General features: G+C 36.1%; 1 protein-coding gene and 2 long non-coding RNA genes across 5 annotated transcripts; 1 reads left to right on the forward strand and 2 right to left on the reverse strand.

The window, feature by feature from the left end:
- Positions 1-3,053: 3,053 nt before the first annotated feature.
- On the forward strand, positions 3,054-76,687 carry LOC140512812 (uncharacterized). 2 transcript variants are annotated; one of them, XR_011969929.1, is made up of 4 exons: positions 3,054-3,251; positions 9,516-9,815; positions 57,456-57,558; positions 76,485-76,687. It is a non-coding gene; the product is annotated as an uncharacterized lncRNA (long non-coding RNA). The 2 variants fall into 2 exon arrangements; XR_011969928.1 differs by lacking the exon at positions 3,054-3,251 and adding an exon at positions 3,474-6,456.
- NDFIP2 (Nedd4 family interacting protein 2) lies at positions 66,230-176,142 on the reverse strand. Of its 2 annotated transcripts, XM_072622145.1 has the most exons (9): positions 175,869-176,107; positions 126,922-127,078; positions 118,444-118,577; positions 112,323-112,382; positions 97,717-97,804; positions 74,952-75,076; positions 72,026-72,092; positions 69,142-69,247; positions 66,230-67,785 (listed from the first exon to the last, which is right to left on the reverse strand). In XM_072622145.1, exons 1-8 carry the CDS (start codon positions 175,908-175,910, stop codon positions 69,144-69,146), a joined length of 777 nt encoding a protein of 258 aa, XP_072478246.1. In that variant the 5' UTR covers positions 175,911-176,107; the 3' UTR covers positions 66,230-67,785; positions 69,142-69,143. The 2 variants fall into 2 exon arrangements, with proteins under 2 accessions (XP_072478246.1, XP_072478247.1); XM_072622146.1 differs by lacking the exon at positions 112,323-112,382 and having other exon boundaries at positions 175,869-176,142.
- Positions 176,143-188,105: 11,963 nt separating this feature from the next.
- On the reverse strand, positions 188,106-198,959 carry LOC140511360 (uncharacterized). Its single transcript, XR_011969515.1, has 3 exons — positions 198,699-198,959; positions 196,399-196,457; positions 188,106-193,107 (listed from the first exon to the last, which is right to left on the reverse strand). It is a non-coding gene; the product is annotated as an uncharacterized lncRNA (long non-coding RNA).
- Positions 198,960-250,648: the final 51,689 nt, after the last annotated feature.

Below are 250,648 nucleotides of genomic sequence, written 5' to 3' on the forward strand. Positions count from 1 at the left end.
CAGCTATAGCTACCAAAGACCCAGAAAAGAAAGATCTTCATCTAAAATCCTTGGCATACTCAAATGTTTCAGATTCAGAAAATGACATGCTGTTCTCAGGGTAAATATCATAAAAGAAGAGGCAATACCATCTACTTTGCCACTATACACTAGGGAACATGAGACCTTTCCACCTAACTCATAACAGAAACTTTCCATTTGTATTTTCTCCCTCTTTTCCATAATTCCAAGTTGCTTGAGAGTAGAAAATGTTTTATTTTTCAATTTGAATAACCAGCACTTAGCAGAACTCTTTACTTCTATTAAGCACTTAATAAATGTTTCCTTTATAAAGGATGAATTAGAGATAATCAATAAAGGGAAGGCATTAGCATTAAACTGGATGGGGAAAGGTTAAAAATGGAATTGCAATTAGGACTTAAAAGAATGCCAAGAAAGTCAGGAAATGGAGATAAGGAGAAAGATAATTCCAGGCATTGAGGATATCCAGTGAAAATGGAATCAGGAAAAAGAGTGTCTTTCACAATAACATTTATAGTTCAAACTCAATTCATAAGAAAAATAAAATTGTCTCATAACTTTGTTCCTTTTTATTACAAATACAATAGAAAACTAGCATTCATTTCACAAAAAAATCCCAATCATTGAAGTTCTATATGAATAACATTTCTAATTAAGGAAAAACAGCCCTAGCTTACATAGTCAATGAAAATTTATAATCTTAGCTATGGGAATAATTTCTATTTATTTATTGATCTTGAAAATAAATGAAACAAAGACCATCTTGATCAAGGAACAAGTAGGACAGCACCGTAAAAACTAGTCAATCAAATTAAAGACAAAATAAATGAGATTCAGAATAGCAATCCGGATAGCAATGTATTCATTCACTCATTTAAAATATAATTAATTTGATGAATATAAAGACATAATATTAGCTTTACTTGTTAAGTAAAATAATGACTTATCCCTGACACCTTGAATAACTGACTAGGTTTATTTCCTCCCCAAAAAAGTATTTGCCCAACCTGAATACTTGAGTTCATAAATTTACATTTTGTTCTTCATAAATATACCATCATAAAACATTAGAACTGGAAGTAACTTTTGAGATTATTTAGTTCAAAAGTCTCATTTTACAGATAAGGATACTGAGGTCCTTAGAGATCACATGATTTGCCCAAGTTCACATAGCTAGTTGGTGAGAGAGTCATGACTAGAAGCTTGGTCTTCTAATGACCAGTATTATGCTCCTTCTTCTACATTTGTGTTTCTTTTGTGACAATAGCTTTCAGGTCTCCCTGCCCACTGAACACCAATGTACAATCAGTTCTCCCCACCCAATGAACACTAGCTCTCAATTATCTGTACCACTGGAGGGAACCATTAGTGAAGATAATACAACAATTAATCAACCTGCTGTCTTCTTCTCCACCATTGTCACTCTGCTGGGTTGCAATTTCTAGTCCTAACTTTTCCAGTAATGTTTAGTCAATAATATATTGGTTCAGTAATGTCAAGTCAATAACTCTTTGGTCTTTGTCTTTTTTTCCTTCTGTAAAAGTGACTTTCCCAATTAATACATCACATGGAGATTTAAGGATTAATTTTCAAAGTGTTGATAAAATATTTTTATATCTCAGGTAAAAATAAATCTAAAATAAAATAAGGCTACAAGATACCCTAAAGACCTAGTCTAATCCTTCCTATTTATAAATAAGGAACTAAGGCCCAGGGAAATAAAATTACCTTTCCCAGGTCACACAGTGCTATTTAAGGTTAGAACTGAAGCTTGAGCCTTCAAAAAGAACCAACCTTCTTTTCAATGTGTCTTTGTATCCACAGTACCTAAGTAGAATGTTTCCATCTAGGAAACAGTTCCTAACTGCAAGGAGTTTGCTTTAGGGAGGGTGAATAGGACCCATTTGAAAAAGAAATACAAAATTTAGACATAAGAATTTGAGGAGATAGAGAGAATTAACAAGTGACCAATAAGGAAAGGTCTCTTCATGTGGGTTGAACTGAATTGTTCAATTGAATTGAACCACAAAACAATGTTATTTATAGATTACAGGATATTTTCATAAATGCATTGCATCCAGATGACAATGGACTTTCAAGTTCGTACTTTATTGAGCTGTTTCAGCTTTTGACTCAGGGTGTGTCCCAAAATCTCTGAGATTACACAAAACCCTTTTGAAAAACTGAAGTTGATCACTATAGCTCAGTGGGGGTTTTTTAAGTGTCTAATTCCAGTGGCACAAACTTTTCTATCTAGTAAGTTTGAGGGTGATGACACTTTGTTGTTGTTTGGTCGTGTCCAACTCTTCATGAGCCAATTTGGGGCTCTTTTGGCAGAGATACTGGAATGGTTTGCCATTTCCTTCTCCAGCTCATTTTACATATAAGGAGACTGAGGCAAACAGAGTTCAGTGACTTGATCCACAGCACATAGCTAGTTAAGTGTCAGAGGCTAGATCTCAACTCAGGAAGAGAAGTCTTCCTGACTCCAGGCCTGGCACTCTATCCATTGTGCCACCTAGCTGCCTCTGGCATCCATCATTTTCAAGACTGATTTCCATTTGTTTCAGGGGCCAGCACTCCAGAACAGTTTATAATGTCCATAATCTATAAAACAGGGAAGAATTAAAGAAACAAACCTGACAGCTCCATGATGGTAAAATGTTTACTGTCATGGCCTAAGGGAGGGAATAAAATTCAAATGATGTGGCTGGTAACGTAAGCCTGATGCTCAGGATCCCTTCAAGGAAACATGCTAGATTAGTTTGAGTTTTTTCCCGTAAATAGGACCTGGACATATGACTTTCAAGATATTACTTACATAAAGCTTGAAAGGAAAGCTCATTACTGACTCTCCATAGGATTCAACTGCAGGTGAAGATAATATAGAATACTCTTTGTAGACAAATACATTTCACTTCATTTTGTATAGCCCTGCTTTGCATGACAGTAAGAATAAATACACTGTAAAATGATACCAGTTTTAAAATGTTATCTTTAAGCTGTTTAGAGCCTGTCTAAATGAGGACACTCATGGCCTTAAATGTCTCACAATACTTCACTGTGTTAATCTGTTGCCTAGCAACCTCTAAAGAAACCTGGCAAGCGCAGACTCAATCCGGACAGGGCAAGCTCAAGTATGAAACATATCCCAGATCACTTCAGACATTTTTAGCATACAAATGTAGTCGAGTTCAAAACAAAACACCCACACCCTCCTCTCGTCTAATGTGAGTCTGGGGAATTGTGGTTTGGTTACGAAGGCTGCAAGTCTCATTTAGTCAGTATCTGCAGCATTGGCCAATGTACGCCCTTGGTTAAGAATTAAAAAATATATACATATATATCCTATAAGTTCTAAGGTTTTTATTTTGGGTTTGGGAAAGAGGTAGGACTAAGCCTGATAAAAGTTTTGGTTGGAGGAAAGGTCTTAGGGGATTTGGGATCTGGAATTTTAACTGGATTTGGCTTCTGGTTAATAGGCTGGGTACTTCATTATTAACTACTTTGGGATTCCGTACTTTTAGGTGGAAAAGATACTCTCAGTTGGTTTCATGCACTGGAAAAGCAAGGGTTTCCATTTCTGCAAGGCAATTTGCATCACAGCAGGCCTCACCCACTCAAAGCAACAAATGTCAGTCAGTATCAGTAGAAACACATAGGAGATATTTGGAGCTCAGCGAGCTCCTTTCTTGGTCCAAGACAGAGGTAGAGAACATCAACCAGGCAACAGAAGGAAAGATATGAAACTTCTAATCATGGGATTAATTTTTCATGTTTTTTTTTTAAGTTGATTAATGCACATCTACTTTTAAAATGCTATATTTTACTTTTTAAAGTTAAATCTGTGATTTCATTGGTGTAGGAAGTTCCTGATAAGAAACTGCTTCCACCAATACCATCTGGGACCACCTCTGCAGTTTATGGTCTTAAAGCATTACCTGGGGCAATGAGTGCCTAAGTGAATTGCCCAGAGTCACATAGCAGTATCTAGGCTGAACATGAATCCAAGTCTTCCCAATTTCCAAGCCAGTTTTCTATCCTCTATACATTACCTCTTTTAATTTCACATACAAGAATGGATTCCTTGAAGTTATACATAATCTAGGGGCAGCTGAGTGGAGCAGTAGATAGAGCACAGGCCCTGGAGTCAGGAGGATCTGAGTTCAAACCAGCCTCAGGCACTTACTAGCAGTGTGATCCTGGGCAAGTCATTTAACTCCTATTGCCTCAAAAAGAAAAAAAGTAATCTGGAAAGTGTTTGAAGAGTTAAAAATGGAGCCATCCCTGTCTAATAATTTGTACCTCTAAGGTTACTTACTTAGCAAGTTCATCTTTAGCTCAAATGAAATGTCAAGAAAGATAGGTCTATGATTATATGATAACATACCATATAGTCCCTGGCTATTAATCCATGAATCATATCAGAAGTGATATGTTCAGTGTTTCAGGGAAAACAACGGCACGTGGTGTACCATGAACCTTTTGAAACAAAAGAATGGTTTGGTAAACAGAGATCTTAACATCACCTGGAAAAACATTCATTCTAAGTACATTAGAGCAAATGTTTGGAGACACTTGTGCTAATATATCTAGAACAGAATTCTCTTTCAAGTCTTTATACTCAGTCAACAACTTACACATTCTGCTAATCTCTGAACTCTCCTTGACAGTATCATTTTTCTGCAAGGGTTAGAAAGGAATAGAAGGTCCGGCGAGCTCCTCAAAAGTGCCAGTATTCCAACCTTCTATATTTTGGGGGAAAAGCTTTGTTGCATACAGCAGATGGGTCTAACAGTTTTGAGCTCTACTCTTGCTCAGAAATGAAATGTGGAAAGGAATAAAAGTCTTTAATTTTTTTAAAATAATTCAATGGCTATTTATTAAAGTTCCTACAAGGTATGAGACCCTATACTTCAGGCTGCATATGTTCTCTTCAAAGGATTTATATGAACACTTGAGAAGTGAGAAAGTATTTTCAGTGGGGTAAGGTCAAAGAAGGTTCCATGGGGAAGGTAGCACTTAAGCTGAACCCTGCAGGAATCTAAGGAGGGGTTCTAAAAAAAGATCAGGAGGGAACCCAGTCCTGACATGGGGACAGCCTACACAAATACTTGGAAGTAGGTGAAGGAATGTCAGGTTTAGAAGAGAGCTAGTAGTTAGTTTGGCTAAATGTAGTGAACACAATGGAGAGTCATATGAAATAAAGCTGCAAGGAAATATTGGAACCAGATGATGGAAGGCCTTAAATATTAGGTTAAGGAAATTGTGTTCTCTCCCAGAGGCAATGGGGAGCCACTCAAGGCTTGTATACATTGAAATGTTGTGGTCAGCCTTGTTCTTTTAAGATTATTCTGGTAGCTGTGCAAAGAACAGAGCAGAGGTAGGAGAGGCTAGAGGCAAAGAGATCATTTCAGAGGCTATTTCAAAAGTCCAGGAAAGATAATGAAGCCTTGAAGTAGGGCTGTGGCAATTAGTGTAGAGGAAAAGAACCAGTTAGGTGTAAGAGATATTATGACAAAAGGAAGGGAAAGAGGGAAGGAAGGAAGGAAGGAAGCAAGGCAGGAAGTTCAAAGAAAGGAGAGGGAGAAAGGGAGGGAGGGAAGACAGGAAGGAGGAAGGAGGGAACTATTTATGAAGCACCTACTATGTACCCAAACACTGTGCGAAGCACTTTATAAAGATTATCTCATTTTATCATGAGAACAATCCTAAGATAGGTTCTATTATTATCCCCACTTTTTTACAGTTGAGGAAACTGAAGCAGGCAGAGGTTAAGTGACTGACCCAGGCTCACACAGCTACTAAGTGTCAGAGGTCACATTTGAACTCGTTTTAGCTCCAGGCCCAGTGTTTTATCTTGCTTTAGCTATGTAAAGTGAAGAAGAGGTTAAGGGAAGAAATAAGGAGGACTCAGGTTAAATTTCTCACTAAGATCATGTTACTATTAACATAAATAGGAAAATTTGCAGGAAGAGTATGTTCCAGGGAAAGATTCTGAGAGCAGTTTTGAATATATTGGACAGCCGGGTAGAGATGGGTGGGGGAATAAGAGTAAATTAGATTATGTGGGGTAACCTGATGAAAGGCCTTTGTCCTGATAAGAGAGTTCAGAGCTGCCTTAGGTTTTTGAAGACGGGACTAATGTGATCAAAGTCATTTGAAGAAATGATGAAATTGACCATAGTATTCAATGAGGCCTCCATTCGCTTTGTTTCAGTGTTGAAAACAAGACAACAAAGGAGAAATTTTCAGTTTACTTTTCACCTAGGATCTGTTAAAAAAAAAAAAAAAGCTTACAGCAAGAGGCTAATGACAGCATGCAGCAACTAATGATTCATTTCTGTTTCTTCCTTGATTGAGACAAAAGTAACTGGCCAATGAAGCAACTGTCTGCTTGCCAGGACATGGGAGTTTGGTCCAGGGTAGGAGAAGGTGAGAGGTTTGCTTATCAAGTCCATTTGCTCATTTCTGTATTGCTACATTCTAATTCCTTTTCTCTTCCAGGTATGCTGAGCCTCAGGGCTGTAGTTTGGGTTGGGGAAAAGAAAAAGAGGGGCTAGATTATTGGGCCAAAATGCTAATATGCATACTATTTTGCATAAACTTACATGTAGAGTTCACAGTATTTCTACTCTAAATCAGTTTCCCAAAGTGTTAACCCTCTCATTACACAGAGGAATTCTATAAGAAATTTTCAAATGATATTTTCCCACTAAAACATTAAATAAAACTACATATGTATACAAGTGTAGTTTTATGCCATACCCACGTATAAAAATACTGAATACATGTAACAATTTGCACAGGGGAGGGGAGATGTGCTTATTTTCTCTGATTTGGTCTAAAACATCCAGTATAGTACTTTATTCCTGGAACACTTCATATGCTCAGATGTATCTGGAACAACATTTACAATTCCATCAATATATCTCAAGCATAAAGTGTTTGGCCTAATTAGTTTAGGAAAAGCTGCTTTAAATGTATGTGCAGGAAGACAGATAGATAGATAGACAGATAATTTGAACTGAATCTGTGATTTCATTTAAATATGGAATTCATAGTGAGTAAATATTTTCCTTTGATGTAGACAAGCAATTGCTTTGCATCCTACAGTATAAGGGAATTGCTTGGGCAATGAGATGTTAATGACTTGATCAGAATCCCATATCCAGTATGTGTCAAAAGGCCAGACTTTAACCCATATCTTTATGGTTCAGGTGCTAACTCTAGTTCTACCACTCCATAGCTGCATTTCTTGCTTCAAATACAGGAAATGAAAATAGCTCAAACCAATGTATCTTGGTTCCACTATCAACGTCCTCCAGATTTCATCCTTCAGAAAAGAGTTCCAGTTCCAAATACCTCTACCTATTCTCTACTCATGTCAATCCAATTCTTTACTTTTAATGAATAATTTTTGAAGTGTGCTAGTGTCCTAAAGGCAAAGTCTTTGTCTACAAGACACCCATCCAAAATAGCCAAAGGAAGGACTAAGGCAGCAAGAGAAATCTAAGATGGTGGCTTAGGGGTAAATAGGGAGCCAAAGACCTAGATGATACAGATAGGGGAATAAATACTAAATATGAAAGAAGAGCCTAAATGACAAATAAGACACAGGTAGAAGTCACAGAAAAGGAAAGACAGTTCAGGGAAAGGAATTGAGCACTGCTTTGCATTCAGGAAACCTCTTGGTTCTCACTCTGCCACTAACTAGAGGACCTTGAGAAAGCCCCTTCATCTCTCTGGGCCTGACTTTCCCATCTTTAAAATGCACCCATTGATCCTTAAAGTCTCTTCTAGAGCTAATATTTTCAGATCAACATTTATTAAGCAAGTGCAAGGCACTGTGTTTGCAAGAACAAAACATAAATAGTTCTTGCCCTTTGGGAGCTAACATTCTGCTTAGAAGAAATGGATGATTCTGTAGGAGGCAAAAAGAATACTTCAGAAGTTGATCCTATGAGCTTGAGGTTTCCTGTGGAGTGAAGATCATGACAAACCACGGATGTGGACAACATTCTTTATTGGAGTGTTCATTGAGTCTCACAACAAAAGGCAGGATGAAGCATCCTGGTCTCTCTGATCCTCCACTGGGGATAAAATAAAACAAGAAAGGGAAAACGAGCAGAGCCAAAACTCACAGGAGTAGGGTAGAGCTCATAGAGTTTGGAAGCACAAAAAAAAAAAAATGATCCAATGTCCAATGTTGTTACTTTGGCTTTGGTACTCAAGAGCCATGAGATCTTTGGCAAGCTGTGGCACAGTGGAAAGGGTGATGAATGAGAGTCAGAGTCCTGAAGTTCAAATCCTAGCTTTGCCACTAACATACGTGGGTGATCTTAGGGAATCCATTTAACCTCACGAGGCTTGGGTTTCTTCATCTTCAAAAGGAAAGGACTGGACTAGATGACTCTAAATGTTTCTTCCAGCTCTAAATCTATGATATGATAAGTCATTTTAATGTTTCTAAGCCTGTTTCCTCATCCACAAAATAAGATAACACTTGGCCAAAGTAATCACATGAACATGGACCTGCATAATAATAGCAAAATGCTATTACTGTATGTTATATGCCATTATTATCATATAATAATTATATGATTTTAAGCTATAAATCTCACCCATAAATATTCAAATGGATCTTTAATTTTTCTAGTAATGTAGATCCCAGTCCATCATCCTTCGATCTCACCACATGACCAGTCTTTTTCTTCTGCCATATAATTCTTTAATGATATGTTTTATTCCTTTTCTTCTTCAGAGGTCCTCATTGATTACATATTGGAGCCTGATCACACCCACCATGTGCTTTTCCACCACTCTCTGTGTGATATATTTATCTTCAGTTGTTCAAAGACAGTGGTATTCCAGCTATAGGTGTCAGTTTCAAAACTATAAAATGCTCCATAAATATCATGATATACATATACATACATATACACATACATATATCTATACATATCCTACCCTTGGTCCAGGGTAGGAGAAGGTGAGAGGTTTGCTTATCAAGTCCAATTGCTCATTTCTGTATTGCTACATTCTAATTCCTTTTCTCTTCCAGGTATGCTGAGCCTCAGGGCTGTAGTTTGGGTTGGGGAAAAAAAAAAGAGGGGCTAGATTATTGGGCCAAAATGCTGATATGCATACTATTTTGCATAAACTTACATGTAGAGTTCACAGTATTTCTACTCTAAATCTATAAATATATATATAGCCAGGCTGCCTTCTGGGGACAACCTGATGTCCTACATAAACAGAGGGGAATCAGAATCTTAAGCACTGCATTTTGGAGGTTTTTCTAAGCCAAATTTATAAAAAATCTTTTGAGGTTCACATATCCCTAGTGTTTTAGGGGCCCTCAGCCGTTAAATGGCATCCAATAGTTCCACATAAAAAGTGAAAACAATACCAAACCCTAAGACAGTGTGAATATTAACAGTGTTAAAGCATTAAGGAGGGATCTAAATTAAATTTAAGTCCTTCTCTCCTAGGAAACTTGCCCTGTTAAATCTAAGAGCAGCAAGGGATGAAGCAAACAGGAGGAATTAGTCGTCATTAGAGGAAGTTCTTGACTTCTCCCAACAAGTTGAAGCCTGCAGGGAACAGAACAGATTCACAGATGAGCACACTAGCTCCAAATGCCATGCACAACATACCAGCCGTAGACTGTGCATTTCCCCAGAGACAGGAAGATTGCACCACAATGCCCCACGTTGATCAAGGCTGTTGTTATCACTTGGGATTCTCTTTCAAAAAGGTTCAGGTTTTATTTGCTGACAGACTCAAACAAGGTAAGAAAGCATTTGTTTAGGTTGTCCTTTTTGACAGTTGGCACAAAAGTGCACATGGTTATGAAATGCTAATGTGCCACCCGCCCTGAGTGGTAACTAAGCTGGATGACCCCAGGGTACACCTCAAACCCTACTTTGCTGTTGAAGTCCTCAGACCATAATAAGGTGTACAAATCCTTGGAAGACATACAGCAACAGGATATACAAGAACGGCTTGCAAAACCCTGCCGGGAAGAACTAAAAACTGTCTTAATGACTATTCACAGATTGTGTGTGTGTGTGTGTGTGTATGTATGTATGTATGTTTGCTTCCTAGCCAATGTTTTACAAAAGCATATCAGACCTGTCAGTATTACTTGTTGTATTTTTCTAACCTACCTGAACTGTCTCAGAAAAAAAATGCACAAAAGAAGTTGCAAATGAAAACCAATCTCTTCCCTACCATAAATCATAACTCCCGAGTTCTTGTGAGCTCAGATCAATATTCTGACAGCAATAAACCCAAATATGCAGTGCCTGACACATAGTAGGTGTTTGATTAATGTTAACTGACTGATTGGTGGAAGAGAAAATATTTCATTATACTTCTCTCAATTTACCTGCACTGACTAAAGGATCAACTCCCAACTTCAAAAAGCAAAACTGCTATAAAAGTATCTTTTGCTAAGCACAGAGATATCTAGATAGCTGAACAACTATACTCCATTGTAAAAACTGAGGAACAACCCATTTAACTTTTCCTAGGTCACACAGGCAATAACCAACAAAGCTATAAATAGACTAGGCATGGTTGAACACACCTGTAATCCCTGCTTCTGAGCTAATGCAGGTTATTAGATCCCTTGAGCTCAGGATTTCAGATCTGAGGAAGGGCTAAAGCTGATCAGGTCATCCACACTAAGTGTGACACCAATATGATGAATCCCCTGAAAGCAAAGGGCCACTAATCTGCCTAAATTAGGGAAGACTAGCCAAGGTAGGAAAAATGGTGTAGGTCAGCTCTAGCAAGGAGTGATTGGGACACTTCCAGTCTACACAAAATAGGCAGACCTCATCTCAAAAAGAGGGGTAGGAAGAGAATAGTACCCCAACAAGAGAATGATCACTCCGGTCTTTGTAGACTCATAAGTATTGTTTCTTTAATTTTTTAGTATTACCACTCCCATCCTCAAAAATGCTCAATCTACTAAATTATAGTAAATTGAAATTAATTGTGTTTTGACAATTGCCAGTGGATTTTGTGATACTTCTTGAGATAGCTGGAAACATCCCAAGGGAGGCACTAAACAAGGGCTGAGAATACCAGGACAGCTAGAACGTTAGACACTTAGATGAATCATCTGCTACTCATTAAGCATTTATTTATTTGACATCTGCTGTTTTTGCTTTTCTCCTATGTTTGTCCTGTCTCCCTGACAGAAAGTAAGCTCCTTCAGGGCAGGGACAGTGTTTATTTTTCCCTTTATCCCCTCTCTCCCTGAAAGCTTGGCACAGTAGCCTCTCAGTAAATATTGTTGACTGACTGATTTATCTAAATTGAAGACTCATAAACTAGCTTAAAACTTCCCATAACATCAGCCTTGCTTTGGAGTTTACAAATCTCCTGGATAGTGATTGTGACTAACTCCAGGTGTGGTACAAGTGTTAGTCCCATAGGCTTCAATATACATGAAAATATAGCGTTAGTTGCTCTTGTCAGTTTACCCAAAAGTAAACAGTCTCATTTCCCACTCTGTTTCCTCCTGTCTGCTTTCAATTATTAATGGGTCATGAAATGATGCAAAAACAAATATGCACAAAAGTAATCAACATTTTTTTTTGTCTCAGAAATCTAGAAATAGATGGGAAATCATTTCAGTATATCAAACTAAAGGATCTACTTAGCACAAAGATAGGTTTCAGTACATTGCTGGTTTAGAAAAAAAATGCTTTCCCTCAGTTCTCTCATTTCCTCTTTCCTTGCTAAGATCTCTCATCATTATCCAAAGCAGAACTAGAATGTTTCATCCACTTCCATCACTCAGAGAACTACTTTTCTGCTCATCACATGAATTTCATCTAGGTTATCACTAAACAAATCTTTCTTTCTGACATTAAACTCTCCAAAGGAAAAGCTCCACATAAAACCAGCACAGATATTAATGCTAATAACAATAGCTAGCATTTCTCTTGCACTTTAAGACTTGAACAACACTGCACCTATGTTATCTCATTGGATCCAAGACACAGAATCTGAAAGTCAGAATGCTGTCCAAATCCAGTTAATCCAAACAGGAATCCATGCTTACACTGTCCTTGAAAAATGGTCCTCCAGTTTATATATAACTCACTATCTTTCAAGATAACTCATTCCACTCAGGGACAGCTCAAATTATTAGTGAATTTTAATAAACCAATATCTGCCTATCTGCAACTTCCACGCACTGGTCTCCTGGGTCCCATACAAAAAGACAAATATCTCTTGTATATGTCAGCTTTTCAAATGCTTGAAGAAAATTATCCTGTCTTAAATTGAAATGAATAAATAACCATTTTTAAAGTATGGTAATTCATTAGCTCGTCTAAACTATGTTTACTATTGAGGAGATTTCAATTTTAAAAAACAACCAGTTTCATTTCTGTGGAGGAAAAGATGGAGGAAAAATGTGGAGGAAAGACAAAATGAGTGTTTATATGTATGATTTAATGAATGACTGGTAAGTAACTTGTTTGCAAGACTACACTAGTGCACATAACACACAAGAACTTTATTCTGGATGAGCAAATAAATTTTTGTAAACATGTATCCTCCTTCTTCTAAAGAGCAAAATATGAGCCTGAAATAAACAATTTTCCCACTAGCAATTTCACATTACCTTGTAAATGAACTAATGTAAGAATTTCATCTTCTAAGTACAAAACAGCCGGATCTTTCTAGAAAGATTTTAATCCATTGTATATTTTTCCTACATTTTATATTGCCTATATTTTTATGGCTCACTTCAGAGCAACAATATGCTGATTTGATTCCAAAAATACATATATTTTCATTTGCATCATTCATACCTTCAGATTATAAGAACCTCAACTCACTTTAGATTCTCAGCTTTGAAACATTTTTTACTTGCTACAACATCATTTCTAGTACTCTAGAATCAATAAAAATCATAAAATGTACAGTTTCTATTAAATGTTATCTCCTAGAGCTATAGATAGTATAAATATACTTGTTTCAGACAAAAATGATGTAACAAAAATTAGAGTGTAGTCTTCAATGCAAAAGAAGGACCTGAGCATTGTAAAAATCATACTGCAATGAGAAAAACATGGAAGGCTTTCAGTGGAAGTAGTTGGTAGTAGCGTGGGTAGGATGCTAGGACAGTAGTCAGGAAAACTTGACTTCAAATCCAGCTTAGACACTAACTTACTCATATTGTAAAAAATCACTTCCACAAGTCACTTAACCTCAGTGTTCCCAACTGCTACATGGGGTTAATAATAGCACCTACCTTGAAGAGTTGTTGTAAGGATCAAATGATAATCCCTGGCACATAGTAGGTGCTATATAAATGCTTATTTCTTTCCTGTCAGCCTCCCTCCCAATTCACTGTTACCAGTAGTACAGATTGTTGAAGCTTTCATTAATTATAAATCCAATGAAAATCTTAACATTGTTATTTTTCACTGACCCAAAAGGAAGAGGCAACGTGGAAGTTATAAAACTGAGGTTCTGAGGAGCTTTACAATTTGAATGAAATGTTTTGTTTTGTTTTTTCTTGGAACTGCAAAGTAATTCCTTGGTCATTGGTCTTTCCTTTTCATCCCATTTTTAGCTTTCAATCAAAACACTTATGAATAGGAGAAAGATTTAGTGTATTTAAAGGTCACACCAAATATTCAATATTCCTCTGATTTTTCACTCTATTTACAGGAACACATCCTCTTTTGGAAAGATGTTAGACTCCTATAGGTATGGCCTACAGAGTCATCCCTGCCTATTATAATCTCATAGTCTTCAGTTTTTAAGTGGAGGCAAAAAAAAAAAAAAAAGGTTGTATAACTTCTTTAGACGTGTTGTTCATTCCCAAAAAGTGTTGCATTTCACATTAGCAAGCTCTAGAGATACCGACTTTCATGTGCTCAGATACTTAAGTGTTCATTTTAAAATAAGTTTGGTTTTGTTTGAGCTTTTTAACCACAAAATAAAAAGAAAATACAAACTATTATCCATCAACTACTCATTGGTAAGAAGAAACAGACAATGCAAAGAAGATAGATATTATATATGCAAGGAAGAATGAAACTTGGGATACTAGGTCGGGGTGAGGATGGGGGGTGGGTTTGCTTTGATGTACAAAAGAACCATTGTTAATGTGGGACAAAACCTCCCCAGTATGGAACAGAGATAAAAAGGAGGGAGTTTCTAGCAGATCAAGGTCAGCCGAGATATATGAATAACATAAATGCTATTAATCGAGTACAGCATGAATCACAGAAGTTCAGCAGGGTAGAGCTGTATGGCAGAGTTCATGGCATGAGCATTTTATGCCACTTTGTATTAGATAATGAGCATATTCATTGGAGATTCCTAAATACCATCCAAACTGGCACAGAAGTAGCCTTAAGGAGCTCGAGAGAACGAATCAAAGAACTAGAGCTGAGGATCACAAAGGTAACAGGGATGTTCAAACAGTGAACCAAGTTGAGATATTTGCAGGCGTCCATACAATCTCACTCTGCAGGAAATAGCGTGAGAAAGGATTTCTTAGTTGGATGGGCTTGCAGCTTATGGCTGATGTTGCCTCATTCATTATGTCCTAGTTTAGGGGTTAGAAAAGATGCAGACAGTAACACATGAAAAGGCTGGAAGCTGGAAAACATGGAATTCTTTTCTTCCTATGACTAATTCAAAAGTATAAAATGGGCTGTTTTTCATTTTCCAAAGCAGACTAAGGCTAAACACCATTGAGTAAGAACTGCTAATTATTTTCAGATCCAAATATGTGTTCTTGACCCAGAGATGCAAACCTTACTGCTTTGTTTCTGCTTTCAACAATATACACCATTTGGCTCCAGATTCATATCTTCCAAAAGCAAGATTTGGGGGAAATGGGAAGAGGAAAAGAGGCAGAGAAAGAGAAGCTGAAGAATGGAAGGGTAATGGGGGGAAAGATGAAAGAGAAGAGGGAGAAAAGGAAAGAGGATGGAAGAGGAGTAGATAAAAAATAGAAAGAAATTATGAGGGGGGTTTTGAAAACTGGTTGTCTTAGAATATCACTTTTCTAGGATTTGTTATTTTCACATATTGCTATAAGCTACAACTTATATATGACACTGAAAACCAATAGTTTTGGCTCATAATTTGATGTTTCCAATTTATTTAACTTTTTATTAGAAATCTATTTATGATAACCAATGACATTTGTAAAGGACCCATCTTACTAGTTTCGGTTTGGATTTCCAAAGTGCTAGAAAAGATCATTTTGGGTTTTGTTGCTAGCGTGGTGTTTTTTGGTGACACAGAGTAAACACAAAAATCAGCACTGAACTGATCACCCTTTGTTCCTTCCAAGACCCCACTACATGTGGATGAGATTTTAAAAAAAAAAATAGTGCTGAAGCTGATTAATGTAAATTTCCTATCACAATTCTTATTGAAAGACTCAAAGATCAGTATACTATCATTCCTATCCTTCTAGACCATCCAAAAAGGAAAATTATCACCAGTGACAGCAATATAACTAGAATTCATCCTAGAAGTATTTATTGAGAAATTACTATGTTCAAGGCCCTGTTTTAGGCTGTAATAACTTTAAATGTATATTTACATTTATGTATATATGCATGTATATATACACATATATACATGCACAATGTATATGTATTCCTGCCCTTGGAATTTGCATTGTAGATTACTCCTTTCTTGGTCTCTTCGGTCTTGGCTTCCATGACACTGTACTATCTGGATTCCCCTCTTACCTCTGCTTTTCTACAGGTATTGACAGCTCACATGACTGATGAGTGCAGTACTAAACTCCAAAGGAATTTTAAACACCCCTGTATTCAGTCTAATGTCACCTACTTCAAAATGGAGCTTTTGTAAGAGGTTCCAGCTCTCTTTGTATACATCACGATAAAATTATTTTCCTCTTTTTTGCCCCTATGTATGGACACAATCCTCTGTTCTCAATTCACTTCCCTTGTTATAGTCTCTCTTGACAATTTCAGTCATTCCTGGGACCTTGGTTAGGATGCTCATACTTATGACTGAAATCTTTTTCTCCATTCAGAACTTTCTCATGAGTTCCAGTCCCCAATTTCCAATTGACTGCTGGACATCTCCAGCAGGATGACCTGTTGATAACTCAGACTCAGCCTTCCTTTCCTAATCTGTCCTTCCTCCTTACTATCCCGTTATTAGAAATACCATGGTCCCTGTAACTCACGCTTCACAACTCAATGTCATCCTTGGCTCTACCCTTTGTCTCATCCGCCAAAGGTAATTAGGTGCCAAGTCTTATGCTTAACTTTGCCATGTCTCTGGTATATTATCCCTCATTTCTATTCACAGCACCAACCTAACTCAGGCCTTCATTCCCATTGCCCAGATTACTGTTACAGCTTCCTACCTGGTATCTCCTGGCTCTGATCCATCCTTCACACACTCAGCAGAGTAATCTTTCTAATTTTTGGTCACATCATTCCCTTACTCAAAATCCTGCAGTGGTACACTGTGGCCCATCAGGTAAAGTATAAACAAAATTATAATTAACTTGACCTTCAAGACTGACCACAATCAGGCTCCAACTCCACCTTCCCAGTCTTACCTCATGCTCTTCCCTGTCATGGACTCTATGTTACATCCCAACTGGATGATTCATCATTTATCCACCTGCTTTCACATTTCTCACTTCTGTCATTTTGCTCATCCTGTTCCTTTTCCTGGCATGGATTCCCTATGTCAGACATTTGATATTTCTCCCTGGCCCCTTTTTTCAAGTTCCAGTTTAAGGGCTGTTACCTGCTCCATGAATCTAATCTTAATTAATTCCTTCTCTCCTGTAGAAGTGACCTCTTTGAAATCTCACATAGCATTTAACATTTAAAGTCTTTTAAAACCTGATCTAAACCTACTATTCCAGTCTTATTACATGATTCCTCTTCATCTACTTGGCATGGCCAAACTGGTTTTCTCATTGTCCTTGTTGCTAATACAAAATATTCTCATCTTCTGCCTTCATGCCTTTGTATTAGCAGTTCCTCCTGCCTGGTATGCAAGTCTCTTCACCTTTGCCTTTTAGAATCCTTGTTTTCTTTCAAGACTCACATCAAGTGACACCCACTATATAAGGTAGTACGTTTTCATGATTTCATGGCTCTAGTGGCATTATTCCCCAAATTATCTTGGATTTTTATATCTATATTATATATTCCTAAATATATATTTGCCTTTACTGATAGAATGTAAATTCCTTGAGAGCAAGTATTCTATTTTGCCTTTGTACTTCCATGTCACAGTACTTACCATACAGTAGGTGATTAATAAATGCTTGATTGATTATGGATATCTTATCTGAATGTCTCCTAATAGATTGATCATATTTTCATTTTCTTTTAGTGACTTAAATATGTATCTCCTTAACACTGATAAACTAGTTCTTTAACATTACACATATGACCTTGATGTTTTTTTAATGAGTAATGAAGATAGAACACATGTCACAAATAATTATAATATAGAGCAGCCTATAAAGTATCAAAGGAATATTAGAGACAATGTGTCATAAAAGACTTTATGGAGAAGGTGGGATTTTAGTTTGACCTTGAAAGCTGCTTAGGATTTCAATAGGGAAAAAGATGGTTCAGGTTTTTTGAAAGAGATAAAGAATAAACCCAGTGGACTGTCATAGAGGGTTCATTTGGGGAAAATAGTAGGAGATAAATTTGGGAATTGTAAGTGGTTTTGAAAGTTATGATTTTTGCCTCACCTTCTTGCAAAAAAAAGATGTGAGGCGGCAAGCTAAAGAGTTTAGATTTTCTTTTTCAGGCAGTGGGGAGCCATTGAAGGTTTTTGAGCACTATTTATTCTGGTAAAGTTCCACCTATCTAGCAAGCTAAATGCAGGCCTCCAGAGCATGTATGTTATAAATGCTGCTTCATTCACAACTGCAGCTATTATAGAGGATAAGGGGTGGGAAGGAGAGAAAGGACAATGAGAAGTTGTCACTAAATGGTTTGGATAACTTGATTAATCAATCAAGTAAATAGGAAATTGAGGGAGACAGAGAGAATGAACGGGGTGACCTGCCAAACTCATAGCTACCACTGCTGTGAGGAAATAGGAAATTCACCTGAACTGGCATGAGGTTTCAGTCAGCTTACTTGCAGTGTTTGGCACATAGCTGATTGATTGATTGATTGATTGGAGTTAGTGCCAGTTTACTAGGGATAAATGACAATCTCAGGACTGAAAACTTCCACAGAGGCCCCTTAGGTAACTTGGCTAACATACTCAACAAGCAGTCATTCACCCACTATATACTTAGAAATCCTCCAATGAGGCAGAACCCATTGGCGGCTCTTTGCTATCACAAAAAGTGCTGCCATGAGTATCTCAGACCTTCTTACCAATGACTTCCTTGATATGCAAGCCCTGTAATGGAATCTGTGGATCAAAGGTATGGATATATGTGGATAGGTTCAGAAAGCTCTAATTGCTGGGAGGGCAGCTAGATGGTGCAGTGGATAGAGTTCCAGACACAGAGTCAGAAAGACTCATCTTCCAAAGTATAAATGCGGACTCAGACACTTACTAGTTGTATGACCCTGGGAAAGTCATTTAACCCTGTGTGTCTCAGTTCTTCATATGTAAAATGAACTAGAAAAGGAAATGACAAACCACTACACTATCTTTGCCAAGAAAACCCCAAACGGGGTCACAAAGAGTCAAACACAACTGCAAATGACTGACAACTGTTGGGAAGCTCTTACTTACATTATCCTTTAATGCGTCTATAATTTCCACCCATTCTTCCTACTAATGTCTTCTGGGACTGAACAAAGCAAGTCTAATTCCCCTTCTTCCAAATATTAGCAAGATATTTTGGGGTTTGTGGGCTAGATTTCTTTTTTATGGACCATGCCTTAAACCCAAATCACTCAGACTGTCATAGATTGGCCAACAATGGCCCAAGCCTCACTGGGTCAACGTTTGGATTCTGATGGTTCAGAGTGAGTGCAAATACAAAGTGTTTCTGTTTTGGTTCATCTCAGGTTGATTTTATTTTTTGACTAAGTAAAAGAGGCCATTATTTGCCTCATTTTTACTTAGCCTTAATCACTGAATAGGCATTGCCTCAGACAAACTGAAACCTGGGAAAGAGCTTAAAAAGGCCAAGGCCTCCCACTGTATCAGGGACATCTCAGTCATCCTGATCTATATCTTGCCACTGGACCCAAATGGATCTGGAGAAAAGAGTGAGGGTGGTGACTTTGCATAGCCCCCTTCATTTTAATCCAATTCACTTACCAGTTATGACATCTCCTTCCTTATGTCACGGTCTTCTTCCAGGATGAAGGACAACCAACAGCTTCCATATACTTGACTATAACTATCAAATCTACTCTAAGTCTTTTTTTTAGGCTAAAACATATACAGTTCCTTCAACGAATAACAAAATGATAGTTCAAATTTTCATAGAGCTTTATGTTTCCTACGTTGCTTTATGAATAACTTATTTGATATCCACAACCTTATGGGATAGGTGCTATTATTGTTACCATTTTACAGATGTGAAAACTGAGGCTGAGAGGGTTTAAGTGACTTGCCCAGGGTCACATGGCTAGTAAGCATCCAAGGCAATATTTAAATCCATCAAAGAATTTTAACAAACATATATTTACATATGTCCTTGTACCCTCCAACTTTGGACTGTAAACTTGCCAAAAGGAATTGTCTTATTATTTGTACCTCTATGCCCTTTGCCTAGTACAAAATAGGCTCTTGATAAACACTTATTTATTGATTGGTCAGACAGGCACAGACTAGGAAGAAGAAATCAACTTCATGAAGCGATTTGGTAGCCTTCTGCAAAGAAAGCACAAGGAGGGCAGACTTGGAAGAAGGACGGACCACTGATTCAGAGCAAGAAGCTAGATCAGATGGTGGATAGAATGCTGGCCTTAGGGTCAAGAAGTTGTTGTACAGTCATTCAGTCACATTCAATCTTTTGTGAGCCCATTTGGGGTTTTCTTGGCAAAGATACAGAATGGTCTGCCATTTCCTTTTCCAGTGAATTGAGCAAATAAAGGCTGAATGACTTGCTCAAGGACACATAACAAGTAAGTATCTGAGGCCTAATGATCTATCCACTGAACCACCTGATTGCCTCCCAAGACAGGAAGATCTGATTTTAGTTCTCTCACCTGCCCATTATTAGCTGTGTGACCCTGAACAAGTCACTTACCAACTCAGCCTCAGCGTCTATCCTCATCTGTAAAATGAGGATAATCACAGCGCCTATTTCACAGAGTCTTTGTGAGATAATGCATTTAAAGGGCTTCGCAAACTTTAAAGCACTATAAAAATGCCAGCTATTAGTCAGTGAAATGTGGGAGCAACCACATGGGACAATAGAGAAAATTGGCCATTTGAATTTGGAAGAAGATAACAGCTGTGTGGAGAAGAGAAGAGAAAGAACTGGGAGGAGCAATAGGAAAGCCCTGGATATGGACAACTTGGAGAAGTCAATGTCAGAGCTACAGGAGAAGGAAAATGGATTTTAAGATCCTAAGGAGGATGTAAGATGGTGCAGTGGATAGAGCATTGAACTTAAAGTCAGGAAGACTCATTTTCCTGAGTTCAAATGACTACATGACAGTGTATCACTGTGTGACAGTGTGTATCACATAGCTATGTGACCCTGGGAAAGTTACAACCCTATTTATCTCAGTTTTCTCATCTATAAAATGAGTTAGAGAAGGAAATGGCAAACCACTCCAGAATCTTTGCTAAGAAAACCCCAAATAGGGTCATAAAGTGTTGGACGCAACTAAAAATAAAACTTAATAAGAACAAAAATTAGGTAATATTATAAAGTAGCCACAAAGAAAGAAAAAAAAAGAATAGCAGCTCAGATATTCATAAATCCATAGGAAATAATATCCAAGAAATGGGCCAGCAGTAAGGCCCATAGTCTCAAGCGTCTATACATAAATGCCTCATATTTAGGCAACAAATGAGGAACGAGAAGTCCTAACACAGACAGCAAATTGGACAACATAAATCACTGAGAATGGATGAGATAAAATTCCTTTCTTGAGCATGGCTCTGGATAGGTATGTTTTACTGAAAAGAAACTGAATAGATAAAAGAATATGAGGAAATCTAAGAACAAGAGAGAGGAAGCATGACAGAGAGTATTTGGGTAACAGTCAAAGGAGTGAGAGAAGTGATTTTTCTCATAAAACCCACTGATGATCACTTGGACAGAAAAAAAAGGACATAGATAAGAAGTTTGGGAAATAGATCATAAGTCTAATCCAGACGCATGACAAAAAGTCATGGAGGACTCCAATCATCCAGACATCTGCTGGTGCTTTCTTTCTGCCAAAGACAGAGCAGTTAATAATTTCTTAACTTGCCTTAGTGATAATTTCATTCTTCAAAAGGCAGAGGAACCAAGAAGAGGACATTTTATTCTGGATGTAATTCTTACTAACAAGGAAGAGCTAGTTGCTGGATGGAAATGATAGGAACCTTACGTGACGAGGGAAAGAAGGGACCAACTCCATTCTAGAGTTTGTGATAGAGAAGGAAAAGAAACCTGAGCATCATTTAACAGGGTTTCCTAAAACCCTAGTCTTAGGAAAGCAGAATTCAAATAGTTCGAAGCAAAGATAAGATCCCAAGAAATACAATACCTCCAGCAAAGTCATTCCAGGAAAGATAGGAGACTCATAAAAAGTAAAGTCTGAAGGCACAAAGGAAACAACACAATGGAGAATGGAAAAAAATGGAATTGCACTAAAGAGAACAATGTGAACAGAGAAAACTCCTCATCCAACTTACATTTTAAAAAGAAATGTATAGAAATTGGAAGCCAGGTAACAAAAAATGAATATAAGCTGGAAGAAATACCTAATACAGGATATAAAAGGATCTAATAAGATAAAATTCAACCAGGTTAAATGTAAAGTCTTATACTTTGGTACAAAAAATCAACTTCACCAGTGTAAGATAGGGGAGAAATAGATAGCAGCAATTCTGAAAAAGATTCAGGGGTCTCCGTAGACTACACACTCAATATAAGTGAGTGTTATATTTCAGCCAAAAAAGAAGTTAATGGGATTTGGGGCTGCATTTGCAACCCATAGCTTTCAGGAACAGGCAAGTGATACTCTCACTATATTCTACCCTTGTCATACCTCACAGTAGTCTTGCATTCTGTTCTGGGCAGCAGGGCTGAAGAAAGACCCTGATAAGCTGGACAGTTCTCAGGGGAAAGGAATCAGGATGATGAAAAACCTTGAGTCAATGGTATATGAGAAACAGTTGTAAAAAGTGGTCATATTTAGGTCAGAGAAGAAAATATCTAGGGTACATGATAGTTGTGTTCAAGTATTTGAAGGTCTGTCATATGGAGAAAGGGCTAAATCAGTTCCATTTGGACTCACAGCGCAGACCTAAGAACTCTGTGATTTTTCCTACAGAAAGAAGTTGGGTAGGAGTTCAAGCCAACCAACCAAAGTGAGATACCCCTTCAGGCTCTGGTTCTCTCTAATGGAATATCAATAGCCTTCAAGAGAAATCACTATATTTACCTCATACATATTTTTATATCACATTCAGGGACTTTTTTTTAAGCTTACCCGAAGCCTGATACTCTTTGATGCCTTCTAAGCTCCACAGAAAGAGGGAAAAGACAAGTGAAAGGGAATTCTGCAGATTCAAGGTTCTTTTTCATTAAAATCCTAAACAAAACAAACCATCTCTGATTCCTCATATAATACACAGCAAAAGAAAGGAAAAAGGTAAAATTTTTTTGTCTGTAGATGAAGTTTTCCTTTTTTAAAAACTAAATCTTAGAATATGGTAGTTAGAAGGGGTCTTACATGCCATTCAATTCAACTCTCTAATTTTACCAAGACATAGTGAATTGCCCTTGACAAAGGAAGTAACAATTTAAACTAAAATTTATAGCATTGCAAAGCTGGAAGAGACTTCTTAGATCATCTACCTATTCGAACTCACACCTGAACAAGGATCTCTACAAGGTACCCAACCAGTGTTCATTGAGCCTTGGACCCACTTGTGTTTGTAAAGTAGAACATTCCACTTTGGGATAGCTCTCATTGTCAGTAAATGTTCCCTTTCATCAAACTGAAATCTGCCCCTGGGCAACTTCCATCCATTCATTCTAATTAAACAAACATGTATTAAGTAGCTGCTGTTCACCAGGCCTGGTGCTCCCATTGATCCTGGTTCTGCCTTCTGGGGCCAAGCAGGACAAGTCTATTCTCTTTACCCAAATCTCAGGGTACACAGACCAGTGCTCTTGCCAGGTACCCCCAAGGTCATCGGGGAAAGCAATGGGCAGAAGAACACAATATGATTCCCCTAGTTTGTAAACCAGAAAAAGAAATTACTGGAGAACCTTCTGTAAATATGAAAAAGGAAGAGATTGAGAAAGATGTAGAGCTTTAGTGAAACTCTGGGAATTTCAACTCAAATATTTCTATTACAAATGAGTCTTGTTTTTAAGGGTATGGTATTATTTCTCAGAGTAAGCCTTTAAAAGAAAAGAAATAGCTCAAGGCTATTCCAAAGCAGGTGGCAATAAATCTCTGTATCAACTCCTCCTTTCCCAAACTCAGAATTCTAGTTTTACAGCTAATTTAGCCATGCATTCGTGTCACTAAAATGTAGGCAAATGTTAAGTGCTCAGAAAGCCAGGACCTCAAACACTCCTAGATGGATAATCATATGCTCAACATAAGAAAACAAGTTTCTGTTCTGATTGCCTAACAGTTTTGGGGGGGTTTGTTTGCTTGTTTTTAGGGAAGGAAGAAGACTTCATTATAGCAACCACAGATGCAGCTACACTATAAAGGGTCATAGAAGGTAGAGGGCTACCCTCTGCTGGAGATCTATTTGTTCTGTACTTAAGCAGAAAGTCCAGTCAAAAAAAATTTTTTTTTCTTCCTCCCCATTAATTAAAGCAATGGAAAGAAATTTGGAAAATTTTGATCAAGTTAACTCTTTGGCCCTCAATTGACCTTCCCTCCCCCCTTTAATATGAGGAAAATATGACTTGTTGCCTGGAGAGAAGAGAGCCTGAAGAATTAGTTATCTCTTAGGCTTCCCTTCTAGCTCTAAATTCTATTCCATACATGTTGAAAATAGGAGGAGAAGAATGTGTGTATGTATTGAGGGAAAAGAAGATGGAAATGTGCAGAAATTAGCAGGAATTGTGCTATTTTTTGATGAACTGTCATTCTGAGCTTTTAATGCTTTGACATTTTAATACCAAGGCAATAACTGAGCTATTTCTCTTAAGTTCTAATAATTCATTCACAATGAGTATTGAAGTTGAGGAGGCATCATGGTACAATGGGAAAAGCACTGGTTCTGTCTTCAGGTGGCCTATATTCAAATCCTACCTCTGATACTTAGCACTTCAATCTAAGAACAAGTCACTTTTTTCCCTCCTTGGACCTCAGTTTCCCTACCTGAAAATTAGGAGATTCAACTACATAAGCCTCTAAGATTCCCTCCAGATCTAGATGTATGACCCTGAGAATGACAGTCAGAGATCTAAGGGGTAGGTAAGCAAGCATGAGTCTCTCTGATTGAGAGGTTCTTTCAATTAAATTTTTCGAACAGTTACTATGCACCTACTATGTTCAAAGGAAGAAGTCAGAAGGCAGGCATAGACAACAGAACCAGATCAGAAAGACCTGGGTTGTCACGTTCTGGCTATGTGGCCCTAAACAAGTTACTGAACTCTGTGAACCCAGACAGCTCTCCAAAACTAAACTTGCAGAACAGGTGCTAATCTGCAAGATATTCCTACACTAATCAAGTCATAGGTCCAGTTTAAGTAAATAAATAAAAGCATAAATGAATTAATAAATGTGCAAGGGAACTGCATTAATTAAGAGCCTATTATGGATACGGCACTATGCTAAGTGTTTTAAAAATATTATCTTGTTTGATCCTCACAACAATCCTGGGAGGTCATGCTATTATTATCATCCTTATTTTGCAGTTGAGGAAACTGAGGCAGAAGCTGGCTTACCCAATGTCACACAGCTAATAAATGCCTGAGGCCAGATTCAAACTCTGGTGCTCTTGACTTGAGGGCCAGCACTCTGTCTACTTCACAGCCCAACATACTGTAGTTGGCCTGAAGGAACCATACATAAAAATATAATAGCCCTTGACCTCAAGGTTATGTTCTAGAAAACAGATAAAACATACACATTTAAATAAATTAGCAGGAAAATTAAGGAGAGAAATAGCACTGTGGATAAACAACATGAAGGAGTCAGGGAAAAGCTCACGGAAGATGATTCTGACCACAATACTACAACGTCTCGTTTCTTTCCTTGATTAGCTACTCCCATTGTTATACCCCTAGTGGGATGGGGTGAAGAGTAGGAGGTGACTCAGTGTCTGTGAACCAGTATTTGCATACAGTGACTTCTGTCTTTGCATAGAGTATGTATAGGTGTACACGTGAAAACTTAAGTATGACAATGATCCAAGACAATTCCAAAAGACTCATGATGGAAAATGCCATCCACATCCACAGAAAGATCTATGGAGTCTGGATTCAGATTGAAGCATACTGGTTTCACATTTTTGTTGTTTTTTTCTGTCTCTTGGTTTTTCCCTTTTGTTCTGAATCTTCTTTCACAACATGACTAATGTGGAAATATGATTAATATGATTGTACATGTATAACCTATATCAGATTGCATGATGTCTTGGGGAACGGGGGAAGGAGAGGAAAGGAGAAAAAACTGGAACTCAAAATCTTATAAAAGTGAATGTTGAAATCTGTCTTTACATGTAATTGGAAAAAAATAAAATATTAAGTGGAAAATTGGAACAACAACAAAAAAGAAAGAAAACAAGTAGGAGAAGAGAATTAGAAGCAATCATCAAGCAGAGTCTCAGAGTCTCAAAATTTTGCAAGTGAACAAAGTCTCTTAATCTCATTGGGTGGCTGGATCCTGGGCGCGAGTCATGTGAAGTGAGGACCCACAAAAAAAAACTAACCTTCATTTGGTTCCTATGAAAAAGAGCTTAGGAGTTTGCAGCTGTTTTCCTACTATCCCTTCTTTTCACCTTTCACTGTCTCCAGATCAAGGAATCTATGAAATTATTAAGAGCTATCTCCTTTGTTCCCACCCAAAGTCCATTTAATAACTGAGTTATTTCATCTTCATTTTATCACTAGGCTCTTTTTGCACAGCAGAGCAATAACCAAATCCTGCACATGGCTTGAGGGTGATAAGACCAACTTCTCTTGTGGCAAACATATGTTCTAAAAGCCAGGGCCTCTTCTCCTCATCTTCTCTGGAAATCCCTGGCCCAGAAATTATCACCAGAGTGACACCCTCTGGGCCAAGACAATTTTAAAAAGAACCTAAGAAAGTTCCAAGTTCTCTCCTCTTCCCTTGTCTCCTGCTCCTTATCTCGCTCCCCCTCCCCCATCTTTCTATTGGTAGCATTTTGCATTTCATGGACAAAACAGCAATTCCTGAAAGTGAACATGTGTTTATTGTAACAGGACTGAATCAAGATTTTTGTTTCTAGTCAGAACATTTTGCTTTGTGTACATTTTTCAACTGAAAACACGTGACATTGTGTGTGTGTGTGTGTGTGTGTGTGTGTTTACCCTCTCTCTTCTTCCCCATAATTACATTTAGTGGTGAAGCAGTTAATATAGTATCACTATTCTTGGCTTGAAGTTTTCATCTTTTATTGGCACCATTTTATCCCTGGAGACAATAGGAGATTGTTTTTGGAGTACTCAGAAGGATCAGGTTCTAGCAGGCAGGGCTCTTCTAGTCAATGAGCTTAACATCCTCAGTGAAGAAAGTGTGTGTGCCTTGTTTGAACCTGACTTTCAAGTGTCTTTTAATAAAGACAATCATCTTAACCACAACCAGCAACTGCTTTGAGAACTTTCACAAAACCGAAACCAAAAATATTCGTAAATGGGTCTGAGGTAGGAACAAGGGCAGACAGGGGAGGGAGAGGCAGAGAGGGATAAAACAGAGACAGGGAGAGCTCCTGAAGAACTTGATCAAAGCCAACATACTCCAGTCACCCTCCATGTTATCTGATTAGAAAAAGCCCTTCTTTCTCCTGCTACCTCTGCCCTAGTTAGCAGATTTAAAGCAGCTATTTAGGATTGGGTAATATTAACCACCCCCAAGATTATGAACTTTGCCTAGCAGGAAGCAGAGAGATTTGAAGCAAAGGCAAGGTCCCACTGGGGCCTGAGGCAGTGACCTCAGACTGACTGTTCAGGCCTCCAAGGACTCCACGGAGAGTTCAGGCAGGGCTTCATTAATAGGGAAGTCCAAGCTGTAAGGAAAAGAGAACAAACAAATCATCCCTGAGACACACAGTGATAGCTGGCTGGCTCCATGAGAGGGCTCCATCAGATGACAAGAAATTTAAACAGAAAAGAGCCAGGAAAACTGCTGTAGTGGAAAGGCTGTAGATTATGAAGGAGGCACTGAGGAAAGCAACGTGTTTAGTACCAGTCTGTCAAAATAAAACTTTAGGTATTGAAATTTCCTAAGAGGACAGCGGATTTTAAGAATGAATTGAAAAACAAAGAATCCAAATACATTCTGTTTCCACAACTTAATTCAGTGTCTTTGCAAAAAAAACTTTTTTCTTCTACTTGGTTTAAGAAAGTCAATAGAAAAAAAAATGAAAATAACACTGTACTGTAAGAAGATATAAGTTCTATCCTGGGATTTACCACTTTAAGTTTTCCTCTTCTGTAAGCACCATTTTATCACTGGAGACAATAAGAGCTTGACCTCAGGCAAACTCACTTAACTTCTCCCTTCCTTCAGTTTGCTCATCTGTAAAATGGCGATGATATCTGTCCTGTCTATTCACAGCCTTGTGAAGTTCACACGAGATCATGTATGTGTAAGAACCTTTTTGAGAACCATAAGGTATTCTCATTGCTTCTGAGATAGGTCCAATAGTGACACAAAGACAAAATACAAAATGAGGCAGAATGAAAGAAGTTTAGCTAACAATTAACTAGCACAACAGAAAAAGAACATAGAAGTTCTAATGAATCACAAGTTAAACAGAAAAAATTTAGTGTCATCTTAAAAATAAACATGATATTACTATGCATTTTTTAAAAGTATGAAATAGAAAAGTCGGGAAGTAATCTTTCTACTATTCTTGTCACTGACACTGATATGGATATAGTGTGCAGTTTAAATTTCCATATTTTAAAAAAGAATATGGAGAAACCGGAAAGAATCCAAAATAAAAAGAACAATAAAGATGATTAAAGGGATAGAAAATTGGCCCTCTGTGCCAAAATTAAAAGAGTTGGAACTGGTTAGCCTGGAGGAGAGAAGGCTAATATGTAACTTAATAATGATCACTGAGTATGTAACAGGTTATTATGAGGAAAATACTGAACAATTCTCCATATTCACAGAGGACTGAACAAAAGAAAATGAGCTCAAACTGCAATAAATGCTTTCAGTTATACACAAGGGAAGAGATTTTTGAAAATAAAGATGATTCAACACCGGAACAGGTTACCAAGGGAAATTGTGAAATCTGTCCCTAGCGATCTTTAAAAATAGGATAGACAACCAGCTGACTCACATAGTTTAAAATTTCACCTGCTAGAGGCAGGAGGCTGGCACAGACGTCTCAAGGTCTTTTGCACATCTATGAACATATGATTCTAATTTGACTCCATCAAGGCCATCTATATAAGCAGGATGGAAGGTCAGCATAATTTGTTCACCAATCTTTGCTTCTTTCAATATTGTTAAGATGGTGGTGTCTAAGAATGCGATTTGAATTTCTTAAAAATTTAGAAGCAAAAGGCTATAGTCATGAATGGAGTGTACTTAATTAAGGATGCCAAGAATGTATTTGGAATCTTCTTAATATAAGCAAAAGGGTTTTAAACTGAAAAACAAGTAAGATGGGGAAAACAATGCCTATCCAACAAGTTAGATACTATAGAGTAGTGCTCAACAAAATGGAAGCCCAGGCAACCTGAGGTGCTGGGCCTTATCCAAAGAGAGATGTGATCAACCAATCAGAGGATAGGAAGAGAGAGTCCACTACAGGATCAACCACAGACCCATCTGCTTGATGTTTAAAACCCCTCACAACTCACCTTTCTCACCTATCCCTTAGGTAGCCCATTGTGAGATTTGTCTCCAGCACATCCATACATATCCTTATCCTCCAAAGGTCCCATATTACTATGTTTACTTTCCTTGTGCAGGTTTACAACCTCCTCCCTTCTAAATTCATTCATTACTGTACAAGCTCAAGTCCTCCCCCTTTCAGAGCAGGAACAGCCCCACTCAGAGAAATTTTAACTAAGTTTTAACTAAAGAAACTGCCAAACACAATTGCTATCTAAGTGATAGGATCATAGCTCAAGAGCTTACCCAGGATCACACATCCACTACATATAGATAGATAGGTAGATAGGTAGATAGATAGGTAGACAGACAGACAGACAGACAGATAGATAGACAGACAGACAGACAGACAGACAGAGAGACAGAGAGGTGTGTGTGTGTGAGAGAGAGAGAGAGGGAGGGAGGCAGGACTCTAACTTAGGTCTTCTTGGCTCAAAGGCCATGGGGCATAATATATATAATATATAAATGAGTAAATTTATACATAGTGGAGGTGTAGGCTCAAACATTTTTACTGACAGTTATCTGTAATCAAAAAAGTTTGGAGTCCACTTCTGTAGAAAGTAGCTATAATGTACGAGGAAGAATACTAAGAAAGACACAAAAATTCACAAGAGGCAAAAATCTATGGAAGGAGTCAGCAATAAATCCCATGGCTTCACAGATCTATACATGAATCCATTAAATATGGGTAACAAGTAGTCAGTCAGTCAATCAACATGAATTCATAAAGCTCCCACTATGTACCAGGCACTCTGCTAAGTGCTCGAAATACAAAGAAAGACAAAAACATAGTTCCTTGGAACTAATATTCTATTGACAGAGAAGACATAGAAATAACTATAAATCAATGAGATGTATACAAAATAAATAAAAGTAATCTCAGAGAGAAAGCACTAGCAGTGGGGGTGGGGAGGGAAGCCTTTTGCAGAAGGTGGGATTTGAGCTGAATCTTAAAGGAAATCAAGAAAGCCAGAAGGTGGACATGAGGAGGAAAATATTCCAAGCAGGAAGGAGAGCTAGTGAACAGAAACAGAATTGGGAGATAAAATACTATGTGTGAAGAAGGCAAGTATTACTGGATCAAAGAGAGGATGAAGAGGAGTAAAGGGTAAGAAAACTGGAGAGGTGAGGAAGGTGAACTGTGAAGGGTTTTAGACACCAAGCACATGGTTTTATAGTTGATCCTAGAAGTAATAGGGAGCCCCTAGATTTTACTGAGTAAGTGGTGACACAGTCACACCTGCATTAGGTAAATCACTGGCAGCTTGAGTGAAGGATGGAGTAAAGTGAGAAGACTTAAGGCAAGGAGACTAAGCAGAAGGCTATGGCAATTGCTTAGCACCAGGTGATGAGATCCTGCATCAGTATGGTAGCTATGTGAGCTAGAAAGAAGGGGATATATATATAAAAGATGTTGTAAAGGTAGAAATGACAAGACTTAGCAACAGACTGGGGATATGGATTGAGCGTGAGAGGAGAGTCAAAGATTGCACCAATGTTGTGAGCCTGCATCACTGGGAAGATAGTAATGCCCTCAACAGTAAAAGGAATTAGGGGGAAAATTATGAGTTCAGTGTTAGATCTATTGATTTTGAGATGTCTAGTTGGCATTGTCCAATAAGCAGTTGGTGATATAGGATGGGAGGTCCAGACAGAAGTTAGGGATGAATGCATAGATATGACAATCATTTGCATAGAGATAATAATTGAACCCATAGGAGTTGGTGAAATCATTAAGTAAGATAATATAGACAGAGAAGAGAAGAAAGCTCAAGTTCCTAGTTCCCTCCTCTCTCACCCCCAGCTGTTAGTATCTTATCCTCTGGGATAATCTTCCACTTACTCTTTATATATCTATAGATATGTCAAAATTCATGGCATTTAGCTAAAGCTGTTCTTAGGAAAATTTTTATATTTCTAAACAAGTTCATAAACAAAACAGAGAAAGAACAAATCAATGAATTTGGCATGTAATTTTAAAAACCTAGAAAAATGACAAGTCAAAAAATATCAACAAAACACCAAAGTAAAATTCTAAAAAGAAAAGAAACAAAATTGAAAGCAAAAAGACTCAGATCAATCATTAAAACAAGGAGCTTAATTTTCTAAAAAGCTAATTAAACAGATAAATGGGCTCATGTTTATAAAAATGAGAGAAAAACCAAACTGTATTCAAAAAAAAAAAAAAAGGAAAGCACAAAAATTGAAGATGAAATAATGGAAACTATCATAAGCCATTTTTCCTAATGATATAACTACAAAATTGTTACCTTGGAGTGGATGAATATTTCCAAAATATAAAATATACAGATCAACATAAGAAGAAATAATTTAAGTAACCAAATATCAGAAATAAATTGAATAGTTCATAAATGAACATTCAAAGATAAAATCCCCAGCACAAGATGGATTTACAAATGAATACTATCAATCATTCAAAGAACAATTAATTTCAATGTTACATAGTTTGCAAAAATAGGGGAAAAAAAGGGGTACTTCCAAAGTCTATGATATACATATGGTCTTAAAGCCCAACCCAGGTAGAAACAAAGCAGAGAAAGAAAAATATAAACCAATATCCCTAACAAATATTTAAAGATTGTATACTATGACCAAGTTGAAATTATGCCAGGAATGCATGGTTGGTTCAAAATAAAAATAACTATAATCATAAGAGAATATATTAATAGCAAAAATAATAGGGTAGGCTGAGCCAAGGTGACAGAGACAGCAATAGAATCTTGGCATACACTGGGGAGGTGGGGTCTGACCAGCATCACAGAGTAGTGGCATTGGTGGGGAGAACTATAGTGCCCAGGCACTGAAAGAGGACTGAGACAGGGCATTAGAAAGAGACTCTAGGGAATGCTTGAGCAAATCCTAGATATAGAAACTGAGACCATCTGTAAACTCTGTCACTCACTACCCAGTGCTGGGTCACAGATCCAACGTGGTATGGAACAGTCATAAGCATCCACCCTAGGAACAACTTCCAGTAAGCAAACAGTAGTTTTGTGACTCTGATCCCTGGAACAGTACACCACATCCTAGACCAAAGAGCAGACAGAAGTTCAGACACTGAATCTGCAGAGCCTTCCAGCTGATGAAGAGTAGCTGAGTCAAGCAGCAGTATGCTGAAACTCCCAACCAGAAACATGCTGATAGACCAAACATGGGCCAAGAATTTGTAGGCCAAGAAGGCAGTGTAGAGCTCTCTCCCTGAATCACACCCCTTTGAAAGTCCTGAAAACTTGCAGGGCCCCATCCAGAACTGTGAAACAAGTAAAAGGATCTAAGAGGACAGAAACTCAAACCAGACATCCCTTCCAGAAGTATGGAGAACTCAGCATTAACATAAAGTCCAAAGTCAAAAAATAAACTGGAAAAAATGAATAAACAAAAAAAGAATCTGACAATAAAGAACTGTTATTGTGACAGGGAAGCTCAAAACAAAAACACAGCAGAAGAGAATGACTCAAAAAGATCTACAAGCAAAGTCTCAAATAAGAAAATTTATAACTAAGACAAAAATACAACAAGAATTCCTCAAAGAGTTAAAGAAGATTTTAAAAAATTATTTTAAAAACCAATCAAAAGCAGTAAAGAATGAAAAAAGAGCTAGGGAAGAAAAATATGAAAAGAGAATTAACAGATTGGGAAAAGAGGTACAAAATCTTATTGAAGAAAATAACTCCTTAAAAATTAGAATTGACCATATGGGAGCCAATGTGATATCAAGAAATAATAAAACAAAGCCAATAAAAGAAAAAAATAGAACAAAATGTCAGATCTCCCATTTTCTAAAAAGTTGACTTAAAAAACAGTTTGAGGAGAGATAAGTTAAGATTGACTGGACTACCAGAAAGTCATGAGCAGAAACAGAATTTAGACATCATACTTCAAGATATCATTAAAAGAAAAGTTGCCCAAATATCTTAGAACCTGAATGCAAAATAGAAATTAAAAAGAATCCACTGGTCAACTCCAGAAAAAAAATCAGTAAATTAAAGCCAGTCCAGAGCTCCCAGGTCAAAGAAAAAATACTGCAGTCAGAAAGAAATAATTGAAATACTGAGTGAGGAGCCACAATCAAGATCACACAAAATTTAGCAGCTATCAGTATAAAAAAGTGAAGGGCTTAGAATATGATATTCCAAAAGACTCTCAATCAATAATAATCTACCTAGAAAAACTGACTATAAACAATACAGGGGGGAAAAACATAGACAATTAACAAAATAAAGAACTTCCAAACAGAAGAGCAGAGCTGAGAAAAAAAATTGAATAAAATCACAAGAGTCAAGAGAATCATAAAAAGGTAAATCTGAGTGAGAAATCATAAGGAACTAAACAAGGTTAAACTGTTTACATTCTTATATCAGAACAAGATAAATGTACCCCCTCAGAACTTTATCATCACCAAATGTCATAATGGCCATCTAATTAGATAGATGACCTGAGTATGGTTCTGCTGTGTTTGGATGATCACAAAAAGAAAAATAGGATGGGGAAGAAAAATGCACTGGGAGACAGAGGAAAAGAGGAGGTTATACAACCAAGTTGGGATAGGGGACTAGATGAACTTGAATCTCACTCTAATCTGAAGCAGTTCAAGTAGGAGAGAACATACACATGCATGCATGGAGTTGGGTATAGAAATTAACTTTACCTATAAAGAAAATAGAAAAGAAAAGGATTAAGGAAAAAGGGGAGGGCAAAGTAAGAGGGAGAGGAAAATAAAGGGAATTAGAAGTTAGAAGCAAAACAGACTCTTGCATAAGGGAACAGGGTAAAAAAAAGGGCAAATATGAGAATAGAATAAGAGGAAATACACAGTTAAGGCTCATAACCGTGAATGTGAATGGGACGAACTCAGTGTTAAAATGGAAGAGGACAGAGGAAGATGAAACACACTTGAAACAGAACATACATGCATACTTAAAAGAAGCTGGAAAAGAATTTGTTGAATTTCAAACAAAGTTAAAAAGACAGGTGTTAGCAGTCATGATCTCAGACAAGGCAAAAGTAAAAATAAACTTAAATAAAACATATGAGCAAGCAATTATCATTTGTTATAAATATTAATAATATTTGCACAAAATGGCATAGACTCTAAGTTCCTAAAGGAAAAGTTAAGTGAGTTACACGAAGAAATAGAAAACTACAATAGTGAGAGACCCCAATTTACCTGCTCTCTGATCCAAATGTGCTCAACCAAAAAAACAAAAGAAAGGAGTTAAGGACCTGAACAGAATTTTTTTAAAGTTTGATATGATAGATCTCCAAAGAATATTAAATGGGAATAGAAAGAAGTATACTTATTTTTTAGTAGTGCATGGTACTATCTCAAAAATCAACCATGGGCACAAAAAGCTCACAAACAAATGTAGAAAAGCAGAAATATTAAATTCATCTTTTATTGATCATATTGCAATAACAATTATACTCAGTGAAAGGTCTTTTAAGTAAACATTAGAAATTAATTGGAAACTAAGTAATTTAATCCTAAAGAATGTATACATCAAAGAACAAATGTTGAAAACAATTAAAAGATGACAACGAGAAAATAAATCAAAATGTGGGATTCAGTCAAAGAAGGAAATCTATATCTCTAAGTTATTTTAACAATAAAAGAGAGAAAGAACAAATCAACAAATTAGGGATGGCTAAATTAGGGTGACATAAAAAAGTAAAAATTAAAAAACTAAGAAATATAAAACTCTCAGTTAAACACCAAAATAGAAATCTTGAAAATCAAAGAAGATATTAATAAAACAGAGATAAAAAACCAGAATTAATAAATGGAGATAATGGATAAAATTTTTTTAAATGTTTAAAAACAATAAAATAAACTAATACCTAGTTTAATTAAGAAAAAGAATGAATTAAAATGAAATAACCAGTATAAAACTCAACAAAGTGAATTCATAACCAATGAAGAAGAAATAAAATAAATTATTGGGAACCATTTCACCCACACAGACACCAATAAAACTGAAAAACTAAATGAAATGGATGGATATTTTTAAAATGTAAATTGCTCAGCTTAACAAAACCAAAAAGAATATTTAAATAATCCTAGCTTTGAAAAAGAAAATGAACAAGCCCAAAGAAAAAAGACCCAAACAGGTGGATTTACAAATGAATTTTACCAAACATTTAAAGAACAATTAATTAATTCGAATACTACATAAATTGTTAGGGAAAAAAATAGATGAAGAAAGGATCCTATCAATTTTTTTTCTATGAAACAAATATGGTCTTGATACCTAAAACAGGGAGAGTTAAGACAAAGAAAGAGAACCATAGAAAATTTCTCTGATGAATATGAAGCAAAATATTTAAAGAAATATTAGTAAGGAGATTACAGAAATATAACATGAAGCTCATACACTATAAGCAGGTTAGATTTATGTCAGAAATTTAGAGACAGTTGATTATTAAGAAAGCTATAAGCATAATTAACCCATATTCATAATAAAACCAACAAAAATCATTTTTATTTCAATTAGTGCAAACAAAAATTTTCACAAAATACAATACCCATTCATGTTTTAAAAACACAAAAAAAGCAGTAGAAAGCATGAAACAAGTGGAGCTTTTTAAAAATGATAGGTAGTATCTATCTAAAACAAGAACAAGCATTATTGGTAATGGAGATAAACTAGAAGCATTCCTAATAAGATAGGAGATATGCAAGGGTGTCCATTATCACTATTACCATTCAATGTTGTAATAAAAATGCTACCTACAGCAATAAAAAAAGAAAAATTAATTAAAAGAATAAGCATAGGCATTGGGGAAACAAAACAATCATTTTTTCACAGATGTTATATGATGGTTTCCTTAGAGAAACTTAGAGGATCAATAAATAAATTAATCAAAACAATTAACAAATTAAGCAAAAGTACAAGGAATAAAATGCAGTCACACAAATCATCAGAATTTTTATGTATTACCAACAAATTCAGCAAGAAAAGCTGAAAAGAGAATTCCATTAAAAATAACCAGTGATATTATAAAATACTTGGGAGCCTACCTGCCAAGAGACACATAAGAACTAAATGAACACAATTACAAAACACTATTCATACAAATAAAAACAGATCTAACCAACTGCAGAAATATTACTTGCTCATGGGGAAGTTGAACCTATATAATGAAAATTATAATTCTGCTTAAACTAATTTACTTTTTTCATTGTCATACCAATCAAACTACCAAATAATGATTTTACAGAGCTAAACAATAAAAATTTTAAAATTCATCTGGAAGAAAAGGTCAGGACTATCAATGGAATCCATGAACAAAGAAGTGAAGGAAGGTGGCCTAACAAAAACAGAATTCAAATTATATCACAAAGAGGTAATCATGAAAACAATCTGGTCCTGGCTAAGAAACTGAGTGGCAGATCAATGGAACAGATTAAGTACACAATATACAAAAGTTAAAAACCCCACAGTAAGCCAGTATGATTAAACCCAACAATCCTAACTTTTAGGGCAAGAATTCATTATTCAACAAAAACTGCTGGGAAAACTGGAAAGCAGTCTGGTAGAAACTAGACACAGACCAACATCTTATACCATATATCAAGCTAATATCAAAATGAGTAAATGATTTAGACATAAAGGATGATATCAAAAACAAATTAGGGGAGTATGAAAACAAATTACCTGTCAGATCTATAAGGAAAGAGTTTATTAAAACAACAAGAAACAGAGGTTCACAGGAGGTAAATGGATAATTCCAATTACATTCAATTAAAAAAAGGTTTGAAGAAAATAACAGCCAAAATTAGAAGGAAAGCAGGAAACTGACATACAAAAAAAAATTACAGCACATTTCTCTAACAAATGTCTCATTTCTCAAATGTACAGGGAACTGAGTCAAATTTATAAAAATAAGAGCCACTTAACAATTGATAAGTCTTGGTCAACGGATATCTTTCAGAAGAAATCAAAGCTATCAATAGTCATATGGACAAAAAAAGGCTCTAAGTCACTAATAATTAGAGAAATGCAATTTAGACCAACTCTGAGGTGTACTACTTCATACCTTTAAGATTGGCTAACATGACAGAAAAGGAAAATGATAAATGCTCTAAGGGGTGTGGAAGAATAGGTATACTAAAGCACTGTTGGAGTTGTGAATCGATCCAATGATTCTGGAGAATAATTTGGAACTATGCCCAAAGGACTATAAAATTGTATATAGCCTTTGACCCAACAATAGCATTACTAGGTCTGTATCCTAGAGAGATCAAAGAAAAGGGAAAAGGACCTATATATACAAAAATATTTCTTTTTGTGGTAGCAAAGAATTGGAAATTGAGGGGGTGCCCATCGATTAGAGAATATTTGAAGAAACTGTGACAAGATACTACTATGCTATAAAAAATTATGAGATGATTTTAGAAAAACCTGGGAAGACTTATATGACCTCATACAGTGAAGTTAGCAGAAGCAGGAGAACACTGTACACTTTAATAACAATATTGTAATCACGGTCATCTCTGAAAAATTTTGCTACTCTGATCAATACAACGATCCAAAATAATTCCAAAGGATTCATGATGAAAAAAGCTATCCATTTCCAGAGAGAGAACAGATGAACTCTGAGTGAAGACTGAAGTATTTTTTCACCTTATTTTTCTTGTTTTTTTGCAACATGTAATGTGGAAATATATTTTGTATAATGAAAGAGAGGAAGAGAAAGGAAGAATGGGCAATATTATCTCAGATAAATGTGGTATAAAAAGGGAAGTTTATACAACAAGGAAGACTAAGTTGGGATGGGGTGGGGACTGAATGACACTTGAACCTCATTCTAATCTGGAGTGGTTAAAGTAAGGAAGACAATACACACACACATACAGCTGAGTATTTGTTTTCTCAGTTGGTGGGGGAAGCTCTGAAGGGAGGGAGATAATTTGGAATTCAAAATAAAAAATGAATTTTAAAAAAAAAGCAAGCATAGGAGATTGGCACAGCACCTTAAGAGAGGAGAGAACTGGCTATATCAGCACCAAATGCCGCCTGAACCCCTATCCCACCACTCTTCAACAGGAAAAAGGTATCACTTGTGGTTGGTAAATATAGATTTTATGAAAGAAAAGAGAGCTTCTTGAAAATAAATAGCTGGTTTTAGCCAGCTAAGATGGTATCAGACAGAATTATTTAACTTCCTGGACCATGAAATGAAGGGTTCTTAGACTGAGATGTATTGCATCTAATAAGGGCTGAGAAGAATTGAGTGAATTGAGGGGATGAGGACAGCAAGTAGCTAATGGCAAGAACTGAGTGAACCACACTGACTGCATCTTGTGACTCAATTCTGGAGTTAGCTTAGTTTCTATTCAATTATGTGTCTAATCCAACTTCTGTCCTGTGGGAAAATTTTATTCAATTGTGAGAACTGGGATAAAACCTATTGTATTATGTGAACCTAGCCCTGCGTGGCTGGGAAACTGGACCACCTTTCCCTACTGTTTAGAGACTCTTAACTAAGGACCAAGAAACCCAGTCAAATCCAAGGATTGATGGAGGTAGTTTTCTCACAATTGCACATCTCAAGCAACCCATATGTCTTATTTGAAAATTGTCCCATACCGATCAATCAGTTATCGTTTCCATGTTCCCTTGATTGTTTACAGATAGTTGAGGAGCAGGACACCTCCTTTTCTGAGTTCAGGAAATTGTATCTATTCGCTCTCTCTCTACCAACTTGGAAAGTCACTAATCTTTCTTCCAATTAGAAATTAGATTACCTAAGGTTCTACTGTTTCTGTTTAATTAATTGGCCTTATTTGATTGTTTTTAATGTTAAAAATCTGTCTCTTCCTGTATTTGGGGTCCAGAGGAGGTCTGGGCCCTGTTTTTTTGGGCCATTTGCATGCATTGCTTAATAAATCAATACACTAAGAAGATAGAGTCTTTTCTTTCCTCAGTCATTTCATCTTTTACCCACCACAGAATATATTCTATTGATCATAATATAGGTCATACTTCCTCACACTTCCTTGTCCTTCTACCCCTTTGTCTTTTAAAAAAAAGTCAAGTGTAGTCTATAATAATTTCTGGGTTTTTTATCATATCCTAATATATTCTTTTGCTATTAAAAAGTCATAGTTTTAAAATATAGCCTGTCTCAGGAAATAATGTATTTTTCTGGAGTCTTAATATTCTGATTAAAATGAGAACAGAAAGGGTTTATGCAGAAACAAAACCAACACAACTAAAATTAGAAGGGGAATGGACAAAGGGAAACAGTTAAAGGGAAAAGAAAACCTATGAAGGAAGTTTCTCTGATAAAAATATCGTATTCAAGATATATAATGAACTGACTTAAAATTATAAGAGCTGTACCAGATCTATTCCTCAATATTACTAGACAACCCATTCTACATTTAGGAAGTTTTTTCTTACATTTGGAGACACAAACCTTTCTAGAGGCTTACTGTTTCTATTTTGCTTATACTATGAGTATCCCCCCCACTTTAGTACACATCCCACACCCCCAAACCAATCTTAAAATGAAATAGCAGTTGGCTACAAGACAGGTCTCCCCCACTGCCCTGCCTCTGGGTGCAGTGCCATTTGAGAAAAGGCAGGTTTATGTCATCTTTACAAACTAGTTCCTTCTTATTGGTCAGAATCAGATCAAGATTAATAGTTCTTGCTGCCTTCTCTATATTTTGGAAGAATAAATTATCAACAAAGCATTTTAATAATGTATCAGTTGCTTTGTTTTTTAGCCAAAAGGAATTTCCTCACAAATATACAGATCGCTGAAGCTCCCTGTCACAATTATATCGTTACTCCATGCCAGCTTTACGATTTATGTCAGGAATGCATTATATATTTCATCTATTTTGCCTGAGTCAATAGCACACTTTCATTATGATGGTAATTTCTCTCTCCTTTGAGCCTCACCCAAATTCTTTCTACCCAGTTCCCCCTACATTGGGGTAGTGGATTTACACAGAGCTATAAATCTTCTTGACATTCACTACTTCTTTTACCTCTCCCACTTGTCCCATCCCCCCTCAATGCTACCTTTTAACAAGGTAAAATCTTCAGGTCAAGTCATGAGTCACAAACTACCAAGTCTGAGAGACAGTGGTAAATTCACATTTAACTCATTGCAATTAGGGTGCCTGGTTCATTTCATTACCTATATGATATTCTTTGATGTATACACATATCTTGACACTATGAGTAACATTTTTCACCCTCTTCCCAGTTATTTCATCCAGGGAACTATAGAGCATTTCCGAGGCTACTTAAACCTCTATATAAGGGTACGGTAAAATACCGTTGACTTTGGCATCAGAGTGACCTGTGTTCAAATCCCATCTCTATCACTTCCTATCTATGTAACCTTGGATAAATTAAAGGCAATAAAATTCAGAGAGTTTATCTGTAAAATAAGAAGACTGGACTATCTGACTTCCAAGGTCTCTTCCAGTTATATGCCATTGATCTGATGGCTTCCTATACTCTATGGTATCTGGTTTAGCATTTGTAGTCAAGTAATTTTCTTCCTCTCCATTCTCAATTTACATTCTTCTTGAATAGAATGTCAAGAGTTCAGGAAAGTACATTATTTTCTGAGATAAGCCATACTCCAAAACTATAACTAACTGGAAAACAATATATTGGGATATGATGAAAAACAGAAATTATAATAAACAACACTTAAGTTTTATAAAAGACATATGAATGGAGGGATAAGGAAGGATGGGGAAATGTGGCCTATATTAAGATCAATAGAATACATTCTTCCTACCCCTAATTAGATACACTTCATTTCAATCCAAGAGTGCTTCATTTCTATACCATAAGCCATGATCCGGAAAGTAACATCATTTTGTTTGTCACCAATTATTTAGCCAGCTATGTATTTTCCATATCCTTTCCTTTCTCTCATAAAGTCCCTATATTTACCAACCACAACTGCTATCTTCTTCCTGTTGATTATATTGTGTATCTTTACTGCTGGCAGTCCAATCTATAGCTCTTCCTTATTGCTCTCTGAAGCACAGGAATAAGCTTTCTTTTCTCAGAACATTCAAGTTTGTATAGGAAGTGCTTTATTCCTATCATGTAGCTCCAACTCTTCATCCCCTAAACCCTACGATTTGCCAAAGGTTTGGATATCACTTGGATACTCATATGCCTTTGTCTTTATTTTCCACTTGGATCATTTCTTCCATCCTATCAAGGAAGACTTCATCCTTGCTGATAAACTGGAAGGCAGAAAGACACTTTCATCTTTTCTTCTAACAGATCAATTCAAACGTAGTATATTATTGGTGTTGGTTGCCTAGAAAAGAAATACAAACATAGCAAAATCTCCTTGGTTTGCTGGAAGTTCCTTTACTCACTAAATCTGCTGAGACTGAATTCTCATTTCTGAATTATTTTCTCCAACTACTTCTGGTTGCCAATGGTCTCAGCGAAACTGCCTGTTGCTTCCAGGGTTTCTATTTTAAGGAAACACTTTTCACCTTCTACTTTGCCCAGATGTAGACAATCAATAAATAATCAACAGGTTCTTTCTAATTACTGACAAATGTCTCAATGTAAACAGTAACTACAATGAGAAATTATCCTCAAGAGGATTTCTTACTAATTCAGACTACAGATACTTCTCACTTCTCCTCCCTTACCTCCTCTCTCAGCTTGTCTTCAGAGCTTTGCCTTTCTCAACCCTGTTATGAAGGCTGCCAAGAGTTGATGGAGTAAGTCATGAACTATGCCAGTTAGTTCAAACTCTTGCTACCTAACTTCAACAGGACCATCACTGCTATTCAGTAAGCTTTTTATTCATGTATAATTGGCTCCCTATTCTGTTCCTTAGACTTGAAGTCATGATATCTGGGTTCAAATCCCAGCCTGGACAATTTCTAAGTGAACATGAGCAAATCATTTTATTCCTCAAAGTTTAGCTTCCTCATCTATGAAATGGGTAAAATAGCATCCCTCTCTCAGAGGATGATTATGAGTAAAGTGCTTTGCAAGCCTTAAAATGCCACATAAATGTATTGTTATAATTAGAAAAGAAGTAGATGCAAATAAGCATCTATCTACTGTGCCAGGTAATGTGCTAAGAACTTTACAAATATCCCATTTGATCCTCACAACAACCTAAGAATGTAAGTGCTGTTATTATTCCCATCTTACAGTTTATGACAATGAGGCAGACAACTCAAGTGACTTGCACAGGGTCACACAAGTAGTAAGTGTTTGAAGCCAGATATGAACTTAGGTCTTTCTGACTCTGGGACCAATGCTCTCTACACTGTGCCACCTACCTACCTATTGTTCTCTACACCATCTACTCCCAAGTTTTCTTTCATTCTCTTTAAGTCTATAACCCTATCCACCTTACTGTTAGTCAACTACAGCTATTATTTTCTTGAAATTGAAAATATCTAATTATGAGATCCCTCAACTTCTCATCTCAATGACTTATAAAGTAGAGAAGACCAGAACATGAGAAAGCAATGAGAAGGTGAACTTAAAGTTTCTATAGATCACAAGAACACCAGACATGGTCTGATATCCAACTTAGACTTTAGGAAACCAAAGAGTTCAAAGATAAGTGAGGTAGTCTAGGTAGGGTCCCAGGGGATTCTGCTCTAAAAAAGAAGTCATCTCAGGAGAAATGGAAGACTCAAGAATGAAATTTTGACAATGTAGCACCAATTGGTCTTGATATGGAGGAAAAGGGAAGAACTCACTATGACTGACCAAGAAGTTCACTGACTAACTCAAATTTTTTTTTTTAAAGTACAAAAGATGGAATAAGGGCAGGTAATATTCCTTAATAAAGGAATATTAAGTTCCTAGAAGGATATTGTCAGGAAGGCTAAAATCTTCTTAACAAGATGTATCCAAAATATAGAAAGTTAAACAAAGTCTTTCTACCACTTTGCTCAACTGCCCCTTGTTGGCTGAATCTGTAAGCTCAAACGTATTATGCACACATGGCCTTGGTTTTCTCATTAGTATTTCATTTTTGTTCCATTTCTCTGTAAGCCTTAGAAGAGAGTTTTGCCAAAGGCAATCTCGAGAGAACAGTGAGTAATATATACATACACACTCAAAGGCACAGTTTTTCAAAAACACATAGCAATATAGATGTCAGCAAAGAAGTTATAAAAACTAGTAGAATTATACTAAAGTTTATCAGGAACAAATCCTGGAGAGGTAGAGAATTTTCATGATTTCACTATGAAAATACTTATAGCTAAACTTAAATAGTATGTTATATACACGCTCAAAGACAGAATGTCTTAATTTCGAATTACCTTACTGATCTGCCCATAATAAAATCTGTAAAATACTCTCCTTTAATTGATCAGAGGTGTTATCTGACCAAGAGATATAGGGAATTAAAATACGTATGTAAAGCTAAGAGACATTCTCCAGTAGATCAACTGGTACAATGTTTTCAAAAGAAGAATTGCAGCAACCAAGTGAAAGATTGTGGTAAATCAATAGAAATGAGTAATGTAAGTTAAAACAATTATGAAATTTTATCTCATACTCCCCAATATAGCAAATATCATAAAATATGGAAATTATCAATGCTGGAAGTTTCAGGGAAACAGACATGCTAATATGCTTTCCAAATATGAAAAAATATGGATTTATGTGAAAAACTAAACAGTTCATAATCTTTAATCCACTAGATTGTTCTGAGGATAAAATGAGATAGTATTTGTAAAGAGCTTAGCACAATACCTGGCATGTAGTAGACACAATATAAATTCTAGCCATTATTGCTATGTTATTCAGGTAATATTTATAAAAGCGTTTACTACAGTGTCTGGCATATAGTAGGTATCATACAAACGTTGCTTCCTTCTACTCCCTCCCCTATATATACATATCCAAATACTGAGTAACATTTTTTGTGACAGCAAAAAAGTGAAACAAAATGGACACTCATCAACTAGAGACAGGCCAAACAAATAATATTATATAAAACTAATGGAATATTACTGTTGTAAAATGAAAGGGGAATTTAGAGAAACATGAGAAGACTGTGTGAATTGGCACAAAACCAAGTAAGCAGAACTAGGGCAAAATATGGACAATGACATCATAACAAAAGTCTGGTTCATGTGCAGACTCCCTCAGTGTGTTCAGACACTGCAGAGCTGCACAACTTCTTCAGAATGCAGATAGGTTAGAACAGAGACAGACTATTGCTGGGGATGGAAGCTCAATTCCATGTGGACAGTCTCGGGCGGGTAAAGGTGGGAACTTCTAAATCTTAGAGTTCTCACAAGGCCCCCCCAGGAAACGACTGGGAATCGAGGTGAACCGAGCTATCTCGTGTATTTCCGCCTCTTCCCGTGAGAAACGTGATGGGAGAGAGCTCTCCCCGCCCTCGAGATTGTCCCGGATCTGGGCACACCTAACAGCACGGTATTCAGATGCAAACTATGCGGCTGGAGAGCTTAAGTAGGATCAGGAAAGCCTGAAAGCTCTCTTGGGCGGAGGGGCCACGTGTGAGGACAACAAGGCTCTTCTTTTCCTCTCTCCCCTCCCCCTCTCTCCCCACTTATACTTCTACTTCCAATCTCTTATTGTAAGATCTTTGCCTCCTTGGGAGATTCTTCGCTCCCTCCTAAGGAAGAATTCCCCTGCACTTGTAACTAGACCCTGAAATAAAGCTCAACCCTTGTTCGACTCTGGAACGTCCTTTCTCTCATACGAGCATCCGGTTTGGCCAGCCGAAGACCTCTGATAGAGGTAAGGGAAGACTCGGGTAGCCCACAGGCCTCTAGGCCTGGCAGACTATGGTTGGTTGCTGTGGGTCACATGACAAACAGGAGAATCTGCAGTGGCAACCCTCCTTTTCTTTGGGCCACCTGAAATCTTTTGATGACCCACAAACAGCCCACTGGCCATACGTTGTGCAGTCTCTAAATTGAGGAAGCTAGGGGGCCAATGGTGTCTGTCTTTGTGGAATACACAAGGAATTCATCCCTGAGATTATCACGAAAGGGCATTACCTTGAAGAAACTGGAGCATGTATGGATATTCAGTAATGGGTTGATTAACTATGTGGTGGAGAGGCACTCTCATTGATTTTGGAGAAATTCAAAAAGATTTGTCAGTTTTGACTACTTCCTCTGCACCACTCTTTGTCTATTGTGTTCGGATTTTTTTTCCCCATTCAAGATGTGGGAAATAAGCTAGCTGATTTTAGGAGTGAAAAAAGAGCAGGAGAATGCCAAGTAAATCCAGGAACTAGAATCCAAGCCAGATTTGCAGCCAGCTCAGCAATGATATCCTAGGAATGAGGAGTGACCTTCAGGACCCCAGCCCAGTGGTAGAACTCATAGTACAGCAATGTCATTTGTGGACATGAACTTGGTGGGCACTACTGCTATTTAGGAACTTGGTTAAATTTGGTGCCCTCTATACCTCCCAGATTGAAGTTGTGTAGGGATTACTAATACCTTAGCTATTACAGCAAGTATTGGTTTGTTCCTGCTATATCTCTGAAGTAAATATTCCATTATGATGTTAAGTAATTAAATAGAACTGGTGTGCTAGTTACAGACCCCAACAAATCAAAGAAACAGCTAGTAGGAGGTTGATATGTCTGATAGTAGAGAAAAGAAATATCTACAAAGTCCTCAGGGTTTTATCCCTGAAGGGAGATGTAGCCTGCTGGCCTTCAGAGAGTAAAAACCAAAGGGTCTGTCTTACAACAATAATGTAAACACTACTAAAAGCCAGCTGATTATGATGACTGTATTGATAATGAATTTTTGCTTACTGTTAATATAATTTTGCTTCTTAATGGGAAGACCTTCCCCACCCATTAATAGGCTTGCCCATTAAGGGGAGTTTGATTAGGAAAGATTTGTACCAAGTCCCACATCTTTTGTTAATGAGGCACTGGTTCTCCAGGGTTGTGATGCCCTCTGGCTCGGAAAAATGTATAAATACTCTGAGGTAAGGTTTTACTTTGTTTGTTTGGCCAGAAGAGACTCTGGGCAGCCTCTAAGGGGCACCCCCGATTTTGAAAACCCAGATGTTGATGCTTCTCTCTCTGGTAACTATGTATGTAGGTAATGGTCAGACAGCTGGAGCACTGTCTGTTGAGCTGTATTTCTCTTTATTTTCTCTGAAGTTTTTCCCCTGAACTAAGTGAATGATATATGTGCTTGACTAAAGTGATTGTTAACCCCCTCAAAAGTTGCCTTTCCTTTTAGAAAAGCAGATCAAAGAAGCATCCTGACATACAATCTCAGTATCAAAGAACAGATGAAGGCTCACACTTCCACTCTCTTAATAGAATAGTCAGGAACTATGGAAATGGAGGTGATATATACTATCAAGTACACTGACTTTATTGGTTGAGTTGGTTTAGTCATTTTTGTTACAAAGGAAGGTTTATGGGGAGGGCAGAATATTAGGGAAAATGATCCTGGTATAAAAACAAAAGGCATCAGTATAACTTATTTTAAAGGTGTTGAATGGATTATTTTGTGAATTGTTATAAAATAAAACATTATCCTCTGTATATTGCTGTTGGATATCAAATTTCTAAACTATGATTAGGACAAATTATTTACACCAGTTTATTACTGTTTGAATCAGATACCACATATACAAAATTATGCATTTGCTTATATATTCATCCTCTTTTCTCCCTGCTTCTCTTATTATTTGTTTCATTTCCTCTCTGGACTTATTTTCTACATATTCATTATCATGCTGCCCACATGCTACCGTGGTGCTAAGTCAAATTATTGTGGTGGTTTTGTAATACTGACACAAAGGACAAACAAACTCCAAGGCAAAAGCTATAATATATGGTACTATATCTGACAGCACACCTTGAGAAATCAGTTGCCTTGTTCCTTATTGGAAAAGTTAGTGAGAACTATTGGAATACGCATATATGGCCGAAAGAGATCATGCACATTAGAGATTAACAATAACCTCTGACTCTAGGCCCTGTGCCAACTAGTTACTTCAATAATACATGTAATCTATACCTCTATCTACCTGTATCTATACCTATATGGGTCTATATCCATGATATGTAGTGCTAGTATGTCCTAAAGCGTGATAGTACATATTACTTCCACATAAACCTTAGAAGTTAGTAATGAAATCTCTTATCTGTTTCTGTGCCTATTTTTATATCTATGTTTACGGTATAGAGAAATCACATGTCTATATTTATATTTACAAGCCGTATTTTCTCTTTCAATAGTCCTCACTAAATTCTGTAATAAGGAACAAGACAAGTAAAGAAAGACTGGTAATATAAACTGCTTAACATAAAATGGCAAAGTATTGCTTATTGTTTTAAGCTCATTGAGTGCACTTCAGACCACTTTTGCCACTGTGGGTCTTTCCAGAAAACTCCTTAGTATAGTTAATGTGTGCAGGCAGGCTACAATCTAAATTCATAGATTTACACTTGACATGGCGGTAAGCATAAGCTAAAACATTCATTCTACAGAGGATGCAACTTAGTTTCAAAGAGATCTAGAAATCTACCCAAAATCAAAGAGTTAGTAAGTGCATAGCAAAACTGGGATTCAAATCCATTTCTTTGATTTCCAATCTAGCGCCCTTTCTACTATTCTATGCTACATAAAGTCTGTGGAGTAATAGTAGTAGTTGTTATTTTTAACATCAAGTTCTCTGGCATATTTAAATTACCTTTTTAAGTTTTTGCTTCTAAGAACAGAAATGGTAACTGAAAGTAAATAAAGGACTAAACCAAATTGTTGTCAATAGTGGAAGTTATAAATCAGCTGCTAAAGATATTGTGGAGGTACAATCCATAAGATTTGGTTGTCAGGGATAGAAGTAAGAATTAAATATGACTCCAAGATTTTTAATTTGGAGTTGACTAGGAGAATGGTCAATGGGGATAGGAAAGTTAGAGGGAAAGACAAGTTTGGGAATAAAAATGATGATCTCAGTTTGAGGCCTACTAACTTTGAGGTAGAATTGTCCAAAAGAAAACTGAAAATGTGGCCCTGGATTTTAAAGGAGAGGGTGGGATTGGTATATGTATTAGGGAGTTACATGCAGAGGAGAAAACTGAAGCAATGGAAGTGGGTGATACTTTCAATCAAAAGTATAAAAAAAGATCAAAGAAAGAACCCAGGGAAATCACTTAAACAGTGAGTGGGAAGAAGAGACGGAAAAGTAGTTAAAGAAGTAAAGATACCAGAAAAATTCAGAATCATGGAAACTCAGTAGAAGAGGATTTTAAGGAGGGAATGATCAACAGTATCAAATGTTATAGAAAAGTCAGAGTACTAGAAAAAAAGGCTCCTGAATTGTGTAATAAGATGGTTTTTAGTAATCCTGCTTTTCTCAATAGAGTGGTAAAGATCAAAGCTTGCCCTCAAGGGTTTGAGGCACTGAATGGGTGATGGGACAAGGGAGCTGGTAGGAAGTCCCTAAGCATCTATCCATTTTTACTTGAGGAGAAGAGGGCAACATGAAAACAGAAAAAAAAAATCCACCAATCACCTCAGGAAACAAACCCTAAAATGAAAACTCTCAAGAAAAACACAGCCAAAATCCTGAGCTTCCTACCCAAAGAAAAAATACCGCTAGCACTAAGAATTCAAGTACTGAGAAACAACAGACAAGATCCCATAAGATTAAGCAGCTATTCCCATAAAGAAGTGGAGAGCATGAATATTCCAAAAGGCAAAAAACATAGGCCTACAAAGAACAACAATTTATCCAGCAAAATGAGTATATAATCTTACAGGGGGAGAAATAGTCATTGAATAAAATTGAGGACTTCTAAGCATTCCTAATGAAAAAAATTATAGAGCTGAATGGAAACTCTGAAATAAAACATGGGAGTCAAGAGAAATATAAAAAGACAAATACAAGTGAACAAAGGATACTTTATAAGGATGAAGTGTTTACATTCTAATGGCTAAGGGAAATGATAAGGTATTTCTTCAGACCTCTACTGTCATTAGTTGTCACAGAAGGAGTCAAATGAGATGGAAAGTTTAGGAGCGAATTTTTTAATGTTTTTTTTTTTTTAATCATACTAACAGAAGGAAGAAAAGGTAGGGATACACTTGGGAAAATGGAGGAAGGGGATAGAGAAACACCACGCATAATCAGAGTATATAAAAGAAGTCTACACAAACAAGGAAGGGGTGCGGATGGTGGTTATCACTTATATTTCATTCTTATCTGAACTGGTAAAAGAAGTGTAGAAAGTAGACAATGTGCATATGTGAAAATATGAAGAGTTTAGTGTGGGAATATGTTTAACTGAAGAAGACAGGAGAGAGGCAGAGAAGAAAGTAGATTCAAGGTAAAACAAACCCTAAGTTTGGAAGTCAGGGCAACCTGAAGAGGATTTTAAAGGAAAGAAAGAATAAGACAAGCATAGAAGCAATAGTAAAAGATAAAATAGATAAAACCATAGATAGAAATTTGCAACTTCATTGCCAACATAACTCATATGCCTAGAATAAGGGAAGCAAAAGAACTGGGAAGGGAAGAACTTTGTATCAAATTTCTCTGCTAAGGGTTCAGTATCAAATATAAATAAACAATTAAGATATATATGTAAGACCAAAAATCATTGATAAGTGGTCAAAAGATATGAACAGTTTTCAAAACCAAAAGTGCTAATTACATAACTATATAAAAATCATGAAAGAACGTTCAAATCACTAATAATAATAATAATAAAAAAATCAAAACAGTCCTAAAATGACAAATAGAGGAAAAGCCAATGCTGGAGAGACTATGGGAAGATAGGTATACTAGTAAATTGTTGGTGGAACTTTGAATCAATTCAATCATTACAGAATGCAATTTGTTATCTGAGTGAGAGAGAGAGAAAGACAAACAGAGAAGTTTTAGTGAGGTGAAAATAAAGACAGCTACAAAAATTCATTTTAAAATATAATAAAATCTGTGATAAGGAGGGGTCAGAGTGCAAACGGAGGGGGAAATATGTGAATAAGATGAAGGGAAATACTAAATTAAGAATGATAATTGTGAATTGGATGGACTCACCCATAAAATGGAAAAGATTAGCAAAACAGATTAGAAAGAATCCAATAACATGTTGTTCATTAATAAATACATTTGAAATATAATGACTCACACAAAATTAAAATACAGGGCTAAAGGAAAATTTATAATGATGGGAATTTGTTTTGCTTGACTATACATATTTCATACAAGGTTTCTGTTCTTCATTCTTTTTTTTAATGGAGAGGGTGAAGGGACAGAAAGTGGACTTTCATTAATTGAAGAAATTATTAAAATTTATTAAGCCTCAGCTGAACTTTAAAAAGGCATAGTGGAGTAGCAAACATAATCTCAGACAAAGCAAAAGCAAAAATAAACCTAACAAAAGATAAACAGAGAAAATACCTTTTATTGAAAGACAACATGAATTAATTTCAGTACTTAACATCTATGTACTAACTGGCATAGCATCTAAGTACTTAAAAGGAAAAAAATAAATTAATAGCTGGGTGAAATAGTAAATTATGATATTGGGATATATCAATGCCCCTTTCATAGCTAGAAATATTTCAGTCTTTCCCCTGGCTCCCACAAAAGGAAAACAAGAAATTAAGGGCCTGACAAGGATTTTATAAAAGCTATTTGTATTAAATTATTGGTGTATACTGAATGGGAATAGAAAAAGTATAAGTATTTTTCTACAGTGTATAGCACTTTTACAAAAACTGATGACAGATTAAGGAATAAGAACATTACAAATGCAGAAAACAGTAATATTAAACACATGATTTAATGACTAAATTCAACAACAAAAAATGAATTCTATAAAAGGACAATGAAGAAAGGATTAAAAATTACCTAGAGACTAAATAATTCTAAGAACTCGATAGGTCAAAGAACAAATCAAAGAAATGATAGGTAATTGCATCAAAAATTGCATCAAAAAAAATGTCTCACACAGTGAGACAACATACCACGTTTTAGGGATGCAGTCAAAGCAATCCTTAAAGGAAAATATTGAAATACTGATTGAAAGAATATTGAATGAAACACTTTCATCAACAAAAGAAAGAACATATTTTTAAAATTGAGCATGCAACTAAAAAAGACTAGAAAACCAACACATTTTAAAATCCCAATTAAACATCAAACTTAAAAAAAAAATGAAAAACAAAGAAATTAACAAAATTGAAAGCAAAAACAAAAAAACACTGAATAAAACCAAGAACTTTTTTTAAAAATTAAAAACAGTAAAATGGATGAATTTAAAACAATCACTTTCTTTAAAAAAAGGAAAACTAAACTGCCGATATCAAAACTGAAAAATAATAACTCACAACAAATGAAGACAAAATACGGAGATTATTTGAAACTATTTTGCTCAGCTACATGTCAATAAAAGAATGGATAAATATTTACAAAAATATGATACCCAGATTAAGAGAATAAGAAACAGATAATTTAAACAACCTAATCTCAGAAAAAGAAATTGAGTAAATCATAAGTTAACTCTCAAATAGAAAATTTCAGAATCAGATGGATTTATGAGAAAATTCTTTCAAAAATTTCAAGAATTGCCGCTGTTGCATAGTTTGCAAAAATAAGAAAAGGAATCCCACCAAATCTATTCTATGATAAAAAAAAAATGATCCTGCTACCTAATTCAGGGAAAGTCAAAACAAAACAAGACAATTATAGGCCAGTATCCCTAGTGAATATTGGTGCAAAAATGTAAACATAACATTAGCAGACACTACAGCAACATTTCACAAAGAAAAAAGGAACTACGTTAGTTTGTATTTTGTTTTTACTGGAAGAATGAGGTCTTTCCTATTTGAAAAGTCACCAACTCATAGTAAGTAATAGTTACACAAGGTCACCCACAATTTACACAAAATTTTTTTGTGTAATTTTTTTGTTCACAATGACATGTAGGACTCTTGGTTGGTCTGTCTGTCTGTCTTATCTATCTATCTATATATATCTATCAAGCAAGCAGAGGCCCCTCCAGCAAGAGCCTGTAAAATAGAAATTACATTTTTACAAAGAGGGAATTACGAAATTTTCTAATTTTTGGAATAGGTAGGCAAATAACTGAAGAATATTTTATCTTTATTCTTTAAAATACACCCAGAGAAAGACTGATTTTCCCGCACTCCTGCAGGGTAGAACTCTATGATTAAGTGCTTGAGCTACAGTTTTATTCTTTGCATTATTTCCTGGATTTGGAGTCCGGAGAAGCAGGACTGAAATCCTGCCTCTGATACTTACTCTCTGTGTGATCATATACAAGGTGCTTAACTGTGCTGAGCTTCAGTTTCCTCATCTGTAAAATGAGAATCATACCCCTCATAGTAACCCTTTCACAGAGCTGTTGTGAAGGTCACTTTAAAATAAAGCATTATAAAAATGTCAGCTATTGTCATCATCAGTATTTGTGTCTGTTTGAAAACAGTTTTGATTGTAAGCATTTCTCTTTTAGATTGGCGTATGTAAAACAAAATAAAGCAGGCAATCTTTGAACAAAGTTAGAAACAAATCAGATCTATATTGACTCATGACCTACCAATTCATTTCTAGTATCTGGGATCTGATCAATGTGGGTGCTGCCACTACCACCATAGATCAGAAACCCTCCACATCTCAGCAAACAATCTTCACGATTTGCTGTAGACAAAAGAATCACAAGGTGGCCAATTTTCAGTTTAGAAGCTTGTCTGAACTTAGTTGAGTCCTGAGAGAGCAGGCAGAGTCCATCATCAGTATTGCTAGGCTGTTGTTCAGTTGTTTTCAGTCATGTTCCCATTTGGGGTTTCCTTAGCAGAGATAGTGGAGTAGTCTGCCATTTCCTTCTCCAGTTCATTTTACATATAAGGAAACTGAGACAGTTTTAAGTGCCTAGGGTCACACAGCTAGTAAGTGTCTGAGGCTGCATTTGAACTCAAGTCTTCCTGACTCCAGGCCCAGGTGCCTTATCCACCAATTCATCTACCTACCTGTATACTTAAAACCTTTCTAGCCTGGTGGGGCCTTGACAAGTTCGTGGTCTATTATCAAGAGAATACTTCAAGAATCCATAACTACCTCCACATTACAGTGAGGCATTAATGTAGGACATTAGTTTTTTTATTATAAATTAATTTTTTAAATAAGTAAGATCTCTCATGTTCAGTTCTTAAGTTTCCATTCAGTCATCCAATTTGGTCTTATAATTCATTTATATCTTGTATGTGAATTCCCAAGGAAAATGTGCAAAAGGAGAATTAAGAAGGAAATAACATTAAAAATTAAGTGCCTCTTAATAACCTCTGTATTTAACTGGGCTCTTAGTGCTTTGTATGAATAAGTGAAATATTTCTTCTATTTGTGCATCTGTCTTTAAAATCTGATGGCTAACAGTCATTAATGCACTCTACTTGCTTGTTTAAAAAAAGATATAACAACCTCAAATCCTTTCCTCCTTTTGTTTCAAGAATCTTTATACCATTTTTAAAAAAAAGGATCCAAATAAGTCCCATTGAAAGCAAACAAAACATTCTCCACGAATGCCACTTTATCATTATTTCAACAATTAGGTAGGCCCCAACCTTCAACAAGAACTATTTGCTTTATGCCTAAAAACTCCCAGTAGGTTTAAGCAGACACCATGAAACAACAGGATCAATGTGTTTAATTTATTTCACTCTGAAATCACGGTGCGGAAATGCTGTGGACAGCTGTTGTCAGCGCCGTTTACTTTGTGTTCTTTCTGCTTTGGTCAGGTTCCAGGCTGAGGGGAAATACAAGGGAAGGGAGGTTACAAGGAAAAAGGCATTAGAAGTTCCCTATCAACTTGTATTTGCCAACCCGGAAAGGAGTTTCACAAATAGGTCACTCATTAAAAGTTTATATAGCTGAATTCAGGAAGGCCAATTCTAAGTAGAACAACGGTGAGGGTTTTATTGAGCCTTCTGGGTGGCACAATCATCAAGCGGAATCCAAAGCTTACATAAACCATTACCTCTCAGATACTCATCTAGCTACTCAGTAAGTATTCAGTTATTATTTACCCTTATGTAAACACCTCTAATCATTTTTTTTTCTTTTTCACAGGAATCAAAAGAAGTAAAACTTGGCTGCACAATTAAACAAGTCAGCCCACATACCCCCTTTGTACAGATAGGCAAATGCTAGAGAATACCAGGCCTGAGGAGGAGCAAGCTAAAACAAAGAAATGAAGGAACTAGCTGCAGAATTTTTGTTGTTGTTTTTTGTTTTTACCATAGAATGACACCTTTCTTTTTGGAATAAATACCAACACATGGTGGGCAATAGCTGGACAACGTTAGCAACAGTCTGCACAAGGGATGGACTTTTTTAAAGATTTTTGTTCACGATGACATACAAGACTGAGGGTATATCTAGCTCTCTAGTGGATATAAAGCAAGCAGACACTCCTCCAGGAGAAGGCTGTAAAGCAGAGTGCTCAAATTTCTGAGAATCTGGCCAGCTCTCCTTCCCCAGCTCTTTCTATAGACACTTCCTCAAAAACAGCTTCCATTGTGTATATGTAAGCTTCAGTCCCTTCATTCAATACCCCTACACTTCACAGTCCTCCTGACAATCTCATTCCATTCATTTCTTCTTCCTCTCAGGCTCTTGTAAGGACCATGCCTTTTATATGCTCAGAACAGCCCTATGGTTCATAATCACTGGGATTTTCCTCCAACTTAAGTTACTTGTGTCTTGGTTTGACTAAGTCAAAGCAGAACTTGGCCTGACATTTCTTAGTTTATATTGGTAACTATGTAGCTGTATCTTTTGATTACTACTGTTTCACCTAAAACATCACAATCTGACTATATTTAGTATTATAAAAAGGAAAATTTTCCCCTAAATTCCCTTATATCAAGGATTGCAGTTCATTATAATGATCAAATATGTAAATACTCGTATAAGGTGACAGGCCTTAGATTATTCTATCTTTTAGGCACACACAATGTTTAAGTAACTAATGATATGACTTTCAAGCACAGTGACAAGCACGAGAGTCATTCCGTGCTGGATATGAGACTTCAAACTTCTGTCATCAAGTTTTAAAGTTAACGTATGGCGTTTTGTTTTGTTTTTTTTAATCTTGGATACAAGAGAATACTAACCAGGGAAAGGTACAGAGAAACATATTTGGAAAGAAAGACAATTCAAAAACAAAAGGCATCAATAAATTTTTATTTTTTACATTTTAAAATTAAATATAGTTTCATTTTAGAGCTAAATGAATATGGGAATGCATTGTGCTCTATAAAGAAGCTATCATAATAACCGCCTTTACTAGCATGTCTCACGTATCTTAAAACACAATGTACCAAGACCTATTTAGACAGAAAAAGAGTGTAATTTACTTATTCCACTATTTAATCTACTTAGATATTTGGACTATAACTCTCTGGTAAATCTGAGATCAATCTTCCCTCTAGTGATGTGGATAGAAACTTATCCCTGCCTACCCATCCTATGTAAATCTCATTTACATCTCCCTGTCAGATATTCACCACTTACCAGGAAACTTCATCACATTCCTTTGATATTACAAGGTTACCATTGGATTAAAACAGTGGTTAACAAACTATGGCCTACTGCCAGTTTTTGTGGATTAGAATAATAACCTGCTTTGCAAGCAATAAAACTTCATACATTTAAAATGGAAATAGAATTAGATTCCAGCACTTTAAGGACATCCTCAGGAAATAATAATAGCAATGATAATATACATTGAAAGTATCTCCACTATACTGTTATATATGATCAATCACAATGAATAAACTGTCAGCAGTTCTTAAGCAAAAGAACAAATGTATATATGCCAAACTCCGTCTCAAGGGTAACCCAAAGCCATGTTCTTCCTCCTCACCACAGCCTCCAATTCCCCCCACACACAGTTCTTTCCCAACCCATTCCCCTCTTAGACTGTCTTCTCTCTCCTTCTCCTCACTGTGACACCTTGGTGCACCAGTTCAATTCTATACTGTCTTCTTGTGACTCTTGGCTCTTCATGCTATTGCAATCTTGCCCTCCCAAGCTTCACCCTTGGATTGCTTCTACTCTCCCTACCTTTGTGCCTGCTTGCTAAACAAAGTTGCAGAAAATCATAAAATCATGCTGACTGGGTCCACTACAAAATAAAGCTGCCTAACTTGGGCCTTCCCTGCATCAAGGCAATCCTTTTATATCTCCCTAATCCATTCATTATTCCTCTTTGCACTGCAACTTTTCTGACAACCTCATATGAAGATTTGGGCCTTCTTGCCAATGCAAAAACCCTCTTCATGCACAAGGAACCTTCTTCCAACCCTCCATCTTCTCCAGATTAGATCTTTATCATCTCTATCCTCTCACTTAGATCTAGTCTTTTCCTTTCTTCCTTCCTACCTAAGAACATACAACATACCCATATTTCCCCTATCCTCACCAAGCCCTCATTTCATCCATCCATCTTTAGGGTGCTTCACTTTATCTGTCCATCACCATTAGCTATCATCCCATCCTTTTGTAGTTAAACTCCTTGAGAAGACATCTATAATAGGTGCCTCCATTTCCTTTACTCTCACTCTTTCTTAACTTTCTACAGTCTGGTTTCTGACCTCATCATTCAATGGAAACTGCTCTCTCCAAAGTTATCAGTGGTTTCCTAAATACCAAACCTAATGGTCTTTTCTCAATCCTCATTCTCTGCAGTCTTTCACCCTCTTCCTGATGCTGTCTTTTCTCTAGGTTTTCACGACACCACTCTCTCCCGGTTCTCTTTCTACCTATCTGACCATTTCTTCTCAGTCTTTCATAGATTTTAATTCAGGTCATGAACACTAAGCTTGGGTATCTTTTGGGGGCCTCTTTTCTTCTCTGTCCATACTACTTCACTTGGTGATTTCATCAGGTCTCACTGATTTATCATCTCTGTACAGATAGTTCACAGATCTATCAAGCCCTAACCTTTCTGCCAACCTGCAGACTCATCCACAACTGCCTACTGAACATCTGAAACTGGATGTCCTTCAAACATCTTAAATTGAATATGTCCAAGATTAAACTCACCCTTCCTTCCAAGTCCTTCCCTCTTCCTAACTTCCCTATTACTGTTAAGAGCACAACCATCTTCCCAGGAAATCAGACTTGCCACCTAGGTGTCATCCTTGACTCTTTTCTTTTTCAGTTCTATCTTCACTCTGCTGTCAAGTCCTGGGTCATGGTGGGAGAAGAAGATTCTGGAAGTGGCAATGTGGAGCAAGAAGTTTTCCAACTCCCTACTATGACCAGTAAGTTAGTGGTATGAGTAAAAATAAAACCAGTGCTAAAAAGAACAGTTAGTAAAGCAACATCATTAAGAGGAGCCACGTCTTAGTGACTGCAAGAAAATGGAAAGGAGAACAGGTAAAGCTTATAATGAAAATTAGTTATTGGTGTTAACTTTTTTTTTGTTTAATCTATGGAGCAGGCATTCTAGAGAGCATAGTGAAAAGGGGTAAATAGCTTTAGAGTAGGGCTTTGGAAATAATGTTAAACTGAGGAAAAGGGAGGGAACAGTACAACAGAAGGTAAGGATTCAGAATCTCTGTGATGTGGAGGGTATGACAGGGTGGGAATATGTTAATAATTGAATAAGGAGTTCAGTTAAGTTATCATCATCCAAAGGGGTTCAGACTTGAGGCAGTTGTTACAGACCATCAGGCAGATTTTGTAGCTGTAATGCCAATGTAATACTCCAGCAGCCACTATGGATATGCAGGCTTATTTCCAGGGTAAATTCTCAAAATATAAACTCTCTTCCTCAAAAATGAAATCAAAACATTTATTCAAACACCAGAAAACCAAATCCATCACGGTAACAAGGAAACCCGTACACGCTGTCAATTCAAGGGGCACAAGCATCCCCAAGCCTTCCCTCTGTCAGACCTCCATACAAACAAGCTCCCTGGGGCAAAATCACTCCCTCTCTCACTCACACTAGCTGCTCTGCTCTGCCTGCTCCCTCTCTCTCAGTTCCACCTCACACTCTCTTCCTGCTGCACCCTTCCTGATCCAGCCATTCAGCAAGCTGGTCCTGCCATCATCCCATGTGACTCAGGCTGTGGGCTGGGCCACAGCTCAAAGCAGGTCACATGGGCCTGGTAAGGGGCTGGAAAGGTCTTCAAATTCCCTTATCTTACAATAGTCTGAAAGCTTAGAGTGCTACGAATGTCTATAATATGGTGAGCCAAAATATGTATGTCCTTCCTTCTCCCCATTCTTCCCCCTGCCTCAAAAAGAAATCCTTTTTGTTAATGGTTTTTGATACGATGATACAAAGCAGGAAGAGACTTTAGTGCTTAAATGATCAAAGCCATTTTATATATGAAAAAACTGATGCCTGGAGAGATACAGTGCTTGCCAAAAGGTCACAGAAGTAATAAGTAGCAGACTTCAGGTTTGACAATAGGTCATTTGACTCTAAATCAAGTGATTTTTCCACTACAACTTGATACTTCTCCAGTGCTACAGATTAAGTCCAAGAACTTTACAATTTACTAGTAAGTATGCTCTCTAAACATGCTAAACCTTTCTATTCTGACCACTGTTCTCGGAAAATTAATGGTGAGTTAGTATGGCTCTGTCTAGTACGGATGCATTAAAGTTAAATATTAGTTATAATCTGTCATTTCATATAAATATAGAAGACATATTTATCACCTAATTAATGCAAGATATTTTAATATAAGTCCCCCAAAATCTAAAAGCATAAGTACATTCACAAAATTTCAGTAAAGCAAGGGAACTACTTACATGTAGAAAAATTATGAAATAGATATCATAATTAAATCTTAAGTTTACCTTTAGAAGAATGCATTAGATCCAGTTTTGGTATATTTATAACTTTATTAATAATTAAAATACATGCCAACACTTTATGCTTACAGGCAATATGACATTTCTATATATCACATGGTTCAATTGTATGATGATATTTTACAGTTGGATTATATTTAAAATATATTTCATTCTATAATTGACATATTTGACATGCTTTGTGAGCAATGAAATGGCTCAAACTGGTAAATATATTTAATATAGTTTAAGACATAAAAGCTCAGTAATTGTTAACTATTCAAAACAAGTCTGTAGTCATTCAGACATGCGTTCCATAAAAATATATTTTTTAAAAAATCTACTTGATATTGTACATATTCTGCATGCTAACAAAGCAGTTAGCTAAGAAAGCTTTTATGCAACATTGGAAATAATGCAATTTTCTCACACTGGAAATGGGAAAAATATACTTTTCTGAATACTGAATACCAGAAATGTATTATAAAGAACATTTCTCAAAAAGTACCTGACATTCCTTATAGACAATTTAGGAAATAGAGAATGAAAACAAATGCATACTGTAAAAGGTTTAACTGGCTTAAATATGGAACACTTATATAAAACAAATGATGAATTAGGCACATCAATTAAGTAGGCAAAATGTTCATGGACTATGTAAAGCCACTAAGTAATGAACTCATTTGCCACAATTATATTAATATCAATCTACTATACACTCACTTGGGAATCAGAGGAAAAATAAAGCAACATATGTAAATCACACACAAAAATAACATGAGAAAACATATGCTGTAAAATGTACAAAACAGATAAATACATGTTCATTCAACTTCACTGCATTTGTATATAAGGCAACAATTCATATTCATGCCATCAGCTGAAATTTATGTAGTTAGAAACCCAAGATGATAATTTAATGAAAATAGTTAAGTGTTAATACCCAATATTTTCAACAGCCCTTCTAATACATTCTATTTCCATTATAATAATAAAACCATTGGTTCCAAGGTGCGTCAATCATTTTAAAATACAGTAACAATGCTATATAGGTCAAATTTCCTACTTTTATTCAAATTCTTACCTATTCATTACCTAATCTCTCTTAGACTCTTTAGACCTTGCCTAGGTTTACAGACATAAACTGCATATTTTTTACAATTTTATTCAATAACTAAAGGCAGATATTGCTCCATGCACCAATGTTTTTGTTTGGTTGGTTTTTTAACAATTATTTCTTAAATTACAGAACACAGAATCATGAATAAAACCAGTTTTAACAGGCCATTTTCATTAGGAAAAAAATGTTTTCAATCCATTAGGATGCAGGAGGGCTCAATATCTTGACAATAAAAAAGTGAATTTCAGAATTCTCATATAGGCTTTGCCATTTGGTTTCTAAGAAAGGTGTCAACTTTTAGGTAAAGCTGAAGACCAAAGAAGTGGTTTATGCCCTAAAATGACAAATTTCAAAACACCTCACTGTTGATTATTCACCAACAATATAATCTAATTTTCCTTGAAATGCCAAATGCCTTGGAAATTTACACATTCTCTTTTAGGCTACAAAAAAATATGTCAGCACATGTAGTCTAAGGAAACTCTGAAGACAACTGTGCTCAAATCAAGTTTAGTTTAAGCAAAACAAAACAAACTTATTTGTAAGAAAAGCATATGGAATCTAGAGAAAGTACATCCAGCAGTCTAATATCAGTAACCTCTTTTTCTGTCATCCACTAAACACAAGGTTAACAAATAATATGAAAAGCAAAATACCTATACATGTGGGATAATGTGGTTAAGAGCGCTGCTTTGCAGCTGTTTCTATGGTTGAGTGGCAGGCAGTGTCTGCTGTGGGGTGCAGACAACAAAGTACATCAGCTAAGGAGAGGTTTCATCCTTGACACATTCAGGGCCTCCTGCATACTTCAGGTCCAACATGTCTGGAAAATATGGCAACTCCAGAAGACAAGTTCAAGGGACCCCTTAACAATGTGCAAAGCAAAAGATAAAAGAGTGCTAAGGAGTTACTACAACAGAATATATACGTATGTGCCAATATGCATCATAACATTAAGTCTGTCCATCAACTTTTTCAATCAATCAAAATGATAAGCAGCTTGCAGAACTTAGAATTTCTCATTTAATTTTGTCAGAAACATTTGGAGATAAACAATTATAAGCACACTTCATTTAAATTATTACTAGTCTTCAATAATATATTTGCACAGTTGCACCATGATAGCTAGTATTTTAACTCAAATTCTTAATCATTATTTTCTTTCCCATTTGCCAGCAGAGTCATATGAAAGCAATAATTACCACCAAAACTATACTCTTTCCAAGGCAAAAATTCAATCACTGTTGCATAGACACTGAAATACTACACAGATATTCTTAATTTTAAAACATGTCATATAATAAGAAATGAGGTAATTACATAAAATGGAAGAGGTAACAAGGTAGGGGGCAATACTCAGTTTTAGGCAAGATTTCTAAAAGACTAGAATTAATACAAATGGAACATATATGAAACAGAGAAATACATTTGGATTTGAAATCTCAGTTTCAAACAAGTTGAGGCTGTCATGCATAATACAATAAACAAAAGACTATAAAATCGATCACTGATATACTACAGCACTAATCTCTACATATTTCTAGGGGATCCCACTTTTAAAAATCAAAAAGGAAAAATGATATGATCATATTAGGGTACGCATTGGAGAAATTTTTAGATAAGATTCCTAGTTCCCTTAATCCCTTCCAAAAAAAAAAAACTGAAAAAAAAGATATTGACAGTGCCTTGTATTCTTTAAAAAAAAGTGGATTGTTCTTACTTTAATTTTAAATGTATCATTCTTGTTTTGTTATGTCCCTTTTTATGTATCTGTATCTTTCTTATTTTTCCCATTTTCCCCTTAAATCTCTAACTGGATTTTCAAAGTCCAAAGAATCTCTTTTAACCTCAACAAAATTCTCATATATGCAGTTTTACACACATATACCCAATGCATAGATCTATACTCATATTTCTAGAAAGTGATGTCAGTCTTGCCTATGACTTTGGTAACCATATTAAGAACCAACATCTTTAACATCTGTCCCTATCCCTTATCTCATATTTTTCTGAGAATTCAGAAAACAAAACAGTCCAAAGAAACAGAAAGTACAAAATTAACAAAACTTAATATTAATATTGAATTCTGCATTTACAATTAATATACTAGACTTATCCATTAGTAAAAGATTAGACTTATGCATTGTGTCTATGAATTACAACTTTGTATCTAGAATACCATTAATGGGTATACACATACTCATATTCACAAAGTCAGTATTCCTCTGCCTGAACGTATCAGGATAAAATCCCATGTACTTATTTTAGTCTAAATGGAAACTTTAAAATTATACTAGATGACTTTTTAGTTGAATTTTTCCTTTAGGAGTTACTGTCCTAATTTTTCATGATCTTCAGTGACTTCAACAGATACACATATAGATGGTTTCCTAGACACAGAAAAGTTGTGTATATTATACACAGCAAAGTAACCATTCAGTTCAAGGTTTGAAACATGTTTGGTGTTAGGAGCCTCAGGGAAAGGTAGATCTCCTTTCATTACACATCATTTTCAAGGGTGTTAAGTGTGGTGAAAGGAACCCTGGAGTTGGAGTCAGAAAACTGGAGTCAGGTCTACCTTTCAATACTTACTAGTTAAGTGTACTTCAATGGGTCATTCAACTTCAATGATTCTCAGTTTATCCATGTGTAAAATGGGCATGCAATCTGCAAGTACTTGATGGGATTATTGTCAGAATCAAATGAGAATGCACATGAAAACATATTGCAACTGTAAAGCATTAAAAAAATGCTATTATTGTCTTTAAATCATTCTCCCTCATTTAAATACTTCTACAAAAAGCCCTCTTTTCCATCTCCAAGTTTTCTGTGAATGGAATATTTCCCCAAGGCATGCTGCTTGTACTTACGTAAAGAAAAGGATGCAGAAAAAAACAAGTAGAACTATTTTCAGGATGACTAAAATAATGTAAAAGTAAACAACACTGAAAATTCAAAACTCTGTAGTGACATGAAGTTCTGGAAAAAGATGGTGAAACACACTTTCCATCTCTCAGCAGGGAGGTGGTAGAACTAGCAGTACAGAATGAAGTGTGCACATTTAGCTGCATCAAATGTGTTTCATTTTGCTTGGCTATACTTACTTGTTGCAAGTAGGATGAGACAATGAATTTTTTTTTGAAGTCTTCAACAAAAACATTTTTAGAAAATTATGGAAATAAAAGGTCTTTCCTATATCTACAAGTACGCTAATGAAAGAGTTCCTGTTTTATACATTTTTTTCATTTCAACTCTAGGTTAGCCTAATATACCACAGTTTTCTGAGACATATGATCCATAAAATAACTACTAAGTAGTATTAGGTTCTAAATTAAATTTCAATCTTTTTTTTTCATTCTGCAATGAGAATCATATGCATACTCTAAAAAGAAAAAAACTTACAAACAAATTCAGAAAAGTGTGAAATTATATTCTCCTCTAATTGTGGAATTCATGGTTATTGGGTAAAAATACATTAATTAGATTTTCAAAAGCCAGATAATTTCTTAATCCTAAAATGTTTCTACATATGTCTTCTCTTTTTTTATATACTATTACCCTTGGTGCTTTTATCAACCTTCACAGGTTTAGTCACCTGTATACAGATGATTCCCAGATCTATATATCTAATCTCTCTACTGAACTCCAATCGTACATCTCCAACTGCCTATTGGCCATTCCAAACTCAAGATGTCCAAAACAGAACTCTTCTTTTCCCTAGATGCTCCCCTTGTACAAACTTTCAAACAACTGCTGAGGGCACCACCACCCTCCCAGTCCCCTAGGTTCACAATCCTTGATCCCTCACTCATTCATCCCACCTACCTATATTATAACAAATGCTATTTCTACATCTCACATATGTTCCTCTCTACTCATATAAAAACCACCTTAATTCAGACCTTCATCAAATACAGTCCAGATTATTGCAATAGTCTTCTAACTGGTCACCCTGCCTCATGTCTTTCTCCATTCCAAGCCTTCCTCCACAGATGCAAAACTGATTTTCTTACAAAGCATAGATCTGATCACGTCACAACCCTCACCTACCCCTCACCATCCACTCAATGTAGCAGAATGGCTCCCAAATACCTTAAGATCAAATAGAATGTCTTCTGTTTAGCATTTAAGAATCTTCATAATTTGGCTTCTTCCCACCTTTCCAGTCTTTCCACACTTGTTCCCCCTTCCACACATTCCATGATGATGATTCCAGCCTGATTTCTTGCACATCATTACTCATCTCTGTCTTTGCACTGTCTGAAGATTCAGCTCAAATGCAACCATCTGCTAGAGGTCTTTCCATTTCCCCAGTCACTAGAGTCTTCCCCTCTAAGATTATATTCTTTCAATTCTGTATCCACCTTTTAAGTATTAATTTATTGTATTTCCTGTGCTTAGCAAAATGCCTGGCACATAGAAGTACTTAATAAGTTATTATTAAGTATTCTAAGTGCTATAGAAAAAATTCTGATCATAAATGTTTCATTGAGTTAATTGTGGCACACTGTCCATAGCCAAATAGGATGGGTGGAAGGAACAATCATAGTTTTACAGATGGAAGGGGCCTTAAAAGACTGTCTCATTCAGTATCCTCATTTTACTGATGAAGAAACTTTAGACCACTGAAGTAAGGAAATTTGATCAATATAACATAGCTAGTAAGGTGGCACAGGCAAGGTTGGCATCCAGGTCCTCTGACTCCAAATACAGCACTCAATGCACTATAATGAATTTTTTTTTAAGCACGTCAGCTTTGGGCAATGATACTAGAGATCAAATATAATGAACCTCAAAAGCATGTTCAAATATGTTTTAAAATTACTGAAAGTTCTTTATATTGAATGTTGCTTACAACAAAAATTGAGGCACTAGCTAGGATCTAGAAATAGTTTGAATATTCATGCATTCATGGTGATGGATTTGTCCTGAATCAATTTCAAGCATTTTAAGTCTTAAATTCCAAAAAAAAGACAGATGAAATCATCTATTGTTTAGGAGAAAATAATAGCTTTAGGGTGGGAAGAATCATAAAAGTCATTAAGTCCAACCCCCTTATTTTAAAAATGAGGAAACTGCCGCCCAAAGAGACTATGTGACTTCCCCAAGGTTGCACAGGGACTGAGGTTCTAAAAACAGCACTTTGACTGTACCATGTTACTTGTTAGTAAAAGAAGCAGCAAAGGGCTCAAGCACAGTGCAGAAGATACATACATTAAAACACTGTCATGTGCAGATATGTGCTAGATGACAAAATAATGAAAAGGTTTTAAGGAAATTTTAACTAAATTCCAAGGGTTAGTCTGCATCCACTCAAAATCATTTTACCTAATTTGATTCCAATGTAACTCTACTATTTGGTTTCCAAGCTTTAAGGCAGAAGGCATAGCTAGTCAGGTGTCCGTAAAACACAAAGGCAGTTGCTCTTCTATCCAAGTTCACAGAAAATAACAAGGGAAGTACGCAGCATCTGATACATCTGGAAATAATTGCTGTCTTTGAAAATGATGTCATAATTCCCTTGTTCCTGATGATAATTCAGGCTACCACAAGACTGTAACAACTAAAGGGGTTGAAAAAATGTGAAAATTTTAACTTCATACAGATTTAACACTGCAGAGTTAAATAAAGAAGTTACATTTGATTTGGGGCACAAAATGACATAACCATATTCAGAAAACAGATTGTAAGTAGAGGAAAAATTGAATTGGAAGACAATATTGATAAAATTAGGGTTTTCTAGCTCAGCTTGCTAAGCAAGCTTAATAGCAATGAATAATCTTAACTACATCACAATTTTTTATAATAAGCAAAGAAATCACGTCTTCAGGAAATAAATTCTGAATATTAAAAGAAATGGGAGAGGAAAAGGAAAACCGTTAGTTGTTTTAAACTGTAATTAAATTTATATTTTAGTTGCCAAAATTTCTATTTCATTTGCCAAAGATTTAGGAAATGCAGACAGAAGCAAAAGAATGTAAGGAAGCCAAAAACAGGAGTCTCAATTAGCAAAACAAAACACTATGTTTTTATTTGCCATTCATAAAGACAATGAGAAAAAAAACAGAAGAGTATAGATAAAATTCAGAAGATGCCAAACACAATTGAAATTCATAAAGTAGAGAGCATCTGTCTTTTTGAATAGTTTTATTCACTTTTTAGTAGCCTTCATAGTATAATAAACCAATGATCAATATTTGCCATATTTATGTCCCACAGAGATATAAAGTTAATTCTGAGGATCTGACACAGACTCCACCAATTTCAACATTAAAAAAGTAAAATTATAATTTAAAAAATAAAAAGTGATGAAAAATGTTTTTGAAAGGCGAAAATACATTAACTTATGATTGCAACCTGGATTCCAGTTGTTAATAATGGCTGAAAGGGTGTATTCTTAAAGTGTGGCACAAAGCCCATTGGAAATTCTCGTAAGTTTTACATGTCTATATGCAAGAGATGATTTTCTCAAAACTTAACACCATTACTATGAAGCAAGAAGCTATTTATAGTACAGGTCTTTATTTGTTAGCTGAGCTTAAATAAACACCTAAAGGAAAAAGTCTTTATTACTTACTAAAAAGACATCTACAGCTACCAAGACTACTCTTTTTTTAAAGGGTTATCTCAAAATGAGACTGATATAATTCAAAAATAATTTTCAAAAAAATTAACTTAAGAAGATGTGATGTTAGTATCTTAAACAAACTGTTGTTCAAATAATATGGATCACACTATAAACCAAGTTTCTCCCTTAGTTATCATTGAAACTTGAAAGAAAATTTGTCCAGTTGTTTGGTACGCTTACCGCCTCTGAAATTTTGTTCCAAAACATTCTATGTCATCAACACCCACAATGTCTACAGCTATCTCTAGATATGTCTACAGACTGGCATATATTCCATATTTATTAAAAGCAAACCATTGTAAATGAATAGGAAAAGAAAGTCATACGAAAAGAAATTAATGCATGGTTATTTACAGAAAGAAAAAGTTTTGAAGGATGAAGTAATACCTTGGTCAAAACTTGACAACCCCTCTAATAGCACTGCCAAGTTCTGTCAAACTTTAAAACAAAGGATATTCTACGTGTATAATCATCACTAGATGAACCTACTGACATAAAACTAATTAAGAGTTTGACCTACCTAATCTGAATTGTTTAGTACATTGAATTTTTTATGTAACTCAACTTCAGATCAACATATCAGTGGCAGAGACATGCTATAAGAGAGGTTAACCACTCAAGTCTTTCAGGTATTTGAACACTGATTAACCAAGTCTAACTGTACCTAATCTCTATTTAATTATATGAATTTCTTTTCCATCTGAATTCTTTTCTTTTAAATGAGACATATGCAAATGTGCAAAAAACAAAGGTAACAAATATTGATGAATGAATAGAAATGGTCTGAAAGCACAAACCACCAGCCGTTCCATTTACTCTCTTCACTAATTGGTCTTGCGTTGTTAGAAGTCTTCTGTTCCATTAGGTTGGAGGCTTACAGATCTTCTGGAAACTTCACATTGGCATAGGAAAGGAATGTCTGGTCGATGCAGTCTAGGGATAAAGAGAGGATTATTCTTTAAAAGTATTAAAGTGCATTAATGAGCTAATTTTAATAAAAAGTTATTCACACTAAAGACTATAAAAGATATAAAAGAATATGAGAATAATTGGGGAGCTTTCATAAAAATGACATACAATATTTAACAAACAAAAATTTACATAGAATAATGCCACTGATACAAACCTCTTGAATATCATTTCAAATGTTGCCACCTTCTTTGCCCATTATTTTTAATACTTAACACTAGTGACCTGAAGGATGGTGCCAATCCTTGCAATGTTTTTTCACGTTTTTACTAACCTTTATTCCCTTTTCCCAACCATACCACTGAGAAATGGTCTAGGGAAATTTAAATTTGACAGCTAAAATTCACTGCAGCTTTTTATCTAGAAATATTCATTGCCTATCTTTCTTTTCAGGAGAAAAAAATCTAACATGTAATGTATTAAAGCCAAATTACATTTTCTTATAGACAAACTAGTAACTAACATCAAGAAGCTAATGACACTATCACAAACCATACTTCAAGGTAATGATAACTGAATGACTGTTTGCATTTATATTCTTACTTATAAAGATAACTTTATGATCTTTTTCCTACTTCACATACTTTAAGAGAGAATTATTACTAAACTTCAAGTCCATAGTAGATGTTTTTAAGGCTTATTAGGGGCTACAAAGAGAAAAGCTATAACCTTCATCTGAAGATACAACCATACTCTATGGAAAAAAAATATTACTCCCATAAAAAGAAATAAATACTTTTTTGTTCCTTCAATAAACAGAATAGAATGTCTGTAAAGGGGAAGGAAGTGAGAGGAGGTTCTTTATATTTATTTCTCTTATTTTCATAGTTTCCTTAAACTTTGATGTAAACTGACAGCTTACTTTTCGTAAGCAACAGAATTTCTATTTTGTTCCTTTAATTTTTCTTTATTGATTCAGATTATTTAATATCAGCATGTGCCAATTTCATTTTCCAATCACAGATATGTTTTTACACCAGATATTTCTATGGATTTGACAGTTTTATGTAAAATGCACATTCCTTCTGTTGTATTTTGTCAGAGCTTTTCAGACTTCAAAACTGTGCTTCTGATTATGTCCCACTCCTTCTGTGGCCAAATTTTAAAGAATAAATGAGAAAGTGTGGTTATGATCATTAAGCAAGTATGGAATCTTTAAGTTATAAATGAAAAATAAAAGTTAATATTAGATAGATAATAAAAGTCCAAAAATTATCCAACATGTAAAGAATTAAATGAAGTATTAATTGCCAAGAAATATACTACTGAGTTCAATAGAAATAAGATAAATAAATATGCCCATTGGTAACTTTTCCTTACCACTAATACAAGAAGAAAAATCTTGTTCTATGAGCAGCAGCCATACTTTCAGACATGTTTCTAACTTTAAGATAGTTGACAAATCCTCTGAAGAAAAGGAGGAGGCCTGTAAGTTAAAATAACATCATTTACATCTAAGATATAGTATGTATTTTTATAGACAGAAAAAAATGTTAAATATAAAGAATATCTTGACTAGGAGTTAATTTAAGAATTTCATTTACAAAAGTTCATCCACTCAAAATTAAATTTTACTACTATGTTTACTTCATCATGAAGAAATATATAATAAACTTTACTCTCATTCTCATATGATATAAAACAAAATAAAAGGATAAAAACTTCAAGTGATTTTGTGTTTAACTTATACAGTAATGAACCTTTATGTTATATCATTCTAACAACTTCATTGACTAAGAGTCCCAAAAGTTTAGTAAAAATATTTTGTGTACATTTTGTGCTTATACTCTGACTAAAATACACGGTTTATGAAAAAAAATCCAGATTTGCATAAAAGGAAAAAGGTTTGCCACAAAGACTTCAACAGTTAGATTCCCTAATGTACTTTAAATTATTCAATTAAGTTTCCAATTCACAGATTTTTCAGGAATATATCTATGGAATAAAGTGAAATATATTTGTTCAACATATTCAGGAGAGAGACATTCAAGATATATTACTGCAAAACAATGCTATTTGATGAGGATCAATAAGTTTGTCTAATAATAAATATTCTTTCATGTATATATATAATATATTCTATATAGGTATTTGTCTATACATGTATAATTACACATTTAAATTATAATTCAAGGATCAATATTTAGAAAATGTAATATTTAGAAAGTGTATAGAAGACTAATTTGGGAATGGCTAAAAGGAAGAACATGTAAAAGCTATGTAAGGTGCATATTTAAATCCATTATGACTTGTTAAGGGAATTTAAATATAGCTCATCTATCAGTTTTTCTCTCTCAGTAAAATATTCTCTCCCAATATACAATATGTACTCTGAGAATTAATAAGATGATGCTGGTAAAGTGCGTTAAGATCAAAGTGTCAGGTGAAAGATTCTAGCTAAGTATAAAGTATTACCATTATTAGCAGAATTAAGCCTTTCCAATTTTTAAATATCTAATTCTCCCATAAACATTTAAAACAGGTGAATTTTTAACCACAGCGAGGTGGGGAGATGAAAGAGAAGTATATAATATGGCAGTGAGGTAAAGATTCAAGAGAAGTGGTGAGCCAAAAACAAAAGGAGTACCTCACAGTCTGACTGTATTAACAATTCACTTAAGGTAAAAACAAGGATGCAGATGTAACCACAGGACGCAGAGAGAAAAAGAAGTGATGACAAAGCAAATGGGGCCAATTTAGGAAAAAAATAAACATATCCCATCTACTTCCCATGCTTGTATTGGTCCCACCACTAAAATTCGACTCCAGGCACTATTCCACTTATCCACTAAGACTAACCAAAGTCTCTGTTCTAAAGTCACTCCATTGATGATCTCTATGCAGCAATGACTAGCTGCTACCTTTTACCCTATATTCCAAACTTAGGTCATATCTTTGAAAGATAATTCCATGATGGGTGAAAAGTCACAGAAGATTTTAAGATCCTAAATTTATACAAGAGATTACAGATCTGATTTGGAACGGTACATACCCCATTCTATGCTATGAATGTTCCCTTAAAGTTTTTCTAATCCCCTTACCCCACAGTGCACAGAGATGTAATCAAACGCAGCTCAAACATTTAGTAGAATTTTCATACTCCCTTTGCTTAGCTATTTAAGTGCTAATTTTTAGTGGAAATTTTAGAGAAAAATCCACTGATACAAAGCTGGCATGACAACATCACACTGATGTCCCTGTTACAATTTTTTTAAAAATTAAACATATAATCTTTACTAGATATAATTGACTACCAAGAACCTGTGTTTCATCTGATCCTAAAGCTCTATCACCAGTGATTAAATAAGTACACAAAGAGAAGAGTGCCACCTACTGAACTGCCAACACCATTTTCTGTTATAATTCTAGAGATGCTCATTGTTAGTAGTTAACACGAGATAAAGGAAGCAAAATTTGTTTTCTTTTTAACACTGTGCATGACAAATTCAGAAATAAATATATATCCCCTCAAAGGGTCTGATTTTAAAGTTCTGCTCCTTTAACTCACACAGAACCAAGGAGGCAAAAATTGAAAATCCATAAAGCTCCTTAGCATGAATGAAAAGACAGACTTTTTAAAAAGACAACGGAACGGAAGCACTGTGATCAGCAGGCATGAAGCCTTTCCCTGTGCCTGGCTGAGTGATGATGAATGCAGTGTGCATTTCAAAGGCAAAAAGGATGTTTCCATAATTCAAAAACAAGGGGGCAGATATAACATCCAAAACTACTCATACCGCCTCCCCCTTCCTCTTAGCTTCCTCTAAGAGCTTCAAAGACTGCTTTAAGAATTAGCACCTTTTGGGTGTTAAACTTATTGTAGAATGTCTAATAAGTTGTATGGTGCTAAATTATAATTCAGCCTTTTGCTGATTCCTTAAATTATATAGCTTCCTGATTTAATCCAGATAAATTAATATTACACTACTGTAATGATATGCCAATGCAAGCAGATTTGAGTTGTTATAAGCCTATGTACTGGTGACACAGGTACTTAATGGGAAGAAAATATGAAATTATTTTGATTTTCTTTTATTCTTTTTACCTAAAATTCTTTTTACCTAAAGATAATAGAAATATAATATTATTCTTTTTACCTAGGGATAATATTAATACTATATTCTAATAAGTTAACATGCTTTTTAAGAATTATGCAAAAAAATCACACTGGAATATCATTAAAATGACTTAGGAATAAACTTACCAAGGACAAGAAATATCCACCAAAGCCAGTATTGTCCATTGACATATCCAGTAAAAAAATCAGAAAACTGTGAAAAGAACATGAACAAAGTTATGCCAACTTGAATATTAAAATAAGATAGCCTCAAAGAGGAAAACATTGTGGGGGAAAGCTTTTCCACCCACCCTAATAATCTTTATTTAATACATAAAACAAAAAAGGGAAAATAGAGATGACAGGGGAAAAATTACTTATAGATTTTATACAGATACACACCACACATACACATATAAGCTACAGGAACTTGAAAATTATATTTTATTCAATGTAAGCCTAATTTTTTAGTGTTTTAGAAAATAAAAGCAATTCAGACATGTTTACAAGAGAGTAAGAAAATGTTGTATCTGAATCAAACATTTTATCCATTAAAGAGTCAATGTCAGTTTTCTCAAAGCCACAACTACTATTCCAAACACTGCAGCAACCCGCTGCTTTAGATATTAACACCAAAGGCCACATTAGTTTAATCTTATCAGATGGGGATGTTCTGGTGACCCCTCAAAAGAAGAGCTTTTGACCTTCTGTACACCCCCTACTGTTAATCGCTGCCAAGAATACTAGTCACATAAAGACCCCCAACTCATTAAAGTCTTTTCATTTTCAAACTAGATGCTCCAGCATTCAGTTCCCAGCAGTGAGCTGAGCACAGCTAAATGAACCTTGAAGTGGCATTTCAACTGTTCCTGTTAGTGACCATGGTAGACAGTTTTATATTCTCTGTGATGTGGGAATATGAACAGGCAGCTGGAGGGCAGGGTGTGATGCCATTGGAGACAGGTATCTTTTCCTTGACCAGACTCCAGACGATATGCTTCACTGGTTTAAAAAAAAAAAACTAATCGAATCGAGTGTCTACAGATCTTATTTCAGATACTTTCTTTGTATTTCTCATTCTAACATTTTGTGCTTTTTCTGGTACTGGTGCTTTAAGATGTGATTAATGACAAGCTACTCTAAAAGTATTTTTTACATTCAATATATTCCCACCGGACTCCAAAATAAATTACGGTCAATTAAAAAGCCTAATATCCAGAATAGAAGCAAGTTCTCCACTTCAATCTGAAACTAATTAGAAGAATCTGTCTCCAACTTTACCAGAAATTATTTCCAATTGTTTAGTGCTATTTTCATAAAGTCTTAAAAATACAATTTTAGAAATATTGAATATGTTAATGAACTACAAAAGACATCACCATTAGGAAGGAATACCCATTAAAAGTGGGAATACAATCTGTGATTACATTGTTAATTAATTTATCCAATTGATAAATAAGCCATTTTAGCTCTCAGTTTCTAGATTAGTGCTTTAGAGGAAGGCGAATCTTTTGAAGTACACAAAGAAAAAGTTAGAAATCCCATATTTTCCTGTACTTTCTTTCCAAAATAAAAGGAAGTAGTTTTTCTTTAACAATGTTTCTCCTTAGAAGTATGCTTACAGATAGGTGTACTGTTTGTGTATTGAGAGAGAAAAATTTGAAATAATAGCATATCCCCAGGCAAGTCTACTCAAACAACTCATAACATCAAACATTTTTGATGCTAAAGAAAGTTAAACGAAAAGAAAATACCAAAAGAAGAAAAATTAAAGAAAAAATGTAGAACATTTAGGTAATTAAATGTTAACTAGTGAGGGATGCCACATAAAGAGAGATAAAGAACAGAGTCAGAATCCACCAAAAAAAAAAAAATGCTACTTTCTTCTTTATTTTAAGAAAGAAATGCAATTAACTTTTAATCTCAAAAAACGTAGAAAACAGATAGGCAACACTATGCAATAACAAAGTTAAAGTGCTGAGCTACATGAGCTTATTAGGGGATTAACAGATTTTTTTAAATTTGAATTTAAATATATCATCTTCACAGCAATCTATTTCTTATATATGAAACTAGCTAGTCATGGTCATTAACACAGCCATGGTTAAGAAAATTAAGACTTTAGAAAAATGTTAACAAAGGTCACAGAAATTTGCTCTGTCTTTTAAAGTCAGTGCTACTAACTGGCAAAAACATATCATCGCTAAGAAATTAGGAGGTGTGAAAAAGACTAGTAATTATTTTGCAGAGCAAAAGTTTTTTTTTAATTTTCCTTAATGGTTTTCTTGAACCAAATGATGCAATTTGATTTTTGATTTCCTAAAAAGTTCATCTTAATTTTAAGTTATATCAGTTAAAAGATTTGAACACATGTAACATTTTATGAAAGCTGAATTCCCTGTGAAGTAAAATGGTCAGTTTTATAACACTTCCAAAGTAGTTTTTAATTTTCAATCTTTGAAGCTTTTAGTGCAAAGAAAGCTTAAATAGCAAATCATATTTATAGAACTCTTTTTAGTTAACAAAATACTCTCATCTTAATTATATGGGGAAAATAGTTGCTGTCATTTATACATCACTTCATGGTTTACAAAATTTAATACATTTTACAATATATCCTATCACTTTATCCTCATAGCAAACATCCCTAGGAAGCGACTAATACAAATATCGAATCACCATTTTACACATAAGGAAACTAAGACTCAAAGAGTAAGTTTAATTGATTTGGCCCAAGGATGGGGCAAGACTCAAATCTAGGTCTGACCACAAGTTCAGTACTATTTTCACTACATCAAACCACCTAAAAACAAAATATATCAAAAATTAAGAATTTCTAAAAATGTTTTTCAAAAACAATGAGATGATGTATTTTACATGTAATAATGGATAACCGTCCTAAATCTAAAATTTTTATTTCACCAAACTACAAAACTATCTACATCTTAGTGATAACAGAACTTAGAAAGATCAAGGATAATGCTAAAACCAGTACTTCGTATATTGATAAAATGACCAAATCCCAAATCATTTCCCCATTTTTATTGAACATATTTTCCATAAAGAAACTTACCCGAACAATGAGGATCCATTTGATCAATGAAAGGCCAAATCCACAGATGGCACCATACCTTCCAGCAATAGTATTAGTTATACAGAAGGATAAACAAAATCCAATCCAGTTGAAAATAAATGCCACTATAAGAAAGAGAAATCATTCCTCTTCAGGCAAACCAAATTAAGACATGTTTATCAGAACATGTAACATTAATAAAATAATCAATATATATTCATGAAAAATTTTCTGGGGAAACCACACCAAAAAAATAAAAAAGAAAGACAAAATTCAGAGATTTTAAGAATTTATAAAGTCATACAAACACCTACGTAAATATTACAACTCTTAAACCCATCATTTTACTTTTTAAAAACACATAACAGTAAAATTGAAAGAGAAAACAATGTTGTCAAGGAGAGAACCTTTCAAATTTGTTTTGCTGTATGAATGAGAATATTTTGTAATTATCACATTAACCATCTACTTATCAATGGTTCTCTTGAGTAAGTTACATGTGACATAACATTTTGCTTACACTATCTACTTAATAAACTCTTTCTTCATGAATAATACAAAGGTAAAACTAAAGCCCAATTCTGGTAGAACTATCAGGAATTCTGAATTGGTGAGACCTAAATTAATGTATTTAAAACTATTTAAATGAATTTATCGATTAAACATGGGAAAATCAGACTTGAAACTGAGCTAGAAAGAGTATAGAAAGAGTGAAAGAAAAAAAAAAAGAGGAAAAAAAGAAAAGAACCAGGAATGAATGAAACATGAGGAGGAACAGAATTTTCTTCTGCTTTTACCAAATGATAGTTTCAAAAGCAGAATTCTGCCAAATCCCAAATATTTCAAGATGTAAATAAAACTGTAACATAAATTTGGATTAATTAAAAAACCTTGAGAAATTTCCATCCATATTATTGGGGAATTGGGAGGGGAGGGGGAGGTATACCATCTCATCTCTACATACATGCCTTTCCATTTCTCTTCTAAGTACAACCCTCCAATAAAGCTGACCTAGACTAGATTGTAGTTTTTCCCTGAAATATGATTTGGCTATAAAGATTTACTTTCAACCTAAATCTCTGTTCTTGGTTTACTTTATGCATGATAGAGGTTAACTCTTCATGTGTTAGAAATGATGACTGTGTAGGATTGACATCTTGGGTCAAAACCACATATAAGATAAAATGAATTTTTGGTACCCAGCCTTGCAAGCAGAGGGTCTGATATGGAGGTAATCCTAGTGAAGTCCTATATACTAATTTAAAGGTTGACTTTAATATTCACAAGTTGACATATTGGTGTATTTAGCAAAGTATTTTCATCAAAGAACAGCTCTTGGGTTCAAAATACATTGCCATAGGATAACCCCAAGATAAAGGAGAGTAAGAATGTTAAAGCTAGAATAGCAGTACTACTTTCAAACTGAAAAATTATTCACTTAACCAGTATTTTTGATATGTACTTAACTTTATAAGGTGTTATTCATACTGGAAGAGTCAGATAATATCACTAACTTTATTTTTTTTTCCATAGCACTCTCCCATTGTCATTATGTGGAACTAGCCTAGGAAATGTTGAACTAGCTGCTGAGCCAGCAGAACAGATGTGACCAAATGTTTTCATCTAGTGTGTGATCATTTTTTCTCATTCTGTAGAAACTATGTGAAACTTTATGTATTATTACCATCTGCATACTTTGAATAAAAGACACAATACTTTCTGAGTCCAGAAACTATTTTCCATCCAAATAAGAGAAATTCTGTAACCACCAATACAAAAATACCTTATAACAAAATTATTAGTTAAATAACTTCCTGAGAATCACAAATACTCCATTTAGCAAGGATAACATCAATTGTTAAATATTCCTTATTTCTGAACTTTCTTCCATTCTCAGTTCACAGAACTTTGAATTTCTCCTATGCAGATAATTTGTATTAGTTATATCTAATTTCTAGTCCAAGACAACATTTTCTGTTGATGGAACCATGTCATGTTCACAGTTATATTGTCAAGTGTCTTGTATATAGCAAACACTAGCTATGCGACCATGGGCAGGTCACCTAACCTCTGTTTGCCTCAGTGGACTTAACTATAAAGTGGGGATAATAACAGACCCTATCTCAGAGGTTTGTCATGAGGACTGAATGAGATAAAATTTTTAAAGTACTTAGCACATAGTAAGTGTTAAAATAATGCTTATTCCCTTTTCTTTCCACCTGCAATGCCTCAATGTCAAGTTCCTACCAATCACAAGATGCCTACAGCCTACTGTAAACAAGTACATGAGAGAACGATTCAAACAACTAATAAAAGAAAAGTAAATCAAAACAACCCTATGCCTCATATGCCAAAAAAAATGTCAAAAATGCTGAAAAGGTGGGAACAGACTATTGTGTAACAGTGGGCACACTAATACACTGCTGATGACTGAAAGCAATTTGAAATTATGCAAAATATCAACCAAAACATTACACCCTTAGATTCAAAGATTCCACTGCCAAGCATATATTCTCAAGGAGGTCAATAACAAAAATAAAGGCCCAACGTACACCAAAATAATTCTAGCAGCTCTTTTTGCAGTAGCAAAGACCTAGAAACAAAGTCAATGCCCATGCATTAGGGAATGGATAAAACAAATCATGGTACATAAATGTAGTATATTATTTCTATGCTATGAGAAACGATATATATGACGAATACTGAGAAGAATGGAAAGACTCGTATAAACTTAAGTGATATGTGCAGAACTGGGGGAAAATAAAGACAATAACTATAATGATGCAAACAGAAAGAATTTTTTGAAGTTTACCTAGTATGTTCATTCTAAATTCTATCACAGGGCAATAAAGATGCTGATGGAAATGTTTCAAGCTAAACCCAGCTTCATCTAAAATTATCTCAAGAACAATAAGAAAATGTCCCAAAGAGCAAAATGAAAAGACAAAAAAATTAACACACCCAAAAATTTTACTGCCAAACTCCAGAGCTTCCAAGTCAAAGAAAAAATGACCGAAGTAACTAGAAAGAATCAATGTAACATAATACTTCATTCTGAATCACACAAGATTACACATCAAATTCATGGAAAGAATTTAATAACAATATATTGTTCAATAGTTTTTCAGTTGCATCTGACTTCAATGACCCCATTTGTGATTTCCTTGGCAGAGATACTGGAGTAGTTTACCATTTCTTTTTCCAGCTCATTTTACAGATGAGGAAACTGAGGTAAACAGTTGAAGGGGTCACACAGCTATGAACTGTCTAAGGCTGGATTTGAACTCAGGTTTTCTTGATTCCAGATCCAGTACTCTATTCAGTGTGATGCCTTGCTTCTCAGAGTGAGAGTGTGTGTGTGTGTGTGTGTGTGTGTGTGTGTATGCATGTATGTGTATATGCATATAAACACATGTGTGTCTGTATATGTACATACTTATATGTGTATGAGGGTTATAATGTATTTATGTAACGTATTTTCTTTTTAAACATATATATTACAATAAACCCAATACAATGCTTTGGTTTATTGGTATTTTATAGTTCATGTCAAATCAAATTGAAATCTCAGATAGTTAAGATACTTCACTTTTTTATTTCTTCTAACTATATAAAATAAATTTATCCATTTGTTTCATACTCCACTTCCTTTTTTTTAAGCAATAAAATGTTAATAGTGCCTTGGAAATAGAAACTCTATTTGCCAGTGATAATTAACAATTCACTAGTCACCATGGCACTGTGAACACAAGGCTAGCTTTGGCTTCAGGAACACTTAGTTTCCAATTCTACCCCTAACACATACTATGCTTATAACCATAGGCAAGTCTTTTCACATTTGAGTACCATAAACAACTCTCTGAGAATGTTACAAATGAGCTGACAATATCCATATGATTTCCCATCCTAAACTTTTGTTATTCTTCATTTCAACATTAACTGATCATCTCCAGGGATCTGCAGCCTCTACTTGAGCCCTTTAGTGACAGAAAATTCATTACCTACATTGTTAGACAGTATTTAGTTGTCAGTAAAATAATTTACTTTGAACACTCTGAATGACAGAATCTCAAATTAACAGAACCCCTTTTAATGATCAGCTGGGAAGGTGGATACTTTCTAAAACTACTTCAAACACACAAATTCAAGACCTTTTCTACAATGCAACAAAATGTCATTAATTCAGAACCTACTAATTTGAAATTGCTAATAATCTAACCAAAGATAAATGGATGCTTACTTCTACAGTATGCTACATTACTGCTAAGTAGTAATATAAACAAAGATTGTAAGTTATCTAACCTATATATTTAAGTAAACTAATTTAAAACACTTTAGAAGCCCCAATTTACATATGATTATTCTAATATGATTATTAATTTTAATATTAATTCTAATATGATTATTGTTATTAATCTGATTATTCTAATCTTAATAAAAGTAGACCCCCAAGGATCTTTACTTGAAAATAATTTCCTAGCCTAACTGTATTACTATATGTACTTGAAAAATTAATAAAACCCTGTTTTGGATAAATTCTGTAATTCAAACTTCCAACTAATTCAGATTGGCCCTCATCCCATTCAAAACTACTGAGTTTTATGTATCAGAATAAAAAACTAGTTGCTAACTCCTAAAGAATTTTCCTATAAATCCAACTAAAAGTATATTTCAGTAGTTAATCTTTTACAAAAAGTTATGAAGTTTAAGAGATTTTAACATGATTAAGAATTATTCTAATTAACACATCAGAATAATACAATTTTGTAAAGTCCTGCATAAATTATTAGCCTGAGGATTAATAAAAGTTTCGGATGGGAAAATCAGGCAGTATGCCAAATGGTTTGGTGAACTATATATATATATATATATATATATATATATATTTTTATACTAGCCCCAAAAGTCCAAGAGCACACCAAGTAGGCCTTTCTGATTTGTTCTGGTTCAGTGTAGCCCTCTAGGGATTCTAATTTAGCTCTATTTTCTAAAGGATCTGGTTGATTCTGATGTAAGGTGAAGCTATGGAATGGTCTGACTTCTCTGAGGTCATACAAATAGTTAAGTATTATAGAAGGATTTCAACCCAGGTCCTCTGACTCCAGAGTCAATGTTCTTTCCACGTTACCATACAATTTTGCCCAATGACAGATAGTGAATGGAAGAGAAATAAAAAAATCAAAGAGTACATTTTCCCTATGATACAGAGGCAACTCAAGTCAATCAACATTGAAAAATATTTTTTAAACATTTTAAATTGTAATTCAAAGAATTATAGACTTCTCCCAATTCTCTATGATACATCTGCTAAGTAATCAAAAAATATACATAGCATACAGACAGAATACAGTTCAGAAGTAAATATCCCATTTTAGGGATAAAAAGCCAAATACATGAAAAGTGTAGAAATAAATATGGAGAAATGAATAGTTGTAGAAATTCCATGTCCAATTCAGTTCTAATAAGCATTTGTTAAGTTCCTGCTATGTGGAAATTAAGTACTAAGCTAAATTCTGGAGTAACAAAGACAAAAACAAAACAGGCCCACTCTTCCAAGAGGCTTATACCTTATTATAAGATATATTATATATATGCTTAAAGATATAAATATAAAGACATATTATATAATAAGATATATTATATCTTATTTAAAGGAAGTAGGGGAGGGAGATTAAAACATTCAAAAAGTATAAAACAAAGCAGGATATTGATGGAAGCAAAGGAGGCATACGTAAAAAATATTCTATGAAAAAATCAATTAGAGAGAAAGCTGGGAGGAACAGGTCTGCTGAATGGATGAAAATCACCTAATCTGCAATGTTCAGAAGGATGACAGGGATTCTGAAAGTTGAGAACAAGCGAGGAGTGTTTTCCAGGCATGAGACGCAGCATGGGTAAAATCAGATGTGACAATGTTAAGTTTGGGGAATCCTAAATTTATATAAGACCTGAATTCAAGTCTGGATGAAATATAACAAAAAGTAATAAAAAGTAAGGTTTGAATGGTTGCTTAGAGTCAAGAGTATGGAAAAGTTTAAATACTGGGTTAAAGAGTTTGTATTTTATCTTATAATAGCCAAAGGTTTTTGAATAGAGAAGTAACAAGGTGAGATCTGTGCCAAGATTATATTTGCAGCAATGTGAAAAATGGACTGAAGTGAAAAGGAGATGAGAGGCAATGAGACTGATAAGGAAAGTATTAAAAACATCTGGAGGAAAGGCCATTAGGGCTTTCAATAGGAGATTAACAAAGTAAAGGTCCCATCTTTAAAAAGAGAAAATTCAAGTTAAAGTAACCTACTTAATAGATAACATAACACAGAGGAACTTTATTTAGAGATATCCTGTTTTATTAATTAACAATAAGAAGAAGAAGAAAGTATGCATTCCTTTTCAGGAGAATAAAAGACAAGACAAACAGTAAGATATTTAACAATGAAAAGCAATAGGCTAAAGTATCCAATAAAATAAAATAAAAAATTACAGAACAAATTAAAAGCTAATCAAAAAATATATTGTTTATAGGAACACCTTTAAATCAGAAACACTTAAACAGATTTAAAATGAAAATCCAGTCTAAAAGTCACCATGTACTGTTAAATTACAAAAAGACAGAAGTGGTACTATCAATAAAAATTTATTTTAAGATAAAAAGTATTAAAAATAGAGAAAGAACATCATATTATACTAAAAAAAAAAGTGCCAAACAAAACAGTAATCCTAAACATACATACATCTAAAATTCTCCAGCAAACATCTTTATAAGATTTTAGCAGATTTACTCAACATGATACTCTGAAAATTCTTACGTTACCTTAATAACTGTTTTATCCTGGTTGTTTTAAATGTTTCTGGTGAGGAGGTTTGTTATTCAAGTGGTTATACCACTCTGTAAAGTCTATTTCATTTTCAAATATTCTCTTCCTTCTACATAAGCATAATGAATTTTTCTGAGTGGATAATTCTATGTTCATGCTATTTTGCTGGGCAGATAATTTTAAGTTTGTTCTCCAAACTTCTTTTTTTAATTTTATTAATTTTCAATGTTCTACAATCACTACTATGTAACTTAAGACTTTTTTCCCCCTACCTCTCCCCTCCCTCCCATAGATGGCATACAATTTTATTAGGTTCTATACATACATTCCTATTAAACATATTTTCACTATGGTCACGCTGTGTAGAAGAATTAAAACAAATGGGAGAAATCACATAAAAACCAAGATATAATACAAAAGAAAATGATCTGCTACATTCTATGACTGAATTCTGTAGTTCTTTCTTTGGATGTGGAAGGCATTCTGCCTTAAAAAAACTAATGGGAATTTTTTTAAGTCCTTGTGTTGCAATGAAGTTCCAAGTTACCAGAAAAAATCCTCACACACTGTGGTGGTTGCTGTGCACAAAGTTCTCCTGGTTCTGCTCCTTTCATTCAGCATCAGATCATGTAAGTATTTCCAGGCCTCTCTGAAGTCTTCCTGTTCATCATTTCTTATACTGAAATAGTATTCCATTACATTCATATACCATAATTTATTCAGTCATGCCCCAATTGGTGGGCATCCCCTTGATTTCCAGTTTTTGGCCACCACAAAGAGTACTGCTATAAACATTTTTGTACATGTGGGACCCTTTCCCATTTTTATGATCTCTTGGGGATACAGTCCTAGAAGCACTATTGGTGGGTCAAAGGATATGCACATTTTTGTAGCCCTTTGGGCATAGTTCCAAATTGCTCTCCCGAATGGTTGGATCAGCTCACAGCTCCACCAACAATGAATTAGTGTTCCAAGTCTCCCACATCCTCTCCAACATTTATCATCTTCCTGTTCTGTCATGTTAGCCAATCTGATAGGTGTGATATGGTACACCTCAGAGCTATTTTGATTTGCATCTCTCTAATCAATAATGATTTAGAGCATTTTTTCATATAACTATAGATATCTTTAACTTCTTCCTCTGAAAACTGCCTGTTCATATCCTTTGACCATTTATCAATAGCGGAATGACTTGCATTCTTGCACATTTGACTCAGTTCTCTACATATTTTAGAAATGAGGCCTCATTTCTAGAATATATAGAAAACTGACTCAAATGTATAATCATACAAGTCATTCCCCAATTGATAAATGGTCAAAGGATATGAACAGGCAATTTTCAGAGGAAGAAATTAAAGATATCTATAATCATATGAAAAAATGCTCTAAATCACTATTGATTAGAGAGATGCAAATCAAAACAACTCTGAGGTACCACATCACACCTATAAGATTGGCAAACATGACAGAACAAGAAAATGATAAATGCTGGAGAGGATGTGGGAGAGTTGGAACACTAATTCATTGTTGGTGGAGCTGCGAGCGCATCCAACCATTCTGGAGAGCAATTTGGAACTATGCCCAAAGGGCTACAAAAATGTGCATACCCTTTGACCCAGCAATATCGCTACTAGGACTATATCCCCAAGAGATCATAAAAATGGGAAAGGGTTCCATATGTACAAAAATATTTATAGCAGCACTCTATATAGTTGCCAAAAACTGGAAGTCAAGGGGATGTCCATCAATTGGGGAATGGCTGAATAAATTATGGTATGTGAATGTAATGGAGTACTATTGTGCCATAAGAAATGATGAACAAGAAGACTTCAGAGAGGCCTGGAAGGACTTATATGACCTGATGCTGAGTGAAAGGAGCAGAACCAGGAGAACTTTGTGCACAGCAACGACCACAGTGTGTGAGAGTTTTTTCTGGTAGACTTGGAATTTTGTAATAACGCAAGAACTTCTTATAAAAAAAAAAAAATCCCAAAGGTGGTTCTCAAGGCAAAATGCCTTCCACACTCAGAGAAAGAAATGTGGAAGTCATTCACAAAATGTAGCAGATCATGTTTGTGTATGTGTATGTGTTTGTGTATCATGTTTTGATTTGTTATATGATTTCTTTCATTTATTTTATTCTGACTACATAGCATGACTATAGTGAAAATATACTCAATAGGAAAGTATATGTAGAACCTATACAGAATTGTATGCAGTCGTGGGGAGGGAGGAGGGTAGTGGGGGGTACGTGTGGGGTGGATAAAATCTCAATTGTATGGCAGTGATTGTTAAACATTAAAAAATAATAAAAATAAAAATAAAAATAAATGAGGCCTTTATCACAAACACTAGCTGCAAAAATTCTTTCCCAGTTTTCTGCACTGGTTTGGGTGTGCAAAAACTTTTCAATTTAATGTAATAGTTTTTCTGTCTATTTCTTCCTGTAACTCCCTTAACTTCTCCTCTAATAATTTGGATGCTATACCACTTGGAGTATATATATTTAGTAATGATATTGCTTCATTTTCTGTGGTGCCTTTTAGCAGGATATAGTTTCCTTCCTTATCTCTTTTGATTAGATCTATTTCTGCTTTTGCTTTGTCTGAGATCAGGATTGCTACCCATGCTTTTCTTACATCAGCTGAAGCACAATATATTCTGTTCCAACCTCTTACCTTTACCCTGTGTATATCCCCCATTTCAAATGTGTTTCTTGTAAACAACATATTGTTGGATTATGGCTTTTAATCCATTCTGCTATCCGTCTCTGTTTTATGGGAGAACTCATCCCATTCACATTCACAGTTATGACTGCTATCTGTATCTTTCCCTCCATCTTTCCCACCTTTCCCATCGTTGGTGCTTTCAGTTCTCCCTCTTCCCTTCCCCTACACAATAGGGTTTTAATTTTTGACCACCACTTCCCACAGTCTTCCCTTCCTTCTTTCAGCCCCCTTCCCTTTTAGTGCTCTTTACCCTTACTACTTCTTCCCTCCCTTTTAGCTTCCCCCTTTCCCTTCAACTGCCTATAGAGATGGTTAGATTTATATACTTAATTTAGTTTGTTGTTTCCTCTTTGAACCAAATCAGATGAGAGTACCTCTCAAACAATGCTCATCTCCCTCTCCTCTTTCCCTCTATTATAATATAATTTTGTACTTCTTCCTGTGATGTAATTTACCATTTTCTACTTCCTCCTCTTCACATCTCCTGTTACAATCCCTTAGCATGTTTAAATCACATTTTTATCATCACATAATTTACTTTATGCCCGTTCCCTCTATCTCTGTATATCCTTTTTATATTTCATAATAGATATACAATTCTCAAGATTAACGAGTATTATCTTCCCTCATAGAGAGGTAAATAGTTTGCCCAAATTGAGTAACAAGTTTTCTTTTCCCCTGTTTGCCTTTTTATGCCTCTCTTGAGACCTGCGTTTGAAGATCCAATTTTCTACTGAGTTCTGGCCTTTTTGTCAAGAAGGTCTGGAAATCCCTTATTTCATTGAATGTCCACCTCCTTGCCTGAAATGTTATGCTGAGCTTTGCGGGGTAACTGATCCTTGGTTGGAGTCCCAGCTCCTTTGCATTGCAAAATACCATATTCCAATTCTTTCAATCTTTTAATGTAGAAGCTGCAAGGTCCTGTGTGATCCTGACTGTAGCTCCTCGATATTTGGTTTCTTTCTAGCTGCCGGTAGCATTTTCTCCTTCACTTGATAGTTCTGGAATTTGGCAACAATATTTCTTGGTGTTTTTAGTTTGGGATCCCTTTCGGGGAGGTGAATGGTGGATTTTTTTCAATGACGATTTTGCCCTCTGGATCTAGCACTTCTAGGCAGTTTTCCTTGATGATTTCTTGGAAGATATTGTCCAGACTCTTTTTTTCATCATGGCTTTCCAGTAGGCCAATAATTCTTAAATTTTCTCTCCTGGATCTATTTTCCAGGTCAGTTGTTCTTCCAATTAGATATTTTATATTTTCTTCTATCTTTTCATTCTTTAGATTTTGTTTGACTGATTCTTGATGTCTCATAGATAGAGTCATTAACTTCTACTTGTCCAACTTTAATTTTCATCAAATTGTTTTCTTCAGTTAATTTTTGCATCTCCTTTTCCATCTGTCCAATTATTCTTTTCAAGGAGTTATTTTCTCCAGTTGGTTTTTGTACTTCCTTTTCCACTTGTCCAATTTGCCAAGTCAGGTTTTGTGCTTCCTTTTCCATCTGTCCAATTTTCCCAGTTAGGTTTTGTGCTTCCTTTTCCCTTTGCTCAATTTTCCTTTTTAAAGAGCTTTTCTCTTCAGTGATTTCTTTTTTCATACTTTTAAAATCACTGGCCGTTTTTTCCTCTATTTCCTTCTTCAGCTGTTCCAGGAGTGCTCCCTGTGCATGCAAGCAGTTCACAGTCCCTTCTGAAGTTTCAGATGGGAGTACAGTCTCAATACTGACCTCTTTAGTATTTGTGTTTTGGTTCTTGTCCCCATAGAAAGATTCTATGGTCTTTTCCTTCCTCCTTTGATTCTTACTCATGATGGTGAGGCTTTGTGTGTTGTGGTCTCTGGTTCTTTCAGGAGATGCTGAAGAACCTGGTGCTGAGCTGACTGATATGGCAAAGGCAAGTGAATTCTGTTTGTGTTTCCCCAGATTACCCCTGGAGCTAGCTTGTTAAGTGTGGGGGAGGGCTGGTCTGATTGTGGGAGATCTCCTCAGCTGAGTTAGAGCAAAGGCAAGCTCAGTGCTTGGTGATCCCATCTGCTGTAGTGTCTTCCCCTTTCCCTCGGAGCACTGAGACACACCTAGGTCCTTGTGCAAGGCTCCACCCCCTGGAGCTCCAGCTGTCTGGGACAACTCTGTTCCTCAGCTATAGTAAGGGGAATATTCCTTTGCTATTTTCCTAGCCTCACATGCTACGAGACTGTTTGCCCCTTCTGCTGATCCCACTGATCCAGGATTTTTCTGGGGAAACATTTTATGGTTCTTTCAAGGTCAACAAGGGGAGCGGGAGAGAGCATTTACCAATCACTCTGCCATTTTGGCTCCTGGAAGTTCAAATAGGTGACTTACAGACATTTAATCTGCAGGCTGAAAGTCTCGGACACAGCTACTGCAGATACCTGGGCCTCCTTCTGCAGCTCACACTTGCTCAGCTCTGTTTGACTCTCCCCTGAGCTGCTATCCTGCTGTGCTGCCACTTCCTCAAACTGCCCTGGGCTTCCCTGTTCAGCTATGCTGAGGTAGGGAGACTGTACTGTGCACTGTATGCTCCTCCACCCTCATGGAACAGCTTCTTCCCATAAATCTTCCAGTCTGTCCTGGGCTGTGAAACTGCCACAGTCTTTCTCCTGTTGCATTCTCCACCTCCAAAATTTGGTCTGATTCTCTTTTTAGAGGTATCTGACAGAGTTTGTCTAAGAGCTTGGGTGAATCGTTGCTCTCACTCTGCCATCTTGGCTCCGCCCTCCAAACTTCTTAATTGTCAAAATAATTTATTCCTCTGCCTGGAGTCCTTCACTTGAAAAGTACACTGTGATCTGAGTTTTATTAATAAGTGGTTTTCTGACCTCTGGCAGTCTGGAGTGTTGCCACTCTTACAGATGAACATTGTAATGTGTAATACAAATAGAAAAAGAACTTTCTTTTCATATTAATGTACATTGATAATATGTGTGAATGAAGAAAAGTCTCTCTGTCTGAATAAGTGGTCAGCTGACAGAAGATTTCAAGCTAAGTGATTCCTTGTTGTTGGAGGCGACGGGGGAGGAGAATGACTTCATTGCACAAGAGCTCTAGTCACAGTCATCACCTTTCAGCCACTATTTCTCTCTACTGCCACCTTTGGCTTGGGAAGGAAAAACAGGAGAATCTGCAGCAGCTTTGGTATGAGCTGTGAGCTCCACTCTCATTAGACAGTACAAGACCCTGCAACTTGTTTGATGAGTTTTGCAGTTCTCTGGCTTAACAAGAGCTATATTCACATTGAGAACTAACATCTTCTAAAAATCCTTTTAAGGTAAGGATTAGCTGGAAGAATCTGTAAAGACTCAGTTAAAGTACAGAAGACCGTGGAGCAGCATGGATGATAGCTAACCAGGCTATGCCATTCAGTGCCTGTACAATGCTGCTGGACTCCAAAGTCTACAACATGCCCCTGGAAAGTCAGGGGGATGAAAATAAGGCAGTGAGAGATCGTTTCAGTGCTCAACAGTTCATTTCCTGATTACAGGATGTAGATAATAAATACGACCGGATGAAGACATGTCTGTTGATATGACAGCAACATGAAGAAGTAGCTCTCAATGCAGTGCAAAGGATGGAGTGGCAGCTGAAGGTCCAGGAGCTGGACCCTGCAGGACACAAAACTCTCTGTGTGAATGAGGTGCCATCCTTCTATGTGCCAATGGTCAATGTCAACAATTACTTTGTGCTCTTGCCAGCATGACAAGACCAGATCCCAAGACAGTCTCACAGGAAACTGGCAAATGCAGGAGCCCTCTTGGATGAATGGCTCAGCTCCTGTTCATCCTGAATGCTTGTTGATGAATCCCTGGGTGGAAGGAAGAAGCATCTCTCAGGGGGGGTGGGGGAGAGGGAGTGAGAGAACAGCTGCACTTTCTTCACAATGTATCCGTCACTTCTGGACTGATGGCAGGCACCCAGCCACAGAAGTGGGAAATGCTCCTCTTGTATGAACCAGGTGCTTCTGTGGAGGGTGAAAAGCTTGCAAACTACACGAGTCTGACTAGACAGCAATGCCACAGAGGGCATGGACGGGCTTGAGGCTTCCCTGTCACCATCTGGGGAGCCAGAGCTCCTGAGCAGGGGCCAGGAGTCATGGCGGTTTCCATCTTTGTGGAAATGGGCAATTTTCAGATCTGTGTTTTCCATTCAGCTGCAGAATTCATTTCAGAGAAGTTGCAAAAGAGAATTCATTTTTTAAGTTTCTCATTCCATCTGGATCTAACAGAAAAAAATAAAGCAAAAGGCACCCAATCCACCTTTCACGTACAAAAGTAAAATGGGGTGAAGCAATAGACTTCCAAGTTTAAGGACGCTTTCCAGCTAAAATCACAGGGCAGCCAATGGTCCTCATCTTTTAGACAGCAGGGCTGGGGATGGTTTGTGTTAAGCAAGGGCCCCAGCAGCACCATCCAACTCCTCCAAAAGTTGGGGGCAACCCAGAGCTAGGACTCTGCCAATTGTGTTTTTAATGGAGTCAAACTCATGTGGTTTATATATTTTTTCCTTTAATCCTTTCTGAGAATATAACTTGAAAATACTACAGAACCAATACTCATATAAAAATGTATCCCATAAATACTGTACAGTTTTTATATACATTAACAATGTACTTTTGCTACCTTCTAGATTATTTTGCAACACATTACTGAACAGTTGTAAATAACTTATGTACTATAACATTACTGTCAGTTATGTGTAAAGAAATAAATTAATTAAAATTTAAAAAAAAATTAAGTAGAGAAGAAAAGAGGATTTTCCCAGCAGCAGAGCAAATACTGAGGGGAAGTGTGGTTTTCATGTGGTATATAGATGCTGGTCACAAGTGGCCTGCAAAACTTCCTAGTATGGTCTGAACCAGAGTATGGAAATGTTTAAAGAAATAAATTAAAATGCAATACAATGTGTTGACGTGAGGCTAAGTCAAATTCTATTTGAGTCTGACACTACTGCTCCAGGACATATTATTCCACCTTATCCAAAAGCAGAGCCCAAGAGACTGTCAAATGCTTTACTGAAATCTAAGTATAAAAAATAAGAGTATTCATCTGATCTAGCAATAAAGGAAATAGGTTAGTCACTCTAGTCCAATCTGTCCATAATAAAACCAAATTAAAGTTTTTAAAGACTGGTACATCCTTTTCTAAATGCTCACAGACCATTCCTTCAATAAAATGTTCTAGAACTTTGTCAAGGTGTACAAGACCTGAAGTTCTTGTTTTATACAGACGAGGTTCAATTTAGGAGATCTTTCAGTAATCCTAATTTTGTTTCATACTGCTATTCAGAGTTTCTCTTGGAAACTTCAGGATTTGACTTGTTTTGTTCTGATTTAGGTGTTTTCATTTGCTTTGCTAGCAACAAGCTAACAAGACACAGTAATGATGTTATTGCTATCCCACTGGTAATTCACAGAGCATCTGCTTCTGTTATGGCTTAAAAATTCTACTGCTCTGCTACTACTCCATTACTATCAACTGCTCCCTGTTGCTTCTAAAAAAAACAAAACAACAATAACAAAAAAAAGTGAGGCTGTTGCTTCTTTGAATGTCACTCCTCCTTTAGAATGAGACCACCAAGATCAACATGCCTTGGGGTATAACAGCAGGTGAGATCACCAAAGGGGAAAGTGTATAGAACACCTTCTTGGAGATAAGATGTCCATCCTTATGGGGAGAAGGAAGAAATTGAACCAGCCAAGGAGTAGTCAAACAAGGAGGAAGAAGAGAGTCAGTATCACAGAAAGCAAAGAAAGGAAGTATCTAGGAGGAGAAAGTGTTTAATATTGTCAAAAGCTGCAGAAGGAATGAGAAGTATGAGAATGGAAAAAAAGACCATCAGATTTAGGAATCAGAAGGTGCTCTGGCCACCAAATGAAATATTTTATTTAAAGTAATTATTCAATATTTTCAAAACCTCCAACTCAATTTAACTATCTACAGTAACTTTCACCAGTTCTTTATCTGAATATCGATAACATTTTCTTTTGTGAGTTCTTTATATTTGTCTTGGATCATTACGTTGCTGAGAAGAGCTGAGTCATTCACAGTTGGTCATCGCACAATGTTGCTGATACTGTGTACAATGTTTTTTCTAGTTCTGTTAATCTGATTTTTCATCATTTTCTATTGCACAATAGTATTCCATTACATTCATATACCACAGCTTGTTCAGCCATTCCCCAACTGATGGATACTCTCTCAATGTCTAATTATTTGCCACCATAAAAAGAGCTATTATAAATATTTTTGCACATGTAGGTCCTTTTTCCTTTTTTATGTTCTCCGTGGAATACAGACCTAGTAGTGGTATTGCTGGATCAAAGGGTATGCAGGGTTTGGTGGTCCTTTGGGCATAGTTCCAAATTGTTCTCCAAAATAGCTGGATCAATTCACAACTCCACCAAAAGTGCATTAGTGTCCCAATTATCCATATCCTCTCCAACATTTATCATTTTCTTTTTTTGTCATATTAGCCAGTCTGATAGGTGTGAGGTTTTAATTTTTGTTTCTCTAATCAATAGTGATTTAGGGTATTTTTTTCGCATATCTACAGATAGCTTTGACTCCTTCATCTGAAAACTGACTATTCATATTCTTTGACCATTTATCTACTAAGGAATGCATTGTACTCTTACACATTTGACCCAATTCCCTATATATTTGAGAAATGAGGCCTTTATCAGAAACACTTACTATAAAGATTTTTTTCCCAGCTTAATATCTTCCTTCTAACCTTGACTGGATTGGTTTTGTTTGTACAAAAGCTTTCTATTTTAACATAATCAAAATTATCTATTTTACATTTCGTAATACTCCTTATTTCTTGATTGGTCAGGAATTTTTCCCTTCCCCATAAATCTGACAAGTAGACAATTCCTTGCTCTTCAAATTTCCTTATGGTGTTTCTTGATGTCTAAATCGTGAACTCATTTTGATTTTATCTTCGCATCCAGTGTGAGATGAAGATCTATATCTAGTTTGTGTCCTATTGCTTTCCAATTTTCCCAGCAGTTTTTGTCAAATAGTGAGTTCTTATCCCAAAGGCTGGGGTCTTTGGGTTTATCAAAGATGAGATTACTATTCTATCTTATATACCTATTCTACTGATCCACCACTCTCTACTTCTTAGAAAGTACCATATAGTTTTGGCTTAAGGATATTTCTTAGAAAGTACCACATAGTTTTGGCTTAAGGAAGGAACAACACACACTCAATTGGATATGGAAACCTACTTTACCCTGCAGGAAGGCAAGGGGGAAGGGGACAGGAAAAGGAAGATAATAGAAAAGATAGCAAATTAGGGAAAGGGATAATCAGAAGCAAATACTATTGTGAGAGGACAGGTCAAGGGAGAGAATGGAATAAACGGAGGGCAGGATAGGGCAGAGGGAAATGTGGTTATTCTTTTGCAACTTAACTATTATGGAAATGCTTGGCATTGTTACACATGTATGACCTATATGGAATTGCTTGTTTTCTCAATGAGGGTGGGGGGGGAGGGAGGGAGAGAATATGGAACTCAAAGCTTTTAGAATGAAAGTTAAAAAGTGTTTTAGCATACAACTGGAAATTAAGATATACAGGCAATGGAGTATAGAAATCTATTTTGCCCTACAAGAAAATAGAGGGGAAGGGAGATGGAAGAAGGGTGGGTAATAGAAGGAAGGACAGACTAGAGGAAGGGGTGAATGGGATGCATGCTGTCCTGGGGTAGGGCGGTGGGGAGAGATGAGGAGAAAATTTTGAATTCAAATTCTTGTGAGAACTGAAAAAGAAATTATTTTTAAAAAAAAATCAATAGTTTGTCATTTTAAAAAAGGGGGGGATTTTTATGTTATATTGTTTGGCATATACATGTTTCATACTGATACTGCTTCATTGTCTATGGTATCTTTTAGTAAGATGTAATTTCCTTCCTTATCTCTCTTAATTAGATCCATTTTTACTTTTTCCTTGTCTGAGATCAGGATTGCTACTAACAATCTCTTAAGAACCCAAAAACCTTTTCTCAAGATCTTCCTCCTTTTCTTCTCTTAATCTTTGACAGGGTCAATCACTTTCTTCTTGATAACTCTCCTTTTTAGGTTTTCCAAACACTACAGTCCCCTGGTTCTCTTCCTACCTGTCTGACCTCTCCTAAGTCTCCTCTGCTGGATCTTCATACAAGTCATGCTATCTCATGCTGGGTAGCCCACAGGACTCTCAACTGAATTTTTTTCTCTTCTCCCTGTACACTGCTATATTTGGTGATTTCATCAGCTCTCATGGATTTAATAATCTTCTTTGCATTGATGATTCTCCAAACTACCTATCCAACCCTCATCTCTCTGCTGACCTCCAGTCTCACATTTCTAACTGCCTTTCAGACATCTCAGATTAGATTCTACAAGTAAATCCAGCATGTTCAAAGCTGAAGGCATTGTCTTTCTCCCTAAACCTCTCCTTTCAAACTTCTCTATTACTATCAAGGGTACCAACATCCTATCCCCAGGCCCATGCTCACAACCTAAGTGTCATTCTCAACTCCTCACCCTCTCACCACCCCTATCCAATCTCTTGCCAAGGCATATCAATTTTCCTTTCCTAATACCTCTCACATTTGCTCTTTTCTCTCCTTCAACATTGCCACCACTTCGGTATGGGCCTTTATCACTTTATCAGAATTTACTGCATAAGCCTTTTAGTTAGTCTCCTTGCTTCCAGCCTCTCCCTACTCCAATCCAAACTCCACTCAGCTGTCAACATGATCTTACTAAATAAAATCTTACCAGGTCACCCCAATATTCAATAAACTCCAGTGAGTCCCTATCACTTCCAGGCCCAAATATGAAATCCTCTGGTATTCAAAGCCCTTCACAATCTGGCCCCTCCCTACTTTTCCAATCTTTTTATACCTGATATCCCTTCTGCCCCCATGTACTTTTGGATCCAGTGACACTAGCCTCCTTGGTGTTCTTCAAACAAGAAAATTCCATCTCACTATTCCAGGCATTTTCAGTGGCTGTCCATCGCATATAGAATGCTCTCCTTCTTCATCACTACATCGTGGCTTCCTTCAGATATAAATTAAAATCCTATTTTCTGAAGGAAGCTTCTCCCAATCCCTCTTAATTCTAGTTTCTTCACCTTGGTTGATTATATCCACTTTATCCTACATACAATTTATCTATATTTTCTCCCCATTAGATTGTGATCTCCTTGAGAATAGAGACTATCTTTTCCCTCTCTTTGTACTCCTCGAGCTTAGCACATAGAAAATGCTTAACAAAAGTTTACTGAATATCAACACACAACCTTTCCATATCTATGCTACTAAACTTTGAAATTCACACACTCAGCTGGTGTTATTTTCCTTTTGTAGTTATTTGCAGTATAAGAGATGACAGTTTATAAAGAAAAATAAGGAAGGTAAGCAATTTAACTTGTTAAATGCTTATTAAAGTAAGAAATAAGATATGATCACTGACCATGTGACTATTAATTATCAAAATGACTGCTTTTCCTTTTAATATTAACTTTTTTGGAAAGTATAATAGCAAAAATTTAAGATACACGTTCTTTGGACTATATTAAATATAACATGTTTTATGGATCGTCTTTTGGTACCTAACACCTATGAAGAAATGTCAAATGCAGAAATGACCACTAGATGGCCTGGAAGGCATGGCTCAAATTGCAATTTAAACATTAGCCACTAGATGGTAGCTAATGATCACAAATAGGCCTATGGCTAAATGAAAACCTGAGATAAACTCAAGTCGCTGGGTAACATAAATCAGACAGAAAAATAGTAGGAATTGAGGGTCTATATACTTAATGGTCAATGTTGATAGGATTTCTATCTGTGATATGTTTAGTGAAAGTTTCAAGCCAGTAAGGTTTCATACAGCTATTAATAACCTGATTTAATTAGTAAAACTGACATAATGATCAGATTGCCTTTTACTTAAAGGTTACTGAAACATTATTTAATGATGAGCATAAGTTAAAAAAAAAAAAAAGGAAGATTAGAAAGAATACAAGGATTAACTTGTTCCAAGTAAATGTTGAAATGAGAAGACTAATGGGAACTAGAATTTACTACTAAAGGTTAGAGATGCTGTCATCAAATAACAATTTACTTTATCCCTAGCAAATAACATTTAAATTATTATACTGCCTATCATCCAAAGTAAGTTAACTATGGAAAAACAATAATAAATAGGTGTTCAAGCTGTTCTTAAGAAAATAGGCTATTTAGAAAAGTAATTTGTGCTGTAGGACAGAATGTGTTAGTCCTGAAACACAAAATCCCTTAATATTCAACATAATATCACCAATCCAAAGCAACAGGTTGTAGCCATTTACAATAACATCCTTTAAATAAGAAGTAAAAAATCGACTCATGTACATTTGTACAACACTGAAATTCTATAAAGGATTCTAAGATTTAAAGCTTACAAATTCATGTCATACAACAACTTAGAAATAAATTTATAATGAACTTAGCAAAAAGTGCATACATGTGTGTATATACATATATTTATGTATAAATATATTTAATAAATTAGAAATAATCAAAAGAAGAAAGGCATGGAATTAAGAGGAACTGGGAAAGGCTTTCTGTAGTAGGTAGAATTTTGTTTGAAACTTTAAGTACTCCAGGAAAATCAGGAGGCAGAGATGAAGAGGGAGAGAATTCCAGGCACAAGGCCAATAAAAATGCTCAGAGTTGGGAGACAGAGAGTCTTGATCAAGAAATAGCAAGAAGAAGAGCGTTACTGGTTCTCAGAGTTGGAGGACAGGGAGAAAAGTAACAAGATGAATTAAATCATGAATACACTAAGCTAGGTGCTCAGCAAATATGAAACCCTAATTTTTTTCACCTCTTGGAGAATTCAATAAAGTTAATGCAATAGTCATGTATATGATGAATTTTAAAATGGAAAGGTGGAATTTCTATGTCCAATGATTTCAGCATTCTAAGTCAAAGACCAAAGTGGAATTTCTATAGACATAAGAAATCATAATCAGCAGCTCGGTACAGTGAAAAGGACTAGCTTTGAACTCCAGAGGACATAAATTCAATTCCTATCTCTGACAAATACTAGTTATTAGCGGCTCAGTCCTTCAAGCAATCTCTAACTTACAGAAAATTATCAGTCTGTATTGGTGGATAGTCTTTCCACCTCAAGAATTCCTTATACCTATGAAATCACTCAGCTCTCCCAAGAAATCTTATTTTGTTATTTAATGCTGTTATTTAAACAGCATTAGCCCCACTTACATTTCAAATCTAAGATAATTTGATTCTTATCTATGTCCAATTAAAATATTTAGTGAGAATGTACCTTCTATATTTGGAAGCACTGGGGTGATATAAAGTTTATTTATAAAAATAGTCATCTGTTACAAATGGGAAGAGCCAGTCAGGTATAACTGAGGACTTGACAGAAAAATATTTGTTATTCTCACTATGGAGAGTGAAATGAGAAGTCAAATAGAATTGTGAAAATATTCAAGAGTAGAATTGGGGAAGTGTCCAGCTTCCAGTGTCTGGTGATATAGCAGATGGGGTTAGGCACTCAACACTCAGATTTGGAACACTTATAACCCATTAGTTTAAAAACAACATAAAAGTTAGAGATGTCAAACTTAGCAAAACTCCCAAGGCAGCAGGAACCAGATTAAAATGTACCTGGGAAACATTCAACAAAATAAATAAAAATATAATACAACATATACAAATTAATTTGTGATTTTCTAAGTCAATATGCAGCTGGAGGGATCTGCTTCCATTTGAATTTGATACCACTGGCCATATTCCCATTTAAAGAAAGCTCAGAAGCCCAGCCAACTCTTCATTTCCAATCTGTACTGCTTGGTTTTGAATCGACCACCACCAGAATTTAAAAAAAGCTTCCTTTAATGTGTTGTCTTCTCTCCCTACCCCCATTATATTGTAAGCTCCTTTGAAAGCAGGAACTATTGTTTCCCCATAACAGAATAAGCTATGTGAGGCTAAGGATCTCCTTTTGGTTTTTTTTGGTGTCATGCACTTCCCTTATTGTCAAAGGCATTACCATCTTCCCAGTCATACAGGCTCACAAGGTGTATATGTCATTGTCCACTCCTCACTCTTAACCTACATTTCCAATCTGCTGCCAAGTTTCTACTTTGCAGATCTATTATATGAGTTGCCTTTTCTCCTCTGACTCAGTCATTACCCTGGTACAGGTCCTCATTACCTCACACCTGGACTGTGGCCAGGCCCCTTCACTACCCTTCCATTCTCTTATACTAATACCCACCACATACTTCATGATACAGCCTTCTCGCTTTTCTCCAGAAAGACACTATCTCCCAACTCTGGGCATTTTTTACTGGCTGTCCTGCAAGCCTGGAATGCAACCCCTCCTCTTGGCAAGGTCTGAGTCTGCTTAAATCCTAACTTTAGGAAGAGCCTCCTCAATGTGCCCTGCCTCTGACCTCCAATTTACTCTGTATGTATCTCATATATCTATATTGTTGTTTGCAAGCTGTCTCCTTAATTAGAATATGAGGGCAGGAACAGGTTGTGCCTTTCTTTAAACACTGAACATTTAGCACATGCCTGTCACATATCAAGCACTCAATAGAAGCCTGTTGATTTACAGCCCCTATAGCACAATGCCTAGCACTGAGCAAGCATTTCAATGTTTTAAATTTAAAAAAATTTAAAATTAAAAAAACATTAAATGTCAAAGGTAATTGATATAAACACGGTATAATGTAAATAATAAACACTATATAATTGATATAAACACTAAAGACACTGTTGGAAGAGAGTCTTAAGAGCTGTATTTTGGCTTATGGAATCAGCTTTTTTTGGTAATCAATGAGCTGTATCTTGTCTTTTCTGCACCTTTCAGTCAACTGTAAGACTACAAAGATGTGATCTGCTACAGAATATAATTTTCAAAAGTTTGTTCCTTTTTTTACATCTATATCAATGACCCTCTCCTTTAAGTTTATTCTTGAAAATTTTGTGGAGCAGGTAAAGTAAACATATACATCAATATTAATGAATATTTTCATTATTAACCTTTGTATTTTAAAGTTCCTAAATATAATTTAAAAAAAACCAGTTACTCCTCTCTACTATGCTTTTTAAAGTCAGTCTACAATTGCTATTGAGGTATGGCATCTCTGCAAAGGCAGTTTGGAAGTGAAAAACAACTTACTGAAGAATGCCAGCATAAAGATGCCATCATTGCCAACTCGAAGCTGGTCTGCATCACTGAAGTCATCTCTTGGAGGAAACTCTTCTTCCTAAATTCATGACATGTAAAGTTAGTATTTCCCATTGAAATACTTGCAAATAGGGAGTCTTAAATGTAATAGCAACAGTGTAATCAAATATAACCCAAGTCTATGTTGGTGGTTTGTTTCATTAAAAAGCTTTTCTATTAATGAAGTTATAATTTTCACATTTTAGACTTCATAAAATTAAATTAAAAATAAAATATAAGACCATTTAAAAAAACAATTACAGTGTTTAAGATTTGAAAAAACAATTACAGTGTTTAAGTTAAACAAAAGTTTACAGATGATGAAATTTAAAATTTTAATGATTAATGCAATGTCATTTTAATAATTATATATATATATATATATATATACACACACACATATGTATGTATGTATATAAGGCTAGGGATATGAAGTCAATTAAAATACTATATACTGAATTGCAAAAGTCCACTATCTCTAAGGTGTTACCTAGCTCACAAGATCTGATGAACCTGGGGAAATGATCTTTTCTGAAATTATTTACTGAGACCACAAGTCAGAGATCAAGCCTTGATGCTCCCAAGGATACAAGGGAGAAAGGGAAGGGAATAAAGATGTATATAGCATCTACAATGGGCCAGACACTGTACTAATTTTCTTTTTACAATATATTTTATTTGATCACCACAACAATTCTGAGAGGTAGGTTATATTGTTATCCATATTTTAGAGTTGAGGAAGTCAAGGCAAATAAAGGTTAAAAGACTTTCTCAGGTTTTAACATTAATATTGGCACTAAAGAAGAGTTATTTCCTATATCCTATAAGTAAAAAAAATTCTTAAAACACAATGTTGATGCTTCATTACTCCTCTTCAGAGGTTAATTCCTTATTTCTCTTCTCACAGACATACCAAATGTGTGTTGATATATATACATACAGACATATATATACACACAGACATATATATACACACATACATATATACACATTCATAAATACATACATGCATACACACATACTAGAAAGTAATGGCTTTCATTGATAGCCTTGTGTTAAGCATAACAAACTTTAGTACACCCAAATACACACATCTGAAAAAGGCCACAAACAGTCCTCTGTGTTCCATATTATATTCATTTTTATAATTATTTAAATGTGATTCTGTATTACAGTAGGCTGTGTTATGTTGATGTCAAAAGGGAAAGATTATACATTTGCTATTGGTAATAGGGATGTACTGGACAACATAGGGGATACTTTTTGACCCACAGTGAAGTTGACTCTGTATGATTAGCACAGAACTTGAACTCATTTTCAACTTGTTCTATATTAAGATTTTCTATGTATTTCCTCTTTTCCTCAAAAAAGGTAAATATGTCCAATAAAAATAAATAATGGTTCCTTAAAAAAATAAAATATATAGGTAACTGTCTCTAATATTTAAAATTAGATTTTAAAAAAAATCATCATTAATTTTTTTAATATTTAAAATGCTTATTTAAATTTTAGGGGCCTATACTATACCAAAATGCAATTCACTTACGAGTTTTTAATCATATGTTTTTTAAAACTTTGTATCCTTGACTAAGTCATTTTACAATACTGTTTTACTTCCTAACTGATCTTTACGATTACTTCCAAACTGATGTTTAAGAGTCAATCTACATAATAATGTTTTATAGATTCCATCTTGTAAACTGTGAGACTACAGAGTCTGTGAGTATGTGAGACTATTCATGCATTTAGTTCAATCTTTAAAATTTAACAATTAAAAACTGTTGTATATTTGATTAGAGTCAAATAAATAGCCCAGAGATGGACAATAATCTACATAAATCTAAAGATAAAATTTTAGAACCTAGACCTTACACAGATTTCTATGTGAGTGTGAAAGAATTATGTGAAAAGTTATAAAACATTAAGTGTCTCATAATAAGATCAGGATGAATGAGTAGGGAAAATAAGATTGGACCTGCTATAGTGATCAAACACAACAACAGAGACATTATTCACAATTACCTCTGATAATATTATAACAGTACTGGCTAAGAAGGTATATTTCCAGGCTCATAAATAATCCATGACAATTTAAATTATCAATTTAAAAACTGTTCAGTGTTTGCAGAACTGAAAGCCATACTCTTAAGTATTAGATTTGCCACAAGAAATGTGTCACTACAATCTACTTCTAGAGGTTTCTGCAGCCTATCTCTAAGGTGCTGACAATGGCTATCTTGGAAATCTGGGATATTCCCAGCCCCCTCACACATTAAAATTCTTACACAGTGGGGTTTACATATATGCACACATATATGTGCATAAGAATGTTCATGTATTATAAAGATAATATGTGTAACTCTTGAGACTTTTCTCAGTATTTGGGTAGGTGGAGGGATTATACACACACAGACACACACACAAACACACACACACACACACACACACACACACACACACAGAGTACAGGTTGAGTTGAATCAGAAGAGATGATATCCATAAAAAAATAAAATAAAATTAAGGGGTGAGAGAGGAATATATTGGGAGGAGAAAGGGGGAAATGGAATGGGGCAGACTATCACTCATAAAAGAGATAAGAAAAATCTTTTTCAGTGGAGGAGAAAAGGGAGGAGGTGAGAGGGGAAAAGTGAAGCTTACTAACTTCACATATGGCTTAAGGAGGGAATAACATGCTCACTAAATTTGGTATGAAAATCTATCTTCCACTACAGGAAAGTAGGGGAGAAGGGGACAAGTGGGATGAGGGGGAATGATACAAGGGAGGGCAAACGGGAGAAGGGAGTAACTAGAAGTAAACACTTTTGGGAAGGGACAAGGTCAAGTGAGAGAATAAAGGGGGGGACAGGGTAGGATGGAGGGAAATATAGTTAATCTTACCCAACATGGCTACTATGGAAGTCTTTTGCAAAATGACACATATATAGCCTGTACTGAACTGTTTGCCTTCTCAGTGTAGATGGGTGGGGAGGAAGGAAGGGAGAGAAGTTAAGAATTCAAAGTATTAGAAACGAATGTTGAGAATTGTTATTGCATATAACTGGGAAATAAGAAATACAGGTAATGGGGTACAGAAATTTATCTTGCCCTACAAGAAAAAACAGAAGATGGGGATAAGGGAAGGGTGGGGTATGATAGAAGAGAGGGTTCATTGAGGGAAGGGGTAATCAGAATGCAAGCTGTTATGGGGTAGGGGGAGGGGAAAGATGGGGAAAAAAATTGGAACTCAAAATTTTGTGGAAATGAATGTCAAAATCTAAAAATAAATAAAGAAAACTATTTAAAAAAAGAATTTTCACGTATGTATGCAGCATCTCATAATGCCAAAAATAGTAAGATAAGAAATAAGTAAAATCTATAAAATTCGGGTAATGTGTACAAATAAATGAGGTCATTTTAAGAGAGGAAAAAAAGGTTTCAGGCTTAAACAGTAGTGTTCTTTATCACTGAACCCAAAAGATAATCCTAAACAGACTTATTTAGAATGATGTTATGTCAACCATGAAATATCTTTTCACAGCATTCATTTTCAAAATTCTATAACAATCCTAATTGATTGAAGAAATAAATGCCTACTTACTGCATTGTTAAAACAAAAGGATTGTCAACATGACATCAAATAGGATAAAAATAATTTTAGATAGTTTTAAGGAAAAGGACAAGCCACAAGTACTGACAGTAGCATAGGGTTAACACTGAGTCTGGAGTTTATTTCCCAAACAATTTCATTCCTCAAAAAAGCCATTCCTCAGGATCTCTTCTGCTTAGCATGGATTTTAAAACAATTGTGCAGAAAATACTTTCTATTCATGTACAAGTGGAAAGGACATTTTATTTAAGATTCACTAGTATATCATGCAACTAAACGGATATTCTACACTTCACATGTTATAGTACTTTATAATAGTATTATAAACCTATAAAAAAAACTTTAATAAATTTCTATTTCCTACTTCAACAGGATTAAAACTACTCTAGCTAGCTATCAAGATGCCCTATAATCTGAACCTGTATAGGATAAATTATAATCTCTCTAAGCTTTAAGTTTTCTGATCCCCATAGAAGAAAATAATAATATTTATGCTAACTACATTATGAAGTTTTGAGTATCATATTACATAATGAATGAAAACTGCTCATGCATAGTACTTCAGCAACTAAGGGCACAATTTGTTATCTAAACTTTATATCTTGCTCAAGAGCAACAAGAAATTATCAAAACTTTTTATCTGCTCCAGGGTTGAATGGTAGTCTGTACATAGTATATGCTTAGTAATTTTTTTAAATTTGTTTTTACGCATGTTATCCCCTTTTCCAAAGTTTTCCCTTCCCCATTTCACAAACTTAAATCCTACTTCACTTTCAAGATCAGATTCAGCGCTAGTGTCTCTGCAGTTTTTGCTAACTCCCCCTTAATCTCAATGGCTGCGTTGTGTACTATAATCTACAATACTTCCTGTGTATAGAAATACAATTTAACAATTAATTTACTAATGATCTCTTCTATGTTTGTTGTGGCAAGCACCAAAAGCAACACATAAGCAAACTGATTATCTTCTAACTGGCAAGTGAATAACTAGTTAATGATGTGGTGTTCATTTCCAAATCAGCTATTTATGATCATACCTCTGACTTTCTAGAACAAAGACAAAAATCAATACCATATAAAAACTGACAAAAAATGAGATTATATGTCACACAATTAAAGAAACTAAAATCTATTTTTAAAAGCTGTAGATGCAGAAAAATTAGAAATAGACAAAAGAAGACATCAATAGACTATCACTAGTTCCTAAAGAAGTACAACTGGTATAAATAAACTACCATAATAAGGAAAATAAAAAACCAAGAAACCAGCAAACATTTGCTTTCTTTGCCAAGTGGAGCTAAGTGGCAGCCAAGGAAACATTAGTTCAGAATACAATCTAATGTATAGAATCCTACAGAACAAGATGTTGGAAGAATACAAACCATATGACCTCATAAAACTGTAAGAAACAAGAAGGAAAAACAAACTTACAAAAAACTTCCCAAGAGAAGGTATCCTAAAGGGCATTTAAGTTTAAGACTGGAGGAAAAAACAGATGCAAGATGAAATAAAACTGTAAATATTTCTAGAACTCTTCCAGCAATAACAGCAGAATTACCACTTTTAACTCTCAATATCACAGTTCACCATTCATGGGAAAGTAGCTGGACTAGACCAAGTATAAATAGAGAAGATCTGTACTACAGGAGACATGATGCTGAGGGTGCTAAGGAACTAAATCTTCAAATATCTGAGAGAGAGGTAAAGATCAAAGGTGTATAAAAGAAATTTCAGACATTATTAGTCAGCAGGACATACTGTGCAAAGGACTGAACTTATCTGAATCTCGTCTCTAATATTATTGTAGACTGTATTATTGCCAAGACAATGGAGAGAAATAAAACTGGAACAGTAATGTTTATAATATGTAAATCTAACAAGGCTTTTATATTCATATAATAGCAAGAGATCCAAAAGAAGGCCCCCAGGAGAATGACCTGAGGAAGATTTACATGAGGGGCCAGACAAGATTTGGAAAGGATGAGAACTTGTGGCTAGGGTATGATCTCAAATAACAGAAAAAGTACTCAGATGAATTATGACCAATCTCATATGTTAATTGTGTCTTCAAGTTTTTTCAAGGAAGGAACATGCCTTATACAATATCTTTATCTGTTAGGGAATTCTGCCTACCAGAATGCCAAGCACATATTCAACATATATTGGTTAAATGGTTAGTATTTAATATGGTGCATGGCATTAGTTTCGATAAAGTTTTTTTGCTTGTTTTTTAATGAGTTCTACTTACTATAAGTTTACATTACAACTAGTCAACAACATATGAATAGGCTGAGTTCCAAAATTTGTTTCTGAGAGATTTATGGAAGTCAAGAATGTATCTGCCCATGCAAAATTGTAAATGAGTGAAAGATTCACACACTCACAGTGTTGAGAGACCTCAAAGGTATAACCCATAATGTGAACAAGAGTGTCTCCAAAAAATCGCTGCCTGACAAGTAGGTTGTCCGGTCTCCAACAGCTGACTTTGAGGAAAAAATCATTACTTCTTGAAACTGTCCATTCCATTTTTGGATAGCTCTATTAGAAAGGCTTTCTTTATGGTAAGTGTAAATTTGATTCACTGTAATTCTACCCTTCCTAGTCCTGTCCTCTTAGGCCAAAGGACCCAAATTATCCTTTTTCATAAAATCACCATTCATTGTTATATCATGATCACTAACAATTTTTTTAATCATTTATTCTAGAATTTTGTTTGGAATCAAAGTTAGACTTACCAACCTACAACCATAAGACTCCATTCTCTTCCCATTTTGTTGTGGCTTGTTTTTTTGTTTTTTTTAATTGGGACATTTACTCTTTTTTGGTCTTTTGGTACTTCTCAGTTTCACCACTATCTTTCAAATATGGATGAATTAGCAATCGCTTCTGCCAGCTCTTTCAGTAACTTGGGATGACATGTTTCATTGAAAACAGGTGATCTGAACTCACCAAGTGCATCTAGGCATTCTATTATGGTCTTACTTAATTATAAAATCCAAAGAAAAACCAGAGCAAAATAGTAAGTACTATTTCTGGTTACACTGTTTCTCTTATCAAATATTAAAATGAAACAAAGCTAAGAGAGATTTATCACTGTTAGATGATTATAAGATTTCAAAAAGTTCTTGACAAAATAAAATTTAGACTGGTTTTAACAAGATTACACTTATTCCTATTAAACTTTAAATATTGGCTGGGAGGATCAGGAGGTGAGGTGGGTGTGAGGAAAATATTCAGAGGTCAAGTCACTGGCTGGGAAAATGCCCAGAAAAGGGAAAAGAAATAAGACTATAGAAGGTTACTTTCTTGGTGAACAGGCATTTCCTCCCTTCCTTTCTGATGAGGAAGAACAATGCTTACCATCAGGCAAAGACACAGAAATCAAGGCTTCTGTGTCCCAGCCCACTCAATGGGCACAGGCCATGGAAGAGCTCAAAAAGAATTTTGAAAATCAAGTTAGAGAGGTGGAGGAAAAGCTGGGAAGAGAAATGAGAGACATGAAGTCAAAGCATGAACAGCAAATCAGCTCCCTGCTAAAGGAGACCCAAAAAAATGTTGAAGAAAATAACACCTTGAAAACTAGCCTAACTCAATTGGCAAAAGAGGTTCAAAAAGCCAATGAGGAGAAGAATGCTTTCAAAAGCAGAATTAGCCAAATGGAAAAGGAACTTCAAAAGCTCACTGAAGAAAATAGTTCTTTAAAAATTAGAATGGAACAGATGGAGGCTAATGACTTTATGAGAAACCAAGAAATCACAAAACAAAACCAAAAGAATGAAAAAATGGAAGATAATGTGAAATATCTCATTGGAAAAACAACTGACCTGGAAAATAGAGCCAGGAGAGACAATTTAAAAATTATGGGCCTACCTGAAAGCCATGATCAGAAAAAGAGCCTAGACATCATCTTTCATGAAATTATCAAGGAAAACTGCCCTGAGATTCTAGAACCAGAGGGCAAAATAAATATTCAAGGAATCCACAGAACACCGCCTGAAAGAGATCCAAAAAGAGAAACTCCTAGGAACATTGTGGCCAAATTCCAGAACTCCCAGGTGAAAGAGAAAATATTGCAAGCAGCTAGAAAGAAACAATTCAAGTATTGTGGAAATACAATCAGGATAACACAAGATCTAGCAGCTTCTACATTAAGGGATCGAAGGGCATGGAATAGGATATTCCAGAAGTCAAAGGAACTAGGACTAAAACCAAGAATCACCTACCCAGCAAAACTGAGTATAATACTTCAGGGGAAAAATTGGTCTTTCAATGAAATAGAGGATTTTCAAGCATTCTTGATGAAAAGACCAGAGCTGAAAAGAAAATTTGACTTCCAAACACAAGAATGAAGAGAACCATGAAAAGGTGAACAGCAAAGAGAAGTCATAAGGGACTTACTAAAGTTGAACTGTTTACATTCCTACATGGAAAGACAATATTTGTAACTCTTGAAACATTTCAGTATCTGGGTACTGGGTGGGATTACACACACACACATGCACACACGCACACACACATAGAGACAGAGTGCACAGAGTGAATTGAAGAGGATGGGATCATATCTTAAAAAAAAAATGAAATCAAGCAGTGAGAGAGAAAGATATTGGGAGGAGAAAGGGAGAATTGAATGGGGCAAATTATCTCTCATAAAAGAGGCAAGCAAAAGACTCATTAGTGGAGGGATAAAGAGGGGAGGTGAGAGAAAAACATGAAGTCTACTCTCATCACATTCCACTAAAGGAAAGAATAAAATGCCTACTCATTTTGGTATGAAAACCTATCTTACAATACAGGAAAGTGGAGGATAAGGGGATAAGCAGAGTGGGGGGGGATGATAGAAGGGAGGGCATGGGGAGGAGAGTGCAATTTGAGGTCAACACTCATGGGGAGGGATAGGATCAAAAGAGAATAGAAGTAATGGGGGACAGGATAGGATGGAGGGAAATATAGTTAGTCCTATACAACACAACTATTATGGAAGTCATTTGCAAAACTACACAGATTTGGCCTATATTGAATTGCTTGCCTTCCAAAGGGAAGGGGTGGAGAGGGAGGGAGCTAAAGAAGTTGGAACTCAAAGTGTTAGGATCAACTGTAATGTTCTTACCACTAGGAAATAAGAAATACAGGTAAAGGGGTATAGAAAGCTATCTGGCCCTACAGGACAAAAGAGAAGACAGAGACAAGGGCAGAGAGGGATGATAGAAGAGAGAGCAGATTGGTCATAGGGGCAATTAGAATGCTTGGCGTTTGGGGGGGGAGGGGAGAAAAGGGGAAAAATTTGTAACCCAAAATTTTGTGAAAATGAATGTTAAAAGCTAAATAAAAAAAAAAAAAAAAAGAGAGGAGAGCAAAGAAAAAAAATAAATAAATAAATAAACTTTAAATATTATACTTGAGGTTTTCCTAATTAATTTCACAGGTGAAATATAGAGTGCATGTCTCAGGGTTGTCTGAAAAAAATCTAGTGGTTTTATTATAATGCAAGCTCAGTATGAGGCAAAAGGGTGTTGTGGCAGCCCAATAGTTCACTTTTATTCACATCAAATTTTATTCACATTAACATATAATTCAACAATTAGGAGGGTCATAAGCAGGGGTGCACTGGTAAATGTTTAGCAATTGGCTCTTCACTTGTTTTTTTGAAAACATGCCAGTGATACACTTTAAGTTTATTCTGCATTAACATTCCTTCCATCATTTTCTTAAGTCTAAATTAATTAACAAAACATAAACCAAGCCCCAATTTGTAGCATTTGCCCATTTCCAAGGTGTAAATGTCTCATACTGAAAACTGTATTAACTGGCTAGGTTCAAACTAGCTCTAGAACATCCCTGGTCATATGGCTTGCATGTTCTAGTCAGACAAAATCTGTTCCTGTATTTAGTTCTAGAAGCACATTCTAGAAAAGGGACTAATAAGCTAGAGCAAGAGTTCTTAACCTTTTTTTTTGGTCATGGACCACTTTAGCAGTCTGTTGAAATTTTGTTTCTCCTCAGAACCTTCTCGTAGATCCCTTCTCAGAATAATGCTTTCAAATGCATAAAATACACAGAATTACAAAGGAAACCAATTATACAAACTCTAGTTATAATTTTTTTTTATTCATGAATCTCAGACATGTTAAGAACCCCTGGGCTGGAAAGTGTAGAGAAGGGTAGCTATGACAGTAAAGGGCTTCACAAAGCAGCTGGGGAGGGGTTATTCTGAAGCACAAACTTAGGACCATCAGCTGCCTTCAACTATATGATGGACATAAATATCTCAAGGGTCACACAGAAGAAGAATTGGGATTGTTGTGCTTCAAAGGAAAGTTCCATATACACTAAAATATTCAATACATTTTCTGTAAACAAGTCATGACACATAATGTTAATAGACTACTACTGTGCTAGAAGAAATAATGAATACAAATGCTACCACTATTGTTTGGGCTCTTACCCATTTGGATTATTAAAACAGCCTCCTAATAATCAGTGTGCATTTATGAAGCATGTACTATGTGCCAGGCACTGTGCTAGGAAAGACAAACATGAAACAGTCCATTTCCTGAAAAAGCACCCATTCTATCTGGGGCGATATGTACATAAATAAGCATATCCAAAATGTGCAGAAAATATGCAAATTTGAGTTAACTTTGAGGGGAAAGCAATAACAGCTCAGGACCAGCATAGGCCTCAAAAGAGAGCAATTTTCTACAGTGGAAAGAGAATCAGAGTAAAGTAATCAGCAAGCACTTACCAAACACCTATCATGTGCTAGAAAGTGAGGATACAAAGACTTAAACTAAAATTGTCCTCACCCTTATGAACCAATCTAAAGAAACAAAAAATAAGCACATAAGCATATACAAATAAATAAACACCAGTACCTGAGGGGGTAATCAACAAAGTAGGGGATAGCACTGAGCTAAACCTTGGAGAAAACTAGTGCTTCTAAGAACAGAAGCAAGAAAGGAGTGTACTCCAGGGAGCAGAAACCAATGGTCTGTTCAAAGGCATGGCCATGGGAGACAACACAGTGTGTAAGGAACAAGAAGGCCAGAAAGGTATAATATGACTGGCAAGGTAGGGTGGAGCCAGGTTAGAAGGGTATTTATTTTTGGTCCCAGAGATAAAAGGGAACCACTAGAATTTACTACGCAGAAGATGAACTTGGTAAAACCTTTGCTTGAGGGAGGGAAGATTAGAGCGACAGAAAGAATAATCAGGAACGAGAGAAATGCTCACAATGAAAATGGAAAACGACATCACCACAAAATGTGTGGTCAAAGTATAATGAGCAAGATTAGCTCCAAGGAAGAACTTAGGAAATGAACCTCTCTTCCCTCCACAGAGACAGGAGACTATGAGTGCAGAATATGCTGTGGTTGGTTTCACTGAAATGCTTTTTTAAAAAAGTCACAAGGAATGGCTCACTGGGTAAATCAGGGAAGATGGATATATTGAGAAATGAAGGTGTTATAAAAACAAAAGCTATCAATAAAAATCAACAGTTTTTATAAAATGAATTGTCCTTGGCAATCGCGGTACAGCAGGAACACGAACAGTGAAAGCTTAAAAGATGTCAGTTAAATTTAGGCTTATATTAAAGAAGAACTAGAGCAATCTAAAAATGCTAAGTTAGGCAACAATGGATTCTTTCTCACAACAGATTTTTTAAGGAAAAGCTGGATGACCATTTGTTAGATAAGTTATAGTGGGGCTTCTTTATTCAGGCACTGATTGGACTAAATGGTCACTTAAGTATATCTGAAATTCTGGGACTTCCTGATCAGGAAAGAAAAGGGAATAGGGGACAATAGGTACTGTTTTAATCACTACTCCCAAAAGAAAGTATGAATTAGTAGCAAAGAAAGGACAAGGGAAATGTATAGCTAATTATGAATAGCTACGCATAAGTTTATACCTATCTTTATGTCTAAAGTTTTATACTTTCCAGTCTACTCACTCCTTTTGGAAATTCTATTCATGAAATATCCTACCCCACTGAGTGGATTCTGGAGAGTCAACGCCAACCGCACTTTCTTAACAGTGGCTTCCATTTACTTAACTATAGAGGACTGGTTCATTTGGTTTGGGTTTTTATTGGAGGGGCAGAGTGAGGGTGTCACCACCAAGCAATTAAAAAAAAAAATGCAGAAAAAAAGGTTGAAACATTTTTTGAGAGCACTTTGGCATGCTTCACTTTTATCTACTTTCAACTGTGTACAGACAAAAGCTGTGCATAGTGGCATTTGAGGTACTGCTTGGCTACAGTACAGCCAGCTCATACCCACACAACACTAAAGCACGAACAGCAATGGAATAGAATTCCCTGTGGCAAGTCAGAAAACGTAACTGAAAAAAAAAATCTGGGTGCCTTCTCTCTAAATCAAGTTATAATTTCTGGCTAAAATAAGCTTTGACCTAAAGGGGGCTTCAAATAGTATCCAGCTGTGTAAAACGGAATGAGCAGTAAGGAGAGCCAGAGGAAATGTTTCTGGTAAGGCCTCAAAGATTCTAGAGGAAAGGGTATATAGGATGACTCATTCTGATCACAGCCTGAAGCTCAGCAGGGAGGGAGGGAAGGAGGGAAAAAGAACTTTACTTTGGTCCTGAATCATACATCTTGAAAGTGATGAAAAATAGAATGTCAGACTTTCATGGACATTTATATTTATTTTTACTTCAAATTAATTTTGAAATGTTTTATTTAAAACCAGCCCACCAAAGAGGTATGCATGCAGATTGCAAATAGAAATAAAGTTTTTTAAAAATCTGTCTATTATAAATCAATACTCTTGATAAAAGAATGGCTGGTTGTGTGCAAAACTAGATTAAAAGGTCTTAGAATCAATCTAAATCAGATGATCATTTTCTATGGAAAACTTCATAAAAGTCTGAAGTCAGAAATTTCCATACCAAATGCTCTGTTTAACCTAAAACTAAAATTCTAGTTCAGTAAGTAATCAAATGTAAATTCTTCTGTACATCCTCTGGACACTAGGAGATTATAGTCATAAACACAATAATGGAAAACTAATGACTGAGGGGTTTAGTAACACTAACGTCCTCATTTCACAGTCAAAATCTTCCCAAATCAGGTTGTCTGCTCTTTCTAGAAACGAACTTGAAGATGCAGCAATGAACAAGAATACTGAATATGGAATTGGAATAACGGAATTTGAAACCCAGCTCTGCAATTTGCTACTTGTGTAATTTTGGCAACTTACTTAACCTCTCTAGCCTCCTAATTTTTTCTAAAAAGAAAGGGTCAGGCTGGATAATTTGTAACATCCCCTCCAGCTCTAGATTTTATGATCCTAATTAGATGGAAATCAAAATCAAGCGATGGAAAATGGGGAAAAGATGAGAAAGTTGGCAAATTCAAGTCTGGACCAGTGGACGCTAAAGTTCAGGTAGGATCTCTCACAGGATACACACATTTAGACGGTTTCTCAGTCTCAGGATTCAATGACAACAGCCACAACAGTAACAACAACAATAATAAACACTAGTTGATATTTGTACAGCCTTTTAAGGTTTGTGAAGCTAGTCAGTCAGTCAATAAACATTTATGAAGTGCCCACTGAAGCCCTGGCTCAATGAGCCAGTCAAACGGGGAAGACAATGTGCAACAACCATGTACGAACAAGCTATGTACAGGATGAATACAAAATAATCCACAACAACACGGAGGACCTAGCATTGAGGGATTGGGAAAGACTTCCTATTTTAGTCAGGCCTTGAAAGAAGCCAAGGGCAAGGAGGGAGAGGATTTGAGACACAGGAAAAGGCTAGAGAAAACATCCAGAGGCAAGAGAGATGGAGGGCCTTGTTCCCAGAACAGCACGGAGGCCACCACTGGAATCAAGAGGGCACTGGAGGGTCGGGGAGGGGAAGACAGAAGTTAGAAGAAGCCTAGAAAGCAGGGGGAGTCAATTAGGAAGGGCTTTGAAAGCCCTAATATATTATATTTGATCCTATAGATGATAGGGAGGCAACTGGCATTTACTGGAGTAGAGGGTGGCATGGCTGAACTTGAACCCTAGGAAAATCACACTAGCAGTTAAAAGCAGGATGTGGGTAAACACATAACTAAAATCAAAGAGGGAATTCTGTAGCAAGATAACATTGCCTATTAAATAACATCACAGGTTTTACTTCACTTTGTAATTATTCATGACAAGGCTTTTTTCAACTGTATAACAAGTTTACTTAATCTTATTTTTTCTATTTAAGATACCTGTTAATTTTTCACATGAAAATTTTGCTTGATGGCTAGTTTAACTACATTGAATCCATTTTATCATACCTATTAGTCTACAAATAAGCTGATTCTTTGTATCAATGTAACTAGGACAAGAACAGTGAAGAATCTGGGTCATCTTAGTTATTAGTTTTGTGATTTGGGGCTGAAAATTTACAACCTTGTGTTTTTAAATGACCATAAAGGATAAACTCTGGATTTTCTACTGGAAGATTATCCAGTGATCCTGTATTAAACCAGTAGGGGAAAGGATCAGAAAACATAGGGCCTACTTTCTAAGGTATGAGTGCCCTTTTTTGGTTCTCTTTTTTATTCAACACTTATAAAGTACCCACAACGTATGATTCACTATAATGGCATAAGGGAAGGATGGCAGGGGCCTTAGAGGCGGAGACTGAGACATAAAGATAAATAACTGATCTCTGTCCTCAAGGAACCTATGCAATAATTTTTATTAACATAACTTTAACTGAGTTGTAAATGGTCATTCATTAACAAAAAGAAACAAAAGTAGTCTATTAAAATCAACTTTATATAAAAATTTACAATATTGAGGAGGTCAAATGCTAACTCAAAATTATAAAAAAAATTGTAAATGAATATTTTATGGTAAGAGCAACATTACTGAAACACAAAATACATTTATTTGCCAGAAAAAAAATTATCACAAAGTCTAAACTATGTAGAACTGTACCGTACCTCTGGTGAGTGCAGGAATATTTCATCAAATAGACTCCTAGACTCCCTAAACTGTCCGTGCTAAGCATGTAAAACAATAAAACAGAAAAATATAAGATAAAAACTAAAAATTGTGAAAATTACTTATAATACATAAACTAAACAATGTCAACATTTTGAGTTTCTTGGCACTACCACAGTCATAGTCATAGTCACTCAAAATTCTAAATTTTCAAATTCTTATTTAAAATAAGTTATTTAAACTCTTATTTTAAAAAAGTTACTTTTCCCCCTCATACTTTAAATGTACATGTTAATTATTGAGTACCATAGGAATATATTACCTCACAAAGATTTAAAAGAGTAAAACCTCAAGACATCTTTTCATCATAATTTAATCAGAAAATTATTTCCAAAGAAGTATTTTCAAGAATAGCTGAGGCAACCCAATACAACCAAGATCAGGAGGGAAGCAGATAACTGGAAAAGAATTTTTGCAACTAGTGTCTGTGATAAAGACCTCATTTCTAAAATATATAGAGAAATGAGTCAAATTTACAAGAATACAAGTCATTCCCCAATTGATAAATGGCCAAAGGATACGAACAGGCAGTTTTCAGAGGAAGAAATTAAAGCTATCTATAATCCTATGACAAAATACAAATCAAAACAACTCTGAGATACCACATGACACCTATCAAATTGGCTAACATGACAAAACAGCAAAGATGATAAATGTTGGAGAAGATGTGGGAGAGATCATAAAAATGGGAAAGGGTCCCACATGTACAAAAATATTTATAGCAGCTCTTTGTGGTGGCCAAAAACTGGAAATCAAGGGGATGTCCACCAGTGGAATGGCTGAACAAGTTGTGGTATATATGAATGTAATGGAATACTATTGTGCTATAAGAAGTGATGAAAATGAAAACTTTGTAAACAGCAGCAACCAGTGTGTGAGGAATTTTTCTGGTAGACTTAGTCCTTCATAGCAATGCAAGGACCTAAAAAATTCCCAATGAACTCTTCAGGCAAAATGCCTTCCACATCCAGAAAAAGAACTATGGAACTGAATCGCAGAATGAAGCAGATCATTTTCTCTTGTGTTATGTTTTGTTTTGTTTTATGGTTTCTCCCATTCACTTTAATTCTTCTATGCAACATGACTAAGGTGACAATGTATTTAATAGGAATGTATGTGTAGAACCTATATAAGATTGCACGCCATCTCAGGGAGGGAATAGGAAGGGAAAAGGAAAGGGAGGAAAAAAGTCTAAGATACATGGAAGTGATTGTAGAACACTGAAAGCAAAATTAAAAAACAAATTAGCTAGTAAGTAAAAAGAAAGAATAGCTGAGGCACTATTTTTTTTTACCCATGGTACACAGAATAGGTACTTCTCTCATTTGGGATTATAATACAAGACTTAGAAATTATTTGCTTTACCTTAAAATTCTGAATAAAAACTGTGGTGGATTAAACTAGGCCAACTAGGTGACACAGTGGATAGAGTGCCACTCCTAGACTCAGGAAGACTCTTCTTCCTGAGTTCAAATCCATCCTCTGACACTTACTTGTGAAGTAACCCTGGGCAAGTCACTTAACCCTGTTTGCCTCAGTTCCTCATCTGTAAAATAAGCTGGAGAAGGAAACAGCGAACTATTCCAGTATCTCTGCAAGAAAGCCCCAAATGAGGTCATGGAGATTCAAACATGACTGAAAAATGACTCAGTGACAAACTAAGCTCAATCTTAATATTTCCTTCCTTAAAACTGCTTTGCCCTTCTCTCATAAATTAATATGAACATTCTAGGGTAGAACAGCAACTGAAAAAATAATGCAAGATAAATCTAGAAAATATGTTTTAATCGCAGACTTTTAGAGATGGAAGGGATCTTATTGACCTAGTTTAAACTCAACTTCCTTGCTTAGCTTGGATTTGTTAAAATCCAACTGCCTGTGCGTGTAAAAGAAAGATTGCTTCCAAGGGCCATCATTCAAGCACCTGAACAACTTTTCTTCAAGCTTTCTCACTCTACTGGATCCTTCCTTACTGCTTACAAACATGCCCACATTTCCTTTATCCTCAAAAGCTCCCACTTGAACCTTCTATCCCTGCTTTTGTCCTCTTTCTCTTCAGGTTAGTGGTTGAACAATGAAGTCTACTACAGATGCCTCACTTTCCCACCTCTCGCTCTCTTCTTAACCCCTACAAAACTTACAAACTCAAATTGCTCTCTTCAAAGTTACCCATAATCTAACTGCCAAATTCATGGCCTTTTCTCCATCCTCATTCTTCTTGACTTTTCTGCAATTTTTGACACTTGATCACCCCCTGCTCTTTGACATGCTCTTCTCTCTAGGTTTTCTGGTCAGCACTCTCTTTTGGTTCTCCTCTTACATCTAAACCATTCCTGCTCAGTCTCCTTTACTGAATCTTAATCCATGTCAAGCACACTAACCTTGGATGTCCCACAGGGCCTCTTCTCTTCTCCTATACTATTTCACTTGGTAATTTCATCAGCTCTCTACACTGATGATTCTAAAATTTACCTACCCAGTTCTCACCTGACCTCCACCTTCACATCTCCAATTGTCTTTCAGACATCTCAAACTGGATGTCCAGTAGATATATTAACCTCAACATATTTTAAATGGAACTCATTATCTTTGTCCCTAAACTCTTTCCTATTATTACCAAAGGCATTATCATCCTCCCATTACCCCCCAAGCCTACAGTACAGGTTATATCTTTGATTTCTACATGTCTGTCACCCCCTATAGCCAATCTGTTGCCAAGACCTGCCAATTTCACCTTTATAACAACTCTCTGTTTTCCTCTCCCCTCCCATACTGTCATTACCCTGATACAGACCCTAATTTCCCCTTGCTTAGACTTTTGAAATAGTTTGCTGGTTGGTCTGTCTGCTACAAGTCTCTCCATTTCAGTCTATCCTCCACTCAGCCACCAAAGTGACTTCCTTAAAGCACAGGTCTGACCATGTCACCCTCCAATTCAATAATCCAGCGGCTCCCTATCACCTCCAGGGCTCTAAGATTAAATACAAAATCCTCTGCTTACTACTCAAAATCTTTCATACCCTATCTCCATCTGCCCAGGCTTCTTACACTGCCCCTCCTCAATTACATAACTCTTCAATTTGTTTGCTTGTTGACTCCATCATTAAATTGTTAGCTCCTTGAGGAAAAGGACTGTCTTTGGCCTCTCTTTGTATTCCCAGTATTTAGCACAGTGTCTGGTACATAATAGGTGCTTAATAAATGCTTATTGACTCTCATATACAAACATACACATAACCATTCCTAAGTATGAAGTCCTTTGCTCATATTCCCAAGGAACTATATTTATCAAGTCAAGCACTCCAACCATAAGTACAGCCATACCTGTCTTGGATAATCATTGCTCTAGGCCCTTCAAGAAGTAGAGCAACTGATGAGGTGTCACTAATATATGTCAGAAATGGGTACTTTTCTTTCAATGGACAATAACCAAATGTCTTTCTTATGCTGCTGCCATCATCTTATAACCTTCCCAATCTTTGTTGAAGGCACTATCCTTCTAGTCATTCAGTTCCAACTCAATAAACATTTATTAATCATCCAAGTTCATAATCTGAGTCATCATACTTCAACTTTTTTTGTCTTCCTCAGTTGCCACATTCAATTAATCCCCGAGTCTTGTGAGTTCTAGTTCTATAACATCTATCATATCCACCTCTGTCTTTCCCTACACTGATACAGTGCAGTGGATAGAGCACCAGTGCAGGAGTCAGGAGGATCTGAGTCCAAATCTCACCTCAGACACTTGACACTCACTAGCTGTGTGACCTTGGGCAAGTCACCTAACCCCAACTGTCTCATCCTGGGTCATCTCCAGTCATCCTGATGAATACCTGGTCACTGGATTCAGACGGCTCTGGAGGAGAAGTGAGGCTGGTTACCTGCACAGTCCTTCCTCACTCAAAACAAAGTCAAGTGCAAGTCATGTTATCATTTCTCTGATGGCATGGTCTTCTTCGGCAACAAAGGACGAACACACACAACTAATCCTAGTTGTTGTTGCTTGGGTTCCTAAATGATCCCTTTGTTTCTAATCTCTCCCTCTTCCACACAGCTGCCAAAACAATCTCTCAGTCTCTCTCCTCTCCACTTCATCCTCCATATACTTACCAAAATAATCATCTTAAAGCAGAAGGTCTAATCATTTCACTGCCCTGCTCAAAAACACTCAGTAGCTCCCTTTAGTGTGTAGCATAAAATACAAACTCCTCAGCCTGGTATTTAAGGCCCTTCACAAGCTTACTTTAACCTAGCTTTCTTGATTTATTTCAGCTTATTCTCCTCCATACAATAAACATACTAGCCAAACAGTATCATTGGCTATTTCTGAACTTAGCTGACCCTTCCCACTACACCTCCCCTCTACCTCCATCTCAAAATCTTTATTTATCTTCATGACTCTGTTACTAAACTCCTCCATGAAGCTTTCCTTGATCACCCTAGTTGTTAATGTTTCTCCCTCTCTCTTAGACATATAAATACAAGTTTCTTGTATTTATGTCTATGTACATGCTGTATCCCATTAGAAAATTAAAATACCCTGAGGGCAGGAACTATTTGGGTTTTTCCTTTCCATCCCTAGACCCGTGAGACCCATCATCAAGGAGAAAGAACAACAGAGCCCCCCCCTACTCCAAATTTTCTATCATGAGCCCACAGCATTTTATATTTTGGACTGTCCATTTCATAATTAACTTAGAATATAAAGATCAACACATTTAATCTCATATATTCCTTTGGTACTGATTCTCTGTGCCAAACTTTTCCATCACAAGAAGTAATATTATCACACTCCAAGTCAAGAATTTAAGAGTGATCTTTGAGTCATCATTAGCCTATAGCTATCTAACTAATTAGGTAACTAATAATGCTGCTTTTCTTTTTCACCTAAACTTATACTCTTGATTTGTCTTTTCTTCTCTGCCAAAGCCCTAGAAACTTGTCCTCTCTTGCCTAGAGTACTGTAGCCTCCTCCTTACCAGATGGCTTGCCTTTAACTTATCCTCCAGCTATTGCCAAAGTTATTTTATACTTCTTTTAATTATTACACATTATAATTTTGCTGTCATTTTGCATTTTCTTAAGTCTAAGCTCTTAAAAGGTCAATTCAAAAGCATCCTGGACTGTCTTATTTCATTTGTTTTTTCCTGTAACACATTTCACCCTCTGTGCTCACCCTGAGCACAAATCCCAAACCTCCTTATGACTGCGACATCCTACCTTTTATTAAAACTCACTCCAGTTCACTGAGCTTTTAAACAGCTCCTGTAAGTTCACCTTTTCCAACCACTAAGTTTTAATGGATTATGAAACTATTCACAGACCAATAGAGAGGTAGAGTTAACTTCTGAGATCACTCTCTTCAACTACATATAACATATGTACCTTACTAGCTATCAATGTATTTCTTAAATGTTTTTTATCTCTATATATCCTATAAATGTGCATCCATATCAATGTGCTATCTGTTCAGGTGGTAAGCTACCAGAGGATGGACTGGCATCTAACTTCTCCTACAACACTTGGCAGTGCATCATACTTTTTTTAATAGTGTTTTATATAGTGTTTTTTTTTTAATAATGGTAGTGTTAGAATATTTGACTTAATCAGGTTAGGCTCTTAAAACTGCATCGGCTATTTACCCTTCAGATTTAATATGGACCTAAACAAGGATGGATTGCTCTTGTTTATTTCCTTAATATCATCCAAAGTCAAATGATTTCATGATTCAAGGCATCCATCACAATAGGTGTAGAAAATATAAAAATAATATCACTAAGTTTAAAATATAATATGGGAGGTAAGAAAAACACACCAAAAACTATTATACAAGAAAGAATGTGATAAACACAAAGGAGGAGTCCAGAAAAACTGCTGAGAAGTCTCAAGCAGAAGAAATGATCTCAAGAAGCTGGATAAAAGAAGGTTCCCTGAAAGGAAGGATTCAAACATTAAAGATAGCTGGAGGATGGGGCAATTCTACTGCAGACAAGAGATAGAGAATGGCCAAAGACAAACAAAAACAGCATTTCTAGAAAGAGTGATAAGTATTTTTCTTACTCTAAGAGATGTTTCAGCTGCAGCAGCTGCCATTGCAGCAGCTTTGGCCTTCTCTGCTTCATCATACGTAGGAAGAGAGGTAGCTACACTGTAAGGTGGTGGCACAGGATAAAATTCGCTGTGAGTTTCTGTTTCTGAAGAAAAAAAAAAAGATAAACATCAAAGGCAAAGTATGTGAAATCATTTTTGTACATATTGTACAATTTTGTACATTGTACAATTCTACATCAATGATAATTTACAAAAATTATCTATATAGCTATGTAGCCCAAGGAGAAAAGGAACTAAAATAATTTAAGGTTGAATTTTTTTTAATCTGTAAAGATATTTTACAACTATTTTGAAGCTTTCCCACTCTACTGCTGTTACCATAAAAGAGGCAGAGTAAGAAAGTAGAACGTACACTAGATTGGAAAGCAAGGAAACTTCAGCTTTAACATTTATTAACTGTAATATCAGGCAACTTGTATTGTCTGCGGCCTAGGGGTCTTTATCTAAAAAATAACGGAGTTAGACTAAGTGATCTCACCAATCCCTTCTGCCTTCTAGTAATATCTGAGAGCCTATAATTCTGGTTCAGGTCTCTATTGCCTCCTATTTTAATCTGTCTTCAGTGTAAAATGCCCTACAAGCTAGTCTATAAAAATGTTATTTCATTTTCCTAATGTACAGCTTTAATCATGACACTCTATTACTGAAAAATCTTTAAGGACATATCACTAAGGATTGAATGAAATCTATACTCTTTAGTCTGATATTGAAACTCTTTCATAATATAATTTCAATCTACTTTTGCAGTCTTATCTCACAGGACTCTTGCTTACATAGTCTATATTCCAGCCAAACTGGACTATGTACTTGAAAACATTCCAAGTCTTCCTATCTATATACCTTTATTCACATTATTCCCTAGATGTGAGATGACATCCATCTCCTATCTTACCAGCTAATATCCAACCTACCACAAATGCTTACATCCTCCCTTGTCTTTCTATCTAGAAGTGATTCATCCCTTCCTTATCAATTCTGACTATGCCTTAAAAGTCACCTTCATATTGGTTTATCTCCCCTTCCTAGATTTCTAAGACCAAATGGGGCCCAACATCTAGCATATCTTATTAGGTAAATATATATGTATAAATAATTAATAAATATTTGTTGAATTACTGTTTCCAAGGAAGAATTATTTCAAAAATCAGGAGTGACTATATACAAAATAATTAAATAGAACAGCTATTTATGTTACTTATTTTCTAAAGAGGTATTATGATATTTAAATAACCATAAAAACTATAAGTTAAACTTTTTACTTTAGGATTTTAGGCATGAAAAACAAAAGAGATACCAAAAGCACTTCACCCTGTCTATTTTCCAATTATAAAATGTGTCGTCATCTTTGCAGCATACTATAATATTAGTAAGTATTATGGCATAGCAAAACTAACACCAGACTGAGAGCTAATAGGCTTGTATTCCAGTTTCAGTTTTATCAATAAAGTTGTGCAAGCTTAATCAAATTAGGTATTATCTTTGGACTTTAGTTTCCCTACAACTGTTTGCTGGTTGTTTTAGCAGTTGTGACCCAAATCAAGATTCAGCAAATGTGACTGAGGAGTCATCTGCAAAAGACAGGAAAACCAGTCTACAGAAATGGTATCACAGGAACCTAGAGAGAAGAGAGAATTAAGAGAAAAGGGTCACTTAATGTCAAAGGCTGCCTCAAAGAGGTCAAGAACAATGAGAACTAAGAAAAGGCCATTAAGTTTGGCAATTTAGGAGAACACAGTAACTTTAGAAAGAGCAGTTTCAGTTGAATGATGATGTGAGAAGCAAGAACATAAAAAGAAAAAGGAAGAAAGGAAGAGAAAGCACCAAATACAATTATCCCTCCCACACCACAAGGGGTTAGACACAGAGCTCCCACAATCTGGAAAATCTGTGCAAAACCTTTTGGCTCTCTTCATATCACAGAAGGAGTCTGAATTTTTTTTCTTTTATGGAGTATTTACAGTACCTTATTGTAAAATTTGCATTGGACATTTGGTCACAGGTCATAGTAGGTCACTGTTAAGTAAAAATACTAGCCTTTGTATGTCATCTACTTAGTTTTCATGTTTTTTCCAAACTTTAACTTTGTACTTCTTTTAACTTTAAAAAAGAAAACTGTGCATATTTATTGTATTAAAAGATAAAATATGTTGATATTATGCAAGCTATACATGTTTTATGCATTTCTGTATTTCTAAACTTTTTCTGTGTCATCTGCAGCCTTCGTAAATTCTCTGAGGCTTCCATAAAACTCCCCCCAAAATTCTCATTTGAGTTCTTATCCCAATCAGTGATATGTCAAAACCACAATGGAGAAAGCCACAATGTGGAAGGGATAACTAAAATGAAATAAAATAAAATGGTCAAAAAGATTTCTAGAGTTTGGGTAATACTGTATGCTAATGCGTCAATGCCAGAATGTTAATGTGAAGGGAACCAAAAACTATGACATGCATGGTAAACTCACTAAAATTTACTCAAAGAAACCCAAACCTGAAAATATAACAGACACAATTGGTGTTTATAATCTGAGGAGGCTTGCTACATTCTCAAAAGTAAGGTATATTCCCAGATATATCATCTTCATTCCTATATATTACTAACAAAGCCCAACAGCAAGAGATAGAAAGAGAAATCCCATTTAAAGCTAGGGTAGACACTATAAAATATCTGGGTGTCTACCTGCCAAAAGAAACCCAGGGACTATATGAATGCAATTACAAAATACTTTTAACACAAATAAAGTTAGATCTAAGTAAGTGGAAAAACCTCAGTTGCTCATGGGTAGGCTGAGCCAATATAATAAAAATGACAATTCTATCTAAATTAATTTACTTATTCAGTGCCATGCCAATCAAACTACCAGATAATTATTTTCCAGAGCTAGAAAAAATAACATCAAAATTCATCTGGAAGAACAAAAGGTCCAGAATATCAAGGGAACTAATGAAAAGAAATGCTAGGGAAGGTGGTCTAGCCCTACCAGATCTCAAATTGTATTACTAAGCAGCAATCATCAAAACTACTTGGTACTGGTTAAGAAACAGAGGGGTAGATCAGTGGAATAGGTTAGGTACTCAAGACATAGTAGTCAATGAATATAGCAATCTACTGTTTGATAAACCCAAGGACCCCAACTTCTGGGATAAGAACTCACTGTTCGAAAAAAATTGCTGGGAAAACTGGATAACAGTGTGACAGAAACTGGGTATAGAACAATGCCTGATACCATACACAAGAATAAAGTCCAAATGGATACATGATCTAGGTATAAAGACTGATACTATAAACAAATTAGGGCAGCAAGGAATAGTGTATTTGTCAGATTTACGGAGAATGGAGAAATTTTTGATCAGACAAGAGATAGAAAACATTATGAAGTGCAAAATGGATAATTTTGATTACATGAAATTGAAAAGTTTTTGCACAAACAAACCCAATGCAACCAAGATTGGGAGGAACAAAGAAAACTGGGAAAGAATTTTTGCAACTAGCACCTGTGATAAAGGCCTCATTTCTAAAATATATAGAGAACTGAGTCAAATTTACAAGACTACAAGCCATTTCCCAATTGATAACTGGTCAAAGGACATGAACAGGCAGTTTTCAGAGGAAGAAATTAAAGCTATCTATAGTCATATGAAAAAATACTCTAAATCACTATTGATTAGAGAGATGCATATCAAAACAACTCTGAGATACCACATCACACTTATCAGATTGGCTAACATGACAAAACAAGAAGATGATAAATGTTGGAGAAGATGTGGGAGACTTGGAACACTAATTCATTGTTGGTGGGGCTGTGAACTGATCCAACCATTCTGCAGCGCAAAACTATGCCCAAAGAGCTACAAAAATGTGCACACCCTTTAACCCAGCAATATCACTTCTAGGACTGTATCCCAAAGAAATCCTAAAAATGGGAAAGGGTCTCATATGTACAAAAATATTTATAGCAACTCTCTCTGTGATGGCCAAAAAATGGAAATCAAGGGGATACTCATCAACTGGAGAATGGCTGAACAAGTTATGGTATATGAATGTAATGGAATACTATTGTGCTATAAGACATGATGAACAGGAAGACTTCAGAGAGGCCTGGAAGGACTTATATGAACTGATGCTGAGTGAAAGGAGCAGAACCAGGAGAACTTTGTGCACAGCAACAACCACAGTGTGTGGGGAATTTTTCTGGTAGACTTAGTCCTTCACAGCAATTGCAAGGACCTAAAAAATTTCCAATGAACTCTTGAGGCAAAATGCCTTCCACATCCAGAGAAATCGCAGAATGGATCGCAGAATGAAGCAGACCATTTTCTCTTGTGTTATGTTTTGTTTTGTTTTGTTATAGGGTTTCTTCCATTCATTTTAATTCTTCTATGCAACATGACTAGGGTGAAAATGTATTTAATAGGAATGTATGTGTAGAACCTATATAAGATTGCACGTCATCTCAGGGAGAGAGTAGGGAAGGAAGGGGGAAGGAAGGGAAAAAATCTAAGTTGTATGGAAGTAATTATAGAAAACTGAAAACAAATAAAATAATTTTTAAAAAAAGATGTGAGGTATATTCCTTGAAGGGGACATCTTCTCGGGATAATATCTCTGATCTTTCTTATTAAGTGTAATGAACTGAGGTGAGGGGGGAATGACAACTAAAAGACCATAAAAGCACTTAAGCTTTTTAAAAATCATATGCTTTTGTTTTACCATCTGCTTTCCTTCTACCTTATTAGGAGGTTCTAAGAATCAAATGATTCAGAAAATGCACTGTACAAATCCACAAGGTGATATTATTTTTAATAATGTAATGGTAGTCTACAATTCCTTTTTTTGTCTTTGTAAATTTAGGCATAGAAGTGTGAAACTTCAACAGAAAGAAACTTAAGAAGTTGACTTGAATAACCCTATTAAACAATGACTTTTTTCATTCTAAACTCACTACTTCACCACACCAACAGTGCTTTACACCATTTAGTAAAACTGGAAATTTTCATCATAATATTGATACCTCAAGCCCTACCTTTTGTGAAAGGCACAATTACAACAGTAACTGTAAAAATAATAAAACAATGCTTGAAAACCACAATCTCAATCATATTTACAGTCTTCTTGGGTAGAGATTAATGGAGGATTTTTGGAAGCATAGGAACAAAAATTATATAAGATAAAAAGGAATGACTGAGTTGTGAACTGTACCAATGGAAGAAGTACCTTCATCTATGAGATCACAGATTTACTGAAGTGTATGGTCCCAGTTTGTCTATACCAACTATCCAATGACACACAGCATACCAGATACAAAGCTTTATGTCAATTTTAGAGCAGTCTTGTAGACTATGATTCCTACTTTCAGTAACATTTCCTGAGTGATCAGCACAGAATGGCAATCAATCCCTAAAATATAATATGCATGGGAGTGGGGGTTGGGCAAATAAATGCATCAAAATTTTCATCAGGTGCTCCAGTTATGGAGAGTGTCAATATTTATTTACTCACAATGTTTTAAAGCATCTACTAATTAGTGCTTCCCTGAAATGTACTGTAATAGTCAAACGAATGAAGGCTATTGCCACTTTTAATTCTAAAAAGCATTACTGCAAACACCTAAATGATATTTACAAAGTAAAATATGCTCAGAAGTTTGGGGATAAACTAATTTTTGGAGCTAAATTTAGGGAGAAAAAAAAACTACGGAAGAATACAAAAAATTGCGAAAAGTAAATCAATGAATAAACTAAAACCTGAGTTATTAACAAAAAACTAGTTCAAGACTTTAGTGGGGCAGCTTGGGTGGCAAAGTGGATAGAGTGTTGGCACTGGAGTCAGGAGTTTAAATACAGCTTCAGACAATGAATAACTGTGTGACCCTAGACAAGTCACTTCACCCTGTTTGCCTCAGTTCCTCATCTGTAAAATGTGCTGGCAAAGGAAATGGCAAACCACTCCATTATCTCTCTCAAGAAAACCCCAAATGGGGTCACAACTCAACAATAATAAGTTCTAGACTCATAAACACCTCAGGAAGAACATTGAGCCCTAAGATGTCCAAAAGCATTAGTTTTGTTTATCTTTAAACCAATGTACTACTAAATGAATATTGTAATGGATCATTAAATAAAAAAAACAAAAGCTTAAATGTATGGGTACAATCAAAAAAGTCTGATTAAAATAAAATTGAGAAGGGAAAGATGAGCAGAAACAACATACAAAACATAAATGTCTAAGAAAAAACAAACCTCTGACATTTTTCTTAAAACAGACTAAGAGAAAAACATTTGAGATTATACCCCAAGAAATGTGTTGGGAACAGCAGAAGGATTTAACACTATTTTTCCAGGCTTCAATTCTTTTCTTCTTTTTTATTATTCTCTCTTCAGCATAAGAATATCACCAACTCAGATTTAATAACATATCAAAAAATGAAAAGGAATAAAAAGCATAGATATCATTGACAAATATATGTATTATATATAATCAGAAATTTTTTGCCACACTTAAGATGCATAATCATCCTTGGATAAATTAATGTGATATATTCTATACCAGACAGTGTAATGGAATTGGGAATACGGGACTTTAAATAAGCATTTACCATCATCCAAACCACAATGACTTCAAAAGAGTTGAAAAGGTTTCTTGTATTTTCTATTCAAGGTGACCTGAAAATCAACTTTATGATATTATCAAAGAAAATTAAATGAAAACCATGCTTACAGATTCACACATTTAGGGCTGAAGAACATTAAAGGTTAACTAATTGAACCACTTGATGCTGTAACTGAGAAAACTAAAGCCCAGAGAAATAAAATGACTTGTCCAAGGTCCTCAAGGAGCAAGTAGAAGAGCCAGAATTCAAACCCAGGTCCTCTTTAAAAAATCTTTTTAAAAAAGCCAACAACAACATAAACACTAGGTTCTACCTATCTGGCTTTGGCTGTAAGTGCAAGGGCTACTCACAGGTACAATCCACTATAATCAGCATGAGAACTTTCACCTGTTCCATCTCTAAACCAGGTCAGTTCCTTAGGCAACCAGCACCCTTCCTGGGAGCTCACCATATTAATGCAGAAATTAGTATGAGTAACTGATAAGCAAAACTCTCTACAGCTTTGAACTCCCAATCTCAAGAGTTCAGTCAGCCTCAGTCTCCCCAGGAGTATTTCACCACACTTGGCTAAATTCAATCCTCTTTCCACTATGCCACAGTATAAGGAAAAATTCTGCAATGCAAAGAAGAATATTTAGCATGCATAAGTATAAAATTTTAAAAGAAATGTTTTGTTACCACAAACAAAAACACAGTGCCCATCTGTTCATGACAGTGTGCCAGGTTTTATATCTAGTATATGAAGAGGCCCGGTCAAGGACAAGCAATAATTATGCATGCAGATTAACAAAACAGGGAAGCAATATGTATTGAAGATTTTTATTCAAACACAGGCTTTGTGTAGAGTTAGATATGTCACTTCTCTTCTCTCAGGAAGTTTAGAATCATGGAGTTGATAGGCCTTTCCCCATCTAATTTAATCCTCTCATTTTACAGATAGGAAAACTGAAGTACAAGGAAGGTAAAGAATGTACAAGAGGTCAGGATATGTGTATCAAGGTACACAAGATCCAGAGTACTTTATCACAGAATTCTTTCCTTCTGGAAAATGGGAGTAATTAATATGAAGTGCTTTGCAAATTTTAAAGGACTATATGTCAAAATTATGACTTAACAAGATAACTTTCAGCTCTCACACACATAAAGCAAGTATAACAATTATGAAAGCAAAATTATAAACAAGCAAAGGTCCAAGCACTTAGGCAATGAGTCAGAGAAAATTAAAGGAGATGATGTTTAAGAGTGATATGACAATGAAAGTAAGAAAAACAGAAATAAACTATACAGTCTGTCTGGGATAAAGTTTGAAATAATTTTTTGACAAATACATAAAATGGAAAAATTCTGAAAGTACAAAAACAGAATAATCAGGAAGGTATGGTTCTTTGAGAAAGTAAAGTATGATAGCATGTTCTATGCTCCTCATAGCACTCTGGGGCCTTAGTATGGGAAAAAGAGCTAGGAAATCACTTATACAGTTAAATTTCATGTGAACACCATAAAATAAAATGACACAAGGTTGCATCAGAAAGAAAACCAGATACACAAACAACACATTAAGTGGGTCCTTTTTTGGAAAAAGATACAGTCAGAGAAATAAAGCAGAAGTGAGTTGTAAATAGTAATAAACTCAAAAATTCATCACTTCAAACTAACCAATTATTGTCCAAAGTACACAGCAAAAACAGTTATGCTGCCACCAACTACCAATAACATCTTTTTAAAAAGCTGTGATTATGTATTCAAGCATACATTTCCCCTGTCTCATAAAAGCTATATATGCCTAATCAGAGATGAACACAAAATTCTTAAATTACCTGAAGTCGCAGCTGCTTCCACAGTAATGCTACTATAAGGTGGAGGAGAAGCCTCAGGTTCAAGTACAGATCCAGAAGGAGAAGTTCGTGTTATCTGTGTTGAAGGTGATGGTGGCTCAACAGTGGGTGATTCTGAATTATCATCTTCATTATGAAGCTAAAAAAAAATATAATCAAAGAAAATGTAAGGAACTGAATACTAAAGTCTAATATCTTCTGAGGACCTCTAAAAGAATGCTAAATCTATCCAATTCTAAAAATTATTAAGCTAAAAACATTTAGAAAAGAGTTGTTAATAAATATGATCTTTTACTTTCCAAATATAAAAAGTTAAAACCAAGTTACATAAATTTGTTTAACAAAAAAACAGTAGTTGATTCCAAGGTATGTTCCTGCCATTCTTCCAAAATCAGTTAGAATTCCTAACCCTGCCTTCATACTAACAGGACAACCCACCATAAATGGAGTTGAAGACAGTCACTGTGATAAAAACAAAATCTACAGAGTCAAAAAGATGGATCCCAGGGGGTGGAGAAAGATAGCAGAGTAGAAAGAAGCATATACTATAGCTCTTCCGCCACAGTCCATAAAATACCTGTAAAAAATGACTCTCAACAAATTCTAGAGCAGCAGAAGCCACAGAATGACAGAAAGAGATTTCCAGTCAAAGGTAACCTGGAAGACCAACAGGGAAGGTCTATCCCATGGGACACTGAGCAGAGCAGAGACCAGCCCTGGCCATACAGCACCAGGAGGAACAGGACCAGAAGAGGCCTCCGGGGCAGAATCTCCAGCAGGGAGGGTCTCAGATTCCTCAACCCAAAAGCTCCAAAAAAAGCTTTAAAGGTCAGTGAGAGGGCTTTTCCAGTTGGGCAAGAGGAAGCAGGGTCCCCTTAGGCATGGGCCCCAGCAGCGGCAGTAGCAATGGCAGAGTGGCAGCACTGCATGGCACTGACCGAGTCGGGCAGCAACTTCCATCCTGGGAGCGACTCAGCTTAAAGCCCCTGGGGGAACTGAGCAGCTGATCTGAACCTCAGCCCTGAGCACAATCTTGGAGTGAGGAGGAGCACTAGGACCCTCCTTTTGACAAAGGATTCAGAAGTCAAGTAACTGGCTGGGAAAATGCCCAAAAAGGGGGGGGGGGGGGGGGGGGAAGACCATAGAAGGTTACTTTCTTGGTGAATAAATATTTCCTTCCATCCTTTCGGATGAGGAAGAACAAAGCAGAGGAAGTCAAGGCTTCTGCATCCAGTACCTCCAACATGAATGTACAATGGGCCCAGGCCATGGAAGAGCTTGAAAAGTGAGTCAGCAGCTTGCTAAAGGAGACCCAAAAAAAATGCTGAGGAAAATAACACCTTTAAAAATAGGCTCTCAATTGAAAAAAGAGGTCCAAAAAGCCAATGAGAACAAGAGGCTTTAGAAAGCAGAATTAGCCTAATGGAAAAGGAGGTTCAAAAGCTCACTGAAGAAAATAGCTCTTTAATAATGAGAGTGGAGTTCAGGAAAGCTAATGACTATATGATAAACCAAGAAGTTGCAAAACAAAAACAAAGGAATGAAAAAACAGATGATGTGAAATATCTCACTGGAAAAACAACTGACCTGGAAAATAGATCCAGGAGAGACAATTTAAAAATTATGGGACTACCTGAAAGCCATGACCAAAAAAAGAGCCTAGACATGAAATTGTCAAGGAAAACTGCCCTGATATTCCAGAACCAGAGGGCAAAATAAATATTGAAAGAATCCACCAATCATCTCTTGAAAGAGACCCAAAAAGAGAAACTCCTAGGAATATTGTGGCCAAATTTCAGAGTTCCCAGGTCAAGGAGAAAATATTGCAACCCATTAAGGGATCAAAGGGCTTAGAATAGGATATTCCAGAAGTCAAAGGAATTGGAATTAAAACCAAGAATCACCTACCCAGCAAAACTGAGTATAATTCTTCAAGGGAAAAAAAATGCACATTCAATGATATAGAGAACTTTCAAGCATTCTTGATGAAAAGACCAGAACTGAAGAGAAAATCTGACTTGAAACACAAGAATCAAGGGAAGCATGAAAAGTTAAACAGGAAAGAGAAATCATAAGGGACTTACTAAAGTTGAACTGTTTACATTCCTACATGGAAAGATAATATTTGTAACTCTTGAAACTTTTCTCAGTATTTGGATAGGTGGAGGATACAGAGACAGACAGACACACACACACACACACACACACACACACACACACACACGCAGAGCACAGGTTGAGCTGAATCAGAAGGGATGATATCTATAAAAAAATAAAATTAAGGGGTGAAAGAGGAATATATTGGGAGGAGAAAGGGAGAAATGGAACAGGCAAATTATCACTCATAAAAGAGATAAGAAAAATCTTTTTCAGTGGAGGAGAAAAGGGAGGAGGTGAGAGGGAAAAAAGGAAGCTTACTCTCTTCACATATGGCTTAAGGAGAGAATAACATGTTCACTATATTTGGTACGAAAATCTATCTTACACTACAGGAAAGTAGGGGAGAAGGGGACAAGTGGGGTGAGGGGGATGACAGAAGGGAGGGCAAATGGGAGAAGGAAGTAACTACAAGTAAACACTTTTGGGAAGGGACAAGGTCAAATGAGAGAATAGAATAAAGGGGGGACAGGGTAGGATGGAGGGAAATATAGTTAGTCTTACACAACATGGTTATTGTGGAAGTCTTGTGCAAAATGACACATATATAGCCTGTATTGAATTGCTTGCCTCCCTCAGTAGGGAGGGAGGAAGGGAGAGAAGTTAGAACTCAAAGTATTGGAAAAGAATGTTGAGAATTGTTATTGCATATAACTGGGAAATAAGAAATACAGGTAATGGGGTACAGAAATTTATCTTGCCCTACAAGAAAAGACAGAAGATGGGGATAAGAGAAGGGTGGGGTGTGATAGAAGGGAGAGCTCATTGAGGGAAGGGGTAATCAGAATGCAAGGTGTTACAGGGTAGGAGGAGGGGAGAGATAAGGAGAAAAATTGGAACTCAAAATTTTGTGGAAATGTATGTCATAAGCTAAAAATAAATAAATTTAAAAAAAAAAGATGGATCCCTATCCAAGGGGATTTAACTACTAAAATACCAAGAGATACTGTTTGCAACACAGTTTTATATATGATAAACTTAACAGTATAAAATAGTCTATAAAACTTACTCTGTCTTCCTCTCAATAAAAGGCACACATTCATTAACTAATCTTCCAAAGGTAACTAAGCAAATAAAGGCGGGAAAAGATAGGTAGGATTTTCACTATTAAAAATTTGACAAAATGACAAATTCTGACACTTGACAAATCTGATATTTCAAGGTCACTTTTTAGAGACAAAATTCAAAAAAGGAAAAAATATACCAATGTGAACTAAATATATCAACAAGATCACTTCCTGTTAAAGATGGAAATGTGAAAACCCTGTTCTTCTACATGCACTCTGGCTAAAAGGTCAGAATCCTATCAACACAACCCAGAATCATTTCAGAGGGACCACAACTATACCAATTTGGGTGAAAGGTCTGGGCAATGGAAAAGGAAGCAAAGCCTGGGCCTAGTACAAAATCCCAAATCAGAAACTGAGATTGGAGTTATGAGTAAGAACACAATGAACACTACGAAGAAATTTTATGAATCAAGAGATGACTAAAGTGCACAACCAGAGTAAGGCAGTAATTACAGAACTATATACATAACTTCAAAAAAAATAATAATAATTACTATTATTATACAGTATGGCCACAAGAACTTGATTAGTACTTGAAAGAAAAAAAAAGCAAGATTAAAAACATCAAATTATAAATAAAATAAGAACTCTAGAGGAAAGCATTGGATGGAAAATATATAATTTGGAAAAGAAGACAGAAAATCTTGCACAAGTAACAGACCTTCCGGAAATTAAAATAGAATAAATAGAACTCAATGATTCCAAGAGACAAGAAATATTAGAACAAAAACAAAAGGCTAGAAAAAAATATAAGAAAATCATTGGAATTCCCCCCAAACCATGACCAAACAAAAAAGCCAAATACCATACTTCAAGAAATAATAAATGAAAATAATCAAAGTACAAAGAAATTATACACTAGTATACTACTACACTAGTATACTACTACACTAGTATACTACTACACTAGTAACCTACTGAAATAAATGCTAAATGGAAAACTCTCAGAAATATCATCACCAAACTCAGAAATATCATCACCAAAATCAAAGAAAAAATACTTCAAACAGCCAGAAAGAAAGAATTCAATGGAGAATAGTTGGCACTATACATGACTTGAAAGCTACTATTAAACATAAGAGAAAATCTTGGAATACAATATTCCAAAAAGCAAAAGACAATAGCATACAACAAAGAACTTACCCTGAAAGACGGAGTATATATAACCCTCTATAATAAAACATGTTCCCTTAATGAAAGGGACTTTCAAGTCTTCCTGAAGACTAGAGATGAGTAAATACTTTGAAATAAGAATAGAGATAAAGAGAAACCTAGAGACGTATATGATATGAGCGGCTATAAAGGGCTAAATAATTATGATGTGCTTTCATTCTATTAGGGAAGAACATACAAATTTCCCTTCAGAATTCTAATGTTTTCCTGTATCACATAGGGAATTCAAAAAGGTAAACTAAAAGCATCAGTTGGTTTTGCTCTGTTTTAATGTTCTTAAGAGGAAATAAACAGGAGCAAAAAATGTAACATTCCAAGGAAAAAATGATGAAAAAGGGGACATAACAGGTGAATATGGAGAAAGGAGTGGGAAGAGAATGGGCATTACATGAACCTGCCTTTCATTAGGATAGAACAAAAGAAAACTGAAGATACACATAGAATTTGGCATAGGAATATGTTCAGCTAAACAGAGAAAATGGGACAATTAAGCACAGAAGTGTTCAGTTAAGAATGTATAAGCTGAACAAGCCAACTTCAGAGAGTAGACCATAAAGCAGGGATTAAAAGAAAGAGTAAGGACAAGTGATCAAAGTTTAGCTGAAAGGAAGTGGGGATAAGTAGTAATTGATAGCAGATCACTTTAATTACAAATCCTTAAGGTTGATCATATGCCTTCTCTTTTACCACTTTCTTCTTTCTTTACTGGAAACAGGAGAAACTATAAAAGAACATGATGGAAGAAAATGAACAATTAAAAAAAGAACATGATGGAAGAAAATGAGCAACCGATAAACATAATCATGAAGGTGAATAGGGCTAAGTCACCCTTAAAACAAGTAGACAGGACAACAGATTCTAAAGTAGAATTCAATGCTATTTATAAGAAACACTTGAAAACAAAGATTCACAGAGAGTTAAAATATGGGGCTTAACCACAAGCTATTATATCTCACATAAGCTCAAAAAAACATGGGCACTAATAATGATTCCAGAAAAGGTAGCAGTAAAAATAGGCCTAATTAAGAAAGGTAAATAGAAATTATAATGTGCTTAAAGTACCATAAGCAATGAAACGTCAATTCTTAACATTGTCTGTACTCGATATAAGATGTAAGTAAATGAAAAATTAACTGAACAGCAAGAAGAAATAGACAGCAAAATTTAACAGCTGAGGACCTTGAAATACTTCTTTCAGACATTGACAAATTAATTAAAAAAAAAAATTAAGAACTTCAGGCCCTAAATAAAATTTTAGAAAAGTTGGATGATAGAATAGAAAATTTTTTCAATTTTAATTTTCAGTTTCAAATTCTTTCCCTCTCCCTACTACTCCCTCCCCTACCTATTGAGAAGACAAGAAATACAACATCCATTACATGTACATGAAGGTATGCAAAGTATATTTCCATATTAGCCACGCTGATAAAAGGGGAGGAGGGCAAGAAAGGGAGAAAAGTGAAAAACACAATACACTTCCATCGACATTCAAAGTTCATTAGTTTTCTCTCTTTGAAAGTTGGAGAACATTTTTCATCATTAGTCTTCTGGAACTGTTGTGGATCACTCTTCAACAGCGTACCTAATCAGAGTTGATCATTACAGTGTTGCTGCTGTGCACGATGTTCTCCTAGTTCTGCTCACTTAGCTTTCTTTACAAGAGTTCATCTAAGTCTTCCAAGGCTTTTCTGAAATCATCCCTTTAATCACTTCTTACAACACAAGAATATTCCATCACAATCATATGTCACAGCTTATTCAGCCACTCCCCAAATGATGAACATCTCCTCAGTTTCCAATTCTTTGCTAATACAAAAAAAAAAAAAAAAAGCTGCTATAAATAATTTTGTACATACAGATCCTTTTTCTTTTTCTCTGATCTCTTTAAAGTGTAGACCTAGCAGCAGTACTTCTGGGTCACCTCCCATGACATACACAGAAATTATATAAATACAACATAAAATAAGATTTATAGAAATAAAGAAAACTACACAAAAACAGATAATTAGTAAAAGTTGGACCATGTCAATATAATACAAATGATAATTCTATTTAAATTAATTTACTTGGCACAAGACCTCCCCAGTCCATTCTCTACTATGCTGTCAGTGATATTTCTAAACCATAGATCTGACCATGCTACCCCACCCCACTCAATAAGCTGTGATAGTTCCCTATCAACTCCAAGATCAAATATAAAATCCTGCTTTGCATTCAATGCCCTTCATTATCTGTCCCAGCTTTCCAATCTTTTTACACCTTACAACCCTCTTAACCAAATATATACACATACACACACACACACACACACACACACACACACACACACACACACACACACACACACACACACAAAAAATAGAGTAATCCAATGACCCTGGCCTTGCTGTTCCTCAAAAACTCACTTCATTTCCAAACAGGGCATTTAAACTTGGTTGTTCTCCACGCCTGAAATATTCTCCCTCCCCTGTCCTCCTGGCTTCCTTCAAGTCCCACCTAAGATCTATCTTCCTCAGGAAGCCTTCCAACTTCCCCTTAACTGTAGTGTCTTCCCTCTGTGTGTATGTATGTATGTGGGTATGTGTATATATATTTTTTTCTCACATCATTGTAAATATATTTCCCAAGGGGATAGCATAACAAGAATAACATTTTTGCAAGCCAATACATTAGCAAGATTTTTTAGAAAGTTTCAGTTTTTACTTCCATGACTGTATGATTAGCATCAATGGGAGAAATAGAAGTACGCAGACAGAAATCTACAGAAACCCACAATTACTGAAAATACTGCAAAAGTTCCCCAATGCAATCCAGTACTTAATTTCTCCTGCTTCAACTCTGAATCCAACTCATTGATGGATTAATAGCTTACGGTTTCCCCATATGAAAAAGTCAAAAAATGTGTAGTTTAGGGGCTCTTAGTTCTACAAATCCAGTATGCAACAGGCTGGCTCTGATCTAAACTCTACCTTCTTTTGCTAGACTTTTCCATTCTAGAAACTTCTAGCCCATACCACAGCCTCCTGGATCTCAAGTCAGTCCTGTCAGTATAGTCAAAGACAGGGGACCAACCATACAAGCAGGAGACTACACTCTTCTTTACAAAATTGCTGACCTTCATATCTGTCTCTTAGATGCTCTGATGTGGAAGATACTAGGCAAAATAATAAGAGTTTGGCAATATAGGGTACCAAGTCTTAAGGAAAGCCTTTCAAAGGATCCATCTCCTTTCTCCTCCTGTGGTCTTAAGATAAACTACAATCAAGGCCTAGCAAGTCACCTTCCCCCACTCCAAGCAACTGAGATTTAATTGTACTGAGAGGTGGATGTATCCTCTGCCTTTTCCTCTCTTCCACCTTGTCCCTGGGTGTTTCAAGATGCAAGCCTTTCCTTGTGCATAGAGCTGTAGACAGAAGGTTTAACTTGAAGTCAAAGGACCAGGCTTTGAAACTCAGGGCTCTGTAACTTACAACTGTGTAACATTAGACAAGTTACTCAAACTCTCTCAAACTCTCAGTTTCCTCAAAGGTAAAATATTTGAATTAGATAGGATCTAAGGACATTTTTAGCTCTAATCTAAGATCCCATTGATAAAAATGTACCTTCTACTACAGATCTACCTTCAGAATAAATGCTGAAGCTACCTCCTCTTCGAAAACTTCTAATACGCAAAGCAGCTAAAACACACTGGAAAACTGTCCATCTATATTAATAAAGCTGGGCAATAACGTAATTTTCATCTAACTTTTTTTATTTCTGGTATGAATGGTTACGCCAGTCTCTAGTAAGTGGCTATGGAGTTCACTGAAAAGACTTTGTATTATTCCAGGGTTCAGTGAAATTAGATGAAGCCTAGATATGCCTTAAAGAAGATAGGAACTCGGGGGAAGGAGGGAGAGAGAAGGGGAAAAAATCTAAGATTTATGGAGGTGATTGTAGAACAGTGAAAACAAATAAAATAATTTAACTTTTAAGGAAGGAATTTATTACAGTCATGGGAATGTAGTGTCTTGTGTTATGAACAGACAGACCAGTTTGTCTGAATCACAGAGTTCAGGAAGGAGAATAATGTACAATAAGGCTAGAAAGATAGATTGGGGTCCAGTATGTAATGCTAAAAAGCTAACCCCAGGGATAATAGCGAACAATTGGAGTTTACTGAGTAGGAGTCTTATATAGTTACATGTACGCTTTAGGAAAATTACTTTTTTAGCAGTGTGTAGGAAGGACTAAAGTGGGAACAGAACAATTAGAAGGCTGTGCCAAGAAGTAACTAAGGTCTGAACTAAGGCAATAGCTATGTGAGTGGAGAAAGGGATAGGTTTTAAGAGATGGACAGCTAGCTCCATCTGAATGTCCCAAAATATCTCAAATGCAATATGCTCAAATTAAAACTTATTTTCCCTAACAAAAAAAAAAAGTTAAAAAAAAACCCTCACCCACTTCACAAATTTCCTTTTCCTGCAGAAAGTATAACAGTAATTCCAGTTACCATGCTGACAGCCTTGGAATAGTTAAAAATTTATACTCAAACCTAAAGGTTTAGGAATGCACAAAACATTCAATTTCTTTCTCTTTTGCATAACATGCTTTAACATTACCCCCTCAATTCCAGTTTGGTTTCTTAGGGGAAGGAGGAACGAGCACCACAGGAAGAAAGGGTATAATTTGTTTTCTTTTTTTTAATTAATTCATTTTTAGTTTTCAATATTCACTTCCAAAAGATTTTGAATTTCACATTTTCTCCCTTTCCTTCTCCTCCCCCCTCCCCAAGACAGCATGCAATCTGTTACAGGCTCTACTTACGCATTCATATTAAATATATTTTCACATTAGTCATGATTTAAAGAATTAGAACTAATGGAAGGAATAATGAGAAAAAAGAAACAAAACAAAACAATAAAAGAAAAGGAAACCAAATAGTATGCTTCCATCAGCATTCAGCATTTTCCATCTTGAGTCTTTTGGAGTTGTCTTATATCCTTGCATCAATGAGAAGAGCTAAATCTATCAAAGGCAATCATGGCACACTGTGGCTGCTACTGTGTACAATGTTCTCCTTGTTCTGCTCATTTCACTCAGCATCAGTTCATATAAGTCTTTGCAGTTTTTTCTGAAGTCCACTTGCTCATGATTTCTTATAGCATAATAGTATTACACTCATATACCACAACTCAGCCATTCCCCAATTGATGAGCATCCCCTCAACTGCCAATTCTTTGCCACCAAAAAAAGAGCTGCTATAAATATTTTTGTACATGTGGATCCTTTTCCCTTTTGTATGATCTCTTTGGGATATAGACCTAGAAATGGTATTGCTGGGTCAAAGCACAGTTTTATACTTCGGGCATAATTCTAAATTGCTCTCCAGAATGGCTGAAATCAATTCACAACTCCAGCAACAATGCATTAGTATTCCAATTTTCCCACATCTCTAGCATTTATCATTTTCCTGTTTTGTCATGTTAACCAACCTGACAGGTGCGATATGATACCTCAAAGTTGTTCCGATTTGCATTTCTCTGCATTTTTTCATATAACTGTAGATGTCTTTAATTTCTTCATCTGAAAACTTCCTGTTCTTATCCTTTGATCATTTATCAATTGGGGAATGACTTTATCAGAAACATTGGTTTTAAAAATTCTTTCCCAGCTTTCAGTTGCATTGATTTTGTTTGTATAATTAATTTTCTAAAATAAATTTTAAATATTTTATTTTCCCCCAATTACATTTAAAGACAATTTTTAACATTCATTTTAAAAAATTTTTTTCTTAGTTCCAAATTTTCTCCCTCCCTGAGACGGTAAACAATTTGATATAGATTATACATATGAAGTCTGTAATATTTATTAGATCTTCCCCACTTATTAATAGGCCTCAAGTACCCTTTGTTAATTTTCTAGTGAGGCACTGGCTCTCAAGGGCTGTGATGCCCTCTGGCTCTGAAAAGCATATATATACCCTGAGGTGAGGTTTTACTTTGGGGCTTACTCATTAGAAGTGTTTGTTTGGCCAGATGAGACTCTGGGCAGCAGCTAAGGCGCACCCTGGCTTTGAAAACCCAGATGGTGGTGCTTCTCTCTCTGGTATGTATGTATGTATGGTAAGACAGTTGGATCTGTCTGTTCTTCTGTGATGTATGTACTGGAAGCCCTGTCTGTTGATTATTATTTCTTTGCATACTCTCTGATCTTCAGGGTGCTGACTTTTTCCTTTGATTAAAGTTATAGTTGACCCCTCAAAGGCTGCTTTCCTTTTAGAAAAGTAGATCTAAGAACCTGTATAGCAGATCCTCCTGTATATGCCAGAGTCCTTGCTGATACAAAGTCATGCAGAATATATTTCCACATAAGCCATGCTGTGAAAGAAGACAAAAACCCAAAGAAAAAAACACCAAAAAGAATGAAATGAAAAATAGTATGCTTTGATCTGCATTCAGACTCTGTCATTTTCCACCATGAGTCTTTTGGAAATGTCCTAGATTACTGCACTGCTGAAAAGAACTAAGTCTCTCAAAGCTGGCCATCACAATGCTGCTGTCTCTGTGTACAGTGCTCTCTTGGCTCTGCTCACTTCACTTGGCATCAGTTCATGTAAATCTTTCCAGGTTTTACCAAAACCAGCATACTTGCCATTTCTTACAGCACAATAGTATTCCACTACAATCATATACCACAACTTGTTCAGCCATTCCCTAATTGATGGACATCCCTTCAATTTCCAATTTTTTTGCCACCAAAAAAAAAGTTACTATAAATATTTTTGCATATGTGGGTCCTTTCCCCCTTTTTATGATCTCTTTGGATACAGACCTAGTAGCAGTATTGCTGGATCAAAACATATAGTTTTGTTTTATAGTCCTTTGGGCATAATTCCAAATTGCTTTCCAGAATGTACATCAGTTCATAGCTCTACCAACAGAGCCTTAGTGTCCTAATTTTTCCACATTCCCTCCAATGTTTATTATCATCTTCCTCTTCTGTCATATTAGCCAATCTGATAGGTGTGAGGTAATACCTCAAAGCTGTTTTAATTTGCATTTCTCTAATTAATAGTGATCTAGAGCATTTTCTCATGACTGAAAAAGCAGAAAATAAGCTTATTCATATTCTTTGACTATTTATTGACTGAGGGATGACTTGGATTCTTATATTTGACACAATTCTCTATATATTTGAGAAATATCAGAGAAACTTGCCATAAAAATTGCTCCCCAGCTTTCTGCTTTCCTTCTAATCTTGGTTGCATTGGTTTTGTTTGTGCAAAAACTTTTTAATTTAATATAATCGAAATTATCCATTTTACATCTAGTAACGCTCTTTATATTTTCACTGGTCGTAAATTCAGTGACAGATAAACTATTCCATGCACCCCTAATTTGTTTGTAGTATCACTCTTTATATTTAAATCATGTACCCATTTTGACTTTATCCTATTATACAATGTAAGATGCTGAAGAAAGGCTGTAATTTTTTTAAGTTTTTAAATTTATTTTAAAACTTAAGTACAAAATAAGAAAAAAAAATACTGCCATGTATACAGCATAACATAAGAATTCAATATAAAGCAATAAATTCTCATTTCAAGAAAACCCATATAATAGTACATATTGTTTTTCAAAGCTATGCAGCTTTTCTTTACTTTCTTGTAGGTTTTCTTTTATTCTCTGCTGTGCACTTTTTACTTTATTTTGGTTTTTCCCCTCTGTCCTTCTTCCCCCACCCTTACCAAAGAAGGCTACATTTAAGGGTGGATACATATGTACATATATTAACATACACACATATATACATATTTATCTAAAAGCATAAATACACATAGATACCCATATATATAAGACCAAACTATGGTTTTCCACTTATCCTCTGTTTCTCTGAAAGTGGATAGCATCACCTTTCATAAAACCAAATCTTTCCATGTTTTTCTAAACCAACCAGCTCATCATTTCCTATACCACAACAATATTCCAACCCAATCACCTTCTATCTGAAAGATTATCTATGAAATTTTTTTTCCAATTTTCTGCATTCCTTCTACTCTTGGCTACATAGGCTTTATTTATACTAGAAAATTTTAATTTAAAATAATCAAAATTATTCTTTTTACACTTCAACAATTCTTTCACCTTATAATATGATTTAAGGCCTGATACTACTGAAGCTGTCTTAATTTATGCCATTTTTTTCCCTTGGTTTCTCTGAAGTTCCTCACCTTCTGTTCTTCTAAATGAACTTCATTATGATTTTTTTCTAACTTGCTAAGAATTTTTTTTTAGTAATTTAATCAGGATAGCATTACATAAATAGTTAAATTAGGTAAAAGTGCCAATTTTTTATCATATTGGCTTTACCTACCCATGAACAATAAATATTACTTCAATTATTTAATTCTAACTTTTTACATAAAAAGTGTTTTATGTTTATATTTGTATAGTTCCTCTATTTTGACAGGTATGCTCTCAGGCATTTTATACTGTCTAGTTATTTTAAATAGGCTAAAACCATACTGAATAATATGGCTGACACATAGTGTACTTTCCCTAGTTTTCTCTTTTGATTAAATTTATTTCAGTTTTAATTTTGTCTGAAATCATGATTATTACTTTTTTTATATAATAAATTTTACTCCTGATGTTTATTTGTGTGTATCTCTCATTTTTATAGCATTTCCTGAAAGCAACACCTTGTTGAATTCAAATTTTTAATTTGCTGTCAGTTTTCATTTTATGGGTAAATTCATCCCATTCACATCCTAAGCTCTGCTGTATATTTTCTTCCTTCCTATTTTTCCTCACTGTCCTTCTCACCCTATTCCTATCACTCCTCCTTTGTTTTACTTCTACCTACAACCTTGTATCTTTCCCTCCTATTCCTTAACCTTCCCAGCCCTCCAAAAACCCTCCCTTATTCTCTCCCGCTATGATCCTATCCCCTTGCCCTCTTATTTTCTGAATTTAGAAGACTTTAACACTCTTCTGGATATGTGTATGTTCTTCCCTCTTTAACCCATTCTCTATGACAGTAAGGTTTCAACATTACCCACCCTCCCCTCACTAGCTTCTTCTATATCAATCTTCCTTTTTTGCTTCATTTGTATGAGATAATTCCTTTTTTTTTAGAATTATCCCACAATACTCAAACTCAGCCCAAGCCTTTCTTTCAAACTACCCAAACAAAAATGACAGTCATAAAAGAAATGATAATATTTTCACATATAAGGAGTAGATAATTTGACCTTATTGAGTCCCTTATAATTGGTCCTTAATGTTTACTTTATATTTCTCCTGCAGTGTTATATGTCGAATTTTCCCTAAGTTCTACTTTCTTGTTGCAAATACTTGAAAGTCTTTCAGTTTGTTAAATGTCCATTTGTTTTTTCATTCAGGATTATACTTATCTTTGCTGGGTAAATTATCCTTGGTCAGAACCCCAGTTCTTCTGCACTATGAAATATGGTATTCTAAAACCTATAGGATTCCTTGTGTAATTCTTATTATAGCTCCACAATATTTAAATTTTTTTCCCTGGTAGCTTCCACTATTTTCTCCTTGACTTAGGAGCTTTGAAACTTGGTCATGATATTCCTGTAAGTTTTCCTCCTGGGGTCTCTTTCAGGTGGTGATCGTGGATTTTTTCTAGTTCTGCTTTGCCTTCTTGTTCTAGAATTTCAGGGTAATTTTCCTTGATAATTTCTTATAATATTGTAACAAGATGCCTTTTTATCATAATTTTCAAAAAGTTAGACTAATATTTTTATATTGTTTCTCAATCTTTTTTCCAGTTGTTTTTCTGATGCAATGTCTCACATTCTCTTCTATTTTTTCATTCTTTTGATTTTGTTTTATTGTTTCTTTGTGTTTTAGAATGTCATTAGCTTCCCTTTGCCCAATTATAGGTTTCAAGCAATTATTTTTTTCTTTAAGTTTTTGATTCTCCCAGAGAAAGAACTATGAAGCTGAAATGCAGAATGAGGCAGACTTTCTCTTTTGTTATGTTTTGTTTTGTTGTTCATGTCATGGTTTCTCCCATTTGCTATAATTCTTCTATGCAACATGACCAATGTGAAAATGTATTTAAGGGGAATATAATATAAAATTGTATGCTGTCTTGGGGAGGAAGGCTCAAGGGAAGTGGAGAAACTTTAAAACTTATGGAAGTGAATGTTGAAAACTGAAAACAAATAAATTAATAAATTTGGAGGGAAAAAGTTTTTGATTCTCTATTTCAAGTTAGTTGACCTTTCCATAATTTTCCTGATTTTCTTGGGTTGCTGCTAGTTTTTTTTATTGTTCCTCAATCTCTCGTTTGATTTTTAAAATCTTTTTTAAGTCCTTTTAAGAAATCTTTTTGTGCTTAGGACCACTTAACATTTCTCACTGAAAAAGGAGTGGCTTTTTAAGGAGTGTCTTTTTTAGCTGTATTATCTTCCTCTGAATATGAACCCAGATTTTCTCTTTCATCATAATAGCTATCTATGTTGGGTTCTTTCTCCTTTGCTTGCTCATTTTAATTTATTTTTTGTTTTATTTTTAGCAGCTACTAGTGTAATCAAGTTCCAGTCCCAAGGTACAGGGAATAACATCCCAAGCTTCAAGTCCTTCTTACTATTATTTTCTGAGGACTGTCCCAGGGCTCAACCTTGGGCTGTCTCCTCTTCTCCTAAAGCCACACTATCCCACAAATGATCTTACTCTGTGTGGTCCCTCTAGTGGCTGCAAACTACAGCTATCCTGTCTTCCCTGAAACTGAAATCAGGGACTCTGCTCTCCTGCAAGTGCCCACAGCCAGCAGGGTCCCCATTCCTCTGCTCCTGCACTCACCAGATGGGTACCAGCTCCTCCCCTGCAGCAGCAGCCCAGCCCAAGACACATCTGGCTAGCACAGTTGCACCTTGCATCCCTTAAATTTTGAAAGGTTCTTCAATCTTCTCCTACTCAGTCTTCAGACTCTTGCACTATCAGTGAGATGAAAGTTTCTAAGTCTGCCTCCCAAATCCAGTTGTCCCCCAGGCTTGTTGTTTGTTGATTCCACAAAGTTGGCCTGGATGTGTTTGCCCTTCACTCAGGCTGAACCTCTGCCCCTGGAGGTTAAGACTTTTCTTGGGTTTTCTTAAGTTCTTAGGTGAACAACAGCTTTACCTTGACTTTTGCTTATTTCCACTACTCTATATTCCCTCTGAGGCAATGTTCTGTCTTTTTCTGGAGGAAATTTGGAGAGCTGAAAGTTTTCTGACCTACTCTGACATTTTCCCAGAATCCTCTTCCAAAAGGGTATAATGTAACAGACTAAATTGAGTGTAAAAAATATTTATTTAATCATCTACTAAATCAATGGTACAATGGTGGAGGGAAAGCACTGTATTTGGACTCAAGAAGACCCAAGTTCAAATTCCATTTCTATTATTCACTACATGTGAGATCCTGGGCAAGTCACTTAAACCTGCCTCTAAGATCCCTTGTAGATATTCTATGATCCTGTTTGCCAGGTACCATATCCTAGTGTATACATACTGAACACTGAACATTTTCTTCATGTTTATAAAGATAGAAAGTAGACCTGTCACTTCTTGGTATAGAATGGTCCTGGTGAGGACCAATTTACCAATGCAGACTGGCATCTTCTGTGCAATTTAAAATCTTAAGAGAAAGCTACCTCAGAGCACTGAGAGGCTAAGTGACTCACCAAGAGTGCCAGAGCCAATTTAGATCAGAGGTAGGATTTAAACTTATCTCCTTCTACTACAAGGTCAGCACTTTATCCAATATGCCATGATGGATCGCCTATAAAATGACTACCACACTCCATCCCCCACACACATACACAGACACACACAAATACATACACACACCAATATGGCCAACTATACACTCTTCCAGGCAATTGCAACTCAGTTTGAATACAATATTGGGACTGTTTCATTTTACAAATTATGTTGGTCCTATGGAGACATCAATTTTGAAAAATCTTTTAAATTTAATGAGATCAAACAAGATTACTAGATTGCATTTAGATAATTATACAGCACTTACAACAATCCCCATGATACTGAAACAAAAACTCAATGTTCTCATTCTCCCAGTACTATATGTCTATGAATCACTTTAACACAATCTCTGAATAAGCAAAACTGCAGATGAACTAAAAGGCAAAGGACAGACATATGATGAATATACTTACTGCCACATGTTATCAATAACTCACATGCAAGAAGAGGAATAAAAGACAGCATCCAGGAAATATATGGTTAGAAAATGAGGATAGCTTATCATGTAACAAGAGGAAGGGATAAGAAATGGGCAGCACAAAGGCTGCCCTGGTACTCAGACAAAGTTAAAAGACATGGGAGGACCCCAGCAATGCCAAGGAGAATCACGATGAAGAATCTGTGGGTCAACAAAGCCAAGATTATAACAGGATGAAAAAAATATAAGCTGCATTAACGGAGTATCCATATCAATAAGGTTCCCTGAAGTTGTAAATTATGGAAGATCAAAGAACACATTGCAACATTTACCTGATGATCTAACATGTCTTTTGGAGAAAATCTGTATAAATTTTCCTAACATTTTACTGTTCATTTGCTGTTTAACAATTTATTATTCTCTGAAGTAGTAGCCTACATACGAAACCTACAAGTATAAAAACTGAGTTAGCTGTAAATACTAATGACACAGGGTCGTTCCTTGTTCCATGTGATAAGAGGGATCCTCATCCTAAGTCTTCTTGCCTAGAAGCCACTTGGGAAACTGAAAAGCAGTATACTTCTCCTATAACTTCCAGGCCATCCAGAAAGCAACTAACATCATGAAAAGCTGAGAAACCAAGTTTTATTCCTATAAACATACACACACACACACACACACACACACACACAGATAAAATTAAGCAACTGAAAGCTGGAAATAATGGGGTAGGGGAAGCAAGTAATAGCAATTTTCAAACACTGGCCAACTGGAAAAAAACATTGAACAAAATTTGCGTCACAGACCTCTTCAACAGTCTGTTAAAGTCAATGGACCCCTTCTCAGAATCCCATTACTGCCTATACCTTGCTTATTTTTTTAATGTTTCCTTATTACCTGACAGTTCTAATAAAGTATATGGTCATTAATGCTGATTTTGTCTGTTTGCATTTGATGATGAAGAGAGAGGAAGCTGTCCATGGGAGATGAGATTGTTCCATTTTATTTTGTGGTTCCTAGGAGCCAAGCTAGTTGGAGAGTGTATGCTATCTTGGTAATTAATAGGAATATTACAAAGCCTACCTATTTGAATGACTGCCTCCAAACTTAGGCAAACAAAGAATTAATAAAAATATGGGGGAGGGGGAAGAGAAGGTAAAGGAGAAGTTATAATGGATGTACGGGAGACACTCTGTATTAAACATCCATACTCCATGTTTCTCTACATTAGTAATTAATTATTCAGTTAATTTGATCAATGCACTCATCCAGCCAAGTGGTTTGCAATACAGAAAATACCTCCTACAAAAAATAAAACCTCAACTGACAATGGTCTTACTAAGGACTGCTCCAAAATATAAAGCTAATTGCTGGGGGCACCCACCAGCACCAGAAAATGATCTGGGTAGCAGGACATTTATAATGGGAAAAGAGAGGAGAATTTTCCCAACAGCCACTGTGCAGCTGTTGTGAGGGTCTGTTTTAAATTTTAATTTATAAAATTTAATTTTTAATTTATGAAACAGTTTAATAAACTGTTTTAAATTGCAATTTCCCCAGCACTTGACACAGGAAACAGGAGCCTTATTTGGACCAATGTTGTACAGTAACAAAGAAGGGGATGAAGTTAACATTTGAAACACAATCACTGACTGGTTGTCATGGCAGGGGTGGAATGGATCCTATCTTCTTAACGATTGTTAACATACCTACAATGGAACATCTTGGAAACCCAATGTATACAACCCACTTTAGGGATCACTGCTCTAGGGAAGCAATAGAAAACTTTTTTTTATTACCACTGTGAGTAAAATTGTCAGTGGCAGAACAAACTAAAATCAGAACCAGAATAAGAAATTTAGGACTAATGGTTTACTGAGTTCACCAGGAAGGGTACCCTACCCATGGGCAGAGACTCCCCAGAAGGAAGAAAAGGACAAGGGTTATATAGGTTCTAATTAATTAGGCAGGAGGTAAATTGAGTATAGGGCACCTCTTGATGGGACAGGGCTTGTTATTGGGGGATTGGGGATACAACTGGGAGTGTGTAACTAGAAAAGGTCTGGTTTGGATGAGATGTTTGTCATAACCTTGCTGTTTCAGTTATAAAGAAGGTAGCAAAGCAAGGGTAGAAGCTGCAATACAAAGAAGATCAGAGACAAAAATAGAAAAACAACAGATAAAATGGAGTTACTATAGTTTTCTTGGCTACCTACGCAACTGTAAAGTTTTTTAGGAACAACATAAGGCAACATTGCTAAAATATGGCTAAAGGGTTAAACTGAATTCTGAAGATTCTCTATGGCTATATGTGAATCATGGATACCAAAGTCTTTGAAGAATTAAAAACTACAGTTACTCAAAAGATAATGGTGGGTGTGAGTAGGCTGCAACTTATTACCAAGAAAGAATTATATGGGAGAAGTAGCATAAAGGATGTCATCAAAGTGATATGTGACTGGAAAAGGTGGGAACATCATGTAAAGAAAACAAGAATCGGTGGACCCTTTGCATGTTCCACTATTCTAATTCTATTCTATTTCTATTGTGTTCATCCTTCGCTGCCAAAGAAGACCATGCCATCAGAGAAACGATGACATAACTTGCACCTGACTTTGTTTTGAGTGAGGGAGGGCTGCGCAGGTCACCAGCCTCACTTCTCCTCCAGAGCCATCTGAATCCAGTGAGCAGATATTCCTCAAGATGACTGGAGATGACCCAAAATGCACTGGGAGACCTTGGCCCCTTTAGGCCAAGGTCTATGCAGGTCTCACTTAGAGTGAGGTAATACCCATTCACTGAATAGGCCTCTTTAAGAAGCAGTCAGGATATGGCCCCTTTAATGAGACAAGCAAAAGAAAGACATCAGGCTGGGAGGGAAACAGCAACAGTTATTATTGATAATAACTCTGAAGTCAGGAGGGTCCAGGGGCCCCATGATGTCTAAGCTTCAAAATGCAGTAGGCTCAAGGGAAGAGAAGGGGAGGGAAGTGGAGGGAGACTAGGAAGACCAGGGAGACTATCCTATAAAACCCAAGTCACCTGGGCATCTTTTGGCCATCCAAATTTACCTTCCTTTGGAGAGGAGAAGGAAGGGGAGAGGGAGACAGACAGGAGAGGAGGAACTGAGTCCACTCACAGGGTTATGTTCGTCCTTCGTTGCTGAAGAAGATCATGCCATCAGAGAAATGATGACATGACTTTGCTTTGAGTGAGAGAGGGCTGTGCAAGGTCACCAGCCTCACTTCTCCAGAGCCATCTTCAGTATTTTTATATATTATTAGCAAAGCCCCAAAGCAAGAGATAGAAAAGAAATTCCATTTAAAATAATTGTAGACAATATAAAATATTTGGGAGTCTACCTGCCAAGACAAACCCAAGAACTATATAACACATGTTCCACCAATATGCACATAAATGTGTGTGTGTGGGGGGGGGGGGTCCCAGCATGTTGGGAAGACTACCTTATGATATTTATGAGAGGATAAAGATAAGATTTGGACAGGATGAGAAGGTATAAATGGACTACTCCGCACAATTGTTGGGAACACCAACAAAGATAGAGATGAAGTCACACATCCACTGAAGAATCAAAGTGATTCTACTGACTAGCATACTAAAACGGCTTAGGCTGAGAATATAAATATTCATTTGGTTTAAACCTTTCTACTTTTCAATATGTTTTTTATAAGCTTTGTTGGTAAATGACACCAAGGTAAAAGGCTCATTTCTGGATCATCCAGTATGCCTCACACAATGGGGGAAAAAAAACTTTCTTCTATTCTATGATTCTGTTTAACCCTAAATATATAATAATATAAATGTATGTTACTGGTCACAACAGGACCTGGGCAATAAAATATGTAGATTCATCAACCCTGCTAGAAAAACTTACACCATCATTGTCTTTGCATTTAGAGAGGTGCATCTTATTCATTATAAATTACTTTGCATTTTGTCATGGAAAGATGATTTTCTACAGAAAGTTTTATCATTATTCAAGTATATATTTTTATGATACTTGAAAAGCCAGAAATTAAAAGAACTAAATGTTGATTAAAGAAGTTCTGCTCCATAACTACTCACAAGCTGTATTTTATGGTCTGAATGTATACAATTAACAGTCTTTCGAGCTGTATTTACCAGCATGTACACTGTAGCTTTTAAGAAAGAAAATAGCTGTATACAGGTATAGGTGTATGTAGACATGTACATACAAACGTCATCACCATCTACTACCCAGAAAGACAAGAATTCTAATCTAGAAAGAGTCACAATAGAGCAAAATAAGCAGAAGCAACAGAAAACTGGGCTCAAAGTCTCTGTTGTTGCAGTAATTTCTTAACTGAATTACAAGAGCAACTTATATTAACTTTTTCCAATGACAACACATTTTCATGTATTATATAACAAAAGTAAGAAGTAGATATTGTGTATTACCTTATTGTTACAAAGAAGGAAATTGGTGCAGAGAAGTTAAGTAAAGTTTAGAAGGAAACACACAACTAGTTAAGTGACAGGTTTGGGCCATGACTCAACCTTCTAACTCCACGTCTGGTGCTCTTGTTAAGGAGTCCCCTGAATTTTTAAGTTACCATATTTTCTGGAAACGCTGGACCCAGAGTATACAAGAGACCTTGAATGTGTCAAGATCATAACTGCCAGCTCCACTCCCCCACCTGATATAATTTGTTGTTTGCACCCCAAGCACGGGACTCCCTTTGTGTCCTTGGGAGTCCAGACAGGCACCAGAAAGTCTGCACCAGACTGGGAAATTGCTTGTGCAGCCAGGACCCATGTAGATAAGCAGACCATCACATCTTCATAGTCTAGCTAGCAGTTCCCAAGAGAAAAGAATTCTGCTTTTGCCACCTTAATTATTCACGATTTCTCTTCTCCCGCCACTTTCATTTAGGTGGAAACTGTAATACCTAAGGAAGGATACCTCAGACTAAAGGAATATTTAGAGAACTCAAATAACTAAAACACAGTGAACAACATCCAAAATGGCTAGCACCATGTGTTCACAGCATTTGAAGGGTATTAAAGAAATTCTATGTAACTACAAAAATGGGAAACCAGAAGCTACCAAATATTAATTCTACCTAAAACACTTATCTGCCATTGGAGGCTGTTACCAAGAAAATTAGTTTAAAAGTATAACAAGTATTTTTAAAAGTATAACATAGCATCACTAATGAAGAGATGCACCTAAATTGCTTTTATCCAAGGCTCACTAAGTTCACTTCAGTTTTTTCATATGCAAAATATTAGACCATAACAGGGACTCTGTACTAAGCATTTCCTCCCTGTACCAAGCAGCATGCCCTATAAGCATTAGGTACATAAAAATTATTGTTTTAAATGTATGGAAAAAATTATATGTTAGTCAATATGTAAATATTGAATATGAGCAAAAAAACTAAGGGTAACTTTAAAATAAGACCTGCCATCAAGAGATTATAAAATATTACATATTATTATATTGTATTTTCTCAAGAGTTACAAACTAGAAAAAAAATTAGTATAGGCAACCTGAGAAACTGAGTCAAATACCTTTTAATACCTTAAGAAATATGTACCTCAAACATGATGAATATTCCCTAAATATGATGAAAGCTTATCAACTCAGATTATATAAAACAGAAAACATGTCCAGCTCTCACCTGCAAGTTCACCCAGAAGCCAAAAAAGAAATCACAGTCATCACACACTAATATATATATTTTATTCAAACAAAAGTACTTGCAAACTATTTTTATTTTAGACATAAATGTAAAAAGCACAGCTCCAATGATTTACAAGATATGCTCATCTTCCTTCCAGAAGCAATGGCCAATTTCATATGCAGTAAATGCAGCGGATCTTCCTGACAAAGATAATGAAAGTGTTTGAACACCTCTCTTACTTCCAGCTAACTAGGATAGAGGGTACGTATTTTTCAAAAATATCTTGAAGTGATCATTCCCTCTGAGATCATGGTACAGTAGAGGAATGCTGTAATAGTCTACTGTGCATCCTGTTTCAGAACAAATTTCAAAGTGTTCAGAAAACGTATAGGTAAGGTCCAGTGACCTAACATTTTGAAAGGGTATGCCTGAAACTGATGAGAAGCTTTTAAGAAATGAATTCAAGACCCAAGCAAAAATGATTAACAGGAAAAGGAAGGGGAAAGTTACTGAAAGAAAGACATAGAAATGTGCAGGGAGCTCAACAAACTTAGTTTTTAAAGATTTTTTTTACCATGGGATCACAGATTAGACCTAGATGGGGCACTGGAGGCAATCAAGTTCAGATTCTACATTTCTAGAGAAATAGGGCAACATTACATCAAAGTCCATCTCTTAAAACAACAAGAAATGTGGCAGATGTTTAAAAAAAAAAGAGGAAAAAAAATTCTCAGAAAGAAACCCCTGGAGAAAAAATATTAAAGAAACTGAAGAAATAAGTCATCAAAAAGTACAAATAGTCAAGAACAAAAGAAGGAAAAGCACAATCTATTTCCAAGAGAAAAAAGTAATCATATTATAATTTTTAAAATCTGGAATTCCAGAAACAAAAGACTGGAATAATTGCAAAAATCTCTTTAACACCCCCCCCAACCCTAACAATATGAAAGATATAAGAAGACAAATTAGAATTCTTAAAGAAACACTGAAGAAGTAAACAAGAGAAGTGGTTTACAAACACATTTGTGGTATAGAAGACACAGAAGCAAAAATGTATAGTAGACTAACTACTTAAGTCTATTTAATTCCATTAAGTGCAAAATCACAAACTACTGGGGAAAATTCCTTATTTAATAACTACTAAGAAATATATAAAGCAATTTGGTAAAAAATAAGTTTAGGTCAGCATCTTACTACATATATAATCCCATCATCTAAACATGTCAATTTTTTTTTAATTGGAAGACATGAGGCTATCTTTCACAACGGGAAAAAAACAGAAAAAAAGAGGATAAAGTAGATTTAAAAAACCAAAGTATACAGACTTGATCATATAAAATATTGAAGTTTTGCTTAAATCAACATACCTAGAATTAGAAGAAAAGATATGGTTGGTGAAGGAAGAAAATCTTTGAAGTAAGCATCTCTAATAGTCTCACATGTTAAATCTATAGGGAATTGGCACAAACTATTAACAATAAGAGTCATTCCTACTAGTTAAGCTGTTGAAGAATATGAACAATTTTCAAAAGAAGGAATGTAAACTATAGGAAAAACTTCAAAATCACTAATGATCAGAGAAATTGAATCAAAATAATTCTAAGTTGTTACATCCAACTGGGAAAGACAAAAAATTTAACTTTTGAAAGCATTGTAAGAAGAGAAGCATGCTAATTCACTACTAGTAAGGTTACATATTGATCCAATTATTTCAGAAAATTTGGGATGATATCAGTAAAGTTACTAAGTTGATTAAATTTGAAACAGATTTGCAAACTACAGCCCAAGGGCCAAATCCAGAAGCCTGTTTTTCTGAGCTACTCCAATAAAACTTTATTTCAAAAACAAACAGCAGGCAAGGTTTAGACTAATAGTCTGAGTTTGGAGAAATTAATATTAAGAAGGAAAAGTCATTTAACTTATGTTCTATAAAGCTGCCAAGTCTTTCTGTGAAATTTACTAATATTCTCTCCCATCAATAAGTAAGTACAAGATAATTTGAAAAGAGAGAGAACATTAATAACTAGAAGGATCAGTGAAAGGCTTCAGGAAAGGGATGGCAAGTGGCCTTTAGGCAAAATGTAGAATCTGTGATAATATCATTCTCTAGATATTTAATCATATACATCAGTCTGAAATTTCCTTAAGAGACTTTCAACAATGGGAGAGAAGTTATTTTCTTATTTTGTCAATTTAAGTAAGTTTATAATTCCAACCAAGTTCACTTATTTCCGAAATACGTTATGTATCTCTGCTTCTCTGCACTCCAGAAAAACACATTCACTTACAAGCACATACAAATACAAGCATTCTAATATATACTTGACATGGTTGATGGATGAATCACCACTGTTGATAAAGCCTGAAGTCAGTGACACATAGCTATACGATGATGCAAATGCTGCTCAGAATACAATTTTGCTCAAAAACTCATTGTTCAGCAATCACATGCTTCAAGTCATGGCTTCAGGCCAAAATATTCCATGGATACAAACAAACAAATTCTAAATTTGTAATCCTGAAGCTACACACATGTAACTTTAAGCAATAATTTTTTCCCAATATTTTTCTCAGCATATGTCCAGGGAAACATTAATAAAATTTGCAATATAAAAATGTAAAATACACAACACCCAATTTTAAAGACAGAAAAGCCCTACTCCATTGCTATCATTTTACAGATAAACTGAGGGCCTGATTTCTAGCTGAGTACTTTTTTGTACTGTACAACACTGACTTCCCAAAATCCAAAATCTATAAATACAAATATATAATTATAATGTTTTTTTATTCTATCTAAAATTCATGCTGAGTGGTTGCTTCTACATAATGTCTTCTAGGCTGCTACGTAGATTAGCAAGAACCAAATCAGTGGATAACTTCAAGATAACTGGAATGGAGCAGATAGGAAACAAGTGTCCATGACACTTTTGAAAGTCTCATTTTCTCCATTAATACCTCTATCATAATAGATGAAACCATCTAATGTCACTAATCCCAAGGCAGAAATGTTAAGGTCATTTTGTATTAACAACCAAATTTCAGAGTAAATATATAGTGACCACTGTCTTATAGATCCCAAAATCTAGGGGAAAGGACAAGAAAAACAGTAACATACTCAATTCTGGGAAAGGTCACATGTATGTGACTAATACTATGGAAGGGATTAGCTAACTACAGAAAACATTTCCGGAAGTAGTAACATTCTACTAAAACATTCTACAGTCACACTGATTGTCTTACCTATATATCTAAATGTACCTTCTCCATCTCAACTCCCCAAGTCTTCTCCTATTTATAACCTTTTTCCTTTGGTTAAAAAAAAATTTTTTTTAAGTTTATCTTCCCCTTCAATTTTATTTTATTTTCAATTCCAGTTTCCCTCCCTCTCCCTCTTCTTGTCTTCCCCATCCATTGAGAAGGCAAGAAAATACAAAATCCATTACAAATATGAAATCATGCAGAATAAATTTCTACATTAGCTATATGCAGGGGATATGGGGGAAGCCAGTTTGGATGGGAGGAGAGGGTGCAAAACAAGAAAAAGAAATAGAAAAAAAAAAATAAGCTTCAATCTGAACTCCAAGTCTGTCAGTTCTCTATCTGGAAATGGATAGAATTTTTCCTCATGAGTCCTTTGGAACTGTGGTATGTCATTGAGTTAATCAGCTACAAAGACTCTAATTTTCCTGTTAATGTTAAGTGTACCACTCATCTCTCAGTCATCCAGGTTTGTAACCTAGGTATCATGGCTCAACTCTTAACTTTCTCACCCTTCATTTTCACTGTTGGCAAATCCTGAAAATGCTGAAAATAGCAATAAGACAAGAAAAAGCAACTGAAGGCATGAACATGAGTAAAGATGAGATAAAAATTATCCCTATAACATGATACTTTACTTAGAAAATCTTAGGGAATTAAAAAATACTAATTGAGACAAAAGCTTCAACAAAGTCACAGGCTTTATATAAATCTCAAAATCTAGCAGCACTTCTCACAAAAATAAAATCTAAGGAACAATAATAAAGATAATCCACTCCCTGTTCCAAATTTCCCTGTTGTGTCAAAGATAACAATCATCCTCATAGGATGACAGTCACCCAGGATTCTGTCTGGTACCCGATGTTATCAAATTCTGACAATCTTACTTTAAAAAATAACTCTACATATAACCCCTTTTCTGCTCTGACACTGCTACCACTCTGGTGCAGGTCTCCCTGTCTGAAGTCACTCCCAATTCCATTCTGCCTTCTACTCACCAACCAATGCCATCTTCTTAAAATACAGGTCTAACTATTTCACCTCACAGTCCCATTCATTATACTGCTTAAGACAGGAGTGAGGAATTTGAGGCCTTGAGATCACATGTGGCCTTCTACATCCTTGGGTACACCCTTTTGACAGAGTCCAAGTTTTACATAACAAATCCTTTTAGGGGGATTTGTTCTATGAAGTTCGGATTCAGTCAAAGGGCCACACTTGAGGACCTAGAGGGCCACAAGTGGCTTCCAGGCTGCAGGTTCCTCACCCCTGGTCTAACACCTTTTATATAAAATAAAAATCATCTTTTTGTCTTTTAAAGTTTTTCATAAATTGAACCTTCCTAACTTTCTAGCTTCCTTACAATGTATTCTAAGATCCACTATTGTTCTTCACAAAATACTCCAACTGTTTTCATGTAGATTTAAAAAAATTTTATTACAATACCAAATTCTTCCTTCCCCACACTTGCAAGATATAATAAATAAAAACCCAATATAACAAATTTTTTTTAATATGATGAACAAGGGGGGGAAAATTCTAAAAATATGTGCAATGTACCACACTCATGAACCTCCCATCTCAGAGTGAAGATTTCTTCTCATATCTCTTTGGAACTAATTCTTTATAAATTTGAAACATTAAACTTTTGATTTATAGATATTCTTTCCATCTACATCATACATGTATACTGTTTCCTTGGCTCTTTTAATTTTACTCTGCATCAGATCATATAAGTCATTACATGTTTCTCTGTATCATCATATTCATCATATCTTACAACATAATATTCTATTACAACCATATATCACATTTTCTTAAGCCATTCACTCAATCAATGAGTATCTACTTCCCTTCCAATTCTTCACCATCACAAAAAGTGCTGCTTTATTTTGCTATATATGGAGATTTTCATGTTGTCACTGGCCACTATGGAGTATAAGCCTAATAGTAGAATCTCTGGGTCAAAGGGTATGGACATTTTAGTCACTATTTGTATAATTCAAAATTGCGTTCCAAAATGGTTGCAAAGATTCACAGCTGCATCAACAATGCATTAGTGGCCATATCTTTCCACAAGAGCTCCAACACTGACCATCTTTTTCTCCTCTTTGCCAGTTTGAAGGATGTGATACAAAATTTCAAGGTTGTTTTGATTTGTATTTCTCTTATTACTGTTTGGGGCATTCTTTCATATGGCTAATATTTTACAATTCTTCTTTTAAGCACTGTTCATTTCCTTTGACCACTTATTTATTGGTTTTTGGTTACATGTGTGTATAAAATTGTGTGTGTATAAGTGTGTAAATACACATACAAAAAAATATCAATTTTTTTCTATAACTTGGATACCAAAATATCAGTGAAATGTGATTTTTTTTTAACATTAGACCATTTTACTGCTTATCCTAAGTACACTAATTTGCAGGCACTGTTGACTTGTTCCTAGTTAGGAAGATGAGGTTCCTGTAGTTCCCCAGCTTCACCTCCTTATAGAGCTCCTTCTGAGAAAGATCCAGGTGTCTCTACTCCTCCCCAGAGACATCCACAGTCACATTCTTGAAGATTCCTGATTCCTGAACTATGGTTCTCAGGATCTCAGGGCCCATGTTCTGCTGCTCAATGCTGCACTTGTTGGGATGGACTAAATGCTCTGCAGGCTGAGCCCTGGGGGTCAAGGGAGGATCATGGGTGAGGAGAGAGGATGGGAGGGGAAGTCTGACCCTGGAATTCTTTGGAGGGAGTAAGGAGCTCAGGATACCTAGGTCCCGAGAGGGGTGCTGGAGTTTCAGTTCCCATTCATTGATTCAAGTTTAAAAAGGTAAAATTTTAGGATGTTTGGGGCATTTGGAAGTGTTGGAGCTACAGATGCCTGGATCTATTTAGGGGGAGGTGGAGGATACAGGACAAGTGAGATTCTTTAAGAAGGGTCGGGGGTTCAGGGTACCCAGACCCCTTTGGAGGACTTGGATCCCCTTAGGATTGGGTCCCTTGGGGAGGGGGCTTCAGGGGCACAGGACAATTGGGCCCCTTAGGGGTTTGGGGTGCTCAAGACATCTGGGTCCAGCCCACTCCTGAGCCCCTCTGGAAGACTTCTAAGTATATTAAATTTGTATGTTTCATTTTCATGTTAGAGAAATTGCCTATTTCATCTTTTTAAATTGTTTCTAGCCCTGGTTTAGTTAAGAATATCTCTCTTACCCATAGCTATAGAAAGATGATTCTTATTTTTAATATGATCTTTAATATTAAGGTCATATTATCCAATTTAGAATGTATTTTGGAAACTGTTAACAAGGTGTCGGTCTAAACCTAATTTCTGCCAAACTACTTTCCAGTTTTCTTAGCAGTTTTTAACAAAGGGAGTTCTTTCCTAAGTAATTTATGCTTTCAGATTTATTGATGGCTGGGTTATTGTGTTGCATTGTTTCTAATTCTCCCATCTACTCTGTTCCACTGATCTACCTCTGCAATTTTTAACCAGTATCATATGACTAACTGCTGTTTTATAATCTAGGTTGAGGTCCAGAAGCTATTCCTCCTTTGTCCACACCATTTTTCATCATTTCTCTTGATATTCTAGATCTTTTGTTTCTCCAAATGAATCATGTTGTGATTCTGTTGAGCTCTATAAGGCATCCCTTTCAAAATTGGATACGTATAGCACTAAAACTGTAAATTAACTTTTAAAATATTAACATTTTTATCATGTTGGCATGGCCAAGCCATGAGCAGTAACTTCTAGATATTAAATTGTGACATATTTCTTTAAGATGCACTTTATACTTAAATTTAAACAAGTATTTTTGTTTATTTCCACAGATGACCAAATATTTTATGTATTTTGTACTTACTGGAATAGAATTTTCCTTTCTTTAAGTGTCTTTTGGATTTTTTTATTACATAGAAAAACTGTTGATTGTTGAAGGTTTAAGTCATAGCCTACAACTTTATTGAAGCTACTGAATGTCTCAATTAGTACCTTTTTTAAATTTTCTAGGTAAACCATCATATCATAAGTAATTAGGGAATATTTCTTCTCTCACTTTTACTTATCTCTATGCCTTTCTTTCCCTGGTCTTATAGCTATTGCTAGTATTTCCAGAACTATATAAATAATAGTGAAGAATAGGCCTCCTTGCTTTACTCCTGCATTTACTGTGAAAGGCTCTAGTATATACTCATTCTATGTGATGCTCAGTTTTGCTTTAATATACACTTTATAATATTAAAAATGTCCTTTCCATGCCTCCACTTCATAGGGATTTTAGCATAAATAAGTGCTGTACTTTGTCAAAGACTTTTTCTACATCTATTAAGATAATAAAGAAGTTTTGGATTTGTTTGGTTGTTTTAATATGATTAATTTAATTACATTTACTGTTTTCTTAATGCTGAACCAACCTTGCATGCCTGACAACTTGGTTATAAGGCATGACAGAATTTTACCTAAAGTTCTTATGTCTATATTTGTTAGTATATTGTTCTAACGTTCTCTATGATTTGTCTTTCTCAGATTTAAGTATTAGGACAATATTTTTCTCATAAAAGGAGTGTAAGAAATGAAAAGCCCAAAGGACAGAGTTTTTGGGTAATTAGTAATCAACTTATTAATTAAATTGACAAATAATCAATAAATTAACAGTGAGTGATCTCTTTTGGTAACCAAAGACAAAACCATAGAAATCCCTTAGTGTGCTTTAGAAAAGGAGGTGCCCTTGACAGGTGAAAATCAACTTTGATTTGTGAACAATTAATGAGGGGGTAGACATATTAATGACGAGGTGGGCAAAAAGTCTTTAGCTCCTCCTGCTGACAATGTGACTTGATCATGAGACTCAGGTGCCTCCAGTAGTCAGAACAAAGGAATCCATCTCTACCTAGACTACTCTGGTTGGTTTTCTCCTTCATAAGTTGTTGGGTCACAGTAAATTACAATGGAGGATTCTAAGGACAGGGGCTCATTTCTTTGGGGCAAAAAACTCACCTATACTGGATTCTGATTACACTTTAAGCAGAAGTAAGGTCTTCTAGTTGGATGGGGTCCTGCCCAAAATCCAAGAGTACGTACCCTGAGCATTTGGGCAATCTCATCTATAAGCAATGTCCCTCAAAGACTGACCGAATGACTTGCAAGGGCTGGTCCCTGAATGAGGAAGTAGAAAGGAAAAACTTCAATCCTAATTTAGTAATTGGCTATTAATATAATAGAAAAATAAACATTTCCCTCAGAAGTCTGCTACAGTGCTTTCTTTCTCAATTTCTAAGAATAATGTGTATTATATGGGTACTAAATGTTCTTTAGAAATGTGAAAGAATTCTCTTGGGAATCCATCAGGATTAGGAGGTTTGTGGTTTGTTTTTGGTTGGTTTTTTTTTTCCATTACAGCTAGCTCTATTAATTTTTCTGAGATAGGAGTACTTAAAATCTTTACTGGTTATTTGGTAAACTTAGGAGATTTGGGGGGTTTTTTTAAGGAATTTCCCTATTTGTGTTCTCAGTTTTAAAACATAACTACACATTCTATTATTTCTCCTGGTTCTGTTGCAATTTCAACTTGTTTGCTATTTTGTTCATAGGATTTGCTGATCTTTTCTTTATAATCAGAACAACTAAAGATTTATCAGACTTGGTCTTAAAAAAAACAGCTTTTAGCTTTACTTGTCATTTCTACACTTTTTTGGTTTCTAATTTATTTATCTAATTTTAAGGTCTCTTTCCACATTTATTTTATGCATATTTGCTGTTTTCTAGTTTTTAAAATTCATATTCAGTTCCTTAGTCTTCTTCTTTTCTATTTTTAATATATTTTAAAATTTTATTTATTTTTAGTTTTCAACATTCATTTCCATAAGATTTTGAGTTCCAAATTTTCTCCCCATCTCTCCCCTCCCCCCACCTCAAGATAGCATACATTCTGATTATCTCTTCCTCTTCTGTCACACCCCTCTCTACTCTTCTCCCCATCTTCTCTCTTTTCTTGTAGGGCAAGACAGATTTCTATACCCCATTTTTCTTATTTCGCAGTTGCATGCAAAAACAATTCAACAATCGTTCCTAAAACTCTGAGTCTCAACTTCTCTCCCTTCCTCCCTCCCCACCCATCCCCACTGAGAAGGCAAGCAAATCAATATAGGCTATACAAGTGTAGTTATGCAAAAGACTTCCATAATAGTCATGTTGTGTAAGACTAATTATATTTCCCTCCAACCTATCCTGCTCCCCATTTAGTCTATTCTCTCTTTTGACCTTGTCCCTCCCCAAAAATATTTACCTCTAACTTCCTTCTTCCATTTGTCCTCTCTTATATCATCCCCTTCACACTCCACTTATCCCTTTCTCCCCTACTTTCCTGCAGTGTAAGATAGATTTTCATACAAAATTGAGTGTGCATGTTATTACCTCCTTAAGCCAAATCCAATGAAAGTAAGCTTCACTTTTTCCCTCTCACCTCCCCACCTTTTCCTTTCCATTGAAAAGGCTTTCTCTTGCCTCTTTTATGAGAGATAATTTGCCCCATTCCATTTTCTCCCTTTCTCCTTCTAATATATTCCTCTCTCACCCCTTAATTTTATTTTTTTAGATATCATCCCTTCCTATTCAACTCACCCTGTGCCCTGTATATTTATATATATATTTTCCTGGAAACAATCCAGATCACTCTCCAGCTTAACTCTGAGTCCAGCACACTGAACATTTGTAGTGTTTCCCAAAATACACAGCAAAATGGATATATTTTTAAGTAGCTAATATGAGTTTTTTCAGGATAAATACATAAAAGAATAAATAAAGGGGATGAAGCCACAATGGCAGAGAAGAAACAGAGACTTGCTAGAGCTCAGAGCTAGAGCCCAGCCAAATACCTGTAAAAAATTATTCTAAACAAACTCTGGAGCTGCAGAATCCGCAGAATGACAAAGTGAAGCAAATCTCCAGCCCAAGACAACCTGGAAGGTCTTCAGGAGGCATCTATCACGCCACATGGGAGCAGAGTGCAGTCCTGCATGAGTCACCCCAGCACAGAAAGAACCTGAGCAGGTCTTGGGGGACTGAATCTCTAGCACCTGTGGCAAACACCAAAACACCGAGGGCAAATTGGAAAGTCAGTGGAAAAAACCTATGGGACCTGTGTGAGAGAGTGGCGCGGTTCAGCCCCAGCTCTAGGGCAGCAGAGGTGGTGGGGGAGTTTGCCACTGTTTCTGGACCTCTAGGCCCACAGACTGTGGGGGGATCAAGCAGCTGACTGTACACCCTCCCCAACCCCACTAAAAGCGGAGAACTACCTTGACAAAGAGCTCAAACTGGCTGGTAAAATGAGCAAAAACCAGAAAAAGAATCAGACTATAGAATTTTACTTTGGTGACAAGGAAGACCAAAACGTACAAACAGAAGAAGACAACAAAGTCAAAAGTCCTACATCCAAAGCCGCCGAGAAAAATATGAATTGGTCTCAGGTCATGAAAGAGCTCAAAAAGGATTTTGAAAATCAAATAAGTAGAGGACACATTGGAAAGAGAAATGAAAATGATGCAAGAAAATCAGGAACAACAAGTCAATAGCTTGCTAAAGTAAACCCAAAAAAAATGCTGAAGAAAATAACAGCTCTAAAATTAGACTAACCCAAATAACAAACGAAGTCCAAAAACCCAATGAGGAGAAGAATGCCTTAAAAAGCCAAATTTGCCAGATAGAAAAGGAGGTCCAAAAGCTCCCTGAACAGAATAATTCCTTAAGTATTAGAAATGAGCAGATGAAAGCTAACGACTTTTATGAGAAATCAAGAAATTATAAAACAGAACCAAAAGAATGAAAAAATAGAATACAATGTGAAATATCTCAGTGGGAAAACCACTGACCTGGGAAACAGATCCAGGAGAGACAATTTTAAAATTATTGGCACTACCTGAAAGCTGTGATCAAAGAAAAGAGCCCAGACATCATTTTTCAAGAATTTATCAAGTAAAACTGCCCTGATGTTCTAGAACCTGAGGATAAAATAGAAATTAGTCCCATAAAGCAGTGGTCTCCCAACTTTTTTTGATTGTACACCTCAGTAAACAAAATTTTGAGCATCCACACCCAATGTGTAAATTCACTTATTTATAAATTACATATGTGTACTACTGTATTAATAATTATACACATAACACTCAGAAATTAAAAGAAGAGATAATGAGGAAATCACATTTAATTATATACATTATAACACTTAGAAATTAAAAAAGAAGAGATAATGAGAACATCACATTTGATCCTACAGTCAAGGCAGTGACATGGTCAGATCTATACTTTTAGGAAAATCACTTCAACAGCTGTGCGGCGAACAGACAGTATGAAGGAGAGAGAGGAGGCAAGAAGGTTATTACAATATAGAGAGGGACTGTGGTCTGAACTAAAGTAGAGGTTGTATGAGTAGAGAATTAGAGAGGTACAGAGATAGAACTGATAAGGTATGAGAACTGGTTGGATATGTGGATATGGAATAATGGAAAGTTAAAAAGTTAAACAACTTAAACAGACACCAAACGTTGTGCAAACCTGAATGACCAGCAGGAAGGTGGTGCCAAGAAAAGTAACAGAGAAATCTGAAAGACAGGCAATTGCACCTTTGACCCAGATCTCAATATATTCATGCCTGCACATCTGTCCGACACAAAAAGATGAATTTGGGAGAGATAAGGTTCATACTGGTTATTGCCCCTTCTTCTAAAGGGGACTAACTGTCCAGTCATGAAGTGATATGTGAGGCAAAATTTAAACAAAAGCACCTGCAGAGCTTCTATGGGTATCAGACAGTTTAAATTATAATTATCCTGAGACCCCAATTCCTGGCTTAGAATGAGGAAGGTTGGGAGCATGCACAGCAGAGGAAGGAGGCAAGAGTGGGGATGTATTTGGGGACAAGGGTAGATGTAAACTGTACTGGAGACAAGCTCATGATTGCCTACTATAGTGAAGGTGAGAAAAGGCCTGTCTTCTCACCCTCAGTTAGTTAAACCCTTGATATCAGTCCATAAAATCCCTGGGATGACAAGAATTTATGCTGCTTCTCTCTTCATCAATCTCGAAGTGATCAACTGCTGACTTGCTGTCTAAAGGCTCTGTCAAAGTTATGTATAGTAGAAGATGAGTAGAAGCCAAGGTTACTAGGGCATTGCATACATCTCCTTTGAAGCAGTAAAAGATTTCATAATTTCTTCACCCTACCTCCCCACCAATATCAACCATAATTGCCTCAGCTACAGCAGTGATCAGGTTGCTTTTACGTTCTATCCATGACACATCTGAAGATGTTCTGTAGCAGAGTGCAGACCAGAAAGTAAGCACCAGACTGACTGCAGAATTATGAATCTGAGGCACTGCAACTCCCAAAGACTATCTCTTACATTATAAAAGGGTTGTAATTTGCATTAGTGTGGGGAGTACCCAAACCAGTAAGATAACATAGACAAATCCCTAAACTATATGATCCCTAAATCAAAAATGGCCTGTGGTAGACATGACATAGGTGTCTACAATTTTCTTTCTATGCCTACACAATTTAGTTTCACCCAAAGTACCTAAAGCTCTCTATCTCAAATCCCATCATTTTCCTTTCATCCTCTTAAAAGTGTTCCTGGGAGAGACTTCATGTCAGTATCATATACACATGATTTTAAGTTTAAGTTATATTTAGGTTACTGTCTTCAGGAGTTAATTAGTTTTATCTAAATATGCCATCTGCCTTGATACATCAACTAAGGATAAAACATGCTTATTATTACTGTAATTAATAATGACTAATATTTATATAGCACTTCAGTGCCAACAATAGCCAATAAGCACTGGGGCATAAGGTATCTAAAATTAAGTTTTTGAAATATCACTACGTTCTAAATGTAACCAACTTCTTCCTATAAGACTCTATAAAGGCATGAGGAAAAGGAAGAGGAGTGAATGATGAATAGAAAAATATAATCTTTCTTCAGTGAAGTACTGAAGACACAAAACAAATCTAAACGAAACTTTTGAAAAAGAGAAACAAACACTATATAATTACTAAATTTGTTATTTTTTCAGGAATACTTACTATATCCTATTAAATTACTTAATACATTATTTAATAGATATATATTATAAATTTAATATTTAATATATATATTATAAATTACAATATTCTAGCTCAAGTGTGGGGAACCTGGGGCATTGAGGCACATGTGGCTCGTCTAGGTCCTTGGGTACAGTCTTTTGACTGAGTCCCAAGTTTTACAGAACAAATCCTTTTATTAAGGGGATTTCTTCTGTGAAGTATGGATTCAGTCAAAGGGCTACACTTGAGGACCTAGAGGGTCCTCACCTAGCATCAAGGCCCTAGATTCCCCACCCCGTTTTAGCTATTCATAGTGGGATAAGAGAATTGTTCTGTATTAGCTTAATGATCACCATTTCCTTAAGAAAGCAAGTCACATAAGTAGCAAGAGTTTGCAGAATTTAGCTGACATCAAATTCTGACTGGTTAATGATAAAAGATTTTCTAGCTCTGCTTTATTAAATCTATTTACTTAAGTGGAGCATGTCAAGTAACTAGTTATAGTTCTGATATTAATGGTTAGTCTGTAAATTCCAGTTTTATCCCTAGTGTTTTAATTTTATCTGATGTAGAACTTCTTATACTATCCGTTTACCTTTGCCTTATGCCTTCTGTAAAATTCCACTGAATCTCTCCTACCTGATCAAACTAGATCTATATGAGATTGCTGAAACTGATGCTTAGGGAACACGGGGTTTGTATCCTATGAGTCTATCTATGTTAAGCATATACATAATAAACTGGTGGTTAAAATGTCACTACATGATGACAAGTACAACTGGCAGCTGTACCTATCAACTAATCCTTGGACAAATTTTATGACCATAGACAGGGCTTAGGAAATACTAAAACTGATTCTATCACTGCAACACATTTATTCTATTAAATGATGAATATACAGAAATGAATTTTACAACTCTAAAGTTATGTTTTTAGAAAATGGAATCATATAAAATTTATATAACATATGAAACTCTTAATATAAGCTGAAAAGAATGAAGAAAATAGATTTGGGATCTCAAATGACAGATCATGGTTATATCACAGACCACAATATTTATAACTAGGAAGGAAAATAGAGATCACTTAGCATTTTCACATTTTAAAGATGAGAAACCTTTGATACACAGAGATAAAAAATACAACGTCAGACAGGTAGCAAATTGGAGAATCAGATTTTGAACTCAAGTCCTCTGAACGCCAGTCGTTCTCAAAAAGACACCTAAGAGTTTTCAACAGGTATACCATGAACTATATAGAACTTAATTTGCAATTGCATGCCCATGTCTCCCAAATCTCACATAGCGTATTTTCATTCCTCACAGAAAAGAATAACTTGATATACACAAAAAAAAGTTTAGAATAGGCTTGCACAACAGCCTGCCACTTGCAGCCTGTCAAGGGATTTTGAGCAGTCCAAGAAAAATGTAGAGAATGCAAAAGAAAGTAAAGATGTAACAAGTGCTTTGTCCATGCCTTGCTTAACCCACCTTCCACTAGTCACTATTGTGCCCATCATGTAACTTGGCAGGTGGGCTGCCACTGCACATTCTCTCCACTGCAACTAACTACCCTCAGTCTGTCTCCAGTCTGAAAGGAGCAAGAGTTCTATCTTTTCACTGTTTTTGGTAGTTACTGGTATTGAACAGGGACATAGTGAGTGCAGTCACATGACAACACAACTGAAGCCCACTAAGTAATAAGCAGGAACAACTCAAGGGCTTCTTCCTCTCCCTGACTGCACAGCTGCCCTCCAAGTTACATAAGCATCTGTTGCTCTCTCCAAGGTCAGACAATTCAATATTTCTTTGTGAGCAGTTGCTGTGGAGATGTTTTGGTTCTAACATTAAAGCTTTGGGGGTGACTTTGTAAAATGGGTGATAAAAAAAAATGGCAGATCAAATCAGAACACAGAATATTTAATCCAGAGTGAACAAAGATACTTGTTTACTTACACAGCAGACGAAATATTGTGCCTTGTCTGCTGAGAAGTAATAGCTATTCCAAAGAATTACAATCTTCGTCGCCATTTCGAATCAAAGCATCCTACCTTAAGCAAATTGGACGCTAATGAAAAACAAATTAAAGCATCCAAATTGCTGAAAAATCTCAGTGGGGAACAATGGTTTTTCAAGAAAGTAAACTCAGAAAATGAGGCAAGTACTAAGGTTAGTTTTCAGATTTCTACAGAAATTGATTTCAAACATGATTCTGGAATATAATAAAATGATTGCAGACACAAGTGTAATACATCCCATTAACTAAATGTAAACCATAAGACCTGAAAAATGCATTAAAACTTGTACAGAGCGGCAAAGTAATTTTTTTAAACATTAATATGATTTCATGATAAACAAAAATCTTAATAAGTGTAATTAATTGATACTAATTGAAATTTCCCTTTTTTAAATTTGGTTTATTTGCAAAACAGCTTAATCATTAATTATACCTTCACTTGGAAAGTGAAGTGCTAAAAACCTATCTGCCACCGAAGAAGTTTAGCCTATTTTAATTTTAGCCCCTACTGCCAAGTTGTGCAGGTCTGGTTTAGAACCTTTATGATAAGTTATTACTACCTTTAACACTACTATATAGTGTAAAGAAGTGCTGTGAATTTGGGTACACAGTCCCAAAGCTGAATTTTCTTTTAGGTTTTATTGATATCTTTTGTTCCTATAATGTACCACACAGGGACAGCTAGATGGTCCTGAAGTCAGGAGGGCCTGAGTTCAAATCCATCTTCTGACACTTACTTACTAGCTGTGTAACCCTAGGCAAGTCACTTAACCCTTCCAAAAAAAAAAGCAACTATACTACCCACCCACACCTTATAACCTTCCTTCTTAACAAAGAGAAAGAATCTTAAAACAGTAATATATCTTGAAAAGTATGTTAAATTACGTAGGCACTCAATAGTTCTATACAAATTACTTACCAAGAAGCATTCCTAAATTGATTCCAATTAACAAGGAATTATTAAAAGTATTTTGCATAGTATTAATTAAAAGCAAAGGAAGTGGTAAGTCAGGAATATTCAAGAAGGTTTACAATGATATTTGTTAAAATTCTACTACATGTACATTTTTAAAACTAGAAACTGAAATCTTACACAGCATTAATATTCTTGAAATTATTTCAAAATAATAACTATGACTACATATCAGTCATAACAAAAAAGAAAACTATAAAGTAGGAATGTACTTAATTCAATGAGAATTGATTAATTCAAAATGTAAATAAATAAGTCTAACTAATAATTTAATTAAACAAGTCCTTCCAACAACAGGCTTTAAAAGTCCCTAGGTTATGAGAAGAATGAATGAATATAAATGATAAAGCACCTGTTAAGAATTTACTATGTCTATGCCAAACATTGTACTAAGCCTTGGAGATAGGGTGTAGACCTGTGATTTTACTGGCATATGGTATTCCTAAAAGGGGAAATGTTCCCTCCACCTGTGCAGGTCAGCCCCTAGAGCACAAAGAGCAAATATCAGAACTATCTACTCAGGGTCACACAGTCAGTATATATCAAAGAAGGGACCTGAATTCTGATCTTCCAGGCTCCAAGGTCAGCTTTTAATACACAACTACAACAACCTTCCTCTAAACCCTGGGAATACTTCTACAAAAGCAAAGATAATCTCTGCTGTCAAGAACCATACATTGTAATAGAGAAAACTGAAAGAGGAAAGTGATCCTGGAGGGGCACTTTGGTCCTTAAAGCTACAAAGATGGTGAGAGAGGCTACAAGGATATAGGGATTAACACACTTCTTCCAGAAATGATGACAGACAGGATTTTGATCATGGTTCTCCAACAGGAAAGGGGTGGAGAAGAAACTGGAAAAACTGTTGAAGAGCTTGTTAGGGGGCAGAGAAGGAGTGAAGTGAGCCATGGCTTCCAAAAATAGTGGGCTAGGAGAATTACTAACAGAGGTGGGAGGGGTACAAGGCAGGGCAGCATATCCAGATGCAAGTATGGAAATCAAATGAGCCTCAGAACACATTTCCCATTTTAAAGAATGTTCATAAGGGTGGATGAGTTCCCAACCACAAAATTAATTTAACCCTTATTCTTGCAACTATTAATGAGGCTCTAGAGCCTAACCATCCTTTCTAATAGGTGTTTCTATGAAAAACTACATTCTAAATTCCAAATGGGGATTTCACTAAGTAAGATTTTACTAACCTTTCCCAATCAACCTAAAAATTGCGAATTGTTTGGAGCAGGGAGAGTGGAAGGGAAAATTTCTCAATAATAGATCTTTCAAATGGATTGGGCAAACACTTTCAAGTATATAGTTATATCTAAAAACTAAAACTAAATTCTTGTTTCCACGGCTCTGTAATATCAGGGTAATTTCTTCACTAGTAGAGAGAGCATAAGCCCTCCATAGCTACTGACATTTCTATGACTTTTAACAATGCCTGATTAATCACACTTTTAAAATGAAAAGTTAACATATGTGGTATTAATTTTTAAATGTGATATTTAATATAATGGCTAATATCTACATTGTGCATAACTATATGATCACACTTTCCTACACAAAGAATTCAGGTACTCTTTTTAATTTAGAAGTTATTTCAGGAGTACACAGGATACCTAACTGAGGGTCATCATTATAAACAATATCTAATGTATCTTAAATGTAGGACAGTACTAATTAAAAAATAATTTCAGATTGAGGAGTTTACTACGTTGAAATTATATAGTACTATCAAGCAAGAATAACAGACTTCTATAGGAAGAAAAAGTTTTTTTCCTAACTAAATCTTTAATTTTTTTAAATTTTTTTCCTAAGTTAGTTTTCCTAACTAAAGTTTTAAATCAAATACACTCTAATTTGCACAGGTGGTAAAATAACCAAAAGTATTCACAGTATAAAAATAATCATAAGCTACTCATTAATGCAGATTTTTTTATATGTTCATTATTAACTTAGTCCAATTACTTTAACACACACAAAATAAGCACACCCTATATTTTTCACATTACATGTTTTTCCAAATTTTCTAATACCCATGTTCAATGTCAATTTTTTAAAAAATCTTGGGGCACTTTATTAAATACTTATTTTAAAAATTCATTCAACAAATATTTACTAAGCACCTACCGCATGTAGTTCACACTCAATTAAGATTATCAAAAATGTTAGAAATTTAACGTTTGATAAAATTATCTACCTTCTTAGTTATTATGTGACTTTGCCATTAGTTTTATGCTTATCTACTAACATGAAAACAGTATGCAAAATGATGGCTCCCTTATAATTACTGATAGTTACTACTGACAAAAGAATAGCATTAACTATTAATACGGTAAAATTTTCCTTTAATATATGTTTTCTGTTCTTTTGAAAATAAAAATCAATGTTTAAAAGATGTCCCCCTTGAAAATATAGGCCCTACAAAAAGCCTATGCTTTCTCAAATCATCAGGCTAACATGTTTTAAATTGTACTGAAAGCTAAAATATGAAAATACAGTATAATTACTATCCTGATCTTAGTTCTTCCTGTTGCAAATGTTTTTCTAAGAAACTGTTTATATCAGTAAAATTTAATTTTGTACTTTAGTTATGACATCACAAATATGTGAAATGGAATTTCCTTCAGTCTAGACTCTAGCTTCACTTAGTCATGGCCACTCTAAGGCTAACTAACAAAACCTTCAATAATAAGAAAGTTTCTAGCTAAGATTCCTATCTCTTGATAGTAAAATTGTTAATAATACAGGAAATGGTATTGTGCATAAACCAAGAGATTATGAAGGTGGGGAAAGTTCTTTTAAATTTCCCCCGTCCAAAAAATGGCTGAGGTGCTTAACAGTAAAATTATTTCACCTTTAAGCCTATAAACACAGCTTCCCTTCAGACACACCTGCATTACTATAATTTTATAAAAACCACCAAAAATCAGGACAATCATGGATTGAAATATGAAATTCTAAGTTTGGAGGAAAAATGAGTTTAAGGAACTAAACGAGTATTTTTCAATTGTTGAAAGTATGAATAAAAGTGAAAAATGACCTAAGAAAAACTTTGTTTTCTCAAATCATGAGATTCTTCTACAAATTACCTAAGGAGTTTGATGCACTTACATGGTACCAACCAATACTAATTTCATACTTTACTTTCCATCCATATATTCTCCACATATTCACAAAACACTACTATTAGTTAACCATATCGGCTCCACAGTCTTGATCAACCCTTGTCCTCTATCCCCTGAACCCTCAACCCTATAATACTCCCAACACCTTCATCCGCCATTCCCATTCACATGCAGTTTAACAAAGCTAATGCAGTCACATAATAAGTGACTGGGTATAGTGTGAATTTACATTATCCCATTTCAACTGGGCTTTCATTACAGCAATGCAATCATTTTATTCTTTTACTAATTGACTCTTTTTCTCATTCTTTCTGGAAGCTATTTCAAAACATCTCTTCTTTACTCAAGCCTTCAACACTTCTTATTCCCCACACTCTATCCAATTTTCCAAATCACTAATAATTTAAAAAATGCAAATTAAAGCATATCTGAGGCTCAATCTCACATGCATCATACTGACAAAGTTGATAAAAAAGGAAAATGACAAATACTGGAGGCAGGCTATGGAAAAATAGGCACATAAATGCACTGTTGATGGAACTGTGAAATGGTACAGCCAGACTAGAAAGCAATTTGGACCTATGCAAAAAGACACTAAAATGGTCGTAACCTTTGCCGACTGGTAACAGTACTTAGCCTACACCCCAAATAGATAAAAGAAGAGAAAGTTCTAAATGTACAAAAGTCTTTGCAGCAGCTCTTTTTTTATAGTGGCAAAAAAATGAAAGTCAAGAGGATGCCCATCAACTGGGAAATGGATAAACAAATTCTAGCACATGAACGTAATAGAGCAGTACTGTGTAGTAAGTAGTAGGAATGAGATGAGAAAACTGAAACCCAGAGAAGCTAAGTGACTTGCCCAGGGCTACAAAGGCAATTAGAATAGGGCCAGGATGTTAACTAAGATCTTGTGACTCTAAATACAATGAGCTTTCCACTGTACCGCACTGGTTCTCAAAGTCTTCAGTTTTCCGATAACTCTTTCTCTCAGGGAAGTCAATGCATAGCTTCAACAATCACCTTTATATAGATAACTCTTAAATTATACAGCTAAATACTTAAATCATCATTTCACTTAGTTCTAACTGCATATCTCTACACACCATCAAAAATATACACTTGAATTATCACTTTAATGTTTTCTTCTACAATATTTCAAGGATGCGTAATTTTGTTCATGTATTAATGTTTATTAATTACAATACCAATGATTTGACTAATATTAAAAGTTATCATGGCTAAAAAGGCGATGTCTCCAAACGGCCAGATTATTGCAAGACAAATTACTGAGTCTGTACTCAAACCTCAAACTCAACATGGAAAATTATCATCATTCCCTCAAAACAAGATCCCCTTCCAATCCCTTACATGAGGTGACATATAAATTGGCCCTGGAAGTTGGGTTTTAAAAACTGGATCAGTGAATAAGGGCAAGGAAGATATCCAGATATAGGGGAACAGCTTGAATATGGAAATGGGAAAGTGCAGGATAATTTACTTATTCAATTCTGTACTAATCAAATTGCCAAAAGAAAATTTTCTAGAACTAGATAATACAATAAAATTTGTACAGAGAAACAAAAAGTAACGAAGGTAACGAAGAAAAGAAGTGGGAAGGAAAAGGGCCTTATAAGTACCAGGTCTCAAACCGTTATACAAAAAAGTAATCATTAAAATCCCTTGATACTAGTTCACCAAAAAGGGAGGTGGGGGAAAGGCCAGGAGAATAGATGTTGAGTGTACAACACGCAGAAACAACGTCTGACAGGCTCAAAGACCCCAGTTACTGAAAGAAGGACTCAGTATTTGGCAAAAGCTGGACAGCAGTCTGGAAGAAATTAGGTTTAAGACCAACACTTCACAACATATTCTACGATAAGCTCCAAAAGGTTATGTTGCCTAAATACAAAAGATCACATCATAAATATGTTAGAGGAGCAAGGAGGAAATTACCTTCCAGAACTATGACTAGAAGAATTTGTGACAAAGACAACAGAATCAAAAAATAAATAAATAAAACTGACAATTTTGATTATGTAAAATCCAAAAGTTTTTGCATAAACAAATCAAACATAGTTAAAACTTAGAGGAAAAGTAACTGGGCAAAAAAAATTGCAGCAAGTTTCTCTTTTAAAAGGTTTCGTATCCAGGATATATAAGGAGCAGATTCAAATGCACGAAACTAAGAATCATTCCCCAGTAAACAGTCAAAGAATATGAATATTCAGTTTCAAAAGAAGAAATTCAAACTATCAACAATCATAATTTTAAGCAACTTAGAGGTTTCACCTCACAACTATCAGATTGGCAAAGAGGACAAAAAAGGAAAATGACAAATGTTGGAGGGACTTCAGCAACAGGTACATTGGTGCACTGCTGGTATAGCTGTGAATTAGTCAAGCCATTCTGAAAAACACTTTAGAACTTTGCCCAAAGAGTTACTAAATTATACATAACTTATGGCTTATCTAACACAGTTAAAAAAAAAAAAAGAGGTCTGTCTTCTTTAATTTGTATTTGTTCAGTGTACTGCCTCATGCCAGTATTAGGCCAATACCCCAAAGACACTGAAAGAGGAAAAGAACCTGTAAGTTACAAAAATATTTTCAAGAGCTCCTTTTGTGAGAGTCAAAAAGTGAACACTAAGAGACTGTCTTCCTTTTGGGAAATGGCTAAACAAATTGTGGTATATGAATATAACAGAAAAATGGAGTCAATAGAAATGACAAATAGACAGTTTAGAGGAAACTAGCAGCCCTATGAAGTGATAGAGAATGAAGTGAGCAGAATGAAGAGAATAATATATAATAATGATAACATTATAGAGAAATACAAACAAGAAAGACTTTAAAATCCTAATCAATGCAATGACAGACCATGAGTCCAAAGGAAAGAACACAAAACACAACACTCACCTCCCATCAAAAAGGTGACATTTTAAAATTCAGCATGAAATAGACATTTTCAGGGATGGCCAATCTACATAGACAATTTTTTTGCCAATCTATGCATCTGTATACTGACAGTTTTATTTTTTCAAGTTCAGCTGCTGTTCAATTTAATTTGCTAAATGTGGGGAGAGAGAAGGAGATAACGGTGGGAGAAAAACAACAATAAAAGAATTCTGTTTTAATCTTAAATGGCTAGGCAAACATGAGCTATTATTACCATACTAGATTGTTCCCCTGCATGAACTCTACACTCTGGCCAAACAGGTCTGCTCTCTTTTCCAAGGATATGCTCTATGCGCCCTACCATCTCCACCACAGTGCCTGTTTTCACAATGTACCCTATGCCTGGAGAGGTCTCCCTCTCCCTTTTTCTGAATTCTTTTATACCTTTAAAGCACTTGTCTGAAGCAATCAAGGCATGCAATGTGTATTACAGTGATCTGGGCTGAAGTCTCAGCACCCACAACCCCACTCCAGATGGACTGTAAGCTCTATAAAGGCAAGGGCTGTATCACCTAAACTTTGTATCTTTGCCTGCACTTAGTACACTGTGTATTACTGCATGTCTAGGGGAGGGAAGGTATTTCAGAGCATTTTTGAAGAAAATGGGCAATCTTGTTGAAACTAAGGTATCAAGTAGAGACAGGTATGAAATAAGGCTGAAAAAATAGGGTAAAGCTAGGGTGGAGGGCCTCAAGAGTTAGTGAATATTTATGAGCAGAAAAAAATATCACCAGATCTATGCAAAACACTGGTACGAAGGATGGACTTCAGGAAAAAAAGGAAAAAATGTAAGACTTGATAAGAAGCTATTTCAATCTTTCAGGCAGATACTACAGTGTTTCAAGTAAAAAAAAAATAATAGTATGAGACAGAAAAAAGATAATGTAGAGGCAAAATCAAAGAGGATTGGATAATAGACTGGCTATAAGAAATGAGAAAAAATAAGAAAAAAAGAATAATCAAATGTAACTCTGAAGTTTCAACCTAGAGACTGGGGAAATGATGGTACCACTGATAAAAAATAGAGAGGTCATAAGGTAGAAAAATATTAGAGGGAGGATAAACTCAGCATTGGACTTGTTAGGCTGACAATTATTTATTAAGCACCTACTGTGCAAGTCACTGAGCTAAGTGCTAGAGACACAAAAAAGGGTTTAAAGTAAAAACTCTTTTCAAGAAGTTCATAGTTTAATGAGGAAACTAGCATACAAATAAATATAGACAAACAAAATATATATGGGATAAGTTGGAGCTAATCAAAAGTAGAAAGGAACACACATGGAGGGTAGAGTTTGAGAAAGACATGGTAGGATTTTAGCCGAGATGTGAAAGAAATCAATAAGTAGAGATGAGGAAAGGAAATTATAGGGATATGGGATGGTCAGTGAAAATGCCCAACGTTGGGAGATGGGCTATTTTCTTCAAGAAATAACTAAAAGGCAAGTGTCACTGGAAAGGAGGGTGAAGGAAGGGATTAAGATGGAAGAAAACCGGAAAGATAGGAAGGGAACAAGTTATACAGGCCTTTTAAACACCAAATAGAGGATTTTATATTTGATCTGGGAAGTAACTGAAAACCACTGGAGTTTACTGAAGGGGGGCAGGGGAGGTGTCCAGTTGACATGGTCAGACCTTCCCAGAAAGCAAATGAAATAGGAGAAAAGGGCATTTGTGAGAGGTATTTTGAAGGTAGAATCAACAGGACTTGACAACAGATTGAAGATGGGAAAGAGGCATTGAAAAAGAGTGAAGAGGCCAGAATGACACCTAGCTTGTAAGACTGGGTGACAGGAAAGATGGTGCTATTCTCAACACTGCTAAGGAAATTGGGAAGAGGGGAGAGCTTGGGGGTTGGGTAGGGAGGAAAAGACAATGAGTTGTATTTTGGACATGCTGAGCTTTAAGATGTCTATATAGGACATCCAATTTGAGATGTCTAAAAACCAGTTGAGATGAGTGAGTCCCTAGATTAAGAGAAAGGTTTACAGTTGGATAAACAGATCAGAGAATCATCAGCACCGGAATGATAAGGAATCTACTGAAGCTGATGAGATCACCAAGGGAAATAATGCAGATTAGAGAAAGTAGAGGACAAGACAACATCCATGGTTAGCAGGAACTACCTGGCAGAAGATCCAGCAAATGAAACTGTCTGAAAAGTCTTAAAAGAACTAGGAAAAAGTAGTGCCATGAAAACCTAGAGAAAAAACAGTACAAGAAGAAAAGGGTGATTGATGGTATCAAGAGTTAATGAGGACTGATAAAAATTTATTAATTCAGAATGTTAAAAGAAAGGAAACTTGGAAAGTACCTGAAAAATCATGTGCCTCCAAAAGCAATGTCTAGTAATATAACACCAAAAAATTCTCTCCATGTTAGCAGAGAAGTACAGGAGTACTTCAGTTTGGGGGGGAAAATGCTATAAAGACACTATAAAGCACAATGATTTTTACATACTTCCAAAAGAATGGGGGTGGGGGGAGATGCACAGGGTTAATCCAGAAATAAAGTATAACATCTGCTATCAGCATTTTGGTTTCAGGAACTTTAATAAAATAAAATTAACTTAGTCACAGCGGTTATAAGAAATTGTTCTTAGAGGGTAATCACTATTAGTGATTTAACTTGTTCTGAATTATATCCTGCATATGAGGGTTCTTTTACATGAGAGTCCATAAAAGATGAAGATGAAAAAATCACCAAAGTGAGACAATCTTTATCTACTGCTACCTTTACTTAATTCAGTGCTTCCAAAGATCTCTAATTTCTTTAGAGCTCCTCTGAAGCAGATCAGCCCTCCCTCCTAAGACTGACAGATAAGAATTTGAAAAGACAAAAAAGAGGAGAAAAAGGAAATTATTTTTCTCTTTAAGAATATTTTTGCTAATCTCTGTAAAATGTGTAACTTTTTTAAAGTATAATACTAAAATTGAGGAAGTTCACTAACAAAATAGAAATGCCCTCCGGAAAAGAGGCAGTATTAGAATTGTTTTGAAAGTAGCAATAGGATTTTTGGAAGGTCTTTTGGACTACTTAAAGAATTTTTCCTGAAAACTTAACTGTCATGTAAGTTTTTTGATATACTTTTCTACAAAATAATTAAAACAATTACAATATGAACTATTATGATTTTCTGGGCATACTTGAAGACTCAGTGCCCTACAACACCTTAAATGGGTGAATGAAATAAAAAGATGAGTAATCCTTAAAGAAGCAAAGCAAGTAGATGTGAAAGGTGAAATCTGAGACCCACAGCTAGGTTTTTAAAGATTTAGGAATAGTGTAACAATTCACTTTATTGTAGCATCCAAAAAGAAACCAAGAGGATACGTAATGGGAGTTTCAGCTTCTCCCAGCCTCACCTCCATCCCAAGGCTTTTTGCTTCTTAAGTTTATGGAACACAGTGAGTTTGTTATTAAATTGGAAAGTAAAAACTATTAGGCCAAATCGGCAATTAAGGAGGGAATAACTCCACTCTCAAATGTCTCACCCCTGATCAAATAAAACAGAAGAACATAAAGTGAAGGGAAGGAAAGGGAACTGGAAGGAGTAAAGGAAGGAAGGGGGAAATGAAAAAGGAAGTTATTGACTGGAAGTCGACATCAGTCATTAACGTGTACTCTCCCAAAGGAGAACTCTGAGGTCCGGTCTAAGAACCAGGACAGGCACGGATGCAGCGTCCTGAAAGTTGGCCAAGCCCTCCACAATGACATTTCCCTCCTCTGGGGCCTCTGAAAGGGAGGGGAGCCGAGGCTCAGGGACCCCGGGCAGCCGGGCCCACCGAGGCGCAGCGGGCAGGATCCCCAATCCGGGTCTTTCCAACTGCAAAGGGCACACCGCCCGGCGAGGCAGAGCCGGACTCGGTCCCGGGCACTCCGGAGGGGCAGAAAGGGCTCCACGCAGGAGTCGGACGCGGAGCCAGATGTTTACCACATTCCACCACCCCGCCCAGCTCCCGCGGCTCGGCCCGGCCCGCCCCCACGCAGCCCTCCGCGGAGTTCCCCGAAAGCAGAGCCCTCTTCCAGGAGGAAGCCCCTCCACGGGGAGTCAGGGAAGGAGCCGGAGACACCAGGACAGGCTAGGCGGCGGGGGCGGGGGAGCCGGAGCGCGCCAGCCCCAGCCCCCGGCCGAGCCCCGAGCCCCGAGCCCAGCCCGGCATCCCCGGGGCGAGCACGGGCAGCGCCAGCCCCGGCTGCGCGGCCCTGATGGGGGGAGGGGGGTAGCTCCCGAAGCCACAGCTCGCCCCGAAGGGGACGGAGGGTCGGCTTCACTCACCACTTGGTAGCGGCGAGTCGTCATCGGCTTGTGAAGATCCATCCCTGCCGCTCTGCAGGAACCTCCTGGGCTAGGAAAGGGTGGAGAAGGGGGAAGAGGGGTCCGAGACCCCGGGGCTCTCAGCCGCCGCCGCCGCCGCCGCCTCCTGCCGGAGCAGACTCACTTCCTGCCCCAGCCGAGACCTCCGCGCTGTCCCCGGTCAGGACGAGGCGCTGCAGTCCTCCTCGGGAACCTGCCTTAGCTACTGAGCATGCGCCGCTGGGGGACACGCGCATGCTTGGTAGCTTTTTTTTTTTTTTTTTTTAAGAGCCCCTTAGTTTCCAGAACGAGGTTAGACTCTTGCTGGGTAGGAGTGACAGAAGGACCTGGAGGGGAAGGAGGAGCTGCCTCGGTGGATTCTCCGTCGCGTGGGCTGTGGCCGCGAGGGTGGAACGTATTCCCAGCCGTGGCTAGACATGACGGGTCCCTTCCGTTCACACTCGCGCACCCACACCCACACCCACACCCACAAGAAAGGCCAGATCCCACAGTCACCCACCTTACCCACCCTTCAGGATCCTTGTTCACTCATGCCTAGCTTCCTTCAAAGCTCAGCTTTCCTGCCACCTCTACCTCGGGCCTCTCCCAATTTCCCTGCCTCCCCCCAATTTTTTTTAATTAGAAAAATAAGTTGTGGATTATCTAGAATAGATCATAATAGCGCCTGTACCTCCTAGGGTTGTTATGAGGGTGGAAGGAGTTAATACAGGGTGTCCCAAAAGTCTTGGTGCACGCCCCACCACCCCACCCCCACCCCCTTTAGGGACGTGCTCTATACATAAAAGAGCTCTGCCAATCTTAAAACACCTTGTAATGGGTAACATCAAGGACTCTCATTGTTCACCCGCGTCTCCATCCCCTTGCTATCGACCTAAAACAGTGCGTGGGACATAGTGGGCACGATATATGTTTGTTAATTAATGGATTTATCCAAGAAGAATACAAGAAGTTTCCCAAAAGCTTCATGGAAAGGCTAGTGAGATAGGATTACTTTTTCAGCAAGGATATTTACAAATGGACTCGAGTAACTGACAAATGAAAATTCGGTTACTAGAAAGAGATACTTAGCCTTGGCTGCCCCAGTTTTCACATCTGGGGGCATCTGTTTGTTTCACAAACATTGTAAAAAGGAGTTTACAATAGCTTTTCCCTCGCAAGGTTTTTGTAAGGATCAAATGAGATCATGTATATATATTAAAGGAGTCATATGGATGCTAGCTATGACTTATTACAGAAACAGGTGATCAGGAATCTTCAGGGGTTACACATACCAGTAAAATGGGGAGAGGGCTAGGCATAGTCAAGAAGATCTTAATTCAGATCTCTGACTCCGACAGACTACCTGTGTGACTGAGGGAAGGTACTTTAGACTTTTCTTTGCCTCGACTTCCTCATTGTAAATTGGAAGACTTGGGCTGTCTTTTAAGACCCCTTCCACTTCAAATTCTATGACTCCTGTGTGCACTAAGTTCCTAAGCTTTATGTTATCAAGAGACAACATAAGTAGACAAGAAGTGGGTTTCTTGTAAATAAAGTGTCCTTGGTTAACAGTACAGTATGTCTTGGTATTAATTAACCCAACACATAGCTCTTTGTTTCTTCATAAGTGTCACACATTATGATTCCTAGAGGAAGGAGTGGGAGTTGTGTGGGAGCGTTCTATAGAATGTTTTTTATCTTTTAACTCAAACTTAGAAACAAAACTTAGAACTGAGAGGCACCTTAAAAATCGTATAGACTGATCAATACAATAACCACCCAAGCACAATTCCGGGAAACCAACTCCTAACAGGGTGATATGCTCATGATGTAAAATGACACATTTACGTTTGGACATGGTCAATATGGAAATCTTAACTGTCTATTTGTCACAAGGGTTTTCTTTTCAGTAGCGGACAGGGAAAGGGAAGGATGTGGGAAAGAGACAAAAATGTTTGTTAATTGAAAAAAATTAATGAAAAATATCTAGTCTACCACCTTTCTTTGGTGAGGAAACTGAAGCCCCGAATGGAAAAGTGACTTATTGAAGGTGACACAGCTCTTTTTCATATGCTGAACATGATGAGCCCTATATAAGATCGTCTCTAACATCAGCAGGAAAAATAGAATTTAAAAAGGAAGTGACCAAATGGAGGTCATATGTTCAAAGATAAAGAGCTTTCTTGTGTATTTTTATTGACTCAATCAGCCCACAAAATTTCCACTTTCTTCCAACAGTCGATGCTGCATCTAATTAAGCAAAGAGTATCAGCAGCCTGAAAAAAATGCAATTATCAGTGCTATTGTCATTTTTTTTATTTAAATTACATAGCAAAAATCATTTCTTTTAGGTATAGCCTAATTTCTTTTAAATCTTAGAAATGTTGCCACATGCCTATTTAGCCTGCTGTTACAGGTAGAAGAATCTACTTTCACAATTTCCTCATGAAAATTCCTCTCACTTGGTATCTTCAAATGACCAAGAAAAAAACTACAATCAGTGGGAAATATCTACTTCTTTGGAAATTCAGATTCAACTCAAGACAATTTAACACTTAGGTTACCATCTTGTTCACTAATCAAAATATATATTTTAATCATGTTTCCTCTTGAGATTGTAAATTCCTTGAGGATAAGGACCATACTTCAGTATTCCTCACAGTGAAAAGGCATTTTGATGTATGTAGGGCAGACCCAAACAACTGACTAGAATGTCTGTGTGAATATAACTTGAATAACTTTTTTTCACACTTCCTTCTCAAGGCTCACACTTATATTTTGCTCATCCAAAGATCCCAACATGTCAGAATGTTAGACAATAGCAGGAAAGCATATTTTCAGACAGAAGATGGAAAACACCTGTTTAAAGTTTTCCTTTTTTAGTTTTGTTCTTTCTTACCACTACTCATAGAGCTTGTAGAGAAAACAACGCTAATGTGATAGCAATCTGTCACAAAGCTCCAAATTAATTTTCCTAAGCCCAAGATTACATCCCTACTAATTGGACAAATAATTTCTTTATGCTACTCAAAAGAGAGCCATTCTCAGTTATTTTCACCCACCAACTAGGGCCATCCTTACTCTTCAATAGATTCCCATCAGAAAAACCATATTTCTATTCAGAGAAAATATGAAATGAAAAGCCGGCTATTTCATGCCACTGTCTCTAGAATCAACCATTCTATATTCAGCTGTTCAACAAGTAATTTTTCCATGTACAGAAATAATATTAATAACCTTCCCAAGTATACAAAACCTGTTGAAATTTTCACTAGCTAAGAAGCATTAGAGACACTAATGCCTGTGTTACCTCCACAGATCTCATGACAAGCGGAATCATTAAAGAAGGCAGACGTCCCAAATTCTGATACTAGTTCTAAATTGCTAATTGAATTTGTTATCTACTATAATTTAAAATGAAATGAATACTTCATAATTGCTGACTACTGTGTGATCATAAGTGGTAACAGTATTTGTAATGTATGGTTTTACATGTTTATCAGAAAAATTTTAGAGGACTAACAGAGGTTCTTTGCCTAAAAACTTCTTGAGCTAATACAAATTTTCTTAACCTCCATTTAATGTAAACCAAACTTGAAGGTAGATGGAAAAAGAAAACAACAATAATATTTGTTTTCATTGTGTCTGACTCTTGATGCATTACTATATATTTTAATTATTTACATCTTCATCATATCTTTCTAAGAGACCATAGGCTCTGTGAAGTTAAGAACTGTCTTACGTAAACTTTTAGAGCCTAAAATAAATATTCTATGCTGAGGACAAACTTATTAAATGTTTCTATATTTGCCTTGCATTGAATTGGTCTTGAAAAAGTCAAATAGTTACTATGAGTTCTGAGAGCAGAACAAAAGTTGCTTCCAAAATATCTGGGAAACTAGATGCAGGCAAGATTGGGAATCTGAGTAGACAGTCTGGGATTTGTTTCAGAGGCAAGATAGACTCTCCAACATGGCCAGTCCTACCCTTGGACCTAGAACAATATGCATGATAAAGGAAATAGCCTGGGACTTGGCATCAAGATGTCCAAGGAGGCTGGAAGGGCAGAATATCAAAGCAGAGAGAAAAGCATGGGATATACACAGTTCAAGGTTGAATCCAGACAAATAAACCATTACTACCACCTCCCCTCAGATTTCAATGGAGATAGCCCAAAACACTGAAGCAAAGAGTTCTAGAAATAACGGTGTCCCCCAGCCCACCAGCCATGTTTCCTCCTTGACCCTCACAGCCATCAAGGAAAGCAATCACCGTGGAGAAGGTACCCATCTTCCTCATAACCCTTAAAACTAACCACTGCCAACTGCCATCAATGGTCAAGTAAGCCCAAAAGTCCTAGTAATGACAATGCATCCAAGACCACTCACTGGTTCTTCTAGTTTATTCGCTTTGGCAATGTGACCTGGCAAGTTTTGCTATAGGTGCTAAAGTCTTCCAACTACTCAATAATCATAGCTACTGAAGATATAGAAAAGAAAGTTCTCACCACTAAAGTCCTAGTACTATCAAGTGGCTCAAAATGAGAAACTTTTTTTTAGTATCAAAAAGATACATTACCCTCTGCTTTGCTACTGCACACTAAGGACTATAGGACTTCCATCTGACTTGTAGCTGACATCTTCTATTACATGTGGTATCTTCTCCATTAGAATGAGTTCTGGAGAGCAAAGCATCTCTGATTTTTCTGTTTGTATCCCCTTAGTACACAGTTATCAGAAAGCATTTAACAAAGGCTTTTTCATTCATTCATTCATTCATTCTTCCTGGGAATTAACTCCTCCCTAGATTTTTGTGACTTCCTTCATTCCCAATTCTCTTCATATTTCTCTGACTATTCCATTTCAGGCTTCTTTCCTAGACCCTTATCCTCTCACACTTTTTATGTCTTCAGCACTTTTCCCACTACACACGCATTCTCTCTCTCTCTTTCTCTGTCTCTGTCTCTCTCTCTCTGTCTCTCTCTCTGTCTCTCTGTCTGTCTCTCTGTCTGTCTGTCTCTCTCTGTCTCTCTGTCTCTCTCTCTCTGTCTCTCTATCTCTGTCTCTGTCTCTCTCTCTCTCTCTCTGTCTCTCTCTCTCTTTTTCTCTCATTAGCTCCTATTGATCAAACTATCATCTCTGTGCAGGTGACTCCTAAATCTACCTACCAATCTCCAGTCTTTCTTCTGGATTCCATCTCCCTGTCACCAAATGCAAACCAGACATCTTCCCCCAAACTTTCCACAAACATCTCAAACTGAGCATGTACAAACCTAAACTCAGAGGGGCGGAGCCAAGATAGAGAACTAGAAAGACACACTTACTCAGGGTCCTCCCCACAGCCCATAAAATACCTGTAGAGAGGGACTCTCAACAAATTTTGGAGCAGCAGAAGTGGAGAACAACAGAGTGGAGGACATTTCCAGCCCAGGGTAACCTGAAAGACCCACAGGAAAAGTCAATTGCACCAGACGTGGAGCAGAGCTCAGGGCGCGGAGCACAGCCCAGCCTTAGCCAAGCCCCACGGTACAATGAGACTCTGGGAGGAGGACACTTCAGGGGCAGAATCTCCAGTCGCAGTAGCAGGTCCTCAGATTCCTTGGCCCACATACTCCAAAGGTCAGTGACAGGGTTTTATCACCTGGCCAGGAAGGTAGAAAGGCCTTCCCATAGCTCCAGCAGCAGGCAGCAGCCACAGAGCCTTCACAGCAGCCCATACAGAAGCTCCATTGTTGGAGCATAAAAACCCCTAGGGGCATTGAAGAGCTGAGTCTTACCTCAGCCCTGGGTGGAGGCCTGGCCAAGCTGGTCTTTGTCTTACACTAAATGGCGGCCCTGCCCATCCAGCTTATCTGAAAATCAGCCCACAGTGCTGACTTTGCAGAACTGGAGGACAAGTGGTTGTGGAGAGGTATCTGCTAAGATTCCTGCAACAAAATCCCTCTCTACATCCAGACTAGTACATGCTTGATTGGGCCACCTTGGACAAACTGAGATCTCACAGATTCCCAGAGTTTACCCTACTCTTGACAAAGGACCCAAAAGTCAAGTAACTGGTTGGGAAAATGCCCAAAAAAGGGAAAAAAAATAAGACCATAGAAGGTTACTTTCTTGGTGAACAGATATCTCCTCCCATCCTTTCTAATGAGGAAGAACAATGCTTACCAACAGGGAAAGACAAGGCTTCTGTATCCCAAACATCCAAAATAAATATTCAGTGGGCTCAGGCCATGGAAGAGCTCAAAAAGGATTTTGAAAATCAAGTTAGAGAGGTGGAGGAAAAACTGGGAAGAGAAATGGGAGAGAGGCAAGAAAAGCATGAAAAGCAGGTCAACACCTCGCTAAAGGAGACCCAAAAAAATGCTGAAGAAAATAAAACCTTGAAAAATAGGCTAACTCAATTGGCATAAGAGGTTCAAAAAGCCAATGAGGAGAAGAACGCTTTCAAAAGCAGAATTAGCCAAATGGAAAAGGAGGTCCAAAAGCTCACTGAAGAAAATAGTTCTTTCAAAATTAGAATGGAACAGATGGAGGCTAATGACTTTATGAGAAACCAAGAAATCACAAAACAAAACCAAAAGAATGAAAAAATGGAAGATAATGTGAAATATCTCAATGGAAAAACAACTGACCTGGAAAATAGATCCAGGAGAGACAATTTAAAAATTATGGGACTACCTGAAAGCCATGATCAGAAAAAGAGCCTAGACATCATCTTTCATGAAATTATCAAGGAAAACTGCCCTGAGATTCTAGAACCAGAGGGCAAAATAAATATTCAAGGAATCCACAGAACACCGCATGAAAGAGATCCAAAAAGAGAAACTCCTAGGAACATTGTGGCCAAATTCCAGAGTTCCCTGGTCAAGGAGAAAATATTGCAAGCAGCTCAAAAGAAACAATTCAAGTATTGTGGAAATACAATCAGGATAACACAAGATCTAGCAGCTTCTACATTAAGGGGTTGAAGGGCATGGAATATAATATTCCAAAAGTCAAAGGAACTAGGACTAAAACCAAGAATCACCTACCCAACAAAACTGAATATAATACTTCAGGGGAAAAAATTGTCTTTCAATGAAATCGAGGACTTTCAATCATTCTTGATGAAAAGACCAGAGCTAAAAAGAAAATTTGACCTTCAAACACAAGAATGAAGAGAAGCATGAAAAGGTAAACAACAAAGAGAAGTCATAAGGGACTTACTAAAGTTGAACTGTTTACATTCCTACATTGAAAGACAATATTTGTACCTCTTGAAACGTTTCAGTATCTGGGTAGTTGGTAGGATTACACACACACACACACACATAGAGACAGAGAGCACAGAGTGAATTGAAAAGGATGGGATCATATCTTTAAAAAAACTGAAATTAAGCAGTGAGAGAGATATATTGGGACGAGAAAGGGAGAAATGGAATGGGGCAAATTATCTCTCATAAAAGAGGCAAGCAAAAGACTTTTCAGTAGAGGGAAAAAGAGGGGAGGTGAGAGAAAAACATGAAGCTTACTCTTATCACATTTGACTAAAGGAAGGAATAAAGTGCACACTCATTTTGGTATGAAAACCTATCTTACAATACAGGAAAGTGGGGGAGAAGGGGATAAGCAGGGTGGGGGGGGAGGATGGAAGGGAGGGCAATGGGAGGAGGGAGAAATTTGAAGTCAACACTCATGGGGAGGGACAGGATCAAAAGAGAGAATAGAAGCAATGGGGGGCAGGATAGGATGGAGGGAAATATAGTTAGTCTTATACAACACGACTATTATGGAAGTCATTTGCAAAACTACACAGATTTGGCCTATATTGAATTGCTTGCCTTCCAAAGGGAAGGGGTGGGGAGGGAGGGATGAAGAGAAGTTGGAAGTCAAAGTTTTAGGAGCAACTGTTGAGTATTGTTTTTACTACTAGGAAATAAGAAATACAGGTAATGGGGTATAGAAAGTTATCTGGCCCTACAGGACAAAAGAGAAGATGAGGACAAGGGAAGGGAGGGATGATAGAAGAGAGGGCAGATTGGTGATAGGGGCAATTAGAATGCTCAGCGTTTTGGGGTGGGGGGAGGGGAGAAATGGGGAGAAAATTTGGAACCCAAAATTTTGTGAAAATGAATGTTAAAAAGTTAAATAAATAAAAAAAACTAAACTCATTTTCTTTTTTCCCTAAAACCACCACTTTCTAAGATCTCTATTCCTGCAAAGGATAATACTTCTAGTTGCTCAAGTTCACAATCTCAAAGTCATCCTCAACTCTTCATTCTATTTCACTCCCCTTATCCAGTCTTGTTGATTCTACAACATACCTTGCATCCACTGTCTTTTCTTCATTCATACAGCCACCATCTTCATTAAATTGCCAAACTGATTTTCGTAAAGCACAGATCTGACCACACTATTTCACTGCTCAAGAAGATTCAGTAAATATTGTCTCTAAGATAAGTACAAACTCTTTTCTTTGACATGTAAAGCCCTCCACAAACTTACTCATATCTTTCCAAGGTGATTTTACTTCATTCCTGTCATATACTCTACATTCTAGTCAAACAATCCAACTTGATATTCCTCACATACAACATTCTATCTCCTATTTCTATTTCTTTACACAGGCTGGCTGTACCTCATGTCTAGAAGTCTCTCTCTTATCACTTCTTCCTCTTAAAATCATTTTATCCCTTCAAAGCTTAAGTGCTTCCTTTAACAGAGATTGTTCTTATGTGATCCATTGTTTGTGTTTCCCCCACGGTTATACACACCCTAAAATGTTTTGCTTTTATCTGTGTACATTTTGTTTTTACTTGTGTATATGCTGTTTGTCCCAAAAGATTTAAGCTTCTCCAGAGCAGGAACTGTTAAATTTTTATCTTGCACAGTGCCTAAACCTTGGTAGGCACTCAGTAAGGACTTTTTGAATTGACTTAATCAGTCGGATTCACTTTAGGATTTCTGCTCTTTTGTACCACAGCCTTGAACTTCCTGCCCCTTCCAGAGACTTACCTTTTCTCTACTCTCCGCTTCCCCTCCCCCCAACAAAAACATGATAATTTGATTACTTTGCTGACTTCCTGGTTTTCAAAGTTTCATACTGTTCTATATTATGTAAAGCCAGTGGTTTCATAGACCTTATGATGATTTTCATCTTTTCTGACTATTGGCTTATTTTGAATTTCAATTATGCTGGATCACCTAGACCTTGGTCTACTGATCTTGGACCCAGACATTGACTAGAACACTAGTTCAAGCAACATTTTCATGAACCAGATTAGTTAGATCCACCTGGGAAAAAAAATCTGAGGTATCATTATTTGATTAATGAGCATATCCGTATGTAGGGCCAAAGAGAATTCTGAAATAGGAAAATCAATCTGAGAAATGAAAGATAGTGGATATTGTCTGTAGTATCTTAAAGACTGTAACATATAAATGGGTTCTGAGGCTATATAAGTTGTATCATTAGACACACACTCCCAGTTCACTAGATTCACACCTACTCTTGTATCTGTTTACCCACTGGCCACCTCAGAAGCAAAATCCATCTACATTGCTTCATTTTGGAGGCTAGGTAGCTGGGAACCTCTGCTTCTCAATACAGCCCAGAGGAATAATGCCAGCCCATTAACCTCAAGGTAGAAATTATAGAAAGTAGAAAATAGTTCCCACTCATTTATGGTTATCAATTCTGTATATCCAGTCACTAAGGTTACCCAGCTTATCAACACAGACCATAGATTTTAAGCAGTGTCTTTTTTAGAGATGAACTTGACACACAAAAAAAGTATCAAGAAAAATTTATTTAAAATAGAGTTCAGAGGAGGGAAGGCCATCTACGTTCCTTCCCCTGAAGGGATGGGTAGCCTCCAGCATGACGGCTGGAAGGACTGCGACCAGATCAGGATGAGGCAGGACCCTTATAGAATTCTGAACTTTGAGCCTTGAGGGCCACCATCTGCTGGCCATATGACTTCATGTTCTCCTCTGAAAGACTTTCCCTCAAACAACTTATTGAGCAGGTGCAGTAGTTTTCTGACCTTCACCTCACTGTACTAGGTCACACCCCTCTCCATCAACCAGAATTGTGGAAACAGAATTTCTGGTTTCCTGCAGTTTGTATTGGTAGGATTACAGGATGCTGTGGTTTATTCACTCCTTATTTCTTTGATATGTGAGTAGAACATTGAACTTAGAATCAAATCTGATTTCAAGGCCCAGCCGCAACATATACCAAATATCACTTAATCTCTTTGTTGAAATATTATAACTTGTGGAAAAGATGGAGGGATCTGAGCTAGATCAGTGGTATCAAACTGAAATAGAATTAATTCCAGGCAGTTTTCCTTGATCCTTGATTTTTATCAATAATTTGGATGAAGGCATAAATGGAAGGCTTTCCAATTTATAGATGACATGACTCTTGAAGGAATTAGTAATATATTAGATGAAAATCTTCTTGAAAGCTGCCTTACCACATGAATCATAGATCATGTGTGGGATGGCTTGGATCCCTACTTAATTAATTACTCAGAGGCCTCTCAAAGTGATGACAGAAAGTTTATTTATTCAATTCTCGAGAAGCAGGGCAGTTCCTGTACCAGTTCACCTGGAGCAGGAAAAGCCGAAGACAAAAGAGAAGCAGTGATATTTATAGACCCTAATGCAAGACCCACCTCCCTCCACTGACCATTATCCTCATTGGCTGAGAATATGATCTTACATTCTAGACGCGAAATCTAACCAATCCCTTTTGAAATGAAGACATTGAAGAATTATGTAAGTTTCATCCAATCATTGAGACCCTTATGTACTACACAGTTTTATATCCTTATATGGAATAATTCCACTCTAAAAATATTGTAATCTTGAGCCTCTCTGTCTTACCTTACCCCTGGGAGAAGAATTACAATCTGAGAAGTCTTCACTAAACCTATTCCACTCAATCATGACCTAGAGTACTTAACCCTTTCAGTTCAAGAACTCCCACCCTACAATCCCAGTGTGGTGAATGGTGAAAGCCTGATGTAACACACTATATCTATGCTGGCTTTATCCATGCTTCACTTTATCTGGTCATCTTACCATCAGTTGTCTTGTCACCATACACATACCCTCTATACTTCTTCCCTCTTCTCCTCTCTCCAAATTTAAAATCATAATCAAATCAGTGCTTCCAAATGACTCTACATTCACAGTCCTCATTTTCCAAACCAAAATACCTTTCCCTGGTCCTCACCCCTTTATATGTGTTGTCGCTCACCTCACAGGGACTAATTATTTATGGATCTCCATTGCTTAGAGCATTGGTTGATACTGTGGCAGGTGAGAGATGAAATGAGTGAGGAAACAAAGGTTCAAGCTTCCAAACACACTGATTTATTAAGAAATGCATGCCAATGTATAATACCTCAGGACTAGGCTTCCTCAGCTTTGGGACTGGACTCTGAATATAGGGTGAAGCATATTAAAAATAGTTAATCAAAGACATCAAATAAGATGAGTTATTAAAAAGAAAGCAATTAAACAGGATACAAAATTAGGTAATATTATTTCTAATTGGAGGAAAGATTAGGGCTTTCTGAGTTAGGAAAGGAAGAACAAACAAATGGAATTTTCTGAGGTGTCCCTCTCCCTACTTGTGTCTGTATTCAATCAAAGGAACATGGAAACAATAACTGACCCAGTACAGGACCAAGTTTTCAAATAAGGCATATGGGTTCATCGAGATCTATAACTGTGAGAAAACTCCTTGCATCATTCGTCAGATCTGACTGGGTTTCTGGTCAGCATAACCTAGGTCTTTAGTTAAGGGTCAACAGATAGAGGTGGTCCAGCTTCCCAGACACACATGGCCAAGTTCAAACAATGCAATAATGTTTTCTCATGGTTCCCACAACTGAATAAAGTTTTCTCACAAGACAAAAATTGGACTAGATCAATAACTGAATAGAAAGGGAGCTAAGCTAGATATACAATTAAATCACAAGATGGAGTCAGTGTGGTTCATTCAATTCCCACAATTTCTTCTGTAAACAGTAAGTGATCAATCAAAAAATGCTTTTTTATTCATTCATCCATTCATTTAAAAAAAGTTATAGTTTTATATCAAAAGACTGACTTAAATGAGAATGAATTTAAGAGTAATAAATGCATGTTCTATACTTGAATTTCAAAGAACATCTTTATAAATGTAAGATAGGAGAGGCATTTCTAAACAATAATTTGTGTGAAAGACTTCTATGTCTAATGTTAGCTTGGTTTGCATTCATTAAGAGGCACGGTTTCCAGAAAAAGGAGCTCTCACACCCTAGATGCTATGTTCACAGGGTTATAGTGCTAGATTTGGAACGGAAAGAGAACTTGAAGGGTAATGAGTAGAAACTCCACATTTTTCAGATAAGTACAAATGAGAAAATAGGTTAAATAACTTGCTCAAAATCACATAACAAATGACAGAACAAAGATCTGAAGTAAAATACTCTGATTTCAAAACCACCAATCTTTCCACTATATTGCCAACCCACCATATATTAAGGAAGATAAGCAGAAATATTACTTGGTCTGCATTAAGGAAAGGATTGTGCATAGGAAAAAGGAAATTATAATCTCTGGTACTCTGCCTTCCTCAGACTATATCTAGAGTATTGTGTTTAGTTCGGGGCACCACATTTTAGAAATGACATTAATAAACTGGAAAGCATCCAGAGGACAGAAACCAGAATGGGGAAGGAATTTGATATCATGTCACATGAGAGTCAGGCAGCTAGGTGGTGCAGTGCATGGAGTGCTGGACCTAGAATCAGAAAGATTCACATTCCTGAGTTCAAATCTTGCCTCAGAAACTTACTAGCTATGTGACCCTAGGCAACTCACTTAACTTGTTTGCCTCAAATTCCTCATCAATAAAATGAGCTGGAGAAGGAAATGGCAAACCACTCAAGAACTTCTGCCCAAATGGGGTCATTGAGAGTTGGACACTACTAAAAAAATGAGTTAATAACAATACCTGAGAGTCAGTTGAAGTAAGTGGGGATGTTCAGTCTAAAGAAGAAAAGATTTATGGGAGTGACATAACTATTTTCAAGAATTTGAAGGGTTCTCATGAAAAATGGAGTTAGACTTATTTTGTTTGGCCCCAGAATGAAGAACACAACCATGGGTAGAAATACGGACTGTTTTGTTTATGATAGAAGGAAAAACTTCCAAACAATCAGCGCTATTCAAAAGCAGAATGGGTAACATGTGTTAGCAGATCACATCCAGAAAGACACCATCTTGAAGAGACTTCAACCATAGGCTTATGGGATGTCAGAAATAGAGGTTTAAATGGATGGTTTCTGAGATCATCTCTCTCTGTTGTATTCCATAGTTTTATGCAATGAAAAGCATATGTGTGCTACATTTCTCATAGTCTTGTTATAAGAAAATCATTTTGTAGACCATAAAATGCTTTATAAATTTAAAGCTATTATGATTATGTGCCCTTCCCCAAGCTAAAGGATACAAGACATGGTTGTCTTCTTATCTGTGTTTCTTGACAGAAGGAATACCATTGTGAAATACCACTGATCTGTGTATGTTGTTGTGGGGAGGGTAGAAGAAGATAGAGAGAGGGCTCAGGTAGGGATAGCTTCCTTTTAATAAAACATTTTTCTGATACACAGCAGCCAACATGTCTGCAAGGGGGAATCGGTGCCTTCTGAGCTACCGAACGAAGATATTTTACCTAAGGCAAAAAAGACATGAGCCAAAGCAACCTTTTCAGCTGTAGGTGCATTCAGTACAGAGGTTGCAACAAAAAAAGAAAGAGAAGGAATGAATATAAACATGCTGTTACTGCTTTGGAAATGGTATACCCTCATACATTCCCTCATATCACTGTCGTTCATAAATTTATTGGATATTTAAATTTGTTATATGTCTATAGACATACAAATGTACCAACATATGTGCATGTATAAATAGCTATCTAAACAATGACAGTAGTTTTGTTCTCCTACACATTGCAACAATAGGTTTCCACTTTAATGTGGATTAGATAGAAACATGAAATCAAACAAAATCCAACCTCTATAAACTCAGTTCCTCCCTTTGAGCTGAAGATGAACTACACTATGCCTATTCAATCCTATAGAAAAGATCTTTCCTTTATTCCCATACCAGCTTTTCTAGACTAAGCTTGAAATCTTATGGTATTTCTGTCCCCAAATTAAGGAAAGAAATCTCAAGAGACTATCACCATAAAGAAAACGTTAATAGCTGGAAATTAAAGTGCAAGAGTTTGAACTGTTTCTGAAATGTTTCTGAATCACGAGGCATCTTTGAGCTATCCTAAGACATAAGTTAAACCTCAAGGATATAGAGAACATCTTCTGTAGGTTATCTTTTACTGTACCATAAAGTGTCCTTTAGCAGTGGCAAAAGCACTAAATCTAGAATTGAAAGACATGGGTTAAATCCTGGTTCTGTCACTATTAGCTCTTTGACCTTGAGCAAATCAGACTGAGCCCTTATCTCCTCATCTATAAAAGGGAAATTACTTTATGTGACTTACCTGTATCACAAAGTTGCAATGGTATGTTTAGAAACTATAAGGTAGAATGTACATGTGCTATTATATACTTTAAAACAATGAACGAAGTCCATTGGATTATTTAAGTGGAAATCATCAGGCCAGGCAGAATGTCTCCACCCAGGTCACAGGCACTAAGTTACAATAAGCAAGAAGCTGGTGTACTTGAACTGTCTGGCTCTTTATGTCCTTCTCAAAAGCCTCAAGGAAGAGAAGTTATTGAATAGAAAGTCGTCATGTATTGGTCAGTGGAAATGCAATAGTCCTGTAAATGGGAGATAGGGACCAATACAATAATATTCATTTGTACTTTTCTGAGGCCAGGTGTCAATATCAAGAAACTTACTCAATATAGGACTAGACAGGTCTTGATGATATACATATGTATATGTTGAATAACAAGTATATATAGCATATTTAATTATATTCCAAGTATTTTTGTTTGGTTTTTCTTTACTTGCTTCTGTGGTGCTTTAAATAATGGAAGAGAATCACTTGCAAAACAGGTTCCTCTGGATCATGTCATTCACCTCTCAATCCATTTACCATTATCAAGGAAGCAGGAAAAATAGTGCAATTGCAAGTTCAAGGAGTACTGTTTCTTTATTCAGCACCCCTTCCCTCAAAAATACTGAAAAACCTCTCCATTTTACTAACATATAAATAACTCTTTAAAAATTATTAAACAGTTATTGTTTGTTTCTAGAAATAAAAATATTTTAAACTTTAGAACCATACCTGGGATTGCTACAAGAAATGCTTACTAACTTTTCTAGGAAGAAAACTAGCCAAATTTTTCAACATTTTTCTGAAGTCTTGCAATAATCTGAAATATCAGAGCATCTGTTATAAAATATTAATAAAATCATAATGGACTACAAAATGCCTAACATTCACATATGCTACTCTTTCATAAATTGCTTAAAAATCAGGTTTATAATAGTAGAAATATCTTGTAAATGCCTTTCTCTAATGTTTGATGCTCAATATTCACTCAAATAATTACATAATTACATAATTTATAGTAGGTAATACATATAGATGACATTCCTAAACTAGTCTATATTTAAGAGTAACTTTAATAGGTAGCTTCAGTCCAATATCCTAAGTTCTATTTCCTAAGCATCTACCCATTTTGTTAGTTTGAGGAAGCCACTTTTACTGTGATTTAGTTTTTCTATTTGTCAAAAGAATTTATTTATCTTACATCATAGAGAAGCTTAATTACTGTCTGCAGAGTTTTCTCAGATCTTATGATAAAAGGCAATATAGAAACATAAAACTATATACATAGCATTAGATACAGTAATATGCTTGTATTATGATGTAACTTATGAACTATTTTGCTTTCACTATGACTTTTAAATCTTCTAAGCGTACGAACTCAGTAACAGAAGAATATCCTTGTATATTTCAAGTTTAATATCTTTCAGAAACTGCAAAAATGTTCTAATTTAATCAAATAATGGTGGGGGAAGGGGAAGAAACTGTACATGAGTACATTAAATCTCACCTATGATTGATTTGAATGCCTTGTAGGTTTTTCTGCCATGACAAGGGATTGAAACTAGTCTCCAAGTTCTTAATACGTGTTATTTTTGTAAATACTAAATAATATTGCAAATTAAACACAACTGTGTAACAGAAAGAATTCTGCTTAATTTCAGGGTTAGGAAGGATATCTGGTAAATCTGATAAATTCAAGGTTGCTGGTTATTTAGATTAAAAAAATGTTCATCAATACATAGAAAGTAACGAAAAGCTACTTAATCTTTTTAAACTAAGCCATAAAAAATCTTAATAAAAATATAATAATTAGCTGCTTGTGACATAATTATTAAAAGACAAGAAAGTACTTGAAGTTAGACAGCAAGCAAAGGGGTCAAATCAGTTATCAATTGTGAATGGAAGAATTAATTTTTAAAAAGCATTTATTAAGCACTTACTGTGTGCAAAGCACTATGCTAGCACTAGGAATACAAATAGAAAAATAAGACAGTGCCTGCTGTCAAGGAGCTCACGTTCTCATGGGGGAGACAACACATATGGAAGATCTCAGCTCATTTGGAAAGATTCTATGGTCATTAGGTACAGTGCCAAAGCAGATGGTAATTCTCTTCTTTAAAGTGATTTCCAGTGATAAAATCATGTCAGTTTCTGATGCCAAACGTTTTCACAATGCCAAAGACTGGTGGCAAGAACTTTCTTTTCTAGGTCTTCAACAGAGTAGTTGTAGTACCTGCAGAAGTAGGCTGCATTTCCATAGGAGTTGCTTCCTGGGACGATGGCTGTGAGAAGTTGACTGGACAAATTGCTATTCACAAGGCTTTTGGGTTCAAGGTCCTGGGCTATCTCCTTCACGGTCTGAGGGGAAATGATAGTCAAAGTGATGATGGTAGTTTGACTTGCCTGGTACATTATACTTTTTGTTACTTCCTTGGGTTAATTTTGCTGCTTCCATTAAGCTGATTTGCTTGCCCTATGCATGGCAATTGGTTGGCATTTAGTGGGGTTGACTCCTTCTCCATAGGAGGTGTTTCTCCAGTGATGGCTCTGAGGTTTGGGCTAAAAATAAGACCATTAGTTTGGAGAGTGCTGTCATTCTCTAGGCTCTTGTGTTTTTCTCTCTGTTGGAGGTAGTCATCAGTCATTGCTGGTGGTACTGAGGAAGAAGAACCCCTTGTTTAAACAATTCTTTTAAATTATCATAATTTTACATTTTTGAATGTCTGTTAGGTACATGGCATCATCGTAAATGCTAACAAACGAAATGCAGTTTCTACAACTAAAAAGAAGCTATATAATATAAATTAATAAATCAGGCCTTTCCACACTTAACTGGGATGTTTTTGATTGATTTGATTCAATAGAGATGAGTTCCCAATTAATTTGACTGACCCATTTAATTAACCTCTTCTAAATAAATTCATGTAGAATATGTAAGGATATGTACACAATATATCATAAAAGAAAATATAAGCTAAATGTCATGATTCATGCTTGTTATCCCTGCTACTGGAGAGTCACAAACTAGAGGAGTGCTTGAGCTTGGGAGTTTGGAGCTATAGTAGGCTGTCAACTGATGTTTGTACTAAGTTCAAAACCAATATGGTGAGCTTCCAAGAGCAATGGACTACTAGATAGTCTAGAAAGCGGCAAACTTACCCAGAAGAAAAAAAAGGAGGAGGAGGAAAAGCTGGAGGTTCATAGATGACAGCAGCTTTCTTTACTTACTAAATCCTATACTTTCTTCATTCAGTTCTATATTTCCCTTCTCCCATAATTCTATACTTTCCCTTTCTATATACACAGTTCTACATTTCTTTGCATCCCTCAGTGTGAAACACAGAATTCATCCCTTCCCTATATTACATATTGCCATAAACTATAATTGATTATGTAACAGTGAGGAATTGTTATATGATACTGTGAAGACTCTCCCAGAATTTCTTTAAATCTGAGACAGAGACTTTATTGAATAGGACAGTGTTTCTGCTAGGAATTTGATCAAAAATTTTTTCTAATCATCAACAAGCTCATTCTTGAAGTATGTCCTGCTTAATAGGACCTGCCAAAGCTTGTACACTATTAGCAATGATTTCAAGAGCCCAGAATTACTTTTAAACTAGGATAGGGTATCAGAAAATTTTATTGTAGTGGGCCAGTAAAAGACTATGTCTGTTGTCCTAGGACCACCACAGTTAAGTTCATAAAGACTTAACACCAGATTGGTTATAACATTCAAATGGGTTCTGGCTAATGGAATTCCATCCTTAGAGTATGATCAGTGTAATGTACCTGTTGCCAGTGTATGTGGTAGGGATTAGTAAGTATGCTTATAGAAAGACATAATGACATGTAATGGAAATGCCCTGCTCTCCAATTTGAAGCACACTCTGACACTGCAGCTGGTTCCAGTCAGCTAACTACATGGTAAAAAGACAGCCTCTTGCTTGATTGGCTGAGTGGGAACCAGAGTATATTCAAAAGGTACTAATCAGCCAAAGTGGGTCTCTTTCTTTCCCATTTCCTTCTTGGTTACATTGGAGAGATTTATGCTGTAAACTTCTAAATAGGGAGGAGTCTTAGGCTTTCCCCACAAGAGTCCAACCTATTCATCTTATAAGAGAGAGAATTGGTAGAAAGTACCTCAGATTTCAAAAATCACCACATGATGAAGATTTTTTTGGCCACAATAACTCTCAAAAATAATTTAGTAAGCTATAGCAAGGTTGTAATTAGAATTGGTGGAGAGACTATTCTTATTAGAAAAATTGCAGGGTTTTGAAATAGTAAAACAAATATTCTTTCTAACAAGCTCATCATCATTTCCTATTATTAGTTGCTATAAATACATTTTTCACTTCTCATATCCTAGTACTTTGTTGATGAACAGATAGCTGTCCCTTAAAACAATTAATATACTAAGAAATAGAGTGATGGATGAGTGGAATAGTACACAAGACACAACACTCAATGACTAGAGTGATCTGCTGTTTGATGAACTCAAAGACTACACCCTCTTGAATAAGAATTCACTATTTGACAAAAACTGCTGGGAAAACTGGAAAATAGTATGGCATAGACCAATATCTTAATACCGTATACCAAAATAAAGTCAAAATGAGTATATGATTTAGATATAAAGACTGATACTATAAGCAAACTGGGAGAGTAAGGAATAGTTTACCTGTTAGATTTATGGAGAATGGAAGAATTTATGACCAAAGAAGAGATAGAGAACATTATGAAATGCAAAGTGGATAATTTAGATTATATTAAATTGAAAAGGTTTTGTACAAGCAAAATCAATGCAACCAAGATTAGGAGGGAAGCAGAATACTGGGAAAGAATTTTTACAACCAATGTCTTTGATAAGGACCTCATTTCTAAAATGTATAGAGAACTGGGTCAAATTTATAAGAATGCGAGTCATTCACCAACTAATAAAATGGTCAAAGTATACGAACAGGCAGTTCATATTAAAGATATCTATGGTCATATGAAAAAATGATCTAAATCACTATTGATTAAAGAAATGCAAATCAAAACAGCTCTTAGGTACCACTCACACTAGTCAGATTGGCTAGCATGACAAAACAGGAAAATTATAAATGCGGGAGAAGATGTGGGAAAATGAGAATACTAATGCATTATTGGTGGAGTTGTGAACTAATCCAACCATTTTGGAGAGCAATTTGAAACTGTGCCTAAAAGGCTATAAAAATGTGCATACCCTTTGACCCAGCAATACCACTTCTAGGACTATATTTCAAAGAGATCATACAAATGGGAAAAGGACACACATGTACAAAAATATTTATAATAACTCTTTTTGTGGTAACCAAGAATTGGAAATCGAGGGGATTTCCATTAATTGGGGAATGGCTAAACAAGTTGTGATATATGGATGTAACAGAATACTATTGCGCTATAAGAAATGATGAGCAGGCAGACTTCAGAAAATCTGGAAAGACTTATATGAACTGCATGAGGGGAGCAGAACCAGGAAAACATTGTACATAGTTACAGTCACATTGTTTGATGCTTAACTTTGATAGACACTTCTCAGCAATGCAGGGTGCTAAGACAACTCCAAAAGGCTCATGATGAAAAATGCTATCCACAGCCAGAGAGACTTATGGAGTCTGAATACAGATCAAAGCATGCTATTTGTTCTCTTTCTTTTTTGTTTTGTTTCTTCTTTCTTGTGGTTCATTCTATTGGTTATAATTCTTCTTTACAACATGACTAACATGAAAATATGTTTAATATGAATGTATATGTAGAGCCTATATCAGATTGCATGTGGTCGTGGTGGGGGAGGGAGGAGAGGGAAGGGAAGGGGAGAAAATTTAACACTCAAAAGATTGTGGAATTGAACGATATAAACTAAGAATAAATAAATAAAATTTTAAAAATTAATATTAAAGAAAAGTCCAGCAAAACTCACCAACACATTGAAAAAGTCTCCTGTTACATACAGTATTCCATACCCATAGTCTCCTACCACTGCAAAAAAGAAAAAGAAATTCTCCTTTTGGGCCGAGCTTGATTATTATAATGATTAATAGAATTTTAAGTCTATAAAAAGAATGAAAAAGAAAGAAATAAATACAGATTTGTATCCAAGGAAGCTCTTATGAACTCTAAATCTGAAGGGAAATACGCACCTTCCCACTAACTCTGTTTTTTTAATGATTTATTCAAGAGACACAGTACAGAGTTGCCAGCTCCATTTTATACTCTATCATAATGAGCAGTTAAGACTAGTCATTTCTCTGTCAGCTTCAATTTTTGTTATTATAATACTGATAGTGAGATTCTTTAATTCGTACTCCTTGCAAACATTTGTAAGAAACAGTTCTCTGACTACACAATATTTTTCAAACATCTATTTTCACCTTCAAAAAAAATTTATCAAGTTTTTACTATGTGTCAGGCTCTGATCCTGCTTCTCAATCACTAGGTGAGATGGCAGACATAAAAACAAAGGGAAAAGTCTGTGACAGATGCCTCACAAAAATAGTTTGGGTATAGAATCAGTAAGAGTATCAGAGTGAAGTCTATGAACCAGATATTCTCCACCTATTTCCAGTGCCCTTAACTAGCTGAGTAATATTTTACAAGTCAAATTATGCTCTCTTGTGTCTTAGACAAGATGAATCTAAGGTCCACCTATAAGGACCTTTACTGCCACTTATAAATGCCACATATTTATAACTCACCTATTATAAATCTTTTCTACTGTGTTGTTTTCTAGAATTACACTGGGACTTTGAACAGTTGAGGGTAGGACACACTAAGCTTGCATTTATGTGGTGCTTTACACTTTATAAAGTGCTTTCTTTCCAATTACTCACTGAGTTAAGTAGTACAAGGCATATTAGTCACATTTTACAAATGAGTACTACCTATATGACCTTGGACAAGTCAGTTAACCCTGTTTACCTCTGTTTCTTCATCTGTAAAATGAGTTGGAGAAGGAAATGGCAAACCACTCCAGTGTCTTTGCCAAGAAAAGCCCGGATAGGGTCATGTAGAGTCAGACCAAAGGATGACTGAACAAGAGTTTCCTGGAGGTGGAGAGGTTAGCAACAGTCAGCTGCTGACTCTCTTGCAGATTCTTTGCTGATCCTTCACTTGGTTTATCTCAGTTAGTTAGCAAGCCTTTATTAAGCCTTGCTAAGCACCAGGCACCATTAAGCACTGGCAATGCAAAGAAAGGCAAAGCAAACAAACATAAAACAACAACCAGCCTTCAAGGAATTTACATTCTAGTGGGGGACACAACATGTAAATAACTAGATAGATCCAAGATACACAGAACTGATGGGGGTAATCTGAAAGGCATGAACATTAAAGACTAGGAGGCTTGGGAAAAATCTTTTGAGAATCCAGACAAGAAATGAAGAAAGGACGATTCCATGGTGATCCTTGGAGTCCCCCTGGGATGTTGAGGATGCAAGTCACGGGGTAGTGCTTGACTTTGGAAGGCAGTTAGAGAGAGGAGAATGAAGACCAGGGAACCCCTGAGAGTAGCAGTTTGGAATCAGTCCCTTGCTGAGTTGCAATCTGGGACTTAGCTTTCCTCACCCCATGCTAGCTGGTTAGTATCTACATCTGGTTAGTATTGCCACACAGAATAAAGTCACAAATAAACTTGAAAATCTGTGGTCAAAAATATTATTTGTTTTTATATAATGTATTTCAAAATCAGGATTTGGCGATGGAAAGAGACAAAAGGAAAAAAGAAAGGGAGGGAAATATTACTAAAAGTTAAAAAGGGCTAACTAGGATCTGAAATGTGTGTGTCAGCTAGAGACAAACAGCTCTTTTCACATTCTTTTGAATGAATGTTCTGCTGATCTCTTGGGCTATGGGTACCAAAGCAAGTTATCAAAATGGGCAGGAAGCATAATGTAGTATAAAAAGCATAGGACTATGATTTTAAAATCTGGGTGCTAGTTCCAATTCTGACACTAACTACCTATGTTCTTTGGAGCAAATCACAAGTTTCTTGGGCTTCAGCTACCTCATCTGTAAAATGAAGGGCTAGCTAATATTTGAGGACTCTTCTAGCTATAAAACTGTGCTTTTAAGTTTTCACCATTTATCTTTACCCTTTGAAATAATAATTAGATCCCCAGAAATTTAAAGTTTGGAAATATTTGCTTTCATTTTCATAGTTATATTTAAAAATTAGCTTTAGAGAGGATTGAGCCAAGCTGGCAGAGTAAGACAGGAACTCACCTGAGCTCTTTAAATTCTCTCCAAGTAACACTTCAGAACAAATTCTGGTTCAGCACAACCAACAAAAGGACAGGGTGAAATAATTTTCTAACTCAAGACAATTTAGAAGGTAGACAGAGAAGGTCTATCTTGCTGATGTGAAAGTGGGAAGCAATCCAGTGCAGGTGGCCTGGGCAAGCCAGCAGCGGGTCCTACCCCAGTGAGCCAGTGCAGGCCTTGGGAACAACTGAATCAGCTCTCAGTTCACAGACCATAACAGGACTGCACAACAGGTCAGAAGGAAATTACAGGGTACACTTTGCTGGCACTGGGTACAGGACTTTGTTGCAATGCCCAAATGGGGATCTGGGTCACAGACCCAGGTCAGGGTGAGATGGAGCACTAGCACAAGGGAGCAGGGATCCTGATCTCTGGTCCAGTGCAGAAAAGAATGGAAAAGATCAAGGACAAGTAGACTGGGGGGATGAGGGGTGAGGTGTGGAAAATGAGAAGTAAGCTGTGACTGGGAGGAAGGAGGAATTTGTCTCGGGTAACTTGTTTTTGTGGGGAGGTCTGACAGAAGTTTTACGATGTTGGTGCTCCCTGGATTAGTGATAAGTACCTTGTTAAATCTTACCTCCTGTTAGTATAATGATGTCCAAATTAAATACTTTGGTTTTGCCTTTGAGGAAGAGAGTTTATTATATTTTGTGAATTTACCCTGGAAATCCACATGCATATTCATAATGGCTGCTATGAGTATCTCATTGGCCTTACAAATGGACAGAATCGCAAAATCTAAAAACCTCTGCTTGGAGACAGGAAGGCACTAGGGGAGGAAATGGGTATCTTGGGAAAGGAGGATTTACCTTATTTCTCCCAGGGTAGGGAGAGAATGGGCTAAAGCATAGAACTTTGTGAAAACTGAGAACCAAGGCTACAGAAGGGAGAACTCAGAGATTTAGAAAGGTGTTTGCAAGGAACTGATGATCTGACACTAGCAAAATGGGTTCATCAAATGACCATTTAGGGGTCCAGGCCACACTCTAGCGGGGACAAAATCAAGGTATTAGCATCTCACATTCATTGTTAAAACAAGTAGCAGAGGAATGTCATATATATCAACTGGAAAAGGAATGAACTGTTCCTCAGGTAGTAACTGGAGAGATAGCAAGGGGAAAAGTCCCAGCCTGAATTTGGCAAATAGATTATGTTGGACTCCTACCCCAAGACAAAGGATGCAAATTTATATGTACTTAGGTTGATGCCTATTCAGGTGTACTAGTGGCTTGTCCCTATAAGAACGCAAACCAGAAAAACACCTGTAAAACTCTAGACATCATAAGGCTATATTATAGAATTCCAATGCAAATTCAAAGTGACAATGGGTCACATTTTAAAGAAAATGAAATGAAGAGATATTGTATATTAAATATAGAATGGACATATCATATTCCATATTATCCACAAACATCTGGGTTAATGAAAGAATGAATGGATTACTGAAAGAACAGTTAAGGAAGTTAAGTAATAATAATTCTTATCAACATTGGAAAAATAATTTGCTCACTGCTTTACATAATTTGAGTAATAGATAACTAGAAGAAATAACACCTTTAGACAGAATGATGACCTAGAATCTGCATACTAGAAAAGAGAAAACACATAACATCCCAAACATTAAGTATTGGATTGTAATGCTAGATGTCCTAGAACCATATTCAGGAACACCTGGTTCAACAGGATATGATTTACATTGTTTGGAAGACATTTTGTTGGATAGGAAATAAATGAGGAAAATCCCCATTGGAATATGTATGAGGATCCCTAAAAACCATTTTGGATGGATATTACTTAAATCAGTACTAGCAGCTCAAGGAATACATGTGTTGGCCAGAGTAATAGATTATAATTATCAAAGAGAAATTATTGTGGTATTCCCAAATTTAGGTGAAGAACCTATACAGTTTTTTAAAAATGATAGAATGGTTCAAATGATCATTATTCTTTGTGAAAACTGACCCTCCTTCCAAAATAACTATCAGAGGAACTGAAGGGTTTGGTTCTACTGATAGAATAAAATTGGGAGCTAAAGTATGGGTAAAATGAAGCCAGATGATGTTCCAAAGACTGTGAAGATTATAGCACATGGAAAAGATCATACTATATCTGTTGTTTATTCAGGAGAAGATGGTTACCAAATTGTGCCCTTAACTCATATATTCTACCATGAATAAGGTTATCACAGTGGGTTCATGGACTGCAAAAGCATGGCTTGCTATATTTACCCTGCTTCTGGTTATTGTCTCCTTACTCTTTTTGGCCTTTGTTTGTTTAACCTGTTTGCTGGATTTGTCTCCCAAAGGTTTAGTGTCTTCCACTTGTAGATGACTGACTGCTTAAGCTGGATGTCACCCTCTGTCCAAGACTATGATATGTCATTCCTGGATCTGACACTGACCAAGCTCCACATACCAGCTAAGGAACTGACCCCTTGAATGGGACCTCATGTGGCAGGGATAGCTGCATGTTCAATCTCAGCAGGAAGAAGTTTCAGAAGATGAGACCTTTGCCCCTTACCCCAAGGAATTTTGGGTCCCATTCACTTGAGTGGAAATGATGGAGTATTTATGCCCAAGCCACCACCTTAAGATGTTGTATGTGTTTATTTTGTGTATTCCCTTTGTATTGTTATGCAAGTTATGTTGATCCTGGTTGTGGTCCTTCATCTTCGAAGAGACCAAAATGACATCACTGCTGTAAAGTGAAACTTCAGCGTGTCTGATCAGACCAATATGAGCTGGGAAAGCTGTAGCTGTAGCACAGATTTGGAACAGATAGTCTGTATGAATATTTGGGGTGGATATCCCAAATTTGCGCATCCTGCATTTACTTTGTGCTGTCTCAATTCTGCTTTGCTCAAAGAGCACAGCACCTTTTCTTACGTAAGCATACCATGCTGAGTGGTCCTGTGCCAGTGTCTTCCATGTTGTGTGATACCATATGCACATTAGGGGAGCAAGGGATAGTTTACCTGTCAGATCTATGTGTAAGGGCAGAATTTATGACCAGACAAGAGATAGAGAGCATTACCAAATATATAGATAGATAATTTTGATTATATTAAATTAAAAACATTTTGCATAAACAAAACTAATGCAGTCAAGATTAGAAGGAAAACAAAAAACCTGAAGAAAAATTTTTACAGCCAGTCTCTGATGAAGGCTTCATTTCTCAAATATATATAGAGACCTGAGTCAAATTTATAAGAATACAAGTCATTCCCCAGCTGATAAAGGGTCAAAGGATATGAACAGTCAGTTTTCAGACAAAAAAATCAAAGCTATCTATAGTCATATAAAAAATGCTCTAAATCACTATTGACTAGAGAAACACAAGTTAAAACAACTCTGGTTAAAACCACCTCATGCTATCAGATTGGCTAATATGACAGAAAGGAAAATGTCAAATATTAGAAGGGATGTGAGAAAACTGGTACAACTGTGAACTGTTCTAATCATTCTGGAGACCAATTTGGACCTATGTCCAAACAGTTATAAAACTGTGTGTACCCTTTGACCCATTACTATTCTGTATCCCAAAGAGACTTTTTTTAAAAAGGAAAAAATACCTATTTGAACAAAAATATTTATCGCAGCTTTTTCTGCGGTGGCAAAGATTTGAAGATAGAGGGGATGTCCATCAGTTGAGAAGTGGCTGAGCAAGTTGTGGTATACAGTTGTAATGGAATACTATTACGCTATCAGAAATGACAAGCAGAATGATTTCAGAAAAACCTGGAAAGACTTACATGAACTGATGCAGAATGAAGTGAAGAGAGCCAAGAGAACATTGTACACAGTAACAGCAATACTATTTGATGATCGACTGTGGATGACAACAGTTATTCTGAGTAATCCAATGATCCAAGACAATTCCAAAGGACTCATGATGAAAATATCATTCATTCCCTGAGAAAGAAAGTCTCAATGCAGATTAAAGCATACTAATTCTCACTTTTTGTTGTTCATGGGGTTTTTTGGTCTGTTTTTTTCCTTCACAACATGACTAATATGGAAATATGTCTTGCATGATTGCACTTCCATAATCTATATCAAATTGCTTATCATCTTAGGGAGGGCAGAGACGAAGGAGGGAAGAGAGAGATTTGGAACTCAAAATTTTAAAATTGGGTGTTAAAAATGGTTTTTATATGCAATTGGGAAAATAAAATATCATTAAAAATTAAAATTAGGTTTATTTTTCTATTTATTTCTGGAAATTTTGTGCAAATGTAAAGTAATGACTTAGCTGTTGTAAATTTGTTTTGATATTTTATAGGTATTTGTGAATTTACTACTTACACCTGAAAGTCCTATTGACATTCTAAGTTTGTCACATTGTTTTTCTTTGTCTATTGAAAGAGTATTTTCTCCCAACATTTTACCTATGTGAAGTAACCACAGTGTTTTCAGGATGTATTTGTGATCAGCATTTATTTCATAATTCTGAGTCTTTTTGGGCACCCAGTTGGATCTAATAATAAAAATAATATATAGTAGGACCCTCACCCTGCCCTGAATAACCCCATGAAAAACCTCTTCTAGGATAGACAGACAGACAGACAGATAATTTATTAAGCATTTACTATGTGCTAGGGCTAGGCACTATGTTAAGAGGTGGGACTACAAACATAAGTAAAAACTTATTGTCCCTGCTCTCAAGGAATTTACATTCTAATGTCAAAGGAAACTGAAAAGCAGGTGGGATAGGACTCTCGGGAAATTTTGGTACAAAGGATAGGTCCAGAAAGAATCTGGGGCATCATGGGGTGAAAAAGGTTTATAGCAAGCACACCTTGTGTGCATGCTTTCTCAGTGGAGGGTCAGGGATAAATTCACTACTCAGAGGAGGAGGCAGTTGAGGTGGAGAAACTGCTGGCATAAAGACAGTGACTGGGTGGAAGGCCCAGAAGTATGGGAAGAAATAAATCTATCCCCTACTCATAACTCTTTAGCTGCTCTTAAGAAACCTTTTATAGACTTTGGTCCTGATGGGATTGTCATCTAGGTTGTTGCACCTTGACCAAAGCAAAGTCATTTCACATAGTCATTTATGACATATTAGCAAGAGTAACATGCTGATATGTTTCCTTAATAAAGACAGATTACACTTAATAAGCTTTAGCGTTAAAGGGAAACCTTGTCAGATTGTTCTAGGCATGCAATGAAGACATGAAAAAATTCAATTCTAAAGCAATCCATGTTATACTTCATTGTCAATAATCAGTTGAAAGTTTGCTTAATTAAAGCTAAAAGCAATAGAAACTAGAATGTTCTAACACATTAGAAACACATTATTTTAAGAAAGCAATAGTTGACATTTGAATTGGTAGTACTTTAATAAAAAAGAAATTAATTGAAAGTATTTAGAGTGAACTAAGTTATCACTACAATTGAGTGGAATTTATTGTTAGAAGAATCTTGAATTCTAGAATTCCTTACTTTTCATTTAGAAAGTTGTATATGAAAATATATATTTGCATGTGTTATATTCCCTTTATTTAAAAAAAAAGCTTTCTACGCAAGTATAAGTCAAATTTTTAAGCTGGAATGAACCTTAGGAAAATGAGCCCAGAGATATTATGTGATTTTTTTTCAAGGTCACAGAAAGTCAGTGGCAGAGTTATGAGGACAGTAAAACCTAGTTTTCATTACTTTCAGGTCAGTGCTCATTATACTATAGCCCAAAGCTTTCTTATGGATAGGATTAGATTAGATTAAATTAGAAATGAAAACTCCCAGGTAAGGAAATTCCCTCCTCCAATATAGTTTAGCATCTCTGCAACTTATAGTTTTAAAGAGTTGCTTAGAACTCCTATGCCATGCCTTCCTATGTCCAGTAGAAGACAGGCATTTTCCTCAAATGATTATGTGATTTTTAAAATAAATGAGTCAAGAAAAATAGCAAACATTAAAAATATTTCAGTTATAATCTAGAACATATCCCTCATTTACAAACTCAGAACATCCTGTAATATTAGACAATAAATTATGAGATCATTTTATCTATACTTGCCTGTAGACTAGTCCAAGGATGTAATCATTCCCAGTCACTATGTTGCATTGATGCTCTGTGGTGAATTAGAAATACTGCACAAATAAAGTTCAAAGAAAGAATACATTCCTCTGACCAAAATATAGCCTTATCTCAGTAGTAACAATCAAAGATAAAAGAATCCAAGACAGATGTGTTCAGACAAATTGAAACTTTGTTTTTGATAGCAACATGAAATTTCTGATTTACTGGCTGTCCTGGAAACAAGTAATATAGCTGGTTTTTGGAATAAAGAAGAAAGAACATCCTGAAAATAATACAGAGAGAGAAATTAGAATTTCCAATGGACAAAATATAGGTAAATAAAGATAGACACATTACCAAATGTTGGGAAAATCTGCTGGATTTTCAGATAAAATTTCAGATAAATTTTAAATTTAAATTAAAAATTCAGATAAAATTTTAGCATATAATTAATGGCCTGAGGAAAAACTGTGAAATGACCAAAATGTGTTTTGGGAGACTTTTCATTTTCATTATGTTTTTTGTTTATAATTTTTATTTTCCAAACTCCCAACTGTAGCAACCAGGGACTTCATTTCCTAGATTCCCAGAAGTCCACAATGAAATAATCCCAGCAAAAACTATTCAGGTAGTACCACATGTTGTAGCATTATTGTTTCTCTTATCCACATCAAGACTTCTGTCCTATGTTTCATTCCCTCAATATCTCTCTCTCTCTCAACTAATTACTCAAAATATCTGCTGTTCTATGTGATGGTTACTGCACTGGGGAAAAATGAAGACAGAAGAAGCGATACCTATCCAAGTGAGGTAGAGCCAGAGAAAGTGAGAAGTTAGACACTATCATTCAAGACATAAAAATTCACCAGTTACTTTTTTAAAAAAATCTAACAGTGAAAACTCCCAGGAATGTCATTGCAAAAATTTACAGCTTCCAGGTCAAAGAAAAAATACTTCAAGCAGTCAGAGAAAAAAAAAGAATTCTAATACTAAGAAACCACAGCTATGATCACATATAATTTAACAGCCTCCTCTTAAATATGTAAAAGATCATGGAGCTTAGAATATAATATCCCAGAAGGCAAAGATATAGACTTAAAACCCTAAATAATATACCCAACAAAACTTAGTGCAATCTTAATGGTTGTGGGGGACAACATAAGAAGGAAGAAAAAATGGATTTTTTTTAACGAAATAAAGGACTTTCAAGTGTTCTGATGAAAAGATCAAAGCTAAGTAGAACTCTGAAATATAAACATTAGAGTGGAGAGAAACATAACAAATAAAAGTGAGCAATCTTGAGACAACAAGGTTGAATTATTTACATTTTTAAATATAGGATATGATACATATGTCCCCTCAAAACCCTAATAGCATTCATCAATAAAAAAGAAGTAAATAACAGATCAACATACTGTGTATGTGTGATTTGACCAGCATTTTCCTGATGAAACTTCCCTGACTTTCCTAACATATTTTCCTCCTCCAAAGCAACCTGATTGGCCCTACCTTCTCTGATGCAACTTCCAGTTTGGAGGCATAAAAGGTGCCAATCACATATAGGCTGTACCTACTAAATTTGTTAGGTGCTTAATACCACATGAGTAGCCATACCCTGATGATTCATTGACCAGACACATTTCAAAATGGAAATTAGGAGGGTTGTGTCCAGAGAGCTAAGTGCCACTTTATCCTTATTGCATATGTTTGCTGTGTTATAGCAAGGTAAGTTGACTTCTCTTTTAAATGTTCATTGATTTATTTAAAATAAATTATTTCCTCCCAATATCAAACCTGAACTAAGAAAGTGCTAGCTTTAGAGTCACACCTATAACCACATATAATAAAAAACTTTGACTTGACAGAAATGTAATATTCCATCTTAAAAATAAATTTCTCTGACCAGTGAATTACTTAAAAAAAAAAAAACTTTGAAGACCAAGAAATTATTTTTTTAAAATACCATAATAGAAATCCTAAAAATCATGTTTTTGTGGGGGAAAAAACCCCCCATAAAATAGATACTTCTTTTTAAAAGGAAAAGGAGTAAGAATTCACTATTCAACAAAAACTTCTGTGAAAACTGCAAGTTAGTCTTACAGAAACTAAGTATAGAGAAACTTTTCGAACAATATAGGAAGATTAGTTCAAAATGGGTACATGGCTTAGATCTAAAGGATATCATAAGCAAATTAGAAGAACAAGAAAGAAAATATTTTTCAGATGCGTCAGAGTTCATGACCAAACGAGATCACAAAAGGTTAGATGGACAATTTCAATCACATGAAACGAAAAAGATTTGGCACATTAGAAGAAAAGCAAATAATATACATGGGGAAAATCTTTGCTGCAAGTTCCTCTGTTAAAGGTCTAATTTTTAAGATCCTAAGATTCAAGTTTATAGGAACAAGAGCCATTTCCCGATTTATAAATAGTCAAGAGGCACACATAGGCAATTTTCAGAGGAAAAAAAAAATCTAAGCTTCAATAGTCCTATAATAAAAATACTCCAAATCCCTAATAATTAGGGAAATGAAAATATCTCTAGCATCTGTGGGATTCAACCTTACATCCATCAGATTGGCAAATGGAAAAAAAAAAAAAGGACTACCTGTGGAAAAATAGGTACATTAAAATCAGTGTTATGAAACTGTGAACTGATCCTGCCATTCTGGAAAGTGATTTGGAACTATGCTTAAAGACTTATTAAACTCTGTGTTTCCTTTGAGTCAATGAAAAGACTGCTAAGTCTACACTCCAAAAGAGAGAAAAAGGACTCATACATTCAATAACATTGATAGCAGCTGTTTTTGTAGCGACAAAGAACTGAAAACTAAGGGAATGCTCATCAATTGAGGAAAGAATGAACAAGTTATGGTATAAAAGTATTATGGAATACTATTGCTGTGTAAAAAATAAAGTGGAAAGTTTCAGAGAAATTCAGGAAGTGTTGTATGAATAGATGCTGAGTGAAGAGAGCAAACCAAGAGAACAATTTATACAATAATAATGTAAAATAAAATAATAAAACTTTGAAAGACTTAAGAACTCTAACAAATGAAGTGATCGACTGTGCTTCCAGAAGATTCACAGTGAAACAGAGTGGTGATAGATTCAAGGTGCAGTCTGAGATATAATTTGCTGACAAAGTCCGTAAAGTCAAAGCTATGATTTTTCCAGTAGCAATGTATGGTTCTGAGAGATGGACTGCAAGGATAGCTGAGCTCTGCAGAATTGATGCTTTTGAATCATGATTCTAGAGAAGCCTTGTGAGAGTCCTTTGGACATCAAGGAGATCAAATCAGTTAATGCTTAAAGAAATTAATTCAGGGTATTTACTGAATGGTCAAATACTAAATCTGAAGCTTAAATACTTTAGCCATGTAATGAGAAGACAGGACTCATTGGGAAAGATGCTGATGTTGGAAAAGATTGAAAGCAAAGAGAAATGGGAATAGCAGAAGGTGAGATGGATAGATAGTAACATGGCAACAAACATGAACTTGGACAGACTTAGGGTGATAGTGGAGGATAGAAGGACTTGATGTTATAATCCATGAGGTCATGAAGAGTTGGACACTACTGAACAACTTAACAACAACAACAAAATGTATATGTGTTAGGAGTTTTGTTTTTCCTTGTTTTTCAAAGGAGGTAAAAAGAAAGAAAGTAGATTTTGTTAATTAAAAAAATAAATTAAAAAACCAACTCTAAGCCATTGCTTAGAGTCCAATAGCTTCTACAGTTTGTTGATCCTCAAAAGATCCCATTTCTGCTGCAGACATCATTTTCTTCTTCTGGTTCTTTATCACCACATCTTATATATTTAATAATTTTGTCTTTGACGTATGAAGTTTCTGACTCCTACCTATACAGGGGCTTCTTAGCTACAGAATTTCCCCTCACCTCTAAATAGTTCAGTGCCATGGAGTACGTGCAGCTCCTTTCCATAGTAGGTTCGAATTCTGGCCTCACCCAGGACCTAAGAGGTCCAGGGACAGTATAAGAATCTTAAACTATGCATAGTAAGGTACTAAAGTCTGTTATCAGCTTAAGTCACAAATGGACAATTTCTGGTATTGAAAAGAGTACTAGACTTGAGTCAGGAGACATACGAGTTCAACACCTATCTCTGGTGCCTATTTGCTCTGTGGCCAAAGAAAAAGACACTGGGAAGAAGCCCTTTGTCACTCTGAAATGCTATATAAATATGATTTACTACATAAATATGATTACCAAATATGGTTTGCTATATAAATATGATTACCAAATGGTACCACATATTAAGTTTTCCTACCTGATGTTAATACCTAGGTTTTTCATGATAATCTATTACAGATCTTAATTAATCAAGACTCTCAGAGAGTCAGTGTCATGTTTATTTATTTTTTATCTGGGAAATGAAGGAGTTGTACTAGATGACTTTTGAGGAATCTTTAATCTTTAGGGCTATAATCCTATTGTAACCTCAGTTAATGTAGTCATAAGTAATCAGATAATGAGGTGTTATTAACATGATAAGGTGCTAAGACCCTAAGATCCCTTTGTGACATTATCAGTGACTCTTTTCTCTGATGGAATCAAAGAGAACCTAACCATTGGACAAACAAATAAAACTCCTAGGGATCTAAATAGCTGAGTCTAAGAGAAAGGAAAGTCAGTCAAATCAGTCGTCAGTCCTAGAAAGAGCCATTAGTTGATGAAGAACATTGTTCCTGAAAGAGAAACACTCTTAGGCGAGGGAGAGAGAGAGAGAGAGAGAGAGAGAGAGAGAGAGAGAGAGAGAGAGAGAGAGAGAGAGAGAGAGAGAGAGAGAGAGAGAGTTTCTCTCTCTTTCTCCTCTTCCAGTGGTCATAGTATTTCACTTGCTAAGAGGGAGACTTCTTATTCAGCAGTTAGAGAGTAAATAAAATTAAGTATCTGATACCTCATGAGTTGCCTACTCTGATGACTTATTGACCAGACACATTTCAAGATGGAAATGAGGAAGGCATTGTATCCTTTTTGTCTATCTTTTCTGTCACTTGAGGCCAGAAACAGCTTTAAAGGGCAAGACCTGTGGAAGAAAATAGAGCCATTTATGGACTTAAAAGAGATTGGCAATCAAGAGTTACTTTTTTTTCATTTTTAATTAATTTATTTATTTTTAGTTTTCAACATTCATTTCCATAAGATTTTGAGTTCCAAATTTTCTCCCTATCTCTCCCCTCCCTCATCCCCCAAAATCATGCATTTTCGTTACCTCTTCCCCCAATCGGCCCTCCCTTCTATCACACCCCTCCCTTACTTTATCCCATCTTCTCTCTTTTCTTGTAGGGCAAGATAGATTTCTATACCCCATTACCTGTATTTCATATTTCCCAGTTATATGCAATAACAATTCTCAACATTCATTCCTTAAACTTTGAGCTCCAAATTCTCTCCCTTCTCCCCTCCCCACCCATCCCCACTGAGAAGGCAAGCAATATAGGCTATATATGTGTAGTTTTGCTAAAGACTTCCATAATAATCATGTTGTGAAAGACTAGCTATATTTTCCTCCATCCTATCCTGCCCCCCCATTTATTCTATTCTCTCTTTAGACCTTATCTCTCCCCTAAAGTGTTTACTTCTAGTTACTCCCTTCTCCCATCTGCCATCCCTTCTTTCATCCCCCCACCCCACTTATCCTCTTCTCCCCTACATTCCTGCAGTGTAAGATAGATTTTCATATCAAATTGAGTGTGCATGTTATTGCCTCCTTAAGCCAAATTTGATGAAAGTAAGCTTCACTTTTCCCCTCTCGCCTCCCCCCTTTTCCCTTCCACTGAAAAAGCTTTTTCTTGCCTCTTTTGTGAAAGATAATTTGCCCCATTCCATTTCTCCCTTTCTTCTCCCAATATATTCCTCTCTCACCCCTTAATTTTATTTTTTAAATATCATTCCTTCCTATTCAATTCATCCTGTGCTCTCTGTCTATGTGTGTGTGTGTGTGTGTGTGTGTGTGTGTGTGTGTGTGTGTATAATCCCTCCAACTACCCAAATACTGAGAAAAGTTTTAAGAGTTATGAATATTATCTATCCATGTAGGAATGTAAACAGTTCAACTTTAGTAAGTCCCTTATGATTTCTCTTTCCTGTTCACCTTTTGATGCTTCCCTTGATTCTTGTGTTTGAAAGTCAAATTCTCTATTCAGCTCTGGTCTTTTCATCAAGAATGCTTGAAAGTTCTCTATATCATTGAATGACCATTTTTTCCCCTGAAGTACTATACTCAGTTTTGTTGGGTAGGTGATTCTTGGTTTTAATCCTAGTTCCTTTGACTTCTGGAATATCATCTTCCATGCCCTTCAACCCCTTAATGTAGAAGCTGCTAGATCTTGTGTTATCCTGATTGTATTTCCATAATATTCGAATTGTTTCTTTCTATCTGCCTGCAGTATTTTCTCCTTGACCTGGAACTCTGGAATTTGGCTACAACGTTCCTAGGAGTTTCTCTTTTTAGATCTCTTTCAGGAGGTGATTGGTGGATTATTTCAATATTTCTTTTGCCCTCTGGTTCTAGAATATCAGGGCAGTCTTCCTTGATAATTTCATGAAAGATGATATCTAGGCTCTTTTTTTGGTCATGACTTTCAGGTAGCCCCATAATTTTTAAATTGTCTCTCCTGGATCTATTTTCCAGGTCAGTTGTTTTTCCAATGAGACATTTCATATTATCTTCCATTTTTTCATTCTTTTGGTTTTGTTTTGTAATTTCTTGGTTTCTCATAATGTCATTAGCTTCCATCTGCTCCATTCTAATTTTTAAAGAACTATTTTCTTCAGTGAGCTTTGGAACCTCCTTTTCCATTTGGTTAATTCTGTTTTTTAAAACATCTTTCTCCTCATTGGCTTTTTGGGCCTCTTTTGCCATTTAGGTTAGTCTATTTTTAAAGGTGTTGTTTTCCTCAGCATTTTTTGGGGTCTCCTTTAGCAAGCTATTGACTCACTTTTCATGATTTTCTTGTATCACTCTCATTTCTCTTCCCAATTTTTCCTCCACCTCTCTTACTTGATTTTCAAAATGCTTTTTGAGCTCTTCCACAACCTGAGACCATTGCATATTTATTTTGGAGGCAGAAGCCTTGACTTTTATGTCTTTCTCTGATGGCTTGCATTGTTCTTCCTCATCCAAAAGGATGGAAGAAAATACCTATTCACCAAGAAAGTAACTTTCTATGGTCTTATTTTTTTCCCTTTTTTGGGCATTTTCCCAGCCAGTTCCTTGACTTTTGAGTCCTTTGTCAAGAGGAGGGTATACTCTGGGGACCTGTAAGTTTTAGCAGGGTACTTATCATTAATCTAGGGAGTGCTTACATCTTAAGCCTTCTTCCTGTCAGGCCTCCCAACAAAAACAAGTTCCACTAGACAAATTCCTTCCTCTGCCTACTCACGGCTTGCTTCTCTCTCTCTGCTCTTTGGGCAAGCTCCTCCCAGTCTTTGCTCCATGTGAGCACAGGTTCCATGTATGTGATCACAGGCTCCATGTGTTAGGCCTATTAATGGGTGAGGAAGATCTTCCTATTCTATTAACATTACAGGAAGATGGCCAGGGCCAAAGCATAGAGATAGGAAGTAGAGTGTTGTAGGAAGTTGTTTTAATGCAGCCTAGAGTAGTAGGTACTTGAGCACAGGAGCTGTTTTTGTTTTCCTTTGTAACCTCCAAGTTTAGCACAATGCCTGGCATATAGTAAGTGCTTAATACATCTTTGTTATTGACTGACTGATGGATAGGTATTGTCCTTAAGTGCCAGATAAAAGTAGATGACTAGGAGTTTTGACCAGCAGAAGAACAGAAAGAGGAGGAGGAGGAGGAGGAGGAGGAGGAGGAAGTAGACGAGGAGCAGGGATAGGAGGAAGAAAGAAGGAGGAAAATGAAGAAGAGAGGAACAAGAAGACAGAATGAAGGGAACTTTAGCAATTTGTCTTTTTAACTAATTTTGAATTTTCAGTATACCTAGACTGAATAAAATTTACTAGTTAAGAGTAAAAAACTTGCTGAACAAAATAGTATACAAAGTAGTTATAAAAAATTTTACATTCATTCAGGGAACAATGTCAAGAGCTTTAACTCATTTGTTACACACAAAAGATTTCTGATGATTACAAGTAAGTTCTCTGTTCATCAAAATAAACCAAGACTCCTAAATTTTATTGGCAGTTAGTTCCAATTACTGGTTGTACTTTGTTACCTCCACCCACTGCCATGATGCTCACCATACCAAATAAAGCTGTTTTAAAAACTATTTATTTGCCATCCTAGGGAAGGGAGAGAAGGGGAAGGGAAGGAGGAATAGAATTTGGAACTCAAAGTTTTTTTTTTAATGTTAAAAATTATTTTAATATGTAATTGGGAAAAAAGTAAAATATTATTTTTTTTAAACCTGTTTATTTATATAGAAGCATTATCCCAAAGCAAAGCATATACTTTAGTCATATTATGCTAAGTGGTTACCCTGACTAAAAAAAAAAATCCCTTCTTCCCTTCCTTAGTCAGGAGACTAATTAATACAGGGAATCCATTAATAAATATAATATGTTAGCATGCACAACCTTTGAGAAAAACCCTAAAGTTTCTCTTGTGGGGCCATTTGCAGAATGGGGTTGGGAGTTATGTGGAGAAGATGTGGGGAGGAGAGGGTGCTTTCAGCCCTCTCCCTGAAACCTGACCTCTCATTATCTCTTTAGCAAAGGCTATAATTCTTCATTATCATTGTTTCCCAAGATTTCCTTCAGTACCAGTACCAGTTCAGTACACCCTAATACCAGATAAACAGTAATCTCTGAAATGTTGCTAAAACTTGAGGAGTAAGGGTTGGGAAAGGAATAGAGGCTCAATCTTTTCAGTATTCCTTAAGGTACCAGCTGTTACCAGACTTCACCGGATCTTACATTCTTGTACCACAGCTGCCTCATGCCTGGCTATATATCTCTTGCTCCAGCTCTATGACCAGCAATTGGCTAATGTAACACTTAAAATCTGCAAACACATTCTTTCATTCAATCCTATAATCAGATTACTCATTAATTTAGAGTAGCCTTTTCCCCACTCTATACTGATGACTAATGTTTATCGGTTGTCCTGTTATGCAGTTTGTGATGTTCACATTAAGAAGAAAAACTGGCCTGGAGTCAAGAATGTAAAAGCAAGAGAAGGCTGTCTACAGTTCTCAAGCCTCCTTTCTATTCCACCTCCCTGTGTTAGCACACACTTTCTCTGCCTGGCACACACTGTTCTCACATTCTTTCCCCAAAACCATTTTTTAAAAAAATCCTTTATTTTGGCCAAAGATAATGATCCCAAATATGATAAAAAAAAAATGTTCAACCTTTAAGGACTCAATTTTAATAGGATTCAAAGTCTAAACTAAGAAATTAAACTCAAATGCTTTTCAGTATCAACCTACTGTCGTTAAAGGTTGAGGTGAATGGTGGTATGTAATCACCTACTTTGCCAATTTATAGGGCCAGAGTAGTCATTCTGTTTCATGGTTTCTGTTGAAGTCATCATTATGAGTGTATCCCCTTAAGTTGATCATGACAAATAGGATAACAATGAAACATAAGAATAAGAGATGAATAAGTAGAATAAAAATGTTTATTTACGTGCATACAACTAATGAAGCTTGTTACTTAGCTTAGTTATCATTTAAATGATTTGGAGTAATAATTCACCAGTATGGGGGACTAGCAAGGGAGTCAGGGGAAGAGTTCTATAACCAACTTGATGAGCAACAGAAAGGTGAACTTTAGTTTGCATGTCTTTATGCAGAGGGTGAAAATGCCCATTGGTCTTTTTAGAGCTATTCTTGTCTTGTTGAAGATGAATGACTGAATCTCAGGGACTGGAGATGAATGAATTGGTTTGCATTATGAGTCAGGCACCATTTTCTGCTATGTGTAGAAAACCAATCTGCCTTTATTAATTACCCACTATGTGCCAAGCCCAATGCTAGGCACTGAGGAAACAAAGACAAAGTCATACGGTCCCTTCACCCAAAGAGTTTTTATTATGAAAGAGAATTAGAGGGAAAATCAGACTTCTTTGCCCTTTTCCAGAGAGCTCTACAGGGGAGAAGAGCTTAAAAGTAGATGGGTTCAAGAAGAGGAAAAGCTCTCTGCCTTGGAGCAGAGGCCCATTGAATCTGCAGTGGAACCTGAAAAGAGAGTTCCTGGACCCTCTGTTCTTGGTCCTAGCAATGGAAAGTCAGTGGTATGATCTTGCAGCCCAAGAACATGTAGCCATAGAGAGAAGTAAAGAGGATGTGACTATCCTCAATACCATATGACTGAATCACCACTTAGTCCAGAACTCTAGTCCTTCGAAGAATCTCCTAGATGTTGTTAAATTCTTAGAAACTTCGGTGAAAGACAGGGGAGTTTCTGTGCAAGGTCAACTTCAGTACTGTTTCTCTAACAACCCCTCAAGGATTTGGGGGCCCAGACTTCTGGAAAAAGAAGTGGAGTACTTAGATAATGTAATATACATTAGATAATACCTCTTGGAAAGAAGAGGATTTTGTAATCCATCCTTCTAATGAAAGAAGAGGAAGATCCTGGAAAGTACTAGCCTCTTTGAAAGAAGAGGATCTTGTACATGGTGATTCACAGCCAGACATTATGCCAGAAAATGGGGGAACAAAAAACATGGATTTTGTCTCCCATTACTACTATTCAGGTAGTAAAGATCTGATAGGAAAGGGACTCCAAGGTCATGACCCCTTCCAAATAATATCTATCCACACCAGAGGGTAGCATCGTAGACCTGAGGAGACCTTGGGAGAAAAGTTGGACTCATCAGAGAGAAGTTATATTAGCATATTATTTACTTTATGTGGAGGTGACACAAATATTAACCAATCCCTATGATATTAGCTACTATCTGAGACATCTTGAGCACCAGCATGGAAACTGGGGACCCTTTTACTTACATCTGTGGAGACTTAGGTATCCTCTATAGTCAAGCTATAGTCTGAGACTTCCCAAAGAAATTCTGAATTGGAGCAAAAATAAGTGAAAGCCTTAAGTGTAGAGGTTGGCCCCATGGTTGGATCTAGGTTGTAAGAGCCTACAGCCCTGAGATATAAGTTGTACATATATGTGTGTATGTATAAAAATATCCATACATACATATATATATATATATATATATATATATATATGCCCTTCACCATATCATTTACTGTAATTGATCTCTGAACTGTTTTCTCTTTTTTTAGGTGTAATTAAATTTAACACAGTACTAACAGAGTTGGTCTCTTGCATCCCTTCTGAAGTTTTTCTGTGTATCCTTTAATGCTTTATTGATGTTCTTTTCTTCTTTTTCTATGTCTCTCACTACCCACTATCTTATTGCCTATCTCTGACCCCAAATTGCAAGCCAATGTAATACATATGGTCAATCAAAACAAATCCGCACATCAGTCATGTCTGAGAATGCATGCCTCATTTTGCATTTCTAGTTCATCAGGTGGGAGGCACGATTCAGGAATCTACTGGAGTTGAGACTGGTCACTTACTGCACTAATTAGAGTTCTTAAGTCTTTCAGAGTTGTTTTCCTTTACCTTATTGTGATATTTTATCTTTTTGTCATTATTATTCTTTATTCTTTTTTCCCTAGTCCTAATTTTTACTATGACAAGTCAAAGGTCTAACTGTACATTGATATGGGGATAACTCCTACATTAATAACACTATTTCCTTAACATTAAAATATAATCTATTTCTTTTTTGTGATATTATTTGGTGGTTACAATGTACAATGCTTACTGATTCTTTTTTCAAAGAAAGTATTTCTTGATATAAAGGCATGAGGCTTCTTGACCATCCAGAAGTCTTTGTTTTCTCTCATTCCTTCTTCCAGAACCAGAGTTTCCCACATATTCCCCACTTTTTCCCACTCTACATTTTATTGAGTTCTTTGTAGACTTTATCTTTTCGATTATAGCAACCTATGTTGATACATAAATTGCCATCCTTTTTATGGTAGTCTTTTTGCAAATGCTTGTTATCAGTGCTGCAAGATGAATTGATCAAATATCTCAAGAAATTATTTATTTGTTGTTGTTGACTTTAGGATTATGATAAAAATAACTCTAGAAGTTTCTTTTTTTATGTTTCCAAAACAGTACCTGTGAATTATCCTTTCATTTATTTGCATCTACCTTCTATCTAGTTTCCTTTGTAACTAGAAAGTAAAAATGAATATGATTTAATTGTATGTAAACTTATTGGTCTTTGGATAAGTATCTCACATTTAGAGTATGATAGTCCAATGAAAGTTTATAGATAGTCCAAATTCTGTGGGATTCTTAGCACTCTATTATCTCTTTCCCACTGCTTTGCCACCATTGCTAAAGAAGTTAAAAGGGGCTTCATGAAACTGAATGATATTTTATATTTTTCTTTGTTTCATGAGTTGTCATGGTCAAAAATTTCATCATGGCCAGAGAGCTAGTGAAGAGCTATGGTCAGTCCGGTCCTCTGAAAACAGACTTATTCTATTGCTAGGGCCACACTTGAAACTTCTCAAACTTTGAACTTGAAATTCCAAGAAGTTAGAGCTTTTCCTCTAGAGCTTGAGGAGCTAAAGCCTATCCACTTCTGGTATGGCCTTCAAGAACCTATGCTTATCCTCACACCATGGTGAAGTACTGGAGTTAGATGTTGTGGAGGCTACTAAAATAACTATCATAAAATCTCTCAAGGAAATAATTAACTTATTTCAGGAAATAACTTGCAAATCTAATTAATATGATTTTAGTGCTATCTAATATCACAGTTACTGAACACTTAGTGACATATCACTTCAATGTTGTATATTTTTTCCTTTTCTACTTCTAATTTTATCTTTTATAAATTTCTTAAAAGAATGATATAGCCAAAATTCTTTGTAAATATGATTTGTCTATCAATGAATCAGTTTACTTCATAAAATTCCTATGAGGCCTTTCCACCTCCTCATTACATCAGTAATGTGGTTATAGTACAATGATGCTACAGGTAGTAAATTAAGAGAACAATCTTGCCTTTTTCCCAGAACTTCATTGAATCAATGTTCCTAAGCTTTCTTGGCAAAACGTTCATGTCAATGTGTTGGTCTGCTAGTGAGCTATTTTTTTATCTAGTTATAAGGTTACCAATTTCTCATCAAGTAATCCATTCATTATTATGTTTGCACAGAAACCAGAAAATGGCTGTTAATTTTTTTTATAATAACAAAAAGCCCAGCATAATTGAAAAATGCCTCAAAAGCTAATCATCTGTGATCTCTTTATCATTCATAATCAAACTAATTTTATAATCTACTATTTCTTTACATAAAAGTTCATTTAAGAACTTTACTATAATTTATGAAAGAAGTATGGTCATTTCTATCAAATATTTTGAATATGGATGAACTTTTCGTCTCAAAGAGAGAAATCATCAAAACCCCTATAAATATGTTTGATTTAGTTTCATTAAGGGGTTCTATTCAATTGATGATTTAATTATTGAACTATCTTCTTACCTTTAATTTTGATCATGTAAAACTGCAATAGATCTATGATCTGTATAGGAGCTCTCCCTCCAATGGCCCAGCTTACAACACATCCATTCCTTCTAATCTTGTGTCATTCTTGTCTGCATCATATCATAAATGGCATTTATCTTCATGATGTTCTTTTGCATATGATCATAATGAGCATTGCAAAGCAAAATGACAGTGTCCAGTGATTTGGTAATTCTTATTGCCTTTAAGCACATGGTACAACTACTTCTACTAGTGCCTCTACTTGCCTCTCCAAAAAGATTCTGTGAGCTGTCTTTCTATTTTACTGTGACTTCCTTAGGTCTACTAGATTCAATTATAATGAGAATGTCAAAGTTGATATGACTGACTTCTTTGAGCATAATATCAGTTTCTTAGTAATTGATTTAGGATCTTGCATTTAGAGTACCAATATTTAAGTTAATGTTTATAGACAATTTTAAAATGGTACATTTCTTAACAAACTTTGTTCCTCTTCCCTCCATTCTGCTATCATCACTGCACAAGGAGAAGGTCCTCTAAACACTGAAGAGCATTTTGCACATTTCTTTGTTTCATGGGCTATAAGGGCCAAAGAATTCATTATCTTGAGGCCCATTTACTGCTTCTGAGTCTCTCTGTATATAGCTAAGCTCATCCTTAGAAAGCAGCTAAAGTTTGTCAATAGATTTGTACCTGAAGGTTTTCCATCATGGTAGAACTTGTCACAATTTGAATTTCACTGAATATAGCCTTGGAAGACCAAAGGTCACAACCATTCATAGTGAGGTATCATACTAATACTTGGTGGAGAATAAAATATCAAAGAAGTAAAAATTTAAAATTTTTAAGTATCATAAAAGAGAAATATTTCTCTAACTTTTTGTGGTGTTTAAATTAAAACTCATAGCTTTTCACTTCAGTATTTAAAATAATATAGAGTTATTTTAAAATATCAGTTCTCACAATCTTATTCCTTTATAAAATTTAATTCAGTTTAACATATGCCTATTAAATTCCTAAGTTACTATACTAGGTACTGAAGAAGAAATATATGCAAGCCCTCAAGGAGCTTACAGTCCATTAGGAAAGATGAGATATGCAGATAAATAATTATACCATGAATAAATTGTGATAAATGTAAAAAAGAAGTACAAAGTTATAAGAACTTAGGAATGGTAAAAACTGCTTCTGAATGGTATATTTCAGGTAACACCACATGGAGAAGTTAGCAAATGAACTTGTACTTGAAAGAGATAGTGTTTCAAAAGTCAGAGACTGGGGGAATGAAAGGACATCCAAGTGAAAGAAATTATTTTAGCAGAGGCATGAAGGTAAGAAGGAGGTAGCTTTGTGGTATGGTGGCTAAAATGCTAGTCCTGAAGTCAAGAAGACTCATCTTTGTGAGTTCAAATCCCACCTCAGACATTTCCTAGCTGTGTGACTCTGATCATGTATCACTTAACCCTGTTTGCCTCAGTTCCTCATCTGTAAAATAAGCTGGAGAAGGAAATGGAAAACCACTCCACTTGTTGCAGTTATTTTTCCTTCATTCTCAAAGAGGATCAATGACATCATTGGATTTATGTGAGGCAGAGTTGTGCAAAGGTGTCAGCCTTGCTCTCTCTTCCAGTCATTGAAGTTCAGTGGCAGGTCCAGTAGCTATGACCTGGGATTCAGCAGATAACCTTGACTTCTTTGATGTCCGACCAAGAAAACCCCAAATGGAGACTAGGAGAGCTGGAAACTACTGAAAAACAACTGAACAAAAAAATGAAGACAAGAAATTTCAGGATATGCTTGGAGAGCAGCAACTATGAGCCTGGTCAAAATGTGGAGGGGATTAAATAGTATGAAATAATATTAGAAAGATAGATTTGAAGCCAGATTGTACAGGACCTTAAATGGCACATTAAGAACATGGATTAAATTTGAGTAAGCATTGGAAACTTTAGCAAGATTAAACTTGCAATAATGTGGAACAATTATGGTTACATATCCTGGAGTTACACAAGTAAATAGACTATTCATAAAATACTATGAATGATGATGGCCTAACTAGGAACAAGAAACAAGAGATATTACTTAGGTAGAATGGTCAAGGTTTCACGATGGGTTGGATTTGGGAGGAAAGAGTGTCCATAAGTTTCCCCTTAGATATAGTCATTATCACAAGGCTCAAAACATTTTATTTAAAAAATAATGAATACGGAAAGGACTTGTATCTGATATCCTAAGGAGTCAAGACACCCTTTCCTTCTCCCCATTCCCCCAATAAAGGCAACCTTTCCAATAGAGACAACTCCAGGTTCTGTGATCTATAACCTATGAGTTTATTGCCTTAAGAAGGGCTACAGGATGAGAGTAAGCCAGGGTTCCTTCTTACAATTCACAGATCATTCCTGGGACCCTTTGTGGCACGCTGCTCTGTACCCCAAAGTTCAAACCTCATAGTACCAATCATTGTTCTTTATTATTCTTATTCTCCTGCACTTCTTGAACAGGAATTGGACACTCTAAACCCTGGCCCACATAGCTCCATCTTCTACAGTTCTGTACCCCTCTGCTTTTACTCTGTTACTCTGGTTCTATTAAGCCTTTTTATTCAAATTACTCTGATGTAGCTTCAAAAAGAAAAAAAAATCTCAAAAAAGGAAAATTCAAGACAAAGTTAGTTGCATTTGACTGGAACAACTTGCTTTGAAAAAATAGATTTTTTTGTTTCTCACTGTGGTGGACCTGCTGTTCAATGCACTGATATGCATTGAAATCCTACTACAATGGTTCTGTCCAATATACTGAACTCCTTAGTACCACAAGCATACCAATGTACCTTCTGAGCTGTCCATCTGCTTTCTCTCATTCTTACAACATGTCTGGTCCACCCATTTCTCTGGTCATACATGTCCACATCACTTCTCACTTGTAAATCATTCGTTGGTAACATTTTTCAGTCTATTTAAGGCTGGCATGCATCTTTCCATTCCATTTGATTATTTGTAATTTGAATTCTTCCAAATGGCTGTGTCCTACAATTCACAGCCAAATAACTTGTGTGGGAGAAAACTGGTGTTTGAGAGGTGAACATTTGCATCAGCAAGCAGTTCAGTATCACTGAAAGCATGGCCTAGTTTCCCAATCACAATTCAGCCTGTTCTACTCAATTCTAGGTCTAGCTCATTGTCCCTATAGAAAATTTAACGATGCATTAAATTAAGTGGTTGTTCATATACCTTCGTGGCATAGTATATATACAATATACAGTTTACATTCACTTCCCCCCCCCCCCCGCAGTGGAAATGGTTCAAATAATCTCTTTCTGACTACTATTGATTTTGCTTTAGGTTTTGTAGTGATACAGAGTTTACCGTGATTTGTACAACTTCCAAAAGTTTTCTAACTGCAAATAACGTTGTGTTTTAACAGAATAACTGCATGCTTGCTATTGTAACATTTGGACACATAGTACTATCTTGCAGTTCATTTATGCTATTGTAATTCTAATACTTGTATAAGTTAGTCATTGTGCACCTCCTCCACGTTTTCCTCCTCCATGTTTTCCTCCTCCCCAGTGAATCAAGTCATTGCATACTGTAGGTACACATGGAGACAGCACAGATTCCCTACCTACATTCTCCACCTTAAGATATGGTTGATATCATATCTAGACACTTCAGAAAGATTCTTTGGAATGTAGGAGATACAATTAGGGAGATATTGGTCTAATTTCTCAGTTCCTGAACATTGATCATTCCAGATATCTGAGAGAGAAAGGATGTCAAGATTTGTGGTCATCATATCAGGGCCTGGTTTTGGTGACTGGGGCCTGTTTGGGAAGCAAGAGTCCTTGTGACACAACTTCCTGGGTGAACTTTTTTCAGGTCAGAGATGGAGGCGTGGGGGTGGCAATGGCAGCAGCTACAGTGAGACGAAGTACACACAGTTAGACATTGTATAACTAGGGTTATGAAACACAGAGTAAATTATACCTCCTGCCAGAAAGGGAAAAAGAATCTGGAGGCTTTCCCCCTCTTTATGGGTGGAGACTGCATCTGATAACAGAAAGATTCTCTCCAGTAAAGAGCTTTTACTGTGTTTCTCAAACAGCCAGGCCTAGAGCTCTGCATTGGGAGCTATGCAGAATTGCAGAGGGAGCCATAAGAAAAGATTCCTGATGCTGCCTGTTGGGAGCTGTGTAGAACTGTAGGACCTGGAACAGAAAGGCTGTGTATTTTCTTTTATTTTCTTTTTAAACTTTTATTCAGAATTTTTATTTTTCCCCAGTAAGTGTAAAAATAATTTTTAATATTTGTTTTTAAAACCTTGAGTTCCAAAATCTCTCTTCCTCCCTCCTCAAACCCCCTCATTGAGAAGGGAAGCAATTCGATATAGGTTATACATGTGTAGTCATGCAAAACATATCCATAATAGTCATGTTGTGAGAGAAAACATAGACAAGAAAAAAACTTAAGAAAAATAAAGCAAAAAGAATGATACTTCAGTCTGCATTCAAACACCATCAGTTCCTTCTCTGGGAATGGATAGCATTTTTCATCATAAGTCCTTCAGAGCTGTCTTGGATCATTGTATTTCTGAGAATAGCTAAGTCATTCACAGCTGATCATCTTACAATATTGTTGTTATTTTATACACAGTATATTTTACTTTGCAAGGGCTGTGTATTTTCTAAAGAGATCTGTTGTAATCTTTATTTTTATTTTCTTCTTTCTTTCAATAAGACTTTCCTTCTTTAATTCTGTGAAATATGGAGATTCAGAGAGGGGGTCCAAGATAGCAGCGTAAAAGCAGGGACTTTCTTGAGTTCTCCCCCAAACCCCTTCAAATACCTGTAAAAATGACTCTAAACAAATTCTAGAGCTGCAGAACCCACAAAATTATGGAGTGAAATGTCTCCAACCCAAGACAGCCTGAAAGGTCGACAGCAAGGATCTATCACACTGGGCTGGAAGCAGAGCTCAGTCCAGCTTGAGCCACCTCAGCATAGACTGAGCTGGAGAAGGACTCAGGGGACTGAATCACTGATAGCTGTGGTGGTTTCCAGACTTTTCAGCTCACAAATGCCAAAGACAGCATAGAAGGTCAGTGAGAAAACTCTGCTGGACCTAGATGAGAGAGGAGCACAGTTCTGCCCAAGGCACAGGCAGCAAAAGGTGGCAGTGGCAGTGGCAGTGGCAATAGCAGCAGCAGCAGCAGCAGTAGCGGTGGCTGCTTCCAGAGCTCCCAGCCCACAGTCTGTGTGGGGATTGAGTGGTGGGTCAGAAGACAACTGCAGGGATCTCACTGCTCGCACTGAGAAAGAATTCTCTTGCTTTGCCCTGCTTGAATCTGGGTCACAGTCCTGAGTGGAGGCTCTGGAATGAGGAGGAGTGCTGGTGTGATGGAGCTTGTGGTGCGGTGAAGAGAGAATCCTCCTCACAGTTCCAAGGCAGAAAAGAGTGCTTGTGGTCATTCATAGAGCAGAGTACAGGCCAAGAAAGGAGTTAAACACCTCTCCTGTGAGCATACTATCTTGGAAGAACTAAAAATTTACAGGCCCCCTAGAAATATCTATGAAAGCAGTTGCACAAAACCCTTGAAGTTGAGACAAGCCACTCTCCTCACAGGAGGCAGACTTATACATTAACAGAGATCTCAAAAGTCAAGTAACTGACTGGGAAAATGAGCAAACAGCATAAAAAAAACTCAGACTAAAAATCTTACTTTAGTGACAAAAAAGATCAAAACACACAACCAGAAGAAGACAACAACTGGAAACACAATCAAGATCTAGCAGCTTCAAATTAAGGGATCAAAGGTCCTGGAATATGATATTCCAGAGGTCAAAGGAGCTAGGATTAAAACCAAGAACCACCTACCCAGCAAAGCTGAGTCTAATACTTCAGAGAAAAAAAAATGGATATTCAATGAAATAGAGGACTTTTAAGCATTCTTGATGAAAAGATCAGAGCTGAATAGAAAATTGACTTTCAAAGACAAGAATCAAGAGAAGTATGAAAAAGTGAACAGGAAAGAGAAATCATAAGGGACTTGCTAAAGTTGAACTATTTATATTCCTACATGGAAAGATATTTGTAACTTGTGAGACCTTTCTCAGTATTAGGACAGTTGGAGGGAATACATACATGCATACATACATGCATGCATGCATGCATATGTGTGTGTACACACATACATAATTATAAGTACATATATACATATATGTATAGACAGATGGCACAGGCTGAGTTGAATATGAAAGAATGGTATCTAAAAAATAAAATTAGAGAATGAAAAAGGAATATATTGGGAGAAGCAGAAAGGGAGAGATAGAATGGGATAAATTATCTCACTTAAACAAGGCAAAAAAAGGCTTTTACAATGAAGGGGAAGGAGGGAAGGTGAGAAGGAATGAATGAACCTTACTCTCATCGAATCTGGCTTAAGGAGGAAATAACATACACACTCAATTGGGTATCTTATCCTACAAGAAAGTAAGGGGAAGGAGATAAGAGGGGTAAATGATAGAAGGGAGGGCAGATTGGGAGAGGGAGTAATAAGGTGGAAGCACACACTTTTGAAAAGGAACAGGGTCAAAGGAGAGAATAGAATAAATAGGGGGACTGGGATAGGATGGAGGGAAATAGAGTTAGCCTTTTCACAACATGGCTGTTACAGAAGTGTTATGTATAAGAAGAGAATTTGGAACTCAGAGTTTTAAAAACAAATGCCAAAAATTGTTTTTACATGCAACAGGGAAATAGGAAGTATAGGCAATGGGTTATAGACATCTATCTTGCCCTTCAAGAAAATGAGGGAGTAGGAGATAAAAAGGGTGATAATAGAATGGAGGGCAGTGGGGGAAAGGGTAATCAGAATGCATGCCATCTTGGAGTAGAGGGGAGGGGAGAGTTGGGGAGAACATTTCAAACTCAAAATCTTCTGGAAATGAATGCTGTAGACTAAAATAAATTAATTAATCAAAAAAAAGAGAGAAAAAATAAATTAAACAAAAAAAAGAAAGAAAAAACAAATAGAGATTCAGTTTCCAGTAATTGGATTAAGTGCGGATGAGAGAAGTACTGTGTATACATTTCTCCAGGTTTCCTAAGTGGAAACAAGGAGTCAATAGGCTGAAAATAAGTCCCATTGAGTATGCTTCGGTGGGCATGCATTTTCTCTGTCTTTATCTCTGTGTGCATCTTTCCCTCTCTTTCTCCCTCCCTCTCCTCTTGACTTTTCCTCTCTTCCCCTCTCTCTCTTCCCTCTCCCTCTCCCTCTCTAATACTCTCTTTTTCTTCCCTTATTTCTCTGCTCCTCCTTTCCCCCCCCCAATTCTTTCTCCCTCTCTCTCTCTCCTCCCTTTTTTTTTTTTTTTTTTTTTTTTGGTAAAAATACCACTTGGAATCCTTTTCATTATTTTGAAATGTCTACTCTTTGGGATATCTTGAAAATCAATCACTAACCTGGAAAGACTTGTATGAAATGATTCAGAATCAGAAAAACAATTTATATAAGGATAACACACTGTGTAATGCCTGTACAATCATTAGCTTATTTTAAGCATGAGGCGCATAAAATGTACTCCCTCCCCAAGGTCCACTTAGTTCCTTCATGATCAACTTTACTCAAATTATTTTAGATGAAAAGTTCAACTGAATATCTCTGAATACCTTACTAGGAAAGTTCCCAACTCTTACATACTCTCTTTTATTCATATCTATCCCTAGTTAACCCTTGATTTTTCTGTGGTTGAGTAAAAATTCAGTTTACAGGAAATGTTTGGGTAATGAAAAAGCAGATTATATTACAGCATCTGTGGATAGACAGGCATTAGGAAGGGAAGTTGGGGGAAGAACTGATTCTTTCTTAAAATTTCTTTCAGTCTCATTCCTCCACACCAAGATACTTAAAGAGCCAATGACTTGACTTGATATCTTCTGGCTCTGCTGATACTCAGTGCTTTCTTTTTCCTGTACTTGCTCTAACCTTTGGAATTCAGACCCTCAGAATCTTCTTTCTCCCCATTTTCACTCAGTGATAGCATTTCTTTTTTATACAAATTGTTTAGGTTGTGATCCAGTCTCTCATACCATGACTTTGATTGTTCCTAGGATGTATACAGGCCCTGTTCACACTCAGTTCTGACTATGACTCAGTCAAAAAAGTCTGCCCTTAATCAAGACAAATAGAACCAGAGGGATGGCTTTGACTCTCTCATTAGAATTGTAAAGAAAAAAAGACTTGAAAGACTTCAAAACTCTGGTCAAAGCAATAAATAACCCTGATTCTAGAGGACAGATGATGAAAAATATTATCCACTTCCTGACAAAGACATGATAGACTACATATGCAGAATGAGTGAGTCTCAAAGTTTGGGACATGGTCAATATGTGTACTGTGTTTATTTTGCTTGACTGTGCACAAGGTGGGTTTTTTCAAGTTAGGTGAGAAAGATAGAAAATAAATGCTTGAAAATTGAAATTTTTTAATAAAAAAAAGAAGAAATTCAATCCTTGAGTGCCTTTAAAATTTAATTGCTTCCAGCAGAGATTTATTTTGTATGTCTTAAGTTTGGTCTAACCATGTTTTGTTGGCTTTAAAAAACCAACATACCATAGTTGTTAAACTTTGTACATCTGCTCCTCATTCTTTTCCCTTGCTTATCTCATTCTCTTTTTTTTTTTTTTAACCAAGAAATGTAGGGTTCAATTGGTAGACATATTGAGTCTGGCTGGGTATTTCAGTCCAGCTTATAGTTGATGCCAAATTCATAGGGAGAAGCAACTCTCTTTGGCAATTAACTGACTGTACCTGATGGGAACAGGATCAAGTAACCCACAAACACAGCAACTGGTCTTACTTAAAAATATCAGTAACATGTTATGTGATTCAAGTTGCTATTGAAAAAATTTGCTATCAGACCAAGGATATGCCCTTCATAATTAACACTGACAAGTTAATCTTTTATTCATTCACTCAAAAGATATTGTGAGCATCTACTCTATCGACAACATGTTTTCATGGAAAGAATATGAGACTTAAAGTCAGAAAGAAGCCTTAGTTGAAATTCTGGCTCTGAGACTTACTAGTAATGTGACTATACAAGTCTCTGAACCTCAGTTTCCTCATCTCTAAAACTGAAAGAATAATAATTTTACTGTCTATTTTAGTTGTGATGAAAAATACTTTGTAAGTCTTAAAGTAATATAAGAATATGAATTGTTAGTATGTACAAGGGAAGACCATGTAAAACAGGTCAAGACCATCTGCTTATGTATTTGGGAGAAATTTTCTACTAGCTAGCATAGAGATAACAGAGTTTTTGGCTCCAATATCTTTATCAGATAAGAGGAGGACTTAATGACACATTTTGGTTGTGATATGGTCTCTAGTGGGAAGGAAATGAACTTCTTAAGAATTAGTGATAGGGATTTTCCCTTCTTGCTATGAGGCTTGAGAAGAAGAAAACATCCAGTGTCAAAAACCAAGGTGAATTGTGTTAGATCAGCTTACCACAGAGGCATGAAAATAAGAAAGTTCTGAAAGAGTTTTTCTTGCTATGACCCCTGAGAGAGACAAAAGCATGGGGCTACAAGACTGACTAGAAATTAGAAAGCTCTAAAGAGAATTTTGTATCACCTGAGTGATCATATAAAAATTGTTTTGATTTGCTGTATTCAAAACTGTTTATTCCTTTGTGCTAAGTGTTTTGACCATATTTTATAAGAAAGAATTTTATTAGTGATTCAGAATCAGGGTGGTGTTTTCAATCTGTAGAATTAATATGAACAAAGTTGGGGAGGATATTTCACTAATTTTCTAGATTCACTAATTTTCTAGTCATTATATATATGCATATATACATGCATGTATATGTGTATATATGTATATATGTAAATACATATTGAAAATTTGATCTGATTTTTCTAACTACTTGGAAGTGTGTGGAACACTCTACCCTCTGAATAATTAGATAATCTCATTTGTTGATTTGTAATCTGGATTATGAATAATTCTAACCTTACCTTTCGTCTTACTAAATTCTTCCCTCTCTCCTGCTCTAACAAAGGCTCTCCCTGTTTTCTAGGTTACAAGAATTCTTTTCCAAGTAAAAGATGCTGTGATTTTGCTCTCTTTGTTGATCTTATTTGCCTTCTTAAAGCCCATTTTGGACAGAAACACATTAGATTTTCTCTTTCTTCAATGCAGTCACTATCAAATTAAATTCTGGCTTATCTGTTACCTAAAGGTTACATTCCACAAGCAGTTATTTTTAGCTGTTGGTAAACTTTCTCTATAGTCTTTAACCTGTCATATCCTATTTCCTTCCTTCATTTCTTAAACATTTATGTTTTGTTTTGTTTATTGCTTCTATAAGGCAAAACTGGTATTTGTGTGATCATATGGTCATTTCCAATTCTTGTTAATCCTTGCTTACCTTTTCCAGGGATGATGTATCATCCCTAGAAAAGATGAGCAAGTACATATATTGTACATGGGGACCCCACATGTGGTGAAAATATGTGGATTGGGCAGCTCCAGATTCTGACTGAGATGAAATCCTTGACTAGGGCACTGCTAGGTTCTTTCAGAAAGATTCAGAACCCTTGCTCTAGGAATAGTATGAAGCCTCCCCTGGCTCTGTTCTCTTAGAGCTGCAGCTCTGAGGTCTGCCACCTGTGGAGCAGTACGATCTCCACTTCAGATATCAAGCTCTCTCTCTCTTTAAATTTTCTCTCTACACAGGAGAGAGAAATTCAGGGGACAACATATAAATTCCCTTCTCAAAAATGCAAATGCTATATAGAATAGTTCATGTTCAAAGCTTCTTTGATGATAGGTAAAGAAAAGAATCTCCTTCCCTGACTTATGGTACTCTGATAAAAGCACTCTTTAAGAGCAGTTTGTTCCCAAGGGCGCTCAGTTGTAATATGAAACAGGGTGGTTTTCTTTCTTTCTTTCTTTCTTTCTTTTTTAGCATAAATGAGGATGAAAAAAAATTTTTTTTAATGTTCCAGTTTGTTGGAAACACAATAACAGAAACTGTGTATTTTTTGAGCTTGCAAAACTTTTCCTTCCTAATGAAATCACCTTTAAAAGAGTCAGAGTTATCAGCTAATGGGGCTGTGGGGAGGCAAAGTAGGCGTGGGGATGGGTGGGAAGGGAAGCCTTCACTGTGCTCCTGAAGTCACATGAGACTAACCATATGAAAGAATGAAGAAAGAATTATTCACTGGAGAATGAAGAAACATTTCTTACACTCTTTTTTTTCATACTAACTTCCTTATGATTTTTCCAAAACTCCTCCTTAGAGTTCTGGCCCTTAGGATGTTTTATTTATATGGTACATAAGGTTATCATGTACCTAGGCATATGATGTCTTCATGTAATCTTGAATGAAGCCACTTTTATTTTTAGATGAGTTTCATATTTGTTCAGCATTTGACTAGTATTTGGTTTCATATTTGTCCCAATAGTTTTAAAGTGTATATTAAATTACACTTGATTTAATAATGAGACTTTGAAAGTAGTTAATACAAAATATTGCATATCTTACAAAAACAGAATCACCTCTCATAAGCAAATTCATTCTAATTCATCCGTTCAATTAATATTTGGTTTTAGATATGGCATCAAGGAGTTTATAGATCCTGAAGGGATGAAGATCTTGAATTTCTTTTCACAAGATGATGGAGGTCTTTCTTCCCTTCAAGTTAAATACTGACTACCTCTGTGGTGTTCTTAGCTTCTTATCTCAGTTTGTCTTGTTTGCTGTAATGTCTCTAATGACTAATCATTTATTTCTTTTTATAAATGCATTGCCAAAGTGGAGATGACAATGTGCAACTCTGGGGAAGGATAGGAGAAAGCAAAGGGACTAAAGCAGATGGTGGAATTCAGAGACATTAAATCAATGTGAAGATAGGGGGAAAATGGGATTTTAGAATTCTTGTGATTATTCCAGTCATGGTAAGGACCCAAGAAATATTTTGTGTTAGTCAGAGAAGAACATATAAACTTCTGCCTACACACAACAAATGCACTGACACTTCTCTCACAAACAAAAATTGTCATGGAGACTAGAATATTTCAACTTCTTTTAGGTCTAATTCTTTTTTGCTTTTGGTTCTTCGGCATGTGCATTATTTGGCTTTATCAGATAAACGTGAAAGGATCAAGTTAACTTTTGACTCGCTTGGTTTAATTTCATACCTCGGTTTTTCAAGGGACTATAATTTCTTTTGTCTGGTTACTCAGTTGTAACTGTAACCATTGCCCCAGCGCTCTTTGCATACAGTATCACAGAAAGTTACAACTGAAAAGGACCTCAGAGCGCATCTAGTTCAGCCCTCTCCTTTTACAGCTGAAGAAACTGCAGCACAAAGAGGTTGAGTAATTTGCACACTAAGTAAACAGCAGAGATACAAAGTTGTGCTGGAGCCAGTGTGCTTAGAGAAAATGGGTTGTTAAATTTTCAGTGCAGGCATTTACACCTCCGAAATCTGCAAAATTCCAGGCTTGATTTACTGTTTTGCTGATTTTCTAGACTTAAGAAAGTGGTGGAAAGAATGTTAATAATACAGATTAAACTAAAAAAAAAAAAGGGTGTCCTATACTTTTTTTTTTTGGAGTGGTGATTGTCAAACATTTGCCATCCACTCCCCAGCCCTAAAACTCAAGTTTCTGGATTCCAAATCCACTCTTACCACAGTTAAGCTACCACTCTTACCACTCTTTTCACAGTTTCTTTTTTGTACCCTAAGATACATTAATAACTACTTTTGGCAAGCTGATGTGACTGAAAATAAGTAAAAGGGGTGAGGGAGAAGAAGGGAGATGGAAAGAGAAGATTGGACTTGTTATTTTATTGGTATAGGAACTCCCAATGTGGAAACTCCCTTCACTACTGAAGATCAGCAACTTGTCTGTAACTTACAGTATTAGAGTTGCTTAGGATACTTAAAGGTTATCTTTGCCCATGGTCACATAATTATGTGAGTCTTAAAAGGACACAGTTCCATACTTTCTTGACTCCAAGGATGATGCTCTAAATATTGCCATGCTGCTTTCCTCAAGTAAAAGCTTCCTGTGATGAAAATAATAAGGAAATTTCTCTCCAGCAAAATAAAGTGTTTTAGGTATTTTGTCTCCTACAAGTAGGCCTAAATTAAAAGCTTCCTGTGATGAAAATAATAAGGAAATTTCTCTCCAGCAAAATAAAGTGTTTTAGATATTTTGTCTCCTACAAGTAGGCCTAAATTAGCAGCATTTTTCCTTCTTGCTTACATTTTTCCTTTTAAAAAAACTACCACTGTTTTGGTAATTCTTTAAATTGAGTTTCTTTAAGCTTCTATTCTTCAAGTTGAAGGAAAAGCAGAAAAGGTGTTTCTTAATCACACAGAAAAATATATATATATATGATATATACATACCTATTAATAAAGACTAAAGGAGAAATGTCAGAGGAATATAATAATAAACAGAAAAATAATATCAATAATGATTTTAATTTTAACAACTGACTGCTACTCAAAGGATCCGTGATGTATCAGTCTGAATCTTCTTCTTGACAGACCGGAGTGCTGCTGTATTTTTAAGTGATTCTGGAACCAAACATTTCCTCCTGGAGCACACCCTACATGAGCCTCTCTGAACTTGACTAGGCTGGTCCTCAGACTACAAACATAGAGGTTTCACCAGATGGCACCTCGAGCCTCTTCAGGTTGGTAGGACCTGTCTGGACTTATGTTCAGGGGGACAGTTGCCTTCAAGAGCACCTTCATCAGTGTAGGACTTTAATGGATCTAAATAGCATCATACCTACTTCATCTGATATATACAACAATGGGAATATATAAATTGTGTTTATGAACATATTTACATTATATTTTAATGATAACTATATTATTTTTTAAGACTTCGAATGCGCATAAAACAAAAGAAAGTTTGTAATAAAAAAAAATTTAAGTGCATAGTTTGAGCTCCCTCTGCTGGCTTTGTAGGGGGAAATGCAGCTACATAGACATCAAGATTAGAGATGCTTTCATTTCTTTATTTCCTTCCTAAACCCATCAAATAAAGTGAAGGAAAATATTAGTGTAAGGTTAAGATGAGAAATCAAAATGGAATTGAAGCTTGTGAATAAAAAAAGGTTAAGTTCATTACATTGTTAGGTAAACCATTTGGATTTACTTGTATGTTGCATCGACCAATTAGCAAATATTTATTAAACATGTTAGGAACTAGTCACTAGGAGTACAAATGAAAAACAGTAAATCTGTTTTACCTGATAGGGTCCAAACATGCCACACATAGTATTATGATCATTGTGATATGTTCTAAGTGTAACAAGTATTCTTTTAGAACTTTAAATTTTAATCACTATAAAATCTGCAACTTTTCATTAATGCGTATGTTTCTTAAAGAACTCTTCTATGGGGTTATCCTGGAGGAACTGGGCGCATTAAAAATAATATTATTAATTAAGAAAAGATTTACATGATAATCTTGAGAAGATAAAATTTTTATTTTGTATTTCTTTTGGTAGGATCCTATCTTGCTCAGCTACTTTTAATGCATAATTGTTAGATTCTTGGAGGTCCCCTAATGAAAACAAAAACTATCTTTGACTGATGTCTATGAAGTAATAAATAGAAATACAACTTCGAGCCATTTCTTGTTCATTCTTGTCTCTCTCTTCCTCTCTCTGGACTTTCAACTTCTACTTTTAGATGGTAAATCCAAGTGTCTACTATTTGAGGCTTCAGATTTGGTTACGTTTTTTTTTTACAAAAGTGACATTCTTAAAACACAAGTCTGACCCTTTCATTATCTTGGTCAATGAACTTTAGTGGCTCCCTATTACATCTAGGATTAAATGCAAACTCCTCAGTCTGGCATTTAAAGTCTTTCACAACCTGGGGGCAACTTACCTTTCCAACTTTATTATACATTACCTCCCTTCATGAACTTCAACTAAATTGTCCTTCTTGTTCTTCTCCTATGGCATGCCATCTCTCATCTCTGGGCCTCTGTAGGAGCTGTTCCCCTCCCCCCCACTCTTATGCTTGTCTAATCAGAATAGCAGAAAGCCTGCACATGAGACAGCGCACGAGTCTGGAAGGGCTTAAGCAAAATCAATACCCAAGTCCAAAGGAACACATTAACAGTAAGAAGACAAGCTGAATACAGGATCCAAGGACAGAGATTCTTCAGCTGAGTTGCCTTTGGCAATGGCACTAGGCTTCAGTAATTCACCTGCATAAGCCCTGGCTGCTATGAGCTGACAGATATGTGGTGTTATCTCTTCCTGCTCTACTCATCTTGAGAAACTTTCATAGGCAGAGTAATCTTCACTTTGGAAAGATTGCATAGGTCAGGCTGGGCTGGCCATCTCTATTCTACATGTACATCTTAAGTCAGTTTTTTCATCACGTAGAGATAAATGTAAAGTACTGAGCTGAGTTCCAAAAAAAATTGCCTCAGTACAACATAGCTAAGCAGGTAGCGCTTCATGGAAAAGAGATCTGGGGAAAGATTTTAGCAGACTGCAAGTCGATGTCTACTATGCGCCATGGCAGCCAGAAAAGTTAATCTTACTTCCATTTAAACAGTCATTGTGTCTAGAAAGAGGGAGGTTAAAGTCCCACTATCCTCTCCCCAGATCAGAACTCTTCTGGTGATAGAAGCTTCAGAAAGAAAAATAAGATTTAGGAAGCAAACACAAGCAGCTAAGAACAATAGCACAGGTCCTGGCACAAAGGAGATGATTAGTAAATGCTTGTTGTTTGATTAAGGGATATGAAAGTTGAATCATTCTTGTACTAGATCTCATCAGTACTGTTGCTGATTCTGCTTTCAAACTGACTGCAAGTTCCAAGGGTTGGGTCCTAAGACCCAGGGGTTGTCACAACCCCTCTAGATGATTGCACCAGGTTTTGAACACTGTCTTATCCCTAATTACTCCTTTTCTTAGACTGTTTAATTCCTCCTTTCCTTAGACTATGCATTCATTCTTTGCCACTGGGCAGTGACTGATCCCTTTGACAGTTACATTGGGGCATCTGACTTAGTTATAAAGGAATGGTGTGGATCTAGGTAGGTTAGGAAATACACAGGAACAAAGCTCCCTTTATGACACTTGAAATATTTCCTCCCTGTTAAGAGACCACCCAAAGCTGGAGGGGAAGAAGAGGATGGAACAGGAGGTATATGAAGCAACATAAGGGAAAGATGAAACTCACAAAAAAGCTGTAATTGTAAAGCCCTTCCCCCGCAAACTCTGAAAAGATTCAGAGTTCACTAGCTTCAATCTTTAACACTGCACTCACCTTCTAGGACAATCATAAACCTCTCCTTCAGGATCTGTTTCAATAAGTTTAACTTCTTCTGTATAAATCAGCATATTTCCAGTTTGACATACAAATGATTATTCTAGAACTTCCCCAACCAACTAGTAGCCCAAGTAAATCAGAACCTCCTCCAAGAGCACAACAATCTTCCAGTTAAACATGCATGCCCTGGAAAATCTCATAAAGTGGTAGAATATAGTGTGCTACAGGGTCAAAAGAATTACTCTGCCTGCCTATTCCAGGCCTAGAAAAATCACTTTTCACTTTTCTTTCTTACAAATGCACAAAAGAGTTATGCCCCCATCATGTGCACAGGGGTTGAGAGCTGGAAGGGACCTTCAGAGATCATCTAGTCCACAGTTTCCCTAATCTGGGGCATGTACATTGTTTTTAATGATATTTTGACACCTGCATTTCAACATAATTGTCTTCCTTTGTAATCTTACATATTTGATAGTATTCATTTAAAAACAATGTTCTGATGGGTGTCCATGGGTTTTGTCAGACTACCAAAGGAGCCCAAGACACCAGAAAAGGTTAAGAACCTCATCTCCCCAATCCCTTCATTTCACAAATGAAGAAACTGGTGAAATGATTTGCTTGAGGTTAGACAGTGGTGAAACCTCCATCTACCAGAAGATCATGGTTCTAGGAGATCTGGTCCTTTGTTGACTTTCCATTTGTGCATGTGTATGTGTGTGTGTGTGTGTGTGTGTGTGTGTGTGTGTGTGTGTGTGTGTGTGTATGTGTGTGAGTGAGTGTGTGTGTGTGTGTGTGTGTGTGTGTGTTTATGCTTCCTGCTGGCAAATACATCCCTGGAGACAGACTCATGTATTAGGCTTTACTGTAACCTGCTGCAGGTCTTAAGGCATAATATAAACTCAAGGACTTGATCAGCGATGACACTGTGTCTGTCATAAGGTCAGCCTATCTATTTTCTCAAGTGTGCCTGTGTCTTAAAGAAGAGAAACATAAAGTCTCAGGTTAGTTAATACAACACCTGTCTCATTCAGCAGGTCAAGAATTAAAGTCAGAGGAGACTAGAAGGCCATGTTTAGAATCCATGAATCATTAAAATACCCATATTTGAAGGGGGGGAAGGGAGAAGGCCTAAGGCAAGAAAAGCAGAAGTTAAGGAATTCTTTTGGATTAATTAGTGATCATTTCTCTACTGAGATCAGAATCTATTTAAACGTCATGATTTTTGTTTGTTTGTTTGTTTTGCTATATATGGGACCTTTCTTTATGTCTTTGTGGATATGGCCAGCAGTGGGATGTTTGGGTCAAAAAGCAGGGGCATTTTGATCACTTTTAAAGCATAATTCAAATGATTTTTCAGAATGATTAGTTTAACTAAAAACTCTACCAACAGTATATTCATCTGCCTTCAATTTCCACAGCTCCTCCAACATTGACTATTTCAATTTTTTATCATCTTTGTCAACTTGCTGGGTATGAGACAACTGCTTTGGAACAATTTTTCATATCATTGTAGACAGATTGCAATTCTTTTGAGAAAGAAAGGAGGTAACTTAAGGAACATAACCCCTCATGGCTGAGAGGAAGGTCAGTTACAGAATCAAGAATAGAAAGTACCAAGAATTATGAGTTACCCTCTATCACACATGTATCCTACTTCACCACCATTGTACTATAGCTTTGAGCCCTATCTTCCCATCAATATTGTGGGTATTTGAGGGAAGAATGAACTTTAGTTTCCTTGGGGAAAATGTTTTATACCAACTCTACTTACTGCATCTACTTACTGCCTTTTAAAATAACTAAGTGCACTGATTGTTCCTAGGGAAAACACTAATGGGGGTTCCTGAGCTTCCTTGTGAAGTACAGGCCCAGAGAGTTATTCTTAGAACTATGAGAGTTGCAATTCGCTACCCTGTGGGAGATCTTTCGAAAGTAAGGTTGCAAAGTTGGGGAAGTACTTCTAGAATGGTTGCCACAGCCAATAAAGGAGGAAGTTCAGCCAATGTAAATCAATTGTCGTAACAAAGACACAAAAAGAACATAAAAACATTCCATAATTAGCAAATACTTGATTTACTTGCCAAAAAGAGAGATATGGTAGCCAGATACAACTGACTTAGAATATAACCTTATTTTTTGGTACTCAATAGTATCTTTTCCCAATTACATGTAAAAATAGTTTTCAACATTAATTTTTATAAGATTTTGAGTTCTAAACTCTTCTCCCTCCCTCCCCTTACCCTTGCCCAAGAAAGCAAGCAATCTGATACAGTTCATATATGTACAATCATGTGAAACATATTTCCACATTAGCTATATTGTGAAAGAATCAGAACAAAAAGGAAAAACCATGAGAAAGAAAAAAAATAAAAGTGAAAATAGTCTCCTTCCATCTTCATTCAGACTCCATAGTTCTTTTTCTAGATGGAAAAAGTTCTTTTTCATTGTATTGCTGGGAAGACAAGTCTATAACAGCTATTATATTTGCTGTTACTGTGTACAATGTATAAACTCATTTAAAAAATTTTTAATTGAAAGATAATAGAAGATTAGAGAGGATTCTGGGAAGATGGCAGAGTATAGCTCAGAAACCTGCTGGCTCTCCCAATTTCCTCCACAAAAAAATATACATAACATCTTCTCAGCGCAGCAGACATAAATATGGTGTAAACAGCTCTTCTCCTAAGACAATAGGAAAAGACCTCGGGAAAGACCTGACCTTCAGGGCTGCACATTTGACCCTCCTGGTCAACTCTGTAGAATCTACAAACAATAATGAGTTTGTTGGCTGGGATAACTAGGGGCAGCTAGGTTGTGAGGCGGTCTCAGCCTTAGAAACTTTCATCTCCTAAACAGTATGGGGGTCTGATGGCTGAGTGGGAGAAGATGCAGCCTGAGCTACCACTGCAGGGGAGAAGGAGCTAGCACATACCTGGTGAGAGCAGTAGTGAGGGGCAGGGATCCTGTTGGCCGTGGGCACTTGGGAGGGAGAGCAAAGTCCCTGGTTTCATTCCCAGTGCTGAGAGAATGGCTATAGTTTGCAGCCACTGGAGGGATCACAGGTAGTAAGATCATTTGTGAGACAGTGGTTGAGGCTTAGGAGTAAAGAGAAAGGCCTAAGGTTGGTCCCTGAGCCAGACCTCAGAAAATAACAGCAAGAAGCACCTGAGTCTTGGGGCATCATTCCCCATACCTCAGAAATGCAACTTAATTACATTAATAGCTGCTAAAAACAAAATAAAACAAAAAATAAATAAATAAAAATGAGTAAGCAAAAGAGAAAGAACCCAACTATAGATAGTTACTATGGGGAATAGAGAAAAATATGAATTCATATTCAGAGGAAGATAATGGAGCTAAAAAAGTCACTCTTTTTTCAATAAGAAATGTCAAATGGTCCCAAGCACAAAAAACAGTTGGAAGAACTTAAAAAGGACTTTAAAAATCAAATAAGAAAATTAAGTTATACAGGCAATAGAGTATAGATATCTATTTTGCCCTAGAGGAATATAGAGGGGAAGAGGGATGGAAGAAGGGTGGGTAATAGAAAGAAGGACAGACTAGAGGAAGGGGTGGATAGTGTGCAAGCTGTCCTGGGTCGGGGGTGTGGACAGATGGGGATAAAATTTTGAATTCAAATTCTTGTGGAAGTGAATGTTAAGAACTGAAAAATAAATAAATTATATATTTTTTAAAAATCAAATAAGAGAGATTAAGGAAAAATTAGGAGAAAAAAGAGAAATCCATGAAGATAAAAAAAACTATTATAATAAAGTTAAACAATTGGAAATAGAGAATCAAAAACTTAAAGAAGAAAATAATTACTTGAAAACTAGAATTGGGCAACAGGAAGCTAATGATGTTCTAAGGCACCAAGAAATCATAAAACAAAATCAAAAGAATGAAAAAATAGATGAGAAAATGAAACATCTCATCAGAAAAGCAATCCAGAAAACAGATTGAGGAGAAATAGTATAATAGTTGAAATACCTAAAAATTACAATAAAAAAAGAATCTTGATACAATATTACAAGAAATTATCAAGAAAAATTGCCCTGAAGTTCTAGAACAAACCTATTGAGGAGAATAATGCCTTAAAAAGCAGAACTGGCCGAATGGAAAAGGGGGTACAAAGGCTCACTGAAAAACAATAATTCCTTAAAATTAGAATTGAGCAAATGGAAGCTAATGACTTTATGAGAATTCAAAGAACAATAAAACAAAAAGAAAATAATGAAAAAAATCGAATACAACATGAAATATCTCATTGGAAAAACAACTGACATGGAAAGTAGACTCAGGAAAGATCATTTTTAAAATACTGAACTATCTCAAAGCCATGATCAAAAGAAAGAGCCTAGACATAATTTTTCAAGAAATTATCAAGGAAAACTGCCCTAACATTCTAGAAACAGAGGGTAAAATGGAAACTGAAAGAATCAACTGATCATCTCCTGAAAGAGATCCCAAAATGAAAACTCTCAGGAATACTACAAATTCCAGAGCTCCCATGTCAAAGATAAAATATTGCAAAGAGCCAGAAAGAAACAATTCAAATATCATGGAGCCACAGTCAGGATAACACAAGATTTTGCCGCTTCTACATTAAAGGATCTCAGTTTTGGAATATGATATTCCAGAGGGTAAAGGAGCTAGGATTACAATCAAGAATCATCTGCTCATACCCAATTGATAAATGGTCAAATGATATGAACAAGCAGCTTTCAGAGGAAGAAATTAAAGCTATCTATAGTCATATGAAAAAATGCTCTAAATCACTATTGATTAGAGAGATGCATATCAAAATAACTCTGAGGTACTAAATCACACCTATCAGATTGGCTAACATGACAAAACAGGAAGATGGTAAATGTTGGAGAAGATGTGGGAGAGTTGGAACACTAATTCATTGTTGGTGGAACTGTGAGCTGATTCAAACATTCTGGGGAGCAATTTGGAACTATGCCAAAGGGCTGCAAAAATGTGCATACCCTTTGACCCAGCAATATCGCTTCTAGGGCTATATCTCAAAGAGATCATAAAAATGTGAAAAGTTTCCACATGTACAAAAATATTTATAGCAGTTCTCTTTGTGGTGGCCAAAAACTGGAAATCAAGGGGATGCCCTCTAATTGGGGAATGACTAAACAAGTTGTGGTATATGAATGTAATGGAATACTATTGTGCTATAAGAAATGATGAACAGTTGGACTTCAAAAAAATCTGAAAAGACTTATATGAACTGAGGCTGAATGAAATGAGCAGAACCAGGAAAATATTTTACACAATAACAGTCACAGTGTACAAGGACTGTTTTCTGATAGACTAAGCCCTTCACAACAATGCAAAGACCTAAAACATCCCCAAAGGACTTTTGGGGCAAAATACCATCCACATTCAGAGAAAGAACTATGAAATTGGAACACAGAATGAAGCAGATTCTTTTCTCTTGTGTTATGTTTTGTTTGTTTCTCATGGTTTCTCCCATTCGTTTTAATTCTTATATGCAACATGACTAATGTGAAAAGATGTTTTAATAGGAATGTATGTGTAGAACCCACAAAAGATTGCATGCCATCTTGGGAACAGAAGGGAGAGGGAGGGGGAGAAAATTTGCTGAAGTGATTGTTGAAAACTGAAAACAAACAAATTAATTAAATTTTTTAAAAAAGAAATTACCAGTGATGATCAATGGGGAAAGCAATGTAGAGGGATGATTAAAAATGCACCTGTGATCAGATTATTGATAAAAATTAAAATGGGCTGTCTCAACTCAAAAAAAAAAAAAAAGAATCACCTACCCAGCAAAACTGAATATAGTCCTTCAAAGGGAAAATGGACGTTCAATGAAATTTCAAGCATTCTTGATGAAAAAAACAGCTGAATAGAAAATTTGACTTTCAAATACAAGATTCAAAAGATGCATGAAAAGGTTAACAGGAAATGGCGTATCATAAGGGACTTAATAAGTTTAAACTGTTTACATTCCTATATGGAAAGATGATACTTGTAACACATAAAAATTTTCTTACTATTAGGGCAGTCAGAAGAAGTATATATAGACAGAGGGCACAGGTGTGAGTTGAATATGAAGGGATGACATTTAAAAAATAAAATTAAGGGATGAGAGAGAAACACATTGGGAGAAAGGGAAGGAGAGAGGTAGAATAGGGTAAATTATCTCACATAAAAGAGACAAGAAAAAGCTTTTACAGTGGAGGGGAAGAAGGGAGGAGGTTAGGGAGAGTGAAAGAACCTTACATCAGAATGGGCTCAAAGACGGAATAACATACACCCTCAATCCGGTATAGAAATCTCATCTTATAGGAAAGTAGGAGGGGAAGGGGATAAGAGAAGGGAGAAGTAATAGAAGGGAGGGCAGAGTGGGGTAACAAAACACTTTTGAGGAGGGACAGGATGAAAGGAGAGAGAGAAAATAGAATAAACCAGGGTGGAGACAGGGGCCAGGAAGGTAGGGGAATAGGATGGAGGGATTAATACAGCTAGTAGTAGTAACTATGGGAAAAAATTTTTGAAGCAAGTTTCTCTGATAAAGGTCTCATTTCTCAAACATATAGAGAACTGAGTCAAATTTATAAAAAGGGCCATTCCCCAATTGATAAATTATAAAAAAAAATATGAACAGTTTTCAGCTGAAGTAATCAAAGATATCTATAGCCATATGAAAAAATGCTTCAACTCATTATTGATTGAAGGAATGCAAATTACAACAATTGTGAGGTACTACCTCATAGCTATTAGATTAGGTAATAGGACAGAAAAGGGAAATGACAAATGGTGGAGGGGATGTGGGAAAAATGAGACATTAACACATTGTTGGTAGAGTTGAGAAACGATTCAACCATTCTGTAAAACAATTTGGAACTATGCCCAAAGGATTATAAAATCATGCGTATATTTTACCTAGCAATACCACTACTGGGTCTGTGTCCCAAAAGAGATAAAAACAAAAATGAAAAGGATGTATGTGTACAAAAATATTTATAGCAGCTCTTTTCTGGGGGCAAAGAATTGAAAACCGAGGGGATGCCATTCAGTTGGGGAGCGGATGAAATTGTGGTATGTGATTATGATGGAATACTATTGTGCTATGAGAAATAATGAGCAGGATACTCTCAAAAAAACCTGAAGAAACTTACATGAGCTGATGCAAAGTGAAATATACTGTGCACAAAGTAACAGTAATATTATATGATCAGCTACGAATGACTTAGCTGTTCTCAGTAATACAAACATCCAAGGTAACTCTGAAGAACTTATGATGATAAATGCTATCCATCTCCAGAGAAAGAACTGATGGTGTCTGAATACAGATTGAAGCGTGCTTTTTAAAATTTTCTTTATTTTTCTTCAGGTTTTTTTTTTTGGACTATGTTTTCTTTTACAACATGACTAATATAGAAATGTTATGCATGATACACATCCATTGAACTGCTTGCCTTCTCAATGGGGGTGAGGAGGGAGGAAGGGAGAGAATTTGGAACTCAAAGTTTTTAAAAATCATGTTAAAATTGTTTTTACATGTAAATGGGGAAAAATGAAATAATAAATAAAAATTTGTAAAAGATTTAAAAATAAAAGAAAACTTGGCAAGAAACATAACTAAAGTCATCCGAGCAGCATTTAAAGATGAAGATGGAAGGGAAACAAGACAGAAAAGATAAAAAAAGATTTTTATATTTCACCAAAGGAAAGTGGAATTTTCACTCCCTTATTATAACATTATAATTCTAGATGTACTAATAGAGGAGGTAGAAATGGTACTAAAGAGAATAAAGATAGGAAAATCACCTGAATTAGACCAAGTGTACATAGAAAAGATATATCCTAGAGATGATACAATTTTGATGGTTGAGGGACTGAGTCACAAGGTAACTAAAGAAAGGAGAGACACCAAAGGCATGAAAAACAAGTTTGGCCCTCATTAAACAGAAAAATGAGGTGATCAAGAGAATATCAGCTCCTGATATATATGTCTACTTTCCTAGCTACATGGACTTTTAAAGGAATAATCTTACATGCACACATGCATCCTAGATATGACTGATGATGACATTAGTAGGGAACAGGTAGGCTTTCATAAAGTATAAATTCATCATAGACCAAATATTTCCTATCACATAATTAACTGAAAGATGCAATGAATACACAATTCTACTCTTAATATCACTAGTTGACTATAAAAAAAGCTTTTGCTTTGGTAGAGCAAAGCATTGCTTTAAAAATTTTCTTACAACAAGATGCTTCTCACGAATATATGAAAATCATGCAAAATCTCTTGAAAAAGATAACACAAGATAATGGCTGCCTAAATGGAGGCAGGCCACTCAGTCCTCTTAAACTTACTTCAGCAAAAACTAAAATTCTCACCACACTAAATAATGACCAAGAAATCCAATGATAAACTATAGCAAATAACATCTTCAACCCCAGAGCTGCACAAAATACTAGTCAGAAGACCCTAGGGGCTGTCAGCAAAGCCAGCAGGAGCAAAAGTAAATACATCTACAGCCTTCCAACATGACCAGAGAAGAGCAAGAGGTACACAACTGTGAAGCTCTGTGTCAAGAGGCAAAAAGAGGTCTCCTTTGAGAAGTCTTCAGGTAACTAGAAATCTCTCAGGTGGGGACCTTGGAAGCCCTGTGAAACAGCAATATTCACACCAACACACCCTAGAAACTGAGACTCTAAGGTCTCTGATACTTTTTCCAAAGATACCTGAGGGAATCCCTGAAGTTCTATAATTCTGAATCTTAAAGATCTAAAGAAGTCTTAACCTCTGTGGTAGAGGTCAGTGCAAGAACACAGGTGAGGCAGGACAAGATCAAGCAGGGCTAAGCAGTGTCTTTCCCCCTGCCTCTCTCCCCTCAAAAACAGAAAGGGGATACAGAATCCTGTCACAAAGTCCCAATTCAGGAACTAATGTTAGAAAAATAAATAACACAAAGAAGATTCATTGAATAGACTCATAGGCATTCTGGGTTACATTACCATTACCATATGCCCTTCTTCGTGTCAGGTAATGCACACCTAAGGGTAACTATATTGTACATGAACTAGAATCTTATCTATAACATATCTAATATGTGGCCATTTAACTTTTGCTTGAAGGCCTCCAGTGAGTAGGAACTCACTCTTTTCTAAGTATAAACAGAAATCAGAGACATAATATAGATTGGATTATGTGAAAGAATATACAAGAATAAAGGAGGCCTTTACTTGGGAGGCAGATGAGATTTAAACTCAAGCCAGGAGAGAAAGCTAAATCACACCATTCCACAGACTCAAGCAGTCTACAGACTCAAGCTGAAAAGTAGGGATGTGCTGAGAAGCCTGCTTCCTAAACATGTCTGTAGCTTCTTTCTCTTGATTGTGCCATTTGGGACTCTGCTTGGTCTCTCTTGGACTTCCAGCAAGTGTATGGGAGATGATTTCTCTCTACTTCACTGCCCCCACCTCTGCCATAGCAGTGAGATCAGCATATCTCATCAAGAACATTTGCTTGACCAGATGAACCTGAGACTGGACCCCATATCCTTGACTTTTTTGTATCTCTTGTCTTTTCTTCCTAAGCCCTGGCTATGAACCTGAGAAATGAATGTTTCTATCCCTGGCAGTAGCTTCATTTGCTCAAGAAGTCAGGCGTTCCCAAGTCAGTGTCAGTTATCCAGTGGGAGGTGTTTCTGGCAACTGCACTGCTTTTTAGAGAAGACATCGTCACTAAGAGAAACTACAACAAGGATGTTGAAGCTGAAATGACTAAAAAATTCAAGCCACAGCCTGGTTTTCTCAGAGATAAAGACTTGTGAACTGCCTAAGACAAGTGAAAGTTTAATAGTTGTTCATTAGTTCCACTAAAATACTTTAGGGAGTACATAACAATTGATAGATTATTTCATGTTTTAAGTATTTGTTAATGAACCCTTACAAGACTTTTGTGTTTTAAACATTTCTTTTGTAATAGAAGAAATAAACAGCTGTTCTATTCCTGAAATCTACTTTGTACCTTAGGTAACCTTTCTAGAAGAGATCCTGTTGGTATCTTTTAGGAAAAACCCTAGATATGAGTCAGGTTTTTTGCTGAGTTTTTCCCCTAGAACTCCAAGTTGGGAACATAATAAACCAGAGAAAGAAATAGTGCCTATCTATCCTCTTTAGAGTAATGATCCCTGAAGACAGACCTTGTCTTGTAGAGTCTCTTTTGAGAGGGGGATCCCCTTGGGCCCTGGGTAACACAAATACATACAAAATAATTAGAAGCTAATTGGTGTTTAGCAAGCACACTAGTATCTTGGCTTTGATTTGAGTGAGGGAGGGCTGTGCAAGGTCACAAGCCTCACTTTCTCCTCCACCGTCATCTGGGTCCTGCACCAGATATTCATCAGGACTACTGGAGAGGGCCCTGGATGCATTCAGAGACCCTGATCCTTTTAGGCTAAGGTCTTTTCAGGTTCTCACTTTGAGTGAGATAAAGTCTATTCAGTGAATAGGCCTTTTTAAGTAGTTACTCAAGGGATGGCCGCTTTAATAAAAAAAAACAAACAAACTGGGAGGGGAAGACCCTCAGGGTTCCTGGCCAAAAGAGAAAGTGTCACTATTTAGTATTCACTCTGTACTAGGAGGGTAGGGATCTACTGTCTAATCCATGAGTTCTAGAGTGAATTGAGCTTAAGGTTTCGTTTTTGAGAAAAAAATCTAGCTAGTAAACCCAAAGGAAAAAAGGCAGCTTTTGGCCATCGAAATGTACCCTCCTCTGGGCAGAGCACCCCAGGTAAGGAGAGAAGACTAGACGAGAGCAGAGCAGCTACTACTCACTCACAGGTTGTGTTTCGGGAGATGGTGACATGACTTCCAGTTGACTTTGATTTGATTTGATTCAGTTTACTGGTTGGCTTTCTCAAAGACCAAGCCTTAAGTCAATTCACTCTGGAACTCATAGATTGGACAATAGGTCCCTGCCCTCCAAGCACAGAGTGAATGTGAATACTAAATAGTAACTGTTTCTCTTTTGGCCAGGAACCCTGAGGGTCTTCCCCTCCCAGTTTGATTTTTTTTTTCTTAAAGGGGCCATCCCTTGAGTAACTACTAAAGAGGCCTATACATTGAATGGGCATTATCTCACTCTATGTGGGAACCTGAAAAGACCTTAGCCTAAAAGGGGGAGGGGGAGGGGTATGTCTCTGATTATATTCTGGGCCATCTCCAGTCATCCTGATGAATATCTGGTCACTGGATCCATATGGCTTTGGAGGAGAAAGTGAGGCTGGTGACCTTACATAGCCCTCCCTCACTCAAATCAAAGTCAACTGGAAGTCATGTCATCATCTCCCTAATGTCTTGATCCTCTTTGAGAATGAAGGACAAACACAAAAGTACCATGGAGGATCAGAAAAGGCTTTATGTAGAAGGTGGCATGAGAACCAAACTTTGGAGAAAACAAGTGAGGAAGGTGCAGAATGAAAGATTTTAACAAATTCAGGAAGAGGGGTCCTATGTTCCAGGAATAGGGAACCACTATAAAAGCACAGAGAAAGGAGATGGAGTCTCCTGTGTGAAGACCAGTGAGAAGGCCTAGTCTGGATAGACTGCAGAGTACAAGTACATAGCAAGGTTTGAAAGATAGTTTGGAGCTTGGTTGTGAAGAGTTTTAGAAGTCAAACAGTGGGTTTATATTTGATCTTAAAGGCAATTTGGGAGCTACCAGAATTTATTAATCAGAAGAGTGACAAGGTCAGATCTGCACTTTAGTGAAATCACTTTAGCAGCTGTTTGCAGTTTGGATTGGAACAAATCACTAATAACTAAAGAAATGTGAATTAAAATAACCTGGAGGCTTTACATTATACTCATCAGACTGGAAAAGTTGACAAAAAAGGAAAATGATAAATGTTGAAGGGGCTGTGGGAAAATGGACACATTAACACATTGTTGGCAGAGCTGTGAATTGCCACTGCCATTTTGGAAAGTTACTAAACTATGTATGCCCTTTGACCTAGCAATACCACTGCTAGGTATATATTCCAAAGAGGTAAAAGAAAAAGGGAAATTACTCACATGTGCAAAAATATTTATAGCAGGTCTTTTTGTAGTAGTAAAGAACTGGAAGCTAAGGGGTATACCTATAAAATGGGGAATGGCCGAATAAATTATATACATATATGTTGGAAAACTATCATGCCATAAAAATGATGAAGAGGACAGTTTCAGAGAAAATTAGAAAGATTTATATGAACAAAAGTAGAATGAAGTGAATAGACCCAAGAGGACAATTTATACAACATTCTAAACACAAACAACCTTAAAAGTCATAAGAATTTTGATCAGCATGATGACCATCCACGGTTCTAGAGAGCTGATGATGAAACACACTAATCTGTCTGATAAGAGAGGTGATGGACCCAAGATACAGAAAGAGATATATTTATTTGGACATGGCCAAGGTAGGAATTTGTTGGGCTTTTTTTACTATGTACCTTTATTATAAGACTTTTAATAATATTAGCTGGAAACTACAAATAGGGCTTTAAGACTTAAAAAGCACTTTTCAAATATTAATTTGATCCTCACAACAATTCTGGGAGGTAGGTGCTAATATTATCTCTATTTTACAGATGAAGAAACTGAGGCAGGCAGTGGTTAAGCAACTTGCTCACTCACGCATCTATTAAGTGTCTGAGGCTGGATTTGAACTCAGGTCTTCCCCTGTACCACCTAGCTATCTTTTGTTTCTGTTTGCCTTTTTTCCCCAGTGGTTGGGGGGGAATTGATTTTTAACTGAAAAATTTTAAAATAAAATAAAACTTTTTTTCTTAAAGGTTGTGTGGAGTCTGGAAAGACTTGAGGAAGAGAGACTGGTCAGGAGGCTATTGTAGTAGTCCAGGTGAAAGGGTCTGAACTAGAGCGGTAGCTATGAAGAGAGAGGAGACTGATGTAAGAGAGGTTGGGTAGGTGTTGTTAAGAGAGGTCCGTGAGAGAGTTGGGAATTATAATGGTCATGACACTTGGAGCTCAACCAATGGAAAGAGAAACTCTGAGGTATATTCTTCAGTGAAAAGATCTAAGGACTTCAAGCTGGCAGAACTCAAAGATAAACTGGTTATCAAACTGATGAAGGGAGCAGCCCAAGGGCAACTCTATTGTTTAGCTTTCTTCCAAGTTCTAAGAAGCTAAGATAGAAAAGGAAATGGTGTCCAGTATCCAAGCTGCACTAATAATTGGTGGGAAGAAAAGGGTTGCTAGCAGCTATGGATAGGGCCAGGACTGTGTGAAGATTCCTGCAGGGAAGTAAACATATTCTAGGAGGGGTGGGGAACCTGCAGCCCGGAGGCCACATGTAGCCTTCTAGGTCCTTGGCTGGAGCCTTTTGACTGAGTCCAAGTTTTACAGGATAAATCCTTTTATTAAGGGTAATTGTTCTGTGAAATTTGGGTTCAGTCAAAGGGCTATACTTGAGGACCTAGAAGGCCACAAGTGACCATGAGGTCACAGGTTCCTCACCCCTGTAGCTATGCTGTCAACAGGAAGTTGAGTTGAAGGAGGAAGAAACAAAACCTCAAATTTAGAGAAGGTGGCTGAAAGGAAAACAAAACACAAGCTTATTTCAAAAGGGGGGATACTGAAAGAGAAGTCAAGCCAATCAAGCTAAATAAGACAAGCTAATGAGAAAACAAGAATGGATAAACATAGAAACTGAAACTACTAAGAAGCTAGAAGTACGTGGAACTCAGTTACAACAGACATGAAAAGGAATGATGGTTTGTGGCCTCTTTTTTTCTTCTTCTTCTTAAAATAATTTCTTTTTTGATAAATTTAATATCCACTCAACAAATACAAACAAAGAATATACAGTGAATCCCTCCATAAATCATAAAATCCAAACTACTTTCATCTTAATCTTTTAAAAGAGTATAAATATATAACTAACTTTTCTCCACTTAAGGTCTCTTCTGATGCCTATTGTAGAGTGGTGCTAATGGGGTTCTTGAGAATTATATCAACAGAGGACAAGCTTTAAGTACTTAATACCAAGCTGAAAAGGAATTTAATATGAGCTCAATGATCTACTGTATTTTTTTTCCCCCTGAAAATCAGTTTAACTGAGTTTGGGGAAGTTCATCACCAGATTGATTGCAGTGATGAATTTTTGGTCCATAACAAATTTAGAAAACATCCACTAAGAAGTGGAAGGGTTTTAATCTAATTCAGTATAATGAAGGTAGTCACCATAATGAAATCAAAGGTTCTTAAAGAATTAAAATAATACTGAATATTTTAATATCTGCCCCTCTTTCATATATATGTTAGGAAATTATCATCTAATACTTTCAAATTGGGCCTTCTCTATGGATGCTCATTCAGGTTCAGTTATTCTTTCTACCTTCATTTTCTTCAGTGCCATTTTCCTTTCCTTATGTAAAATATTAAAGATTTAGATAACAGAACACAAGTTTGGTGGTTCTACTATCATGCTTGTCATATTTTGTTACAGAAGTATTGATTTTTCTTTGACTTTATCCTTTCAATATTATGTTTAAATGCCCTTGAGATGATTTGCTCTCTACTCAAGTTTTCTACGTTTATTTTTCCTTATAATGCTTCTCCTTGTTTTTAAGAGATGATACTGTCTTTAACCATTCTCTTTTTTATGGTTTTGTAAATAAGTTTATATTTTAACTTTTATATTTTTTATATTTTTATATTTTATATATAAGTTTATATTTTTGGCTTTCATGTCTCTTTGCTCGGCAGAAAAATTAAATGTTTGCTGACTGCTGTGGTTTCTTTGTTCTTTTGACCTAATCATCTGATGATGACTTTTTATTGACTAATGGTGATTATTCATGCTGCTTCCTGTTCCTTTATTCATTTCTTATTTTTGGTGTCACTATCCTGTTTGAATAGGTCTAATTGGAGCCATATTTTATTAATTGATTAAATTATTGTTAGAAATACAAAATATCATATATTAAATAATTGCATGCCATATCTTTTTCTCAGCTCTATAGGTTTGTCTTCCCCCACCCAATCCCCAACTTGGTATTTATTTTTATCACTGTTCTAATAAACTGATAGTTTGACTATACACAGCTAATCTAGAAATTACTTCAACACTGGTAACCAATAATTTCCCCCAAATTATGATAGAGTCAATTTTTTTGTTTATAATACTATTTAGTTGATAACATATAAAATGCTTTCTTACACTCTTTTTAGTGGACTATATTCACACTGCTCCCTGCATATTTTCTTCTCTCTCTTTATTCTCCTTTTACTTAAATGACTGCTTTCATTCATCCTTTGCTTTACTATCTTCCATGTACTGCCCCTGTGTATAGGTCCCACTTAAGGTGCTGTCTTGGTTCCTTTACTCTTCTCTCTATATATATTCTTTAGGTAATCTCATCAGAAGTCATATATTTAATTACCATCTTTGCACTGATGACTTCTAAATCTATATATTCGTTTTTAATATCTGTCCTATTACCGACTACCTGACTTTCCTGATTCCTCAGTGTTAATAGTCTCTTCTTCCTCAAATTATCTGATATTTACTTATCTATGTAAAATTTGCATTTCATCAGTAGAATGTAAGCTCTCTGAATATAGGACGGTTTATTTTTTTAATTCGTACCTCCAATGTCTAGCATGGTTCCTTATACACAGGAGGCATTTCATAGCTACTTGTTGAATTTAATTTTATGATTATATAGGCAAGAGGCTTCTGTGTAGCATTTGTTTTTAGCATCTTTAATTTCTTCATCCTGAATCATATTTTCTGCCTATTTTTCACCATCTTATCCTATGCACACATATTTTGCTCTGAAGTTACCAAGTACACATATATACCTTAGGTCTTACCAAGTTTTTCAGTGTATTTCTCTACTTTGCAAATGGTGGTACTTAAGTTGCTGTTGTGTCCATGGTAGTCTTTTTGCTTTTGGTCATTATAAACATTGCAAAGCAAGTCTAATAAAAGATGAAATTTCTTAATGCATGATAAAAA

This window comes from Notamacropus eugenii, chromosome 6, assembly GCF_028372415.1.
Source record: "Notamacropus eugenii isolate mMacEug1 chromosome 6, mMacEug1.pri_v2, whole genome shotgun sequence".
NCBI classification, from domain to species: domain Eukaryota; kingdom Metazoa; phylum Chordata; class Mammalia; order Diprotodontia; family Macropodidae; genus Notamacropus; species Notamacropus eugenii.

Bases quoted from the DNA above. Each gene is read 5' to 3' on its own strand.
- NDFIP2 (XM_072622145.1), bottom strand. From the start codon at position 175,910: ATGGATCTTCACAAGCCGATGACGACTCGCCGCTACCAAGTG. The intron at 118,578-126,921 runs GTAATTTAAGAA...TTTTTTCTTCAG, and splicing joins GGAAGCAGCTGCGACTTCAG to AAACAGAAACTCACAGCGAA. The intron at 97,805-112,322 runs GTACGGTACAGT...TCATGAATTTAG, and splicing joins TATTCCTGCACTCACCAGAG to GAAGAAGAGTTTCCTCCAAG.